This window comes from Taudactylus pleione, unplaced genomic scaffold (genome assembly GCF_031769625.1).
Source record: "Taudactylus pleione unplaced genomic scaffold, aTauple2 ptg000471l, whole genome shotgun sequence".
Classification (NCBI taxonomy): Eukaryota; Metazoa; Chordata; class Amphibia; order Anura; family Myobatrachidae; genus Taudactylus; species Taudactylus pleione.
In genome coordinates this window covers 1,674,121-1,962,478 of record NW_028284873.1, presented here as the reverse complement: position 1 = coordinate 1,962,478, position 288,358 = coordinate 1,674,121, and the positions used below count along the sequence as shown (strand labels likewise).

The 288,358-nt window shown below is 44.8% G+C and overlaps 1 protein-coding gene across 1 annotated transcript; it reads right to left on the bottom strand.

The window, feature by feature from the left end:
- Nucleotides 1-116,419: 116,419 nt before the first annotated feature.
- PARM1 (prostate androgen-regulated mucin-like protein 1) lies at nt 116,420-260,692 on the bottom strand. The gene is made up of 4 exons (XM_088448880.1): nt 260,339-260,692; nt 190,628-191,386; nt 134,219-134,297; nt 116,420-116,776 (listed from the first exon to the last, which is right to left on the bottom strand). Exons 1-4 carry the CDS (start codon nt 260,421-260,423, stop codon nt 116,692-116,694), a joined length of 1,008 nt encoding a protein of 335 aa, XP_088305006.1. The 5' UTR covers nt 260,424-260,692; the 3' UTR covers nt 116,420-116,691.
- Between the last annotated feature and the right edge of the window lie 27,666 nt (nt 260,693-288,358).

Here is a 288,358-nt window from a genome sequence, read left to right as displayed (position 1 = left end):
GCATGGAGCAGTGGGTTAGGATATGTACTGCGGTATGTGTGTGTTTAAGATAACCTGATGTTATGTCAAGATTAAGTCCTTCATACATCTATCTCTATGACAGAAAATAGATTTTGTTTATGTGTTATTCACATGAGAGATGTACAAAATAAAGTTGTAGCACTTTAATTATTGTGTGTTACATTTTAGCATCTACATACATCCTGATAAAAAATGGATATATTATGGGACTGTCCCGCCATCCTAATACAGTAGTGACTACTTTAATCCCAGTTGCTGGATGCTATGCCATGCTCCAGTGAGTGGGTGTGTCTCACATGCTAGGCCTACCCACAAATGGGTGCAGCCATGCCCAACATGCTGTGGTCTCACAGGATGTTGCAGTACCCGGGCTCAGAATTTCTTTTGGTAGCCCTGGAGGCAGAACCAGGTGAGCATAGTGGTGGGATAGCAAGGCCATGGAGGGAGGGAGGTGGTTGAGAATGGAGGAACAGTAATGGCGGGGGAAAAGAAGCAGAGGGTTGGAAAGCAGACTGATGAGAGAAAAAAGGGGGAACAAGAAGCATAGGAGACAAGAGGGGGAGGATAGGGATGGATAAAGTAGAGGATTATGTGGGCACTGATTAAGGGGGGGTGTTTGAAGAAAGAGTGTTCATGCTATGGACGAGATAATAAGTGAGATGAAAACTGGAGTGGAGGCTGTGTGATGTAGAGACAGTGTGGATTAAAGTTGTTAAATATTCAAAAATAGAGATAAAAGAACAGTGCTGCTAATGTAAATGTACTGTAAATGTAAATGTAAAGCACTTTGAGTCCTTTAGGAGAAAAGCACTATATAAATAAAATTATTATTATTATTATTATGATGTATGAGTGCAGCTCCGAAAGTGATATATAAAGAGAGGTGTGTGAGTAATGGGTGCAGGAATTAGTTATTAACTAAATGATTAAAGTGGATAGATGTGACACAATGTGAAAAGGAAATACATACAAGAATTTATGTAGTATGAGGGCAAAATTACAATGTAGCAAGCCGATCCAGTCCGAAGTGTTATGTCCAAGCAGTGAGTGTAGTATGGAGTTTCCTGGATAATCCTGAAGCAGAAGATGTTGATTTTGGCAATTCACATAAATTAGTGGCTTGTTGTCGTTCAGAAATTGTTCTGGTTTTCAGTTTGTTTTCCTCCAGTTTAACTCCGGCGTAACTCCGACTTAGTTATCATATTGTAATTACACTTATAATCTCACACTTTTCATCTAACACAGCCTACGTCTATGCAGCCTTAGTGAGCACTAATAACTAAAGTTACAAACATGTCTCTGTGTGCTCACTGATTGGGACCCCACCCCCAGAGCTCAACACACACTAAATTGGGATGCAATAAAGTCTAAGATAAACAATTTGTGAGAGAGGAGTGGACCACCACAGATTCACAATACATTCCTAACTTTCTATATAGAAATTGCTCTTAGTATAGCAGTAGTGATAATTACCGAATATAAATTTTTCAAAACTGTGCTGTGGCAATCAATAAAACAGCATCTGATGGGAGCAGTAGTGATAATTACCGAATATAAATTTTTCAAAACTGTGCTGAGGATGAGGAAGACATCTTGCCTCCGTAGAGCCAGTTTGTGCAGGGACAGATTAATTGCCAGCTTGTTTTGTGGGGGCCCAAACGAACCAATCATTTTAGCCACAGTCGTGTGGCAGACCCTGGCGCTGAAATGATTGGTTTGTTAAAGTGTGCATGTCCTGGGTTGGAGGACCCAAGGACAATTCCATCTTGCACCTCTTTTTTTTCTTTGCATTATGTACTGGTTGGGGCCTAGTTTTTCAAACTGCCATCCTGTCTGTCACTGCAGTGTCACTCCTAGATGGGCCACGTGTTTGTGCCGCCCACTCGTGTCGCTTAGCATAGTCATCCAGCTACCTAGGTGCAACCTTTTGGACATAAAAACACTATTGTGAGGTGGGAGGTGTTCAGAATAGACTGGAAATGAGTGGAAATTAAGGTTATTGAGGTTAATAATAGCATAGGAGCAGAAAAACCCACAAATTCTGTGATTTTAGCTGTTTGTTGTTTTTTTTAAAAAAAAATACAGATCCAAAACCCAAAACCCAGAACCCAAAACATGGAAGGGTGGTTTTGGCAAAACCAATCCAGATCCAAATCATGAAGAAAGATCCAGATCCAAAACCAAAACACAAAACACAAAAAGTGGCCGGTGCACACCCCTAGTATCTTTCTGCATATCAGAGTCTCTGCAGTGCTGCCACCCAGCCTAAAGCACTTCTCTGCATGTGGTTGGCATCATCCTGGTGGTTTCAGTCCGTGGGTGCTGCCATCTTGGAATTACATCACCCAGACATTCAGTCGGTCAGTGAACAGCATGCCCCATTCATGTGATTGGATGGACCAATGCCAAGATGCAATATTTAAGTCTGGAAGTGCTGGCAAAGGATTGCCATTAAAACATCTCCTCCAGAGGCTAGTGCCTTGGCTCCATGTTCCTATTCTGTATACCAGTTCCTGTATTCCTACGTTGGACATCCTGAAAACCTGCTCCACTGTTCCAACATGGACATCCGGAAAACTTGCAGTGGTGTTCCTACATTGGACATCCTGTAAACCCAAACATGCCCTCATGTTCCAGAATATGGACAATTCCATAAACCTGCACCTGCCCCTGTGTTCCCTAATTCGGGCAAATGCTACACACTCACTCTCAGAACATCCTGAAAACCTGCATCCTACTCCAGTGCCAACACCTCAGGTAACCTCTCCTGCACAGCTAACTCTGCTCCTTCTATCTGTAACCCAGCCATGGTATCCTCACTACTGCAGTAGCTCACCTCCTCACCGACTATTGGTTTGCATGAAGAACAGCATCATGATGCCATCCAGCTTCTCGTATGCACCATTACACTCAGGTAGTCAAAGTGATCCTAACCAGAATGCCAACCCTCCTAGTGCTATGATGCCATGACCTCCTTCACACTGGAGAACTTGTAGAGAGAGTTCATCCAGGAATCTGGGCCCTTGGTCAGTGCTAAGAATTTCCATGATCCTGCTTTATCTTAATGAAAACACAATCACAGATCTTTGAGGAACTATGTCAGGTCACATTCTTCACCAGACTGGAGTTTTGAGAAATCTACTCCCAAAGAACCTTTTTTGGATTAAGTTAACTGCACATATTTTGCTTTCCAATTTTCTCAGGTTTCATCCCTCCAAACCTAGAAGGCCACATCCAGAATCTGCTCCACATGGGTTGGGGCGCAATGAAGATCCATTGCAACACTATGAGTGTCAACGTATTGAGGGCCTGATTCAGACCTGAACGCATGGCTGCATTCGCACGCAGTCTGTCAATGTTTGCCTTCTGTGCATGCATATGCATCGCAGTGCACATGCATGAACCGGCCGCTGCGATCGGGAATCGACCACAGCGAGCTCATAGAGCCTGCGTACAGTGATTGACAGGACCTAACCGTTTGAGGGTGGTGGTCAGAGAAACACATGGACATTTAAATGCCTTTTCAGGGGTATGCATAATTAAGCCCCAGTTACAGCATATGCATCCTAATGTCTAGTTACACACACAAACATTAGCAATGTCTGCAGTAGAGTCAGGTCAACCACAACTTGTGCGTGTGGATCTGATGGTTCTCGATGTTACTGATGTTTTCACTGTCTTGCGAGAACGTAAGTAAAGGGAAGTAGGCGGCATTATGTAGTGTTGGGTGTGTACTTATTGTGCTGCCGGTACATTCCGTATGGGTTCATTAGCATATTTTTGCATCGACAGGCTGTGTGCGAATGCAGCCGTGCGATCAGGTCTGAATCAAGTCCTGAGTGAACTAACAATGGCTATACTGTTATATAACACTACAGAATCAGCATTTCTGCTAAATATCAAGATACTCAGACTTATGAGACCTTTAATATGCAGCCTTTATAAAACTCTCCTACCAAGCTTTGCCTGAGTAAAGTTTAGATTTGGATATCTCTATTGCTGCTTCCAACAAATCAATTTGTGATTTGTCTCTCACAACTCATCCAAAATCTATAACTTTCCCCGTGCCTCTGAGCCTAGGCTGGTATTGTAAATTAGGGGGATAATGGTGTGGGCTCCCCCTGCTTTCCAATAACCTCCTGCTGTAACATTAACAAGACCCATTAGCTGTCTTTTAATAGAAAAAATTAGGGGTGTGCACCGGCCACTTTTCATGTTTTGGTTTTGGATCTGGATCTTTCTTCGTGTTTTGGATCTGGATTGGTTTTGCCAAAACCACCCTTCCATGCTTTGGGTTCTGGGTTTTGTGTTTTGGATCTGTATTTTTTTGAAAAGAAGCATAAAAACAGCTACAATCACAGAATTTGTGGGTTTTTCTGCTCCTATGCTATTATTAACCTCAATAACCTTAATTTCCACTCATTTCCAGTCTATTCTGAACACCTCCCACCTCACAATAGTGTTTTTATGTCCAAAAGGTTGCACCTAGGTAGCTGGATGACTATGCTAAGCGACACGAGTGGGCGGCACAAACACGTGGCCCATCTAGGAGTGACACTGCAGTGGCAGACAGGATGGCAGTTTGAAAAACTAGGCCCCAAATAGTACATAATGCAAAGAAAAAAAAGAGGTGCAAGATGGAATTGTCCTTGGGCCCTCCCATCCACCCTTATGTTGTATAAACAGGACATGCACACTTTAACAAGCCAATCATTTCAGCGCCAGGGTCTGCCACACGACTGTGGCTGAAATGATTGGTTCGTTTGGGCCCCCACAAAACAAGCTGGCAATTAATCTGTCCCTGCACAAATTGGCTCTATGGAGGCAAGATGTCGTCCTCATCCTCCTCATCCACCGTTTCCTCACCCTCTTCAGTGTTGTGTACATCCTCATCCTCACAGAGTATTAATTCGTCCCCGCTGGAATCCACCACCACAGGTCCCTCTGTACATTCTGGAGGCTGGTCTCCCTGGAAGAGTTGATAATTCATTTTTATGAACATCATCTTCTCCACATTTTGTGGAAGCAACCTATTACGCCTTTCGCTGAAAAGGTTCCCGGCTGCACTAAACACTCTTTCGGAGTACACACTGGAGGGAGGGCAACTCAGGTAAAACATAGCCAGTTTATACAGGGGCTTTAAAAATTGCCTCTTTTTCCTGCCAGTACAGTACAGGTCTGACATGCCTACTTGGATGCTGTCACCGATGTAATCCTTTAACAGACAAACGCATCCTTGTCGCTGCTGCTTTGAGGATGCAGGTGCGGCTACAGCCCACACAATTCACAAAGACAGAAAAAACAGAAGAATTTTTTATTTTTTGTGGAGCGCACTTTGAGGGTTACACCACCCTTTAACAGACAGATGCACGCTTGTCGCTGCTGCTTTGAGGATGCAGGTGCGGCTACAGCGCATACATTTCACACACAAACACAGAAAAAAAGATTGTTTTATTTTGGTTGGAGCGCACTTTGGGGGTTACACCACCCTTTAACAGACAGACGCACGCTTGGCGCTGCTGCTTTGAGGATGCAGGTGCGGCTACTGCGCATACATTTCACACACAAACACAGAAAAAAAGATTATTTTATTTTGTTGGAGCGCACTTTGGGGATAACACCACCCTTTAACAGACAGACGCACGCTTGTCGCTGCTGCTTTGAGGACAGTATCATATGCAGTGCCAGTAGACTTGTCAGAAATTGTTGGCACGTCCTTCAGTCCAGACCAGATGTCCAAACCGGCCCTTGACTTATGACACAGGCGCATGCTTGGCGCTGCTACTGTGTTGATGCACATGCGGCTACATTGCACACAAGTCACAAACACAGAAAAAAAAATATTTTTTTTATTTTTTGGAGCACTTTGGGGGTTACACCACCCTTTAACAGACTTATAGGACACAGGCGCACGCTTGGCGCTGCTCCTTTGTTGATGCACGTGCAACTACAGTGCACACAATTCACAAAGACAGAAAAAAAAAATATTTTTTATTTTTTGTGGAGCGCACTTTGAGGGTTACACCACACTTTAACAGACATATGCACGCTTGTCGCTGCAGCTTTGAGGATGCAGGTGTGGCTACAGCCCACACAATTCACAAATACAGAAAAAAAAAAAATTTTTTTATTGTTTGTGGAGCGCACTTTGAGGGTTACACCACACTTTAACAGACAGACACACGCTTGGCGCTGCTGCTTTGAGGATGCAGGTGCGGCTACAGCCCACACAATTCACAAAGCCAGAAAAAAAAAGAATTATTTTTTTATTGTTTGTGGAGCGCACTTTGAGGGTTACACCACCCTTTAACAGACAGACGCACGCTTGTCGCTGCTGCTTTGAGGATGCAGGTGGAATCTAGATGGGATTTGGAACCGGGGACACACTACCTCCATCAATTGTCTAAATCCCACTGCACTAATGGCGGATACCGGACGCACGTCTAACACCAACATAGCAGTCAAGGCCTCAGTTATACGTTTTGCTTCAGGATGAGTGATGTCGTACTTCATCCTCCTCGCTAAGGACTGTTGGAGGGTCAATTGTTTAATAAAAGTAGTAGTGTTCCTACTTCCTCTCTGGGATGATGAACAACTCCCAGCAGCAGCAACAGCACTAGGAGGAAGTGGTTCTTGATCTTTCCCTATTTTATTTTTATCGGAGAAAGTTTGGTCCTCCATTTATGTTATATTGATATATATGTGCTGCTAAGGCGCACACAAACACAGAAAATAATTTTTTATTTTTGTTGGAGACTAGTGCACTTTGTGGGTTACACCACCCTTTAAGAAATGAGCCAGCCAGCTCTTTACTTATGGGACACAGGTGCACGCTTGGCGCTGCCCCTTTGTTGATGCACGTGCAGCCACAGTGCACACAATTCACAAACACAGAAAATATTTTTTGATTTTGTTTGGAGTGCACTTTGGGGGTTACAGCACCCTTTATCGGTCAAGCCAGCCGGCCCTTTACCTATGACACAGGCGCACGCTTGTCACTACTTTATTGATGCACGTGCGGCTACTGCGCACACAATTCACAAACACAAAAAATATATATTTTTTTATTGTTTTGGAGTGCACTTTGGGGGTTACAGCACCCTTTAACGGTCAAGCCAGCCGGCCCTTTACCTATGGGACACAGGCGCACGTTTGGCGCTGCTCCTTTGTTGATGCACATGCAGCCACAGTGCACACAATTCACAAACACAGAAAATATTTTTTTATTTGGTTTGGAGTGCACTTTGGGGGTTACAGCACCCTTTAACGTTCAAGCCAGCCAGCTCTTTACTTATGAAACAGGCGCATGCTTGGCACTACTTTGTTGATGCACGTGTGGCTACTGCGCACACTGGGCCTGATTCAGAGCCGGACGCTATTTGCGCTCGCTCGTTCAGAAAAAGGGGCCGGCTATTTAAATTGAGCGCTCGCTCTTTGTGGTCTGTTGACGCCTCTATGTCTGAGCGAGCGAGCGAACGAAACATGCGTTCGCTATTTTGTAAAGACGCCCCATGGCCGCTCGCATCCTACGTCTTCTCCGCTATTTATTTGATTAATCGAGTACATCGAAAGGCGTCTGAACTGCTCGCAGTGCTTGTGGTTGGATTTTCCTACCGCAATCATGCGAACAGTTCAGGCTAAGAGACAACCAAGTGACATGGTCGATGACGCTGCTTTGTTAATTATGCACACCCTTAAAATGCCCGTTTTGACCGTTTGGCACGCCTGCGTTCAGATCACCACTCCCCGGTTTCAAGCACCTTCCCCTGCTACCACCCACAAACGCCTCATGCTGTCACTCAAATTAGCAGGCACTCGCTATTTTGCGAGCGCTCGATTTCCGACCGCAATGACTGGTTGGCACATGTGCATTATGACCCATGCGCATGCACAGATGTGCGAACATCGCTCGGAGCGAACGAGCGGCCGCTTACGAGCGGCTCTGAATCAGGCCCACAATTCACAAACACAGAAAAAATATTTTTTTTTTTGCACTTGGGGGGAGCACCCCTGATGGACAGAGCACCCCCTGGACAACACTACAGCACCCCTTTAGGACTGGGACACTGCACAGGACTTTGGAGTGGACACAGCCCCTATGGACAACTGACTACACAACACAGTCCAGCCAGCCCCTATGGACTTTGGAGGAGTGGACACAGCCCCTATGGACAACAGCAGCACAGCACAACACAGTCAGCCCCTATGGACTTTGGAGGAGTGGACACAGCCCCTATGGACAACAGCAGCACAGCACAGCACAACACTGTACTGCACTACACTACACTACAATACACTACACTACACTACACTACACAGCCCAGCCAGCCCTAACTCCCACCCTCCCTCTTCACTGTCCACAGCCGAGTGAGAAAATGGCACCGACGCGGGTACCTTATATAGAATCCAAAACCCGGAAGGCGGGATGATGACGTTTTGCCTCGATTTCAAATCCGAGTCAGGCGGGAAAAGTCGAGCCTGACTCGGATCAGCCTCGGATCGGGGGGGCTCGGTGGGGGTTCGGATTTCAGAAATCTGAACCCGCTCGCCCCTAGAAAAAAATCAATCTGGTTTTGCCTACTAAAAATACTAGAGAATGTTCAAGGTGCTAGTCAGTCAAAATATATCTCTGGCTAGATAGCAAATATAAGATACACCTGTGTGCCTCTATTTGTGAACCTCACACAGATGGAAACATATAATATCTACACAGAAAAATACTAATAATAAATGAAAGTGCATTAATCAGCAAAAAAAACAAAACATGCCTTCCATTACTACTATCAAACCAAATAGATATAATAGTAGTGAAAACTACACAGAAAGGAGAGTAGTTGATAAAAAGTGACAAATGACAATTGCAATATAACACTTTCAATATCTATACCGACAAGTTTTGTATCCGTGGTTAGTAAGATCAGGCTTGAATTAATAGGCTGCACATCAATATCTGAAACAGAAAAAAAAGTCCAATGTTAATTGCTTAGTATTCAGGCTAATAATAGCAAAGCTGTGGATTAATAGGTATGGGTGGCAGGGAGAGTTACAATCAAGCGGCATGCATGCATATCTGTCCTGAAACTCAATCCTTAATCTTATTAGCCCTTATGAGCTAATAAGACTCAGAATATATTACTTCCAAGACCACATATTTTACCAGATGGCCATTTTACCTTGAGAAAGCCGCCAACAAGCCAGAGAGGCAGAGAAACGCATAGAACAAGTGATCATCTGTGGAGAGGTTCTAGAGAACAAGGGTTGGCTTACCCCTATTTACCCCCCAAGGACACCTCTTCCCCATACCCCATGCACTTTGGATGTGGGGGTGGTCATTAATAGTTAACTAATATTTTGTTACAGGTGGACTACAAGTCCCTGCAAGCCCATCCCGGCATGATGGCACTAGTCAAACCACAAGTGCCAGCATGCCTGAGCACTAATGGCCCACTGGCACCTGTAACACATAGTCCATCTGTAAAACAATATTACAATAATGACAGAACACACACACCAACTGTTGTATAAATGTTTTAAAAAAACACTTCCCCACACATCCCTCTTTTTCCAATTTTTGTAACATTCTGGGATGAGGTCCTCTTTGTTTCATGTAGGCATCCACGGGTCTTAGCAAAATAAAAAAAACTACTAACTATCCCTTTACAGGCATGCTTGCCAACTCTCCCGCATCTTGCAGGAGGCTCCCGTTTTTTTGACAAGCCTCCCGCTGACCCGCAAAACTATTGAATACCCCGCATTCTCCACAGCTCCGTCTGAAATCCTGGACATTGCATGCGCAGGTCCGGATGTGACAGGGGAAGGACATGACAGCAGTATGCCTGGCCACGCACCGCGGGGTTGTGGGTAACATTGGCTGCCTCCCCCAGCAAGAAGAGCCTTCTGGGTGACTTGTCAGTACAGGCAGAGATGTCCGTTCTCTCCTGCTTTAGCGGGGACAGACAGCAGCGGCTACAACTCCTTCTTCCTCTGCAAGTAAGTAATAATTACTGATAGTCATAGTGTAGTGCAGGCGGGAGGGTGTGACCTGTGATGGGAGCTGCGTTGCGGACAGAGAGATAACCGGGCGGCGGAGGGATGTAAAGGAATGCAGGAGAGCAGTATTGCAGCAATAACAGAGCCAGATTTGGGGAGGGGAGAGGACAGACCAGAGGAGGTAAGTGCTCTATGTATCCCCTCTATTGGGTTCCCCCCAGCCTTGGATTATACAGAATTATTATCAGAAACTAAAACTGAAAGGAAGAGGGAGAAGTCCATGCAGGGGTTGGGGGGCGGAGCTCCATGGCACTGTGCAGCAGGCTGACTCAAGCAGCATGAGGGAGAGGACTCAGAGGAGCACTGCAGACACGGTACACAGTGTAAGGTAGTAACAGGGAGGGGGAACACTGTGTATAAGTGTGTGACTGTATGTATGTGTGTGAGTGTATGTGTGTGGAAGTGTGTGACTGCCCCCCCTCCCCCAATGCTAGGGGTCCTCTCACCCTGCAAGGCAGCAGGCATTGCTAGCAGCTGTAATAATTATTCTTTGGGTGCCCATGTCTCACTGTTAAACCCCCAATAACACTGAGGGCCAGCATCCTACATACACCCCCCTCCATGCCATGGTGACCTCACCCAGCAGAAAGCAGTGATTATTTTTCTGCTTCTGCTCATGTTACACCTATTACATCCTACTATATGGGGGTCAGCTGCCAGCTCCCTCCTACACCCCCTATATTAGAGTCACCTCACCCTGCAAGAGTCATTGCTGGCACTATAATTGCTGGTGCCCATTTTAAACTATTACACTACAATACTTCTAAGATCAGCTATCAGCATTCTACTGTCCCTTCATACCCCTCTACCCTGCCCATACTGATATTAGTACTACAGTTTTTGCCTGCCACTACAGCACACACCCCTGAGTGGAAATATATATGCCCATAGGCAGATCTACGCCCTTGGGGCAGAGCATGACAGGTCCCCTCAATGGTGCACCGCGTAGTGCATTTTACTAAAAAATATAATCTCCCTGAAACCAGTTTTCAAAAGTTGGCAAGAATGTTTACAGGGCTGCAATGAAATGACAGGTACACTCAAAGTCACTGTCCATAGTGAAGCACTGACTGGCTGAGAACATGAAGTATCCATTGGCAGTTGAGGTTGGTTGTCACAATGGGTTGGGTACGGGATTCCTGCACTTGGGATCACGGTGATCAAAATCCATACGCTGGCATCTCGACGGGGTTAGGATACCAACACTTGTCGGTCAGTATATTAACCCTCCCCCTCTCCCTACCCTAACCCTCCCTCCCCAGTGCTTAAACCTAACCCCCTCCCTAGTGCCAAAATCTAACCTCCCCCTCCACGCGCCCTAAACCTAACCCTCCCCCCTTAATGCCTAACCCTAACCATCTCCCTAGTGCCTAACCCTTACGCCTCCCCTCCCCCTAACCCTGCTACTTACCTTACCAGGATGCCGGCACTGGGATTCTGACAGGCGTTGGGATTTCGGCGCCAGAATCCCTGCAGTTGGGATTATGACCGTATCCCATCACAACATCCAAAGCCTCAAAAGTATTCTGCAAAGTATGAAATTGTTTCTACAGTAAAAAGGATACATCTCAATTTGGTAAACATGTTATGTGAATTTTCCTGCCTGACCTCCAATCCAACTAGAACTAGCTTTGTATTACAGGAGTTAAATGTTACTGTTTCCTGCTTGTCATCCAAACCAAGATAAAATCAGCTTTGTACTGTAGAGGTCAGATGTTAATGCCTCCTGACCATCCACCAAATGGATTAGAGCTACATTGCAGGAGCCAGCTATTAATGTTTTCTGCCTTTCCACTAAATTAAATTAGAATTTGTTTTGTACGGCTGGCTAACTGTTATTGTTATATGCCTGTCCCCCAAAATTAAGCTAAATTAGCCTTGTTCTGCTGGAACTACATGTTAATGTTTTCTGCCTGTCCAACAACATCAGTTAGAATTAGCTTTGTACTGCAATAGCTTCCTCTCTGTCTACCAAAATCAAGTTAAAAGGATCATGAACTTCAGTAGCTAGCTATCAATACTTCCAGCCTATTACCCAAAATCAGGCTAGAATTAGTTCTTGTGCTGCAGGAGCTACATTAATTGATATTTGTTATGGTTTTGCACCTACCCCACTTACGTCTGTGCGTGCTGCTTCAAACTTTGGAATTTTCTTGTCTAGATTAAACCTCTCCCAATTTTTTATATTACTGTTCTGAGAAGCATGGATGGACCATCATTTGGAGGGAGTGCTGGTTCCTGTAGTGCCATTTACAGGATTTTGGGGTACCTCCAGGTAAGTTGGCTCTCAACTTAGATATATTAATGTATGTGATATTATCATGTGGCATAACAGTATGCAATTATATCACCCAAAGTGGGTGCTATTGTCATGTAGTGTTAGGGACCACTGGTACGGAGGCACCTTGATGTGGCCCGGATGGCTTACACATATCTTTGCTGTATGCAACAAAGATCTCTGGATTTCTATTATTATATATAGTATTCATACGTTATTGCTGCTCTATTGCAGTGTACTGGGGGAACAATTTTCCTTTTTTATTTGATTAACCCCTCCCTTTTCATGCGCCTGTGAAAGACATTAAATTGATCTGAGCAGTCACCATTTTATATAACTGGAACTAGGGTAGGTAAGTCTGAGTTCTGATTTTATATGCAACTATGACCCCCAACATGACTCTGCTCACTCCTCTCTACTACCCTACTTTTCCTTATTCTCTTACTAAATTTGCACAGCCCAGATAACTAACCACCAATGTGTCACATTGCTCATAGATCTGGAGGAAGACATGAGCCAGGCTACCTGCTTATGTCATACAGTAACTCTGTGGCTGTTTTACAGTAATAATACACACACAAGAGCAGTAGTGGCTGACCCCAAATGCTCAGTGCCATTGCTGGCAGTGGGGAGGAGATGATGGCATAAGTGATGGAAGAAACAGCACATAAGGGAAGAGGGCCCTGTTCGGGAGAGCTTACAATGTAAGGGGAGGTGACTCTAAGTGAAGAGACAGTGAAGTAAATACATGAATAAAAGGCAGAGGTTCCCAAACTCGGTCCTCAAGGCACCCTAACAGTCCAGGTTTAAGGATATCCATGCTTGACCACAGGTGACTTAATTAGTACCTCAGTCAAATTGATTTAACCACCTCTGCTCAATCATGGATATCTCTAAAACTTGAACTGTTGGGTTGAATTACGTGGTGAAGCATACAAACTTTCTCTCTTAAATCACATCCCATCACTGTGTTCCGCAGAAAGTTCAAGAAGCATTCTTCTGAAAAAAATATTTCTCGTTTTAACATACAATATAAACTGTAAATCAGAGACATTGCCCCTCTTCTCCGGTGAAAGCGCGTGGTGGCTCTCAGGGCCATGCTTGAACTCAGGGCCTGATTCAGCAAGGAACGCAGTTGCTTATAAGCATGCAATCAGTCATTTAAATCACACTGTGCATGCGTATGCATCGCAGTGCGTGTGCGCAAGCCAGACGCTGCGATCGTGATTGACAGTAAGTGCCATTTGTGGGTTCGGTATGATTTACCGCCGGCCGCATGCGGCAGCCCGACATGCGTGAAAATCCTGACTGCACTAAGGTAAGTATAAACTAACCTAACCCCCCCTAACCCTAACCCTCCCTTAAGGGTGCCTATCCCTAACCTCCCCCCAGTGTCTATCATTAATCCCCTCTCTAAGTGCCTAAACTTAACCCCCTTTCTCCGCTGCCTAAACCTAAGTCTCCCGGGGGGGTGCCTAACCCTAACCTCCCCCCAGGGGCGCCTAACCCTAACCCACTTCGGTGCTCTATCCAGTTCACTCTAGCTGTCACCGAGTACCTAAGCCTTGCTCTCAGAACTGAAATTTGAGCATTCAGCATTCTCTTACACAACTCCACCTTCATTGACTCACAAGGTGGAGATCAACTTGCTGCAACTCGCCTTTATATTTATTGGCAGGCTGCTTCTCCATCTGTTCACCAGTATATCAGCTCTTGGTGGTCTCCTCCCCTCCACTGTATCATCTTAAATATATTTTTGGTTTTGTTGAATCCTTCTAAGCTCACCAGAATTTAGATTTTTGGTGGGCTCAATTCTATGTCTACCACCCACAAAGACTCCCACTAGATCTTGGGGTATTAGGGATTCTATCTTACTGTCAGTAACCACCTGTTACATCCATGGCCCACAGCACCATGGATGGGTAACACGCTGTCACCACCAAACTCCTACTATGGTCATTTGGCACACCTTTTCCCAGGCTTCTACCATCGGAGTGTCACGTTTGCCATTGTGGAATCCCCTACTGAGGGGTTGCGATCTTGGGTTTGGAAGAATTCGGGGTGAGAGGCCTGGATATCAGAACTCCTCATCCACAGATCTTGGACGTTGGCGAGACCTGGTCAATGGTGCGGAGTCTAACCTGCAGGGAGGTGTTCACCAGTGACCCCTACAAGCGGCATATGGCTTTAGCTGCACCCTGCAGGCAGATCGCAGTCCTTTGACCAGGTTTCCAAGATCCATGGGAATAGAATCTCAAGATGTCAATGGCCCAGGGGAAGTGCCTAACAAAGGCACTGCTACAAAAGGAGTTTCACCAGAAGATAGTACTTGAGTGTACTGACGCACTTTTGCACAACTGGATTGCACTTGAGAGGTACTTTGGAATTGACACTTTTGCACCATGGATGGCACTCAAGGGATACACAGGGAGTGGCATGCGGATGCACTTTTGCACCACAAGGTGGCACTCTAGGAATTCACAGATAATGGCGTGCGGATGCACTTTTGCACCATGGGGTGACACTCGAAGGAATTCACAGGTAGTGGGTGTGGACGCACTTTTGCACCACAGAGTGGCACTCAAGGGATACCCAGGTAGTGGTGTGCTGATGCACTTTTGCACCAAGGAATAGCACATATAACGCACACAGGCAGAAATGTAATAACACTGTCGCTGGAAGTGAAGCACTCAGGCAAAGATGTTAGCCGCACTGCTGCTCCGGAAGACACTAGTAATTTGCACACAGGCAGGGATGTTGGTCACACTGTTGCTCGAGGAAACACTGGAAAACGAGAAAACCAAGGGAACCTGGAAAAAAGACTCTACTAGCACACTAGGAGTGACAATTGGTTGATCAGACAACTTCCTGGAGTTCTGGAGCTGGATAAATACCCAGGGGTAGCAGATGATTGGAGCACAGCGTCAGCTGACCTAGACCATGCTACCATTGGTTGGGATACTGTCACATGAGAGGAACTGTCATGGCAGCGCCCATGACAGGAACTTCGATCTCCGACCATGGAAGTCTGCAAGCACCTAAGGCAGAATGCTCAGCACCTGACCCATCACTGCACCAGCCATCTGATCGCATGAAAAGTCAGGGGAAGCTGGCGTGGAGGTAAGAGATGGCTGATCCTAGGCTGAACCCTGACACGGAGGTAGTGAAGAGAGATAATGTTTGGTAAGGAGGAGTCAGGGGTAGTGCAGGTAAGTAGTGGTGAGTATGGAGAGGTCTTGAAGGTAGTGCAAAGAGATAGTGTTTGGTAAGAAGGGGTCAGGGGGGTAGTGCAGTTTATGGTGAGTATGGAGGAGTCAGGGAGGTAGCGCAGAGAAATAGTGTTTGGTAAGGAGAGGTCAGGAGGTAGTGCAAATAGCTAGTGGTGAGTATGGAGGGGTCAGGGAGGTAGCGCAGAGAAATAGTGTTTGATAAGGAGGGGTCATGGGGTAGCACAAATAGGTTGTGTTAAGTATAGTGGGGTCAGGAAGGTAGTGGTAAGCATGGAGGAGTGAGAGAGGTAGTGGTGAGCCACCCAGTAACTCTTGCAATGCTGGTCAGTTGTGGGTCAATTAGACCACTACACATGTACTAACACTATGCCACACTGTAGTGCCCCCTACATTATGCCACACTGTAGTGTCCCCCCACATTATGCCACACTGTAGTGCCCACACATTATACCACACTGTAGTGTCCACACATTATACCACACTGTAGTGCCCCCCACAATATGCCACACTGTAGTGCCCCCCACAATATGCCATACTGTAGTGCCCACTCATTATGCCACAATTAATGCCCACACATTATACCATACTGTAGTGCCCAGAGAATTCAGGCAGCCATATCTGCGCAATAGTGAAATTAGCAGCAGTTTTGAGAGCCCTGCATGAAGCAGGACTGTATCTACTTGACTAAAGTCAGACTTAAAATAAAGGCACAGAGTAAAAACTGTAGGTGCAATAATTTGCAGAGACTTTCTCACAGCGTGACACTTGCTGGAAGCAATACCATATGGACATCAGTCCAAGTTGTGCTCCGTCTGCAAATTTGTGGAAACTTGTTCCGTTAGATGTCCTTGGTAAGAGAGGCTACAAAATTACTGGAAAAACAAAATAACATGGAAGAAGTAATTAAGGCCTTGCTACAAGCGACAGCAGCACAGCAAGAGGCCACCCAGGTCCAAAAAGAAGCTACCAGGCAACATCAGTTGGAGGTTGAGGAGGTACAGAGGCAACAGACAGAGAGACCCTTAAAGAGGTGGTGCAGAGCCTTGCAGCATGGTCTAGAAATGTTTCTCCGAATGTGCCAACCAGCTCTAATCCGGGGCTATTCACTTCCTTCAAAAGATGAGAGGCTGAAGATGTGGAGGCATATCTAACTATGTTTGAGAGGACTGCCGAGTGTGAGAACTGCCCCAAAGTAGAGTGGGCTGGTCTACTGGCACCCTTCTTCTCAGACGAGCCTCACAAAGCTTATTGTAACTTAAGCACCATAGATGCTTTTAACTATTAGAAACTAAAGGGTGGAAATTCTGACTCACCTGGGGGTTACACTACCGTCCCGAGCACAACGAGTGCATCCCTGGGTGTATGTCATGGACAAGCCTCCCTGGTCACAGATGCATGAACTTGTACACCTAACAAAAAAAAATTGTTACAACCAGAGACATTAACCAAACTCCAAATGGTGGAAAGAGTTGTCATGGGCCAATAACTGAGGTCCCTACCCATGGCCTTGCACATATGGGTAAGCCAAGGGGGTCCTAAAACAGCTGACCAGTTAGTTGAAATGGTGGAAAAGTACCTGATGGCAGAGGAACTACTGGCTATACCACAATGGCCAGTGGATTCACGACAGCGCATTTTGGTAAAACCGGTTAAGGCTGTTACATGGGAAAAGGCTACTGGGTGATTAAGAGAACTTAAAAGTGAAGAGGCTGGGTACATTTGGTCCAAAAACTGGCCAGTGGGAACAGAAAGGTCCCAGCCACCTGAAATACTTGAGAGTCAGGTGGTAATGAGTTTACGATGTGGAATACCGGGACATATTTTTGCTAATTGCCCAGTTGTCCAGGAACCCATCTTTGTCTTGCAGAATGTCTTGCTTTGCCAGGTTAGCCTGTACGGTTGCGAAAAACAAATGTGTGAAATTTATGTGGAAGGTAATCGTGTAGAGGCATTGTTAGACTCAGGGAGCCTTGTTACCCTTTTAAGAGCTGGGTTGATAAATGCTTTAAAGTCCCAGCAACCAACAATTGGTTTAACTTGCATACATGGTGACACTCGCCATTATAATACTGCTGAAGTGAATGTTAAAACTCCTTGTGGTACAGCTGTTGTTAATGTCGGATTAGTCCCTTCCTTGGTACATGAGGTGATAATAGGGAGAGACTTTCCACACTTCTGGAACCTGTGGGAGTCTTGTGTGGTCACATGTATGAATGTTTTAGAGTCAGAAGACGGTCCTGGTGATATGGTGGCTGCAGGGGTGACCTCGAAACCCTTAGACCCAGGTCCTTTTGCTGGTATGGCTGGGGAAATAGAACAAAATGAGGTATCTCCTCCCGGTGAGGAAGTAGCTATAGACAGAGCTAGTAGTATGCCTAACCTTGAAGTGGGAAGAGATCTGATTGAATCTGAACAATTGAGGGACCCCACCTTAATAAGAGCCAGGGAAAATTTTAAAAAAGGTTATTAATGGGAAGCCGGTAGATCCTGATAACCAGCCTGGGTACCCACACATGGCCCTCTGCAATGACCTGTTTTATCAAGTGACAAAAAGGGGTGAGGATGTGATAGAATAACTCATGGAACCCCAGCCATATCAGAGAACCGTGTTGGGCCTAGCTCATGGTCACTTCACAATAGGGGCTGTAAAAACCACTGAGAGGGTGTTGCAGCATTTGTTTTTTGTTCTGGGGTTTATAAAGAAGTCTCTGAGGTCCTTTCCTCCTGTTCCTAGTGTCAATATAATGCTCCAAACCCCCATTTTAATAGTGTCTTAGTGCCCATGCCTGTTATAAAGGTTACGTTTGACAGAATAGCCATAGATCTTGTTGGGCCCTTGTTAAAGTCGGCAAGGGAAAATTAATATATTCTCGTAATAATGAACTATGCTACCCAGTATCCATAGGCAATCCCTTTGGAAAATATGTCAACTAAGACAATAACTAGAGGGCTTGTACATGTTTTTAGTAGGTTAGTAACTGGGATTACTTATTGCCGTATTTGATGTTGACTATCAGAGAAGAAACCCAGTCCTCTACAGGGTTCTCTCCTTTTGATTTATTGTATGGGAGACATCCCAGAAGGTTATTAGATATTGCCAAAGAGATGTGGGAAGGGCAACCCATGCCCTATAAAAGTGTAATTGAACATGTGTCACAGATGCAGGACAGAATTGCGGCTGTGGTGCCCATTGTCAAGGAACATATCTAGCAGGCCCAAAAAGCCCAGCAAAGAGTATAGAATCAGAATACCCAGGTCCATACATTTACCCCTAGGGATAGGTTGCTTATTCTATTAACCACAGTGGAAAGCAAGTTTTTGGCAAAATGGCAAGGCCCATGTGAGATCAGGGAGAAAGTTAATGAGGTTAACTATAAAGTGTATCAACCAGGCAAAAGGAAGCCTGAATAAATTCATGTTAACCTAATCAAACCTTGGAAGCATCATTCAGGTGGTGTGGCCTATGGTAACCAGGCCACGCCCCATTTTCAAAGCCACTGCTTGTGAAAGGCACACAGTGCTTGTAAAAACCCGGTCTACTACCACCCGTTCTTGCCTGGCCGGCCAAAACTGGCAAATGTGAAATTGGCCTTAGGCCTGTTGCTGAGAGATGGAGATACCATGCTGTCAACTCATGAAGTCCTCCCATTCGACTGTACATCATCTCTGCTGGGTCTGGACTGGTTCTTTCTCCTTTTTCTTTCCTGCTGATGCGTTGCTCGGATGCCAGTGATAGCGTCATACATGTGTTTCCGGTTACATTGAGTTGGTATCTCTCACTGTGATCTTTCAGCGTCTCCGGTCCTGAGTCTGTTGTGTCTTGTGCCAAGTAACATCCAGGTGGCCCAGTCCGCAACGCAGTGTCAGAGGTTCCAGCATAACATCGTGGCTATCTCCGCTGTAGAGTGCCTCCAGCTTCCCAGTGCCATGTCATACTCCTGAGGCACAGTCCGCATTAAAGCGTCTGAGGGTCTCCAGCCTTACACTGTGACTACCTCCGCTGTATAGTGGATCCATCATCTCACAGTTGCCGCACCACTCCGCAGTGCAGCATCTGAGTAGACTCAGCCTTAACATCACTGCTATCTCCACTGCTCTGCGTCTCCAGTCACCACAGTTGCTGCACCACTTCCCGGCGGCATTAACCACAGTGCAGCATCTGAGTGGACTCAGCCTTAACTACATAGTTATCGCGGCTTCTCTGTGTCTCCAGTTGCCAAAGTTGCCACACCACTTCCCCGCGGCATTATCCACTTGGCTGCGTCAAAGTGGACTAAATCAGACATCAAAGTTACCATCGCTGCTTTGCATCTCGGAACATCTTCAGTCATCCAGACTGCAACTTGGCGACTAGGCCACATCCTTGCCAAGTGTCTCCAGCCTTCAAGGCTGCTACGTGACTGCCAGGTCATCATCCTTGCCAAGTATTTCCATCCCTCAAGGCTGCTATGTGACCACCCAGTCATCATCCTTGCCAAGTATCTCCAGCCCTCAAGGCTGCTACTTGACCACCAGATCTTCACCTTGTCAAACTTCTCCAGCCTTGGGCTGCAACTGCACTATCCTTCGGTTGATCCCATCGCTCCAATAATCCTCAGCACTATTGCCTTCCTCAGTGGTGAATCTCATCCGGGATTCATAACAAACATCTACTTTTTCCATAGTAAAAATAAGGAAGAAGTGGCATGTGGTGTTATGGATGGTTTTGTTTTTTCTTTCACCCATGCAGCCTAGGTTAGTATTGCACGGCATAAAATAAATGTTATATTAAAACCAGCCAACCTGTCATACCAGTTCCTGTTGTAACAAAATATGTAGCAATAAACCAATGTTTTGTACATAAAGTAATGTTTTGTAGCAATTACCAATGTTTAGTAAATAAACTTGAAGGAGCTTCGGATCCTGTCTCAATTAATCTGTTGACGAATGACTATTAACAGTTCCTAGAATCTCCCGGAATTCATTGGTGGTCGAGCTTTCAGCTTTTTTGTCTCCGACTCTATGGATCTTGGTTCCCCGCACAGTTCGAGAAGCCTCCACTCTAAAGTCCTTCAAAAATAGACTCAAGACTTTCCTGTTCACCAAAGCATTTCACTAATATCCCTTGTTAAGCTTGTCTTGTATTTTGTGCTGTAAAGGCAAATGTAAAGCACTTACTCTTATTAGGACAAAAGTGCTATATAAATAACATTATTATTATAAATATGTTTGTTAATGCACTAATTTTAATAAAAGTGATATACAGTATAGTATGGTTGTACACAATGGGGAGCACTCACAAATATTGGGCGACCCTGGCTAATAAGACGCCAGCAGAGGTAGCGTCTTGTGGGAGTGTTGCAGGCATGTTGTGGATGCATTGATGAAAGCGGTTGCATACAGAGATGGAGAAACTGCGCCTACCATAGGACTGGAGCAAGTTTTGATGGTGTGATGTAGCATTTAAAGACCGCATACTGTATATAGACACTGCAAGTGGGCGTCTCAGTCCCTGCACATTCGGACATACAGAAGTAAACTAGGAAAGGGCTTTGTAGCGGCATTGACATAGTTGCAGATGCCACTGTAACAAAAGACACAAGGATGGCTGTGACTGCATCCGACTCAGAATCAGGCTCTTGGTTTCATAGCCATCATTATTATCATCATTATGTGCAATTTTACCAGTCTTATTACTTGTGCAAAAGATACATATTTGCACTGAGACACTCACTCTGAACATAACTTATGTGAGAACACTCACTTCCAGCCCAGTTATGTTTACTCGGTCACATGTGGAGATGCATGCAATGCTGCATTGCCTGTAATTACATACAGTATGTTGCTTCTGACACTAGTGCAGCGTGAAAAACGGCAAAATCTGCTCATCAAATTCACTTGCATTCAACTCTGCATCGGAGCCATACTGTGAAAATACAGGTGTAGTAATGATGTTTCCAGCCATTTATAGACAGGGCCACAGAAGAGGACATGGCTACACTCCCTTGTTTACTCATCTAAGGTACGCAGGCACCAGGGGGTGTGGCCAAGACATCGCAGGGGACCTGGTAATACTCTATTGCACTTTAGCCTCTGCTCACCCCCTCTCGCACTTTAGCCTCTGTCCTTTAACCTCTGCTCACCCCCTCTGGCACTTTAGCCTCTGTCCTTTAACCTCTGCTCACCCCCTCTGGCACTTTAGCCTCTGCTCACCCCCTCTCGGCGCCCCTGATTCTAAAAGGTTATGATTTTAAAATATTGGATGTTAAATATACAACAGTCCTTAGCAACAACTTGGCAAACAACATACTGTAAGTTATCTAACATAATAGTGACTAATTTTTCCTTAATTTACATACTAAAACGGTATATAGAGTTTAAAATTAAAAGATTGATATTAGAAGAGTGACATATACATATTAGGAATTTTGTTATAATAAGGGCAGTCATTTTCTTTTCTTTTTTTAACAATATTTTTTATTGAGACAAAGAAAAAATTATAATCATGAGGTCATATATGAAAGACATCATATATAAAGTGAGAAAATAAATCAAGAATAAGAATATAATTACAAAGATAATAACCACAGAGATTATGAAGTAACAATAGACAGAATTGTGTGAATGAATCCAACTGTCCTTTTAGAGACTTTTCCATCAGGACAACAAATGAGAAGAAAGTCCATGGTATAGAGTGATTTCCTCTTTAGCGTATATGGGCCCTGATTCAGAGCCGGACGCTCTGACCAGAGCGTTCGCTCTGAATCAGGGCCCACCTCCATTAAAATGGAGCGTCCTCCTGGACACTCGTATAGCTGTGGGTCACCACCCACAGCATATACGAGCGTCCAACAAGATGGTCGCGATGGTCTTGACCATCGCGACCATCGGACTTGCGAGTGAAACCCTGTGGTCGGGTTTCTCAACCGCAAGGCCAGGAGTGATTTTGGCTCTATCAGAGCCAAAATCACTCCCACTGACATCACTAGTGATGTCAGTGGGGCCGGCTTCAGACGGTAGGCGTTCCCATAGGAACGCCTCCGTCTGGCAGGCACGCCCCCGGAATGCCCACCAAAGGGGGCGTGCTGTCAATCAACATCGACAGCACGCCCCCTTTGGTGCGAGACCCGGAGCGAGAGCCGGAGATGGAAAGTCCTTCGCTCGCCGGGTCTCCTGCTTGCGCACGACGGAGCTCCCTCCGTCGTGCGCATGCGTAGTGGGGAACATCGACCCACTTGCGAGCGGACTGCCGCTCGCGAGTGGGTCTGAATGACCCCCATGGTGATAGATTTCGCCAACCTAAGCCTTCAATTTTATAAATGAGATTGCAGCCATTGTGTGCGTCAATTGGCTGAGAATTGATATATTGGTCCCAAGTGTTAAAGAACTTCTAAAACTCCTGTAAAAGTGTTAAGTGAGTAAAGCCGTGTATCCACTAGCAGATATAAATAAATGGCATCGTAATCGTGCAATCGCTCATTAATCGTGCATGAATCAGGCATGAAAATATAGAAAACGACCAGCGATGCGCGCTCCCTCTGGTCGTTTTTGACATCAATCATCGCCTGAACATGCTGGTGAATCTGACGATAACAACAGATTGACCATGTTCAGGGATGAGGGAGGATGCCTATACTGAACGATTGCACAATTACAATGTTGTAATCGTACTGTCGTTCCACTATCTGCTAGTGGATACACACCTTTAGAGAGGGTGTCCAGTATGTCTGGTATTTGGATATGTGAGAATTGCTCCTACCATGCCATAATTCCTGTACGATGTTCTCTGGAGAAGAAGGGTGAGCATACAAAAGAATAAAAGTAAAAGATCGATCTGGAGGGTTGGTTAGGGTGGAGAAAAGCTGTGTCTAATTTTTTTGTTTATTTCTTTTGGAGGCAATTAGTGATTCTTTATAATGGGGGCAATGATTCTTTATAATGGGGCAATGATTCTTTATTTTGAATGTGGGCAATAACTATTTATTATTACAAGGGCAGCATTTATAGTGGAGCCCCTGTGATAATATACACTTGTGCTCATGTACTTGCTGGCCCTTGCAGTGTGTGAAAACACTAATGGGTTGTTATTGAACCTTGGCTTAGTCCCAGAGGAGGGTTGCTCTCTTGTATACTGACAGTTTGACCCTAGTACCTAACGGTTAGGGGCAGTCTCTAGGGGGTTCATTTTCATTTAGAGTTGTATGTAAGTCGGCTGCAGCTGAAATCACATTGTGTGCTTGGAATAAATGCTATTGTCACCTGTATTCAGAGTGAAAGTAGCCGTCTTAATTATCAGCTCACGTTTGGAGTAGCCCACTCCTTGGTGCAAGACATATATCCATCTATACATGAAAGAGATGCATTTACTCAGCTTATATTAACCTACGTGCAAATGCCCAGTTGCATTTTTGGGGACAATCTTGACTGTAGCACATTTAGAATTTGGAAAGTATACAGGACAGTGGCCCCCATCACCCAAGGGGTGTGGCCTCGTGGAGCAGCAGTAAAGAAAGTGTTCCCCCCAAATCACTGCAGCCTGCAAGTGGGACGCATGAGCAGTCCGCAAAAAGCAGAACTGTCCCACCTAAAGCGAGACAGTTGGGAGGTATGATGTTATACCTGTCCTCCATATGTACTCTACATACTATGCTGCCATATACCCCCTGACTGTATACTAGTGATTAAGCAAAACAGACTCTACTCTTTAGTAAACAGTCTGGACTCTCACAAGAACTGCAGCATGTGGCTCAGTGGCTGGCTCAGCAGTGGTGGAAGGCAGGGGAAGGCAGCTCCTCTTCTCCCCGGGTTTTTGTGATTGGGACAGTCATGAGATCTTGAGGTCAGATTCTTGGCTGCAAGAGCAGCAATATTGGCAGACACTACGGTGGCCGTGGCATGCAATTTAGTCCACATGGCAGATGACTTAGATAGGTGATGTTTTATTATCCAGGTAGGAACAGGAACAGGGTTAATAGCAGGTACAGGTTATCTGGATCGTCCAGTGAAGCAAGAAATGTTTGTAGGGTTGCTGGGTGCTGGATGTTGCACTCATTGCATGCAGTATATTATGGCAGTACGATAACATATATATATATATATATATATATATATATATATACTATAATATATATATTATAGAAATCAGTATGTAATGCCGACTAACCATAACCCTCCCCGTTAGTGCGTACACACGTAATGATTTTTTGAACGATTTGTCGTTAACGATATCGGTATCGTTGAGTCGTTCAAAAAATCTTTTAGTTTTAAGCACCAAACGATGAACCATAACTACCAATGCGTGCTCCTGTTTGTAGTTGGTAGTTATCGTTCATCGTCCATTCTGACTGTCCTACATAATGATTTTGTTAGTGCAATCATTCATACTTGACAGAACCAATGATGAACGATGAATGATGGCCATTCACTGTATGCATGCTAACGATATCATTCATCGTTCATCATTGATGAAATCGATGACAAAATCATTCATTTCAGTATACAAAATCATTTGCTTTTTCAAGGGAAAATCTGAATGGAAATCGTTAACGAAAATAGTTAACTACACAAATCGTTACGTGTGTACGCACCTTAAGTCTCCCCCCATTGTGCAGAAACCTAACCCTCCCCCCTTAGTGCCTAACCCTCCCTCCCAGTGGTGCCTAACCCTAACCCTCCCCCCTAGGGGTGCCTAACCCTAACCTCCCCCCAAAACCTAACGCTAACCCCGCTATGCCACATAAACCTAATCGTCCATCCCCCGCAGCTAACACTAAGGGTGCCCTGGATTTACCTCATTCGGGCTGCTTTCCTTCTGTGTTCTGATGTCGGGATTAAGATAGGCGTCGGTATTTAGACGCCTATCTTAAGTGCCTTGTCGGGATTGAGACCGGCGGCATCGCGGCCGCTGGTCTCATAACTACATTCCATATAGACTGTGGTGGTGGCACAATGTTAATTAGGCTCTCTAGGCATAGACAAACTAGGGCATTTGGAATACCTATGGGCATGCATTACCAGCTTAGGGCCAGCTCAGCTTGACAGCGGGCAATGGCGGGACCAGGACTGGCAGATGGCACCTCTGCTGTTGCTGTCCTACCGCGATCGGAGCTCTCAGCTTAGCTCTGATCGCGTGGCAACTCATACAACCAGCGGCAGCGGGAGTAGAGACAGTGGGGGCAGCATGCATTAACAAAAAATCCCCACTGGAGGCGGGCGCTGGGCATGCCAGTAACCTGGGCTTGTCTGCAGGGAGACAAACAGGGGTGTGGGGGTTCCAATGCTCTTGCTGGCACAGGGCACCAAAGTGGCTAGTTACAGCTCTGTGGATGAGGATTGCAATGGGTGAGGGGTGATGGATGTTGCTGGCTGCTGCTGTGATCTGTACTGCTGGTTGATTGGTGCTATGCTGGGAGAGGGATGCTGGGTCAGAGGCAGAACTAGCGACAGTGCTAGGGGGCACCACCCAAAATCTTGCCTAGGGCATCAACCTGGTTAGGACTGGCTCTGGTTACACGGAGTAACTCAAGGGCACATCCTATGTGCCAGATGGAGCTGGATGATAGATGCAGCGGGGTACTGTGCATGCGCAGTTGCATATGGCGGAGGTCGCATCTCTAGCATTTTGCTCCAGGTCCTAGTGTCTGGCAGCAGTATACTACGGCAGTAAACAGAGGCAGCGCAGAGCACACCTCTAACAATCAACTTGGACGAGGGGAGTGGAGGGCCCCCTGCCCTCCCCTGGATGATCTTTTTTCCTCTTTGCCACAACCTGCTGTGCTGTGGCGGTGTACGAGAATAAGTCAGTCTGACTCATTACAATTCCGCTTGCTCTGGGCTCCTTCATTGCAGCGGCCCCTGTGCAATGCACCAGTTGCATAGCTGCTAGCTTTGCCCAATGAGGACTAATACCAACTACTGCAATGTACCTACAGTAACTGTGTGAGCATCAGTATACTTTAACTCATCAGATTATATGTCCCGACACATGGCATATGTTTTTAACATTCTCCACATGGTTCAGTGGGAAAATGGAATGAGCTTGAGCTAGCCAGGAGTGAGTTAAGCTGGGTACACACGGAACGATATGCTCTATGAGCGATATCGATCAGTTTTGCCCCTTCCCCTGCCGGGCTCAATATCGTTCCTGACATTGAGCATACGTTACCGGCCACAGTCCGCGAACATTCAGGACCTGACGATATTGTCAGGTTGTATAGCATGTTCGGGCGACAGCAGACATCAGTAACAATCCGCGGGAGTACATTGTTATCGTTCATATCATTCACAATATCGTACCTTGTGTACGCACTTTAACTCTGGAATAGATAGAGACCCTAGGAGCAGAACACCTGCAGAATTGTCAGCATTAGTCTAAACTAATGTACAGGCTACATTTCTTGTTTGATAGATATGTTAGAAAGAGGGAGGCAGTCAATACACAGTGAATTATAATTAGGGATGTGCGCCGGACCATTTTTGCCGGATTTGGATTTGGTTCTAATTCGTCATCCGGATTTGGATTTGCCAAACTGCGGTGACTGGCTTTGGATTTGGATTTGGATTTTTTTACAAAAATTGACAAAAAAAGCTAAAATCACATAAATTGGTCTTTTTTTTCTTCCTAGAGTATTATTAACCTCAATAACATTAATTTCCAGTCAATTTAGACCATATCACAGCTTATAATATTGTTTTCAACATTATTGGCCAAAGGTTGCAGTGAGCTAACTGGTTACTAAGCGACAAAGCAGCGGCACAACGACACAGACACCACAGTATAAAGCACATCTATGACACATTGCCACACAGCAGTGGCAGAAATGAAAAGTAGTGCACCCACCCAGTGGGGTACGTCCAGCAGAATCACAGTACTTGTTTACATAGTGGGCTACGGCCCAAGGAGTCACAGTGCACAATCTTATTCACATTACACCGCACATAGGGCCTGATTCCCATTACACCATAAAGTAGTGTCTCTTATTTATGTTACGACACACAGTAGTGCCCCTTTTACACAATGCCCACAGTAGTGACCCTTTTACACAATGCCCACAGTAGCGGTGTCCCTTACACAATGCCCCCAGCAGTGGTGCCCCCTATGCAGTCCCCTTAGTAGTAGGGTCCCCTATGCAGTGCCCCCAGTAGAATGCCCCCCATTAGCAGGCCCCCCCAGTAGTATGCCCCCCATTAGCATGCCACCCAGTAGAATGCCCCCCATTAGCAGGCACCCCCAGTAGTATGCCCCCCATTAGCAGCCCCCCCAGTAGTATGGCCCCCCCAGTAGTATGCCCCCCCCAGTAGTAGACTTCCCCAGCCGTACCCCCCCTGTAGTAGGCTGCCCTAGTAGCAGCCCCCCCAGTAGTAGGCCCCCCAGTAGTAGTAAGCCCCCCCCAGTAGTATGCCCCCCCCAGTAGTATGGCCCCCCCAGTAGCAGGCCCCTTAGTAGTATGCCCCCCCAGTAGCAGACCCCCCCAGTAGCAGACACCCCCCCAGTAGTATAGCCCCCCCCAGTAGCAGACCCCCCCAGTAGTATAGCCCCCCCAGTAGCAGGCCCCCCCAGTAGTATGGGCCCCCCGCACCCCCAGTAGCAGACCCCCCCCCAGTAGCGCCCCTGGCCCTTGCACAAATAAAAAATAAATAAATAAAAACTTACCTGAATCCCCGCTCCCGCGCCGACCGCTCTGCTGTCACACGCTGAGGAGGGAGCCGGAAGACGGAGCTCATGTGTGAGCTCCAGCCGGCTCCCTCCGTGCAGCAGCCAATGAGAGTCTGTGTGACTCTCATTGGCTGCTGTAACAAACACACAGCTGCCGCTGGCGGCTGTATGTTTGTGTCTGTGTAGAGCAGAGCGCTATCACAGCGCTCTGCCCTACACAATAGGAGCCCTGATGTCGGATTCTCTAGTGAGAATCCGACATCAGGCGGCCGCCGTTCGGCCCGAATGGGGATCCGAGTCAGGCGGTGAACACCCGAACCTGGACTCGGATCCCCAATGTTCGGAGCGGTTCGGATTCCACAGAATCCGAACCGCTCATCTCTAATTATAATACTAATATATTCTAATAAATAATAAAATTTTGCCTTACATGGGTACTATTATTCTATTTGTGAAGCAGCTGTATATTGGTATCTGTGGCATTATAACTTCCCTGTACAGCAGTGCTGTTATAATAATAGTTGTAATATAAACACCATCTATGACACATATATGGTTTTTATCTCGAGTACAAGGGCATACAACACATATTATTGTCGGTCATGAACTTTTCACCACCTTCGTCATTCCAGCGTGTTGTGTAGAATCTTGTTATTGCTGTCAGGAGTAGATGCACAACCTGACCAGTGACAAACAAATGTTCCAGACTGTGAAGAAATCCACTTGAATTATATTGTAGCTAAAAATGTATTTATGTTCTATGGCAGGGTGTTCCAAATCCAGAACTGGATGACTGGGAGCCGCTGTTCATTCTAATCTTTGTACAACAGCCAAAAAATAGCTTCAACTATAGAAGCCCATTTAACTGTAGTGTAGCAGCATAGGTCACCATGAACCCTCAGGGTAAACTTGTGGCTCTTCAAGCCCAGCATTCGAACATTGGGGGTCATTCAGACCCGCTCGTGAGCGCAGGACGCTCGCAAGCGGGTCGATGTTCCCCCACTGCGCATGCGCACTACAGAGGGAGCTCCGTCGTGCGCATGCGCGTTACCCGGCGAGCGACGGCTCTCCATCGCTCCAGGTCTCGCACCAAAGGGGGCGTGCTGTCGATGTTGATTGAACGCCTACCGCCTGAAGCCGGCCCCACTGACATCACTAGTGTCACTAGTGATAGCAGTGGGAGTGATTTTGGCTCTGATAGAGCCAAAATCACTCCAGGGCTTGCGGCAGCGAGACCCTACCGCAGGGTCTCCGTCGCAAGCCTGATGGTCGCGATGCTCAAGACCATCATGACCATCATCATGGACGCTCGCATATGCTATGGGTGGTCACCCACAGCTATGCGAGCGACCAGGAGGCCGCTCCATTTTCAAGGAGGAGGGCACTGATTCAGAGCGAGCGCTCTGGTCAGAGCGTTCGGCTCTGAATCAGGCCCATAGTGCACTAGGACCCAGATGCAGAAAAGCAGCCATGTGATATTTTTTATTAATAATATATTTTATTTTCTCTTTTTCCCTCTGGTCCCTCCTCCCAGAATGATTTCTTACTGGAGTCTGGACATACTATTTTTGGTTATCATACTGCAATTACTGCTACTGGTTGATACAGATCCTTCTATGAATACCAAGGGGTAAATTTACTAAAGTGAGAGTTTTTAGAAGTGAGTTTTAAAAGTGATGTTGCCCATAGCAACCAATCAGATTCTAGCTATTATCTTCTAGGAGGTGCTAGTTAAATGATAAGTAGAATCTGATTGGTTGCTATGGGCAATATCACTTCTAAAACCCACTTCTAAAAACTCTCACTTTAGTAAATTTACCCCTAATAGTTAGTTACTGGACACGATCAGGTGCAAATTATATCTATTTGTATTTATAGATTTGCAGTATATTATTGTTAGCGCCGATAGCAAAAGTTTTTCTGTTTTTGAATATATAATATACATTAATATTGCCACGCTGCTGGTACCATGTATGATATGGGTAAAACCGAGTGTGGGCATATTTCTTTTCTGTTTTTGTTTAAAAATTTGCCTTGTGCTATCTTGGCAGCTTTCAATTAAGGCTATAAAAGGCCAAGTTGGGTGTCAGTGGCAAACGCAGGATTTTGAAAGGGGGGTTTCCAAATAATTGGTTACAGAACCAATGACAAAAAAGTCTAACCATAATAAGCCTGCAACATACACTTTATTGTGTACTTAAAGTGTTTTAATATAAATTTATGCCACACAGTAGTCCCTTATTCATGTTATGACACACAGTAGTGCACCTTATACACAATGCCAACAGTAGTAGTGCCCCTTATACAATGCCCAGAGTAGTAGTGCCACTTATACAGTGCCCACAGTAGCAGTGCGCCTTATGCAGTGCCCCTATGCAATGCCCCCTGCCCATTATGCAGTGCCCCCAGGAGTGGCGCCCCTTATGCAGTGCCCACAGTAGCAGTGTGCCTTATGCAAGGCCCCCATTAGTAGTGCCCCCAGTAGTAATGCATCCTGTAGTAATGCCCCCAGTAGTATTGCCCAAATACTAATGCCTTCAGTATTAATGCCCCCCTTAGTAATGCCCCCATTAGTAGTGCCCCCAGTAGTAATGCACTCATTAGTAGTGCCCCCATTAGTTATGAACCAGTAGTACTGACCCCTGTAGTAATGCCTCCGTGTACCCTGTAGTTGTGCCCCCAGTAGTAATGCCCCAATTAGTAGTGCCCTGAGTGGTAATGCCCCCATTAGTAGTGACCCAGTAGTAATGCCCCCATTGGTAATGCCCACTATAGTAACGTCCTCAGTAGTAATGCCCCCAGTGGTAGTGCCTCTAAAAAAATATACATAATTAAAAATACAATCACAATACTTACCTTAAGTCCCACTCCTGTGTCCGCTGCCGTCTGGTCCGACCGCTCCTTGGATCTATTTTAGAGATGTCATGACGTCTCTCCCATAGTGCTCACTGCGGGAGCCGGAAGCCAGAGCTCAGGAGTGAGCACCAGCCTCCAGCTGCTGCTGCGGGGAAGGAGCCGGGTGCTCTCTGGTAAGAAAATCTCAGTGGCGGCTGAGAGGGGGGTGCGGGTAGATGGAGCAACAGGAGTACCTAATCCGGGATCCAAAAGGGGCGACACCTTGGTCAGATGAGATGTCTATAGCCACCAAGAGAGGGACAGACGCACCTCCGGAGAGAGTACCATTGTCTGAGCTTTGATCCAATGGGGTAACCCATTCCACCTGGAGAGGATCAGTCTTTGCAAAGGCCTGGAATGGAACTGAGCATACTCCACCATGTCAAAGGTGGACACCATGGATCCCAGAACCGACATTGCTGAGTGGTTCAACACCCTGTGACTCTGGAGACATCTGCGCACTCTTAGTTGAAGTCTGGAGATCTTGTCTGATGTCAGAAAGATTCTCTGATCCTGAGAATCCAGCAGGGCTCCCAGATGAATCATTCTCTGTGAGGGATTCAGGGAGGACTTTTTCCAGTTGATTAACCATCCATGCTTGTGAAGGAAAGCAATGGTTAGCCATAGATGGCAGTGAATCACTTCTGGGGATCCTGCTAAAAGCAGGAGGTCATCCAGATATTGTAACAGTCGGACACTCTGACCACGAAGGTGGACCACCATGATAGCCATAATTTTGGTAAACACCCATGGAGCTGTGGATAGTCCAAAGGGCAGAGCCTGAAATTGGAAGTGTTGCTGTAGTATAGCAAACCAGAGAGAGATATCGCTGATGTGAGGGCGCTATAGGTATGTGTCCTGAATATTAAGAGATACCATAGAGTCCCCAGGCTCCATAGCTAAGTCCCATCCTGAACCTGGGTACCCTGAGGAATTTGTTCTGGGATTTTAGATTGAGGATAGGCCCATGAGACCCATTCAGCTTCTGAACCAGAAAAAGAGTAGAATAGAAACTGGTCCCCCGCTGAGATAGCGGGACTGGCACAATTACCCCTGCTTGCAGCAAGGACTGAATGGCTTTCTGGATTTTATACACAAAAATCAAAAAAGAACTACACCTGGGCGCTATATAAATATATTTAGAAGTGGATACATCCCTTTCTCAAAGTTGGATCCTTTACACCTTCTCCTCTTCCTCCAGAAAACGGATTGATGTTACAGGGTTTTTTTCTCACGACCAGTTGACATGTGGAAAAATATATCCATATATCAATATTTCAGGAGGTCAATTCCAATCTTAGTTCATAGACAAGGAGATCAAAATCCCCAAATACCCTGTGACACGCTAGCGTACCCCACTCACAGCAGAAATATGATGTGTGTTCCTCAAGAGGTTTCTTTTAAAGATCCCATCACCCGGAAATTACAGAGAGATAGAACAGCAGTATCCTGCGTACCGTAACTCACATCAACACATGCAGAAACACCATATAAAGGTTTCTTTGGTGGGAAAACATAGCAAGCGTACCGAAACTCACAGTAAGAACAGTGATTAACCACTCATAATGGTTTCTTTTCTCTGTATCCGTCAATGTAGAATAGACTCCCAAAAATTGCAATCAGGGGATACCAGATTAAAAAATGTATTGCCAACAAACTTAGTTCCACAGCACCAAAAAGTTAATCCATAAATAGTACAATAAATCACATGCGAAAAAATAGCAACAAATAGAAAAATAAAAATAAAATAGATAAAAATGGCAAATGATCTCCCTTGTGGATAACGTGGGTAATGTCATAAACAAGGATTTGGGCGATAGTCCAAAAAAGGCTCTCATATGAGCCGAAACGCGCGTCGACTAAGGAGTGTTTTCTTCAGATCCCCTGTGGTGAGGTATGTCTCTATAAGCTTTGGGTTCTTTTCTTTATATGGTGTTTCTGCATGTGTTGATGTGAGTTACGGTACGCAGGATACTGCTGTTCTATCTCTCTGTAATTTCCGGGTGATGGGATCTTTAAAAGAAACCTCTTGAGGAACACACATCATATTTCTGCTGTGAGTGGGGTACGCTAGCGTGTCACAGGGTATTTGGGGATTTTGATCTCCTTGTCTATGAACTAAGATTGGAATTGACCTCCTGAAATATTGATATATGGATATATTTTTCCACATGTCAACTGGTCGTGAGAAAAAAACCCTGTAACATCAATCCGTTTTCTGGAGGAAGAGGAGAAGGTGTAAAGGATCCAACTTTGAGAAAGGGATGTATCCACTTCTAAATATATTTATATAGCGCCCAGGTGTAGTTCTTTTTTGATTTTTGTGTATAAGATTGTCTATGTGTGAGTGTGGTGACACTCACTATCATTGAGAACTCCCATTATTGGCGACTGTGCGCAGACTGGGTAGAAACTTTTTTATTATATTATATATGGCTTTCTGGATTTGTAAGGCCTTGCTTGGGTCTGAAGGAGGGCCTGTGTAGAAAAACTGGTGGGGTGGCCGTCAGAGAAATGAGAGGGCGTACCCGTGAGAGACCACTTCTCTTACCCAAATATCCATGGTGGTTTGACACCAGCACTGGGCAAACTGAAGAAGTTGGCCTCCCACTCTGGGATTCCCCCAGAGTGAGGCCTGTCCCGTCAGGCTGAGGGCTTATCCTCGGATTTTGAAGCAGGGCGTCTGGTGGTCCAGGCATGCTTGGTCCTGGGTTGGCGGCCGCCCTAGTGGAAGCTGACTGCCTAGGAAAGGACTGCCCTTTAGATTTTCCTTGAGGACGAAAGGACCCAAAGATGTAGTCCGAGGCTTTGCAGTAGTAGTTGCTGAAGACAGAAATGCAGTTTTTGATGCCGCCAATGTGGTTACAATCTTGTCAAGGTCTGGGTCAAACAAGATCTCCCCATTGTATGGTAACACTTCTAGGCCTTTCTTAGAGTCCGCGTCAGCCTTCCATGAGCGTAGCCACAGGGTGCAGCGAGCAGACACTGTCGTGGCCGAGACTCTGGAGGTTAGGCGACTGGCATCCAATGTCGCTTCTCCAATATAAGAAGCTGCATCTTGTATGTGAGCAATGAAAGACATCTGATTCGTAGAAGCATCTGAATGAAAAGAGTCTTCAAGTGCGTCAGCCCAGCTCTCTATAGCTTTAGCCACCCATGCAATAGCCATGGTCGGACGGGCAACAGCTCCTGAAAGAGAGTATATTGATTTCTGTCCGTAGGGTCCTTCAAAGAGGATTCTGTAGTGATAGACAACATAGGCCCTCATTCAGAGCCGTACGCTCTGAGCAGAGCGCACGCTCTGAATGAGGGCCGGGCTCCATTTTCATGGAGCGTCCTCCTGGACGCTCGTATAGCTGTGGGTCACCACCCACAGGCTATACGAGCGTGCATTGTGATGGTCGCGATGGTCGAGACCATCGCGACCATCGAATTTGCGAGCCGGAGCCTGCGGTTGAGGTTTTCAACCGCAAGCTCCGGAGTGATTTTGGCTCTATCAGAGCCAAAATCACTCCCACTGACATCACTAGTGATGTCAGTGGGCCGGCTTTTGACGGGAGGCGTTCCCGTGGGAACGCCCCCGTCAGGGAGGCACGCCCCCGGCACGCCCACCAAAGGGGGCGTGCTGTCAATCAACATTGATAGCACGCCCCCTTTGATCGGACACAACGAGCGAAGGACTTTCCTTCGCTCGTCGTGTCTGGCGCATGCGCACGACGGAGTCTGGAGAAATTGGCTGCCGGAGACCTCTGTGGGGGCGTGATCGGAGGAAGAGAGCAGTTCAGGGACCTCAGAGGAATGGCGCCCTGCGATAACGGGAGGGGCTGCTTTAATGGGGAAAACTGACCTCCCCATGCTGATTTTTAACCACCGGGACGCTGGATTCCCGCTCCATCTGTACCCTGGTGGTCTAGTGGATCACTTTCGACAAAGCCTGTGTTCACTCTCAGCACCTCCGGTCTTTCCCCTGAGACCAGAGGTATGAATGCCATCCGTGGGTCACCGCAATTGATGACCCGCCTTACCTGTCCCCTTGTGTCCAGGCTACAGTCTGGGTCCATCCATGGGACCAGCTAGCGAAGACCCCGGGATGCCCATCGAAAACCCCAGCCGAAGCTGCCATTGCAGAGCCCGGAGGGGTGACGGAGCTGCAGCACAGACGACCTGTGGCCAGTCTGTTACTGCACGCTGAGCAGGAAACATAAAAAAATAAATAAAATCATAAAATAAAAGCTTTTTGGGCTGCCTAAGCAGCCCAATGCATAATGGTGACCTAACTCCGGCCAGGCACCGGCGAAGCTGAGATGCCTCTGGCTCTGGGGCAGTGCATCCTGGGAGCTGAAAGCTTTAACTGTGCGGTGCCCAATCCAAAACCACCACCTACACCCCTAGGTCTCCCTGTGGAGTCCTATGGACCCTGAAGAAGAAATAATATTTTACTAGATATAATCAGTGGCATTTTGTATCTTAGTGCCCATTTTCACTTGTATATTACATCTTGACGAGAACTTTATATGGATCGTGCTGGAGATTTAATAAAGGGGCCGAATTAACAATGGGGAGGGTGGAGCTGCAGCTCCAGGCCCCCATTGAAAATAGGCGCACAGGAGACTGGGCTGTCAGCTGCCTTCCTCCCAGGCCCCTGGCTCCTCCGGCCCCAGCACTGCACTTACACTCTCACCCAGTGGCGGTTCCAGACGTGAGCCTGCAGTGTAATCCAAAATGCAAATAGGGGAGCCGCACCAACTGTCCTTTCAAACGTTGACAAACATTGCCAGCCAGGATTTACCAGCATTTGGTGTGGTTCACCTATTTGAATGTTGGACTGTGTTGCAGCCCCACCTCTGGAACCGCCACTGCAGTCTCACCTCAGTGTCCTGCGGTGGGGGGGGAAGTTAGGGAGCAGTGGCGTAACTAGGGCAGGGCGAGCGGGGTGCGTGCCCTGAACGCCGTTGGACCGGCGGCGCGCGGGGGGGCGCCGCCGGCCACGGTACCGGCCCGCCCGCCCTAGTTAGCCAGTGTAGTGCCGAGCGCAATGAGTGCGGTCAGCGCTACACATTTACACAGGACCGGCGCTAGGCTTCCAGCGCCGGTCCTGTGCTTCACACCTGAGCCCGTTCCCTCCCCCTGAGCGCTTGCCCAATAGCGCTAGGAGGCGGGCTCAGGCTGTGCATAACACACGCATCGCCGCCAGCGCTGGCGGCGATGCGTGTGTTAAACAGCAGCCAATGAGAGTCAGATAGACTCTCATTGACTGCTGCAGCACCCACTGCAAGAGCCGGACTTCCGTCCGCCTCCTGCAGTAGGTAATGGGACTGACGTCATGATGTCTGTCCCATAATGCTGAGCGTGCCAGCCCGGGCGGGAGCGGCATCGCGAGCAGGACCAGGAGCAGGAGCAGAGATTCAGGTAAGTATATTTTTATGTATATATATATATATATATATATATATATATTTTTTTTTTTTTTATTATTTTTTTTTTAACCTATCTGCACAACGGGGGAGGGGGGTGGCTACTACTGGGGGGACCTCTACTGGGGGAGGGGTGGCTACTACTGGGGGTGCCATTGGGAGGACCTCTACTGGGGGGGGCTACTCTACTGGGGACTACTAGTTGGGGGGAACTTCCACTGGGGGCATTATAAAAGGGGCCTACTACTAGAGGCACTGCACTCGGGGGACCACTACTGGGGGCAATAATAGGAAGGGCCACTACAGGGGGCACTGGATAGGGGGGATCACTACAGGGTGCCTGCATAAGGGGACCACTACTGGGAAAACTGCATGGGGGGGGACTACTGCTGGGGGCACTATATAAAGGGCACTGCATAAGGGGATACCGCTACTGGGCTCACTGCATTGTGGGGACTGCTACTGGGGGCACTGCATAAGGGGGAACACTACGTGGGGCACTGCATTTGGGGGGGTCACTACTGGGGGTACTGAGTAAGGGGAACTAATTGGGGGCTGTATAAGGGGGACCACTACTGGGGATACTGTATAAGGGGCACTACTATGGGCCTGCATAAGAGGGACCACAACTGCATACTGGGGGTACTGTATAAGGGGTACGACTGGGGTTAAGGTGCATATGAATAGGAATGTTCAGCGTGAAAATAATGGGGTGTGTTATGTTGACACGCCCCATTTTTAAGTGACCACGCCCATTTTTTTTCCGCGTGCGCACATCTCGGGATTTTTTTATGTTTTTTTGGGGGGGGGTCAAATTTGCCCTGGGCTCCAAATACCCTAGTTATGCCACTGTTGGGGAGAGCACATACCGCTGCTCTGTTATGCAGAGCAGCGGGTGTGCAGGAGGAGAACAGATGCTGTGCGCATGCGCATGGCATCTGTACTCTTGTGTATGGACTGCCTGGGGGCTACCCAGCATCTGGGAGAGTGCTGGGCACGCCCACAAAATGACGAAAACGGGGGAAGCCGCAAGTCTCTGCCCCATTTTCATAGACTCTGCCCCTTTTTGAAACAGCCATGCCCCCTTTTCGTGGGCCTACGGCGCCCGACCTGTCCCTCCTAGGTAAGGTAGAATGTCCATAGTACAGACTCAAATATTTTTTGCAAAACTTAGTCAACAGAATGTGGGTAATCTTTCATGTACTTTATATGACTGGGAAGAGTGCATTTGGGGAAGGAGGTGGGAGCAGGGCTTTTAGGGTCTATAAGGTTAACTTTTGCCTACGGCACCTAGAAACCCTACACCTGCTTTGGGTCTGGACCCTCCTCCTCCTTGCACCCAGCTCACCTCCTCCTGCTGGCACCAAACACTTATGTAATTCGGTCAATTCAGTATATGATGTCCCGATGCCTACCAAAACCAAATGGTAAATATGTATGCAGAGGGAGGTGGGACTCCAAGGACTGGCACAATGTAGAAAAAATACTTGTCACCACATATTTTTTCTGCATTGTGCCAGTCCCTGGAGTGCCACCTCTCTCTGCTTTTACATAGATAATGTATGTGTGTGCACATATATATGTATGTATAAGATTCACTTAGTGAATTATTTTTTACATTTATTTTTTGTTCTCATTATGGGGTATAAATCTAATATCTTCTTGGTATAGCTATTAAGATTAGGTCCTTTTTAAATAGAAAGATGTCACCTTCATGACCCATATGCTCTTTAGTAGGGAAGTTTCAAATTCATGTGAACACTAATACCCCTTTTACACCAACATAAAAATCCCAGGTTGATGTACATGAACGCGCATCAACCCGGGATTTTTGGCGTTATAAATGGATCCACCCGGAGATCCAACTCAGGTACTTTGCAGGGTTGGCCATGTGTCGTTCCCATGCCACCCTGCAGTTTAAATGGCACAATCCGGGTCATGATGACCCGGATCGTGCCGCATGCCACCCGATTGGCTGGCTTCAGTTGTGCTTGTAGATGGCATCATCTCCAAACATCCACTGCAGCCAGTGTCGGCCCGAGCAACACGAAGCAGCTCCCCCCACCCACCTTCTCTGCCTCTGGACCACTGTGGAGTAAGGTAAGAGGGAGAGAGACCATAGGAGGAAGTGCTGCTTATCTGCGCCAGAAGAGCCAGGTCACTGCAGACCCTGCTCCGGTGTGAACGGTGCCGCGGTGTTAAAGGGGTCTGTCCCAGGTCTGATCCGTGTTGGAAACGTGTTCCAAATCCCGGGTCAGACCTGGGACTTGTAAAAATGGTACAATGGGGTGACAGAGGGAATTAGGGTGAGAGGTACAGGGAGTGAGATGGAAGCAGGGGTAAGTAAAGGAGAGCATGGGGGGAATAAGAGGGGTACCTGAAATAAAGATATGGGCACATGTGCAGAGTGACAGACAAAGGAAACAGGCAAGAGACAGCAGAAAGGACACATGGAAGACATAAGAGAGAGATACTGTAGGGACATGTGAGACATTAAGGAATGGTAAACACAAGTTGAATAGCCTTACATCATATAATATGTTTTAAATGCTACTATATAGCACTAAAAGCATCTAAAATGAATCTCATAATATCAAAACCTTTTGCAACAGAATCTATAAATATATGTCTGGAGCAAAAATGCATCAAAGTATAAATGAGGCCCTAATTGTAATCTACTGTATGTGCATCTTTTGTTTAAAAATTAACTAGAATATTCACTTAAATTCTAAACAATACAGGTTTTTGATAGTTTTGCTTTAATGGAGCAGTGTAAAAGTTAATATACATATATCAAATTAATAAAATGTTTCCATTAATTATGGACCTCTAGGAAAACATATTGTGGGCCTGGTTCAGAGGTAGATGCTGTTGCAGCCGAGACAGTGTCTTTATTGTAATGCAACAGTCGATGGTCTTCCTACTGAGACTATTAAGATGCACCATCAGTCACACCATCAAACTTTGCAGTAAGCCCTATGGAGGCGCAGAATCTTCATCTGAACATGGCCGCTGGTGTCAGTGCAACTGCATCTTTAGGCCTGTCCATGGCACGCCTGCATTTGCCTAACCACCCCTCTGTTAACTTTTTGTTGTCACAAGCTGCCGTAACGTCTTGTTTGACATCCGTACTCCAGATGGCTCTCTTGAGCCTGTTGCTAGGAGATGAGGACGTCGGCCTGCTACTCCATGAGGTCCTCCTACCTTACTGCTCTGTCACCTTCTCCCTGCATCGATTGGATCTTCCTCCTTTTTTACCTCTGCTGGTTCTATGCTCATATGCCGGCTACAGCATTCAGTACGTAGCTTCCGGTTCCTGTGAGTGAGTTCACGTTTCTATATGTTCCAGCTCCTCGTGTCCAACGTGTATCTCAAACTGTGTCACGGCTTGACGTGAACCTGGACCTGGAGTGGAGTCGGATGGTGATTGAAGGCTCGCCTTTTGGTACTGGAATGCAGCTGGTCTTAGAGGGGTATGAATCATGAATGGTAAGCATAGGTCAGGGTATACTGCGGATAACCGTGGGCAAGGAATAGCTAAGGAGATCTTGGTGGAACTCAGAGGACCGGGGTCGGCAGGATAACCGACAGGAGGTGGGTTCCGAAGGCTTGCTAGCAGTCAGGAGCTGGGCTGGTACGAGCTAAGAGGAGAGTGCACTGGGACACACTGGAACTGCTAATGTATGGAGCAATGGGAGCACAGAGAACTAGCTCCCAGCATTAGCTGTGATAGACATTGCACTGGCAACCAAAGGACTTCCTGACAGCCCTTTAGTACCACCAGGTGGCGCAGGATAGGTTGCTAGATCTCTGAGGCCAGATTGTGACTGGATTGGCAGTGAACAGTGCGGAAGTGCCGCCAGACTCACCCCTTCTCACCTGCCTCCAAGTGGATGCCTTCAGCCTCCGGAGCCTCACAGTGCTCAGCGCTGCTCTCCAGGACCCACGCCAGAGCACCCAGAGCAGTAAGGACCACGACCTCGGCTGCCTCTCAGCCCTGGTCGTGACAAACTGTCTCTGCTGCACTTCACAGTCTGTGTGGACTATCTGCTAGTAACACCACAGCAGTTCCTGCTGCACTGCAGCGCCAGTGTGGACTTTCAGCCAGTACTCCACAGCCATCTCTGCTGCACTTTAGTGTCTGTGTGGATTATCCACCATTTACATCATGGCAGTCACTACCACACTTCAGCGTCTGTGTGGACTATGGCTAATTACATCAGCAGCCTTTGCCACATTTCAGAGTCTATTTGGACTTTCTGCTAGTACACCACAGCAGTCCCTACCGCACTTCAGCGTCTGTATATACTACCTATTATTTACATCACAGCAGTCTCTGCTGCACTACAGCGTCTGAGTGGACTTTCAATTATTGACATCACAGCAGTCTCTGACGCACTCCAGCGTCTGTGTGGATTTCCTGCTACACATCAGCTCTCAAGACTTCTATCAGCCAAGTATACCTCAGCCCTCAAGGCTGCATCCAGCCAAGTACACATCAGCCCTCAAGGCTGCATCCAGCCAAGTACACATCAACCCTTAAGGCTGCTACCAGCCAAGTATACCTAAGCCCTCAAGGCTGCAACCAGCCATTTACACATAAGCCTTCAAGGCTGCTACCAGTGAAGTATACCTCAGCCCTAAAGGCTGCAACCAGCCAAGTACACATCAGCCCTCAAGGCTGGTACCAGCCAAGTATACCTTATCCCTCAAGGCTGCAACCAGTCAAGTACACATCAGCCATCAAGGATGCCACCAGCCAAGTTTATATCAGTCCTCAAGGCTGCAACTTGGTCATCAGGCCACACTCCAATCAAGTACACTCCAGTCCTCAAAGCTTCTTTATTAATTTACTCTTCATCAATCAAATTCTCAAAACTTCTTCATCAATTGACTCCTCCAAACTTCTTTATCAATAGACTTCTCAAAGCCTCCTTATTAATCGATTCACACCTCTAATGATAATCCTTCTTCCTGTGAATTCTCCCAGTGATTCATAAAATTTTTAATGCCAATTTGAAATTCAGGGCTCTTGCATCCAAATTCATCCTGGGATGTAGCCGAGGTCAGGTCAGGTGCAGACAGTGCATCTCCAGGGAGGTAGCAGAGGTTGCAGCACATGGCAGACAGTGCATCTCCAGGGATGTAGCCAAGGTAAGAGCAGGGGGCAGACAGTGCATCTCTAGGGACATAGCAGAGGTCCCTGGTCGATGCAGATGGCAGAGAGTGCATCTCCTGGGATGTAGCCATGGCCGGGTCAGGTGGCAGACAGTGCATTTCCAGGGATGTAGCCAAGGTAGCGGCAGGCGGCAGACAGTGCATCTCCAGGAACATAGCAGAGGTTGCGGCAGGTGGCAGACAGTGCATCTCCAGGGATGTAGCCAAGGTCGGAGCAGGGGGCAGACAGTGAATCTCCAGGGACATTAACCATGGTCAGTGCAGGTGGCAGAGAGTACATCTCCTGGGATGTAGCCGATGTCAGGTCAGGTGGCAGACAGTGCATCTCCAGGGAGGTAGCAGAGGTTGCAGCAGGTGGCAGACAGTGCATCTCCAGGGAGGTAGCAGAGGTCGCGGCAGGCGGCAGACAGTGCATCTCCAGGGAAGTAGCCGAGGTCAAAGCAGTTGGCAGACTGTGCATCTCCAGAGACATTCGAAGAGGTCGGGGCAGGCAGCAGACAGTACATCTCCAGGGATGTAGCCGATATCAGGGCAGGTGGCAGACAGTGCATCTCCAGGGATGTAACAGAGATAGAGGCAGGCAGCACACGCCTGGGGCACAAATTGAATGTTGTTAAAAAGAATCTGGTTCGTGACAGTAATTGGTTCTTTGAAAACTTCACTTTTGGGCTCTTGAATTTGCTGATCTGTATCTACAATACATCCATGGAGTCCTTGTGCAGTGTGACTGGGGATGTAGTTTTTCCAATCTCTGTCTCTTCCCAGTTAATTAAAGAGAAGAGGTGTTCTCGCACATTATCATTTACCCCGAGCCGGAAGGACTATTCTTTGCACAGAAGCTTTTTTTTAAATGAACGAGTCGGCGCTGATTTCTAATAGGAGGGTTTGACTTAATATATTAGGATCGATTTAGCAGCTGTTCCAAAGAAACTCTGTAGTTTGTCTACAAAAGAATAATAAACCAAATAATATATAAAGGAACTGCGCTATACCAATCACAATATGTGTACACACAAATACAATGTAAAAATGTATAATTTATTAAAACATGTCATTTATAATAACATTAATGCAAGTGTCCCAGCATCATATTAAACCTATTAAAAATAAGCAATATGCCCATACGATTGTATCAGACAACATCATGAAAACAGGACCCTTCCTATATAGGGAAAAAAAATTGTTACCAAATGTCTCAGTGACACAGATAAATGATCCAGAAATCCTCTAGAATGGAATATAGTGTCACACAATTCCAAAACTTGTTGCAAAGAAGGTAATTAATGCAACATCCACTTGTTGAGGTATGTAGAAATAACTTGCATTCAATTAGTAACAGTGGGTCTGATTCAGAGCCGTTCGCTATTTGCGGTCGTTCGTTCAAAAACAAGGGGTGGCTATTCAAATGATCCGTTCGCAAATTGCAGTCTGTTCACACCTCTAAGTCTGAACGAGCGAGCAAAACATACGCTCGTTTATTTGTTAAAAACGCCCCCTGGCCGCTCGCACCATACGTCATGTCCGCTATTTATTAGATTAATCGAGTACATCGACCAGCGTATGAACTGCTCGCTATTCTTGTGGTTGGTTTTTGCTACCACAATCTTGCGAGCAGTTCTGGCTATAAAATAACCCAGTGACGTGGTCAATGACGCTGCTGTATTAATTATGTACACCCATAAAACGCCCGTTTTGACCTTTAAGCATGCCTGCGTTCGGATCTCCACTCCCCATTTTCAAGCACCTTCCCCTGTTACCACCCACATACGCCTCATTCTGTCACTCAAAATAGCAGGCATTCGCTATTTTGCGAGCACATGAATTTCGGCCGCACTGACTGGTTCGCGCATGCGTATAACGATCCGTACGCATTCGCAGATGTGCGAACATGGCTCGAAACGAGCGTACTGCCGCTAGCGAGTGGCTCTGAATGAGGGCCTGTGTCTCCATTCAATAGGGCCAAACCAAAGTCAGTGATCTTGACATGACCCTCAGTGGTCAGCAAACTGTTATCCAATTTTATGCCCCTATGACTTACTCCTCTTGAATGCATAAACTGCAAACAGCAAACCAGTTCGGCAGCTATAAAGGTTATGGTCCAGCTCTGTGGTCTCAATCATGAAATTGAACAGATCCCCTCCACCAGCCAGTTACTTTACACAGTATAGATAGCGCTCTGTGTGGAAGGCTGCATAACCATGGATCAGAAAAATGTGCCAATTCAAGGACCTGACACTGTCCTCATATTCTATTAGTGCTCTCTTCCTTAAGATTTTAACTGCCACTCTTTCCCTACGAATAGCATCAGTTGCCAGCATCACTTTGCCATAACCTCCCTCTCCAATTATTGAGTGGAAAGTAAATTTTTCCACTGTTAGGGGGACAGTCTTTGTGCTTTGGTGGCTGGTGGGCATAGAGCAGCTCTCTATTGCAGTTTGCTGAACTGGAGGGATGCCTGGATGGCCGCTGCTAATTGCTGTTATGAATTGAATTTTCATCTTTTTTAGAAATCTAGCAAACCTGTCCCAGCGTCTCTGTATAGCCTCTTTGCTTGATTTCTTTCTGGTCATCTCTTTTTTTGAAAGGTTTGTTTGGCCTGTCCTATGACTGTATCCCTCACCTGGATCTTCAGCAATGTCAGAGTCTCTCCTGTGTTTCACTCTTTTCTTTTTTAGAAATCCAGCAAATCTGTCTCAGCCTCTCTGTACACCTGCAATCAATGTGTTGTTTATTCTCACCTCTTTCTTGGCTGGTTTTGTCTGGTCTGCCTGCTTTCCTCTGTGCCTCTCTGCTTTTTTGGCCTGTTTTACGTGGTTTCTCCATCTCTCTGCTTTATCTGGAGATTTTTTCTCTTAATAGTTCCCATGTTATGTCAGAAGACAACAATAGGGCTCTTAGAAAATAAAACAAACTTGAAGTATCACAAAAAGTGACTGCGCAGTTTGGAGTTTCTGAAAACAAAGCTTCAGGGGTTTCAACAGCTGTTCATGTACAGTAGATGTGTGATGTCAGCAGTAACTGTGATGTCACAAGCAGCTATAGTGTGCAGTTGAGCTTATTCCTAAAGGTCACATACATTATGGCAGTTGATGTATATGAAAGTTTCATCCTGTCCAAACTCTAAAAAGTATAACATATGGAGAAAGAGTCCCTATTTCCCTTATCTAGAATGTACTTGTGCCCATATTAAGAATCTCTCAATTGATGGGCGTGGCCTGGCAAGCTTGGCAGCGGACATGTAGCAGAGGTGCTCCAGCCTGGTCATCTGAAAAACAAACATTACCGCAGCCCCGGAGATCCCCGTGGCTGCCTTCCCTCAGTCTTCCCAACACTGCATAGAGGCAGTTGGAGTAGTGGAATCGGGGATCAGACCTTCTTGCTCCCGCTGGTTGTGAGCTTGCTCTCCCATTTGAAGCCAGGACCTCAAGCATGACGAGACGTCATTACGGACCTCTGGAGATGCGAGGATTGGGGATGTGGGGTGGATCTGTGATGCCCTGGATGTCGGCCCCATTCTTCAAGCCCTGTATTCCGCTCAATCGCTCCCTTCCACCCACAGGTGTATGTGCAACTAGTGTCACCTGGGGTACAGCTGAGCTGTGCAGCAACATCCATTGCCTTCACAGGCGGCAGCCATTTTACCCTCACTGCTGCTCTCACTATACTTCCTACAGCCTGCAGACATTGGAGGCATTGAGACCAAGTACCATGTTGTGTTATTTCGCACATACTTCCTTCTATTAGTTTGTGACTATGTGTTTATGTATTTCAGCTTATGTATTGGATTATAGTCGCCCTAGTCGTTTGTACTTTTTTATATATATATATATATATATATATATATATGTAATTGTTTATGGAGTGATGGAGATTCTGTTTTATTTTCATCGCCACAAACCCTAATGTGCTGTCTTTGGAGGTACTATTTTCACCCTCATTATGTTTGTTTCCCCTTTTTGTTTTTATTTTTTAATTGTATTTTTTTCCTAAGGTACACTAATCACTATGTTTTTCAGAAATATCTATTTACGATGATTTCCAGAATATATTTGTATTCTCTAAATGGTTCATGTACTCTCTTTGAATGTTAAGGGTCTCAATTCCCCTAATAAGAGACGATTGGCCCTGTGATATTTGCTAAATCTAAGGCCCATATTATTGCTTTGCAGGAAACTAAGATTCTCCTCCCCAGTTTTCAAATTGAAAGTACCCTCATTGCTATATGACTAATGGACCGTTTAAAAAAGCGGGGGTTGCGATACTTTTCTCCATTTCTTGTAACTTTGTACTGGAAGATCAGGTGAAAGACAGGGAAGGCAGGTACTTGATACTGAAGAGTTGTTTGGGTAATAAGCCTGCAACAATTGCGTCAGTATATGCCCGTAACACCAAACAACCCGCTTTTATTAGGAAATGTTGTAATGTTCTCCAATCTTGTAGTAAGGGATCGATTTTGATCTTGGGAGATTTCAATATAATTCTTGACCCCTCTCTTGAAAAATCCTCCACCAAAGCCAAAATTCGTTCCCATCCCATTCATGACCATTCCCACTGTTTTAGACGTATTTTATGTGAATATGATTTATATGATGTCTGGAGGGCTAAGGTGAGAGAGACTACACCTTCTTTTCTCAGGTTCATAGGTCATATTCATGTATTGATTTGGCCCTTTCGGAAAAGTGGTCACTGCCAAATATTTCACAGTCTTCTATTTTGCCAGTGGTTTGGTCTGATCATGCGGCATTAACCCTCAGATGGGATATTGCATGCCTTCGAGCCCCCCCAAATCCCTGGCGTTTAGGCGAACATCTCCTTTTAAATCAAGAAGCTAAACAAACCATTTCCAACTCCCTCTCATTATATTTAGAGACTAATAAACCGGAAGATACTTCCCTTTTCACCTTTTGATGTTCTTTAAAGGCAGTAGTTAGAGGGTCGGCTATTTAAGCTGCGGCATATATACGTAAAGCAACCAAATCTAGCCATTGAGTGCTGTCTAGCAGACTTAGAATCCAAACATAAGCTTGCCCCAAATAACGACAACATATACCGTAAAATTACTTGAAGTCCGAGAAGAATGGAATATTTTAGTCTTAAGAGAGGTCCACCAGACATTGTTTAAATTACGACAAAAGTTCTATGTACAGGAAGACAGGGCAGGATGCCTACTAGCGAGGAAATTAAGAGGGAAACAGGCTAAGGAACACATTAGAATGATTACTAATTCTGGAGGCACAAAGATATCGGATCCTTTTGCCGTTGCCGATGCCTTTGCAGACTATTACTCCGCCCTATATAATTTACATGCGAATCCTGAAATCCCTCAACCAACCATGGCTGAAATAAATATGTTTTTGAAAAATATTGATTTGCCTTCTCTGGATGCTGACTCACTTCGCTCTCTTGAATGCCCATGGTCCGGGGAGGAAGTTAAAAACTGTCATTAAATCCCTTCCCTTAGAAAAGGCCCCTGGTCCTGACGGATACATCCACAAATTTAACAAATATTTCCAGGATATTTTATCCCCAATTCTGGTTCAGGTCTTTAACGAGGCCTCCTCCGTAGGGTCTTTCCCTAAAGAAACACTAGAAGCAAGAATAGTGGCATTCCCTAAGCCGGGAAAGAACCAGGCCTCCTTATCAAATTATTGTCCGATCACACTCCTCAATACATGTCAAAATCTACGCAAAACTAATAGCTAATAGGCTTAATCCATTGCTGCCTACACTTATCTATCAGGATCAGGTAGGACAACTCCAGAAAAGTAATTGATATTGTCAATGCCTTCTCGGAGTTTGATCGACCTTTTCTATAGGTGTCGTTGATTGCTGAGAAGGCATTTGACAGGTTACATTGGAATCACCTTCACGAAGTCACGCAGTCATGCACAAATTTGGTTTCAGTGGTTTAGCACTATCATCTATCCTTGCTCTTTATTCCAAACAATCGGCTACAGTCTTTATTGATGGTATACTGTCACCCCCGTTTCCAATTACTAATGGCACATGCCAGGGGTGTCCACTTTCTTCGTTGATGTTCGCGCTGGCAATTGAACCCCTGGCAGAGACTATTAGATCTAATCAATATATACAAGGACCTACTTTATTTGGTCAGACGTTTAAAATCAGCTTATTCGCGGATGATGTTCTTTTAACTTTTACTGACCCAGGCTCATCCCTACCTCCATTACATTCAGTGTTAGAGACCTATTCTAGAGTCTCATATTATAAACGGAATAGTTCTAAAACCGAGGCCCTCCCTAATAATCTCCCTCAAGACTTGTTGAAATCTCTAGTAATCAGCTTACCCTTATTCTTGGCAGGATAACAATATTAAATATTTAGGGATCAATTTAACTTCTACAACTGAGAATTTAGTTTCGGCAAATTATTTACCCATGCTGCGTAACATTTCGTTATTAATGACAGATTGGATGATGCAAAGTGTCTCCTGGTTTGGTTGTATATCGGCCCTAAAGATGGTAATTCTACCAAAGATATATCTATTCTGGACTATCCCCATTCTAATTCCCAAAACTATCATTAATAAATTTCACACACTATTTATTAAATATATTGGAAGGGTAAGAAATCAAGACTAGCGAAGAAAACTATGTCACTTCCAAAATCAGAAGGAGGTTTTTCTTACCCCGATTTGCGATGTTATCACCTTGCCACACTGATCTCTCACATGAATGCGTGGTTTCTTCAGGAGAACCCTAAATCATGGGTCCAGTTAGAACACAGTATGGTTTCCCCTTTCACACTTACGGATTAATTATCTCTGGTTACCCTTTTCCATTAAGGTACAGATATTAGAGAGATCAGTCTCTGTTTTTAACTCTCGCAAAGCATGGCTAGAACTGGTCGATATGACTTTGTATATTCTCCTCCCTTCTGATCTTTTTTCTCTTGAAGGTTTAGCTACCCTGTTCCCAAATATATCTTATGAATCCTGGAGAACCCGAGGCGTCTTCACCCTTGCTAAGATAACAGCCTCTGGTATTCTAATTTCCTACACTCAGATTCAATCACTTCTCCCAGGGACTTCTATACAGGGGCTGGCGGCAACTTTTAGCCTGGGGGGCAAATGCATGCAGGCGGCCATGGCAGAGGCGTAGCGTATAGCCAGGGTGCCCGAAGAATGTGTGTGCTATGGCCCCCCCCCACGTCAAGTGTTCCAGGGAGGAGGCGGGTCCATATGGGATTAATGTACAGTAAAAATAAAGATTAGGGACAGCCCCGTCGTGGTGGCCATATGCAGTGCCCCCTGTGCCCCAGGAAAGAACCCCCTTATGCAGGCCTCCAGTAGTGCCCCAGTAGTGATCCCCCCTATGCAGTGCCCCTTATACAGTGCCCCCAGTAGTGGTCCCCCCTGTGCAGTGCCCCTTGTGCCCCCAGTAGTAAGCCCCTTATATAGTCCCCCCAGTAGTGGTACCCCCTATGCAGTGCTCCTTATATAGTGCCCCAAGTAGCAGTCCACACCCCATGCAGTGCCCCCAATAGTGGTAACCCTTATGCAGTGCCCCTTAAATAGTGGTCCCAGTTGTAATCTCCCCCCTATGCAGTACCCCCAGTATTGCCCTTTTTATAGAGCCCCCAGCAGTGGTCCCTCGATGCAGTGCCCCCAGTGGTAGTCCCCTCCCCCCTATGTAGTGCCCCAGTAGTAGTCCCCTCCCCCCTATGCAGTGCCCCTAGTAGTTGTCCCCTCCCCTTGTAGTGCCCCTAGTAGTAGTAGTCCCCTCCCTTGTAGTGCTAAAGTAGTAGTCCCCCTTGTAGTAGTAGTCCCCGCCCTTGTAGTGCCCCCAGTAGTAGTCCCCCCAGTTGTAGTCCCCCCCTTGAAGTGGCCCCAGTTATAATCCCCAGTAGTGCCCCCCCTTGTAGTCCCCCCCTGTAGTGCCCCCAGTAGTGATCTCCCCCTTGTAGTACCTCCAGTAGTGGTCTCCCTCTTGTAGTGCCCCCAGTAGCAGTCCCTCCCTCTTGTAGGGCCCCCAGTAGTGGTTCCCCCTTTGTAGTGCCCCCAGTAGTAGGCCCTCCCTCTTGTAGAGCCCCCAGTAGTCCACCCCTTGTAGTGCCCCCAGTAGTTGTAGTCCCCCCCTTGAATTGCCCCCATTAGTAGTAGTCCCCCCCCCCCCTTGCAGTGCCTCCAGTAGTGGTTCCCCCCTTGTGGTGCCCCCAGTAGTGGTCTCCCCCTTGTAGTGCCAGCCTCCCCCCCCAGTAGACACACGTAGTAAAATAAATATATAAACACTTAGCTCAATCCCCGCTCCCACCGACGCCATCCGCTCCTCCGTCTGTTCTTCCCGGGCCGGGCTGCTCTGCATTATGGGAGAGACGTCATATGACGTTATGACGCCTCTCCCATTGCCCACTGCGGGAGCCAGAAGATGGAACGGCTCCCGCAGTGGGCGCAGCAGCAACTAATGAGAGTCTGACAGACTCTCATTGGCTGCTGATTACAACGAACACACAGCTGCCGGTGCCGGCGGCTGTGTGTTTGTCACTTGTGTAGCGCTGACCAAACTCCGTCACAGTGACACAGGCTGCCCGCGGCCCGCATGACGCTGCGGCCCGGGGGGCACAATGCACCCTGCCCCCCGGCCCAGCCCGCCACTGCTTCTATAAGTACTTGCAAATGAGGCATTGGTTATGTACCATCACTCCAGCACCACATATCATACAGAGATTTCCCAAATGTCTTCACGATCAACTACTCAGGATGGATGGTAGGGGGGTATTACATTTTGGTATTCATTTATGATTACTCCTGAGGATTTTACTAAATCTGCTGTTATATTGAAATGGGAGGCAGATCTTTCCTGTGTAATTTCTGAAGAAGATTGGCATGTAAGCTTGCGAGCAGGGCCTTCCTACCTATATATCTGTCTGTTATTATCCAGTTTTGTTCTATTAATTCTTACAATTGTAAAGCGCAACGGAATATGCTGCGCTACATAAGAAACTGTTAATAAATAAATAAATAAATTTCATTTTTGAACCTGTTGTAGTCTTTCTAAGTGTATTTCTTACTCAGAGCATTACTATAAACAACTTCATTATTTATACTTCACTCCAGTCTCGATGCATACCCTTTGGCCATCCCACTCTAATTTGTGCTGACATAACTGCGATCATGTTGGTTCTCTTGTGCACATCTTTTGGTCATAGAGTATAGACAGTAAGGACCTCATTCAGAGTCGGTCGTAGCGGCCGCACGGTCGTATGGGCCACGACCGCAAAATCCGATCGTACGACTGGTTGATCGTAAACAAAGTGATGCCCATTCGTTAGCACTGCACCTACTGACTGATCTGATCGAACGAACGAGACAGTCGTAGTCAGGCGCTGTCAGTCGCTGTAAGCTAATTATGTTCTGATGTTTGCGGCCGTATGTGTTGTATTGATGGACATAAAAAAAAAAAAAAAAAAAAAACAACAACACACAAACAACACACACAAGCACCACTCAAACAACACACACAAGCACCACTCCAAAAACACACACAAGCAACACTCAAACAACACATACAAGCACCACTCAAACAACACACACAAGCAAACACTCCAAAAACACACACAAGCAACACTCAAACAACACACAAAAGCACCACTCTAACAACACACACAAGCACCACTCCAAAAACACACACAAGCACCACTCAAAAAAACTCCAAACACTATAAACACTAGCAATCCCTTCCTGCACCACAAATCACTCCAACTGCAGCCCACAAGTAAGGAAACATTTGGCTTTGCCTTAAATAAGGCCCAAAAAAACACAATGATTGAATAATGCAGGCAAGGTGTGCATTGTACGTATGCTAATAGGGATGCACGGGTAACCAATCCAGGGATGCGCTCACATCTAGCCCAACCCACGCAGTGATTACAGAATGCAGGCAAGGTGTGCATTGTACGTAGGCAAATAGGGATGCACGGGTAACCAATCCAGGGATGCGCTCATATCTAGCCCAACCCACGCAGTGATTACAGAATGCAGGAAAGGTGTGCATTGTACGTAGGCAAATAGGGATGCACGGGTAACCAATCCAGGGATGCGCTCACATCTAGCCCAACCCACGCAGTGATTACAGAATGCAGGAAAGATGTGCATTGTACGTAGGCAAATAGGGATGCACGGGTAACCAATCCTGAGATGCGCTCACATCTAGCCCAACCCACGCAGTGATTACAGAATGCAGGAAAGGTGTGCATTGTACGTAGGCAAATAGGGATGCACGGGTAACCAATCCAGGGATGCGCTCACATCTAGCCCAACCCACGCAGTGATTACAGAATGCAGGCAAGGTGTGCATTGTACGTAGGCAAATAGGGATGCATGGGTAACCAATCCAGGGATGCGCTCACATCTAGCCCAACCCACGCAGTGATTACAGAATGCAGGAAAGGTGTGCATTGTACGTAGGCAAATAGGGATGCACAGGTAACCAATCCAGGGATGCGCTCACATCTAGCCCAACCCACGCAGTGATTGCAGAATGCAGGAAAGGTGTGCATTGTACGTAGGCAAATAGGGATGCACGCAGGGCCGTAGCTAGGGTAGTGCGTCCGGTGCCATCGCACCGGGATGCGCTCACATCTATAAAATAGTCTTCACAAGCACTATTCTTCATGCTCTCTCACAAGTTTGGAAAATGGCAAGCGAGGAGCATGGTGTGCAGAGGCCAAAGTGAGGCAGGTAAGTGTTAAACACATTTTGATAAAAACCCAAGAACAGTTCATATTTTCCAAAAATGCATTTTTTTATTTAATCTAAATGTAAAAATATTGTAGGTGCTGGGAATCCAATACCACCACTAGAGGAGGAGGAGGCGGGGCCAAGCAGGCCAAGGGCAAGAAATCCTCCGTTTTCAAGGATAGAGCTTGAGACATTGGTGACCATGACAATGGATAACCTTGTCCATGCCCCAAGAAATATGGGGGCTGGAGCCAAAGACAGGATTTGGGAGGAGATATCCAGGGCTGTTAATGCTGTGGGGACAACCCACAGAACCCTGAAAGTCCTGAAAAAACGGTAAGAAAATGATATTGTGAGTGTACTGAAGTCAAAAGCGAGATCTTAATTAAATAAGCTAACCCTTAAAAAATGCAAAATCACATTGTCAGATGGACCGATTTCAAGTACCAGTTGAAGAGGAAGTACAGAGTAGGGTGGACCATGCTGCGGGGACAGGTGGTGGTCCCATCCCTGAGAAGCTGACCTTGACAAGGATGGAGACGTTGGCTCAGGGATGTGTGACGGAAGAGGAGATAGTTGGTGTGTCCACTATGGACACTGACATGGCCGACTTCAATGCTCCACATGTGCAAGAATGTAAATATTTTTTGGAAGCAAAATAGTCTAAAGCTCAAACGTGTATGTGTTTTTTTATTTTTAAAAAATACTATTTTTTTTTTGTTTATTTCCAGACTCAGAGGAGGTAGTGCCTGCTCCTGAGGTCAGGTCTGGGTCCAGCACAGATGGAGACTCTGCAGGGGAGGATCCAAGTACTCCATCTGGGGACCCTGTGGAGTCTACTCCAGGGCAACCATCGGACCGAGCAGTGCCTCTCCTCACCAGGTTGGTCTTTCAAACTCACGAGAACAGATGTGTTCTTCTGAGGATGGAGACCACTCTGGTGAGGGTGGCGGTGGCCCTGGAGACCACTGGTTTGGCCATAGAAAGTTTGGCCAATACCCAGCAGCAGGCAAACTCACCTGCCATGATGGAGCGAGACTCCCTTCCTCCCAGGACCACCACCTCTGGCAGCCCAACAGCCACCCCAGCAAGTATGGAGAGCCCTATGCCTAGGCCTGAGGAAATTCCATCTACCTCTGGCCAGGCCAGTCGGCGTGTTACACGCCAGTCGGCTGTCCGTAGCTTACCTCTTCCTCCGAGCCGGCCCAAACGACGAAAGTAGCCCTGTATATCTCCTCCCTCACCTCTTGTCCAGTCCCCATATTTCTTGTCACCAATGTCTCAAGCTCTTTTTTATTTTTTAAGGGTTAGCTTATTTAATTAAGATCTCGCTTTTGACTTCAGTACACTCACAATATAATTTTCTTACCGTTTTTTCAGGACTTTCAGGGTTCTGTGGGTTGTCCCCACAGCATTAACAGCCCTGGATATCTCCTCCCAAATCCTGTCTTTGGCTCCAGCCCCCATATTTCTTGGGGCATGGACAAGGTTATCCATTGTCATGGTCACCAATGTCTCAAGCTCTATCCTTGAAAATGGAGGATTTCTTGGCCTGCTTGGCCCCGCCTCCTCCTCCTCTAGTGGTGGTATTGGATTCCCAGCACCTACAATATTTTTACATTTAGATTAAATAAAAAATGCATTTTTGGAAAATATGAACTGTTCTTGGGTTTTTATCAAATTGTGTTTAACACTTACCTGCCTCATTTGGCCTCTGCACACCATGCTCCTCGCTTGCCATTTTCCAAACTTGTGAGAGAGCATGAAGAATAGTGCTTGTGAAGACTATTTTATAGATGTGAGCGCATCCCTAGATTGGTTACCCGTGCATCCCTATTTGCCTACGTACAATGCACACCTTTCCTGCATTCTGTAATCACTGCGTGGGTTGGGCTAGATGTGAGCGCATCCCTGGATTGGTTACTCGTGCATCCCTATTTGCCTACGTACAATGCACACCTTTCCTGCATTCTGTAATCACTGTGTAGGTTGGGCTAGAGTTGAGCGCATCCCTGGATTGGTTACCCAATTTATTTTTTGAATTGTGTTTTTTTATTTTTATTTATAGGCAAATGTTGCCCGAACAATTGTAAGTAAAATTGTGATGAAAGGCTAATTTCCAAAAAATAAAAATTTTTTAATACAAAATTACTATATTTAACTATATCAATGTATACATGGTTTAAAAAGTATGGTATCTGAAAAGGCTGCTACGCAAAACACAATGCTAGATGTTTTTAAAAATGTCCAAACAAAATAAGTTTAAAAAGCACAAAGAAACATTTGTGTTACGAATTCCCTAATGCACACGCAAGTGAAATCAGTTACAAGGTAATTAGCAGTGTTAATAGTTACAATGCACCAATCTTAGCTGCTTGGTTTGTGTGGTTCCAATTAGAAACATCACAAGTAACATCGGATTAACGATTGTACTGTTGTGGCTTACGGACGCTTCTTGCCTACCTTAGCCTGGGCGATCATCCTGTTCGTAGAGTGACGTTGTCATGCATCCGCAGTTCATGGTTGTACGAAGCAGATAATTTATGCACTCCCCTAAAATGCCTGGAAACGCTGAAGAACGCCTCTGTTTGCAGACCGCCACCCACAAACGGACTTTCCTGTCAATCAACTTTAGCAAGCCACTTCCGTTTCGGAAGCCCTACGACTGATAGTATTTTGCATCGGTAGAGCTCGTACGCACATGCGCACAGCTAGCCGTGCGCAGGCGCAGAAAGAAAAACATCGGATGCATACGACTGTGCGACCGCTACGACCGACTCTGAATGAGGTCCCTTAGCGCACTTCACTTACTGAAGCAGCTGATGGTCACTATCTTGAGTATCCCTTCAACCAAACAGTAATGAAATAATAAAAAGTTATGTAGTGCTATCAGCGCTGGTGATGTGGTAATGAAAAAAGATATATGAAAGATTAAAAATCAAATTTAATATCTCATCAATCACATATAAAGTGCATAAAAGGCATACAATTCTTACACATAATATGTGTAAAACAGGTAAAAACAATTAAAAACAATTAGCTCCACATGGAAGCAAATAAAAACATATGGAAGCAATGAAAACATGCACAAGTGTACAGAGGTGTACAGGAAAGGTGTAATCTATCAGGCTTCATTTTCAATTTGACAATTTGGGGCCTATTTATCATAAACAGCCCTTTTGTGGCGATATGTGAGACTTTTACGTCAGTAAGTGTAAGATGTCTGACAGAGATGTGACCCCCACAGACCAATAGGAAGCTGCGGAGAGATGATTGGTCTGTGCAGTCACAGCTCCACCGGATGCATATACAGCAAAGTAGCACACATGTTAGCATGCAGTTTCTGTGGATAGACTACAGGAAAGGAAAAGGAAAACTCTAACATTGAACTGGTAGTTTATTTATAAGATGTGACAGGTACTATTACTTATATAAACGCTTTTGTGCTTTCTTTGAGCGCAATTCTTAATCCATTGGAGTGATCCCATCATTCAGTGATGTGATGTCTATTTTACATACATGGTCTACATGTTCTTGCTATCAAATTTAGTAATAAGTTAAACTCCCAAAAATATGCCATAGTGCTGAGTGTAAAGCTGATCCATGAGAAAGAGGACATGAGATGTTAAACACAGTGTAATAGTAATAAGCTTTTTTAAATACTTTGTGCGAATATTTCTGGTCACGTTGATGTGCATGCTGATGTCACCTAAGTTGTCCTTAGGTGACTTCTCTTTGAGCTCACACCATTTCTGCATTGTAAGCGTGGGGTCCTTACTTACTGCCTCTTCTCTCATTATCTTCTGTCACTAGGAAAACTCGCAACCTATTACATCTCGCCCCTGGAGTAAGATGGCAACTGACTCCAAAGGATATACAGTACATTCAACTGCTATTTACTTTTACATATTATTGCTGCGACATTGTTATTACAATTTGAATTTGGATGGTTTGCCACAATAATACATCATTCTAAAGGCCTATTACTGAGGTATTTTGGCAGAGCTGATGGAGTCTTTATCATTCACTGAGGGCACAGAGGGGAACACTGGGGAGGAGGGTATGAAGTATGCAGGGGCGCCGAGAGGGGGGGGAGCGGGTACAGATTACCCGGCGGGGGCCTGGGTCCGGCGCAGCCCCCCCTCCCTCACAGCAGCCCAGCACACAGCGGCAGCAGTCTGCTATGCCTGTGCGGGGGAGCGATCACACTGATAGCGCCCCCCCCGGCTTTGCGCCGGGCTGAGGGGGCTCAGAGCGCCCCCCCTCCCCAGCGCGAAGCAGCGCTGCAAATCTTTTTTATTTTTCGGCAAGGGGGCGTGGCCACGCCTCCCACAATTAGGCCACGCCCCCTATTACCGGGGCCCGCCTTGACTCTTGGCGGGCCTGGAAGTATGTGTGTGTTGTGATGTGTATGAGGAGGTGATTGTGTTAATGGGCACTGGGTTGTGGAAATTGATCAATGAATGGGTTATTGAGTGGTGGGTGGAGTGGAGTTAATAGGTGTAAAGTGAATGTAACCAAAAACTCCCAGTGAACTGCGCAAAAAAACATTTATTGCATGTATAAATATGTTGGATTGACACAAGGCTTCCTTTATATAAAAGATTTATAAAATAAATAAATAGACATGACACATACACATACAATATCTAAATGGCTAATTCACCATATATAGCATACTCCAGTAAATATCCAGCCAGTGTCTCCTGGGGAATAAGAATGATTGCATCCATGGTAACAGAAATGATACTATTGTTCACCAGCTGATTAAGTACAATTGTAAGTGAGACAATGTCTCTTTATTTGTCTTCCACAGGCAGATTTAATAGCTTAAGTTCACCGGCTTGATGTAAATAGAGCACAGAGTTCCCAATAGCAATTTAGTATCTTTGAATACTCGCAACAATCAAAGTACTAAGCGTGCTGTTATGTAAGAGGCCTGCATTACCTCTTACCTGTGTGTCCAAGTGGGCAAATACGGGAATGTGTAGTACACTGTATAGCATAAATTGGCATCCAGTACTCACGCTACCCGTGTTCCTCTCAGTGCTGTCCGTCACAGAGTTGGTGTACACGTTGGATCTGCACCCACTCGTACCTCCGATATTTGCTCGGCCGCTAGCGTGTCCCGCTTGGCTCCTCCCTTCAGAGTGGGGAGAGGTGTACACGCTGTGGCGGCTGGATTTACACGTGCAGCTCAAGTTGTTTAAGCTCGTATAGCTGGAAGGAGCTCCTCCGTGTGTAGTATGGGAGCTCAGGTGCTTGCACGCTGGAAAAGAGTCCCCGTAATTTGGGACAAAAGCACAGTGCTGCGGAAGCAATTGGGAAGTGCCGCCTCTGTAGATAACGGGAATAGACAGGTAGTCCTTAATCTAGATAACCATTATTATGTCTATTTCACATTTTGTATCCAATTAGCACCAGGATCTCAGTTTCTAGTTTTTACTTTGAAGCTGTTCTTTCTTCGTGAAGTGAATGTAGTAATGGGTGTTGTGTGAGGGGAGCTATATGGGAGCTAATAGGGTGAATTAATGTGCTAATGGCTGCTAGGAGGGTGGATTGGTAACGAATCTGGGAGAGATGGCCTAATGGGTGCTCGTGGGGAGGGGTTGATTAATGGTTTCTTGGACAGGAATAGGTTAGCGGAAATTGTGTGTGGGGAAATGGTTAATGGTTGCTGGCAGGATGGATGAAAGTATTGCTGGGGTAAATGGGGGTGAAGGTGGATGGACATAGTGGGGGTGATTCAATTGTTTGTTGGAGTTTAGCTCTCCTCTAAAGCTATGCAATTGGTTTGCATGACCAGCCCTTAGGTTGCGCTTATCACAGATTTCTGCTCGCTTCCTCCTAAGGTGCGAGCAGAAGTCCACATTAAGTAGGGCTTTGGGGCTGGTCACAAGTGCCCAGCACTTAGCATGGGAGAAGCTGCTTAATGCATCTAATCCCATGCATTCTCGTGTGAAAATGCAGATCTCATGACCAGCGCGGGACTGGTCGCTCAAAACAATTGAAAAGATAATTTGTGGTTTAGACGGTAGCTGTGGGAGCTACAAACAATTGAATTGCTGCCATTGGATGATCTATATAACAATTTTTAATAGATTTACAGACAATATATGTAGTATTCACACTAGGTTGTTTTAACAGATGGATGAATGTGCCTTGCTCCCTTTCGGAGTGCCATGCTGAGCTCCAGATGAGAGCCCTTTGAACTGGAGGAGGTTTGTGCCACTCTGCTTCCTGTACTGAGAGACTGGGTGCTTGGGCCTGGATGCCACACTTCCTGCTGAATCCACAGCTTCTGACTGCCTCTTCATCAACCTGGTCTGAGGTAAATATGAGCACATGTATTTACATGTGTTATTGTATACTCAATTAATTGGAGACACTGCTGCGTTGCATTTTTATGTATCAGGGACACTGGTGTCCAGCATATTATGTATAGGGGCACTGATGTGGGGCATATCATGTATTGGGGCACTAATATGTGACGTATTATGTGTAGAGGACATTGCTGTGATACAAATTATGTATTGGGGCACTGCTGAGTGGCATTATGAATTGGGGGCACTGGTGCATGGCAAATTAGTAATTGGGGGAATGCTGCTTGTCATATTATAAAGTGGGGGCACAACTACGTGGCATGTTATGAATCGAGGGCACGCCAAATCCCTCACAGCTCAATATTACTGGCCTCCCTTCAAGGTAACTTTCTTCCCTGTCTGCTAAGTCTCCTTCTGCAAAGTAGTGTAGCTGCCCTCAAATTAGGGCCAGTGAAACAAAGTCCAACTGATTAGTGTTGGACTGACCAACCAGGGCACAAGGAAATCTCTGTTGGGCAATATTGTCCATAGTACACACTCAAATATTTTTCAAAAAATTTGGTCAATAGCATAATGGTAATGCTTTATGTATTTTATATGGCTGGGAAGAGTGTATTTGGGGGAAGGGGGGGAGCAGGCTCTGTAGGGTAAAGTTTTGCATAGGGTGCCTAGAAACCCTGCACCCGCCTTGGGTCTGGACCCTCCTCCTCCTTGCACCCAGCTCACCTACTACTGGTGCCAAACACTTACAGTATGTAATTCGGTCAATTCAGTATATGATGTCCCTGTGCCTTCCAAAACCAAACAGTAAATATGTATGCAGAGGGAGGTGGGACTCCCAGGACTGGCATAATGTACTTTAGTAGGGAGGTTTCAAATTCAAGATCACTAAGTGATGTGATTGAAGGAAGGGGCTAGCCACAGCCCATGATGCAGGCCACACCCCCTGTGCAGACCACACCCCCATAGCACTGGTCATGCCCACCGCATCACTAGTCACACCCTCTGTGGCGGCACATAATAAGCCCTTTGTAAATTTCAGCTCCAAGCCCATGTGGACCTTAATCTGGCACTGCATTATAGATCTTGCTGGCTATTAACTATGGCATTTTAGATTTTAGAACATTGTCACTGGAATAATCATAATGTCTGGTATCTCTGGATCATTAGAACATGCTGGGCATTAACTTTACTGGTTTATTACAATTTGCTTATGATATTCTGTATTTCTTGACCTCAGATTTCCAATTATAATCACCTTTGGGTAATGCCATCAGGCCTACTTACAGTAGCTGTCATACTATGCTGGTCCACTAGCCAGCATAATATATGTAGCACTACTGTTAATAGTATAAGTGTCACTGCTGGAATTATATACTGATACTACATTAATCATGGCTTGTCTCTGTTATGTACTTGGATGTCTTTAGCCTGTGCATTTGCTCCTAGCTTTCCCTTCTTGATTACCTGCTACTGACCCAAACTCCCCGGCCTATTTAGCTTGTCCCTTGACTTCTGATACCTTGCTGGCTTGTTTGACCCTTCTGGATTGCTAGCTGCCCTGATAACTGGTGTGCTCTTGGTTCTTCTCTGCCTGCTGACTTGACTTCTGACATGGCTTATCGTGTCGCTTCATGTTTCCAAATTTTGCACTGTTGCTAATACATTATAACTCCAAATCTTAGTTAACAAGAAACGTGGATGTGGGTCTTCTCTGCATTTGTAACTGCTCAGTAAAAACGACTCTAGTTTTAGAATCAATAATTATAATTTCTTATTGATACTTATCGTGGCAATAAGAAATGATTTATCGCTTGAATGTATCGTGAAACACATGAAGAGAAAGGGGCTCCGATAGATGCACATCCTTGCTATATGTAAAAGCAAAGTGATCACTTTATTTTCAGTTTGCCGGGCCGGCAGCATTACAGTGCATAAGCAGTCTGCTGCCCATGAATGCGCGAGTGGAGAGTGCCAGGAAAGAACCCGCTCCTGGTACCTATTGCGGAATGTAGCCTATAGGCTATTATGGCGTTAGTGTTAGCTATTGGCACCAGAATCCAGAATTTTTAGCATTTCAGAGCCTGGTAAATTCAGCAAATAAAGCAGCCCACATAGAAACATTGTGACCGAAAATGCGGTCTCCTGCAGGGGCGTAAGGAGGGCGGCTTCGGTGTAATGCAAGCTCCAGGCATCGAAAAAGTTAGAGGGTGCGCCGCAGCCCGACCCTGGCGCAGCATCTACCACCCGGCCGCCCGCGCCCATTGGCTCACAGCTGTCAGTGACAGCCTGAGTCACGTAGGCTTCCTCCCTGTGTGCTCCCGACCCGAGTTGTGCGTGTGACATCAGACAGACGGAGACTGGACAGGAGTCTGGAGAGAGGAGCCATCCGGCACGAACCGCACTGACACAGAAAAATGTATGCTCTGGCTGTACTTTCCATATAGACTGTATACAGGGGCTGGCTGGCAACTTTTAGCCTGGGGGGCAAATGCATGCCGGCGGCCCTGGCAGAGGAGTAGCGTGTAGCCAGGGTGCCCAAAGAACGTGCGTGCTACGGCGCCGCCCCCCCTCAAGTGTTTCAGGGAGGAGGCGGGTCTATATTGGATTAATGTAAGGTAAAAATAAAGATTAGGGGCAGCCCCCTGTCGTAGTGCCCATATGCAGTGCCCCCGTGTGTCACAGGAGATAACACCCTTATGCAGGCCTCCAGTAGTGCCCCCAGTAGTGATCCCCCCCTATGTAGTGCCCCTTGTGCCCCCAGTAGTGGTCCCCCCTGTTCAGTGCCCCTTGTGCCCCAGTAGTAAGCCCCTTATATAGTGCCCCCAATAGTGGTACCCCCTATGCAGTGCCCCCAGTAGCAGTCCACCCCCCTATGCAGTGCCTCCAATAGTGGTAACCCTTATGCAATGTCCCTTAAATAGTGGCCCCAGTTGTAGTCTCCCCCTTATGCAGTACCCCCAGTATTGCCCTTTATATAGAGCCCCCAGCAGTGGTCCCTCGCAGTGCCCCTAGTAGTAGTCCCCTCCCCCCTATGCAGTGCCGCTAGTAGTAGTCCCCTCCCCTTGTAGTGCCCCCAGTAGTAGCCCCCCCTTGTAGTGCCCCCAGTAGTAGTCCCCCCTTGTAGTTCCCCCAGTAGCAGTAGTTCCCCCCTTGTAGTGCCCCCAGTAGTAGTAGTCCCCCCCTTGTAGTGTCCCCAGTAGTAGTAGTCCCCCCCCTGGTAGTGCCCCCAGTAGTAATCCACCCCCCTGGTAGTGCCCCCAGTAGTAATCCCCCCCTGGTAGTGCCACCATAGAAATCCCCCCCCCCCCTGATAGTGCCCCCATAGTAATCCCCCCCCCAGTAGAGAGAGAGAGAGAGAGAGACTTAATAAAAAAAAAAAAAAAAAAACACTTACCTGAAACTCCCGCTCCTGGTCCCGACGCTTCCACCGGCTCCTCTGGCCGCTTTGCATTATGGAAGACACGTCGTCATGACGGCGGCTCTCCCATTACCCACTGCGGGAGCCGGATGATGGCTCCCGCAGTGGGAGCAGCGGCAGCCGATGAGAGTCTAACAGACTCTCAGCGGCTGCTGATTACAGCAAACACACAGCTGCCGGCTCCGGCGACTGTGTGTTTGTGCTGTGTAGCGCTGGCAGAACTCCGTCCGGTCAGCGCTACACACGCGGTGCAGTCTGTGTCACAGTGACACAGACTGCACCGGCCCGCATGACGCTGCGGCCCGGGGGGCACATGGCACCCTGCCCCCGGCCCAGCCCGCCGCTGACTGTATACGGCTTTATAATTTATAGGGACGGTCTGTTGGGTGCAATAATAAATATAAAGGATGGGGAGCTGCTACAATCAGTTAGGGGGGAGAAAAGTCACTGTCAGTGGCAGTGCCTCCCACCTCATCACTGATTGTAGCAGGTCCCCATGCCTTATATTTATTATTACACCCATCAGCCAGTGTCCTGTTGATTATATATCAGTGTGCCACTGATATATAATTAACAGGTCACTGACTGATGGGTTTAATAATAAATATAAGGGATGGGGACCTGCTACAATCAGTGGGTGTGGGGAGCCACTATTATCAGTCATAAAAAATACATGTACTATAAACGTTGTGAACTAAAGTGAACGTCGCCTCTTTATGTGTGTGGGGACAGGTTCCCCTTCCTCAAGTCTTGAGTAAACATTGTCTTAATAAAGCACAGCTTCACCATAAGTGCGGCCTTTACTCCTACTTTATTATGGGTATGCTCTTTATTATGGGGATGCTGGACCTCCTGCGGGGTGCCAGATTAATTGTTTGCTGCTATATATATATGTTTTTATTTATATATACAGTATATATATATATATATATATATATATACTGTACATGGTGCAGCACTCCATGCACTAAATAAGATTCTAGACAACGGCATGTAGTCAGCAACGTTTCAGTGCATTTATTATCGCACTGTCATCAGGCTAAATTACATATGAAAAACACTCACCTTAAATACCAAATACTAATCACCACATGTATGCTGTAGCCAGGAAGCGGGACCCCGCGTCCCCCACGGCTGCACCTAAATTATGATGTCATCGTGCACGATGAGTCATTAGTGATAGCCCATCACCATAACATAACATCAACATGAAACTTTATCAGTAAAACACACATATAATCTCACAAGCGTATGAATCATAGTAGGCAACTAATATGCGATCTTTTACAATAAATAGAGATCATAAACACTACACTATAAGTATCAAATTAGTCTCTACAGGGCATATAATTGATAAGAAAAAACATTATAGGAAGTCTAATATAAGATAATATTGTAATCTTACTGCCTCAAAGATTCATCGATATCTTACAGTATGTCAAAACGATAATGATATATCTATATCATGGTCTCAAGAATAAATATATAGGTAACAATAATAGCTATACAACACTCTTATCCACAATAATGAAAAAACAATTCTCATCAAAAAGAACATATCAAGAAAATGATGTCACAACAATACACATTATATATACTCATATGAAGAAAAAAAAATTGACAATATTCAGACAATATATTAACCAAACCTATGTACACAGATAAAACAAAAGGACTGCACAACAGCAAAAAATCAATTATTATGTAAAGTAATGGAGTCCTGCATGTTCATTCTGTCCATTGGGAACAAGGGTCCCTAAACGATATATCCATTTACTTTCCGCCTGTAATAATTTCAAACCTCGATTACCACCTCGGATAGATAAAGGGATATGATCAATCATTCTATAGCGAAGTGATGATAATGAGTGTCGGGCATTCCAAAAATGACAGGTTGGTCACTATTACGGGTATTCAGAGCACTTCTAATCACGGACCTGTGGGTTGCCATATGCTCTTTGAACAAGCGTTCGGTCTTACCTATATATAACAACCCACAGGGGCAAAGAATTTGATATACCACAAATTTAGAATTACATGTTAATCTATAGCCAATGTGGTATACCTTACCTGAGTGGGGGTGATGAAAAATATCACCTGAGATCAAAAAACCGCAGGTAGTACAAGAACATCTATAGCACCCATTCTTACCTTTCAAAAAATTGCCTTTAGATGTCTCTTTAGGACTAGTTATAACTGTCTTAAATAAACAATTTCTTAAATTGGTACCACGCTTGTAACTGGCCATTGATTTAACCTGTTGTAAACCCAAATCACCATCGGTTTGTATCATAGGCCATCATATTTTTGCTGTTTGATTGATAACTTTGCTCACAGGGTAATATTGCATAATCCATGGAAACAGGAGTGTCTGAGATCTATTGCTACCGCTAGTCAACAGGTCATCCCTATCCGAATCCAACTCTTTGCATTTAGCTTCCATAAGTAATTCCCAACTATACTCTCTCTCTGGTTATCATGGAGTTCATTTGCAACTCCGCTAATTGGAGATCTGATGTAATCCCCTTTTACGGAGAAGTTGTGTGTAAGGGAGTCCTCTCTTTAAGGGGTCTGGATGAAAACTATGACTGTGTAAAAGATTATTACAGTCAGTGGGCTTCGAATGAAGTGATGTTTCAATAAGACAGTTTTTAATTGAGATCTGAACATCTAGACAATTAATCGTAGTATCGCTAATGGTATATGTTAATTTTGCAGGATGGTTTCTGATGTTATGATCATTAACAACTTTTTCAAAAGCTTCCTTACTGCCTCTCCAAAAGATCAGGAGGTCGTCGATAAAGTGTGTATAATACACAATATTTTTGGAAATACCTATATCCATAAAAAATATTTCATGCTTAACCTTGAACATAAATATGTTGGCATACGATGGGGCCACACTGGACCCCATCACACAGCCAACACACTGGAGGTAGAATCTTCCGTCAAAAAGAAAAAAGTTTTTTGTAAGAATCTAAGTTAATAAAGACATAACAAAATCTATACATGGACCTGTGTATACCAGAATTGACCCGGCACTCCACGGACAAAGTCAAGTGTATCTTGCTGTGGTGCCTTCCTAAGGGAACGAGCCCCATATGCAGAAAGTGAAGAAAGGTGGCACTCAACAGGCTTAATAATAAAAGGTGGTATCCTTTATTCCAACAACATTTCAGGGTAACCCCCCGTCTTCAGGGACAGGCAATACAGAATAACTAACACAGTGAACATTTATACAACACACATTACATAGAAACAACATAATCATACTCACCTGTGCAACGCTGCTGTCTGAAGCCCTGCCGCTCATTCCGGCGCACATGTCCGTCGCGGGCACAGTGACGTATATCCATAAAGAATATTTCGCGCTCAACCTTGAACATAAATATGTTGGCATACGATGGGGCCACACTGGACCCCATCACACAGCCAACACACTGGAGGTAGAGTCTTCCGTCAAAAAGAAAAAAGTTTTTTGTAAGAATCTAAGTTAATAAAGACATAACAAAATCTATACATGGACCTGTGTATAAAGGATGGTCTTTCAATTTTTTTTTTAATAATAACCAAACCCACACTGTGTGGGATCACTGTGTATAAATTGGCCACATCAACACTACAAAGCCAAATGTTATCTTCCAATGTGGGTAAGTTCTTCAACTGTTGTAACTAAGAGGTAGTGTCCAAGTAATATGGCAGATGAGATTGAATACAAGGTTGACACAAACTGTCCAGATAAATGGCCACAGGTTGATATAATGAATTTGTTGCTGCAATTATAGGATGTCCTGGGGGATATTGTAAAGATTTGTGCACTTTCGGAATGGTGTACATTATTGGAACTATGGGATATGCGGGTATTAGTACTTCCATAAGATTGGAAGGAATTAATTAATCATCCACTGCTTTTTGTAATATAGTGGTGATGGATTTTTTTGAAGACATTAGTTGGATCCCCATCCAAAGCATGGTATGTGATGTTATCTTTCAACTGCCGTTGTATTTCTATTAAATAATCAGAAGTATTTAATATGACCAATGCACCCCCTTTATCTGCTGGCCAGAAAACCAGATCTCTATTTTCCGCCAGCTTTTTGAGTGCCTGATTTTCAAGACTGCTGACATTGCTTGTAACAGGTGTAGTCATTTTAAGATGGGAATCGACTTCCTGATCAAGTAATCGCATAAATGTTTTAATAGAAACATTGGCTGAGGGGGGCGTCAAAAGAAGATTTAGGTATTAATTTTTTTAGAGCCGATGTAATTGGAGAAACAGCAGCAGGTGGCATCAGAGACTTATTAAAAAATTCTTTAAGTTTTAGTTGTCGATGTAAACAATGTTTTTCAATGGACCATTGATAGGAATCAAAGGAATTCGGTGGGACAAAGGAAAAACCCTTAGATAGAATTTGCTTTTCCAGAGTCGATAGTTCATGACTTGATAGGTTGATAATTAGGTTTTGCGACCCTGTGATGGTCTGCCGCTACGTCCTCTGACTTTGCCTCTTCCATTGATGTCCACGACGGGTATATCGTCTGGTCCTTCTTCTGTCAATTTGGCCCTTGTACTGACTCCAGGGATTCGTTCGCAGTTTTGTTTACCCTTTTGGGATATCGACATCTCTAGTAGATGAAGTGAGATCAACAGAAGACTAAGGATCACGATTGCATTGATATTTTCCATGAAAAAAAGGTTTCCTGCTTTCAGCAGGACAGGTTTTATCAGTCCAGCGATAAACTGTATGATTATCATAATCCTGATCAACTTTTAAACGTTTGTCCTTTTTGAATTTGATATGGTCTCTCTTATACACTTGTATTTGATTACTTCATTTCTTGTACCAATTTATGCTGCTGTCATTTTCCAAAATCGGTTTGTGAGTAACTTCAAATGTGCTAATTTTGTCCTTAATTATGTTCATTTCTTATTGTAAAAGATTGCATATTAGTTGGCTACTATGATTCATACGTGAGATTATGGACCTCATTCAGAGTCGATCGTTGTGGCCGCACGGTCGTAAGGGAAAAGTGGCCGGATATGCAAATGATGCACTCGTAAGTTGCGTCCTTAAGATCAGATTGCTAGCTGGCCGACCAAGGGGAGGATGCGGCCGTAAGTAAAAAAATACACCCCCTTCCCGTACGCATTACACGTCATCTCCGGCCATATAAGGATTAATCGAGACCATCGGTAACCATCGGAACTGGTCGTAGAGCTTAAGGTTGACCATACCCTCTCTTAAGCACTACGATCAGGTCAGTGTACAAACCACCCGTGTCACGTGTACCATGACACTACTTTGTTAATTATGCACTCCCATAAAACGCCGTTCGCATAATTAGGCACGCCTGCGTTCGGATCTCCACTCCCCCGTTTTCAAGCACCTTCCCCTGTTACCACCCACAAACGCCTCATTCTGTCACTCAAACTACCGACCTGGCTGTGTTCAAGGAGAGAGAAATTTCTGATCATAGCAGCTAGTATGCGCACGCGCATTGCGAACTTTACGCATGCGCAGTTTAGCGAACATCGGTGGCGTACGACCGTGCGGCCGCAACGACCGACTCTGAATGAGGTCCTATGTGTGTCTTACTGATAAAGTTTCATGTTGATGTATAGTTGTTATGGTGTTGGGCTGTCACTAATGACTCATCGTGCGAGATGACGTCATAATTTAGTAATTTAGGCGCGGAGGTGAGATAGCAGGGTCCCGCTTCCAGGCTACAGCATACATGCGGTGATTAGTATTTGGTATTTAAGGCGAGTGTTTTTTAATGTAATTTAGCCTGATGACAGTGCGATCATAAATGCACTGAAATGTTGCTGACTACATGCCGTTGTCTAGAATCTTATTTAGTGCATGGAGTCAGGGGTGTATCTACCCATTGGCCAGGATGGCACTCGCCAGGGGCACCGGCCAAAGGAGGGCACCGTCCGGCAGTGCCACCAGCAGCCAATGGGTGGACTACCCCGCTAGTCCCCCGGGCCCCAAGTCTAGGGCAGACTGCAGTGAGAGCTGTCTGCTCTACACAGTTTACAAATACACAGCAGCCGCCGCCGGCAGTCTGTTTGTTATAGCAGCCAGCCAATGAGAGTCAGACAGACTCTCATTGGCTGCTACGTCCACAAAGGGAGCGAACTGGAGCTCATTCATGAATTCCGCCTTCCGGCTCCCCCCCCGAAGCGGGTGATGGGAGAGACGTCATGACGTCTCTCCCATCCCATAGTGTAGAGCGAGAGCGGGCCCGGAGGAGTGGACAGCGGCGGTCGTTGGCAGGAGCTGGGATCAGGTAAGTTGTTTTCTTTTTCTGGAACAGCACAGTGGGGGAGTTTGGCTACTACCACTATATAGGAGGTGGCCGCTACTGGAGGCACGTTATGGGGGGGATGGCCGCTACTAGGGACACTGTATAGGGGGGACTACTGCTGGGGGCACTGTATAGGGGGACTACTACTGGGGGCAATGCATGAGGGGTACTGCAGGCAATAAATAGGGTGGACTACTACTGGGGGCACTGTATAGGAGGACTACTACTGGGGGCACTGTATAGGAGGACTACTACTGGGGGGCACTGTATAGGGGGACTACTACTGGGAGCACTGTATAGGAGGACTACTACTGGGGGCACTGTATAGGGGGACTACTGCTGGGGCACTGTATAGGAGGACTACTATTGGGGGTACTGTATAGGGAGACTACTACTGGGGGCACTGCATAGGGTGGACTACTACTGGGGGCACATGGGGGACTACTACTGGGGGCACTGAAAAGGAGGAGTACTACTGGGGGCACTATATAGGAGGACTACTACTGGGGGTACTGTATAGGGGGACTACTACTGGGGGCACTGCATAGGGTGGACTACTACTGGGGGCACTGCATAGGGGGACTACTACTGGGTGCACTGCATAGGGTGGACTACTACTGGGGGCACATGGGGGACTACTACTGGGGGCACTGTAAAGGAGGAGTACTACTGGGGGCACTATATAGGAGGACTACTACTGGGGGCACTGTATAGGAGGACTACTACTGGGGGCACTGCATATGGTGGACTACTACTGGGGGCACTGTGTAAGGGGGGCTACTACTGGGGGTACTGTATAGGGGGACTACTACTGAGGGCACTGTATAGGAGAACTACTACTGGGGGCACTGTATAGGGGGACTACTACTGAGGGCACTGTATAGGAGAACTACTGGGGGTATTGTATAGGAGGACTACTACTGGGGCACTGCATAGGGTGGACTACTACTGGGGGCACTGCATATGGTGGACTACTACTGGGGGCACTGCATAGGGAGGACTACTACTAGGGGGGCACCTCCTGAAATTATTGGGGGAGGGGGCACCAGTCCATTACCTTGCCAGGGGCGCTCAGATCCCTAGATACACCCCTGCATGGAGTGCTGCACTGTCTGTCTGTATATGTGAGTAATATGTGCAGGCAACCTGCCACATTGCTGTTCATTCAGGAGAGCCGGACCATACTGCTTATTTATATATATATATAAATAAATAAAATCAGTTATTTATATAGCACAGGCATATTCCACAGCGCCTTACAGAGAATATTTGACCATGTTCATCGGTTCCTGTTCCTGTGGAGCTTACAATCTATATTCCTCACCATATTTATACACACACGGGTTATTTTTTTGTCAAGATCCACTTAACCTACCAGTATATTTTATAGTTGTGGGAGGAAACCGGAGTATCTGGAGAACAAGCACTGGGAGAATATACAAACTCCACACAGTTAGTGTTTTGGTGGTAATCGAATACAAGACCTCAGTGTTGTGAGGCAGTAATGCTAACCATTACACCATCCATGCTGCATGGATTGTACAATATGTATCTAATTTGGGGGTGAGGGGCTGTGCTGCGTTTATTATCCATCCATATCATGTTGGATATTTTCATTTAAATAACCCCTCCAGGGGTGTATCTAGGGATCTGAGCGCCCCTGGCAAGGTAATGGACTGGTGCCCACTCCCCCAATAATTTCAGGTGGTGCCCCCCTAGTAGTAGTCCTCCCTATGCAGTGCCCCCAGTAGTAGTCCACCATATGCAGTGCCCCCAGTAGTAGTCACCCTATGCAGTGCCCCCAGTAGTAGTCACCCTATGCAGTGCCCCCAGTAGTAGTCCTCCTATACAGTACCCCCAGTAGTAGTTCTCCTATACAGTGCCCTCAGTAGTAGTCCCCCTATACAGTGCCCCCAGTAGTAGTTCTCCTATACAGTGCCCTCAGTAGTAGTCCCCCTATACAGTACCCCCAGTAGTAGCCCCCCATACACAGTGCCCCCAGTAGTAGTCCACCCTATGCAGTGCCCCCAGTAGTAGTCCTCCTATACAGTGCCCCCAGTAGTAGTCCTCCTATACAATGCCCCCAGTAGTAGTCCCCCTATACAGTGCTCTCACTGCGGTCTGCCCTACACTTGGGGCCTGGGGGACTAGCTGGGTAGTCCACCCATTGGCTGCTGGTGGCACTGCCGGACATTGCCCCCCTTTGGCCGGTGCCCCTGGCGAGTGCCATCCTGGCCAATGGGTAGATACACCCCTGAACCCCTCTATGTACTAAAGAAAACTCAAAGGGACAGCAGTAGTGATAACTGCTATTACTGTTAGATCCTGGCTACATTGGAAGAATCTTTCAAATTTGTGGAAGACTCTTCTGGGGGAATCTGAAACTGCGCATGTGCTTTTCAAATGTAACATGCCCCTACATGTTGGCCACACCCCGAATTCAGGGGGGCGCCAAAACATACCCTTGCTCTGGGCACCATGGCACCTAGCTACACCTTTGGTCCCTTTATATACTTTTGGGGAATATTTAATATTTGTAGGTACCACCCCGAAAATGGGTATTTTTGTTAGCTATCCTGCAAATATTATTTGGTAGACAGGCCCCTAAGAATACCAATACAGAATAGATTTAATTGTATTTAATATCAGAAGGCAGTCACAGAACTTAATAAAATAATTTTACTTACAGAAATAAAACACAGAGACAGCAGAGCTAGACTTACATATCTATGGTATAATATGTGGCCTGGGAAAGACTAGAGGACATGGGTAATTTCTCAGTTGCATTATAATTTAATTATTTTAAACCTTGTTCTTTCTTCCCTAAACACTTCTCTGTGACCTCAGTAAAAGTGGTGTGCTGGCATGCAAAAGCATTTCACCACCAATGTATCTTGTCCAACAGTTCTATTATTGGCTATCAGAAGTCCCTTCTTCAAAATATACATTTGACATTTCATCAATCATATGATTTGCTATACTGTATATATACATATGAAACATTATTTAGTTATATTAATACTAGAAGATATCATTAGCTCTATGGTTTCTGAATACATGCATACATCATTGACTCACATTAATTTGTTACTTTCAAAATGTATATGTCTGGTCAGTTAAATTTCTCTATAACTTGTATGCTGAACTTGGATTGACTGAAAGCCTTTAAACCAGTAGTTCCCAAACTTTATTAAATCACGGTGCCCTAGAGCAGTGTTGGCTAACCTTGACACTCCAGCTGTTATGGAACTACATAACCCAGCATGCACTGCTACAGTTTTGCTATTAGGGCATGCTAAAACTGTGGCAGGGCATGCTGGGATATATAGTTCCACAACAGCTGGAGTGTCAAGGTTAGCCAACACTGCCCTAGAGTATTGGCATTGTTATCACAGCACCCCTAAGCCAAAAGTTTGTCATTGAGAAATTCCGAAAAAAATGTAGTCAAGTAGTAAAGTGAAGTAAATTGTGCTGACCTGTTATCAGTTATGTAGCTGGTGACAGGTTTACGCTTCTGCTTGTCCACATATGTACATTAAATTGACCATAAATAATTTGACTTGGTGCTGGACCAATAACCTGAGGCACCCCTGCAAGTGTCCCAGGGTGCCTAGGCGCACAGTTTGGGAACCACTGCTTTAAACTAAACATTTTTTATACAAAAGTGTCACCTGTCTGAGAGGTCATAAACCAAGCTTGAAATTTTTCACCATCTGGTAACAGGGGATCAAACTGATGAACAAAATGGCAAGAGGCAATAAACAGACATGACTCAAATACAGGAAGCCCCGGTAGGTTTTTCAGCAACATGAGAGCGACAAGAAAATAAAATGGGGGAAACATTGCCATTTTATTTGTATGATTATGCTGATTAGACTATAGTCATGCTATATTTTATGTGAGTAACAGTTCTCTTCCATTTTAATAGTGCTTTTTGAAGGAGAGAAGAGATAGAGATGGAAGCTCATTTGGATTGTTGATCTCTATGATGAGAAGTGGAAATATGCACATGAGATATTTAATACAAGGAGTATGAAACTTGGACAGAGAAAATACGGAGCAACTTCTGCTTTCAAGTTTAAACCATCCATGTTGATCACCTATTTTGTTAGAAATGTGTGCGCTTATTTGTCTTTATATCCCAGTGATAAATGACTCCTGTGAGCTTCCCAGCTTCTGTTTCTCCCATATCTTACCTTTATAAAGTATTGTAAAAACAGAACTTAAGATCACCCTGTACACCTGAGCACAAGTTGACAGTAGAAAACCATACATTATTTTGCTGTACTTAATAGTTTTTTTTTCTATTAAGTGTGCCATTGAGATCTGATTTTATTATTATTTTAGAGTAAGGTTTTACATTCAAAAGTGATGTTTTATTTGTTTTGTTTGTTTGTTTTTTATTTTCTTGCTAAGTAAATAAGATTTCTACAGAAACTGACCCTGTTCATACTTGATCCAAGTCTAGCTAATGCTTGGGTGGCTGATGAAATCAGGCTGCATTTTGGAGATGGGCAACTCTAAACTCAAAGATCTATGGGTTGCAAAATAACATAAAAATAACACAGACCATCCATTTACTCCACACTTGCCTACTTTTGAGCCCCAAAGCATTTAGTAAGATCTACAGGACATGTTGATGAAAACACACTGATATTTTTCAGAAAATGTATGTAACCATAAGGATCATTGTGCCTTATAACCAATGCAGGGAAATGATACTAATAATCCCATTTGAATGTACAGAATCGGTATGTTTAGCCATCGGAACAAATACCTCCTTGAAGAAGGCACCTGTGCTGAAACGCGTTGGAGACCCCCAAACGACAGCGCTGCACATGCTCATCACACCACCGCATGCAGCACAGGTTTCACCTGCACTGCATCCACGGACGTGAGCCACTGAAACAGTGTACGTCTCCCACCGCGGCATCATACTGGACTTTGAGAAGAACTGATCCCACACCAACGGACCGGGCAGCTACCGGTAGGTCAGCAGCCATTCTCCTCACCAGTACGGGATGCTGCAAAGTGGGAGCACCCCATATCACCTCAAACAGGGCAGTTCAGAAGTCTGTCGACCATAGGTCCAGCAGGGAAGCATGCAGTAGTCAGGACCGCATGTCAAGAAGCCCCCTGAAAGGGTTGACCCTACTCCCCACACTGTGGATACGCCCTGTCACCCCAAATCACCAACTGGGCAGTGTGTGGTGCCACGAACCATCTAAGAGACATTTATCTTCCAGGAACACTTTGCCTCCTACTGAGCAACCACAACCCTCTATGAGCACACACAGATACAAATAAACGTATTTGTTTCTTCCACCATCCATCCAGCCTCCAGTATTTCTGTTCTACCACAACACATCCACCACAACACACAGCCATCTGCTCCCCCCAACCTCCCCCCATTTTTTTCCCTCCTCCCTCTCCCCACCAATACACACACACACAACCAAGGAGCGCACGTACCCTCCAAACTTACCAAATACCGACAGCGACAGCCTGGCGGCTCGAAATCCCGACAGCTGATGGTAAGTACCCTAACCCTCCCCTCTCCCCCCCTAAACCTAACCCTCCCTTAGGGGTGCCTAACCCTAACCTCCCCCCTAGTGCCTAACCTCCCCCCATTAGTGCCTAAACCTAACCCCCCTCCCCGTGCCCTAAACCTAACCCTCCAGGGGGGTGCCTAACCCTAAACCCCCCTAGTGGTGCCTAACCCTAACTCCACCTTCCCCTAACCTAACCCTTACAGGGAGTGCCTAATCCTAAATCCCCCTGGGGGTCCATAAACCTTCCCCCACCCCCCACGGCTAGACGCTAAAACACCTGGCATACCTTTGTTCGGTATGCCAGGTGTCGGGATTCCGAAGTGGGGCTAATGGTAGGCATCGGGATTTCGACGCCTATCTTTAGTCCCATGTTGGTATGTAAGTGTCGGTATCTGACTGCATCATCCCGAATGTACATATCTCTATTTTTTCTTTTATATAGTAGCTATATAATGGGGGTAAGGTGCAATCAGAGAGATTGCTAGTCTCTTCAGGGAATCAGGGAGATTGCTACTATTTCAGGGAGTCTCCCTGACCATCAGGGAGATTTGGCAAGTATGGTTTAGTCTAATTGCTTTGGGGGCGGCCGCCGGGAGATTTGCCTGCCTTTCTGGGGGGCCGGGAGCGGCACACGATTTTTGGGAGGCTCCCTGCTGACTCGCGAGGGTAGGCAAGTATGGAGTATGATAGGGGAGGGAGTATGTCAGGAGAGGCTCTGCCTCCCCTGACTACACGTTCCTGGTGGCAACCATGTTCAGCGCCTCTTAATTGGACCTGAGAATGGCTGGATAAGCACAATCTTTTGATTTCAATCAATATTGCCAAGCTACTGAATAGGAAATATTTGGTACATTATGTTTCATATAGCTGAAAATCTAAATAGCCCACACACTGAATTGGTTTTGATACTGTTAGTCAGGGATTCATCATAGAGAAAGCGTACACTAAAATGCCGATTTATTAAAGTGTTAACTACTCTTTTACTGGGGGCCGGAACCAGTATCTTGCCCCACGTGCTCTTTATCTGCACTGATAGGAAGCCAGCATTATGGGTGTAGGTTGCAGGTATATTGCTCCTATGGGTTGCTTCTGGCAATTAATAGGAGTGCAGGCAAAAGTTCTTATTTGTGCATTATTAGAGTATTACCTCTATCTTTAGTGAAGCACTGAGAATGCAAATTGTCTTTCATTTTCCACATTTCTTTTGAGAATAACATTATAATTAAGTTTGCGTAATTGGAGCATATACATTCATATTGGCATATTCATTTTCAAACTAACATAAGACTTTTATTAAAACATTATAGCTTATTTTATATTACTGTTACAGTAATTTAAATACACCAAAGACAACATAACAAGGAAATTATAATGTATATCTATTGCCTTGATTAATTTCTTTAAATATTTTTTTTGTTACAGTCTAACCTGTACTACTACTAACATGTAAAAAGTTACCTATTATTTTATCGCTGATTTATGGTTATGTAGCTATACTCTTCTTAAATACTTATATTTTATACAGGTTTTTTGAATTAGCTGTTTTTGTTCGCTGGCATGAAATATCCACTTGCTGAATTATGTCCTGGAACAATCTGTTTCACCTCTGTTGTTCTCACTCATAGGGAATTGCTGTCCACAGTGTGAGCAGTGTGAAGTGTGTGGAACTAATAATAACACTGATGCTTGGAAAATCTGACAAGGTTAAACATTAATCTACTGGTAATGCAAAGGGCCTACTGAAATGTTTAAGAGATAGCTAAATGTGTGGGGAGCATAGTAAAGGTATATATCTAGGGGTATATTTACTAAAGGTTGATTTTGTTTTTTGTTTTTATATGTAGTCGATTTTCATTCGTTTTCCCAAAACGGAGATTATAAAACCGACTATAAAATCGACTATAAAACCGAATCTCAACCAAAGCCAAAAATCGACCAAACATCGATACTATTACATAGGCGACTACAGGATCCCCTGATTTACTAACTGTCGGTTTGTAAATCGAACAATAAACAAACACAAAACCCACAGACAAATCACCAACATAATTCTAAAAACAGACAGGCGATTTTAGGTTCTAAAATCCAATCTGTTGGTTGGAATTTAATTATGATGGCTATAAAAAGGGACACAACCATGTGGTGGACTGTGGCTGTAGAAATCAAGACTGTGCAATGCTGTCCACTTTCCTTCAGTATGCAAATCACCACGTGACTAATGAGGCCCAGGAAGCAGTATTAGAGGAACCAACGCAGCTGCTTGAGGTACCCCAGGGCCTACGCAGGCCTAGGTTCTTTGTGGTTGGTTAAACTTAAAAGTCAACTGTCATACAGTCAGGTCATAGAGATGTTCTGCCCCAGCTGTTCCAAAATAATGATTCTGTATAACCTCGTCAAGATTCAGCATGAGCCAGACGCTGTACGGTCATGTGTTGTATCAGGACTTCACAAGCTGCTGTGTGCTCTGCATTTTCTGTCACTGGCTTCTTCCAGTCAGTGTCTGGATAAGTGATGGGCATAGCGCTGCCTACATTTAAGATTGCCGCTGTCTGGGGGGTATGTTACTGGTGTCAGCTCCTCAGAGCCTGCCTCCGGACGCCCCCTCCACAGCAGAGACTTGTTCTCCCTGCCCCTGCCTGCCCCGACCTCTCACCAGCTTCCTTCTTTGTCATTCGTCACTGCATCTCTCTGGTTCATCCACTGAACTTCTGGGGTTGGCACGTCACGTGACCGATAATGCTGAGGATAGGAGGTAAATCAAACAGTGTGTGACCAAAGTTCTGCCTGGTTGTGATTAATTGTTTGTAGTGCTTGCGTAGAGGCCCAATGCGTTTCAGCCACTGGGACCTTCTTCTGGGAGATTGGTGTAGTGTAGTTCTGGTATAGAGGGGGTTAAAATACCGCAGTATTCCCAGTCCTCAGTGCGTAGGTGCATGCATATCTGTATTTGCAGGTTGCATTCTGCAGGCACCACACCCAGGTCATGGCAGCAATCATCCCCCTCAGCAACACCTACATCTGCTTTCCCAGCCAGGAGTCACAGTGGCATGAAGATAGGGAAACTGTCTCGCAGGCATGCCTAATGTCCTGGGAACTATAGATTGCATGCACATGGGACTGAGACCACCCAGGAATAGTGCACAATTGTATATGAATCTACATCACGCCTATTCCATGAATGTGCAGGTGGTCTGTGATGCAAAACCAAAAATTCTGAGTATTGTAACAGTTTATCCCGATTTGTATCACTATGGGGGCATATTCAATTGGGGGCGAGAATAGCAAAATTCCCGGACCTGCAATGTTTTTCGTGTAGGTGCAGGATTTTTGCTATTCATTTAGGTGAGTGATTTTTCGGGTTTTGAGTGTCGGGACGTTTTTTTTTAAGCACCTCCAGAGCAAGTCTGATATTTCCTAAAATCGTTAGGAAAAATTTGTGGGACTTGCTCTGAGACCCCACCGGCACCCCCCTTGAGCACTAATTAATCAATTGGAAGTTTCCAATTAGCTTAATTAGTTCTTAATTACTTTCTGCAGCGCTGTCTTCTGCATCCAGCATCGGGTCTGCAGCAGCGGTGAGCATGTAGTGTGCGTGAGTGTTTGTAGGTGTGTGTGAGTGTGTATGAGTGTTGTGTATGTGACCCCCGGTGTGTGTGCCCCCCTGAACTACCTCCCAGCAGCCCTTGCTCCTCCCACCAGGCCCTGCAGCCTCACAGCAGCCCCCGGGACTCCCAGCAGCCTCCTCCCCAGTGACAAGATGAAGGGGAGGCCACCAAGAGCCGCAGGGACAACCGGAGACCCCTGGGCAGGTAAGTGGCATTTTCATTTATTTGTTTTTTTATGCGGCGTGGGGTTTTCAGAGCTGAAAACACCACCACCACTTTGTATTTATTGGATACCGCCGGTATCGGGAGCGCACATATCCGTGGTAATCCAAAATTGGGCGCAAGGTTTTTTACTTTCCTAAACCTCGCGCCCAATTTATTCCTATATCTTCAGCAATTGATCCTTCTCAGCAAAATTTTCTCTCACCTGCAAAGCACTATCTTCTTATTTCAAACAACTCCCTGACAATGTGCTTGGGTGTGTTCCAGAGATTTTATAATGAGCTTATGATGCTTACATTGCATGTGGTATGTTTTGGCCAATACAAATCCATAAGTGTTTGTCAATTTTATTTCAATTTGATTAGGTTCTAAAGTCGATTTATAGGTGATTTTATGTTCGATTCTGAAGTGGACATCCAAAACCAACAAAATTTACACTAATAAAAATCGACCCACATCGAAGTTGGTTTTGAAATCAACAAAAAAACAACTGATAGTAAATGTGTGATTTGGCCAGTCAAACCATCGATTTGATGTAGATTTCAGTCGATTTAAGTTGACTTGGAAATGATCTGCAAAATGGACCATTAGTAAATATAACCTCTACTGCATTTGTGAGGTCAATAAAGGAAAAATATTCTAACACCGGCTTACCTGTTGTCTGTACTCGCAATTGAGTAAATGGGTCACGCTGGATAACTTGGATGATATACTGGTGGTGGCTCTAACCCTTTTACTATAATATGTATGTGCAGCGGACTTAGGGCCTGATTCAAACCCGGCCGCAATCGTAGTGCCTGTGGGGAGAGCCGGAAGCTGGAGTTCAGGAGAAAACTCCAGCCTCCGGCTAGCGCGGCGCTGCAGAGAAGAGACGGGCACCCGCTGGTAATAAAATCTCAGCGGGCGTCCGCCTTAGAGTCTCCCTGCGGTGCCGGGCTGGAGGTCACTGACACCGGGTGCAGCGGCGCACCTGGTGCACGTGCACCTCCAGCCCCCCCCTAGTTGCGGCCCTGGGCTGTAGCTTCCTCTTTTTGTGGAGACTAAACTACCGTCCTTTATATTTGTTAGAAACTAGCAAACTCCAACACTGTCTCCTCCCTGTGCATACATGCTGGGCACTAGGACCCAGAGTTTGCAGAGAGGTCCGACCTTCAACCTGATATGCTAATGCACATGTGATTGCAGCCATCTTTACTGTGTAGAATGTCGTGGTGGGAGACAGAAGTCTTCTGCCTATCTTGTGAGAGGCCCCATTGTATACCTGTATAAAGTTGTTCAAGCATCTGATTCCCAGCATCACTGTCCGCAAGCAGCATATACTCACTGGCTAGTGAGCTGTATAGTACCCCACTCCTTCATGCCTAAACAGACTTTCAGTTACAGTATATACTATTCTATTAATGTACAATTATTTTAAAACGGCTAATTAAAATGGGTCTGAGTCAGAGTTGTATGCTAATGCTGTGAATGTGTACACAGATGCTATGCAAAAATATGCAGATTGATGGGTTATGTATTGAGCCTCCCACCGGTGGCTGTGCAAAGCCAAGTATCTGCATACAAAGATGCAGCATCAGTTGCAGATTATTCGATTATTGCAGTCAAGACCAAGCCTGTGGTCCTGCAGAATGGCCGTTGGATCTGAGATGATGGAGCCAGATTTCGTGCATACGAGATTGCAGATGCAGGGTATAACATGCACCCAAAACAGTTGCAACATGTCTGTGTTCTTTCCAGTGTTCTCTTCCCCATTACCTCCCTCAAATGCTCCCTGACTGTCAATTTCACACTGTGAGTAAAAAGTCACTATGTATGGTTACGGTAATGTACCTTGATACATGAGCAGTGCAACTTAGATGCTTGTGTGGTTTACTGGTGGTCGCTGAAATCTGTAAACATCACCATTGCGTACAACTCTGAATCAGGCCCATTGTCTCTAGGCTTCAGGGCCTGATTAAGAGATGCACACAATGCCCATCACTGATGTAATCCTGTACGCAGTGAACTTGCAAAATTATGGTAATGACTCAGCCACTGTATTGTGCACAGAGTTGACCACTGCCAGCATCTAACATCCACTGTTTATTTACAAATTTGGAACCAAATGGTCGCACATGAATCTTCTGAGCAAGTCAATGTTGTCTCAAAATGAGCGTCTCTCTTAAGCCGCTGGGGCCTCTCCAGCTGCATAGAAATTCGTAGTCACTAGGACCCCAGAAAACAGATAATCACCTGCTTGGTGGTGTATGACGTATACTAACAGCTCTTGAAGTTTTGTCAGGGTCCGATAGTCCGCTAGTCCAGCCTTGCGATGTCCTGACACAGCGTGTCAGAGATGCTGCCATGCTGGATGCCGCTGTCGGTCTTCTCTTTTCTTCACAAGGCTGGGGAAGAAAGGAAAGGACCGACAGCTGCATCCAACGTGGAAACAGCTCTGATACTCTGTGTCAGGACATTGCAGACTGTATAGAACCCTGCTACTCTATTACCAGTGTGCATGTAACAGTGATTACCGAACGGAACTGAGTAGAACCGAGCCTGCACATCCCTACTTACTATAGTTCAATAAACCAACACCACTGGTTATGTAACTCGGCTTGTCATACTTTGTCATCCATTGGTGTGTGCCTTTAAAACTCTGCAATATCAACACCTGCACACAGGGGTGTATCTAGGGATCTGAGTGCCCCTGGCAGTGTAATGGACTGGCGCCACCCTCCCCTCATAATTTCAGACAGTGCCTCTAGTAGTAGTCCTCCCTATGCAGTGCCCCCAGTAGTAGTCCCCCCTATGTAGTACCCCCAGTACTAGTTCCCCCTATACAGTGCCCCCAGCAGCGGGCACCCCCCCATACAGTGCCCCAAGTAGTAGTCCCCCCTATGCAGTTCCCCCAGTAGTAATCCCCCTATGCATTTCCCCCAGTAGTAGTCCCCCCTATGCATTGCCCCAGTAGTAATCCCCCCTATGCATTACCCCCAGCAGTAGTCCCCCCTATGCATTGCCCCCAGTAGTAATCTCCCCTTGCTGCATTGCCCCCAGTAGTAGTCCCCCCTATACAGTGCACCCAGTAGTAATATCCCCTATGCTTCAGTGCCCCCAGTAGTAATCCCTCCTATACTGCACTGCCCCCAATAGTAGTCCCCCCTATATACAGTGCCATCAGTAGTAGTCCCCCCTATACAGTGCCCCCAGTAGTAGTCTCCTGTATACAGTGCCCCCAGTAGTGGACACCCCCCCATAAAGTGGCCCCAGTAGTGCCCCTCCTATACAGTGCCCCCAGTCGTAGTCCCCCGTATATAGTGCTCCATTAGCAGCCACCCCCCCTCCATAAAGTGGCCCCAGTAGCGGCCCCCCTATACAGTGCCCCCAGTAGTGGCCACCCCCTATGAGAGAGCTCCAGCCGGCTCCCTCGGTGGATGCAGCAGCCAATGAGAGTCTGTCTATCTGACTCTCATTGGCTGGCTGCTATAACAAACCCAATTGCAAGTACTCAAGTCTGCAGGGAAGTTTTCCCCCAGCACTCCAAGGGATCTGCTAGAGCGAGATTGCTTATTGTGAGTTGGTACAAGACTGTACATTACATTTGGACCTACCATCAAGCCTTCATTATTTATTGTCCATTATTCAGGAGTCATATAGATACAGGATATTCCCATCATTTATTCAGCCAATCAATAACCCTACTTAGAGTTAAGGTGCTCATTTCAAATGTCTGTTTGAATTTATTTGGATGTCTAGACCACGGACAGTTTAATTTGTTAATTTTTATAAATGTTAGATAATAAATCTTATTAACTTATATATTACACTCCATCTGGCTGTGTTTTTAATACACTGATATCCTCATATTAGCGCTGTATACTTTTTAGTTAAATTACCAATTAAATCCTTACAGCAACAAAAGTTGTGACAATTAAAGCTTGTTTAAAAATTTGAGCAAGAACAAAAGTCACAGAGATCTGAGATGTGCTTTTATGTGTAACCCTATTTTACACTTAAAAGGGAATAGTGCCTCCACCCAAACTATTATAGGTTATTTGGGAAACCTGGGTAACCAAGTGTGTGATGCCCAATGATCAGTGTGCAATTATTAGTGTAGGTGCACAGACATAAATATGCAGATGTTACATATATATAACAATGTGTATGACTGGGATTTACTACCGGAGTCCTTTCTTCTCTACAGGAGGTCACTTTCTGGATACTTCCTTAAATGTCGGTGAGGTAAATATTACTCGTTAATAACTGTTACTTTTCTATTGCTTTATGAGATGAAAAGAATGAATAACATACTCAGATATTTAACCTTTGCAACACAGTATCATACATAGGTTTCAAAATACATTTCCATTAAAACATCTTTCAAGTCCTTCACTCTTTTTCCTTCCTTCTTTCTTATTTGTATTGCCTTGTGGGTAATGTCTCTATTAAATGTCCCTTAGTAGTTAGTAATACTTAATGCAATACTATAAAGAGTCTCAGATAGGCTCCACTGTAAGAAAGTCTCTGTTGAACTAATATTCCTTTCTTCCTTATTTAACGATGCTTGCTTAGGAGCATTAGGAATAATAATTCCTCCTTTCTGCCATAAACAATACTCCCTTGAGGTATTACGGGTAAAGCCAGAGTAGAAGGCTGAGTGTTAAATGTGTATAACCACTTATCTAAGGTATCATACCGAAATCTTGAAATATACTCCCCAAGTTAAATGCCAGCGTCTGTAGTGCCAGCTGATGCTAAGAGTTTAACCAATAAAAATCCGGCTAAGTTATAAAAGCTTCCTCCTAATAGTTGTTACGCTTGCTCTTTCTTCCTAAGCAAGAGTCAGCAATCCTTTATTCCTTAATTCTCCTTCAAGTATTGTACTGGAAATGTTTATATATATATATATATATATATATATATATATATAGGTTTATATCCTTGGCTTAAAGGGGTATAGTTCTTTCTTTAAGTAGATGCTTCTCAATAATGTGAAGCTACTGAATAGCTATATTCTGCGGATACTTATGCTCCTTGCAATGTTATTCTTCTATACTGAGGCAACATAGTATAAAAGGGAGTGAGTAACAATGTAAACACTATCCCTGCATCGCTGAGGTTATATAATTAAATTCACCAACATTCCCCAGATGCTGCAGTGCTCAAAACAGCTGCTGCTGTTGATACATATTAAAAGTCACCTGCAATCCCCTAAGCGGTGGTGCTCAAGCTGCTGCTGCTGCTGCTGTGACTCAAATGTCCCTCCTCTGGCTCTGATTGGCTGCTAGCCGATCTCCGGGGACCAGCCTGTAGTGAGCCTCTACTGCCGCTTCCGCCGCCCTGCTTATGCGGCTTCTCATAGTGGGTGATCCTCCGGATCCTCCCCCGTCCTCCGGAGCCTAAAGATTACCAGCCGGCTTTCCTTTGATGCTGCCAGCGGCACCCGGCCCGCACACAGATGCCCCACACTGGCCCCGCTGCTCACTGACCAGAGCACTGCTCTCTCAGGTCAGTGCGAGGCGGTCACGGGAGGGGGGAACAGCAGACTGCCCTCCCGCGCTAGCGCTGTTCTATATATCCCCTCTCACTGCCGCGCGACCCTCTCTTCCCGCTTCCCTCACGAGCTCTCCTCACTCACCGCTCGCGCTGCTTCTGGCAGCTTCTTTCCCTTGTGCTGCCTGTCCCTTACCTCAATCCCTGAATATGTAAAAACAAAACACCCTACTCTGCCCTTGCAGTGGCTTTACCCATCCCCTTACAATCTTCACATAAGGTTCACAACATTATATACATCTCCTACCTATATACATGTATAACACAATATGTATTAAGGACCCTAAAAACACCAAGGTGCCAGACAGCACTCTCAATGTATTTAAAGTACCCCAAATCCCACTGTGTACCTATACTAATGTTCTAGCCTATCGTCAATAGGGCTACAATCTCCCCCTGGTAATCTATGTATATCCAGTAAACAGATTACCATCTCCATATATATATATATACACATGGGAGTATGTAGCTATCACTCTGTGTAACCGAAATAAGGCCAATTAAGAACTACACTGGGATGTATTATTCTATCCACCCTTCTCGGCTCCCCCAGGTGATCATAAGTCAAAATTACGGGTGGCTTTCTTTGCCTACTGGGCCTTATCCTATCCTCTAATTCTTTCAGGCCACCATCTTCATGGGCAGAGCAGCTTTCCCTCAAACTCTCTCCATCTCTTTCCATAGAAAGATGGTTATTAGTTTCACCTACATTTATACTATCCCCTAAATTCTCAACCCTTTCCAGTAGACTTTCAGGTAAGTATTCAAGTTGAGGAGGGTCCTCCTTATAAAAGTATCCCTGTCTCTCATTTTCAATCTCTTGCTCATCCGAATCACATAGATCCAAGTGACTGATTTTTGTTTTCACCTTCTTTTTCTGTATATTTTTTTTAGAAGTCAATACCCCCGAAGGCTGAAAGTTATCCAACTGAATTTCATTTCCGATTGGAAGCAAATGCTGCATATGGTAAGTATACATTTTAGTAGACCCATCTTCTGGAATTATTTTATATACTGGCAAGTCTGGAAATTTTTCCACCACTACATAAGGCTCTTCCTTCCAATGGTTGGCTATCTTAAATTTCCTAGGTACCCCTAATTGTCTAAGAAGTACTCTATCTCCAGGAGCTAGCTCCTGGTTGCGAACCCTTCGATCATATATGGTCTTGTTTTTCTCTGCAAGTTTATTAGCTGTTTTGTTGGCTAATTCAAAGGCTGTTTGCAATTCACTCCTAAGATTCTCGACATACTTAGTATGGGAGAGAGGTGATTTGGGTGTTGGATTAATCCCCATACACACATCTATAGGGAGTTTAGCTTCCCTCCCAAACATTAGGTAAAATGGTCGGTGACCACCAATACATTACACCTCTTCCCAGCTTCAACTTCAAGGGTTAAATAATCAACACATACAAGATCCATAGGACCAGTACTGTGGACATGTCCCAATGGTGCTGATCTGTTTGGTAAGGTCTTCCGTAGAACACAATTTCCACACGATTTGCAGTACTTTTCGACGTCAGTTCGCATATTGGGCCAATAGAACCTATCGGCCACCAACCTAAAGGTTTTCTCCACTCCTAGATGGCCATGGTCATCGTGTAGAGCATGCATCACTGTCTTCCTGTATTTACTAGGTAATACTATTTGATGTTTCTGGTTGTTTTCGGCCCTTAAACCAATTCTGTATAAGAGTCCATTTTTTATAAACAATTTGTTTCTCTGTTTACATAATAATTGGGCTCCTTGGGAAGAATGGGAAGATTGAGTGATACAGGCTGTAGGTTGTTTCAGTTCTTCACACAAAGGTCCTATCTCTGGATCTTTCAATTGCTCCCATTGTAATTTTTTATGGTTAATTTTTGGCATCCCTTCCAACTCATCCACACTTAACCAACAATATAAGAGGGTCAATACTTTATCAGACGCAGCAAGACTATTAACCATCTCCTGACAATTTCCTATGTCAATGCTCATCTGGTGACACATTCCTTTGACATCCCCGGCTGGAACTTCTATCCATTCTTCCTTGGGCTCTTCAGCAGTTTGATTTGGGATTCTGGATAAAGAGTCAGCATCAGTGTTATTGACTCCAGGCCGGTATTTCAATTTAAAGTCGTAGAGGGCCAATGCTGATAACCACCTATGTCCTGTGGCATCTAATCGGGCAGTGGTTTGAATGTAAGTTAACAGATTATTATCCGTGTGAACCACAAAGGAAGCACCATAGAGATAATCATGGAATTTCTCCACAACACACCATTTTAGTGCTAAAAACTCAAGTTTATGAGTGGGGTACTTTTTTTCACTGGGTGACAATCCTCGACTTACAAAAGACTCTGGCCGTAACTGATCTTGTTGAGTCTGGTATAATACCTCTCCTATCCCTTCTTGGGAAGCATCAGTATGCAAAGTATAGAGTAGCAGGGGGTCAGCGTATGCCAAGATGGGTGCCTTTGTTAAACATGTTTTAAGTTTTGCAAACGAGTCATCACATTCTTGAGTCCATCGGCTCCCAAAGGGCTCGTTTGTTTGGTGATATAATTTGAGCTCTTGCGGAGATTTCTTCGAAGAATTACCTGTAGGTGGGTATCCTTTAGTCAGATCGGTCAGAGGTTTGGCTATTTTGGAATAGTTGGGCACAAATCGGCGGTAGTATCCGCAAAATCCCAAAAAAGAATGTAGTTCTTTCAGTTTGGTGGGTATGGGCCAATTATTAACAGCTTCAACTTTTGAAGGGTCTGTGGCTATTCCATGCCGGCTGACGATGTGGCCCAAATATTTTACAGACTCTTGGCACAGTTTACATTTATCTAAGGACAGTTTTAACCCTCCTTCGTCAAGCCGATCAAGGACCTTCAATAACCGTTGATTATGTTCTTCAAGTGTGTTTCCAAATATTATTATGTCGTCTAAATAAACAATGGCTTCCCTATAGTTCATGTCTCCCATGATCCGATCCATTGTTCTTTGAAAAGTGGCCGGAGCTCCCTTGATACCCTGGGGCATCATTAAGAATTCAAAGAAACCCAAGGGGCATATAAACGCGGTTTTCTCCCGATCTTTTGGGCGCATGGGTATTTGGTAAAACCCACTTCGAAGGTCCAATACGGAGAACCAGGTACTCCCTTGTAAGCAATCTAAGGCTTCGTCAATTCGTGGCACCACATATTGGTCTGGCACAGTCCTCTGATTCAACGTCCTGTAGTCGACGCACATGCGTACATCAGCATTTTTCTTCCATGCAATCACAATTGGAGAGGCATAGGGGCTGCGGGACTCTATTATTATTTGATTCTCTAGCAACCCCTTTAAATGTTTTCTGACGTCATCAAAATCTGCAGGTGGAATTCGCCGGGAACGTTCTCTGAATGGTGTTTCATCCGTCAACTTGATTTGATGTTCTGCCCCTTTTGCTACTCCTAAGTCCCATTCCCCTAGAGAGAAAACTGACTTCCTTCTCTCTAACTCAAGTATTAAATTTTCCATATGTTGGAGAGAAATATCGCTATTGCGGAAACACTCAGCAAACCCACTCTGTCCATCACCTTCCACTCCTGTCTGCACGTTCCATGTACTAACTGAAGGTGTGGTTTCAATTTTTTGACACCATTCGGCCAGCATATGATATATGTTGGTGTTAGTCCCTATTATAATGGGAAGTTCACTTCTCCCTCCAGGAATCTCTGGGCATATCAGAGCTATAAATGGTATCTGAACTTCTTTGCCATCAGCACTTGTCACTTCCAATATTACTTGCACATACCCTAAATAAGGGTAATTTTCTGTACTTATCCCCCAAATGACTAGTCCGGTCAAAGGCTGTATGGAGAGATCAGACAAATGTTCACTATACCAGGATTCAAATATTATAGACACCTGCGATCCACTATCCAACAATACATTACACGGGTTCCCATTCACCTTCGCAGACACAATTGGGGTGGGTCCCAATAAGCCTTCTGGTAGAACGCCGTTCCACCAAATGTTCCCCATAGCGCATGTACTAATTTCTAGGGGGCCTGTGAGGGGGTCACAGACCTCCCCCGTCCGTTTCCCGGCTCCCTGAGATCTCTGCCCTGTTCAGGATTTGTATGAAAATTGTCATTGTGCACAATATTCTGGGGGCATTCATATGACAAATGTCCCCTTCTTCCACATCTGTAGCACCCACTATTTATAGGCCGGATTCCTCGACCCATTCCTCTACTTGAAGTGATAGGAGTATTTACCCCTCGTCGTGTTGAATTGGCACTTTGTGAGGCTATGAACTTATCTATTTTTTCGTTCTGCTCTTCCATCATTTTAAGTATTTTTTCCTCAAATGACGTGGGTTCTACAGCGGGCACTACCACTTTTACTTTTTTTACAGTGTTTTCCCGCAATTCTATCATAGTTTCCTCCAGCTTAACGTCTTTCATCAATTCATTAAATGTCTGGGGGGGTTTCCTTATTTCCGAACACCTAATTTTTTGGGCTACAGGGTCTGATGTTAATGCACCCCTCAGTAACTGCCTCATTCTACTCTCATCGATATCTTCTTTTTTTATCCCGTCCTTCTCCACTATTTTATATAGAAGTTTATCCAATCTAAATAAGTATGTGCTCAATTTCTCCCTTGGCTCCTGGAAGGTATGATGGAGCCTCGAGAGTAGATCGCCTACATTTTCCAGTGCCCCTTAAGCATAATCTAATGCTTCAAAATAAATTTCTAATGTGGCATCAGGATTGCTTCTCCTAGCAGCCTGAATGACCCCCATGGCAGGTCCCCTCAAACTTTCGACTACCCTCTGTTTTTTTATGTGATCAGGGCATTTCCATTCTTCGGTCTGCTGCACGGCCGCCTCTTTCCATGCATCATATTGTTCTTCCCCAGCAGGTACTGGTTGTATACCAGAAAAAATTCTTAACCTTCTATAGCTTCCCTCGTAATGCCATCTCTCTAATTGAGTGACTACACGTTCCATTATGTTTTCAAACTGACTCCCACATTTTTCCTCGCTATTATCTGTGTCTCTTCCACTCTCTCCCTCATTACTTCCTTTAGTAGAGCTGACTTTTTGTGTCGGCAGGCTGGTATCTTCCGATTCTCCTGTTCGTGGCCATATTATGCTCCACCTCCTCCCCGAAGTGTAATCAGCGATCATCATTACAGGGATCAGGTTAGGGTCTAACTCCCTTTCATTTTCTATAAGCATTGCACATACCAACCCTAATTCTCCTCTCCATTTATCCACTATCCGAGGCTGTATGATCCCACATAAGGTTCTAACTTGCTTAACTACGTACTCATCTGTGAATTCTGAGAAATTTCCTCACACTGCAAAGCACCTTTTTGGGTCTACCCCTTTACTCTGACACCATATGTACAGTTCATCCCCATTAAAACATTCCATTTTCCTTTTCTTTTACTGCTTACTCTTACTGGGTATCCCTCGTATCTCAGCAGTATGCCTCCAAATGTAACCCTATTTTACACTTAAAAGGGAATAGTGCCTCCACTCAAACTATTATAGGTTATTTGGGAAACCTGGGTAACCAAGTGTGTGATGCCCAATGATCAGTGTGCAATTATTAGTGTAGGTGCACACTGCACAGACATAAATATGCAGATGTTACATATATATAACAATGTGTATGACTGGGATTTACTACCGGAGTCCTTTCTTCTCTACAGGAGGTCACTTTCTGGATACTTCCTTAAATGTCGGTGAGGTAAATATTACTCGTTAATAACTGTTACTTTTCTATTGCTTTATGAGATGAAAAGAATGAATAACATACTCAGATATTTAACCTTTGCAACACAGTATCATACATAGGTTTCAAAATACATTTCCATTAAAACATCTTTCAAGTCCTTCACTCTTTTTCCTTCCTTCTTTCTTATTTGTATTGCCTTGTGGGTAATGTCTCTATTAAATGTCCCTTAGTAGTTAGTAATACTTAATGCAATACTATAAAGAGTCTCAGATAGGCTCCACTGTAAGAAAGTCTCTGTTGAACTAATATTCCTTTCTTCCTTATTTAACGATGCTTGCTTAGGAGCATTAGGAATAATAATTCCTCCTTTCTGCCATAAACAATACTCCCTTGAGGTATTACGGGTAAAGCCAGAGTAGAAGGCTGAGTGTTAAATGTGTATAACCACTTATCTAAGGTATCATACCGAAATCTTGAAATATACTCCCCAAGTTAAATGCCAGCGTCTGTAGTGCCAGCTGATGCTAAGAGTTTAACCAATAAAAATCCGGCTAAGTTATAAAAGCTTCCTCCTAATAGTTGTTACGCTTGCTCTTTCTTCCTAAGCAAGAGTCAGCAATCCTTTATTCCTTAATTCTCCTTCAAGTATTGTACTGGAAATGTTTATATATATATATATATATATATATATATATATATATATATATATATATAGGTTTATATCCTTGGCTTAAAGGGGTATAGTTCTTTCTTTAAGTAGATGCTTCTCAATAATGTGAAGCTACTGAATAGCTATATTCTGCGGATACTTATGCTCCTTGCAATGTTATTCTTCTATACTGAGGCAACATAGTATAAAAGGGAGTGAGTAACAATGTAAACACTATCCCTGCATCGCTGAGGTTATATAATTAAATTCACCAACATTCCCCAGATGCTGCAGTGCTCAAAACAGCTGCTGCTGTTGATACATATTAAAAGTCACCTGCAATCCCCTAAGCGGTGGTGCTCAAGCTGCTGCTGCTGCTGCTGTGACTCAAATGTCCCTCCTCTGGCTCTGATTGGCTGCTAGCCGATCTCCGGGGACCAGCCTGTAGTGAGCCTCTACTGCCGCTTCCGCCGCCCTGCTTATGCGGCTTCTCATAGTGGGTGATCCTCCGGATCCTCCCCCGTCCTCCGGAGCCTAAAGATTACCAGCCGGCTTTCCTTTGATGCTGCCAGCGGCACCCGGCCCGCACACAGATGCCCCACACTGGCCCCGCTGCTCACTGACCAGAGCACTGCTCTCTCAGGTCAGTGCGAGGCGGTCACGGGAGGGGGGAACAGCAGACTGCCCTCCCGCGCTAGCGCTGTTCTATATATCCCCTCTCACTGCCGCGCGACCCTCTCTTCCCGCTTCCCTCACGAGCTCTCCTCACTCACCGCTCGCGCTGCTTCTGGCAGCTTCTTTCCCTTGTGCTGCCTGTCCCTTACCTCAATCCCTGAATATGTAAAAACAAAACACCCTACTCTGCCCTTGCAGTGGCTTTACCCATCCCCTTACAATCTTCACATAAGGTTCACAACATTATATACATCTCCTACCTATATACATGTATAACACAATATGTATTAAGGACCCTAAAAACACCAAGGTGCCAGACAGCACTCTCAATGTATTTAAAGTACCCCAAATCCCACTGTGTACCTATACTAATGTTCTAGCCTATCGTCAATAGGGCTACAATCTCCCCCTGGTAATCTATGTATATCCAGTAAACAGATTACCATCTCCATATATATATATATACACATGGGAGTATGTAGCTATCACTCTGTGTAACCGAAATAAGGCCAATTAAGAACTACACTGGGATGTATTATTCTATCCACCCTTCTCGGCTCCCCCAGGTGATCATAAGTCAAAATTACGGGTGGCTTTCTTTGCCTACTGGGCCTTATCCTATCCTCTAATTCTTTCAGGCCACCATCTTCATGGGCAGAGCAGCTTTCCCTCAAACTCTCTCCATCTCTTTCCATAGAAAGATGGTTATTAGTTTCACCTACATTTATACTATCCCCTAAATTCTCAACCCTTTCCAGTAGACTTTCAGGTAAGTATTCAAGTTGAGGAGGGTCCTCCTTATAAAAGTATCCCTGTCTCTCATTTTCAATCTCTTGCTCATCCGAATCACATAGATCCAAGTGACTGATTTTTGTTTTCACCTTCTTTTTCTGTATATTTTTTTTAGAAGTCAATACCTCCGAAGGCTGAAAGTTATCCAACCGAATTTCATTTCCGATTGGAAGCAAATGCTGCATATGGTAAGTATACATTTTAGTAGACCCATCTTCTGGAATTATTTTATATACTGGCAAGTCTGGAAATTTTTCCACCACTACATAAGGCTCTTCCTTCCAATGGTTGGCTATCTTAAATTTCCTAGGTACCCCTAATTGTCTAAGAAGTACTCTATCTCCAGGAGCTAGCTCCTGGTTGCGAACCCTTCGATCATATATGGTCTTGTTTTTCTCTGCAAGTTTATTAGCTGTTTTGTTGGCTAATTCAAAGGCTGTTTGCAATTCACTCCTAAGATTCTCGACATACTTAGTATGGGAGAGAGGTGATTTGGGTGTTGGATTAATCCCCATACACACATCTATAGGGAGTTTAGCTTCCCTCCCAAACATTAGGTAAAATGGTCGGTGACCACCAATACATTACACCTCTTCCCAGCTTCAACTTCAAGGGTTAAATAATCAACACATACAAGATCCATAGGACCAGTACTGTGGACATGTCCCAATGGTGCTGATCTGTTTGGTAAGGTCTTCCGTAGAACACAATTTCCACACGATTTGCAGTACTTTTCGACCTCAGTTCGCATATTGGGCCAATAGAACCTATCGGCCACCAACCTAAAGGTTTTCTCCACTCCTAGATGGCCATGGTCATCGTGTAGAGCATGCATCACTGTCTTCCTGTATTTACTAGGTAATACTATTTGATGTTTCTGGTTGTTTTCGGCCCTTAAACCGATTCTGTATAAGAGTCCATTTTTTATAAACAATTTGTTTCTCTGTTTACGTAATAATTGGGCTCCTTGGGAAGAATGGGAAGATTGAGTGATACAGGCTGTAGGTTGTTTCAGTTCTTCACACAAAGGTCCTATCTCTGGATCTTTCAATTGCTCCCATTGTAATTTTTTATGGTTAATTTTTGGCATCCCTTCCAACTCATCCACACTTAACCAACAATATAAGAGGGGCAATACTTTATCAGACACAGCAAGACTATTAACCATCTCCTGACAATTTCCTATGTCAATGCTCATCTGGTGACACATTCCTTTGACATCCCCGGCTGGAACTTCTATCCATTCTTCCTTGGGCTCTTCAGCAGTTTGATTTGGGATTCTGGATAAAGAGTCAGCATCAGTGTTATTGACTCCAGGCCGGTATTTCAATTTAAAGTCGTAGAGGGCCAATGCTGATAACCACCTATGTCCTGTGGCATCTAATCGGGCAGTGGTTTGAATGTAAGTTAACGGATTATTATCCGTGTGAACCACAAAGGAAGCACCATAGAGATAATCATGGAATTTCTCCACAACACACCATTTTAGTGCTAAAAACTCAAGTTTATGAGTGGGGTACTTTTTTTCACTGGGTGACAATCCTCGACTTACAAAAGACTCTGGACGTAACTGATCTTGTTGAGTCTGGTATAATAACCCTCCTATCCCTTCTTGGGAAGCATCAGTATGCAAAGTATAGGGTAGCAGGGGGTCAGCGTATGCCAAGATGGGTGCCTTTGTTAAACATGTTTTAAGTTTTGCAAACGAGTCATCACATTCTTGAGTCCATCGGCTCCCAAAGGGCTCGTTTGTTTGGTGATATAATTTGAGCTCTTGCGGAGATTTCTTCGAAGAATTACCTGTAGGTGGGTATCCTTTAGTCAGATCGGTCAGAGGTTTGGCTATTTTGGAATAGTTGGGCACAAATCGGCGGTAGTATCCGCAAAATCCCAAAAAAGAATGTAGTTCTTTCAGTTTGGTGGGTATGGGCCAATTATTAACAGCTTCAACTTTTGAAGGGTCTGTGGCTATTCCATGCCGGCTGACGATGTGGCCCAAATATTTTACAGACTCTTGGCTAAGGACAGTTTTAACCCTCCTTCGTCAAGCCGATCAAGGACCTTCAATAACCGTTGATTATGTTCTTCAAGTGTGTTTCCAAATATTATTATGTCGTCTAAATAAACAATGGCTTCCCTATAGTTCATGTCTCCCATGATCCGATCCATTGTTCTTTGAAAAGTGGCCGGAGCTCCCTTGATACCCTGGGGCATCATTAAGAATTCAAAGAAACCCAAGGGGCATATAAACGCGGTTTTCTCCCGATCTTTTGGGCGCATGGGTATTTGGTAAAACCCACTTCGAAGGTCCAATACGGAGAACCAGGTACTCCCTTGTAAGCAATCTAAGGCTTCGTCAATTCGTGGCACCACATATTGGTCTGGCACAGTCCTCTGATTCAACGTCCTGTAGTCGACGCACATGCGTACATCAGCATTTTTCTTCCATGCAATCACAATTGGAGAGGCATAGGGGCTGCGGGACTCTATTATTATTTGATTCTCTAGCAACCCCTTTAAATGTTTTCTGACGTCATCAAAATCTGCAGGTGGAATTCGCCGGGAACGTTCTCTGAATGGTGTTTCATCCGTCAACTTGATTTGATGTTCTGCCCCTTTTGCTACTCCTAAGTCCCATTCCCCTAGAGAGAAAACTGACTTCCTTCTCTCTAACTCAAGTATTAAATTTTCCATATGTTGGAGAGAAATATCGCTATTGCGGAAACACTCAGCAAACCCACTCTGTCCATCACCTTCCACTCCTGTCTGCACGTTCCATGTACTAACTGAAGGTGTGGTTTCAATTTTTTTACACCATTCGGCCAGCATATGATATATGTTGGTGTTAGTCCCTATTATAATGGGAAGTTCACTTCTCCCTCCAGGAATCTCTGGGCATATCAGAGCTATAAATGGTATCTGAACTTCTTTGCCATCAGCACTTGTCACTTCCAATATTACTTGCACATACCCTAAATAAGGGTAATTTTCTGTACTTATCCCCCAAATGACTAGTCCGGTCAAAGGCTGTATGGAGAGATCAGACAAATGTTCACTATACCAGGATTCAAATATTATAGACACCTGCGATCCACTATCCAACAATACATTACACGGGTTCCCATTCACCTTCGCAGACACAATTGGGGTGGGTCCCAATAAGCCTTCTGGTAGAACGCCGTTCCACCAAATGTTCCCCATAGCGCATGTACTAATTTCTAGGGGGCCTGTGAGGGGGTCACAGACCTCCCCCGTCCGTTTCCCGGCTCCCTGAGATCTCTGCCCTGTTCAGGATTTGTATGAAAATTGTCATTGTGCACAATATTCTGGGGGCATTCATATGACAAATGTCCCCTTCTTCCACATCTGTAGCACCCACTATTTATAGGCCGGATTCCTCGACCCATTCCTCTACTTGAAGTGATAGGAGTATTTACCCCTCGTCGTGTTGAATTGGCACTTTGTGAGGCTATGAACTTATCTATTTTTTCGTTCTGCTCTTCCATCATTTTAAGTACTTTTTCCTCAAATGACGTGGGTTCTACAGCGGGCACTACCACTTTTACTTTTTTTACAGTGTTTTCCCGCAATTCTATCATAGTTTCCTCCAGCTTAACGTCTTTCATCAATTCATTAAATGTCTGGGGGGGTTTCCTTATTTCCGAACACCTAATTTTTTGGGCTACAGGGTCTGATGTTAATGCACCCCTCAGTAACTGCCTCATTCTACTCTCATCGATATCTTCTTTTTTTATCCCGTCCTTCTCCACTATTTTATATAGAAGTTTATCCAATCTAAATAAGTATGTGCTCAATTTCTCCCTTGGCTCCTGGAAGGTATGATGGAGCCTCGAGAGTAGATCGCCTACATTTTCCAGTGCCCCTTAAGCATAATCTAATGCTTCAAAATAAATTTCTAATGTGGCATCAGGATTGCTTCTCCTAGCAGCCTGAATGACCCCCATGGCAGGTCCCCTCAAACTTTCGACTACCCTCTGTTTTTTTATGTGATCAGGGCATTTCCATTCTTCGGTCTGCTGCACGGCTGCCTCTTTCCATGCATCATATTGTTCTTCCCCAGCAGGTACTGGTTGTATACCAGAAAAAATTCTTAACCTTCTATAGCTTCCCTCGTAATGCCATCTCTCTAATTGAGTGACTACACGTTCCATTATGTTTTCAAACTGACTCCCACATTTTTCCTCGCTATTATCTGTGTCTCTTCCACTCTCTCCCTCATTACTTCCTTTAGTAGAGCTGACTTTTTGTGTCGGCAGGCTGGTATCTTCCGATTCTCCTGTTCGTGGCCATATTATGCTCCACCTCCTCCCCGAAGTGTAATCAGCGATCATCATTACAGGGATCAGGTTAGGGTCTAACTCCCTTTCATTTTCTATAAGCATTGCACATACCAACCCTAATTCTCCTCTCCATTTATCCACTATCCGAGGCTGTATGATCCCACATAAGGTTCTAACTTGCTTAACTACGTACTCATCTGTGAATTCTGAGAAATTTCCTCACACTGCAAAGCACCTTTTTGGGTCTACCCCTTTACTCTGACACCATATGTACAGTTCATCCCCATTAAAACATTCCATTTTCCTTTTCTTTTACTGCTTACTCTTACTGGGTATCCCTCGTATCTCAGCAGTATGCCTCCAAATGTAACCCTATTTTACACTTAAAAGGGAATAGTGCCTCCACTCAAACTATTATAGGTTATTTGGGAAACCTGGGTAACCAAGTGTGTGATGCCCAATGATCAGTGTGCAATTATTAGTGTAGGTGCACAGACATAAATATGCAGATGTTACATATATATAACAATGTGTATGACTGGGATTTACTACCGGAGTCCTTTCTTCTCTACAGGAGGTCACTTTCTGGATACTTCCTTAAATGTCGGTGAGGTAAATATTATTGCTTTATGAGATGAAAAGAATGCATAACATACTCAGATATTTAACCTTTGCAACACAGTATCATACATAGGTTTCAAAATACATTTCCATTAAAACATCTTTCAAGTCCTTCACTCTTTTTCCTTCCTTCTTTCTTATTTGTATTGCCTTGTGGGTAATGTCTCTATTAAATGTCCCTTAGTAGTTAGTAATACTTAATGCAATACTATAAAGAGTCTCAGATAGGCTCCACTGTAAGAAAGTCTCTGTTGAACTAATATTCCTTTCTTCCTTATTTAACGATGCTTGCTTAGGAGCATTAGGAATAATAATTCCTCCTTTCTGCCATAAACAATACTCCCTTGAGGTATTACGGGTAAAGCCAGAGTAGAAGGCTGAGTGTTAAATGTGTATAACCACTTATCTAAGGTATCATACCGAAATCTTGAAATATACTCCCCAAGTTAAATGCCAGCGTCTGTAGTGCCAGCTGATGCTAAGAGTTTAACCAATAAAAATCCGGCTAAGTTATAAAAGCTTCCTCCTAATAGTTGTTACGCTTGCTCTTTCTTCCTAAGCAAGAGTCAGCAATCCTTTATTCCTTAATTCTCCTTCAAGTATTGTACTGGAAATGTTTATATATATATATATATATATATATATATATAGGTTTATATCCTTGGCTTAAAGGGGTATAGTTCTTTCTTTAAGTAGATGCTTCTCAATAATGTGAAGCTACTGAATAGCTATATTCTGCGGATACTTATGCTCCTTGCAATGTTATTCTTCTATACTGAGGCAACATAGTATAAAAGGGAGTGAGTAACAATGTAAACACTATCCCTGCATCGCTGAGGTTATATAATTAAATTCACCAACATTCCCCAGATGCTGCAGTGCTCAAAACAGCTGCTGCTGTTGATACATATTAAAAGTCACCTGCAATCCCCTAAGCGGTGGTGCTCAAGCTGCTGCTGCTGCTGCTGTGACTCAAATGTCCCTCCTCTGGCTCTGATTGGCTGCTAGCCGATCTCCGGGGACCAGCCTGTAGTGAGCCTCTACTGCCGCTTCCGCCGCCCTGCTTATGCGGCTTCTCATAGTGGGTGATCCTCCGGATCCTCCCCCGTCCTCCGGAGCCTAAAGATTACCAGCCGGCTTTCCTTTGATGCTGCCAGAGGCACCCGGCCCGCACACAGATGCCCCACACTGGCCCCGCTGCTCACTGACCAGAGCACTGCTCTCTCAGGTCAGTGCGAGGCGGTCACGGGAGGGGGGAACAGCAGACTGCCCTCCCGCGCTAGCGCTGTTCTATATATCCCCTCTCACTGCCGTGCGACCCTCTCTTCCCGCTTCCCTCACGAGTTCTCCTCACTCACCGCTCGCGCTGCTTCTGGCAGCTGCTTTCCCTTGTGCTGCCTGTCCCTTACCTCAATCCCTGAATATGTAAAAACAAAACACCCTACTCTGCCCTTGCAGTGGCTTTACCCATCCCCTTACAATCTTCACATAAGGTTCACAACATTATATACATCTCCTACCTATATACATGTATAACACAATATGTATTAAGGACCCTAAAAACACCAAGGTGCCAGACAGCACTCTCAATGTATTTAAAGTACCCCAAATCCCACTGTGTACCTATACTAATGTTCTAGCCTATCGTCAATAGGGCTACATATGTATCAGTATTGGGAATGAATCTTATTTCAGTGTCCTAGAATAGAGAGGTCACAGAGTTCACTTCGCTAAAGGAAAGTGAACTATGTGAGAAACATTGTGACAAACAGAAGACAGACCATCATAGATACAGGCACTAGTTGTCAGCAATTGTACGTCCTTGATACACAGCACTGTTATGCAATGATGACAACTAAATCACAGTCACTGGAACTCTAGCATAGAAGATTTGGTCACCTTGTATATGACAGTATTTAGAAGCTACAGAGCAGTGATGGTCACAGGAATGTCGGTGACTAACATAGAGAGACCCATATGTGAGACCTGTGTTGCAAGGAAACAAAGTTATCAGCCATTTACAGGATCAACAAAGAGAGCTACAAAAACACTTGAAATAGTACATTCAGATGTGTGTGGTCCAATGAAAGTAAAGTCTGTGAGTAGATACAGATACTTTATGTTTATAGATGACTTCACAAGGATCATACGTGTACTTAATCAGAGTAAGATGTGAAGTGGTGGAAAAGATTGTAGATTACAAGAGACTTGTACAAAATCAAACAGGTTGCAGATTCAAGCCAAAGCCAAAATCTGATTGGAATGATAGAAATACAAGATAAGAAAAGAGACTTTGCAAGATTTAAGAACCACAAGTGTGAAAAGCATCAAGAATCGTGATAGTAACAGCAGTCCCAAATTTGTGAGTCGAGAGACTGTTGTTAAGGCCTATGCTATCAATGAATGCACTTTTGCTAAAGTATCCTCTGAAAAGGCCAAGTTGAAGTCATGTGATGTGTTGATGCCTTTTCATGTGTCTAACCAAATTTATTTTGGAGGGAGCTACAAAAAAGCTGAAATTAAATGTTTGTGTAACATGGAGAAGTTTGTAGCATGGGGATGTTAGAAGGCAGTGCACAATGTCAACACCTGCACACACATCATTTCCAACAATTATCACTATGATATACAGTAACATCGTAATCGTACTGTCGTTCCTCATCCCCTGTATTGTCTACACTGAACGATATGTTGTTCAGTGCAGGCACCCTCCCTCATCCCTGAACATGGCCAATCTGTCATCATAGGCAGATTGACCGGCATGTTCAGGCGATGATTGATGGGAACAAGCAGCGGGAATGCGCATTGCTAATTGTTTCCGACATTAAACTGCCTGATTTATGCATGATTAATGAGCGATTGAATGATTACGATATTGTAATCGTTCAATCGCTCATTTATATCTGCAAGTGGATACGCGGTTTAACACTGCAGATGGAGATAGTAAAAATAAATGTTTCATTTGGCTAAGTAGAATGTTCAGTGCATCTTAAAATGAATCTAAAGTATTTATTTATGGCTTTTAATACAGAACAAGTCTGCGGTAACAAAGCAGGAAATTCATAACATCCACTGGCAAACCTTGGAATAACTGATGATTCTACAAATTTCACTGAAAAGTTTGAAAATTGATTTGGCTTGGAGAACCAATGTTGTGGCTTGACCACTGAACAAGATATAATGTCCTGATGAATAGTACATAGATTTCAGTATGAGTTAATGTACTCATTAGTGTACCAATTAGCGTCCAAAGTCCTGACAGACAGTACGTAAGTTAGTGCACAAGTTTGTGTACAAATTAGTGTCCAAAGTCTTGACGGACAATACATAGGTTTGAGTACAAGTTTGTGTACAAGTTAGTGTACAAGTTTGTGTACAAATTAGCGTCCATTGACCTGCCGAGAACGATGATTCGGCTTGGAGGGCTGTCACTGCCAGTGCAGCAAGGAAGCCGTAGATGGGATAAGGAAGCCAGAGCACAGCATGGGAGTGGATGGTGTGGCTAGGGAGCCATAGGAGAGGCCACAGGAGCCGAAGGCAGCTGGGAGACAAAAACGAGGAGACGGAGATCCTTCCAGCAGATGTGACAGGATACTGCTCGTGCCGCTGAGCCAAGAGAACCCACAAGAATGCTATAGTCGGCGAGGCGGCAAAGGTCCGGCATGTACAAATAGGAGGATCATCCAATCGGATTGTGCTATGGACATTATGTGGCCTCCTGAGGTGTGCCGAGTGTCTAGCACCTGAAGAGACCGGAACAACCGCGTCATGCACAGGTAAATTTCCGGAGGGAGACAAGTCGTGACTGCGACTTGTAACATGTGCAAAAAGATATATTACTAATAGCAGCAGCCACCAGGTGAGTTGTGTGAACTCACTAAAACCAATCTATGAAAGGCCACTAAACTAAACAAAACCATAAGGTGATTGCGCTTATCAGACCTTATAATGGCAGGAATTGACTCAAAACACCATAGATATAATGAAAATATTTTATATAGTCAGACAAATGTTAATACATTTACACATATAGATATAAAAAACAATAAAAAGCAGTATAATAATTACTCACGTCAATTATGTATAGTGAGACTTGCTAAATTGTGTCGACACAAGTATTTAAAAAATCAATGTGCACTATAACATTATAAATCCCGGAGTAAGGTTAGTTCCGTTTGCAATGTGATGATCCTTAATGTATTCACTTAATTGGTGATACCAGCTCAATATATTAAAGGACTTGCAACAAATTGTATCAAAGTCACTATATATACACGTGAGTAAGATGGTATAAAACTTTTGGGGCACCTGCTGTGAGAAAGGTCTCTTTGCTCCGAATGTTATCAGGGATTTGGAACGCACTCCACTGGCAGTGCCTCCTGTACAAGATCCCAAAAGGAGTCTTTCCGACCAGGTTATACTCACAGTCCTTGCCAATGTGAGAGCCCCACCTTTCACTGCTATGTGCTTAAGAGGTCATTCGTCCCGGTTCAGCAGCACCGTGGGAGCTTTGACTGGATGTCACCCTCTTAGACTGCCTCTGCATGTCAGCAGGTGAGGATTCACAACAAGTTGCCAAATATCAGCTGGAAATACCATGTCCGGAATGAGAGTGTCAGAAAGCCGACATTAGCGTAATAGTCACAATGAACTAGGTAATTCCTGATGCGTTTCGCTCCACCCAGAAGCTTTATCCTGCCATTATAAGGTTTGATAAACATAATCACCTTTTGGTTTTGAATATTTTATTAGGCACCTGGGGAACACATTGATAGAACAAGGGTGAGAGCCGTGGAAGGTAGAGGAGACAGATGGAAACCTTGACTGCCCACCTCTACAGAAATCTAGTTGTACTGTATATGTACATCATTTTAATTCTTTGTTAATAAGTAGTCTAGTTTTTATAATGCAGTAGTGCTGAGTATGCCGCCAGTAAATTAATGTTATTAATGAATAATATTGTTGAGATGTTTAGTGCTGTGCAATTGTGTAACCACGCATTTGTATGTAATGTTGCACATTGATTCTACAACAGATACATGTGACCTGGTGTAGGATGCATGCATACAGGAGCAGGAAACATTGAGTGATATGAGAAGTAGCATTTATAAGGTAGAACGTTGACATTGACTAAAAGTACAGTTGTAGGATACTGGGCTGGCAGCCAAAATCACAGGCAGCTTAATGCTTCCAGCTGTCTGCAAATGCAACTTTTATTAAACACCCAATATTAGAACTCATGCCTCTGACCTGCTCATGCCACTTTGCCCTTACCCCTCCTCCCCCCTTCCCCTTAACTTTTGTCCTGAAGAATAGGAAGTGAGAAGTGACAGAAAATATCATATAATAAATGAATATGTAGCTATCTTAAGCACATTTCTTCCTAGTTGTACATGCTTGGCTGACCTTAGACATCTCAATAATGGCTGTTTGAGTCAATGTTCTTTCTTTATTTCACAAAAACAAGCGTCCATGTCCATCTCATATTGATTTCAGCTTCAAACACCAGAAATGTTTCTAACTATTGTGCAATAGGAGGTAAAATGATCCCCGTCATTACTTTTTGTTTCCAATACACAAACTAATCTAAGCTATTTCATACTCTGTCCTACTTACCTATTTTATACCCATATTAAACTGTAATTAGTTGTCTGCAATGACTTAAATGTCATATTGAACTATAGAATGGAAGCAGCGAGCAGGGTGTTCTTGTCTCTCTAATTTACTGTTAATACCTATTGTTGTTTTCCTACAGTGTTTGTACCCAATTATAAAATGCTGTTGAATATGCTGGCGCTATATAAATGAATGTTAATAATGTTAATAATAAATTATACATATCTTTTTCAACCTGTCATTCATTGTTGCTGATTTTTAAATTGTGTTTATAGGTTACTTGGTAATTTATGTGGTTGCTCAGTTATTTGATTTTGTATCAGATATGTCTAATTTCATAGATTCCTGGTTTTTTGATTTTAATATAATTTTTAGATAAAACTAAAATGAATTCAGCAATAACCAAATAAAGAATAAAGAAATGATATAATGCAATCACATTGTCCTGGCTTCCTCTACTATCAAAACAGAAAATCAGAATTCTGATGAAGGCTTCAACATTGCTGGGAAATGACTTCTTTATTTAATCTAATATATTTTTGGTTATCAATAGTACTACATTTTGCTAAATGTTAAACAGGTATTTAAGAATATTGTTTTCCAATTACTATATGTTGCATAAATTAAACTAAAACATAAATACAAATATATTTCTATTATTCCTTATAGTGATACAAATTAATCTTTAAAGAAAGTGTTCACATTGTACTAAAACAGCCATGTCCTGTGGATAACTATAATTATATGTACGCACAGCACCCATAATCATGCATGTGCTGTACACATAATTATTACACATAATTACTAGGACTACAACCTCTCATGTTATCATATTCTTCAAAGTAAGAGTAAAGGTGCATACACATGGGACGATGCTCCCTCAACGAACATCGTCCTGTGTGTCCCCGGCAGTTTGTGCTCAGTGTCGTTATCGACACTGAGCACAAAACACTGAAGGAAATCAAGAACGATTTAGTTCAGTACCAGGCTCCCTCCCTCATCCTCGAACATGTCCAACCTGACAATATCGTCAGGGTGGACAGGAAGTTTGGATGATGAACGAAAACTACAAATGGGAGCGCGCATTTGTAGTTTTCGTTCATCGTTATGCCTCACAAATTGACAAATCGTTAAAAAAATCGTCCCGTGTGTACACACCATAATATTCTTTACTGTCTTCATTAGAGAAGTGGTTCAATTTATTATTCATTATTCTCTGCGAGATGTAGCCAGCATGCCGACAGTCTGAATACAGGGATGCCGACAGTCTAAATACCTGGAATTCCAAGAGCAGTCGGGATCCTGGCTCCAGAATACTGACCGCTGGCATCCCAAAAGTAAGTATCGGGGTTAGGGGAGGGTTAGAGGTTAGGCACTAGGGGGAGGGGGGTTAGGCACTAAGGGGGGAGGGTTAGGTTTAGGGTGCAGGGAGGTGGAGTTAGGGGGGAGGTTAGGTTCAGGCATCGGGGAGGAAGGGTTAGGGTAAGGGTTAGTGTTAGAAAACTTACCTTTTACTGTTGGGATTGTGACTGTCGAGATTCTACTGTCTGCATTTTGACAGCCGGCATCCCAGCAGATCCCATACCCAACCTTTGTTTTCACCAAAGCTGTTGCAAAGAATTCCAACACTCTCTGTTACTACATTATCTTGTGACTTGGAGAGGGAGTACCATTCCTGGGATTTTCTATTTCCATTTGATCCATGCCTTTAAGCGACACCTAGCCAGATCAGGGTGTGTGTATCTGGTGTGAATTGAAATGTCTGTAGGTAAAGCCCTCACTCCTGCAGCTTCAATATCCATTATTAGGAAATACACAATGGAAGGTGGATATATATGAGTCCGCTCTCCAGCAAACAGGCTTATGCTTTGACAAAGTATAGAAACTACTTGTGCAGTGCTGATCTCAATCACCAAAAGATGATGATTTATAAGCAGCTTGTGAAGTGACAATCTTTATCATCAAAGAACGTATTATCAAAGGAGTCTTATTATGTTCCAAACTTTCTAGAGAAACTGCAATTAATAGGATTTAAAACAGATGATCTTAATAAATTGCTGACTATTGTTATGGAAAACCCTATACAGTACTGTGCAAAAGTTTTAGGAAGGTGTGAAAAAAATGATACAATGTAAGAATGCTTTAAAAAATTAAAGTGTTAATAGTTTATTTTTACAGAAAATAAATCTAAATCAAGTCATATTTGGTGTGACCACCCTTTGCCTTCAAAACAGCATCAATTCTAGGTACACTTGCATGCAGTTTTTTGAAGGAACTCAGCAGGTAGGTTGTTCCAAACATCTTGGAGAACTAACCACAGATCTTCTGTGCATGTAGGCTTGCTCTAGTCCTTCTATCTCTTCATGTAATCCCAGACAGACTCCATGATGTTGAGATCAGGACTCTGTGGGGACCATACCATTACTTCTAGGACTCCTTGTTCTTCTTTACGCTGAAGATAGTTCTTAATGACATTGGCTGTATGTGTGGAGTCGTTGTCCTTAGATGGCTGGTAACTTCGTAAGTTATATCCTCTAGCAAGTATGTATATATCATTATTGCAGCACAAAACAATGAAACATGTGGTACAATTATTTTTCATATTTCTTTTTCTAGCATGTGACCAAGACAGTTTATGGTGTTTGGTGTATATACTAAATTCATAAATGTAGGGCAAGGTTAAAAGATGGGCTGAGCACTTGAATCTGCCAAATCACACATGCAGTAGTTTCCAATAAACTTATCCCGGTAGTCCGTTTCTAAAACATTTTGAACATTGATCACTTCCTCATTGGCAGTGATTTTATATAACTGTCATTAAATCACATGAATTTATAATTTGATTATCCAAATGTGATTTCTTGTTTTGCTACAAAGTTAAATAACTTAAATGCTAGCTTGGTGTGGGTCACATGAATAATTTTTTTGTTAACAGTCATTCATGTATGTATGAAATTTTAATGGTCTACATTCACACACTGCTAAAATATGCTGTACAATATTCCGGGAATAGAAACTATGAGTAAATTTGCCATGTACACCACTCCATGTCAGCTGTTTAAAATCTGAACTGTCTTGTGAAATTCAGGACAGATTGGTGCTATGCTAAATGGTTTTGAAATGTAAACCGATAAATCCAAAAACATCTTTTATAACATGAAAGTACAAAGTTGTTTTCAACTCCAATGGAAATCGGAATGTATCTACAAGAATAGAAATATGAGGTATTACTTAATATTTTGATCGAAACATTTAAACTAGCAACTAAGTATCAAGAGTTCTCCTTTTTTCAAGACCCTGAATTCACATCTAAGCTTTAGATAAAACTGGAACACAGATCAAATCATGTACAGTATACTCCCCTCACAAATAAGGAATATTCTCTGAAATATGGCTTTCAAAGTACACATAAATAGCTCTTTTATAGGCTGACAATGTTAAGCAATATTTGCAAGCAAAACATAAAATAAATAGGTCAGTGGTTAGTCACAATGTGTTTCATAGCAGACAGGATTAACAGTAATATTTTCTTGTATCTATTATGCAAAAGGCAGAAAATAAATATAAATAATGGGAAGCATGGTGCACCGTGGTTAGCATTGCTACATCACAGCACTGTGGTCATAAGTTTGATTCCCATCCAGGGTCCTATGTGTGTGGAGTTTGTATGCTCTTCCAGTGTACAATAGATGAATCATAAACCAGAAAAATGGCACACTCCTTCAAATGATCCACAATCCAATGTTTTCATTTGCTTCTACGCATATCTCTGGAGAAATGGCACCTAGTCTTATTTCCCATGATTTCCCTTCTGCGCCTGATGACGACATAATTTATCTTGTCATTTATTCTCATATATTCAGCAGCGTCCACAAGGTAAGTATATTCAAAGAATGCAGGGTATGCAGTGCGAGCCCCCTTTGACTCAAGGGTCTGCACCCATTATAGATACTCCACTGAACTGGGGGATGCTTCCCTTCCATTACTTTCTTTTTTCCCTTCCATTACTTTCTTCTATGCTTTCTAAAAATAAACATTTAACTTTTAGACTGTCAACATGTGGGCGGCATGATTACATACTGCTGCATATTGATAGTGGTGCTGTATTTTGTAGAGGCACCAGCAGCTAGTTACACTGAAAGTGAGGCAGGGAAGATCTCCTCCGAGGACTGTAGATCTCACAGTCTGCTTCTGTGAGACACGGCATGAGGTCAGTGTAACGTGTGTGCTGAACTCTGATTGGAGGAGCTCAGCACATGCTTTTCTGACCCCTGGAGGCCTTTATGGTGCATACACACGGTCAGATCTGTCAGATGAACGATTAAACGATATTACCAACGATTTGAACCATTTTACCAACGATTTGAACAATTTCAGAAAGTATTAAAATTAATGAAATTGTCAAAATCTGACTGCAAACACAGACGATGTCAGATATTGTTATCTGACATGTGGGAACGTGCATCGTTCATCGTTGCATGCCCACATGTCAGATTTACTTTCAGATATGCCACGACATTAATGGGAAAACACTTGCCATTGGCCATAGACCATCAATGGTTGCAAAACCAACGATGGTCGATGGTCATACCAGCCCTTGTGTGAGTCTGCTGCCTCAGCTTATAATCGATGGCCCAAGCTTCAGATGTACAAATACTCAATGGCATATTTAAAAAGTTGAAATAATCCAACATCACATATAGATGTGATGTAATCTTTTAACAATTGTAGATTTATTTAAATATAATTGTATTATGTTTTTTTATTTTTACACTTTTTTTTTTTTAACACTTGGCCGCCAAGGTATGGGAGGCCACTGGCTGGCTAAGTGCATACAGTAGCATGGAGGGTCACAATGGCTTCACACTGTGGATGGCTTATAGGGTGTATCTATCATGTTTGTTGGGAACCTGGATTAGTGTATGGAATTTCAGGGTAGAACTAGCGACGAGACCCTTGTGGTAGGGTCACGTGGCCGCAAGCCCCAGAGAGCTTCTGGCTCTAATAGAGACAGAAGCTCTCCCACTGACATCACTTGTTCGCTTGGGAACACCTCCGTTTGTGAAGCCACCCCCCAGACATGCCTACCAAACGGGGCGAGCTGTCAATCACCATCGACAGCTTGCCCCCTTTGGTGAAAGACCCGGAGCGACAGATCACCCGTCGTGCGCATGTCCAGTGGGCAAACATCGACCCGGTTGCGTGCGCTCAGCGCTTGCGACCGGGTCTGAATCAGGCCCTGTGTTCTTAATTACAAATCTTCAGAGCTTTGTTATGGGCTCAGCCTCTTTTAAATGCTAACACCGGAGCTGGCAGCAACTATTAGTTACTAGGTAGTTCCAGCTGCTGTACTTTACCATGCAGCACAAATTGTGCTTTTGGAGCAGTTATGTGCTGCACCGCCCATCCTCCTCTGATCAGGACTCTGCACATAACTAAGGAGGTTATCGGGCAGTGGCTTAGAGTGTACTACATCGTATTTGACTGCAGTCTGTGCTAGTGGGTCCTCCACAGAGTGTCCAGTAAAGCTGTAGCAACACTGCGACATCAAGTTCCAGAGAGAATACAGCAGTATTTCAAAAGAACTTGATGGGGAAACAACTTTGTGTAGACAGAAGATGACTGACATTTTGCAACCTTTTGCCCTTCAGTTGCTGTGAAACTACAAGCCTCAGCATGCCTGATATGCCAGAGCTTGTAGTTCTACAAAAGTTGGAGCCTGGTGAGGGGAATGGGAGGCAGAGAGACACTGTCCGACAGAGGGCAGCAGAAAAAATACTTTATATCTGTGAGTCACTGTAACATGACAGCTTTATGCAATGAAATTAAGTCAAGCAAACATCCTGGTCAGTATTGCTTGATAGCTAGTCTGACTCCTGACAATGGGTGACATTACTGTGGTGGACCAAGGTAGGGGGAAATTAAAACGATCATTCCTTTGAGTGTGTGGATAGCCTGTTCTCTGGAAATAGGATACTGCAAAGCTCATGAAAGGGGGAAAGGGGTCTCATTGGGTCTTGATCCGGCTCTGCTCCCAATAATTGAAACCAGTGGTGACCCACATTATAGCAATGTGCAGGACCCACCCCTGTGACCAATGAATTGTACAAGTGAATTGCTAGCAAACATAAGCTTGGGACTGATTTAAGTGTGAGCAAGTGCTCAGTACAATATCGAGATTACTTGAAACTTGGCGTTCCTTGCCCCTTACGTTATTTGGAAGAGCATCTGTTCTTATATCTATCATCTTCTCTAAATTGTCTTATTTAATTCAGATGCTCCCCATTTGAATTCCTAAGATAGATCTCCATAGGTTGAATGGGAAATTCTTTGCCTTTCTTTGGCAGGGTAAAAAACCACATATTGCTCGGAATAAGCTCTTTTTGAGTAAAGGAGATGTGGGTTTCGGTATACCCAATATATTGGCTTGTTTACAATCTGTCTTTTTCAGATATGTGTTGGACTGGTGTATGGGAATGGAATTTTACACACAAACATCTTGAGGAAAATCTCTTGTTTCCCTACTCCCTGGCTGCATTACTACATGTCCCCCATAATAATAATAATAACGCAAAGTGCTCAGTGTAATATCTTGTTTTTTGATACTTATATTATTTGGACAACTATTAACCTGAAATTACGTCGCAGGCATATGGTTTCTAAGTATACCACTTTATGGGGTAATCCTGCATTTCAGCCAGGTTTGGATAATGTGGGATTTTCTCGACGGCGAGAGAAGGGGATATCGGTGATCAAAGATAATTATGACCCAGGAGGCACTATTCTCACTTTCCAGATGCTTAGCACACAATACTCTTTGCCAGCTAAATATTTTTATGTTTTTTTGCAAGCTAGACATTATGCACAGTCCTTACCACCTGCTATGATATCTATAAATTCTGTAGATCCCCAACAGTCACTATTTATGAGCAGCGCTACTCTACCTTGTAGTATAGACCTATTACTTGTTACCCCGGAAAAAGCGTGGGAAAGTGCTAAGTGGGAAAAAGACATCCTGCAAATCACATCCCCTCCAGTATTATTGACTCATATGGAAAAAACTGTTAAGATTTGCATTCAACCTTGTTACAAGAGGTTCATTTAAAAGCAGTACACCGTATTTACATGTCACCAGCCCAGAGACGTCATATCATCCCTGGTGAATCCGGTGCATGTTTGAAATTCGACACTCTCATTCGACTTTCTTCCATAATATGTGGGAGTGTGGAAAGATAAAAAAGTTCTGGGGGAAGGTTATGTGTTTTATCAATGGGGTTTGCAAGTTACACTTGAACACAGATCCATTAGCGATGTTGTGTGCAAATTTTACTAACTGGGATCTAAATGGCAGAAGGAATGAGCTTATTCCTTTTCTGATGTTAACAGTGACAGTAGCAAAAAAAAATATTATATGGAATTGAATAACTCCGACACCTCCCTTTCTATCGGCAAATAAAACTATATCTGGATAGAAGTACTCTACCAGATATTGAAAAAGGTGTAATTTGATTCCGTAGGAAGTGTGGAATATACATAGATTCGCTTGACCCTGACACCCAAGCTCATATCTTTAAACTGTTTGAAACTACGACATGGTTTATACTTCGAACTTTAGAATAAGGTTCAGTGTTTTTTTTGTTGTTGTTGCTTAGCTTGTTACTGTCATTTATTTTTATATTATTTAGTTTTTGATATTTTCTGTTATATTGAGTTTCATATTGATATGATTCATATTGCTAAATAATTTTAGTTGAGGAAATTTTGTCTTCAATTGTTCAATCCATAGATATGTTTTTAAGTACCTTTATTCATTATTAATTGTGCTTCTTTGTCTTTCTTACATGTGGTACTGTACAGATTTTGCAGACTTCTTTGTAAGACTACTGTATTGCAATTTTTTTGATGTTGTTACACCAATAAAATCAAAATTGTTGGGAAAAAAAAAGTGTGAGCAATTGCCCAACCAGAAATCCTTTAATATCTCAAGAAAGAAGTTGAAGGATCTCTTCAGATAAGTAGTATGTGCAGATAATTATGCACAATGGGTGTGCGTTACAGTTAGACCAGAAAATACAAAATCAATAAACATATATTAAACATATGTATCATTTATTGCACATAAACTGAGAGACTACCTATCTCTCCAAAAGGAGTAATATTATATACCATATTAATAAGTAATCCAGACAACTGAAACACAATAAGACATACTGTATATATAAAAAAGTTCATAAAAAGTCTCGATCTTATGGACCCGTATTGTGCTAGTCTCCTTATAATTTAACTGCACAGGAGTCATACGATGATTGGCAGAAAGTCTATAATATTATGCTACCACATGTAGGCAGAATGGAAGCCGGAAAAATACCTCAGCATCTAAAGATGAAAATAAAAGACCATTTTGCAAGCCTCAATACACCTTGATCCTCACTGGTAGGAGTTTTGATACAACCGTGGTATTATGGTCTTGGTAAGTACCGCCACCGCTGTTCCTCTGTATACAATCAGGGCAGTCTCCCCCAGATATTAATTGGCCACACTCCGCTGTATAGCAAATCAGAATAAAAAATGTTCACTGCCAAATAGGTGCAACTGACGCGTTTCTCCGTCTGGTTATAGCTGACGGTTCCCTCTGAGGAACCTGTACACACATTTCCAACAGCCCTAAATTCCAACCCTTCCGCTCTCCTCAGGACACTCCCCAGTCTAGGCCTCACAATAGCAGCTCCAAGTTAACCAAAGCTGACATGGTGTAAGTTGAGGAGATAAGGAGATCATCACTATGAAGGATACGAATGGATGTCTTTCATGTGATGTTTCAAAATATTTGGGGTATAGTTCCATTTTATGAATGTATATCATTAGTACAATTTAAGGAAAGGAGTTGTAGATTCTGAATCTGTTGTGCATCGACCATTTCTTGTATATTGCTTGCTGGATGGAATGATTTATATTACTTTAATGAAAACTCAGTCCTCAAGGCACCCTAACAGTCCAGGTTTTCATACTTACGCACAGGTGACTTAATTAGTACCTCAGTCAGTTTGATTATACCATGTATGCACTATGCACAAGCATGGATAGCTTTAAAACCTGACTGTTAGGGTGCCTCGAGTGAAGGACCGAATTTGAGAACCTCTCATTTTAATGTTTCATATGACATTGTAAGTAACGTTCTGTCTGCAGCACTTATCTTGACATAAAAAGTTTTATTAGCAGTTTTGAAAGTACAGCCAACAATGGCTTCTGCAATACTTATCTTGTTTATTGTATAGTTTATGAATTCAGATCGAAATATTGATTCAAGAATTTACCATTTCAGATGATTAATAAAGATTTTCTAAATTAATTGGTGTCTCTTTTGATACCAGATACTTTACTTTGGGTTACCAACCTATACCAGACTGAAGTTTAAGGTATAATATTGATATGCAACTTTGGGCTGATGACTTTTAGGTGAGCCCAGTGAAGATTTTAGTTTGTGTATAATATGTTTCCATATTTAGGAATCCTAATGGAATGGTTCTATGGGTTAACATAGTTATTTAATTAAAAAGAAACTTACTGTATCAACACTTTTTCATGTAATTACTAGGCCTAAAATCCTTATATATATAACACGGAGGTATCCACTTGCTATTTTAAGAGAACAATAAAAGTTATATTTTAATTACACTTGGCCAACTATTTCAAATCAATATCCAGATTATTACTAGATATGTAATTCATAACTGAATATTTCAGTCCTGCCCCATTATAGAAACACTGTTTCTTTTCTTTGTTGTACATTAAAACTGTTCACATAAAAAGTTTTCAATTGCTATAGCTGCATACACACACAACGATTTTTTGAACGATTATCGTTAAACAATATCATTTAACGATAATTGTTTGAAAAGGATGAATGATTATCGTTCATGCTCGTTCACGTTTGTAGTTCAGTCAGACTTGTCAACTCAACGATTTTCATTAAGGGAATATGTAAAAATCATTTGTAGTTCAAAAAAATCGTTCATAAAATCATTGGTAACAAAATCGTTGTGTGTATATGCAGCTTAAGTATTCATCCAACGATAGTATGAATGTCAAATAATGGGCAATTTACACAGCTGAAGGCACTGGATAGTTACCTGTGATGTAAAATGAGACACAAGAAAGCGATAGGGTTGAAGAACAGTGACAGCATAACAGGTGGGCAGCATTCCAGGGAAGGACAGAGTAATATGCGGAGGACAGGGCCTAGAAATGTTTTTTTTTTTATTCATCTCCAGAATATTTAACACCATTTCCATCTAATTTACCAATATTCTAGTAAAAGACAATGAAAAGGGATTGTACATTTTAACAATTTATTTGTTGAAATTGCCAAACAAATGATAAACAGTCTGTGCAATATATACATGTTCTGGTTAAAGCTTGCTGTGCTCCGTGAGCAAGGTCAGTCTCATCAATCCAGTGTAAGAGAGTTATTTGTCAAGATAGTTGAAGTGTTGTTTCAATATACTGTACATACAGTGCATCCGGAAAGTATTTACAATGCTTCACTTTTTCCACATTTTGTTATGTTACAGCCTTATTCCAAAATGGAATAAATTAATTTTTGTCCTCAAAATTCTACACACAATACCCCATAATGACAACGTGTAAAAGGTTTTTTTGAGATTTTTGAAAATTTAATTAAAAAAAAAGACACTAAGACATCACATGTACATAAGTATTCACGGCCTTTGCCATGAAGCTCAAAATTGAGCTCAGGTGCACCCTGTTTCCACTGATCATCCTTGAGATGTTCCTACAGGTTAATTGGAGTCCACCTGTGGTATATTCAGTTGATTAAACATGATTTTGAAAGGTATACAAATGTCTATATAAGGTCCCACACTTGACAGTGCATGCCAGAGCACAAACCAAGCATGAAGTCCAAGAATTGTCTGTAGACCTCCGAGACAGGATTGTCTCGAAGCACAAATCTGGGGAAGGGTACAAAAAATATCTGCTGCTTTGAAGGTCCCAATGAGCACAGTGGCCTCCGTCATCTGTAAATGGAAGAAGTTCGGAACCACCAGGACTCTTCCTAGAGTTGGCTGGCCGTCTAAACTGAGCGATCGGGAGAGAAGGGCCCTAGTCAGGGAGGTGACCAAGAACCCAATGGTCACTTTGTCAGAGCTACAGCATTCCTCTGTGGAGAGAGGAGAACATTCCAGAAGGACAACCATCTCTCCAGCAATCCACCAATCAGGCCAGTATATTAGAGTGGCCAGACGGAAGCTACTCCTTAGTAAAAAGCACATGGCAGCCCACCTGGAGTTTCCCAAAATGCATCTGAAGGACTCTCTGGTCTGGTGAGACAAAGCTTGAACTCTTTGGCGTGAATGCCAGGCATTATGTTTGGAGCAAACCAGGCACTGCTCAGCACCAGGCCAATACCATCCCTACAGTGAAGCATGGTGGTTGCAGCATCATGCTGTGGGGATTTTTTTCAGCGGCAGGAACTGGGAGACTAGTCAGGATAGAGGGAAAGCAATGTACAGAGAATGCAGCAATGTACAGAGACATCCTGGACGAAAACCTGCTCCAGAGCGCTCTTGACCTCAGACTGGGGCGACGGTTCATCTTTCAGCAGGTTTTTAGAATATCCATACTTACGCACAGGTGACTTAATTAGTACCTCAGTCAGTTTGATTATACCATGTATGCACTATGCGCAAGCATGGATAGCTTTAAAATCTGAAGTTTAAATATTGATATGCAACTTTGGGTTGATGACAGCCCAACTTTGCACAGCCAAGATATCAAAGGAGTGGCTTCAGGATAACTTTGTGAATGTCCTTGAGTGGCCCAGCCAGAGTCCAGACTTGAATCCAATTGAACAACTCTGGAGAGATCTGAAAATAGCTGTGCACTGACGCTTCCCATCCAACCTGATGGAGCTTGAGAAGTGCTGCAAAGAGGAATGGGCGAAACTGCCCAAAGATAGGTGTGCCAAGCTTGTGGAATCATATTCAGAAAGACTTGAGGCTGTAATTGCTGCCAAAGGTGCATCAACAAAGTATTGAGCAAAGGTTGTGAATACTTATGTACATGTGATTTCTTCGGTTTTTTTTTATATTCAATTTTCAAAAATCACAAAATAACTTTTTACACGTTGTCATTATGGGGTATTGTGTGTAGAATTTTGAGGACAAAAATGAATTTATTCCATTTTGGTATAAGGCTGTAACATAACAAAATGTGGAAAAAGTGAAGCGTTGTGAATACTTTCCGGATGCACTGTATTCCAAAGAAGTAGAATAGATAAAAAATAAATAGCAATGCCTGCACATATACAATGACTGCCAAATTAGCTAAAGGCAATATTTAAAAATGGAGTGCATCTAACAAATTCAAGCAAATCCTTATATTACTATTTCACACATAAAACATAAGCACCAAAACAAATGTCAATGCTAGGTAAGAAAACAAAAACAAGTATATAAAACAATATGTCAGGGTGGATTATTTGGCAAGTAAGTTAAAAACAAACAGCATTGAAAACAAATGAATAAAAGTGATGTAACAATTTACAATGTGTACTTATGTGTTCCAATTTGACAAACAATTTGTGTGCAGGTAACAGATGGAGGATCTAAAGTAGAAAGTGTTGTAGTTTGAAACAAAGCATCCATATCATAGCTCCAGTCTCCTTAGGACATCAGTTAAAACAACGCCATAGTGCCATGGTTACAGAATCCATATTATCCTCATGGTTCCCAATATGCATTGGGACATTGCTGCATTTGGCCACGCCTGTTATCTCAGACAATGACCCTAATAAAGTAAGCCACACAGCTTTTGTCTGCTAAAGCAGATACCTCCTGCATGTCTTCAATTCTGTCCCTAAATGAAAAAAAACTTACCAAATAATACTTTTTGCTGCATTACTTCCAGTGTTAAATGCTGTTACAAAGTAATGTAATGTAAAAACAGTGTGCAAAGGGCTTGCATTCAAGTACCAATTGTGGACCATCAAGGGAGAAGAAAGATAAGGCTAACATTAGGTACAGAGGAAGGCCACAAAAACTCCCCAAACTCAGGATTTACGTAGTTTTAGACATTCATACTGAGATATTTTCTGGATTCAACAGATTACTGTGCATACTAGACTAAACTTTTCTCCTATCACACATCTTTGTTGTCAGAGGCACCTTTTCATACCATTGCTAACATAGGGGCAGATTCAGAGGTGGACGCTATTTCGATTTGCTTACAATTGACCAATGCTTTTATGTGCGCATGTGCCGGAGACTCGGTGCACATGTGCTGCAATGAAGTCACGCTGTGATCTTTCCCGCAGTGTGATTGACACACTGGAGGCCTTTGGTGGCAGAGTGTGAGTGTTTTAGTAAACTGTGGCCATTTTGAGGCATGCCGAAGCCAATCATTGTGCCTACACTGGCCTCGGCAGCTTAGTTGCGGAGGACATTCTGAGTAACCTTGGGGTTAGTTAGATGTCCGATGGTCTGCTTGATGTTGCCGATGTTGATTTGATGTTGCATCTTCGAACGAATGCTACCTATCTGAGAAGATAGCGGTGGGTGTCTCATTTCAGAAGATGACACCTGCATCCTTTAACTTCTCATATCCGCTGCTACCAAAGATGCAGCACTGATACCTCTTGCGTCTACCTCTGGATCAGGCCCATAATACTGTAATCAATTAGTAGCAATATATTGTACTCTGGGGTCTATGTACTAAGCCTTCCAGAGAGATAAAGTGGATGGAGATAGGCTTAGTACATAGATCCCTCTATATATTGTGAGTGTCACCACCAAGATCACATTAACTAATCTATTTACAACTGTCCAATTACTACACTGTGTGTACATCATTTGACTATTTGTAATATGACCTAATTTGAGTATGTTTCTATTCTACTGGTCTTATTCAAGATTTTCATGTGATATGCCACCTATGCACTAAAAAAACATGCTCACAGGCAACATTCACTTCAGAACTAGCTGTTGTTATCTGTCCTATTATGAAACATTTTCAAAATGAGTCATGTCATACAAGCGGATAGGGCCTGTATACTGAATACATGCAACAGGCTGATAACTGGGAAACGTGCTTCTGCAGGAAAGTGTTGGCAGACCGCATGTGACCTACATGTTACTGGCTGTTCTGCCCTGTACTGTATGACTGAGAAACCAGAATAAACTAGTATGCAGAAAAAATCCCCAATAAGATTGAAGATGTAAAATTGATGATAAGAGCAGTGAGGTAGAGCATTTCACCTGGGTGTGTAAGAAGGGTGATGTCTGTAATCTGAAATGTCCGAATGCAACACATGTGCATAAGCTGGGTATGTGCATTAGCTGGATACTGTATTCTCCAGTCACTAGCTACATGAAAATACATTTTAAACATATATGATGTCTGACTATTTATTTTCAGCAAACAATCTCTAAAAGGTCATAATATAAACTCATCTGTATTAACACTAATTATAGTTGCAAACAGATGCAAAAAGCTTCTTTGGGTTGTCAAGAAAGTGCTTTTGCAATGTTAATGTTTTCTAGAACAATTTGTATGTAAGAATCCTTTGTGTGTGCAAAACTGCATTTAATGAAAAATATATAATAGCTATTTTTTTTCTTGATAATAAAGCCATTAGTTATTACTCTTTCTAATAGAATGCATGATCACAATCTAACTGATTGGATTTACTGAAGGGGATAATGTTTAATGAAGTACTTTATGAGGATTGATTTCATTAGTTAGATGCATATTTTACAGAATAGTACATAAATCTCACTTTGGTTTTCAGTTCGTATTCATTATTTTGTTCAATGCACAGCAGACACAGCGTGATAGGTCATTTCAGCAGGCCTGAGAATTTAAAGGTAAAGCATATTTGCTGGTCTGACCCAGCACAACAGTAAATCAGACAACACATTTTGTTCTTCTTCAGCTTGAAATCTTTCCTTTATGAGTCGTCATACAGAGGATTGTTGTAGTTGCCTAGGGAACCGTAATCTTGGTCTTCTAGTAGTCTTCCATAGGATGAGTGCCTGTAGAGCATAACATGTAAAAGGTTAATAAAATGCCTACAACCTAAAAGTAAACATGTTGGGTATGAAAACCCGGCTGTCGGATGCCGCTAGTCAGAATACAGACAGTGGCATCCCGACACCCATAGAGAACAGCGGTGAGTATTTTCCTCCCTCCCCGATGCCTAACCCTAACCTCCCCCCTAGCGCCTAAACCTAACCTCCCCATCCCTGCACCCTAAACCTAACACTACCTCCCCCTAGCACCCCGATACTAACCTTCGGGATGCTGGCGGTCAGGATACTGGTGCCGGGATCCCGACCTGTCGGGATTTCGGCGGCGGTATTCAGACCATCGGCATTCCGCACGCCGGGATGCTGACTACATCCCAAGTAAACTGGGCTGAACTACAGTATATCACAAAACTTCAAAAGTCATTAAGAGGAAAATGATTAGTTATTCTAAAGTTAGTTACACTAAGTGCATAACTGTAGCCATAGAAGCTGATGCAACTGCCAAGCAGCACAACACTGTAGGAGACGTAGATGGTACATGTTTCTAACCAGCCTCAACATTTACAACTTTTCAAATCTAGAAGTGACTGAGGAACAAAGGAAACTAGAGTATATATACTGTATACCAGTGGTCGCCAACCCATAGCTTGCGAGCTACCGGCAGCTGTCTTCATTTTGGTAGCTCACCTAGATGCCAGTCAACTAGAAGGAAGAGACCACTGACTTGCGCTCCGCTGTGGACACATGCGCAATTCGATTCAAATGCATGCACAGTAAGAAAATAATCATTCAACTCCGCAAAGATCGTCATTACGTCCACCACTGAAACAGGCCAAGAGCAACTTTTTGGAGGCACAATTAATGAAGTTATATACTGCTTATATTTAAAAGGCTTAAAACTATTATTATTTTATTAATAATCCTCCAAAACCTACAAGTAAGCTCTAGATATGACCAGGAAACAGTGTGTCAGTGATACCTTTAGGCAGGGGGGTGGGGGGAGGTCTGTGTGCAGCCTCTGTGCGGGCTCCCCTCTCTCAACAGCAAATATTTAGAATCAGGCTTCTAAAGCTTAAATTGTTACATGATTATTGGACAGTGTTTGGGAAGGAGAATTACATTGTCGGAGTGAGGAATAACTGACAAGGCACATGCGCATCTGTGCTTGCGCTATGTTCCAGGTGATATCTGCGGCATCGAAGGAGAGGTAAGTATTGTGAATGGGTTTGTGGTGTGATCCTCCTCCCCCCTGCACCCATTATAGATACCTCCTTGCTTTAGAGATAGTTTAGGTTTGGAAATATATTTCTATTTACCCGCATGGTAACATGTTTCTGAACTCAACATCATATGGGTCTGGCACAGAGTTGCATGCAAGTAGGGCCACATTGCATACTTGGAAATAAATGCAGAATTAACTGTGGCCACAGCGCCCCATCCATCAGCTTCCATCATCATCTCTATCATTGTGCATTTACAGCAACAATATATGTGGCACAAGAGATTTCCTGCATACGCACAACTCTATAGCCCATAATTTGTAACGTTACTTCAGAACACTTAACATATGTGCAAATACTCTATTGCCACCCAGCTACACCCATTCAGTTACATGTGGAGATGAGGCTGAGATTACTCTAAGTCTCTGCAGTTACTTCTAGTTGCATATGCTCGGCTCGGACATATGCTCAATGTGAAAAATCTCTAGATACATCCGCGAAATGGACTTGCGTGAAACTCTGAATTAGGCCTATAATGCACAACTCTGAATTAGGCCTATAATGCACAACTCTAAATTAGGCCTATAATGCACAACTCTGAATTAGGCCTATAGTGCACAACTCTGAATTAGGCCTATAGTGCACAACTCTGAATTAGGCCTATAGTGCACAACTCTGAATTAGGCCTATAGTGCACAACTCTGAATTAGGCCTATAATGCACAACTCTGAATTAGGCCTATAATGCACAACTCTGAATTAGGCCTATAATGCACAACTCTGAATTAGGCCTATAATGCACAACTCTGAATTAGGCCTATAATGCAAAACTCTAAATTAGGCTTATAATGCACAACTCTGAATTAGGCCTATAGTGCACAACTCTGAATTAGGCCTATAATGCACAACTCTGAATTAGGCCTATAATGCACAACTCTGAATTAGGTCTATAATACACAACTCGGAATTAGGCCTATAATGCACAACTCGGAATTAGGCCTATAATGCACAACTCGGAATTAGGCCTATAATGCACAACTCTGAATTAGGCCTATAATGCACAACTCTGAATTAGGCCTATAATGCACAACTCTGAATTAGGCCTATAATGCACAACTCGGAATTAGGCCTATAGTGCACAACTCGGAATTAGTCCTATAGTGCACAACTCTGAATTAGGCCTATAGTGCACAACTCTTAATTAGGCCCAGGGCCGGACTGGCCATCGGGCACTTCTGGTAAATGCCAGAAAGGCCGATGGCCAGATGGGCCGGTCTGCGTGTCTGCAGGAGCGTCCGGCAGAACTGCCTCCTGGGCGGCACTGCAGCATGGTCATCTACATAGTTTGCTGTGCAGGCGGCCGCGTCATTGCGTAGTGACGTCAAGACGCTCCTGCCGGGTATGAAGACAGTGGCGGCACGGGGAATCTAGGGCCGGCTCAGAGTGACAGCGGGCGGCAGCAGCAGGACCGGGACAAGCGGCTGCTGTCCTTTGCGGATCCAAGGGGGAGAGATCAGGGTGATCGCTCCCCATAACACACAGCCGCCCACAGAACTGACTGGCCACAATAGTATTAGTGAAACGGACTCACTGTCGGAGGGAAGGGAGGACTGTGTGTTGGGGCTTGGCTGGGCTGTCCGTCGGTTGGGCTTATCAGATCTCCTTCCTCACGCCAGCTGCCCCACCCCCGACTCAGTGGTGCTACTTAATCACAGCTGGCTGGGTGGAGGGAATTGCCGGCCCTGACAATAGCATAACCCCAGAGTCTCCTCCCTCTCCCCTTACGGGGAGCATTGGGCAGGGTTACAGGCCAGGTGTACAAAGGGTACCCCCGTCCCAGCACCCATGGTTCACAGGGACCCAAGGGTCAGGGGCACAAAACTGGGCACTACGTCTAATAGTTTATAAACTAACCGCTGTTGCCCTTATGGCGCGGCAAAAGTAGGGGAAAAAAATAATCATCAAGCCGTCCCACAGGTTATCCGTCACTTGGTCCTGTCCAGTCCGTGCTGCGCAAGATATGAATGATGTCATGACGTCATTATGCATGAGGCTGCACCAGCCCTTCACTTTTCTGTTCCTGACCTGCCGCCACGGCCCGGGAAACCTAAAAGTAGGAGGACAGCCAGGCAGGATCCACCGCCAGCGGGCACATTCCACTTCATGCTGCAGACCTGCAGCACCGGAGCTGTTTGACTCTGCTCCCTGTAACGACACCCTCCCTGCCCATTGCAGTCCCAGCCATGAAGAAGAGTGACATGGACAGGCAGCACAGCAGCCAAAACCTTCACCAACAAAGACTAAGTCAATTAAAGTTAGTGTATTTTTACTTCATTTTTTGTATTGGATATTTATATATGGGTTATATGGGGATGTAGTTTGGAAGCCGACAGTTTAAATGCCGACCGCCGGCTTCCAGGCTCTCTAATCCCGGCGTGGTACTAATGACAGGCGTCGAAAACTCGATGCCTGTCATTAACCATATGCAGGAAGACCGACACCCGGCATCCCGAACGAAGGTAAGCCGGGAGCAGACAGACGTGGGGGCGGGTTAGTTTTAGGGCTCCCTGGGGGACTTCGCGTTAGGCACCCCCCGAGGAGGGCTAGGTTTAGGCTAGGGGAAGGGGGAGTTAGGGTTAGGCACTTGGGGGGGAGGTTAGGGTTAGGCACCCCTAAGGGAGGGTTAGGGGGAGGAATTAGGTTAGCGATACTTGTCGGGCTGCTGCTGTCGGGATTTGAACCGTCACCCGTTATATGGGATAAGTAGCAGCAGCAACACAGCATATTTAGAATAATATTCATACCCACACACACTGTATGCCAATGTCACTAGTAGATCCTTAATATATGGTATCTTAAATTTTAGGTTTGGTGGTCCTCTGAGTGAGCTAGATACAGTTCAATATTATTCATTTTTACATTGCTTTTTTTTTGGTATTTGTCAGTGTAGTAGTTCTATAGTTCTGTTATATTTGTTATGCTCTTTATTTACTGTTATAACTGATCTGTAAATACACCTTTCCTCAATTCACTTGTATATTAAAAAAATATATATATATTTTAAGCCACTTTTTAATTATACCATTTTTTTTAAACAATATATATGGTGCATTCTACATTTATACTAGCAGTACTTCTGAAAGTAAAACTAAATAGAGGAAAATGTATTTTGATGTGTGGTTGCGGGGATCAAGGGTGGTGGGGGGGGGCCCTGGGCAGGTCTATTGGACATTTTACATGGCACAGGTAAAAGTGTATATAGACTGTTTAAACACTCTGAGGTCATATTATTCCCTTGCTATTCTGCAATATCATACAAAGCATCTTTCACTATTTGTCAGACTGGCTTTATATTAATGTTTAGGGACCCCTTGGTTCTTCCAGCTGTGCTATTTTATTGGTGTTGGGTTGTCACTATGGGAACAGGTTGCTGCCTGTGGTATGAAGGGTGTCTGCAGCGGAGTCAGCTTTGGTTTGTTTGGCATATGGGTGACTGGTCCCTGAGGAAGTCTCTTACAATGCATTCCTTATGTTTATTATGTGAACTACTGTGTGGCGTAATGTGTATAAAGGGGACTACTGTGTGGTGTAATGTGAATAAGGAGCAATACTGGGTGACTTAACGTGAATAACGGACACTGTCCTGTGATGTAATGTAAATAAGGTTACACTATTGTGTGGTGTAATCTCAGTCAAAAGTACCCATTATGCAGTGCCCCCTGTATTTGTGCCCTTTATACAGTGCCCCCTGTAGTTTTCCCCTTTATGCATTGCCCCCTGTAGTTTAGCTTTGCCCTTATGCAGTGCCCACAGGCTGAAGTAGTGTCCCCAGACTGGTCCCTTATGTAGTGCTCCCAGGCTTAAATAGTGCCCCCAGACTGGCACCTTATGCACTACCCCCAGGCTGGCCCCTTATGCAGTGCCCCCGGTAGCAGCCCCCTTTATACAGTGCCCCCAGTAGCAGCCCCCTTTATACAGTGCCCCCAGTAGCAGCCCCTTTATACAGTGCCCCCAGTAGCAGCCCCATTATACAGTGCCCCCAGTAGCAGCCCCATTATTCAGTGCCCCCAGTAGCAGCCCCATTATACAGTGCCCCCATTAGCAGCCCCATTATACAGTGCCCCTATTACCAGCCCCCTATACAGTGCCCCCATTAGCAGCCCCCTTTATACAGTAACGCATAGTCATAAAAGAAAAAAAAAATAGACAACTTACCTGATTCCTCTCCAGCCGATGACCGCCGCTGTCCGCTGCTACCGGCCCGCTCAGCACTATGGGAGAGACGTCATGACGTCTCTCCCATCAACCGCTGCGGGGGGAGCCGGACGGGAGCTCATGAGTGAGCTCTAGCTGGCTCCCTCCGTGGCTGCAGCAGCCAATCAGAGTCTGTATGACTCTCATTGGCTGGCTGCGCTGCTATAACAAACACACAGCTGCCACTGGTGGCTGTGTGTTTTGTTTCTGTGTATGGCAGACCGCTACTCTGCCCTACAATTGTGGGACACTAGCGGTGTGTGCGGGCCTCGATGCAATGCACCGGCTGCACCGCCGATGTTACAGTGCCGGGCGGTGGGGGTTTTTTACCGGGCGAACCGCCCAACAAATAAAGCGTGGAGAGAAAACTGATGTCATCCTCTGCATTCAGCACCCCTGCCCTACAAAAATTCCTACAGTAAACACTATCTAGTCCTCTACAACCGCTAAGTTAGGGCTTGGTAAATTGGGAAAATACCATTCCTTTTCTTTGTGTGTGAGATCTACAGTAGTGTTCCCGCTAGCTTGTTTTAGCAGGGGGCTGCGCCCTGCCCATTTAGTGGTGCCCCGCTAAAGCAGCATGCCCTCAGCCTTCCCCATCCATGGGCCGCAGTGTCTCGCGGGTGGGAAAAGTTGTGATCGATCACTGCCGGATGAATAGACGCCATACGCACGTGCACGGCATCTATTCACCGTGAGTGGAGAGCTCTGTTATTAGCTCTCCTAGGCTGTTTTAGCAGGGCCCTGTCCCGCTTAGAGGTGCCCTGCTAAAACAGCCTGCGTGTGCTGTCCCCACCCATGGGCCGCAGTGTCCTGCGGGTTGGGAAAATAGCGTTGCAGCAATCACCTCCGGTGAATGGGCGCCTGGCATCTATTCACTGAGATAGGAGCGCTTGGTGGAAGCCCGACATGTCCGTAAGTGCCAGGCATGCCCCCAAGAATGATGAAAAGGGGATGCATCTTAAAGACACGTCCCTTTTGTTGTGGTCTTTTTTTGGGAGTGCGCACCTTCGGCGCGCACAGGCGAGCCCCTTGCTAGGTCCAAACCCCTGCACAGCACGGGACTTAGAATGAATAGTAAGTGCTTGACACACCCCCAAGCAAGCATGACAGTTTGGATGCGTGTCCCAAGGACACCCCTTTTCCGTCCGGCCACGGCACCTTTGCCGCATGCAGAGATTCCCGGCCATCACCCTCCAGCGCCCTGCCATTCCCACAGCCTAGTGGAAACCCTATGACCTCCTCCAATGAAGTGCCAACTTCACCTAAAAGAACCAACCAAATGTCTGACTATGGCACATGTTTGAATCCCCTGCAGGGTGAGCTCTGTTGTGTGTATTTTAACACAGAGAATGTTGTACTAATATTAATTATATTTGTAAAAGCATAGAGTGGGAGGGTCAGGAATAGTAAGGGGAGGAGTCTATGCCAGGTGCTGATGCGAGGTGGGCCTGTGTGCTGTAAATGCCAGGGCCTATTTTTAGTCCCAGTCCGGCCCAACTCTGAATTAGGCCTCTAGTGGAGAACTCTGAAGTAGGCCTATAGTGCAGAACTCTGAAGTAGGCCTATAGTGCACAACTCTGAAGTAGGCCTATAGTGCACAACTCTGAATTAGGCCTATAATGCACAACTCTCAATTAAGCCTATAGTGCACAACTCTGAATTAGGCCTATAGTGCACAACTCTGAATTAGGCCTATAGTGCACAACTCTGAATTAGGCCTATAATGCACAACTTTGAATTAGGCCTATAGTGCACAACTCTGAATTAGGCCTATTAGCACAACTCTGAATTAGGCCTATAATGCACAACTCTCAATTAAGCCTATAGTGCACAACTCTGAATTAGGCCTATAGTGCACAACTCTGAATTAGGCCTATAGTGCACAACTCTGAATTAGGCCTATAGTGCACAACTCTGAATTAGGCCTATAATGCACAACTTTGAATTAGGCCTATAGTGCACAACTCTGAATTAGGCCTATAGTGCACAACTCTGAATTAGGCCTATAGTGCACAACTCTGAATTAGGCCTATAGTGCACAACTCTGAATTAGGCCTATAGTGCACAACTCTGAATTAGGCCTATAATGCACAACTCTGAATTAGGCCTATAATGCACAACTCTGAATTAGGCCAATAGTGCACAACTCTGAAGTAGGCCTATAGTGCACAACTCTGAATTAGGCCTATAGTGCACAACTCTGAATTAGGCCTATAATGCACAACTTTGAATTAGGCCTATAATGCACAACTCTGAATTAGGCCTATAGTGCACAACTCTGAATTAGGCCAATAGTGCACAACTCTGAATTAGGCCTATAATGCACAACTCTGAATTAGGCCTATAGTGCACAACTCTGAATTAGGCCTATAGTGGAGAACTCTGAAGTAGGCCTATAGTGCACAACTCTGAAGTAGGAATATAGTGCACAACTCTGAATTAGGCCTATAATGCACAACTCTGAATTAGGCCTATAATGCACAACTCTGAATTAGGCCTATAGTGCACAACTCTGAATTAGGCCTATAGTGCACAACTCTGAATTAGGCCTATAATGCACAACTCTGAATTAGTCCTATAGTGCACAACTCTGAATTAGGCCTATAATGCACAACTCTGAATTAGGCCTATAATGCACAACTCTGAATTAGGCCTATAATGCACAACTCTGAATTAGGCCTATAGTGCACAACTCTGAATTATTCTTATAATGCACAACTCTGAATTAGGCCTATAATGCACAACTCTGAATTAGGCCAATAGTGCACAACTCTGAAGTAGGCCTATAGTGCACAACTCTGAATTAGGCCTATAGTGCACAACTCTGAATTAGGCCTATAATGCACAACTTTGAATTAGGCCTATAATGCACAACTCTGAATTAGGCCTATAGTGCACAACTCTGAATTAGGCCAATAGTGCACAACTCTGAATTAGGCCTATAATGCACAACTCTGAATTAGGCCTATAGTGCACAACTCTGAATTAGGCCTATAGTGGAGAACTCTGAAGTAGGCCTATAGTGCACAACTCTGAAGTAGGCCTATAGTGCACAACTCTGAATTAGGCCTATAATGCACAACTCTGAATTAGGCCTATAATGCACAACTCTGAATTAGGCCTATAGTGCACAACTCTGAATTAGGCCTATAGTGCACAACTCTGAATTAGGCCTATAATGCACAACTCTGAATTAGTCCTATAGTGCACAACTCTGAATTAGGCCTATAATGCACAACTCTGAATTAGGCCTATAATGCACAACTCTGAATTAGGCCTATAATGCACAACTCTGAATTAGGCCTATAGTGCACAACTCTGAATTATTCTTATAATGCACAACTCTGAATTAGGCCTATAGTGCACAACTCGGAATTAGGCCTATAGTGCACAATTTTTGACATATTTTTGTGGTTATATTTTAAATTAATATTAATCCATAACAATTGTATTTATAACATATCTTAATTGCTTTAATATTTTCAAAACATACTAACAAATAAATAACGCCCTGGTGTTACAAATGCACAATACAAAAAACAAGCACAAATATGATACCAAAAATTTAATTGTAGTAACCTTGACAACAAGCAACTAATTTCACACATGTTCACAACATTGGCGTAACTTTTCATGCCCTGGGCGCTGTTGGACCGGCGGCGCGGGGGGGCGCCGCCGGCCACGGTACCGGCCCGCCCGCCCTAGTTAGCCAGTGTAGCGCCGACCGCAATGAGTGCGGTCAGCGCTACACATTTACACAGGACCGGCGCTAGGCTTCCAGCGCCGGTCCTGTGCTGCACGCCTGAGCCCGTTCCCTCCGCCAGGAGGCGGGCTCAGGCTGTGCATAACACACGCATCGCCGCCAGCGCTGGCGGCGATGCGTGTGTTAAACAGCAGCCAATGAGAGTCAGATAGACTCTCATTGACTGCTGCAGCACCCACTGCAAGAGCCGGACTTCCGTCCGGCTCCTGCAGTGGGTAATGGGACTGACGTCATGACGTCTGTCCCATAATGCTGAGCGCGCCCGTCCGGGCGGGAGCGGCGTCACGATCAGGACCAGGAGCAGAGATTCAGGTAAGTATATTTTTATAGGTATATATATATATATATATATATTTTTGTAACCTATCTGCACAACGGGGGAGGGGGGCGGCTACTACCGGGGGGACCTCTACTGGGGGAGGGGTGACTACTACTGCTGGGACCTCTACTGGGGGAGGGGTGGCTACTACTGGGGGGACCTCTACTGGGGGAGGGGTGGCCACTACTGGGGGGACCTCTACTGGGGGAGGGGTGGCTACTACTGGGGGCACCATTGGGAGCACCTACTCTACTGGGGACTACTACTTGGGGGGGAACTACCACTGGGGGCATTATGAAAGGGGCCTACTAGAGGCACTGCACTCTGGGGACCACTACTGGGGGCAATAATAGGAAGGGCCACTACAGGGGGCACTGGATAGGGGGGATCACTACAGGGTGCCTGCATAAGGGGACCACTACTGGGAAAACTGCATGGGGGGGGACTACTGCTGGGGGCACTATATAAAGGGCACTGCATAGGGGGGGGACTACTACTACGGGCACCATATAAAGGGCACTGCATAAGGGGATACTGCTACTGGGCGCACTGCATTGTGGGGACTGCTACTGGGGGCACTGCATAAGGGGAACACTACGTGGGGCACTGCATTTGGGGGGGCCACTACTGGGGGTACTGTATAAGGGGCACTACTATGGGCCTGCATAAGAGGGACCACAACTGCATACTGGGGGTACTGTATAAGGGGTACTACTGGGGTTAAGGTGCATATGGATAGGAATGTTCAGTGTGAAAATGTTGACACGCCCCATTTTAAAGTGACCACGCCCATTTTTCCCGCGCGCATGTCGGTGTGTTAGGGGGGGGGCTCCGTTTTCAAATTTGCCCTGGGCTCCAAATACCCTAGTTACGCCACTGGTTCACAATAAGCCATTCCAGAGCGGGATCTGGGTAAACCCATCTGTACTGCAGGCCTTACTGAATTTTACAGCATGACATTGGCTAGTGCTGTAATCAGGGGTGCCGAGAGGGGGGGAGCGGGTAATATTGATACTATTTACCCGGGTCCGGGCATCCTTAGGGGCCCAGGGTCCGGCGCCGCTGAGCTGCAGTGGGAGACTGCTTGTGGCTGCTGAGCAGCAGCCACAGCAGTCTCCTATGCCTGTGGGAGGGAGCGATCACACTGATCGCACCCCCCCTGGCCGCTGCGCTGAGGGGCTCACAGTGACCCCCTCCCCAGTGCGGAGCTGCAAAAGTATGTTATTTTTTTTTTGCTCAAGGAGGCGTGGCCACGCCTACCGCAATTAGGGCACACCCCCTACTTTACCTGGGCCCGGCAGGGCTCTCTACGGCCCTAGTTGTAATAGACCATATGCCTATTATACAGATAGTTAGTTTGAGAATTATTTGGCTTCCTAATTCTACCCAGGGATTACAGTTGCCAGGGCTGTCACTATCTGAAGGTGGGTGCATGTAAATTCATATTTTAGGTTAATTGGTTATAGTTGAGGGCTAGGAGGCACCTAGTTCCCTACCATTGAACCTTCAAGCTTTGGCCCTGGTAGTTGTGCTCTACTTCCCCAACAATGGCAAACCAGATGAGGTGACTAGAATTGTCTGGGAAAGAGTAATTCCTAAAATATGGATCCAGAGTTAAGAATGACAGACAGATCCAAAAAGGCTTTCCTCCTCAATCAGATTGCAAATCAAAGTCATAGGGACAATCCCTTTTCTTAGAATGAATACAGTTTTAGGAAACATTGATGGTTTGCATTGCAATAAAATGGAAATAATTAGAGCACAGAAAATAAATTCTATTAGTTAGCAAATATGAGTCGGAGGTTTCTGCTATATCACTGACAAAAAGCATACAATACTGTGCAAAAGTTTTAGGCAGGTGTGGAAAAACTGCTGCAAAATAAGAATGCTTTAAAAAAATTGAAGTGTTAATAGTTTATTTTTATCAATTAATAAAATGCAAAGTGAATGAACAGAATAGAAATCTAAATCAAATCAAAATTAATTTCCCAGTCCATTATTATTATTAGTGTCAGCATTCTAAGCAGTGCTTTATAATTGGGAACACAGTAATAATACATGATTGGACATTTGAAACATGTAAAGTGAGAAAAGGGGCCCTGCTCACAATATTATATGCCACATAGTAATTATAAGTGATTTTTCTGGGAACAGAGGGGCATATCTATAATGGGTGCAGGGTGGCCCACACCACACACCCTGCATCCATATTTGTAATACATACCACTCCGCCTCTGGAGTCCCATGTCGGTGCCGGTATCAGAGCTGTCAAAATATAGCCGCCACAGCCTTTTTCCTGGAGTTTTGCGCAAGTGAAGTAGGGAAAACATGGGAAAATGACAGACTAGTTATAGAGTGCCCAGACTAGTGACAGAGACTGCACACGGGCCCTCTCCTCTCTTGAAATACCCCTGTGGGAACACCTCAAAGTTTACAGTCTATAGAAAAGATTTATGAAGAGGTTAAACTGGTGGTAGAGCAACTGCAGGTGATCAAAGCGAGGGAAAGGTGAGTTATATCGGAAAATGGAAAAAGATGAGAGAAAACAATATCAAGGAAGTTCATGATGATTAGGAGAATTGCTCTATTGATTGGAAGAAGTTAAGAGAGAAGACTGAAAGAGTGGTTTGCATTTACAGGCACCAGGAGAATGTCAGTCATTAATAGGGATGTTGAAATCACCCAAGATGATAGCAGAGATGTCAGAGAAAAAGGAATTAGATCATTATGGAATAGCTGGGGTTATTCAACAGGGTGACCCCAGCTTTTCCTTAATGATCTAAGAGGATGACCGTTCATAGCAACATGCATACGGAAGAGACTTAAAATCTGATCTTATTATGCATTGCAAAATATAGGTAATAGAAAGAAGGAAGTGTGGGTGAAGTAGAGAACACTGTGAAAAAGGGCTGCAGGCTAGGAATGTCTGATTGTGTGAGCCATGTTTCTGTTATATACAGGAGTACCTGATGCTTAAGGGAAAGGAGGTCATGGATGGATGTAAGTTTGCTACATATAAAGGATGTATTTCATAGGGCACAAGGATCTTGAAAGTGACAGAAGACAGGTGATATATTCGATATTTGCTGAATTTCTCTACTGTGAAGGATGATGGGTAATGTAGATGGTTGGAAGAGTAGATGTGCAATTTGTAATAAATTACTGGCTTAGAATTAGAAGAATTAAGATGTAGAGAAGACGACTGCATAATTCAAAAGCTCTATTTTGAGACAGTTATCTTGGGGGTATGAAGACATGATGATAAGTTCATGTGTGTTAATTAGAGGGAAGAGGAGTAGTAATGGGGTGTAATATGGGGAATAAACAATTTTTGTAATTTTGATTTTAATACTTTGAGATAGTAAGGTATCCGGTCTACTGGTCGACAGTAAAAAGGTCGACGTTCAGAAGGTCGGCCGCCAGAAAGTTGACACTGTGACAAGAATCACATAGACCGGGTAAAATCCATCAGTAGCTTTTATTGCTCACCACAGGCAGGCACACAGGATAAGGCAGTTTCACAGGCAAGATGTTACACAAAGTCTTCCAATACAGCAATATTTCTTCAGTGGACTCACAGGTCCAGGACCCCTAACACTAGTCACCCCCGAGCCTATAAGCTGGGCGACTATCTCACCATCAGGCTCAGTTTCCCCAGTGTCTCTGCAGTTTTTAAACCAGCCTCAAACAGGTGTCTGTAATCAGCTGCCTTCCCAGGCATTGATTGAGGCAACACCTGAACTGGACATTACACAATCCTAATGCCTTTGCTCTACCAAACCTGGGAGATCTGGACATTCCACATTTACTTCATGTGGAATTATGCTGACCCTGTCACAACACATTCTGAATGTTGACAGTCAAAAGGTCGACTTGAACCATTCAGTGCATGGCGTCTGAGATGCCAGACTGTGATTTAAGGTGCGTACACACGGTACAATAAAAATGCACGATATGAACGATAACGATATCGTTCAGATCATTAATTTTTTGGTGCCTACCAACCCTCAAACGACCAGCGATGAGCGGGCACGTATGGACGATAACGATATCAACCATCACCCGTGAATGCAGGCCAACCTGGTCGATATCGACAAGGTTACAAAGGGACCCGTGATTGTTGATAGCGGGTCGCTGGCCCGTCGTTGGTGGGATGGTGGTGTGCTGGAAGGTGCAGGGAGATCAGTCAGCGATATCGTTATGGCTGACTGATCGTACCGTGGACTGTTTCAGACCCGCTCGCTAAGGCGCGATCGCTTGCTGTAAACTATTTTCGCCCAACTGCGCATTCATATAATTCGCAGTGCACGTGCGCAAGCCATTCGTTGTGATCTGATTTTAGTAGCTCATAAGCCACTATCAGGTCGCGGCTTTAAGTGACAGATAGTGCCATTTGTGGGTGGAAACAGGGGAAGGTGCTTGTGAACGGGGGAGTGTGGTTGCGAAAGCAGGCGTCAGTCCCCCAAAACGCCGTTTAAAGGGCGTGCATAATTAGCAAAGTAGCGTCATTGCACATGTCACCTGCATGCTTTTCAGCCCGTACTGATCGCAGTGCTTGCTGCGGGTAAAAGCAACCCCAAGGGCTGCGAGCTGCTCCGATGGCTCACGATGGTCTTGATTAATCAAACATTTCCCGGAGATGACGTGTGTTGCGAGAGGCAAGGGGGCATCTTCAGACACTTGCGAATGCACTTTGCCGTAGCTCGCTAACACACAATGGGCGTCCTTACGTGATGCAGTGCGAGCGCTTAATTTACATATCCGGACCCTTTTTGCCAGCGAGCTATCGCATCTTGCGAGCGGGTCTGAATGAGCTTTAGTGTGTACGCACCATTACTTACCTCTGCTTAATAAGACTGATAATAAATATGTAATAAAAAAAGATTGCACTGTTTATTAACAAAGTAATGTGCAGAAAAATGCCTCAGACAGCCTCAAGGTTTTTCTGTTTACAAGGTCATATACAAACCTGAGACAACTATGCTAATTATCTGTTCTGTAAGCGCCAAGACACACAAAGAACATATACTAAAATGTGAATAAAATATTTTTCATTGTTAACCGTTTCAGACCATTGAGTTCCTGCTTTGCTTTTATCCACAATTTACAGCACATTCATTAAAAGCAAGGCACGTACTGTACAGGATTGCCAACCATCTATACACAATGTGCAGTAGTATGGATAGTATATTTCAATCATTTTTAAATTGTAATATTCTGTTGACTTAGTCATTGCTGTATGTTGTACAGTTGTGACATGAACAGTGAAAACAATCTGGAGATAAACTTTACTTCTCTGCCAAAGTTTCAATAACAGCTAATAATAGTATGGAATAACTAAAATAGACTAAAGTGCAGGAGGATTAGTCTTGTGAACTGATATGAACCAACTTCCCTCTTTAGCTCAGTGTTTACTAATAGTTAAGCAGAAACAAAGTGGTTCTATTTCTTTCTCCATATAGACAGCAGCAAATGTGTCACTCTGACTGCTGCTATATATAAGTAACATAAATATTCATAGACAAAACCATTTCACTAAATGGTTTTCACATAGTTTCTATACCATAACCCAAAGTACATCTATCCATTTCTCTTTTTGTTCATGACTACACTCATCCATTTGTAATTTCCACATGTATCTATCATTATATTAACATTATTCAATACATTATAGTACTTTTTTGAGCTTTAGCTGTACTAAGTTTTAGTACCTTGTTGTGTTATAACTGTAGTAAGATTTTGCACTTTGGTGCAGGGCCATAACTAGGGTGGTGCGACACCACGAGTCTGATCAGCCCCCATCTCCTCACTGGCCGACTCCCCCTCCGTCCCCTTTGCATAATGTTGCTGTCTCGGTCATCTGAGTGCTTTTGCCATCTTTTTTTTCCCAAAATGTGTCTTAGTCACAACCTGATATAAAAAACATCTTCACAAGACTGCACTGATTAATTTAATATGCAACACTTGTATATCGATAAGCAAATAAATCTGTATACGGAACTCATGGTAAAAAGCTGCGGCCTCTGCATCACAGCACTTCATATACTGATTCAGATGCAGTCACACACAGATATACAAGAGTCACATATCATCTGATTGCAGCTAAGATGCATTTTTGGCTGAAAAAGACAAAAAACGCTCGGCGCAAGCATATATTTTTTTATACAGACATAGAAAATGTGTGACCATAGCACAGTACGGGATGCAGTTGGGATGCTGATGGTCTAAATATCGACTGTCGGCATCCCGACTGTTTAATCCCGGCAAGTGTCTAATGACCAGCGTCGAATTCCCGACAACTGTCATTAGACCTACGCTGGGAGCCCGACACCCGGCTTACTGATCGAAGGGGGGTAGGAGGGTTAGGTTAGGGGCTACCGGGGGGAGATTATAGTTAGGTTGGGGGAAGTGGAGGTTAGGGTTAGGCACCCCCCCCCCGGGAGACTTAGCCTTAGGCGGCGGGGAAAGGGGGGTTAGGTTTAGGCACTTAGAGGGGGGTTAGGGTTAGGCACTTGGGGGGGAGGTCAGGGTTAGGCATCCCTAAGGGAGGTTTAGGGTTAGGGGGGGAGGTTAGGTTAGTAAATAGCAAAAAATACTTACCTACCGGGATCTCACTGCTGGGCTTCTGCTGTCGGAATTTGAACCGCCGGTAAATCATACTGATCCCCACAGTACAGGGATCCATTACCAAAATTTGCCCCACAGCCCTGCTTCCAGCAATGTATTGCAATAGGCTCGTGAGAAGGGCAGTCGATTCCCTGACTGCTCTCCGTATCCCGGCTTTGTTAGACCAACAAGCTGGGAGTTTAGCTAATCCTCCTATATCAGCATGGAGGTATCCTTGCTTCCTGGGACAAAGTAGCCTCCCTGTTCACACTGTCACATTTTCCCAGGACATTGTGGATAGAAAGTGAAAAAGACACTGTGGGTAGGAGAGCTATCGATCCCAATAGTGGTTGCTGCTACAAACATTGGACTCCAGCCACAGTCCTGCCCACTTATTTTCACCCAAGCCTGCACTTGCTGTCATGAAACAGAAGATAGGTGAAGAGTGGTGGATCTCTGCAGGTTTGCGAAGCAGAGCACCTTGGTCAATGGCATGACACTGAAATAAATTTACTGGCATGTATAGGGTAAGTAGTATGGATGGATCAGAGGAGCAGGGGGCAAAACTTGTACCTTACATACGGCCCATGGGATCCTAACCCAGCTCTGGTAGTAAGCATTAGAGCCATGTCTTTAGTCTTTGCTGAGGACAGGTTTATTACTTTACTATGTTTAGCTGTAGTAAGTTTTAGCAGTGTAAAGTGTTGTTTTAGCTGCATAGTAGTACCCACCCTCAGAAAAAAGACACATTTAATTTACTGTTAATCTTAGATACAGTATACTAGACTATATCTAGAAAGCTAAAATAACATTACAAAATGCATTACCTTGGTCTCAGCCGTAGGAGGGTTTCTGGACATTTTGTGGGAACTGTTTTTGTCCCGATTACAATTAATATTGTCCATGAGGCCATATTTAGAATTTTTCCAGGGCTACTTTAAATTCCCACTCCACCCCTGTCTGTATGTATCTTTTAATTGACAGATGCATTTGAAAAGAAAGAGGAAGGATTGACATAATCTGTCAAATCAGTCTGTAGCGCTTTGGCAGAGATTGTCAAAGCTATGACTACCTAAGCAAAAGACATCTCTTCAATGTCTATGTTATAGAGTGCATTCACTAATATGCTAATACATTCTTAAAAAACATTGCAAAAACACCTTTTCGTGAATTTATTTTCTATGCAGATTCCAAGGAGACCTAAGGGTTAGGGCCTATTGTACACAATATTTACCAATAAATCCTCCCTCCACAGTATGTCTGAAACTATATCAAGACACTTACCTAATCTTCCAGAAGGCTGCACCTCCAAATATTAATAAGACCAGGACAATTACAATTATTGTAATGGCAGCAACACTTCCTGTACAAAAAACAAAACAAAACAAAACATCAGAATACTGATCAAATTACCAGTCACACACAACTGTACTTTACAACAGATATCTAAACAATGATATATTTATTTACTGTATTCCAGGGTCTCTGGGGGTCATTCAGACCCGGTCGTTAGGCTGGCGCCATCGTGTGCATGCGTGAGACCCGCTACGACCGACAGCGCCGGTCGTAGCGGGTCTCGATCCAAAGGGGGCGAGCTGTCGATGTTGATTGACAGCTCGCCCCGTTTGGAAGGCGGGCCGGGGGGGTGGCAGCCCAAACGGAGGCGTTCCCATGGGAACGCCTACCGTTTGGGGGCGGCCCCACTGACATCACTAGTGATGTCAGTGGAGAGCTTCCGGCTCTGACAGAGCCAGAAGCTCTCCGGGGCTTACTACAAGGGAGACCCTACCCTAGGGTCTTGTCGTAAGCCCCGATGGTCGCGATGGTCTCTGACCATCGCGACCATCACCGGAGCGGTCGTTAGAGCTATGGGTGTTAACCCACAGCCTAACGACCGCAACAGAGGCGGGCGGTCAGGATGCAAGTGGCCGCCCAGTTTCTGAGCGACCGCTTGCATCCTCCGACCGCCTCTGAATGAGGCCCATGGTCTTGTAAGATAACACTGTACACAATGTATCACAAATTATGGTTATCGAATGCGGCTTGATCTAAAACACTACAAACAAAGCCTACAGTAAGGCTATTCTGTACTAAAACTGCATGATATTATATACTGAGTTTACATAGATTAGGTAATATAATTTTGTTTGAAAGGTAAAGTTGTGTTATCAAAAGTTAACCTTTTCACTTATCAACATAGATAATTAAACAAAACAAAAGTTAATTTAAATACAAAATTTTTGTAATTGCCATATATCTAGAAAAGGTAGCAATATGATAGTTAATTCATACAGCACCTATATATTTGGAAAATTTCTGAATTTAAAACAAAAAATTAAAAAATGCATAAGACCATATGTCAAATGAACAGGATGTAGTTATATTGCTAGCGGACGGGATGCTGGCTGTCGATATACCGGCGCTGGAATCCTGGCGCCCGGCAAAAAGCAGACGCCGCTATCCCCTTAGGGATCAGGATACCGGTAAGACAGCGGACCCAGGTCAGTGTTAGCTGTGGGGGGGGAGATATAGGTTTAGGGTGCAGGAAGGGAAAGTTAGGCACCACCGGGTTGGTGTTAGGATTAGGCACCCCACAAGGAGGTTAGGGTTAGGCACCACAAAGGGAGGGTTGTGAGGGGGGGGGGGACAGGGGGAGGGTTAGTATACTTACAGCCGCCGTTGAGATTCTGAATGTTCAGGCTGCCACTGTTGGGTATATATCCCAAATGAAATCATTACAGTAAGCCTGTTGCCTTAAAATTAGACTTTATTTTGCAATTTTAGTCCTTTATTCTTTAGTCCTTTATAATTCAGGATGATAAAATTTTCCACATAAATTTGGGCAGCAGTGAAAGTAATACACTTTTCAATAAAATAAGCCTCAGTAATAGCAACTGCTATGCTTGTTCCATGCCAAGCTTCCTCTCAAGATTACAATGAACCGGCAGTCACACCCCCATCATTTGTAACCTCTGATTCATCCTTACTGACAAAGTGTCATGTAGTGCAGGAAGTGAATGCATTCACCTTGTCATTTTCAGCACTATATAAGTAAATAATAATTTTCTCTATCTATCTATCTATCTATCTATCTATCTATCTATCTATCTATCTATCGATCGATCTGTCTGCTTAGCTTCAATAGAAAATTAACTGTACTAAACCATGTAAAGCATATATGGCTTAAATAAAATACAGGAAACCATATAAGTAGGTTTACTGTTTGCAGCTGATTGGGTGTAAGAACAGACCATTATAAACCATGAAGGGGCAGGAGGATTGAGATGAGTATCACATGAACAGATACCAGACCCCAGCTCTATTGCTCTTTCAGTTGTGGAGGGTTTTAAAGGCTCAAATTATCTGTGGCTGCAGTTGTTCTTTAAGACCAGTTACACTGCATAAGCAAGTCACTTGGGAGGTGCAACATAGTTCTATGTATTACACATATCATACATTTTTATATTCACAAATGCAATTAATTATATAACACACATATCTTGCTTACATGTATGACAAGGGTAGCTAGCACTTGTTGCATTAAAACTATCAGCATTTCTTGGTAGAATAGTTTTAAAATGAAATATTGCCTCAGACTGGTGACCAACTGGTAGCCCTATGGCCGCATGTTGGCCTTGTGTTCTCCTCCTGGAAGCAGCTGTAGTCTATTGTTTTTCTTGCTGTTATCCTCTACCCTCTGCTGAATAAATGACTGCTCGGTGAGTGGAAGGGTGAAGTCCAGACAGAGCATTGCTGAGCGATGCTAAATGTCTAACTTTGTATGATATTAATTATGCTCCACCAGTTTCTAATTAATAATTACCACTCTCTTAAGGAACACAGGCCCTGATTCAGAGCCGGACGCTCTTTTCAGAGCGTTCGCTCTGAATCAGGGCGTTTTGTTTTTAAATGGAGCTGGTGATGGTCGCGACCATTGGGGCTTGCGACGAAACCCTTGTAGTAGAGTCTCGTTCCCGCAAGCCCCAGTGAGCTTCCTGCTCTAAATAGAGCAGGAAGCTCCCCACTGACATCACTGGTGATGTCAGTGGTGCCTCCCACAAACGGCAGGCGTACCTTCGGGAATGCCTCCATTTGTGTAGCCACCCCCCTGCCCGCCTCCAAAATAATCACAATCGACAGCCGCTCCGTTTCGGTGCGAGACCCGTAGCAACGGAGCGCCCGTCACTGGCCAGGGTCTCGTGCATGCGCATGCCGGAGGCGGCGCATGCGCAGGGGGCAAACATTGACCTGCTTGCGAGCGCATAGCGCTTGTGAGCAGGTCTGAATCAGCCCCACAGTTTGCAAGTTACTGGAATTACTACTACTGATAATATGTGTAATGCAATGCAAGGTATTATGCCTAACACTCAGGGCTGTTTTTAGGGGCTGGGGCTCCCAGTGCGAATAGTCAAAATGCGCCCACCCAACCAAACAAGTCTAAGATAATAAGTGTGCGCACGCCCTGGAAAGGGGGCATGGCCTCACAATAAGGGTTGTGGCCTCAAATTAAAAGACTACCTTATGAATAAAGTTAACAATACCATAGGATTAGGGACAACAAAACCAACTGCTGTTTTCCTGTTTTAAGACACACCATCAGTCCCCCCCCCCCCCAAGGTAAAAAAACACATTGCTCCCCCACAGAGAAAATAACATTTCTGCAGCTGCTCAGCAGGTCAGGACCAGTATCACATGACCAGTATCAGGGAAGAGTCAGTTAAGAGTGGGCAGCATCAGGATTATTATGATGCACAACTGCAATTAAAAACTCTTTCCAACATTACTGAAACTGGTTTCAGCCCTTGCTGCAGTCTTAGGTCAATCAATAATTCCCTGCAAACACTGATGAGGAAAGGAAGGGAACTTAGTACATCACTGAGTTTATGGTCTAGACCAGGTCACTTTATACTGCAGTATAATGCTGGCCATACACCTGTATGACCAGCATCAGATCCGATTCACCATCCGACTCCCCGGAGCTCCCTGGCAGTCCCGGCAGCATATTTGTTGTTTTTCTTAGCACACGAGCTGCCGTACGATCGATCCTGTGCCTCAAGCGCTCATCAGGGAAAGTCATTGAAATTACTTGAATGGACGCATGATGTATCGCATGAACAAAATAAATGGTATGATCTGCACACGATACGATGGAACATATGGGCTGCACATCTGATCATACGATCCGATTATAGGAGCTTCGGGAGCACGCATCGGATCTTATCTTACTAAAAAAGTACACGATTTTCACAAGATCCATCATATGACTCATAGAAAATAGGGCAATCGGCCCAAATCGTGGAGGTGCATAGCCAGCATTAGCAAACAAAAAATACAACACTGCGCACTGGGCTCTTAACTAGTTGTTTGTGGTGAGCTGCTGATAGTAAGAAAGGGGGAGTGTCTTCCCTCTTAAAGTATATCACAAAAGGGGAGGATACAATCGGCGCTCAACCAATGAGGGTATGGGACAATATTGTATAGCGTAGGAATCAATGAAAATAGATAAAAAATGATGTGCCCATATAAGTGTGAATCAAAGTAGATCGTATTATGGATATAAAAAACTTTACTATAAATTATGCAATATAATCACATGAAACAATAAGAAAAAGTCGCCTGCTGAATCCGTAGGACGGACTCAAATGATGGTATATGATGTTGCTAGTAGCAACCACAAATGTTCTGTGCTCAGATCGTCCGTCAGCACAATGTAGATGATAATGAGACCCTATTGACCGAGGATGAAAGTAAATTATGTCCAATAGCGGCGTCCCGCTGGTGAATTAATCTGCTGCTGTGAACTGTTGTAAATAGTTGATCTATGTAATAAGTCAATAATAAAGTAGAAATAACTTATTGCAGGTGTACTTGGTCTTCTGCCCGGGTAGGAGAAAATACCACACAGTAGGTCAGTGCAGGGACTCCGGACTGGGTCCCATCGGCTAGTTCCCAAGCGGGTGATGTGTCTAACCAAAGACCTATCCCACACTCAGGATGCTAACCCTGGTGGTCCCCTGTCACTGGAGGGGAAAAAGCTGGAGTCAACCGTGCCCGATCACTGCCCGCGTCCCCCTCCGTACGGAGACTCACCTGTCCTGATGCTGCGTGTGGCTGGATCCCTTCTCCTCCCGTGCTCAGTCTCCTCTTCCTGCTTTGCGTGCGGCGTCCTCAGTTCCCTGATACTTCCGGGTGGTGTGTTTGCTGTGTCACGTGTAGCTCGCCGGTCACGTGATCGGCTCAAGTTCGGTCTCAGGTCTCAGTGTAAAATCTATTACTGGATAAGTCTAACCATGGAATATGCGGGTATAATGTCCTCCAACGCGTTTCGACCACTATGTGGTCTTCCTCTGGGAGTATAAGTGATAAGTGTAGGGTAGGCAGGGTATATCATGTGTAGTGAACCCCCGCCTCTCATCATGATTGGTTCTCGTTAGTCTCTCGGATTGGTATCATATATGTCAATCATTGTACTTAATAGTAAATCTGCAAATCTCGTTTGCTAGACATCTCACTGTTAAAATGCAAATATTTTCCCTAATGGTGGCCTCATACATTAGCTGTCAGTGGCTCTTAAATGCGCTTCACCTCTGCTTCTAGTCACATGCTGGGTCTAGTATTCCCCTTCTGTTGGTGTCAATCCTGGCAAATAGATGTTTTGGAAGAATGTTGTTTGTCTTCGTAAAAGGTGAATGGAATTGATGTATGGACAACAGGTACCTATAAGTAACTAGGTGTGCAGAGGATTGTTCAAGATTATTACAAGATGTATTGTGACATGTAATCAGTCACATATGATAGACCTCACCTCGTTATCTATATTTAGACCTTTGGGGGTCAAAGTATCCATGGTGATCATAGCCCTCAATTCTTCTCTGTTAATCTGTTTGATGCGGTCACCCCCCCTCCAATTCGGTGTTACTAGTTTTAATGCTGCAAAATCTATTCCCGTGGGGTCTGAGTTATGGTATTGTTTGAAATGTAGGGAGATTGGGTGCTCTTCGCATCCAGCCTTAATGTTCCGTATATGTTCACTCAATCTTATTTTTAGAGGGCGAATGGTGCGTCCTATATATTGTTTTTTGCAGGGGCATTCTAATAGATAAATAATTCCCTTACTAAAGCAGGTCATGTTGTTCCTAATGGTCCATTTAAAACCTTTAGATGTCGAAATGATAGTGCGTATAGGTTTCGTGGCCCTTCTTCCTGTAGTGGTACACGCTGAGCATTGTCCACAAAAATAGAAGCCTCCTTTCGTAGCTTCCTTCTGGTTGCCCCATAAGCTTGTAAGAGTGGCTTGTGTGGGTTTGACTGTGGCTATGTGATTACTGACCAATCTTGTTTTGAGGTCTGCTGCTTTTCGGAATACCACTTTGGGGGCCTTTGGTAGTACTTCAGCTAGAGTATGGTCCTGAAATAATATTGGCCAGTGTTTATTAATGATCTTTCTAACACAATTGGCTTGGCTGCTATAATCCGTAACAAAATATATATCTTTCTTTTCTTCTACTGTATTTTGTTTGTCCTTGTATTGTAATAGTTGGTTTCTCTCCACATTTTTGAATTTATTGAATGCTAGGTCTATTGTGGTTATGTTGTACCTTTTTTCCTCTAATTGTGCTTTTAATTTCTGTCCTTGTTCTATGTAATCACCTACTCTCGAACAATTCCTTTTTATTCTTTGGAACTGGCTGACCGGAATACTGTTTAGCCAGTCTGGGTGGTGTCCACTAGTAGCCAATATAAAACTATTTACATCTACGGGTTTATGGTGGGTATTGGTGTGGATCTGATTATCTGCATCATTATTGCAGATAATCAGATCCACACCAATACCCACCATAAACCCGTAGATGTAAATAGTTTTATATTGGCTACTAGTGGACACCACCCAGACTGGCTAAACAGTATTCCGGTCAGCCAGTTCCAAAGAATAAAAAGGAATTGTTCGAGAGTAGGTGATTACATAGAACAAGGACAGAAATTAAAAGCACAATTAGAGGAAAAAAGGTACAACATAACCACAATAGACCTAGCATTCAATAAATTCAAAAATGTGGAGAGAAACCAACTATTACAATACAAGGACAAACAAAATACAGTAGAAGAAAAGAAAGATATATATTTTGTTACGGATTATAGCAGCCAAGCCAATTGTGTTAGAAAGATCATTAATAAACACTGGCCAATATTATTTCAGGACCATACTCTAGCTGAAGTACTACCAAAGGCCCCCAAAGTGGTATTCCGAAAAGCAGCAGACCTCAAAACAAGATTGGTCAGTAATCACATAGCCACAGTCAAACCCACACAAGCCACTCTTACAAGCTTATGGGGCAACCAGAAGGAAGCTACGAAAGGAGGCTTCTATTTTTGTGGACAATGCTCAGCGTGTACCACTACAGGAAAAAGGGCCACGAAACCTATACGCACTATCATTTCGACATCTAATGGTTTTAAATGGACCATTAGGAACAACATGACCTGCTTTAGTAAGGGAATTATTTATCTATTAGAATGCCCCTGCAAAAAACAATATATAGGACGCACCATTCGCCCTCTAAAAATAAGATTGAGTGAACATATACGGAACATTAAGGCTGGATGCGAAGAGCACCCAATCTCCCTACATTTCAAACAATACCATAACTCAGACCCCACGGGAATAGATTTTGCAGCATTAAAACTAGTAACACCGAATTGGAGGGGGGGTGACCGCATCAAACAGATTAACAGAGAAGAATTGAGGGCTATGATCACCATGGATACTTTGACCCCCAAAGGTCTAAATATAGATAACGAGGTGAGGTCTATCATATGTGACTGATTACATGTCACAATACATCTTGTAATAATCTTGAACAATCCTCTGCACACCTAGTTACTTATAGGTACCTGTTGTCCATACATCAATTCCATTCACCTTTTACGAAGACAAACAACATTCTTCCAAAACATCTATTTGCCAGGATTGACACCAACAGAAGGGGAATACTAGACCCAGCATGTGACTAGAAGCAGAGGTGAAGCGCATTTAAGAGCCACTGACAGCTAATGTATGAGGCCACCATTAGGGAAAATATTTGCATTTTAACAGTGAGATGTCTAGCAAACGAGATTTGCAGATTTACTATTAACTACAATGATTGACATTTATGATACCAATCCGAGAGACTAACGAGAACCAATCATGATGAGAGGCGGGGGTTCACTACACATGATATACCCTGCCTACCCTACACTTATCACTTATACTCCCAGAGGAAGACCACATAGTGGTCGAAACGCGTTGGAGGACATTGTACCCGCATATTCCATGGTTAGACTTATCCAGCAATAGATTTTACACTGAGACCTGAGACCGAACTTGAGCCGATCACGTGACCGGCGAGCTACACGTGACACAGCAAACACACCACCCGGAAGTATCAGGGAACTGAGGACGCCGCACGCAAAGCAGGAAGAGGAGACTGAGCACGGGAGGAGAAGGGATCCAGCCACACGCAGCATCAGGACAGGTGAGTCTCCGTACGGAGGGGGACGCGGGCAGTGATCGGGCACGGTTGACTCCAGCTTTTTCCCCTCCAGTGACAGGGGACCACCAGGGTTAGCATCCTGAGTGTGGGATAGGTCTTTGGTTAGACACATCACCCGCTTGGGAACTAGCCGATGGGACCCAGTCCGGAGTCCCTGCACTGACCTACTGTGTGGTATTTTCTCCTACCCGGGCAGAAGACCAAGTACACCTGCAATAAGTTATTTCTACTTTATTATTGACTTATTACATAGATCAACTATTTACAACAGTTCACAGCAGCAGATTAATTCACCAGCGGGACGCCGCTATTGGACATAATTTACTTTCATCCTCGGTCAATAGGGTCTCATTATCATCTACATTGTGCTGACGGACGATCTGAGCACAGAACATTTGTGGTTGCTACTAGCAACATCATATACCATCATTTGAGTCTGTCCTACGGATTCAGCAGGCGACTTTTTCTTATTGTTTCATGTGATTATATTGCATAATTTATAGTAAAGTTTTTTATATCCATAATACGATCTACTTTGATTCACACTTATATGGGCACATCATTTTTGATCTATTTTCATTGATTCCTACGCTATACAATATTGTCCCATACCCTCATTGGTTGAGCGCCGATTGTATCCTCCCCTTTTGTCATAGCCAGCATTAAACTGTTTAGTAAGGATTAAAGTCTATGAACTTGAAAAGTTGCAGTGTGTTTAGCAAAAGTATTTAAAGAGGATTGTCAACATTAGTGTTATAATGTGGCAAAACTAGTTTATTGTGTTAATTTTAACTATATATATATACTGCTGATTTGCAATGTAACTAATTTGAAATATGAGCATTGTATGAAAATGTCTTCTTATTTGCGGAGAGTGTGGCCCAGTAGAGTCCATTGTGAAAACGTTCATGCTAAATAAAGCTTATGGTGTTTGATAAAATTGTATTCAAAATTCCTGACTAAATTGTGTAAAGTTTAAGGTTTAATTGGGGACCACCTGCCTCTCTGCAGTGTGTGTAGAAAGTCCATAAGACAACAGATGATCCTTCCAACAAGACACTAAAATACTTAATCTTTACCACAGATAGGGTGTTACATACTGTATGTTACTGGGCATTATTACTAAATACATGTGGCATATTATGAGGATTTACAATATTATTATATTATAAAGGTACAATATTGTTGGGTGTTATCACTGGTGCTGTACATATTTCTGGGCATCACTGATAATGCGGCTATATTGGACACTGGGCCTGATTCAGAGCCGCTCGTAAGTGGCCGCTCGTTCGTTCCTACCGATGTTCGCACAACTGCGCATGCGCGAACCAGTCAGTGCGGCCGAAAATCGTGTGCTCACTAAATAGCGAATGCCTGCTATTTTGATTGACAGAATGAGGCGTTTGTGGGTGGTAACAGGGGAAGGTGCTTGAAAATGGGGAGTGGAGATCCGAACGCAGGCGTGCTTAAATGTCAAAACGGGCGTTTTAAGGGTGTGCATAATTAACAAAGCAGCGTCATTGACCACGTCACTTGGTTGTTTTATAGTCAGAACTGCTCGCATGATTGTGGTAGGAAAAACCAACCACAAGAATAGCGAGCAGTTCAGACGCCTTTCGATGTACTCGATTAATCTAATAAATAGCAGACATGACGTAGGATGCGAGTGGCCAGGGGGCGTTTTTTTCAAAATTACGTTCGCATGTTTTGTTCGCTCGTTCAGACATAGAGGCGTGAACAGACCGCAAAGAGCGAACGGTTCATTTAAATAGCCAGCCCCTTTTTCTGAACGAGCGAGCGCAAATAGCATCCGGCTCTGAATCAGGCCCACTGTTTATGCTGTCTGCCACTTACAACTGCCGTAATGAAGATTCTGGTGCCCTGGGTGATGGTCTTTGGCTACAGTGGCTCATAGTGAAGTTCACAAATTTTGCTAGATTCAAAATGTAAGATAGAAATTTATCATTTTGAAAACTGCACTTTGGCCCTCATTCAGAGCCACTCGCAAACAGCAGTACGCTCGTTGCGTTCCGATGTTGAATAACCGCGCATGCGTCGGTGTAACACTGCGCATGTGCGTACGGCAGATTGCGAGTTTTTTGGGTCTCGTTCGTCAAATACCGTACAGGAAGTGACATGTCAAATGTGATTGACAGAACAGGGCGTTTTTGGGTGTTGACGGGGGTGGAGATGGAAAAACGCAGGCGTGGCGAGGCGTTTTTGGGGCGTACATACATTAGCAAATGCGAGCGTAAAATGTGTTCGGACCGACTCATACGTCACTGGATGATCCTCTTTCCCTTCAAAATGCTCGCACAGCTTAGGGTCTGGATTACTCAACCACATTGGCGATGGCCTTCTCCTCCGTCCCGGGACTCCACGATGTTGTTGCGATTAATCGCGGGAGGGCTGAAAAGCAATTAGTGTTGGATTGAAAACCGGCTTGGTATGTGTTTTGAAATCAGTTTTTTGGGATAGCACAAAACCGTACGCAGGTGGAACTCAGAGCTGCTAATGTCAGGATGACACAATCAATTTGCGTACATTTGTGGGGGTTTATTTTGCCCTCAATTTGGTGGTTAGGGCCTATTGTAACAATAATGTCATCATGTTTTAATTTTCGCACCATTTTATTTTTACCTCTTGAATTTGCCTCGTTATATGATTTTTTAAACGTTCCTTAAAGAGCCCATTTCTTTTTTTTTAATTTTTCTTGATTTTTGCCAGTTTTTGCCTTTTGGTCCAGGATTAAATGTAACCCATTTGTACAATAATTTCACAATCCAATGTTAGATTTTTTGTTTCAATTTATTGCTCAAACAAAAAAATAAAAAATTAAGCTAATTGATATATTGATTGGCATGATACGATTGAGGGAGGTAGGCCGAAAAAACGAGCAGGTAATCGGAATCTGACAGTCCCACTTCCGGTTTGTACTTGTGCGTGCGTTCCCTTCAAGCCATTTCGGGGATGTACGCTCGCTATTTGGCACGCTCGTTAGTCAGAGGAGGGGTCGCCTGAGTTTGGGGCGGATTTTTAGCTGCGTAGGAAAAAACGAGCGAGTGCTTGAATTTAAATATTTTTTTACGTACGGCGAACGTGCGTACGCCCACTTGCGAGTGGGTCTGAATCAGGGCCTTTGTTTCTTGGATTCTGCAGCCAACTCATCAGTCAGTGCATTTAGGGCCTGATTCAGAGATGCACGCAATGGCGAATATGTGGTGACGGGGGTGTGGCAGAAAAACACAGGTGTGTCTGTCCTTTTAAACGCAGTTACATGGGCGGACATAAACTGGCCACTGCGAGTGCATACGCAGTATGAGAGCCTTCTGCATGTCATGAGAGCTCCCGAGTCTGTGGCTGGTCAGACCTTCCGCAAGGGCAAGATGACCACCGATGTGCATCGATGGTGCCAATATTTACACGGGTTTTTAGCAGGGGCTGTGAGATGAACCGCACAGCCCTGCAATAAACAGCAGCATGGAACAAATCCTGGAGTAGAAACAGCAGATGAGCAGTGGCATAACATGGGGGGTGTGGGCCGCACCCGGGTGTCACCCGCCGAGGGTTGACAACAAAGTGCCAACTACTTCTCAGTGACAGGAGCCAGGTGCTGCATTACGTGCAGCACTCGGCTTCTGACAAAGTGAGAGAGCCAGCACTGCAAATATACTGGTCCCCGGGGGCAGTCCGCATCTTTGGCACCCCCGGAGTGTATAAAATGGAGGTTCGGGACTCGTGGCCACGCCCCCTACCCATGAAGTCACGCCCCTACCCGCGAGGCCTAGCCACCTTCTACTATCGTGCCCGCACAGGGAGCCACCCAGGGGAGGGACGCCACTGCAGATGAGTATCATGAAACAATTAAGTGTCTTTAGCAATGCTGTAATGCCGCGTATCCATTAGGTGATTTTAATGAGTGATCGGATGATTACGACGTCGTAATCGTTCAATCGCTCATTAATCGTACACAAAATCATGCATCAAAATGTCGGAAATGACCAGCGATGCACGCTCCCGCTGGTCGTTTCCGACATCAATCATCGTCTGAACACACCAGTTACGACTGATTGGCCATGTTCAGGGATGAGGGAGGGTGCCTTCACTGAACGACATATTGTTCAGTGTAGGCACTACAGGGGATCAGGAACGATTGTGCGATTATAATGTCGCAATCGTACTGTCTTTCCATAGTCGGCAAGTGGATACGCAGCATAAGTTGCAAAACTGCATATACTATTAACTACAATCAGCAATTTACTTTTATCTGTCTGAAGAATGAAAACAAACGCCCTTGCATGCAAACACAAAGGGCTGTCTAATATATATGTCTAATATATATGGTCACTTTAAAAAAGACTAAAGATCGAGTGATCTGCAGATGTATCTGCAGATGATGGTTGTTCGTACACACTGAACGGCCATCATCTGTGTCTGCCCGTAGGTCCCGGCGACCAGGGGGCATGTAGTGGGCGTGTCCTGTCGGGCGGGGGCGTGTCTCGCCCCCCTCCTCGCGGCTGCAGCTGTGTATGTCTGCATACATATCTGTCCATCGGCTGTGCAGCACAGCCATTGCGATATGTCGGTGAATGCCAACGTTCACCAACATATCGCGGGTACACACTTCCCGACGGGCAGCAGATACATTGGCCGATCAATTGATTGGCCAATGTAACTATCACTGTGTACCCAGCTTAACTCTGGATTTAATATGAACTTGCATAAGTCATAAGTTTGACACTTGCTCAGACTGTGAAGTTAAAAGGATACTTTTGTAGCTTTCACACAGGTTTTTGGCAGACTGCCAATTCCCACTTGAGCCTGCCCCAGAACCTGTGTAATTTAAGAGTGTCCCCATTTTTAGGGATTGTGTGATAGTGTGTGGCCCTGATGAACTTCAAACCTAGGCAAAAACCTAATCCTGGTCAAACTACACCTCCATGACAAATTTGGTGAAGCCAGGTCCAAAACTCTGGTCGTGCATAAAGGGCAGGCAGACAGGCCTGCATATATATATCTGCAAATTGTAAATCTGCCCACCTACAGGGCAGCATGGTTTTGCCAAAGTACAAGTTACTTGTTTTTTTTTTGTTAGCTCTGCTCCCAACTCCGTCTCTACCTATGAATTAGAAAAGACAAAGATTTGCAGTATATTTCAAAGTTCAGGTGTAACTATTTGTACTTTATGTTTCACATTTTCACGGCTTTGTGATACATTTTTAGGTCTTATGATCTGTGACACAATTGTGCAGATCAGCAAATGTAAAAGTTTTGCTGCTACATGTGGATGACCACTTAAACAAAATATGTTTGATATTTTTTTATCTAAACTTATAATTTTGTTAAAGGTCCAAAAACAGAATAAGGTATATTCAATATCACAATAATAATCTAAAAGCTACATTTCAATTTTTTTGTTTCAAAACTCACTTTTGAAGCAGGAGATATTTAGATACTGTCTTACCTGTATTTGAAATCCCAGAATGTCTTTGTACTACATATTAACAGCTATTACCTGCATTGTCAGTACTTATATGTTATTAACGCTATTTGTGTTAATTGTAATGTACCATCTATCATTATCATCTTTCTATCCATTCTAATCATTAGCTGAAGCTAATGAGCCGACAGCTCATTAGCTTCAGTTGCTAGTAAATAAATTCCCTCGATCTTCTAGAGATGAACACGGAAGGCATCTTGCCTGGGTAGAAGATATAGGATCACTTTTCATGATGTATCAAATTTCACAGCCTGCAGAATGATACAGCACGTGGATCATTAAGATGGTTCCAAACTGTATTATGTAACTGGCTAGTTTTGACAAGGTTTTGTAACAGTTCCCTTAGTACGCAGGCAATAATAGAACATCCAATAATTGCTCCCAGGGCTTATCACCATGTTTTATTTGAGCCATCAGTGGTGTGAATTCATCCCAGACGCCCGGAGGCAAGTTATAATTTGGTGCCCCCTCCGTCACAGCCTCTGACACTGTAATGTAGCAATTTGCATGTAGACAGGCTGTAGACAGACGAAGGCAGCAGCTGATGGTCTGATATGGAGCTCTCCACTAGTGTATGGTGGCTCTCTGGTGTCGGGAAGGGGTGCCATGTATTGGACAGCTGTGACAGTACACCGGGTACATAGTTACAGCCCTAAGTGGGGTGAATATGTTGAGGACAATGGAGGAGGTGCCCCTTCAGAGCTGGAGCCCGGCGGCAGGCGCCTCCATTGTCTCCCAATGTTCTGCCCCTGGCCCCCACACACGGTGCACTATAGCAGCCGATCCGACAGAATGATATCGCTGCTATATCGATCATGTGTGTGGGTATGATATCGGCCAGTGCGCGCTCCCGTGGGATCGTTCTGCATGTTCACTTGATCTGGATGAGGGATGTACGATCCCATGCAGCGCTATGCGGGTGGGGGAGGGAGGTGTCGGCATATCGGGTGGTCATCCACCCGATCGCTCCATGTGTGGGGACCGCCCGAGATGTCGGCCATTGGATCGGCCGTCGTGTCACCAGGTGCATATCGCACCATATATGGGGGCCTTCAATTTAAAAATGTTGCTTCCCAAAGCCGACTATTTTTGCAGCGTAGCACCGTCACCACTTACTCAATAATGCATGGGCCGCAACTCACAGTGCTCCCATGCACAATAAATAAAAAGAATTCAGCATACCATGCGATCGTGCCATCTCGCTGCGTCCCCTGTCTGTTATGGAAGAAATCCATTCTGCACATGTGCAGAACGGATCTCCCCCTCCTACAACGGTTTCCAGGGAGTGATGTTGTGTTCAGTAACCGCTGACATCACTCCCGAAATAACTCCCTAGAATGCTGTGTGAACAGCACTCAGAGGCGCATGCTCCGCAAACCAAAAGTGCGATGAGGGGAACATAATTTCCCTCCAAGCACTAGTATGCTTACCTCTGCATGTGCAGCGATCAGCTGCAGCAGGAAAGACTGATGATCAGTCCCCCCTGCCCAACTGCACTCTGCAATAAGGAGAGGGGTGTCCTCTGGGCGCCTGTTTCCAAGACTTCTGCGTATAACTTTGCTATGGTGTCCACTAACAATATTATAAAGAGAGGGTGGGAAAATAACCCCTTGAGATGTGAATAATTTCCTGTAATATGAGTTGTACTGCAATAATACCAGTATACAATGTATTCAAAAAGTGTGAATATTTATTATTAAAAAATTGTAAAATACAGGAATAATGTACAAACTATATTCCCACCATACAAATTATACAAACAATATAGGAAAAATAAAGAAATCTAGTGGCCTATTCATCAACACTTAATTTTACAAAAGCAGGTGAAAATGAACATTTTCACCTGCAATTGTAAAAATTAAGTGTTCGGGCCATTCATCACGAAGGCAAAGCAGGAAATATCACAGATATCTCCTGCTTACCTTCCTCTTGCGGAATGGCCCGCTGTCCCTATACACTAGTGTGGGGACAGTATTCATCAAGCTCCGAAAATACAATATTTTCGGAGCTTGAGAGAGGTAGCATTCTTCAGATGGCGAATGCTCCCGATACCCGCTCCTACTCTATGGGAAGGAGTCCTGGGTCGCGAAGAGGCATCCGCCCCTGTCTGGCTCCGTCAGCTGGGCGTCTGGGCTCTTGTGTGCATGTGTGACCTGCAGGTCATGCATGCGCACTCCTGTCACTGCTCCCAAAAGGAGCAGTGAAGCCACCCGCAGGGACAGCTGATCACCGCGCCAAAGCAAAGATGAATACAGCGCCGGTCCCCCGCGCCGATGTGGGACTCTGGAGAGGTAAGTAATTCTATGGGTGCAGGGTGTGCGGGGCCCCCATGTTCCCCGCACACCCTGCTCCCATTATAGACATGCCCCTGTGCGGCAAGTTGGAATGAATAGGCCCCTAAAAAACAAAAGAAAACTAAAAATTAGAGGAAAAAGGGGGAATTAAAATTGAATCACCTGTCATCTATCAGATGCTACGCATATCTCAGAACATTGTCTGCTTCCTCGGACGCCTTTGTTTGCCTGGTACACATGATGAAATGCTGTAATTAATACTGTCACATTATTAAACTGTACTTTATGTAATCCTTCTCTGAGCGCCTGAGATTTCTTAGAGCCAAAGAACAGAAGGACTCTGAAGCCTTCGTTGCTTGAGCATCTACCATGCAAGATTGCCCAAAGCACCATTTAATTTGAACATTGGTGAGTGCAGCAGTGCATTTTTACTGTCTTTTTTTCATTCACAGTGCACACTATGGGCCTGATTCAGCAAGGATCGCTATTGCGATTACACATGCAGACGGCCGATTGTTGCGTTCTGTGCATGCGTATGCATCACAGAAGGCAGCACTGCGATCGTACTGCGATCGCAGTGACCATGCAGACCCATCACAGAGTGATCGACAGGAAGTGAGCATTTAGGGGGTGGTCAGGGAAACGCAGGCGTGTCAGTGCGTTTAAACATCGTTACAGGGGCGTGCATAAATTAACCACTGCGATGGCATACGCAGTTTGAGCTCTCACTGTGTGTGATGAGGTTAGCAAATTCTGAGTAAAGTCATGTAATTGTGCCTGAGGCTCCGATGGTACTCGTTGTTACCGATGGTTTTGCAGAGTTGCAATGTATTACAGATGTAATGGAAATTGGGCATTTTTATGTTGGGCTGCAACGGCATTGCGACTGCAAACATTAGCATATTTTCGCAGTCATGACACAATTTAACAACCCCAAACCCTTTGATTATGTCCCATAACATACTTCTATACTGTTACCCAGTATTAGTTGGACTATTCTTTGGGCACAGGCAGTTTTCTATATTTTCAACTGTACTTTTCACTGTTAGCTGCATGGAGAATTTTTGCACGAAAGCCGCATTGCGTCTTTTGCAATAGGATATCGCGAACAGCAGGAGTGCGCATACGTGTGAAAAGTGACAGATGCAGTCGAACGGTGTGCTAAGTTTACACATGCGAAAACATAGTGTATTCACGTCTGATTGGGTATGGCCCCTATCATTGGAATTCAGTTAAAAACTACTGCAAGGAGAATACAATGTGCAGCGCTGGGAACAGGGTCGGTTTACAGGGGCGCCGGGGTCCAGCTGTAGAAGATCCCTGCCCTCCACCCACTCTCTGTCGTTATTATTTTAAGTTCAGCAGGAGAGCGCAGTGAAGGATTGGGTGGAGGGGGAGCATGGGAATACACTGGGTGCCGAGTAACCTAGCACCGGCCCTGGCTGGGAAGTATTATAGGGGGAGATGTAAGAAGCCCTGAAGCGGTATCAGCGCACCTTATGTGCGCTGATACCACTTCTCCCCAATGTATGATCGGGAGGTTGGGCGGTAAATAACAGAGGCACTAGGCGCTCCTGTCATTATCGGTGCTGCTATCTAGAAGATAGCAGCGCCAATAGCCTGGGCCATGTATGATCGGTCAGATCGTCTGACCGTTCGGCCCGCTGTAGCTGTCGTCATCGACAGCTACAGCCTGGCACTGCCCTATCCCCACAGCAGGGACAGTGCTGTCCCTGCTGGGGCGGCTGCTGGCTCCAGGCTGCACGCGGGGTTCTCACGATACTTGCGAGATCCCGCGCATGCTCAGTGGAGCCAGCTGGGACTGAGACAGAGCGCATCAGGCTGCCGTCTCTAGCGGGTAGCGCCGGAGGGGGGAGTTAACGCTTCCCCTCTCCGGTCGTTGAGATGTTCATACATCTCATTGTTAGTGCTTCCTGCTTCACCTCGGTAAAGAGGCGAAGCAGGAAGCGTTATAGCGGCACATTAAGTGTCGCTATAATACATATACCCCACAGTGCGCTACAAAGGGGGACATTTGTCCTCCTCAGCAGCTGGCCCGGGCCACACCAACAGGCCTAAGCCAGGGTAATTTGTACTCCCTTCCTCTCAGCACACCTGCAAATCCTGCCTAGCCATTTGTGGGTTGAGGTATTGTCCAACATCAGGAATTTTCAAGATATGGCCAGTAAGCATTGATTAAATAAATCAGAGATAAGATACGACATACAGTATGAGTAGGGAGACAAATGTTTCCTTAAAATACTAATAGTCAAAATAAAATATTGTAGGCAGTTTTTCCAGCACATTCAGCTTAGAGAGTCTAACTCACTCTTGAGAAAGCAGATCCAGGGTCCAGCAAGCAGGCTGTCTATCTATCCTTCAGCCGGCACTGAGACACCTCCTATGGCACCACGAAATGCAGAGGAGCCACTCCCCCTTGTACTGTGCACAGCAGCTAGCATAATGACCAATGATAGATCCATAATACTAGTAGACTATACAAAGCATACATAGTAGACAACAAAACAAAAGGACATGGTTTGTGGAGTGAAGATGTTTGAGGGAAAAAGAGATTTGGAGTTGTGGGGAATTCTGTAATTTGATAAATTATGAGAAGTATGGGATTTTCTTCATTGCAGATCCTCTAGTAGTGCACCATTTCATTGGAGCCACAAATGTGCAGCCTTTTCATAGTGTAATGAACTTTAAGAATACTTGCCTACTTTTGAAAAAGCTTTTCAGTGAGATTGTGAAAACACCACCTATGAGCACGGCAGTAAAGTGCTACATCTGAGAAGTGTGTCATTAAATTGACTTAAATCCATATGTAAATGAGCCCCAAAGCAGTTAATAATATCTACTTGTTGATGAAAACACATTGATACTTTCAGAAAATGCAGGTAGCCATAGGGATCATTGTGTCTTATAACCAATGCAGGGAAATTATACTAATGATCCCATTTGAATGTGGTGCCGAACCTTAACCCCCGCCCCCTAGGGGTGACTAAACCTAACCGCCCCCCAAAACCTAACACTCACCTCCACTATGCTGCCTAAACCTAACACACACATCCCCCCGCGGCTAACATCTAAGAAGCCCACGATTTACCTCGTTCGGGCTGGCGTCTGTCTGTATTTCGGCGTCGGGATTAAGATAGGCATTGGTATTTCGAGGCCTATTTTAAGTCCCGTGTTGGGCTAAACCGTCGGAATTCAGACCGGCGGCATGATGTCCACTGGTCCGCTAACTACATCCCCAATAGTTCCACTGAGATTATTACACAGTAGATCCCCTGCTAACTTAAATGACCACACTAGCACACTGAGCTTTGTTTTCCTTAGTTGAGATAGCAATTTAAACAGATTACTTATGTTTAAAATACAAAGTAATCAATCACCAAAAATGAATCAGTCTATTAGGGTTATCCATACCATGTTGATATCCATTTGTCGTGTTGGTATTGTGTTGAGTGATGTGATGCCACAACTATTGCCTAGCTGAGTTTATGAGCTGCTACTCTTCTGGTCTCATGGCCAGTTACTTGGCTTACACAGACATTAGAGCATCTCTACTTCGCTGGATTGCCAGTCAAGTACTGCTGCTCCTTTGTAAGGACCCCACTTCAATGGCTCCTTAAGCTTTAAATAGTGTCCAGTATGTCTGACCTGTGCTGGCTATAGTTCCTACTGAGTGCGTTTGTTGTTTTTCACCTAGATTGACCTTGGACTTTGTCGCTTGCTTCTGTGCTCACCATGGCTCATCTTCTGGATTTTGTATTGCAAGTGCATCTGTAACCTCAGATTGTGAAATAACCTTTCCCTATCTGTCTCCATTCCAGACCTCGAATTGTGTATGTTTTGACTGACAGTTAAATAATTTCTGTACTGTGCTATTATCTGCTACATGCCCTGACCTTAGCCTGTTCTCTGGTCTTCATAATCCATTTGCCTCTGCTCAGTCCACCTGTATCCAGCACCTGATGCATCTACGCTTACACTATGTGGACTTCAGTCAATGTTTGGTCCATCTAAGTACCACTGCAATACACCTAGTTAATAATCCTCTATTTGGAGCTTGGAGACCTTGGGACATCCAAGTACTGGTGAGCATACTGAGCTTTTTTTTTTTTTTTCATCAATACATTTTTATTGAATATATTGCAAAATATTTATAGGGGTACAGAAAAAAAAAGAAGGGAAAACATACATAAAATAAATTATGGGGGAGTGACAGTACATCCATAAACATTAGACAAAAACGTAAAACCGTAAATACAGAATTTAGTAATAAGCTAAGTATTTTGGTCCGCCTGTGGGAGCTCATTCAAACCAAATGGAGAAGGACTTTGAGGATTTAGATAAGGCAGGGGTAAGGGTGTACCCCTTCCATCTGTAGCATATAGGTGCCAGGGGTGCCATTTCACAGTGGGGGATGAAGTGGCCATAGAATAATCAATCTCTCTCGTCTCCATTTCAAAATAGAATTGTGTTTTCGTTATAACTTTGGTAAATGGGGGAAGAGAGGGGGATTTCCTCAGGATATGACTGAGAACATAACGGTCAGATTTAGGGACAGAGGCTGGATACCAATGGAGAAGAGCGAGGGAGGGGTCCAGAGTTAGAGTGAGACCTAGAACATCATTAATGAGAGTAAAGACTTCTTCCCAGAAGGGGCGCAAGAAGGGACAATCCCAGAAAACATGAAAGATAGAGCCCTCAGATTGGCAGAGACGCCAACAGAATTTTGAGACTGTGGGCCAAATTTTATGCAACCTACAGGGAGTCAAATATAATCTATTTAAAAGTTTCACATACATTTCAATATGGTTAGTATATTTAGATAATAAGAAGGAAGAAAGATGAATAGTCTCTCATTGTGAGAAGGTGAAGGTACATTGGAGATCTGCTTCCCACCGGAGTTGGGCAGGGGATTTAACCGTCAAAGCTGTAGGTGACAATAAGGAATACCAATAGGATATAGCCCCACTAGAGGAGGGTTTAGTGAGTTTATTCAAAATTTGGGTTAGCGGAGTTCACCTGTATTCATCAGGGCATATCAATGTGTAAGTTAGTGGTAGCAAAACCAGGCTGAGGGTCCTAATGGATATATATATATATGACAGAATAGAAGACGAGGAAAAAAAGTCTGCTAGGGACTCAATACCCAGACTTATCCAGCAAGGCATATTAAGACTGGTGGACAACACTTTATCTAATGCCTGAATGGAAATGGTTCTAGTGGTGAGGGGGGGTAAAATCAAAATGAGCTGGGAGGTTAAGGTCCCAAACTTTAAGGTATCAAGGATTGCTTTTGGGAATAGGGGAAGTCGTAAAGTTGTTGGGGCATCCATAGGAGGTCAGGAAGGGGGAATCGCCGATGGAGAGCATGTTCTAGGTCTACCCAAGGTTTGACAGAAGGAGGAAGAAACCACTCGCATATTTGCGAGAGAAGGGCTGCCTCATGATATCTGGTCAGATCAAGGAGATTGAGGCCTCCCTGGGGTTTAGAACGAACCATACGACTATAAGCCATTCTATGGGCTTTACCCCTCCACACATAAGAAAGCATCAAACGGCGCATCTGATGCAGTAATATACAAGGGATGGCATATGGAATAGCACAAAATAAATACATCAATTTAGGTAACAACATCATTTTGAACTCCGCTATACGGCCCAACCAGGAGATCTCGTGGCTCATCCATGCAGTGGCTAAAGAAGGCAATTGAGTCAGAAGGTGAACATAATTTTCATTAAAAGCAGCATTAATAGAGGACGGTATATAAATTCCCAAATAGGATAGGGAAGAATCCTTCCAAATAAAAGGAAAGCGTCCCTTTAAGGAACGTAGAGACAAAGGTGGAATATTAATGGGAAAAGCTTCTGTCTTCGTAACATTTCATTTATAATAGGAAGCTGGGCTGTAGCTGTCTAAAATAGTGTGGAGAGGTAGCAACGAGGTCTCTGGATCGGTTACAAGCAACAAAACATAATCTGCAAACAGACATAATTTATGAGAGGTGTCATAAATGGAGAGCCCTGGGAATTCAGATGATTGACGGATTTTTTTGGGCAAGGGATACTATGGCCAACACATATATTAATTGGGAAAGGGGACACCTCTGTCTGCTGCTTGGGAAGGGTAAGGAAAGAAACCCGTTACTAAAAACGTGAGCCGAAGGAGGAATTGTAATTTATTGTATGACACCCATTCGACCAAGTCTAAAACCCTACGGGTTTTATCGGGAGCCTGACGTCCATGAACAAAGCCCACCTGGTCAGGATGTATCAATTATGGGAGTAATGGATTCAAACGATTAGCTATCAACTTAGCAAAGATTTTCACATCCGTGTGAAGAAGCGCACTAGGTCTATAGTGTTTACACTCAGAGGGGTAGCATACTGAGCTTTATGGGAAAGGTGGCATACTAAAGGTGAAGACCATAATATAAATGGCTGGTGACTCTACCTTACTTTATATGTTAGTCGATATCCTAAACACAATACACAGAAGAGGTAATTTTCCGTTTAAACCTCAAGATTCAAAAGAAAAAGAAAAGGGAATTGGTAGAGCTTCACTGTTTCACTGACCAATACAGCTGAAATAAATACTAATTCAGTAAATATCTGTTGTAATTGTGTAGATTGCATGAGCAATAGCTATGCCAACAGGGAGAACTTAATAACACGCTATATAATTTATTCACTGTCTACTTATATAAGCCAAAGCTGAAACTAAGTCCACCACATACAAAACAAGAGATATGGTAAGAACTTACCTTTGTTATCTCTGTTTCTACGAAGTCCATAGGGTCCACAGGGTGACCTTGGGGTATAGCTGGATCCTGGATCCTCGGGCACCACGGAGTTAAAGCTTTTAGCTGCTCCCAGGATGCACTTGGGTCCAACCTCCCCTATACCCCGCCCCCGAGCCACAGGCACCTCTGTTGGTAAGCAGCCCAGGCCGGAGGAGGAGACGAAACAGAGAGAAGGAAGACTGGAACACACAAGAACCATACTCACAGAAAAGGGAGACGTCAAACCGGTGACCAGTCACAGAGCCCATATGAAGCCAGGTGCGTCAGGGCGGGTGCCCTGTGGACCCTATGGACTTCGTAGAAACAGAGATAACAAAGGTAAGTTCTTACCATATCTCTTGTTTTCTACTTCAGGGTTCATAGGGGTCCACAGGGTGACCTTGGGGATGTCCCAAAGCAGTCCAACTAAGGGCGGGGACGCTCCTGTGCTGATAGGAGAACCCGGCGCCCAAAGGATGCATCCTGAGAGGCAAAGGTGTCAAACGCATAGAACCTCAAAAAGGTCTGAATGGAAGACCAGGTGGCCGCCTTACAGAGCTGAACAGCAGAGGCGCCACGGCTAGCAGCCCAAGAAGGGCCCACAGACCGAGTGGAATGAGCCTTAACAGAGGCTGGAACAGGTAAACCCTCCTGCATATAAGCCTCAACAATAACAGAACGAAGCCAACGGGCTAGAGTCTGTTTGTTGGCAGGCCAACCCCTCTTGTGAAAACCAAAGAGGATAAACAAAGAATCCGACTTCCTCACAGAACTAGTCCGGTCCACATAAACCTGGAGTGCACGGACAACATCTAAGGAAGCCTCCCCAGCCGAAAGATCAGGCGACTGAAAGGCTGGTACAACAATTTCCTGATTAATGTGGAACCTGGAAACCACCTTAGGCAGGAAATCAGGACGAGTGCGAAGCACCGCTCTGTCCTGATGAAAAATCAGAAAAGGGGGACGACAAGAAAGCGCCCCCAAATCTGAAACCCTCCTGGCAGAAGCAATTGCCAAGAGGAAAACAGTTTTAAAAGTTAGCCACTTGAGCTCCACTGACTCCAAGGGCTCAAAAGGCGGACCCTGTAAGGCCCGAAGAACCACCGCCAAATCCCACGGGGCCACAGGTGGCACAAAGGGAGGCTGGATTCTCAAAACTCCCTGGAGTTGGAACCACACCGACAGAGCAGACACGTGCACCTTCAGCGAAGAAAGACGTAATCCTAAATCCAAACCCGACTGAAGGAAAGCCAGAATACGCGAAACCCGGAACACCAGGGGATCATAGTTTCTGGCCTCGCACCACTGAAAGTAAGTGTGCCACACTCTGTGATAGATCCTCGCGGAAGCAGGCTTGCGCGCCCTCAGCATGGTGGTATTAACGGAGCTAGAAAAGCCCCGAGACCTCAGGACGCTGTCTCAAGAGCCACGCCGTCAAAGATAGTCGACTCAGATCCGGGTGAAGACAGGGCCCCTGAGACAACAGGTCCCGCCGTTGAGGTAGGAGGTACGGAGCGTCGATGGACAGGCTCCGCAGATCGGAGTACCACGGCCTTCTGGGCCACGCTGGGGCCACCAGGATCAGTGTGCCTCCGTCCTGTTTGAACTTGCGCAGGACCCGAGGCAGCAGAGATATCGGAGGGAACAAGTAAGCCAATTGAAACAGCCATTTCACCGACAGCGCGTCTATCAGACTTGCGCCTGCGTCCCTTGTCCTTGACCCGTACACAGGCAGCTTGTGATTGTGACGGGACGCCATCAGGTCCAGCTCTGGCAGCCCCCACTTGTCCACGAGTAGTTGGAATACCTCTGGATGAAGCGACCATTCCCCGGGATGCACGTCGTAACGGCTGAGGAAGTCTGCCTCCCAATTGAGGACTCCTGGGATGAAAACTGCCGAGAGAGCTGGAAGATAGCGCTCCGCACAAGCCAGGACGCGGGACACCTCCGACATCGCAGCTCGACTGTGAGTCCCTCCCTGGTGATTGATGTACGCCACCGTGGTGGCGTTGTCTGACTGCACCTGAACGGCCCTTCCGTGAAGAGCGGTGCCGGACAACTGCAGGGCTCTGTATACTGCCCGCAGTTCCAGGATGTTGATGGGAAGAATCGCTTCCTCCGCCGACTAACGACCCTGAAGTGACAAGGAGCCTGTCACCGCCCCCCAACCCCGGAGACTGGCATCTGTCGTGAGCAGAACCCATTCCGGGATCCAAAAGGGGCGCCCCTCTAGGAGATGAGCTGTCTGCAGCCACCAGGCTAGGGACAGACGCACCTCCGAGGACAACACCAGCATCTGAGAGCGGATCCTGTGTGGCAATCCGTTCCATTCCGAAAGAATCAGCCCCTGCAGGGGCCTGGAATGGAACTGGGCAAACTCCACCATGTCGAATGCCGACACCATGGACCCCAAAACTCTCATCGCTGAGTGCACCGACACTCTGCCACTGCTCAGACAACTGTGAATCCGCAGCTGTAAGGAGGAGACCTTCTCTGGAGTCAGAAAAATCCGTTGCTGACGAGAGTCCAGCAGGGCCCCCAAATGAACCATCCGCTGTGATGGGATAAGGGAGGACTTCTTCCAGTTGATCAACCAGCCGTGCGCCTGTAGACAAGCGACCGTCAGGTGGAGATGCTGGATCAGTACCTCCGGGGAGCTTGCCAGCAAGAGGAGGTCATCTAGATACGGTAGCAACCGTATTCCCTGGCTCCGAAGATGAGCCGCCATGACCGCCATCACCTTGGTAAATACCCTTGGTGCCGTGGAGAGACCAAAGGGTAGAGCCCTGAATTGGTAGTGGTTGTGGAGAATAGCAAACCGCAGAAACCGTTGGTGCGATGTTGCTATAGGCACATGGAGGTAGGCGTCCTGGATATCCAGGGAGACCATATAGTCCCCTGGTTCCATCGCCAGAATGATGGAACGCAAAGTTTCCATCCTGAATTTGGGAACCCTGAGAAACCTGTTCAGGGACTTCAAATTGAGGATGGGGCGATGAGAGCCATTGGGTTTCTGCACGAGAAACAGCGTAGAGTAATACCCCATCCCACGTTGAGACTGTGGTACGGGTATAATGACCCCCGCCGTCAGCAAGGCCTCTATGGCTTCCTGAACCTGCAAGGCCTTGGTTTTGTCCTGAGAAGGACTTGTGCAAAAAAACTGGCCAGGCGGCTTGTGCCGAAAAGACAGGGCGTACCCCTGGGAGACCACCTCTCGCACCCAGGCATCCGTGGTGGTATTGTGCCAGCACTGGGCGAATTGAAGAAGTCGGCCTCCCACTCTGGGGTCCCCCAGAGGGAGGCCCGTCCCATCACGCAGAAGGCTTATCTTCTTGCTTGGAAGAAGGGCGCCTAGCACTCCAGGCTTGCTTCTTTTGCTTTGAGGCGGTCTTGGGTGTGGACTGCCTCGGGAAGGACTGACCCTTTGCCTTGCCCTGAACCCGAAAGGAACGAAAGGCCGAGCTCCCGCATAGGGACCAACAGGCTGAGACCCCGGGGGAGTCTGCAATAATTGTGGGACACCCGGGGAATGGGGGATGGCAGGCTGGGGCAACGCCCTAGTAGAGGCGGCAGTCGGGACTGACAGACGGTCCGCGATGGACACCAGCACCTGGGAAAACATCGCCCATGGTGGCTCCTGCGACATGGGAGGTTTAGACATACCAGGGAGCGCCTGGCACCGTCCGCACAGGCCGTCCTGTGACAAATCCTCCCTATCCACTCCTGCAGAACAGCGCCTGCAGGAGAACAATACCGGAGCCCCGGAGTGCTCAATCTCCTCCTCAGACATGACTTAGGAAGAAAACGTGCGCACTCACCAGTGTGCTGAACAACAGCCCACAATATGGTACTGTGTAGCACACAACTGTATGTGACGGACCTCACAAATACGTGATTGATATAGGTGAGGTCTGTAGAAACACCCTTCCCCCGCACACCTGTAAGGCTTGTAGGAGAAGGAAAGGGATGGGTATAGGCTGACAGTAAGTAGACAAAAGACACAGACAGGCAGCACTAGCAAAAGTCACATACCATGCAGAAAGATATACTCACTGCACCTTTCCACTACAATCAACCTCCCAGATTCAGTGTCTGGGAGGGCTATAGTGCTGTGTACACTGTCCTTGTCGGGGGAGAGGTACACAGGGGGACCGGTCCGCGTGCTCCCTGAGAGTATCCACGCTGCCACTTGAAGAAAATGGCCGCTGGAGACCTCAGAGGAGGAGTGGCCGAGTAGCTGCAGCTCAGCGACGCCAGACTACGAGCTGAAAGGCGCGCTGAGCTGAGGGGAGGAGCCGCTAGACAGGGAAGGCTTCCTCCCCTGGCTAGCATATTTAACCCCCGGGTTGCCGGCATCCCGCTTGCCGCATAATTTACCCTGGTGGTCTAGTGGTCTGGCGGGGTATGCCTCCGCTGGAGGGGGGGCCCGCCGCCACCGCTAGCGCCCCCGGTCTGTCCCCTAGACCGGGGGCATGGGACTGCATTTACAAGGAACCCGCGCACCGCCGCTAATCAGCGGTGCGCGGTTTACCTTAATCTCCCCGGCGTCTTCCGACAGCAGTCCCGGGGGAAACCAGAGTCCGGCTAGTACAGACTCTGGCTTCCCCCGCCGCGATCCCCAGTTCCGTGCTGGCATCGCGGCGCCAGCAGGGAGAAGGAGCGGCTGCGTGGGCGTCTGTACAGACAGCCCATCGCTGCCGCTCTGGAGAAAAAAACTATAGTAAAAAAAATTAAACTAAGTTAAAATAAAAAGCTTTAGGGGGCTGCTCCTGCAGACCCCCCCCGCAGGGTGACCCGACTCCGGCCGGGCACCATCTTAAACTGAGGTGCCTGTGGCTCGGGGGCGGGGTATAGGGGAGGTTGGACCCAAGTGCATCCTGGGAGCAGCTAAAAGCTTTAACTCCGTGGTGCCCGAGGATCCAGGATCCAGCTATACCCCAAGGTCACCCTGTGGACCCCTATGGACCCTGAAGTAGAAATATGATTTCCATGCTCGCTTGCAATGTGCAGAGATGATATGCCTATTACTAATGGATCTTTTGCACCCAGCATGGGATGGGTGCAGGTCCCGCTAGTAATGATGATGGCTGCGCCTTCCTCATGCAGACGCACAGATATTCGGCATAGACGGGTGGATACTCACATTAGCAAAAAGTAGTAAGCAGGCTGAAAGGTCCCAGTTTATCTATTCCCAGCAGCTTTCTAGTTAGCTGTAACTGTTTTGCATTTCACAATGAAAAAAAACAAGAATTAATTAAGTCATATTAATACAGGTTAGAATTGTAAGTGATCATCAGTTTAAAATAACTGCATGTGTCTTTGTATCTGCCTCTACATTTGTAATCCAAACTGTGCATCTTCTTGCAATCTATACCATGGAAACAAGAAGATATAGATCTTTGGTTTATAAGATAGTGATGCTGAGTGGTATTAACATTTCATTAGGGTAAAGTCAGAGCCGTAACTAGACTTTTTGTTGCCCTGGGCCAGAAAGAGCATTGACATGCCCCCCTTCCATTTTTCAAATCAGGACAAAAGGTCTGTGTTGGAAAAAGGTCCGTGGCCTCATGGGAAAAAGGCATGACAAATCTGATTTGTCCTATACAATGATGAAGGGGTACCAATGCCCTTGTACCACTATTATCCATGCGTCACTGACAAATACTGTACAGTGTGAATCCAATGGCTGCAGGGATGATACACAATAATTATACAATGTAACTCACCAGCTCTAGATGTAGGAGAGCGCTGGTGAAGCTGCACCTGCAGCAGGAGTTGTCCATCAGAACAGTTGTGCACAAGCCTGTAGCTGGCAGTGTAGATTACTGACTGAAGGTATAGAAAGAGTGCTACTTGTAGTGTGTATATGCAGCAAGTATAAGCAGTGTGGAGATCCATGTATGTACCCTGTGCTGGCAGTTGAACTCACTGGCAAAGGTACTCAAGGTATGCTGGCAACACCTGGGTCTGGAATCGGTGACTGTGTTCAGGGCTGCCATCAAAGATTGTGGGGCCTCCTTATCCTCAACCCCTCTCTTCCCTGGCCTGTTGGATGCAAAGTTCCAACGAGCCCAAAGGGCCCAGAGATAGCACATGCTGTGATGTCCCTTTCCACATGACACACACACACATATAAGAGTCTGGTGGCACTCAATGCAGACTCAGTAAACGAAGCAGTTTATGCTAACGTTTCATTGTTTATATCAACATTTTCCTCAGGGTTAGAATTTGCAGGCCTACTTTGCAGGAGCAGGTAGCTCCATGTGTAATGTGTCTTACTGACATGTAAGAGGTGATGGGTTTGAGTCACAGGTATGACAGTATTTTAATTCAATCATTTTTATTTGTTTTCAAGAAAAAACATTAACATAAACAGTAAGAAAAAGAAAAATTGTTTTACAGCACAGTAAACAGTCTATGTGTGGTCATATTACACATATTCCATACAATAGTATACATCAAACAGGACACACTACAATACGGGTTCACATTCAGGACATACACTCTAGGCATAAATTATATAGTGAGATTGAAGCAATTACACAACTTCTTTATGCAAATATATATTCCTGTTGACATACATATCACCTCGACTACATTACTTTAAATACGAGGAATCTCAGTACTACGCACAACTCTATCCCCAGTGGTTATCTGCATCGTATCAAGTCTAGTCTCACCCAATCTCCGCACATATGATGAAATCAGCCATCTACCCCAAATAAGATGAAATTTCTTTTCAGCCTTTCTAGCTAAGTACACAAATTTCTCAGGCGCCAAGGTCTCGTTTACCAGTGCTATCCATTGTCCTATCGTTGGACCTTCAGGGGCCATCCATGTTCTAGCTATGCAAACCTTGGCAAGCATGCATAAATTAACAACATATTGTGCAAAATATTTATCTAATGTATCTTCTCCAATAACAGCTAAAGTGCACACTATTGGAGTTAGCACATCTCGGGGAACACCAGTGGACACCAATATACAAGTAACCTCTTCCCTAAAGGAACTGACAGTAGAGCATGTTCATAATAAGCGCCAAAAACTACCATTAGGGGAATTACATTTTGGACATTTTGAATCAGATCTACCACCGAATTTAGACAAGCGATCTGGCGTTAAATATATTCTATGTAACAGGAACAACTGAATTTGTTGAAACCGAATTGTTGTAGTAGCCATTTTTGGACTACCCAGTGCTCCTTTCCACACATCATCTGGCAATGGTCCAAGGTCAGCTTCCCATTTTTGCCTAATGGATGGTAAATCTGTACCATGATATTCTCTCATCAAGGTTGCATACATAACAGACACCAAATGTCTTGGTCCAGCAGCCTGTAATAAGATTTTAACAGGGGAATCTCGGAACACTGGAGGGGCATCCACAAATTGTGCATCTATAGCATGACGAAGCTGAAGATATCTATAAAAATATTGTCTTGAGATATTAAACTCACTTTGCAGCTGTTCAAACGTCTTAAACACCCCAGACGCATATAATTGTCCTAACGCGTTCACCCCCCATTTCCTCCAGGCCTTATTAATCTGCAGCAGAGCAAGTTCCTCAAGCCCCCTGGTATTAAATAAGGGGGTATCAGGATCCCATCCCTGTCCCTGAAAAATCTGCGTGACCTGTCTCCAAATCAAAACCGCTTGTCTAACCAATGGAGCTCTAACACCCTTAAGGTTGCTACTAAGTAATATTTGAAGTGGAGTATGCCCCCTAGATTCCTGTCCCACCAGAAGCACAGATAATTCATCTACCTCCGAAACCTGTGTCCATGTCCACAATTGCGCCAATTGTGACGCATAGTAATAAAACTTAAAATGGGGTAGTGCCAGTCCCCAGCATCTCATGATCTAGTAAGTGTATTCAATTGAATACGGGGCTCTACATTTAACCCAAATCAGGGAGGATAACAATCCATCTATTTGTCTAAACGCACTCTGAGGGAGATAAATTGGGGAATGTTGCACCACATAAAGGAGTTTGGGTTGTAGAACCATTTTTATAAGATTTACTCTGCCAGTGAGCGTTAATGGCAATTTCCCCCATGTATCTACCCGGGATCTTAAATATTCTATTTGCGGCTTAATATTTAAAGATCATTAGTTATCCATACACCTAAATATTTGAACGAGTCTACCCATTTTAATGGGAGTGGTATAAGCGGATCAACAGGACGCGCTCCCCTAATGGGAAGTACACGTGATTTGTACCAATTTATCGACAGACCCGAATACTTTCCAAAAGAATTAATAATTGCAAGAGCATTAGGCATGGAAGTGTCATACTCTGAGACAAAGAGCAGGATGTCGTCAGCATATAATGCTATTTTATGCGATCTAGTTCCCATGGAAAATCCCTGAACAGCAGAACTAGCCCTAATCAAACAAGCCAATGGCTCAATGGCCATAGCAAATAAAATGGGTGAGAAGGGGCAGCCCTGCCGTGTACCCCTCGAAAGAGGGAAGGGAGATGAAGTATATCCATTGACCGATACCCTGGCCACAAGCGCCGAGTACAGCAATTTAACCCATTTAGCGAAACCAGAGCCTATCCCAAAGCCACTCATTGTCTCCCATAGAAATGGCCATTCTACAGAGTCAAACGCCTTAGCGGTATCTAGTGACACTATTATTTTAGAAGTGGGGTCCTCATGTGAGATCTGCAATTGGGTAAAAAGGCGTCGAAGATTAAGCGAGGTTGACTTTCCTGGCATAAATCCAGTTTGACCCGGATATATCAACTGGGCAATCACCTGATTCAACCTAATGGACAGAACTTTAGCAAGGATTTTAATGTCTGTAGGGAGGAGAGAAATAGGCCTATATGACTCTGTTTAGGGTCTTTTCCCGGATTTGGTAACACTACTATAAGGGCTCCTGACATGGACTGAGGGAGAGTATTACATTCATACAATTGATTGAATAGCTCTAGTAGGCGGGGCACATAAAGCTGCCAGAAAATGTCAGGGATCAAAGAAGAGAAAGCTAGAAGAGAGAATGATTATAAACAGAAAACTGACAGGTGCAGCTGAACAGCACCCACCTCCCAGTGGTGCCCTGTGATGTGGCACTTGTTGAACCACCCTAGTTACAACCCTGGGTACAGGACATTTTGCATGCTGTATATCTTCAAACAATCGGTGGAAACCAGTGCTAACCATATATTATTATTCACTATTATTATCATCAATTTGTGGCACTGAACAAGGTAATAGAATTGACAGTATGTAGTTATAGACTAATAAAGACAGTATATTAATACACTTACACATAATTTTGGTGAGCATTAAGCTTAATTATGTAGAGAAGACAAAGGCTACAGTATCCTGCCCATACAATCTTACAATCTATAGGGGATATGGGTGGTCATACTAGAGAGAAAAGGGAAGACAGAGACTGTGTACAGCCATGACCAAAAGTTTTGAGAATGACACAAGTATTGGTTTTCACAAAGTTTGCTGCTTCAGTGTTTTAAGACCTTTTTGTCAGATGTTACTATGGTATACTGAAGTAAAATTACAAGCATTTCATAAGTGTCAAAGGCTTTTATTGACAATTACATTAAGTTTATGCAAAGAGTCAATATTTGCAGTGTTGACCCTTCTTTTTCAAGACCTCTGCAATTCGCCCTGGCATGCTGTCAATCAACTTCTGGGCCACATACTGACTGATGGCCGCCCATTCTTTCCTAATAAATGCTTGGAGTTTGTCAGAATTTGTGGGTTTTTGTTTGTCCACCTGCCTCTAGAGGATTGATCACAAGTTCTCAATGGGATTAAGGTCTGGGAAGTTTCCTGGCCATGGACTTAAAATTTCGATGTTTTGTTCCCCGAGCCACTTAGTTATCACTTTTGCCTTATGGCAAGGTGCTCCATTGTGCTGGAAAAGGCATTGTTTGTCACCAAACTGTTCTTGGATGGTTGGGAGAAGTTGCTCTTGGAGGATGTTTTGGTACCATTCTTTATTCATGGCTGTGTTCTTAGGCAGAATTCTGAGTGAGCCCACTCCCTTGGCTGAGAAGCAACCCCACAAATGAATGGTCTCAGGATGTTTTACTGTTGGCATGACACAGGACTGATGGTAGCGCTCACCTTTCCTTCTCCAGACAAGCGTTTTTCCAGATGCCCCAAACAATCTGAAAGGGGATTCGTCAGAGAAAACCTTACCTCAGTCCTCAGCAGTCGAATCCGTTCCTTTTGCAGAATATCAGTCTGTCCCTCATGTTTTTCCTGGAGAGAAGTGGCTTCTTTGCTGCTCTTCTTGACACCAGGCCATCCTCCAAAAGTCTTTGTATCACTGTGCGTGAAGATGCACTCACACCTGCCTGCTGCCATTCCTGAGCATGTTTTGCACTGGTGGTGTCCCGATCCCGCAGCTGAATCAACTTTAAGAGACTGTCCTGGTGCTTGCTGGATGTTCTTGGGCACCCTGAAGCGTACTTCACAACTATTGAACCTCTCTCCTTGAAGTTCTTGATGATCCGATAAATGGGTGATTTACAGTAGGTGCAATCTTACTAGCAGCAATATCCTTGCCTTTGAAGCCCTTTTTGTGCAAAGCAATGATGACTGCACATGTTTTCTTGCAGGTAACCATGATTTACAGATGAAGAACAATGATTTCAAGCCCCACCCTCCTTTTAAAGCTTCCAGTCTGTTATTCTAACTCAATCAGCATGACAGAGTGATCTCCAGCCTTGTCCTCATCAACACTCTCACCTGTGTTAATGAGAGAATCACTGACATGATGTCAGCTGGTCCTTTTGTGGCAGAGCTGAAATGCCGTGGAAATGTTGTTCAAGGGATTAAGGGCCTGATTCAGAACCGCTCGTAAGCGGCTGCTCGTTCGCTCTGAGCGATGTTTCATACATCTGCGCATGCGTATGGGTCGTAATGCGCATGCCCCAGCTAGTCAGTGCGGTCGGAAATCGTGTGTTCGCAAAATTGCGAGTGCCTGCTAATTTGAGTGACAGGATAAGGCGTTTGTGGGTGGTAACAGGGGAAGGTGCTTGAAAACGGGGAGTGGAGATCCGAACGCAGGCGTGCCAAACGGTCAAAACGGGCGTTTTAAGGGTGTCATAATTAACAAAGTAGCGTCATTGGCCACGTCACTTGGTTGTCTCTTAGCCTGAACTGTTCCCATGATTGCGGTAGGAAAATCCAACCACAAGCACTGCGAGCAGTTCAGACACCTTTAATTACTACTCGATTAATCTAATAAATAGCGGAGATGACGTATGATGCGAGCGGCCAGGGAGCGTCTTTACAAAATAGCGAGCGCATGTTTCGTTCGCTCAGACATAGAGGCGTCAACAGACCACAAAGAGCGAGCGCTCAATTTAAATAGCCAGCCCCTTTTCTGAACGAGCGAGCGCAAATAGCGTCCGGCTCTGAATCAGGCCCTAAGTTCATTGTCATGGCAAAGAGGGACTATGCAATCCATCTGATCACTCTTCATGACATTCTGTAGTATATGCAAATTGCCATCATATAAACTGAAGCAGCAGACTTTGTGAAAACCAATACTTGTGTCATTCTCAAAATTTTTGCCCATGGCTGTAGAGTTAAAAGGAGGGGTGATAATCTAGAATTTTAAAAAAAATAGCTTCTAGGGCACACTTGAAGGCTGGATGAAAGTATAATGGAATGAAGCAGGGCATCCCAGAGTTTAGGAGCAGCTCAAGGGAAATCCTGAGTGGGAAGTGGGGATCAGGAAGAAGTTGGGAACGGCAAACATTAGCAGAGCAAAGAGGGCAGAATGAGTGTGTGAGGGAGGAAATGAGGCTGAAGATGTAGGGAGGAGCACTGTGCGAGCTGAGAAGTTTTAATTTAATTCTGAGTGTATTAGAAAGCAAGTGGAGTGACTGGCAGACAAGGACTGTAAATGTAGAGAAAGAAGTAAGGAAAATGAGATGACTGGAGAGGGGCAAGGCTGCAGTTAGGAAGGCCAAAGAAGAGCAGATTACTGTACTTAAGTTATTAGTAGCATCAAGGGTGAGGAAAAGCCTGATTCTGGTAATATTGCAGTGGTGGAAGTGGCAGTTTGGGTAGGGACTGTATGTTGGGGGCAGAGTCTAGAATGACTATGAAGGAGAATAGGACATTGCCAACAGAGAGGGTGGGAGCCAATGGCGTATCTATAATGGGTGCAGGGTATGCATTGCACACAGTCCCTGGGTCCAGAGGGGCCACACTGCACACCCTGCACCCATATATAGTTATACTTACCTATCCACAGTCTCCAGAGTGCTGCTCTTCAGCGCCGGAGCAGCAACAATCACAGGGAAAATGGCAGCGCCCATTTTCCTGGTGACTTGCGCATGCGCAGTAGAGATGTGCCCCCGGAAATAAGGTGCAGGTGCCATATTCCCAGAGACCCGCACATGCGCAGTAGATTCAGGCACCAAGCTAGAATTTACTGTGCTGCCAGAGAGAACACAGGCCCTCTCATCTCTTAAAATGCCCCAGATGTGAGCAGAGGCGGCCATGGCAGGGGGAAAAACTATGAGTTCAGTTTTTGAAATATAGAGTGTTTTGCCATCCAGGATGAGGACAGAGGGAGAGAGGCCTTGTAATGTTAGGTTTCAGACAGTGCACTTGAATTATACATTGTTACCAGCGGCGGCTCCTACCCTCTTACAGGAGGGGGGCCGCCGCCACCAAGAAGAAGAGAGGACTGAAGAAAAAACTCACCACCCGCGCCTACTGGCCGAGTCCCAGCGCCTGCAAAATCGATGTGACAGGTGCCGAGACCAGCGCATGAGCACTAGCGGTGGTGAGCCACATGCACATTTTCACTGGCTTCCAAAGGCTGCATCGTCTGCAGCCCCTAGGAGCCGGGTAGGACTGGCTGTAAGACAGAGTCTCTACTAATAGCAACCCGGACTGACAGTCCCAGGGGGAGGTGTCTCCTCCCCGAGACTGCCTGTTGTGTATCTGACTGGCATATAGCGCTTCCAATAGGAAGCCACTGCCAGTCACAGTGTAGCAGTGCAGTCAAGGACTGCACTGACTACACTGAGGTGGCAGATTTACTGGGGGGGTTGCAGCCCTGCAGCCTCTAAGTAAAATCCGCCACTGATTGTTACTCTATTACAGAGTCAGTCACCTGGTAGAGCAGGAACATGGATGAACATACCAAACTATACACTGTAGTATCCATGTTGTCTGCAGGATATAATGGTTAGCAATGCCTCTGTGGTAGCTGGCGTCACCCCTCTGAAGGCTGGCTGCACCCTTTAAGCATGGGCCCATGCAAATGCCTACCCCCTGTGGGCCCTTCATGCCCTAGTCCGACGCTGATTGTCGGCATAGAGGAGGTAGCGAAGTCCAAAGGAACTATTAGTGCAAACATTTATATTCATGCATATTAGGAACAACAAAATTGTTGCACATCATGTGATTTTTTTTCTAGACAGACTGCACAGATAGTGGTGGAACTGAGATGTACACAAAAGATATATAACTTAAGTAGACACTTACCCGACCCAGCGGCCTACCTGCCTTTGCGCCGACCGAGAGCTGATTTGGTAAGCTATACACACTTGCCAATCAGCTGTTCAATATGTCTGGACAGACATCACAACAGGGCAGCGGGCATTTAAAGTTTAAATGCCCGTTAAGTTGTGATGTCAGTGTTAGCGGTCCCTGCAGCCAGTGTACCAGCAGTCGGTGGGTCGTCCGTACACACATGCAGGTGTACTGATATATCAGCGTCAGCTGTGCTGCATGGCCGGCCTGATATGTCTGTGAATTACGTATTTTACGATCATTTGTCTTGGAACGTCCTGGGCTATACATGCTGTTTATGCATTGATAGGTTTCTAAATCTTGTGAATTTGGTGAGTGATGCCAATCTTTATGTGAAATATTCTTCTGTTATTACCTAATTGCAAAAGATTTTTTTAATTAGACCCTTTCTTGACTGTTTGCACCACTGGCTGCACTGTGAAAGCCATAGCTCTGAGGGCTGTTGGAATTACAATACCATTTAACGCCTTTAATTGTTTTAAAGGTTTTATATTTTATAAATCCAGGTAAACTGGATCTTTTGCTCATTTTCGTGACTTTTAATTTAACTAGAATCAGGAAATAGAACAGCATAATTAAGACTAGGGGTGTGCACCGGCCACGTTCCGTGTTTTGTGTTTTGGTTTTGGATCTGGATCTTTCTTCGTGTTTTGGATCTGGATTGGTTTTGCCAAAACCACCCTTGGGTGTTTTGTGTTCTGGGTTTTGTGTTTTGGATCTGAATTTTTTTTTAAAAAGCATTAAAACAGCTAAAATCACAGAATGTGTTGATTTTTCTGCTCCTATGCTATTATTAACCTCAAAAACCTTAATTTCCACTCATTTCCAGTCTATTCTGAACACCTCACACCTCACAATAGTGTTTTTATGTCCAAAAGGTTGCACCGAGGTAGATGGATGGCTATGCTAAGCGACACGAGTGGGCGGCACAAACACGTGGCCCATCTAGGAGTGACAATGCAGTGGCAGACAGGATGGCAGTTTGAAAAACTAGGCCCCAAACTGTACATAATGCAAAGAAAAAAAAGAGGTGCAAGATGGAATTGTCCTTGGAACCTCCCACCCACCCTTATGTTGTATAAACAGGACATGCACACTTTAACAAACCAATCATTTCAGCGCCAGGGTCTGCCACACGACTGTGGCTGAAATGATTGGTTCGTTTGGGCCCCCACAAAACAAGCTGGCAATTAATCTGTCCCTGCACAAACTGGCACTACGGAGGCAAGATGTCATCCTCATCCTCCTCATTCACCGATTCCTCACCCTCTTCAGTGTTGTGTACATCCTCATCCTCACAGAGTATTAATTCATCCCCACTGGAATCCACCACCACAGGTCCCTCTGTACGTTCTGGAGGCTAGTCTCCCTGGAAGAGTTGATAATTCATTTTTATGAACATTATCTTCTCCACATTTTGTGGAAGCAACCCCCTACGCCTTTTGCTGACAAGGTTCCCGGCTGCACTAAACACTCTTTCGGAGTGCACACTGGAGGGGGGGCAACTCAGGTAAAATAGAGCCAGTTTGTACAGGGGCTTTCCAAATTGCCTCTTTTTCCTGCCAGTACATGTACGGACTGTCTGACATGCCTACTTGGATGCTGTCACCGATGTAATCCTTTAACAGACAGACACACGCTTGTCGCTGCTGCTTTGAGGATGCAGGTGCGGCTACAGCCCACACATTTCACAAAGACAGAAAAAAAAAATATATTTTTTTGTATTGTTTGTGGAGCGCACTTTGAGGGTTACACCACCCTTTAACAGACAGACGCATGCTTGTCGCTGCTGCTTTGAGGATGCAGGTGCGGCTACTGCGCATACATTTCACACACAAACACAGAAAAAAAGAAGATTATTTTATTTTGGTTGGAGCGCACTTTGGGGGTTACACCACCCTTTAACAGACAGACGCACGCTTGTCGCTGCTGCTTTAAGGATGCAGGTGCGGCTACAGCCCACACATTTCACAAAGATAGAAAAAAAAAAATTTTTTTATTGTTTGTGGAGCGCACTTTGAGGGTTACACCACCCTTTAACAGACAGACGCACGCTTGTCGCTGCTGCTTTGAGGATGCAAGTGGAATCTAGACGGGATTTGGAACCGGGGACACACTACCTCCATCAATTGTCTAAATCCCACTGCACTAATGGCGGATACCGGACGCACGTCTAACACCAACATAGCAGTCAAGGCCTCAGTTATACGTTTTGCTTCAGGATGACTGCTGTCGTACTTCATCCTCCTCGCTAGGGACTGTTGGAGGGTCAATTGTTTAGTAAAAGTAGTGGTGTTCCTACTTCCTCTCTGGGATGATGAACAACACCCAGCAGCAGCAACAGCACTATGAGGAAGTGGTTCTTGATCTTTCCCTATTTTATTTTTACAGAGAAAGTTTGGTCCTCCATTTATGTTATATTTTTATATGTACGTGCGGCTAAGGCGCACACAAACACAGAAAATATTTTTTTACTTTTGCTGGAGAGTAGTGCACTTTGTGGGTAACACCACCCTTTAAGAAATGAGCCAGCCGGCTCTTTACTTATGGGACACAGGCGCACGCTTGGCGCTGCTCCTTTGTTGATGCACGTGCAGCTACAGCCCACACAATTCACAAAGACAGAAAAAAAAAGAATTTTTTATTCTTTGTGGAGCGCACTTTGAGGGTTACACCACCCTTTAACAGACAGACGCACGCTTGGCGCTGCTCCTTTGTTGATGCACGTGCAGCCACAGTGCACACAATTCACAAACACAGAAAATATTTTTTTATTTTGTTTGGAGTGTACTTTGGGGGTTACAGCACCCTTTAACGGTCAAGCCAGCCCGACCTTTACTTATGACACAGGCGCACGCTTGGCACTACTTTGTTGATGCACCTGCAGCTACTGCGCACACAATTCACAAACACAGAAAATATTTTTTTATTTTGTTTGGAGTGTACTTTGGGGGTTACAGCACCCTTTAACGGTCAAGCCAGCCCGCCCTTTACTTATGACACAGGCGCACGCTTGGCACTACTTTGTTGATGCACGTGCGGCTACTGCGCACACAATTCACAAACACAGGAATTTTTTTTTTTTTTGCACTGGGGGGGAGCACCCCTGATGGACAGAGCACCACCTGGACAACACTACAGCACCCCTTTAGGACTGGGACACTGCACAGGACTTTGGAGTGGACACAGCTCCTATGGACAACTGACTGCACAACACAGTCCAGCCAGCCCCTATGGACTTTGGAGGAGTGGACACAGCCCCTATGGACAACAGCAGCACAGCACAACACAGCCAGCCCATATGGACTTTGGAGGAGTGGACACAGCCCCTATGGACAACAGCAGCACAGCACAACACAGCCAGCCCATATGGACTTTGGAGGAGTGGACACAGCCCCTATGGACAACAGCAGCACAGCACAACACAGCCAGCCCCTATGGACTTTGGAGGAGTGGACACAGCCCCTATGGACAACAGCAGCACAGCGCAGCACAGCACAACACTACACTGCACTACACTACACTACACAGCCCAGCCAGCCCTAACCCCCACCCTCCCTCTTCACTGTCCACAGCCGAGTGAGAAAATGGCGCCGACACGGGTAGCTTATATAGGAACCAAAACCCGCGAGACCCGGAAGGTGGGATGATGACGTTTTGCCTCGATTTCAGATCCGAGTCAGGCGGGAAAAGTCATGCCTGACTCGGATCGGCCTCGGATCGGGGGGGTTTGGATTTCAGAAATCCAAACCCGCTCACCCCTAATTAAGACAAGCGCAAATTATACACCTCAAACACTGAATCTAGACAAATAAATTGGTAAAAAGTCATGAATTTCTATGTGTATTCCGGTTTAAACAAGACCAATAGATTGCTGCACATTTCACTGTACTCTAATATAAGTTTTGCTTAATAACTCATCAGATGCAAAGTCGGTATTCCCGCAAATAGTCAATGTTTTACAATTGTGCATGCATCTAAGTCACACAGCGCGTGTGCCCACAGTGTGTAAGTGTATGCACAGAGGCGCAGTAGCCGATGATATGCACAGTCTCAGAAATGTATTGGAGTCATATTTGCCAACTCTCCCTCATTGTCAGGGAGACTCCCTGAAATAGTAGCAATCTCCCTGTCTCCCTGAAGAGATTAGTAATCTCCCTGATTGCATCATAACCCCATTATGTAGCTGTTATATAAAAAAAAAAAACCCAGATATATGTACATTCAAATGGGATCATTAGTATAATTTCCCTGCATTGGTTATAGGGCACAATGATCCCTATGGCTACATGTATTTTCTGAAAAGTATCAGTTTTCATCAACAATTAGTTGCTTGTAGCTTCCTCTTATTTCATCCCCAGCATCTCCTGGCATCTCCTATCGCTTCCCTGGCCCTTCCCCATGAGGCCATGGCCCTTTTTGGGTGCATTATGTCCCTTTGAAAAATTAGGGGGGCGCCAATGCTCTTTCTGGCACAGGGCACCAAAAAGTCTAGTTACGGCTCTGGTTCTTACTAACTGCTTTGGGTTTCATATACATTTGGATGTAAATCAATTTTATGGCAAGCCTCTCAGATGTAGCAGTACCCGTCCACTTTACCGCCGCACTCATATGCGCTTTGTAACAGCGTGCCGGACTCCGGCACTCACTTACCAGGTCCGGAGGCGCTGGTCTGCGGAGGGGCAGCAGGTGGTGCATCACCAGCGTTCCCCGCTGCCTTCTGCCTCTCCTGCCCCTGACGGATGCGGTTGAGCGCGGCTCCCTACGGGCGCACGCGCCGGCCTGCTGGAAATTTAAAGGGCCATACACACGTCCTTAAGCAACGTCATAGGAAGCGACTTGGGGAGCCCTGCTTATTTAAGGAAGACTCTGGGAGCACGCCAGTGCCAGAGTATAGGCTAATTTACTGTACTCCAGCGTTCCTGTGATATTCTGTTACCTGTTGGCTTCATTTGTGACCCTGTTTGCGCCTGACCCCTGGTACTGCATCTGATATCTGGTTTTGACTTCGGCTATTCCCTGTGACCTGTTTACGCCTGCTCCCTGATACCGTCTAAAGTCCGTTAGTTCTGACCCGGCCTGGCGACTAAGATATACGTCTTCTACGCTTCATCCAGAGTTTACCAGCACCTGTATAAGGGAACCTATCTTGAGGGCCGCGACCTGTGTGTCGGACGCAGCCAAGCCCATACCTTCATGCGAGGGTCCCTGGTGAATACCGCTGGCACATTAGACTCCGCGCCTCAGGCTTAGGTCTAGACAACTCCCTAATTGCGGGCCACATCTATAATCCGCCCGAGACTTGCGACATGCTGCTTTCACAATCTCCCTGAAATTATTTTTCAGAAGTATTCAAGTGTGCTTGGATATCTATTGGATCAGCTGGACGGTGGCTGGGAGGTGGCTATTCAGACGCATGGCGATGCAATGTCTTATGGGTGTGAGTCACATAACTGGTTGTGAACTTATGGAGCATACATACGGTCAGATTTGTCAGATCTGTCAGATGAGCGATTGAACGATTTGAACGATTTTACCAAAGATTTGAACGATTTTTGACTGCATTAAAATGAATGGAATTGTCCAAGTCTGACTGCAAACACATCAGATGTCAGATATCGTCATCTGACCATCAGGAACGCGCATTGTTTATCTGACTGATCTGATAGATATGTCAGATATGTCAGATTTTCCTTCAGATATGAACGATTTAATGATTTTTTAAATAGTTATTGTTCAAATCTGAAGAAAAATCTGACCGTGTGTATGCACCATTAGACGCTTAATCACTTACATTGGAGGCCATACTCTGATAGATTCTGCGCCTACTGTAGCATGGGACTGGTGTAAGTTTTGACTTACCAATGACCAAAGACCAATGGTAGCTTCTAAAGACATAGCACCTGATTCTGAGACGCACGCAAGCCGCACTCATTGACGATATTCATGTAGTTTAGGGATAATTGTCAAGTGCTCATGCATGAGAAATGCAGAAAATCCCTGCAGCTCATGCATTACACAGAGTGTATGTACAAAGGTGCTGTTGCAGTGTTTATAGCCAGTATCAGAAAGGGGGCAGCAAAGTAGTTGGTGTTCCTGGGTGGTGACTGGGAGTAATGTCATAGCAGGGCTTTATGCCGCCCTGTGCCAACCCCTAGGAGGTGTGGTCTTCAGCTCCTCTGTTTGCTCTTGTAAGTAGAGTATTTCCCAAAGCATGCTAAGGTTACTCCGGGCAGATCCACTTTCTGTGGGGTGACTGCCTAGAGCGTCCCCTGCCAGGCATCTCTGCAGTAGCGCTAGTGGCTGCCGGTTGCTGTCCAGGCATTCTTCAAGCCACATGCAGGCGCCATGCATTCTGTGCGGCAGCACCACTCGCACGCCTCTAGTTACGGCCCTGACTAGAAGGTGGCAAGTAGTGAACGCTAAAAAAACCTGTCTCATGGGAGTGTTGTGGGCATGTCATGGAATGCAGCTCTGTTCCCAAACACACAGCAACAGAGGTCGTGTTCAGACGGAGAAACAGTACCTGCCATAGAGCTGGTGCAAGTGTTGATGGTGGACTAATGGCAGTGTGTGTAAATAATTACAAGCGGTGTTACAGTGTGCTGAGATGCTGAAGTGTGTCTCCGTGCTTGCAGGCTACATCATCAGAGGACAGTTGCAGATCCAGGAGGGGCCGATTGGAGCGATCGCCCCCCTAGCACAGTCCGCATAATGCACTGAGCCAGTGGCGTAAGTTCATCACAGATGCAAGTTATAATTTGGTGCCCCCCCCGTCACACCCGCTGACACTGTAATGTAGTAATTTGCATGCAGACAGGCTATAGATAAATGAAGGCAGCAGCTGATCGTGTGACATGGAGCTCTTCACTAGTGTATGGTGGCTTCTCAGGTGTCCCGGGAAGGGGTGCAATGTATTGGGCGGCTGTGACGGTACACTCCGGGTACATAGTTACAGCCCTAAGTGGGGTGTATATATTGTGGACAATGGAGGAGTTGCCCCCCTTCAGAGCCTGTGTAATGCGCTCCCCGTCTTAGGGGGTTTGTCAGTGACATGCTGTCATCGAGGAACCGAGGGAGCGAGCACAGCCGGCTCTCGCACCCTGCTACACATGCAGGACTGACGGCTGGGTGACAGGCAGAAAGAGCTCTCAGTAGCTCCGACTATAGCAGCATCAGAGCGGCTGGGCAGCATTCTCTGCCTGTTACCCGGCTGCCTGTCACATCTATGCAGCTTGTGGCTGCACACTAAGCAGCGCTCCTTCCGTGACTGCTCTGCTGCAGGGGCTGTACTGGTACACTTACACTACCTTCCTCTCTGTGTCTCCCCCTTCCCTCAGGTTCCTTCCTGTCCCTGGCTCACATATTGCCCCCTCACCGGGAGACCCCGCCCCCTCTCCTGTGATGTCTGACTATATTAATCTATATTCTCCTGTCCCTGCCAAAGACCCCGCCCCCACACCCCGAGTCTCCGACCCTTCACTAGTCTATCCTGTCTGTGTCATCTCTTCCTATACACCATACATGCCTACCCTCCCGGTTTTCGCGGGAGGCTCCCGATTTTTCGGGTGACCCCCCGCACCCCCGGAAGGGTAGGCATTTCTCCCGCATTCTGCCCACTTCCTAGTGAAGTGGGCAGAATTAGGAGAATACCCGCGGCAATCGCGGGTCTCCGTGAAGGGGGCGGGGCTTAAGCTGTGATTCTGCATGAATCACAGCATTTGGCCTCACCCCCTATGTAAATTGTGCCCAATCGCGGCAATTTTACCACGAGGGGGCGGGGCTTAATGACGCAAATCATCAAGCCCCGCCCCCGTCGGCCCCCTGCTGCATCTCTTACCCGGGCTTCTCCCGGGAAGAGAATGTTAAAGGTAGGCAACCCTGCTGTACACTGGAGCTCCGCAGGGACCAGAGACAGAACAGCCTTCCAGACAGGTAAGTGCCAGGGGAGGTGTGAAAATGTTTAAATTATATCTGAGGCATACTTGCCGACAATCAGCTCCAGCCTTCCGGGAGGGAGCTGATTGTCGGCTAATAGCGGGGGGCGGGCCGGCCATTGGGGGCGGAGCGGCCATTTTGGGTCACACTGGGGGCGGAGCCGCGCGATCGCGTCATCGTGACTCCGCCCCCTCTTTACAATGCAGTGATTTTCGGCATTGTGAAGCAGGAGGCGGGGCCACGATGACGCGATTCTGTGCAAATCACGTCACCGGGCCCCCCGCTGCGGGGATTTCTGTTTTTTTCAGGGGGGAGGTGGGGAGGGTGTGAGACTTCCGGGAGGCTTGCCTGCCTTTCCGGGGGGCCGGGAGCGGCACCCGAAAATCGGGAGGTTCCCGGCCAAATCGGATGGGTAGGCAAGCCTGATCTGAGGTGGAGTAGGGGGTTGGAATACTTATGCAATGGGGGGGTGGTGTAGTTGTTTTTGTCTTGGGGAGGGGGTTGTTTTAATACTGTAGGTGCTGAGGGTGGTGTAATAATGTGTGTGTAGGTAGGGGGGTGGTATTATTATTATGTGTGAGGGGTATATTCATAATATCTGTGTTATATGTGGGTCACTGATGGTCTCTGCATTATTTATCGATTACTGAGTTATCTGGCATTATCTGGCACCCATTGCGACGCTCCCTGATCTGGCAGTCACTGCAAACCTCTCTGCATTATATGGAACATCTCTGTGACGCTCTCTGATCTGACGGTCACTTAAAACCTCTCTTCATTATATAGCACAACACTGCAACGATCCCTGATCTGGCTGTCACTGCGAACCTCTCTGTATTATATGGCACATCTCTGCGACGCTCTCTGATCTGACGGTCACTTCAAACCTCCCTACATTATATAGCAGTCACTGTGATGCTCCCTGATCTGGCTGTCACTGCGCACCTCTCTGTATTATTTTGGCACATCTCTGTGACACTCTCTGATCTGATGGTCACTTCAAACCTCTCTGCATTATATGGCACATCTGTGCGACGCTTCCTGATCTGACGGTCACTGCGAGCCTCTCTGTATTATATGGAAGTCCTGCGATGCTTACTGATCTGGCTGTAACTGAGGTGCCAGTACAGGAAAGAAGAGGAGTCATAATTAATCATTAAATCGCCCCCCCCCTAAAAGAACAGTCTAGATCCGCCCCTACCTGAGGAAGGGATGATACAAGCATTTGCATATTATTGCAGCAGATGGAAGAGCGGATGCAGCAGGCCCAAAGTGAGCATCACAATCCTTAGACATACATTCAGACGCATCCTTGTTCACCTGGGGAAGCACATGTACTAGCATTAGAATAAAGTCGCAGAAGTGACTATGACAAAAGAAGCTAAGGCTGTTGCAGCAACGTGCCACTCAGAATCAGCCTCCACTCTTCCGTTGGTATTGGCCTCTTTATCAGTAACCACTCCGTCCAATCTGATAAATCTGAGGATCCGAAACAGATGATCTGAGTCTGCCAAGAAATTGTCTAAAGAAACTTATTATAAGTTCATGTATATATGAATTTTCAACATCTGAAATGTTTCTCATGCTGCATAGCCTGTTTTTTTTCTAAAAAGAAAAATAAATAAACATTTCTTTTCCCATGTCAGTTTTATTACTGAATAATACGGCATAGTTCAAAGATCTCTGCTTCTTTCCGTCTTAGGGGATTTCTCTTTTACAAATGCTCAGTCGCCTTCCGTATAACAGAACATACATTCACATCTAAATTGTATCATCAAAGGATGCTGCATTCAAACAGAACAATGGAAAACCTCAGTGTTTGTTTATTACAACACAGAGAAAGGTTTAGAGAAAGTTGCCCAGTCAAGTATATAGCAGTAAAACTATTGACACTGGCAAGTGCCCTAATCTGAGCTATCAGATCTGAAAGTTGATGGCTATTAAACATTAATGGGTCTTCTACCATTGTAGAAGAATGGGTATATATGTGTCTGGGCTTTGCAGATCCGTTAATATACAATGTAAACAATGTTTATTTAAAGCTATAGACCAATATCTGTGGTTATGAATGCAACTCATTGTTTATTTATTTATTTTAAATCAATGCCTGTCACATAGCTCTATTGAGCAACAATGTAAAAGTGAATACATAAGAATGCTGTTCAATAGACCAAGTTTGATCCTAAAAGAAAATATTCAGTTAATTCTGAACAAACATTTCACTCACACACCTAATGCAACAGCTAAACTTCACTCATATCAAAAACATTTAATAATAGTTACAAAATGTAATTATCCATTTTTATCCATTGTACCTACTGTATAAGCTTGTTCAAATTATGCAGAAGTGTAAAGACATGAGGCTAGGGTTAGGTCTAGAATTGGGTGCTGCAAAGGACCTCTGACATCACACCCATGTGACCTGTGACCAAAGGGGAGGGGCAAGGATCAGAATGGGGAGCCAAAGGTGGTCCTTCGAAGGCTTGCTTCGCTCGCCATGCTTTGGGCACGGTGGTCCGCTGCATTCACCACAAAAATGTATTCCCCCTCTATGCCCACGTGGATGGTAACAGTGGAGCAGAACGGCCCTTCTGCAGCGGTCACGTGGTTGCGACGTCTGAGAGATCCCTTCTGCAACTAGGATCTAGCAGCAACCATGAGGGTAGATTTACTAGGTTGCGGCGTGTCAAAGCTTGTTTAGCATTAATTCATGCTGACATTTTAAATCCATTGGTCAAAGGCGCTGATGATCGTCAGCTTTGACATACAGTACTGTGATTTCGTAAATCTACCCCACAATCACACGTATGGGCGTAACTACCATAGGTGCAAGGGATGCAGCTGCTATGGGCAGGCTATATTTCTGGAAAAATAGGTTCAGGAAATGTGGGTGGAGCTATAGAAAAACATTAATATATGTATATTATATATATTATATATATATATATATATATATATATAGTATTTAGAACAGAAGGCACTCAAAAGGGACTTTAAAATAAAACTTATCTTATGGAAAATACATTTTGGCCTATGACATTAAGTTAATGAGAGGTTCAGGAACTAAAGAGCTCATTCAGACCCGCTCGCTTGATGCGTTCGCACGCTGGATGCGTATGCAAATTTGGGAAGGCAGGCGATCGCACATCAAGGCATTAGCACGCCCACCGTGACTTGGCGTGCGATCGCATTGTGTATGCAGACGCCCACCAGCCTGTCTTAAGATGCCCACTTGTGCACGTCATCTCCAAAGAAGTGTATGCATCGGTACATCGGGTACCAATGGATGCGATCGCAGCGCTTGTGGCTGACCATACCCTACCACAAGAACTTCGAGTGCTGCAGTGTAAAATCCAGCCATACACTTGCATCGGGTACCAATGGATGCGATCGCAGCGCTTGTGGCTGACCATACCCTACCGCAAGCACTTCGAGCGCTGCAGTGTAAAATCCAGCCAGGTGACGTGCACTATGACTCTGCGTCTTAATTATGCACGCCTCTGATCCGGCGTTGAGACACTCAGGCATGCCTGCGTTCGCACCTCCACTCCCCCGTTTTTCATGGCCAGCCCCTGTCACCACCCACAAACAGCGTCTCCTGTCACTCACTCTGCTGGGAAGCCTATGCACTGTGAGCGAACGCTTCCCGATATCTCGCACTGGTTCGTGCACGTGCACTGCGATGCGTACACATGCGCACAATGCGAAAATCGGCTGGCTACGAGGGAACGCATCCTAGCGAGCGGATCTGAATCAGGTCCTGAGTTCCTACTTGTTCCTGCTAAAAAATAGCACTGGCTATGGGGCCCAGAGCTGAGGGAGGCCCATCTCCCTTGTCAAAGTTACATTTGTTATATACATTTTTCCCCATTGTGCCCTTACAAACTTTTTCTATGAAGCCTTCAACTACCTAGTTATGCCCCTGGTCACACGTATTACATAGCACACGATACATATTATTGCAGGGCTGGCTCTAGGGGTGTTCGATCTGTGTGGTCGCACAGGGGCTGCCACCCATAAAGGGCACACCCCTCCCCAACATCCCGATGTTCCACCCGTGGGCCGAAGTGGCCTGCGGGTGGTCAAATCGGGAGGTTGGGGACCCCCACAACCGCAGCTGTGCAGCGGTTCCGGACCCTGGAGACTCTGAATGGATGCTGCGCGCATGCGCGCAACATCCATTCAGTGATGGGAGAGGGGCTGGGGGAAGCCCAGCTAGTGAGGCTCCCCCCAGCCTGACGTCACGTAGATAGGGTGCAGTGAAGATGGCCGGCACAGGGTGCTCCGACCTATGGAGCCGGCCCTGTATCATTGACTCGATAGGAACAACTCTAAATATGGAAACACAGAGGAACTTTTGTCCTGGGGGCAAATCACATAAACGGGCTAAGTTCTTCTTGCAGCACAACAGAATGGAAAAACGTTTTGTGTAATGTGGCCATGCTTTTACACAGGCCATAAAATATAGGAAGATTGTTATTTCAAAAAGCGTCAATGAGACATGATACAGCCCAGTTTGACCAGTTTTCAATCCAGGACCAATACTTAGGAGAGGAGGGGGTAGGCATGCAGTTTCCAAGCTGGCCCCCCTTGCGTCTCTACATGTGCATTGTAGACTCTGGAACTGTGTTAGAGCCTACTGTACATGCGTAATTCTACAGGAAAATGGCACCAGTGCCAATCTCCCAGTGATTTCTCTATTGCACATGCACATACTGCATCTTCAGTGGCAGCCGCAAGATAAGTACAGTAATTTCAATGGGTAGAGTGTGAGTACCTTAGTGATAGACATACAATACAGAAAGCATTATAATGACCAAAACCATACAGGAACAATGTAATGATTTGTCTATAAAATAAGCGAGAAAGCCAGTCTGTCTGTCTTTTTGTCCTTTATGCATGGCCAGAGTTTTGGACCTAGCTCCACTAAGTTTGGCATGGAGGTGTAGTTTGACCAGGACTAGGTTGTTGCCTAGGTTTGAACTTCGTCAGTCGCACACTGTCACACAATCCTTAAAAATGGGGACACTTTTAAATTACACTGGTTCCGGGTAAAGATATGTGCCGGCCCTCATGTTTTGGTTTTGGATCTGGATTAACTTCGTGTTTTGGTTTTTGTTCTGGTTTTGCAAACCACCCTCACGTGTGTTGGTTTTGGATCTTTTTTTTTTTATTATTATAAAAAACTGCTAAAATCACATAATTTGGATCTGTTTTTGTTCCTACAGTATTATTAACCTTAATAACAATAATTTTCAGGCATTTTCAGTCAATTTTAACCACTTCACAGCTCACAATATTGTTTTCACTACTTTTCATCAAGCTGGCTGACTAAAGTAAGCCTGTTCCTATATAATAGGCAGTGAATCTCCTGCTTTATAAATCTTTGGGGGTTATCGATTCGAACCAGTGCGGTAGCTTCTTTTGTTCTATTCAAACTGGCTAAAGTAAGCGACAGAGGAGCGGTACCTCTGCACAGCAATTTCAAAAAATTTAGGACATCTTTCAAAAATTACTACACAGCAGTGGCAGACAGGATCAGGGCCGGATTAACAATGGGGCGGGTGGAGCTGCAGCTCCAGGCCCTCCCATTAAAAAAGGCCCCCATGGAGACAGGAAACATTTTTTTTTTTTGCACAGCCCCTCAGCAGCCATCCGAAGTCCCGCTCATTTAAATCCCACGATAGCCCCCCGCCACTCTGCAAAGGGTCCGGGAATCCCTGGCATAATACAAATGACGTAGTAGTGGAAGGCTTCACAAGCCCTCCCTGAGCCGCATAGGATCTCAGCGTAGCATGACGTCACCTAGGTGACGTCCGCCGTTGCGCTCAATGAGATAGACAGCAATCAGGCGGTTCAGCCTCAGATGTGTTCACTGAAAGCAGTCCGGGTTTCTTCCTCTCCAATATCTCGTCCAACTGACTCTGAGCTAGGAGCTCCTACTAAAGTTTCCTGTGGGGTGCTGCGCTGCCTCTGCAAAAAGTATGCTATGTGACAAGATTTTGACATATATCTATATATATATATATATATATAGATATATCTATCTATCTATCTATATATATATTATATGTATATATGTGTGACTATACAGTATATATTATATAAATATATGTATATTGTGTATATATTATATATGTATTGTGGCGAGAGGGGTTGTCTATCATCTGACTTGCCCACATTCTGGTGGAATCAGCTCCCTCCAAGGGAGGCTGGAGTGAAACCTGTGCGTTCTGCATTAGCAATGGAGGTATGGAATTCCAGGTTTTCACATTTACACAGACCCAGCTGGAATAATCACTCTAGCACAGGAAGAGTTTAAAACTCCCACACACCTGATGCTCATTGCTTATGATGCCGGACAAGCTGGCCAGGCGATAGGCCAGGGGTGGTGGTTTGCATTAGGGTGCCAGGACCTGTTAGGTCCACAGATATTGTAACTGTTGACTGTTAAGCACAAGGAATGCTGGGACATTTACTTTTATGTTTATTTGCTTATTTGCTGTTATGTGCCTGTGTGTATCCAGGCCTATGCTCACACATGCTAAGGTGCAGTGTTTGCTGCCATTAAAAGCCACTGCTTTACAAAATACCTGCCTGTCTGGAGTCTTCATTTCTATACCCCATGTTATAGTATACTATGTGTGTATATATATATATATAGACATATCTATTTAACACATACTAGTAAAGAAACCTGGACAACATATGCCTCAGTCTACCTCCCACTCGGCTCCATCCCACCTCCACTTTGATTGCGGCTCTATCCTGCTCTGTTCCCCTCTCTGCTGTTGTCTGCCCCCCCCCCACTTCTCCGTCCTGCACCCCAGCTCCGTCACGTCTCCTGCTCCCATACTTACCCCATTCCGGATGCCCGGCGGGTCTTCTCTAAGGCTAGGTCTATCCAATCTCCCTAGCAGTGGGAGCCATTGGAGTGGCAGTGTGCTTCCCAGCTCCCATTGTGCATGTATGTTTGAGACAGGACAAACTTTTCAGGATTTTATATTTATATGTGTATGTTCTCAGTATAGCTATTAGTAATGTAAGGTTTCTTCTTTTATATAGAGAGATTTCATGTTTATGACATCACTATGTGATGCTCTTTAATAGAGGGGTTTTATATTTACATCTTCATTAAAGTGGCATTTTTCTTGTTTCGCCATATTAGGCTTACGGTAACATGGGGTGTTTCCCTTTGTTCATTTGTAGATTACACTAAAGATAAAAACAAATAGGGGAGGGAGATTGAGGTTTTTCAAGGTAGTTGCACAGCCCACCACACTGGCCACACCCCCTGTGCAGACCATACCCCCAAAATACTGGTCACACCCTCACATCATTAGTGACACCCCCACGGTCCAGGTGACACCCACTGCGTCTGCATACAATAGGCCTTTACATAAATTTCAGCAACAGGCCCATGTGTACTTTAATCTGGTACTGGACAGAATGGCAGTTTGATAAACTATAAAAATGGCAGTTAGCAATGCCCCAAATAGTGCAAAATGCAAAGAAAAGAGGTGCAAGATGGAATTGTCCTAGGGCCCTCCCACCCATTCTTATGTTGGATATTAAAAAGGACATGCACAGTTTAACAAACCAAGCACTTTAGCGACAAGGACTGACACTCTTGTGGCTGAAGTTTTTGGTTTGTTTGGGCCCCCACAAAACAATTTTATGGAAGGACTACCTCCAATTATTAAGTAGGAGGTTGATGATGAGGGTGTTGGCAGTGGAGATTGCATGTGCTGGCCCGAACTGCTGGTAGCTGATACTGGACTGCTTGTTATTAATTTACAAATGATTATAATTTTGTTAAATAAATTGCATAAACTCACTGCAAATGATGTAACAGGAGGAGGTGCCTAGATGGTTAATGTCCCTACCTCTACTAATTTTGGCTTCACAAATGGTATGCCTTCACATATGTTGTCAGGATTTGGGTTAAAATAATTCCACACTCATGAGGTGGCTTTTCTTTTGACAAAGGTTTTCTTTTTATCATGAGCAATAACTGCTACCACTGGTGGCTGATTTACACAAACAACATCTTCATTAGCGTCAGATAGGACACAAATATACCCCTCATTCTCATTTTGCACTTCCTCCACACTATCATCCTCAATTTCTATTATTTCATCATCAAATACTAGCACAGCCGTCATAGCGTCAGTGATGTGCTGTGTAACTGGGTGACAGCTGTCATACTTGCTTCCTCTGTCAAAGGATTGTTTAACAGTCAATTGTTTTTGTAAACTCCTACTAGTAGTAGTAGTCCTCTTGCGCTCAAGGACTCTTCTGAGGAATCCTGGATAGGGGAGGAGTAATTTAGCCTTATCCTAGATGCAGAACTACTTCCGATCATTAGTGAGGATATTGATGATGAAGGTGTTGGCGGTGGAGTTGCAGGCGCTGGGATCTAGCTGGGGGAAAGGAGCTAACTAATGTTGGACTGTCGGTTGTTAGTTTTTTAGCACCAGTTTCTGATTTTCCCAAAAACTTTCCATGAACTCACTGCAAATGATGTAACAGGGAGGAGGTTCCTAGATATTTAAGGTTCCAACCCCTACTTACTGTGTCTTTACAAACAGTACAGATGGCTTGACAATTGTCAGGATTTGGGTAAAATTAATTCCACACATAAGAGGTGGGTTTTTTGTCTTATACCCGGGCACGACAATGGCCTTTTCATTATCACGGGCAAGAACTGCTTCCATTGGTGTCCGACCGACACAAACAACATCCACATCAACAACATCCTCTTCATCAATATCCTTATTAGCACTGGCATCAGCTACACAAATATCTCCCTCATCCTGTTGCAGTTCCACAGAGTAGAATCCTCTATTTGTATGTCAGGCTTGTCTGCATGTTGGCTTGTGCTGCTCATCTCCACATTTACAGAGGGTGCAGACATGGTGGAAGGAGGCTCACACATTGCACTTGCGGACACACTTAGACTCTCCTCAGGGATTTGTAACAATTCTGAATCTGAACGCACAGTTATTTCCTTTGCCTTAGTGGTTTTCATTTTTTTCACACCTCTTCTAGATTCTGAGTGGGAAGGGCATACATCGTCATGAGAGGCAGAAGATGCCACAGTTGCAGAACCACCTTTCCTTGCCATTTCTTGTGGTGAATGGCATGTTGGCAATTTTATGTTTTTCTGCAGCAAACTTTCCCTTTATTAGAGGTGTTTTTTTCTTTACCACTGTAAAAATATTGGTTCTTTGATTTTAGATGCCCTGACTCAAACCTTCTATGCCCTTGGGCATCGGCTTTATTAGAGGACGTTGAAGGACTAGTATCATCATAACTGGTGGCAGCAGCTGCAAAGCTAGTACTTGGTTGCCGCTGCAGTTGTTCTATCGATTATTCAACGCACTGCAAAAATATTGCAGTGGTGGCCCTTAACTGGACCCACTGACCGTTAGACAAGGTAGCACAGCCTTTCTGTGTTGGCTGAATACGTACACACAGTAGTTTCTAATAAAAAAATATTTTAATTTTTTTGGGGGTTGCAACAGACAACACCGTTGCACTGCACAAATATTACGGCAGTGGCCATTGACTGGACCCACTGACTGTTAGACAAGGTTGAACGCAAGCAAGTTGGAAAAAAACAGTACACATTTTTTTTTACATAGTGTCAGTGATAGTCAAACTGGCACAAACACCACTTTTTTTTTTTTTTTTTACAGATAGTGTGCCCACTGCCCTGAACACACCAAGCTGCCTTAATCCTCTCCACACAGACACAGTGCCCTTGCCTACCCTATACATACTTGAAGGGACCCGTTACATACAGTACACTGCTTAGTCGGATTTCTGTCATGATTGGCTGCAGGTCCGCGAGCTCTGATTGCCTCACAACCTGTCTCTCCATGACTGCCTATCAGCTGGCGGGCTGGCACCAAATCAACATCACTGACACCCGGGCCCCCCTCGATGGCCCTGACTGGACCAGCGTACCTTGTGTGCGTGACTGGGTGCAGGGGGAGTGGCAGGCCACAGAGGCAGCTCGGGCACCATAGCAGCCGCACCCCTTGCACATGCATGTTAGCAAAAAGCAGGATCCTTTTCAGGATCAATGGAATAGAGTTATAGGCAAGGACAATATAAAACAAATATAGGCTGCAGGTGTACTTCAGGGTCAATCATCAACATTGGCCACCGCCAGGTATCCCAGCTAGTATACAATACAGAGAAAATTTGAATCACCATTATTTTGGATGAGGAGCACTGCACTGTCTCCAAGAGAGTTGGCATTCTCTAGGACCCGCTGCAGCTCTGTCCGGATGTCTGTCCTCTGACATGCGCTATTGTGCAAGAGCGCTTTCTCCAAGCGTCTTTCTCCTCGGCATCTATTTTAAGAGGATGTGCCCTCAGACTCTCCCCAGCGTTACAGACATACAAGGCCGCATAGGTGTCCCAAACCCTTTGTACCACCACTGCTTCTATAGGGGAGCACAGTTCTGCACGCCACTAGGGTGTATGCTCCGATTCCAGCTGGCGCACTACAACACCCAACATGCCCAATCGCTCCAGGCTGCATCTAATACGCAGTCATATTGTACATGCTTTATCCCTGTGTCTACAGCCACCTGTATTTCTGCTTGGTTAATAAAGAACTAGTTAAGCTGTTTCATGTGTGGACTAACTGCCACAAGCACCTTTGCTGCGCACTTCACCGATCCAGCTAGCACCGTCAGTACTCCTAGGGCTCAGCATACTGTAAAGAGTCCCAACTCTGCTACTACTCTAATAGGTTATGTACCCAGTGTCCTAACCCTGGTCACTCTGCTAATACAATATACAAGATACAGAGTGTCTATGTAACAGATTAATGATACAAAGATCATCCTTGTGACCAAAATAAAATGCAGCGAACATTTTAGTGGCTACTACACAAAAACCATGTATTCTAGGGACTACTAGACAAAATGCAATGCATTCTAAGAACCGCTATACAGGAGGCCACGATACAAAGAATACCTCCAAATCTCTAATGACTTTAAATTGCATACCCACCCAATCTCTGGTGGATTTACAATGCAGAACAATCAAACATTTAGTTATTTTATAACGTAGTTCCCAGTTTTCTGGTGGCTATACAATGCAGATCACCCATATTTCTAGTGCCTTTACATTGCAGAACACACCATGGACCTCATTCAGAGCCGCTCGCAAAATGGGTGACCACCCACAGCTTTAGCGAGCGGCCATATTGATGGTCGCGATGGTCAAGACCATCGCAACCATCAGGGCTTGCGACAAGACCCTTGTGGTAGGGTCTCGTCTGCCGCAAGCCTCAGTGAGCTTTTGGCTCTAATAGAGCCGGAAGCTCATCACTGACATCACGAGTGATGTCAGTGGGGTCGCCCCCAAATGGCAGGCATTCTGTCGGGAACGCCTCCATTTGGCAAGCCATCCCCCCACCCCGCCTACAAAACTGTGCGAGCTGTTGATCACCATCGACAGCCGTCCCTTTTGTAGTGAGCCCCGGAGCAAGAGAATTTCTCTCTCGCTCCGGGGCTTGCGCACGCACAGTGCGGCCGCTATGCGTGTGCAGGGCCTCAACATTGACCCGCTTGCGAGCGCATAGGCACTTGCGAGCGGGTCTGAATGACACACTGCATATCCCAGATCTTTTGTAATAACATAACACAATCCGAAATGATTACTTACTATAGAAAAGTTTTTGCCGGGAAGCCATCATACCAAGAAGACAATTTTAAGCCTCTTTGATTGATAACATTAACCATTTAACAGTTAGGGGTCTATTTACTAAGCAGTGTTATGAGACAGAGTGAAAAGTGATGTCTGTGATAAGGTGCCAACTAATCAGCACCCAACTGTCATCTCACAGGCTGTGTTAGAAAAATTACAGTTGGGAGCTGATTGGCTGGCACCTTATCACTTTCTTATCACTTTTCACTCTGTATCCTAACACTGCTTAGTAAATAGTCCCCTTAATCTGCAATTCCAGACACTATCCACCAATCAGAGTGCTGGGCTGGCCGAGTGGCTATGTAATGTAAAACATGGATTTATAGTTGCACCATTCACCTCTTTTAAAGCCTCAACACTCACCTGTACTTAGTGCCTTTTGAAGCTCTTTATTACTTTCTGTAAATGCAGCAGCTGTGGATATATACTTGGGTGTCAAACTCTGAAATTCGCTTACAGGTGTGATTTTGCTTACAGGTATTGTTGGTTCTGTATTACCAGCAGTTGTAGTACTTCCTACTAGAGAAGACTGTGTTCCAGCTGATTGTGCAGTTCCCTGTGTGCTTGTCTTAGAAGATGAGATATCCCCACTGCTAGTCTTTGTGCTTGTATTTCCAGTAGCATTGGTTACCGTATCTGTCTGATTTGTGATTGTTTCTGTGCTGGATTCTACAGGTCCACTTGAAAACTCAACAAAATTAGTGCTGAGAGTACCACCACTTACCACTGCAGGTGTACTAGGTTCAATTCCTGTGCCTGTGTCATTTAATTCAGTTGGTAAACTGGTGGGAATAGTGGTGTTTATGTGTGTGCCGTTCTCAATTGTGGAATTCGTGACTGTTAAATCCGTGTTCATAGTGGTAGGAGAGATACTGGTAGTTGATTGTGTAGTGGTGCTATTATCATCTGATACGGTGGTTTGATCTGTACCATCTGTTTTAGCTGCCAAGGATTCTTTTGACGTAAATGTTTCCGTCACTGCAACAGAAGGAGTAACAGTGTTTGAATGTTCTGTTGTTGTTGAAGTTTGTGATGATTCCAAATAAGGACTCTCTGAGATGGGAAATGTGGTCGGTGTTGATTGTAAGCTTGTTGTATGCATAGTACTTTGACTATTTAATCCTGAAATAAAAGTAAAGACTATTAGAATAGTGAAAGTCACATGTAAATAAATAGTGCACAGTGTTGTAATAACTCACCCCACTCATAAGGTAAAGGAACACATAAGAATATAAGACACATGATGCATGTATATTTCCAAATAATTATATGTTGTTGCTAGTCATTATATCAAGAGAATTGCAACATCATCAAGTGACACACAAGTTAATTACGTAAACATCTGCTTTGATGGTAAAAGCATGTAAGTCAAGTCTGGCCAGCTGCAAACACTGCAGCAATCCTGACACACAGAGAGGTCTCATGCTGCGAAGGAGAATGCAATGGCTAATTTATGCACGTCCATGAAACGGTGGTTAAACAGTCAGACACGCCTGAGTTTTTCTAACCACCCCCTCGTTACTACCCCCAAACGCTGGCTACCTGTCACTCACCGTGCGAATGGTTCCTCTGTACTTATGTAATAGCAATGCAATCGATGCATGTGTGCAGTGTGGCATTTGCAAATGTGTAATAGCAAACAATCAATCGATCTGCGATAACATCGCCATTGTGTCCGCTGCTAAATCAGGCCCTATGTTTGTTACAGTTTAGTGAATACCAAACATGACAATGCATTTGAAAAAGTATATTCATCCCTATTGAGTGTATGGGAGCAATACATTACAAATCAATTGGCCATACACAACAAAAGAGCTGCACAGCACTGGGTGGGTTCCTGATTCAGTGAGCCAAGCCTATAGGGTAGAGCTTTCATTTTATACACTTTGGAGCTCAGGTAGCATTAGCGCATTTATGTGCATATGATCAGATGCGCGCAGTAATATGAAGCATTGTAAGAATCAGAAAGGAACTCTTTGATGTAGTAGTATAGTAAAGCATGGCATGTGGCAATGCGCCTTACATTATGTAATTAGTTCACATTCTCTATAACTGTTATTCAATAGCAGATAATATTGATGCCCTATGAATTACATACCTTGCTAGGTCCCTGAGTTCTAAAATGTATGACCACAGGGGGAGGATACGTACATGCAGAGACATTAAGGACTTGGAAAGGAGGAAGTAATATAAAATGTTCCTTGGATAGTTTTTTCATTTACATTTTTCTAGACCAATTAGAATGGTTAGCCAGAGCAGATGTACTTATTGTGGGAATTCTAGAGGATTCACCAGGGATTAATATGTATCTGACACTCAACAAGAGACAGACTATTTGGACTAATGCTGGGTACACACTAGACGATATGTCGTCTGATCCGGCGGATTGGACCGACATATCTGGCACATCGTCTAGAGTGTATCCATTATGTCGCTGATGATGCTTGCTCCCGCAGGTCATCAGCGACGTCCTTGGTCGGCCCTACATGCAGGATTAGCGAAGGCCATGCTGCCAAATGCAGCATGGCCCCCGCTGACGCTCCCCGCATCGGTAAGTGTGTATGCACTTGCCGATGCCGGCTCCATGCCGGGTATTGCTGCCGATGTCGGGCTGGGTACACATCGTCTAGTGTGTACCTAGCCTTAGAGTTTGTCTGTCCTGCACTACTAACTTTGTTATCCTGCATTGGAAGGACTTTAATGAGCACACTTCTGTTTCCTGAAATAAAAAAAAAAATCTACTAATATGTAATAAAATATTATTACACAGATTAATATTGGGTGTGTCCAGGTTTCGCAGAGGAGGAATGATACATATACTGAACCAGTGATGTCATTGTAATATGGGGCAACCAAAATTGGGGTTCTAAAAAAGAACAGCATAATTTTCCCTATTTCAGGTTTATGTTGCACAGTAGAAAATACAGCAGTTTGCATATATGTGTATGCTTAGGATATGCACATATTTTGTATCTGTGCTTCTTTTGCTTTCATAAACTTTGAAGTGAGCAGAAATAGAGAGAGATGCCAAAAGGGACCGCACTACTCTGTCTACATGGACACATAAGTAAAAAGAACTACAACCAGTTTTACTGAACACATTTCTATCTAATCTATCTATCTATCACTGGATTACATATGCACAGTCTAATTTTAAAGTGGTTGTCTGTTCGAGGATCCGAGTGTTGACATACACTATCATTTTGAACTGTGCAGGGGATTCAAACTACTGTGCAGTACCAGTATGTATATTGCAATAAGCATCAGAAGTCACATAACTACAGATGTCGTCTTAGCTACTTGGCCAGTTGCAATAGGTCAGAGCTACTGACAGGCCAGCATAACGGTGGGGGAGAGGGGCATGGCACGGAATGGGGGCGTGACCGGCATTATGCAGGGAAGCGGATCGCGTCATCGTGGCCCTACAAAATGCCAAGATTATCTCTTCATGGCCCCCCCACTGCTGGTGAGGATCAGGGGGTAGGTGGCCGGAAGAATTTGCCTGTTTTTACAGGCGGCCGGGAGCGCCACCAAATTTTCGTGAGCCTCCCGGCCGTTCTGGGAGAGTGGCCAAGTATGCAATAGGTTGAGTTTGCCCTAACTGTCTGCTTTCTCCTCTCTCCATGTGGCAGGACATGGCATCTGCATTAAAGTGAGGATGGGGCACTGTAGTCGGTGTGCCTCAGTTTGTTGGCAGAGAGGGAGCAGTGATGGACTCCTGCAGCTAGACGAGGAGAAAATGCTGGAAGTCCTGGGATGTGGCAGCCATCATTAAAGAGCTTAACCAGGAAGATAGAAGAATGGACAGCTAATGGAAGAGGGGTTGTGAAGATGCCAGAAGCACTGGTGCAGCAGTGGTTACTGCAAAAGAGCTTAAGCACGCCCCTGTTCTCCGGGCAAAGACCATTATGCAGAAGTCAGAAGCCCTGAGGTGATGAGAGTTCTTGGTGCTTGGAAGGCTCTGGCCGAATCAGGGCTGATTCAGCCAAAGTCACAGGAACGGTTTAGTTACGGTTTATTTACCTACATTGTATTCCGTGGCCATTGTAGGCACTAAGTGCTAGTCACCGGGTATGGGCACATTGTTAGACGGGCATTAGGCCTGAGACATTGAGAGCACTAGGCCCTGCAGTAATTGTTATTAATCCATCTTTTGGTGGGTACTAGGACTGAGCCACAGAGGGCACAAGGCCCTGTAGCTATTGTTGTTGACCATTGTTAGGCGGGCACTAGGCCAGAGTCACTGAAGGCACTAGGCCCTGTACTAACCATTATTGGTCCATGGTTAGTCGGGCATTAGGCCCGAGCCCCTGAGGGCACTAGGCCCTGTAGAAATTGTTATCAGCCCCCTTGTTAGGCAGGCACTAGGCCTCAGTCACCCTTGTTAAGCAGGCACTAGGCCTCAGCCATTGTGGGCATTAGGCCTTCCCTATTGTGTAGGTACATTGGTAAATTTGTTGACAGTAGGTTGTTGATAGGTATCTGCTTGTGTTTATTGCATTGGTTTGTCACTGTATTGTTGAGGAATATAGTAGTAGCATGTTGGGGATAGGTTAGTTCACTACACCTAGTCTGTAGTTGTCATTGCTGTTTCATTGGGTCAGTTAGAGTTATATGGCCCTGATACCTGTTCTGTAGTCAGACTGTTGAGGGTGAAACACACTTAGGTAAAAAGTCAGTGTAGTAAAGCTGTGTGAGTGGGCTGTTTTGTTGTGTTTGTTTGACTTTAGCACATCTACCTTCCTCATAAAGGTACAGAAGACTGTACTGTGTCTTATTGCTGCCCATTACTGAGCAGGACATTCATCTTCTCTCAGGGATTATGCATCTACATAAGGGTACAGAAGACTGTACTGTGTGTTATTGCTGCCCATTACTGTGTCAGACACTCATCTTTCTCTCAGGGATTATGCATCTACATAAGGGTACAGAAGACTGTACTGTGTTTTATTGCTGCCCATTACTGTGCCCGACACTCACCTAGCTCTCGGGGATAATGCATCTACATAAGGGTACAGAAGACTGCACTGCGTCTTATTGCTGCCCATTACTTTGCCGGACACTCATCTTTCTCTCAGGGATTATGCATCTACATAAAGGTACAGAAGACTGCCGGGGGGCAGGGTGCCATATGCCCCCCGGGCCTCTCTGTCACCGAGCATCGTGGGCTGCCTCCTGGTAGTCCAGTGTGTTATGATGGTCTGCTGCTGCAGCCGCAGCAGCATTCCGACTTTAACTGTCGGCGGCAGCCGCGGTCACAGGCTATTACGTTCAGCAGCCTTCATCAGGATGATACCCACAAACCATGGTTTGTGGGTATCATCCTGATGAAGGCTGCTGAACGTAGCCGAAACGTTGATATGTGATACTTTTTTTCGTGAGTAAATAAAGATACTTAAACAGCTTTATGAAACCCTGGTGAGTGCACTCTTTTGAACACTTTTTGACTAAACTAATGTGACCGACATTGGAAGTATTGGGTTAGCACCCCGGGCTGATAGATTAACTGGATTGCGTGTGCCAACCTACACTGTGGATTTTATATATATATATATATATATATATATATATATATATCGTTCCCGCTAGGCTGTTTTAGCGGGGTGCGGCGCCCTGCCCTCCAGGAGGAGGGCAAAAAGCGCCCTGCCCTCACAGCCTGCGGGAGCCGTTCTCACCCGCGGGACGCAGTGTCCCGCAGGTGGAGAAACATGCGGTGACCCGGTCACCGCCGGAGAATAGACGCCGGGCGCATGCGCCCGGCGTCTATTCTCCCTGTCTGCAGTGCTTGGGGGCTGCCCGGCGTGTCCGTAAGTGACGGGCACGCCCCCAAGAGTGACGAAAAGGGGACGCGTCTTATAGACACGCCACCTTTTCTGATGACCACGCCCCCTTCTCGGTCGCACGCCTTCTCTAGCTCCGGCGCCCTGCCTCCCGCCGGAGCTAGAGGGAACACTATATATATATATATATATATATATATATACTGTATATATACACACACACACATGTATATAACATTTATACTTCATCTATCTATAGTTTTCTGTCACAGTTTTTATTCATTGACAAGCCGGGGCCACTTGCTTGTGTTTGCACCCCAGCCTGAAAGGTGCCAGACAGCCTCCTATTAGATTCCTTTGGGGAAGTCTCCTGAAAAGAAGCCCACAGGCTTCTATTAGGCAACTTATTGGGTCCAACTTATCGGGTCCAAGCTCATGCAGTCAAAAACAAAATTTTCTGAGCTTTAGACTAGTAGAGTATGGGTAAGGCGTGCTCTCTGGAGGATGTGGGAGTGTGTGATGCGAGTGGGTATCAGCGAATTGTGTAACAGAGAGACTAAGACGGTGATGTTGGGTCAAAGGCTTTATTGAAGTAGACACAGTGCTGCTTGAAATCAATTGACCCAGGGGTATTGGGGGGTACAGCAGGATGGGTGCACGGGTGGGAAGGTGGGTGGGCCCTTTTAGGGGGCTCCTTGCCGTGCAGTTCTGGACCAGCACCTTTGGTCAACAGTCTTATCTCCCCGCAGGGTGGTGATGGAAGTCTGTAAGGGGAGGGAAGTGTGGCGGCGTCCCGCACAAGGTGCAACTTACCTACCGGTAGGTGCCTGGGTAGGCGTTGCGATAAGGGGATGGTGATCGGCAGTCTCTGGTGGTGTGCAGCGCTGGATATGCTAGCTGCTCTCTATGTGCTGTGGCTCCTGGTGCGGCTGTGCCATGTGCTGCTGGTGTCGGCGATACCGCTTTTGATAGCAGACTGGAGGTGTCTGCGTCAGCGCGGTGGCTGTGCCCGGGGTGGGTTGGCGGACTGCGACGGGATGGCGGCTCCGGGGTGTGGGATGCGCGCCTAAGCCTTGTGCACGTGCCGCGTGGATCGGCGGGACGGTCGGGGGTGGGTAACCCAATGTTGGATGCCACTTGTGTGCGGTGTCTGGCGGTTCTTCGTGGCTCCTGCTGATGAGGTCACCGGGTGTCCAACGGGGCTGGCACCGGAAGTGGTGTGTTCACAAGGCGGGGGTGCCGCTCGCTCACCCGGTGACCTCATCAGGTGCTGGTCCAGAACTGCACGGCAAGGAGCCACCTAAAAGGGCCCACCCACCTTCCCACCCGTGCACCCATCGTGCTCTACCCCCAATACCCCTGGGTCAATTGATTTCAAGCAGCACTGTGTCTACTTCAATAAAGCCTTTGACCCAACATCACCGTCTTAGTCTCTCTGTTACACAATTCGCTGATACCCACTCGCATCACATACTCCCACATCCTCCAGAGAGCACGCCTTACCCATACTCTACTAGTCTTTAGTTCAGGTAGGAACAGGTACTCCTACCATAGGCGCAGCACTCTCACACCCACCACCCCCCCTCAAGATACACACACATCCCCTCTCCCTACCTCTCTCTCTCCCTCAAATCCCCCCCCCCTGCCCCACTCCACCCCTACAGCTATACCAGTGAGCGCGGTTCACCTTCCTTCATCTATTTTCTGAGCTTTGACCACATTTTTAGCATTGATGCATCCCGCCCAAAGCGTACTACAGATGCTGGACTGCGACATTAACCGCACAGGAATTAATTGTAAACACGTACAAAGTTGCAGATGATGCACAATGGAAGTTGGCATGAGAAAAAGTCATGGCCGCTGCATCGTAGCACTTGGTATACAGATTCACACTCATTCACACACAGATGTACAAATGTCACACATCATATTGATCACAGCAAGCTAGCAAAGTAGTTTTGTTGCTCCCAGTCGTGTTATTTATGTAAAATAGACATACATTTTAAGCGAGAAAGACAGGCTTTAATCAGATCAGGGTGTGTGTCTGTAAATGTGTGCATAAACCACTCAATTTAGGGTGTGGGCATAATATGACAGAGTGAGATATTTAACACACTATCAATACCAGCCTCATGGCAACTGTCTAAATACGTTATCACTGTCTGTATTGATTATATGTAATTGCACTTATTGTCCATGCTGCTTATTCCATTGCATGTTATTACTAAATGTTATTATTGAGGGCCATTACTGATGCAATATCATTATGGGCTCTATTTATTAACATTATTTTTACTAAGATAAAGTGAAAAAGGGTGTTTTCACACCCTTTTCACATTATTTTAGTATCACCTGTAGTTATTACAGGGCAATTGGAGTAGAATTATTAAAATTCTACTCCAACCCCCAGTATCACTTATTTTTAGTAAAGCAGATCGCATTTCCCATAACTGTAATGGGAAATGTGATCCGACCACAGTTACTAAAAATTGTAAAAAAATACCGGGGGAAGCCCTGTGATAATAACGCCACCTGGAGGTGGCGTTATCCAGGGTCTCCCCCGGTTACCGGGCTCCCACTCTGCTCTAACGGGGAGAGCAGAGGCGGGAGCCGGTACCAGTAATCAGCTATGTGGTCTAAGCAGACCGCAAGCTGATTACTGTAAAAAAAAGAAAAAAAAAATTAAACATTTTTTTTTTACTTACCTGAATCCAGGGACCGGTGATCGGGCCTCCGTTGATGGCTCCTCTCTGGTCAGCTGGTCTCCCATAGTACACTGGGGCCCGGTCAGCAGGTGATCGGGCCCCAGTGCAGTATGGGAGATCACCTGATCGGTAAGCCCGGAGAAGATCACCGGAGGCCAGGAGGATGCAGGTAAGTGTAATGAAGGGAGGGGGTGGGGTGCGGGGGGGAGGGGGGGGTCGCGGGGGGGGTCCGCGATCGCGGGGGGCGGAGCTTAGCGCAGGGGGCGGGGCTTAGCGTCGGTGGGGGGTAGTAGCGGTGGTCGGTCGGCGCATGCGCGGGCTCTTAGTCGCGGTATTTTTTCCGAAAATACCGTGACTAGAGTGCGGATGGGATCCGCAGGGACAGAGCTTTATCACAAGCTCTGTCCCTGCAAGGGATTTATAGTAAATCCCTGTAATATTGCCTGAATTCGCAATGCGAATTCACTCGGTAATATCACACTACAATCCGCATTCAATATGCGGATTGTAGTAAATAGAGCCCTGTATCACTGTTCAACTAATCCTTGCCACTGAAATTGCAATATTATCTTATTCCATTATTCACACTGCACAGTTACAGTCATCTCATCTTTATCTTTGTATAGGACAGAGGGGATGATACACTACCGATCGCAACAGTGATTACACACGCAATCGGCCGATTGTTGCTTTCTGTGCATGCGTATGCACCGCAGTGCGTGTGAGCGAACCGACCACTGCGATCAGTCCCGGTCGCAGTGACTATGCAGACCCATCACAGAGTGACTGGGGTAGATTTACTAAGATGGGAGTTCTATTTAAGTTATGTTGCCCATAGCAACCAATCAGATTCTACTTCTCATTTATCTAGCACCTTCTAGAAGATAATACCTGGAATCTGATTTGTTCCTATGGGCAACATCACTTTTTAATAGACCTCCCATCTTAGTAAATTTACCCTATTGACAGGAAGTGCCATTTGTGGGTGGTGACTGGAGAGTGGTCGGCGAAATGCAGGCCAGTGCCAGTGAATTTAAATGCCGTTACAGGGGTGTGCATAATTTATCCACTGCGATGCCTTACTGAGTACTCATAGCGTGCGAGGAAGTTAGCAATATCTGAGTAAGGTCAGAGCTTGACAAATAAATCGGCATTTTACTAAATTACATTTTTCACTAACTTGATTTAAATGCTTTCTACATGTAGGAAGAATCTGGTAATCCAACAAGGCCTACCATTCTATGAAAAAACTATTTTCTGCTTTCTGTAGCCCAGGGTAATATTGATCACAAGACAATAGCTACTAGTGGGCCTCATAATTGTGGGGACTCCCTGCTTTCAAATATCTCAGTTGCAGCTGTAATTATGTAGGGTGATAGGGTACGTGGTGTCCTCCACCCCATATACAGAAAATATATTCCTTAGTTTGAGGTATTATTGCCTAGTAATCACAAGTGATCACCGGGAAATATATACTAAAAGATGCCAACATTTGGATGAGGGGAACCCCTCTTTCTAAAATGGGTGTCTCTTAATTAGGTGTAGCCAGGTTGCAGGAGATCTTCCCCCATCCCTGGACTACATTATTTTTCAGTAATGAAGGGGATTAATGTCTAGCGATCAGCTTTTATGTGGGTATACCTTTTGAAGAACAAGGGTACCCCCATCTCCCATCTTTCTAGATGGTGAGGTTGGGGAGTTCGTGGGACTTAAAGTTGCTCTCCCTATCATTTAAATATTATTTTTCCAAAAGTGACATCAGAACGCATGTGCACACCAGCGTCACTTCCCAAATGGACCCAGCAGCTGGGCAATTCCATGGTCGCAGACTAACATTCAGAGCACACATTTTGAACTATGATCTTAATAATCTAGCCTTAAATTTTCAGAAACAAAACTGAAAGTGGTATGACTTGGTACTCCAAAAGATGTAGTGTAGGATAAAACATAATGCATTGGTTCCAAATTAATATAGTTTATGTTCAGGATCAATAAAGTTTTGGTGGCGGACTAACACACAAAAGACATCAACATTTATAGTGACGCACTATCTCAGAAAGATAAAAAGCATGTACACTTGAGTAGATCTAGCATTACAAGCAAACTTCTGCATGAGAATATGAAAATAATGTTGAAGTATGGAGTGCTCTACTGTGCTGCCTCCATGAATGCTCCATAACTGTAGCATTCTCCTTTACCTATACACAATATACAAAATGGCATGAAACCACGTTCTTGCTAGGAGACCTGGAGCTGCATGCAAGTTCATGACTGGAATCTCTGGGCGAATTAGCAGGCACTGGCAGCAAACTATAGCAGCCAATACTGGTGGGCAAGCCACCTGAACCAAGGCAACCTCACAGAGTAAGGATGGCCAGAAGTGGGGAGACCAGATAAGATAAGTAACATGGTACATGGGAACCTTGGCATCGCTTTAACCCCTGCCACTGAATCTGTGTAAGTGCTGCTTGTGCCAGTCACCAGGACCCCATACAAAAAAAAATACTGCCTGAACTATCTACTGTATACCAAAGACAGGAAAAGACACTGCTTTATATACTGTCTAAGGCATTTTATCTAGCCTGTCACTACGTAAAAAAAGTTGAAGGAGTGTGATACTGCGCAGACTTCCTGTTCTCCAGGGAGTCTTCATGATGGATGCCGTGATCACTACTGGGCATGTGCAGGGGCCATCTTTTCTGTACATGGTGGGTGATAGAAGTCTACTACTTAGCTCCTATGAGAGACCAGGTTAATACCTAATATAAAGCTGTCAAAGCATCCCTGCACCGCTACCCATTTACAGGATATGCTCACCGGCTGGTGAGCTGTATAGAACCTTGCTCCGCTCCATTACCCGTGTGCATGTAATAGTGAGTACGGCTGTACCTACTATACTTTAATAAACCAACACCACCGTTTAAGTAACTGAGTTGTTCATAGTTTGAGTCAACCGCTGGTGTGTACCTACATAACTCTGCAATAACACCTGCACATACATCATTTCCAATCCTTAAATCTTCATAAACATGTGAATTCTTATTATAGGTTATGCTGAATTCATAAAACCTACCACAAAATTAATAAAGTTGTGTAATACTTATGTTGGTCGGCCACCATGTGATAGTCCGCAACCATGGGTTAGACCGCAACCATCAACTTTACTGAATGTGCTAACTTTTGAGTTGTTTCAAATAAACCCGATTGGCCCATCTATGTAGTAAGAAAATTCTGAGTTCCAAGCAGTGGAGTAACTAAGGGGGGTCGAGCGGGGCTCGTGCCCTAGGTGCCGTGGCAAGCCCTGCAGAGGGAGGCGTCGTCGACAGGGTATCGTACCCGCACGCCCGGTCTCCCACCCCCTTCCCCGCCACCATTGTATCCTGTCTCTCCTTTAACAAGCAGGCAAGTGTGCCTGCTAGTGCTAGCTTGGTGCTGCCTGTAGGGGGAGCTGCAGCGAAAGTGCGCAGCCCCTCCTAGGCAGTCTTCTTCCTGGACTAGAGCTGCCTGCCTGCCCTCTACACTGGGTGAGGACTTGGAGTGAATGTGCCTTCCCCGGCACTCTCCCTCTTCCACAGGTAAGTTATTTGGGCGAGCGGTTCAGGTAGAAGGCTAAGCTGCCACAAGGGGGGGTGTTGGCGGCTATATAGCTAAGCTGCCACGGGGGGGAAGTGTCGGTGGGTGGATGGTTAAGCTACTTGGCCTGGGTGGATGGCTGAATTGCCATCGGGGGGGTTAATTGTGGTGCCGGGGGAGGGGGTATGGGGGGCTGCTGGATGCATTTGGGTGAAAAAAGTAAGTGTGTCTGTATAGTGTGTATGTGTCAGTGTGTGTATGTGTCAGCATGTGCCAGTGTGTGTACATGTGTGTCAGTGTATGTGTCAGTGTGTATGTGTCAGTGTGTGTGTGTCAGTGTGTGTATATATGTGTCAATGTGTGTGTATATATGTGTCAGAGTGTGTGTGTATGTGTCAGTGTGTGTGTGTGTCTGTGTGCTGAGAGACAACGCGGGGGAGAGCTAATTGCGTGACTGAGAGACGACGCAGGAGGTGGAGGTGATGGTGTGCTGAGAGATGATGCGGGGGGAGTTGATGGTGTATTGAGAGACGACACAGGGAGGTGATGGTGTGTTGAGAGATGATGCGGGGGGTGATGGTGTGGCTGAGAGACAACGCAGTAGGAAAATTATGGTGTACTAAGAGTTGACGCGGGGGGTGGTGATGGTGTGGCTGAGAGTTGACACAAGGGGGAGGTGATGGTGTCCCGAGAGACGACATAAGACAGAGATGATGGTGTGCTGAGAGTTGACGCAGGGGGAGCGGTGATGGCGTTGCTGAAAGTTGACGCAGGGGGAGCGGTGACTGTGTGCTGAGAGATGATGCAGGGGGGAGATGGTGTGCTGAGAGATGACGCAGGGGGAGATAATGGTGTGGCTGAGAGACGATGCAGGGAGGCAGATGATGGTGTGCTGAGAGACGGCGCATGGGGGAGATGATGGTGTGCTGAGAGATGACGCAGGGGAAGGTGATGGTGTGGCTGAGAGACAATGAGGGGGGAGTTGATGGTGTGGCTGAGAGACAACGTAGGTAGGGAGATGATGGTGTAGCTTAGAATCGATGCAGTGAGATGATGGTGTGGCTGAATGATGCAAGGGGAAGGAAGTTACACAGGGGGCACGAGTCTGGTAGAACCACTGTTGTATGATGATGACCTTATTAATATTCCTACACAAACAGGCATCTTCCGGACGATGTGACCTACATGAATACTGAATACCGACTGAAGACGTGAAGACGTTGTCGTCCCAGGGAGGATGTATTTCTTCAGAGGTTCCACATTGTAAGAAACCAGCATATAGGTAAGGTGTATATGGAATGGAAAGGAATGCACCCAGAGTGACAAGGAATGGGTGGCGTGTCATGTTGGCACTTCCCATTTTCAGTAGCCACGCCCCTTCCGGCATTTGACACGCCCATTTGTTTGAGCACGCCGGAAGAGCGCAAACTATACTTTTTCTATATGTGGGGTGGGGGGGGGTGCTAATCTTAAACTTGCCCTGGGCTCCGAAGACCCTAGTTACGCCACTGGTTTCAAGTTACTAATCATAATAACTTTTATAAAAATATAAACTAAATATTAACATGGTCGTGGACTAACAGTTGGCACCAAGGGTAGTTATAAAAGAAAGTATACATAACTATTTCTACTCCATATGTCTTAAAACAACATCCTAGCCTTCTTAACATTGGCAGCCATCTTTGAAATTGCAAAGCATCATGGGTATGCAATGTCTAGTGTTCCCGCTAGGCTATTTTAGCGGGGTGCGGAGCCCTGCCCTCCTTTTCTCTAGCTCCGGCGCCCTGCCTGCCGCCGGAGCTAGAGTGAATACTAAATGTCTGAATATTCATGGCGTTTATTACATTGAAATCGTCCAAGTACATGACATTATTAAAATGCGTATAGCATTCATGAAATTAATATGTGAGGAAAAAGGAGACCAGTTGAGGAAACTAGAATAATTGCCTTTCCAAAAATATATAACACTTCTATATTCAATAAAAAATTTTATGTTACAATTTTGTCCACCTTAATGCGGAATTGCCCATCTCCTGGGGGTCTCCACCGGTCAATAAGACCAATGGGACACAAGTTAGTCAGTTTTTATTTTTGATTTGCCCCCTCACTGGGGAGGATGAGTGGGGCTCATCCTCTGCAGTCTTACTGTGTCTCTGGAGGACAAGCCGCACTCATCCCCTACAACAAAGTGGTTACAAAAACTAAGCATTCCCAATTAGGCTTTAATAATGCTTACAAAACCTCTCTAATACATCATATATGTCAGATCTTGGTGGGTTTTTGTCACTGATGAGGTGAGGGTAGTAGTGGGGGAGGGTAGTAGTGGGGGAGTCTCTAGCAGATGGAAGTAAACGAGGAGGTAGTATATATTTTCTCCTCATGTGTGTATGGATTATGGATTAGAAACTGGACATCACGGGTAGCAGGTGGTGAGTGTGGAGCCAGGATACTGAATGCTGTTGGAATCAGGTGAGTATAAGAGCTGTAGAGTATCCTACTGTAGATGGAGAAGTTCACGAGATACACAGCGTGTTGACATAAGTGTTGTACTAGACATGATGCTGGAATGTAGAGCTGTACCAGCTATACAGGATGTGCTGGGTTTGCGGAGCAGACCTAGCTATACAGGATAAGCTGGGATGCAGAGCAGAACCAGCTATACAGGATATGCTGTGATGCAGAGCAAAAACAACTATGCATGATATGCTGGGATGTGGAGAAGAACCAGCTATACAGGATATGCTGGGATACTGAGCAGAACCAGCTATATAGGTTATGCTGGGATGCGAAGCAGAACCAGCTATTCGGGATGTGCTGGGATGCGGAGCAAAACCACCTATACAGGATGTCACCAGACTGGCTTTATAGGCATAGCAGAGCACTGATTGGCCCAAGTACTCCCTCCGGCTGACCATTGGATTACTGGTAGTCAGCTGATGGTCTCCAACATGGCGTCGCCCACCATGCAGACACAGATCCCCGGCCACCGAAACACCAGCCAGTGCTGCCGGCCATCATGGCCGAGAACTCTGCTGTCTCACCCGCCGTCAATGAGTACTCCGCATGCCACGCAACCGCATCACCAACGCCCGGATAGGTAACCCCAGCAAACCAGCGCTAAATGGCCGCAAAGTCCTGACAATATACAATTCTACATCTCATGTATGTAAAAAAAAAATCAGCAAAATCATGCGTTCAGAGAAAAAAACACCTATCGGCATCAGCGGTGCATCCACAATCAGCCAATCACAAGAGGTTCTCTAGTACAGGTTACCATCATCATCCTCATTCGGTATTTGCACTTGCCCTCAAGCACCCACAAATAATATGGCTTTGACATCCATGCGTCTTTCTACCAGTCTGTACAGGGCTGTCTTAACAGCAATGAGGGCCCTGGGCAAAGCAATGCTCTGGGGCCCCTACCCACCCGTTCACGGGAACAAAATGTAAATGGTCAACAAAATTACACCTTTAGAGTTAGAAGTACTTTCAACAAAATCAGTTTCAAATTGAAATATATATATAAAAAAAATTAAAATAATTGGCAAACCGTACAGTTTGAAATAACCAGAGGAGTGGAGTTGCAGTCAAAATAATGCACAGTAATGTGTGAGGGTCTCTCCTCAATGCACTGTAAGAGCAGCTCTCATACACTCAGTATATAGTAATAGGAGATATATAATATTCAGTATGACACAATAATTATGCGCAGTACTACTACCTACAGTACTGTGTATATGCTGCCCAGAACAATAATATGACACAGCCACCATATAGTACAGAAGAGAGATTCTTGTAGGAGATCATGTAACATCCATTCCCAAGCCGTATTGAAGGATGCAAAGTATAATAAATGCCCAGTCAGACCCGGTCGTGGAAAACAGGCTCTTACCTGCCGGGGTCAGGAGGCAGTGGCTCGCCTGGCAGAGGAGTCTCCTGACTCCTCAGCAGGGCTGCCCCCAGAAATTGTGGGGCCCGGCACTGACAAAATAGACAGGGCCCCCCTCAGGGGGATGGCTGGTGGAACCGTGGGTGCTGGGGAGCGGTGTGGGTTGGCTGGAGATTGGGCTAGGACTGCTGCTGCATACTGCAAAATTCTCCCTGACAGGTGTAATAGGTGCGCTGTGATGAGAACCCTCTCTCACTCACTGCAGTATCCTGGGAAGTGACCGCCGGTCCCTGCCATCCCCTCGGATATTCTGCACCTGTCATAGGCAGGTGCAATATCTGTTGGTGATGCCGTTGGTCCGCTGAGTGCATTATTGTTTGCATATCGGCGGATTAACGTTGCTGCTGGTGGGTGTCTCAATAGATTTCCCAATGGCCACGGCATTAAAATAAAGACGCAGTAGCAGCTGTGACAAAAGTCGCAGACGCTACTGTAACTGCGTCCATCTCTGAATCATCCCCCATATGCTATACAGTACCATACCCCCCAACCCCATCTCTTTTTTTAAATCTTGACTGTCCGTTTACTGATATTAGTTTTGAGCAGTGCCCCCTCTGCTCTCCTTCAGGGACAGTCTGAAAACACACACACACACAGTACACACATAACACACACACAGTATACACATAACATACACACACACACACACACAGAATACACATAACATATACACAAAGTATACACATAACATACACATAACATACACACAGTATTCACATAACATATACACACAGTATAGAGATAACATACACGCAGTATACACATAACATACACGCAGTATACACATAACATACACGCAGTATACACATAACATATACACACAGTATAGAGATAACATACACATAGTATACACATAACATACACGCAGTATACACATAACATACACGCAGTATACACATAACATATACACACACAGTATACACATAACATACACACACACAGTATACACATAACACACACACAGTATACACATAACATACACACACACACACAGAATACACATAACATATACACAAAGTATACACATAACATACACATAACATATACACATAACATACACACAGTATACACATAACATATACACACAGTATACACATAACATACACGCAGTATACACATAACATATACACACAGTATAGAGATAACATACACGCAGTATACACATAACATACACGCAGTATACACATAACATATACACACATTATACACATGACATATACACACAGTCTACACATAACACACACACAGTATACACATAACATACACACACACAGTATACACATAACATACACACACATTATACACATAACATACACACACAGTATATACATAACATATACACACAGTATAGAGATAACATACACGCAGTATACACATAACATACACGCAGTATACACATAACATATACACACAGTATACACATAACATACACACACAGTATACACATAACATATACACACAGTATACACAACATACACACACAGTATAGAGATAACATATACACAGTATACACATAACATACACGCAGTATACACATAACATACACGCAGTATACACATAACATACACACACAGTATACACTTAACATACATGCAGTATACACATAACATATACACACATTATACACATAACATACACACATAACATATACACACAGTATACACATAACATATACACACATTATACACATAACATATACATACAGTATACACATAACATACACACACATTATACACATAACATATACACACAGTATACACATAACATACATACACATTATGCACATAACATATACACACAGTATACACAACATACACACACAGTATAGAGATAACATATACACAGTATACACATAACATACACGCAGTATACACATAACATACACGCAGAGTATACACTTAACATACATGCAGTATACACATAACATATACACACATTATACACATAACATACACACATAACATATACACACAGTATACACATAACATACATACACATTATGCACATAACATACACATAATATATACACATAACATACACACAGTATACACATTATACACATAACATACACACATTATACACATAACATATACACACAGTATACATATAACATACACACACAGTATACACATAACATACACACACATTATACACATAACATATACACATAACATATACACACAGTATACATATAACATACACACACAGTATACACATAACATATACACACAGTATAGAGATAACACATACACAGTATACACATAACATACACATAACATACACACAGTATACATATAACACACACACAGTATACACATAACATACACACATAACATACACACACAGTATACACATAACATATACACACAGTATACACATAACATACACACACATTATACACATAACATACACACACACACAGTATACACATAACATATACACACAGTATACACATAACATATACACACACAGTATACACATAACACCCCCCCCCTGAACCCCGGAACAAGAACTCAGTCGATCAAACTAAATAATTTCCCCACATAACAAGGTTCCTTCTGCATAAATCACTCACTGAGGAGATTCGGCGTCCTGTTGATTGCGCGCAGCTCCGGCTCCTCCACTCTTCTTCTTGGGCACTCAGTCATACACAGCGTAACATCGTCATGTCACCTGCGCCGCGCAGGCTGCGCGTCATCTGCAGATAGCCATTTGATTTGAGGAAAGGGCAGGGGAGGTTGCAGCTGTCACAGCCAAGTAAGTGCTCCCGGAAGGTCGGGGGGGAGGGAGCTTTGTGGGTCAGGCGGATCGAACCACAATGATTTAAAAAAAAAAACATTTAACAACTGGCCGCGGCTGCATAGGGGCTGGCGGGTCCCTTGAAGCTTCAGGCCCTTGGGCAGCTGCCCAAAAAGCCCAATGGAAGAGACGGCCCTGAGTCTGTATCTATTCACAATTTTGCAGCCTTGCTGTACTCATCTTACATTAGTCCACCTCTTCCCGCACCCTTTCTGCCTCTCTGGGCACAAGCAGGCATGAGTGTTAGATTCATGCGAATCTGCATGGGTACATATGAGCGTGGCCATTTTCCATATTTTATGCCAAGCAAACCAGTGTACTGTAGGTCTTGCTCTGCATTTTCCCCTGTGCAATTTCTAATTCAAAGTCTTATATAGCCACTGAAACAGAAAGCCAAGCAATGCTGAAAGTGATAGGCAAAAATTCCAGCTTTAGGACCTGCTAAATAGCACGTATAGAGGAGGTTCCAGGGGAAAGGTGCCCATCATGTACTATTAGTGAGAAGGGAGAGGATTTAGTCACATTAATTTACATAGTTAAAAAACTCCTTTAAGTAACACATGGAGGGGAATTCAATTAGAGGTGAAAAGCCATATTCGCTTGCTTTTTTGTGAAAAATTCGCCTAAAAAAAAATTTGCCAAATTCAATTCCAGGACAATTTCGCCTAAGTGGAAACAATTCTCCAAAAATGATTCTCCAATCAATAGCTGGTGAAAAGAAATGCAAAATCTTTATTTTGGGGTGCAAACGTGGGGAAACAACTCAGACCCCTTGGGACAGCCCCCCCAAAGGACAAATACGCAAAAAATACAGAACTAAAACCTAAGAACACCCCGAAAAAGACATGTCATTTATGGGGTGTAAATTTAAAAAGTGGGGGGATAAACATTAAAAGTAGCGAAAAAGACTTCTTGGGGGTCCACAAGTATGGGTCAGGTGTTTTGGGGATTGCAGGTGCATGCAGCAGGTGGATTTTTCACATTTTTTAAAAGTTCACTTTAGAGACATAAAAACATGCTAGCACCCATTTTCAAGCACCCCAAATTTGACAGGACTACTTATTTTCACCAAAAAATACAGCTTTATGCCATTCTTCACCACTTTTACAGAAACGCTAATAGCAAGCAATTTACACAACTTAAGTACGCAAAATAGTTTTATTAGGGCTATTAGTACACATTTATATTGATTCCCTATGTTAGAGCATCTTTTTCTGGGGTACAGACTGATTTCCCCAATTCTTTCAGTACTTTTCACCTGTTCCGCATTCGCCTATTTCCGTGTTCGCCTGTTTTGCAATTGAATTAGGCGAAAAGCGGGGACGAGCACGGAATAAATTTGCCTCTGAAACAGGCGAATGAAGCGAACAGTCGGACAGGCGAAAACTTCGCCTCTAATTGAATATGGCTCATATTCTCTCTGCCCCCTATACTATGCTGCATAATGACATACAGTATATAGGGGTCCATTTAATAAGCAGTGTTAGGAGAAGTGAAAAGTGAAGAGTGAAAAGTGATAAGGTTCCAGGCAATCAGCTCCTAACTGCCATCTCACAGGCTGTGTTTGAAAACTGACAGTTAGGAGATGATTGGCTGGCACCTTATCACTTTTCACTTCGCCTAACACTGCTTAGTAAATAGACCCCATAATGATATACGCATCGCTGTTTCAATGCCTATAAACACGTTCTTTCCCATTTGGCAATTCACAGTACAATATATTCTGTGAACATTTTCTGCTTAGTGAGCTATAGTAAGTTGAGCCAGCAGACATTGTTATGATAGGGATGTATTGTTACCCTAGTTTGGAAGATTGCTAAAGGCAATTAGGGAAACACAAAAGCATAAAGCAGCCTGGGTCATATTAAAGAAAACCATTACAAAGAAGAAACAGGAAACAGTACAAACCGTTCTAATATGAGAATTGAGCAAATGATATGAAATGCGGCAAGATCTAAAGGAGGCAAAAATGCAAAAGACAAAGCGCCAGCCTTGCAAAGTTCTTTTCAAACAAGATGGAGTATGGCACAAGACTGACCCTCTGCTTGATACTATGCTTTTATTATAGGATCCTTTAAACCCCTTTCTTACAGGAAAAAATGCTTTTTGCGAGAAGTGATACAGTAACTCATTCTGTCTGGGGAATTGCTCTACAGTCTACACATTACAAAAAATCTAAATCTAATAGTGAAGTTATGAATCCATGAGCTCTGTACACGGAGAAGAGCCCTCAAAGGAATCTATCATAAAAATGTATTTATTACGCTCCTCTAACTGCAATGTCATATAGTCAAATGTTATACAATGTGAAAGTAGCAGGTTTGTTTTCACTAAATGTTTTGTGTCTAATCTCTGTCTTCACAAATCCATCTAGGATATCTTAGAAATGTGTATATGCTGTATAGTTTAGGTACAGCAGTTAGCTAATGCTCAGTGACATCCATTGTTTTTCTGGTGGAGTAAGTATATACACAGAACAATTATTTATTTATTGTTATTTATTTATTTAATAACAATTACTACCTACATTACCAGCTTATTGTTTTCCTATCTGGTAATAAAGAACAACTTGCCATTATTAAGCAATTAAAATACTTTATTATAAGAATTATAACAACTCCTTACAGATATATCATATGTCACAAAGCCATCTGCTCCACACCAACCAAGTCTACTTAACATATAGAGATGTTTATTCAGGATTTTGTGATAAATTGAACATAATGAAATACTGGTGTCAAGTGTCCAGTTCTCTTCCTTTTCCACTGAATTGTCATTATCCCATGTATGCATGGGCATAACTACCATAGGTGCAAGGGGTGCAGCTGCTATGGGGCCCAGAGCTGAGGGGGGCCATCTTCCTTGTCAAAATTACATGTGTTATATCCATTTTTCACCATTGGGTGGTACATAGAGGCCCTTACAAACTTTTACTATTGGGTCTTTAAATACCTAGTTCCTTCCCTGTATGTGTGGTCTGTTTTATCATGAGGGTGTGTACAGTATTCAATGAGTGATTAGAGTAATAGATGGAGTATAACCATGGTCACTAATTTCATAAGGTCAGAGTTCACCATGGCCTAGAGCCCAAGATCTGAGGCCCTAGGTATGCCATTCTACACAGATTTCAGTCACAAATGCCAAGTTCACCATGGCCTAAGCCCAAGATCTGGGGCCCTAAGTATGCCATTCTACACAGATTTCAGTCACAAATGCCAAGTTCACCAAGGCCTAGAGCCCAAGATCTGAGGCCCTAAGTATGCCATTCTACACAGATTTCAGTCACAAATGCCACCATCAACCGTCCACCTCTACACTCTGGCTTTCAGCAACAGCTTAGGAGTGTCATAGCTACAAATTGGCAACTGAATCATGATCCTCTAGTCAGGGATCATAGCATTCAACCTTAAGTACTAAGGTGTTTCCACATATACATTTTCATAGGGGCATATCCAATTAGACGCTGTGTTTACATCACGGGTTATAATAGGATATGTCCCATAGTGTTCTTCTATAATGTGAACTGCTCTATCTAATGAAATGGATCCTTCTTCACAATTCGGACCCTCTTCCTATAGGTAGGAGCGAGCTAACACCATATGAATGTGGCATTATTTCCCACAGTCAATCCCTGAAAACGTTTAGTTTTCAGAGCTTGTTAAATAGCACAACTGCAACATGCATCATATGGTGACTGTGATTTTCTAAAAAAAAAAAATGCTCAGACCCCGTATCCGCCTTCCAGGTTCTTAGCCAAAGGGTCGTCCGGGCTGCAACCGCAGTTGCCGATACCCTAGAAGCCAAGATACCCGCATCAATAACCGCTTCCCCAACATACACAGCTGCCTCTCGCATCTGGCAGAGACAAGACAGCTGTTCTCTGGTAGCATCAGGCATGCTATCCTCCAGAGACGTCGTCCATTCTTCCATAGCTTTGGCTACCCAGGCCACAGCCATAGCTGGTCTGGTAATAGCTCCAGATAATGAAAACACTGATTTCAAATAATTTAGTTTTCTATCTGTAACCTCCTTTAGTGAGGATGCAGAAGAGGAATGGGTAATGTAGAGCTCCTGGTCAATCCGGTAACGTGAGCATCAACAGTTGGAGGAACTTCCCATTTGTTACATTCACCAAGTGAAAATGGGTACCGAGAGGTTACATTCCTTGTAGCATGGAAATGCTTATTTGGAGTACACCATGCTTCAGACATGAGAGTCATCAGTTGCTCAGACTGAAGGAAATAATCTTTAGCCACCTTCTGATGCCTAAAGACCGGAGTCTTAGATTTCGGGGGAACCTCCTCTTCCTCTATACTTAGGACAGATCTAACCACTCTCACCAGAGAGTGGACATCCACAGAGGATTGATGGTCTTCCTCCACTGAGTAAAAACCAGAGCCAGAAGTGGCGATTATCTCAAATAGAGTAATTCTCTCATTAGGGGTCCGAAATTAAAATTTGAGGAATTTTGCAGTCACACTGTTGTTTCTTAGGGCAACCTGCTCTCCAATAATCTCTCACTCCTCACAGATGGTCAGTGGCAAAGTGAGGAGCATCAGAATTAGGAACAGCAGTTTCTCTATCCTGACCTTCCTAATTTCCTTATATAGAGGTGATCACACAGAAGGGACAAACTGATGAATTTAAATTAAGCTATTGATGCTAAACATATTTTTGGAATATTTTGCCACAGTGTTTGTGTGTATTGGACAAAGAGGTAGCTAAACTTCTTACAGGGTGCATTGTGACCCTTTATCTTCTGATCAAATTTTATACATATTTGTTTAGAGTCATGGGTGGGACTGTAGTCTTGGAAACAGTGTTTGAGATGTTTTCGAAGTATGTCTAAACGCTTACTTGGTACCAAGATGTAACTATTTTAATGACAGTATATAAAAAATTATGTTTTAATTACTTAATTTATCTAATCCCAAGAGTGGCCACAAAATAAAATTCTTTCATTCTTCCTATTTCTACTAAATTTTTATTACTTGACATTATTACTTGTCATTAATTCTTTCTGTATAAGATATTGTGAGGTCTGTTCAGATAGACAGCCCTTACACTATTGCAATCATTGTTTACGTGTATATATATATATATATATATATATATATATATATATATATATAAATAATTATTAGGTTTTTTTTATTTATCAATATTTCAGAAGGTGGTACTCAGGACAATCAATGTATTAAAGTTCCAATGGAAATCATGTGTTAATGTCTGTTTGTGTTTTTTTCTGGCATCCAGCTATCTGTCCTCTGAAACCACTCTCCAATTGGGTAATTATTAGGATATACAACCCTTAGTTTTTATTTTAGACTGTGATTGAGTATTAGCCAGCTGTTTTGCTGCTTCTATTAAATATTGTCCTGTATCAAAATTATGTCCACATTGTGTATTCATGACTACGATACCTACTGCAGAGCAGTTGGGGAGTCTAGGAGAGCAGCACATTAATAACCACTTATACAGCAGCGGTGGCCGACGGCGCCCCCCACTGTCGGTCCTGTCATGGCGCCCAGGGTGCGTGCCCCACTCGACCGCCACTGGGTTTCTGGCGAAATAGTCAGCTGCTCTGAAGCTGAATCTGTTCTTTTTAAGGAAAATTTCAGATCTATGTGGCACAGTAGGTGTAGAAGTTATATACAAAGAGTTATTAAAATTAAAGAGAAATTGACTACTTTAATTACAGATTTGCATTGTCAGCTTACTTTAAAAGCAAGAAAATTCCTTGTGAATTCCTACAATCGGACAATACAATAGATATTTTATTAAAAATGGGTAGCCATACTAAACAAATGCTCATTTGATCTTATCGTATTAGACACAGAAGTCTCCAGCGAATTAATTGAGACAAAGGATAAGTTTATGTCTATGCAAGAATTGCACACAAGTACTTACAGGCTGGTCCAACTACTGATTGAATGCTGAAACTTTCCCAGAAGCCAGCACAGGGTGTGTCGCTTCGGCATATCCCTCTCCACTGGGTCATGGTCTACCTTGTCCACCAGTCCCTCCGAATCATACAATACTCACCTGGACTCACCTGGCTGCCCAGGTGAGTAGTTTATGTCCCAGTGGTAGAGTGGGACAGGGTAGCCCATGACGTGGCGAAGGGGGATGTGCCGAAGCGGAGCCCCCTGTGCTGGCTTCTGTGCATGCCTATGTTGATACCTACAACAAGGACCTAATACGTTCCAAAAATAAAAGCTCCTGAAAGTAAACCAGGAGTATGAACAACATCAAGTCTATTCCTGGCTAAACTCGCCACAAGATTATATTCCCTCTCTATGCCCATGTGGATGGTAGAGAATGATGCTGGACAGTAACTGATGACGTCATGGTACAGAAACCATTAGGCAAAGGCTTATCATTTTTCCCTTCCCCTTCATTCAATCCATTCCAAGACCCCTTTAGGCAAAACAGAAGGATCAAATTAAAATACTCTTTTTGGTAATATACCAAAATCTATGCAGAAGGAAGATTTCAAATTGCCTTCCAAACAGCAGGCATTGCATTTCATACTTGCCTACCCTCCCGATTTGGTCGGGAGCCTCCCGAAAATCGGGTGCCACTCCCGACCTCCCGGGAAGGCAGGCAATCCTCCTGGCTACCGCCCACCCCTCCTGTTCCCCCGCAATTCCATGTAAAACTCCCGCAGTGGGGGGAGCGGTGACGCGATTAACGTGGAACTGCGTCATTTTGGCCCCGCCCCCTGCTTTGCACTGCCTGTAATATCGGCAGTGTGCAGCGGAGGCGGGGCCAAAATGATGTGATCGCGTGGCTCCGCCAAGCCCGCAAACCCTTGTCATCTGGCCGGCCCCACCCCCGTTTGCTGGCCACGTCCCCCCAGTTATGCCGATCTGGCTGCTCCCTCCCGGAAGGGGCAGCCAGATAGTCGGCACGTATGTTGCATTTACAACCCACATCGCACTTTGAGCCTACAACTTCTAATGCATCTAGCAGGACATATACTGTACCAGTATACTTGATTCATCTGTGGTGACACAAACTAAAACTCAACCCTATTCTATTAATAAATTACCCAAAGAAGAGAGCCAAGCATTGCGAAACATGAGTAAATGTGATTCTAGTATTCTATTCCTGCTAATAAAAGAGGTTTATTGCTCTGCAGGACCTCCATGACTACAAGGCAGAGATTGACTGCCAGTTGGCTGATCCAATGGTGTAGTACAAGTTGATTGTTTCTGATTCTACCAAAATTTTTAAATGAAAAGTGGACTTTGTATTACATAAAGCAGTAGATTATAACATTTTCATCAAATAACACCACTCCTCTATGTAGTTCCACAGATCCTTAAGAGCCTCTCCAGGCCACCAGGCAGGCATGCATGGAGGGACGGAGGGGGGGTTTCTGAGTACCCAGCAACCCCCCCGCCCGCTGATCACTAAGTGTAGTGCGGATCGCAGTGAGTGCGGTCGTCACTACACACATACAAACACACCGCCACCGGTAGTACGCTCGTACTACCCGGCGGCAGTGTGTTAATTTTAGCAGTCAATGAGAGTGAGACATAATCTTATTGGTTGCTGTGTCCACGAAGGGAGCCAGCTGGAGCTCACTCATGAGCTCCGCCTTCTGGCTTCCTCCGCTGGGGGATGACGGGAGAGACGTCATGACGTCTCTCCCATAGTGCAGAGCGGGCCGGGAGGAGCGGACAGCAGCGGTTGCGGCAGGAGTGGGGATTCAGGTAAGTTGTGGTTTTTTTGTGTGTGTATGTAAGGGCCACGGACACTTGCACTGCATAGGGGGGGTGACCGCCACTGGGGGCACTGTATAGAGGGGGTGTCCACTACTGGAGTCACTGTATGGGGGGGTCGCTGCTGGGGGCACTGAATAGGGGGGTGGCCCATTCTGGGGGCACTGAATGGGGGACTACTACTTGGGACACTATATAAGGGGCACTACTGGGGGGACTACTACTGGGGGCACTACATAAGGGGCACTGCATAGGGGGGGCTACTACTGGGGGCACTATATAAGGGGCACTGCATGGGGGGACTACTACTTGGGGAACTACTAGGGGCACTACATAAGGGGCACTGCATAGGGTGGACTACTACAGGGGGCACTATATAAGGGGCACTGCATGGGGGACTACTACTGGGGGCACTGCATAGGGGGGACTACTACTGAGGGCACTATATAAGGGCCACTACTGGGGCACTGCAAAGGTGGGACTACTACTGGGGGCACTATATAAGGGGCACTGCAAAGGGGGGACTACTACTAGGGGCACTATATAAGGGGCACTACTGGGGCACTGCAAAGGGGGGACTAGTACTGGGGGCACTATATAAGGGGCACTACTAGGGCACTGCAAAGGGGGCACTTCTACTGGGGGCACTATATAAGGGGCACTACTGGAGCACTGCAAAGGGGGAACTACTACTGGGGGCTCTATATAAGGGGCACTACTGGGGGCACTGCAAAGGGGGGACTACTTCTGGGTGAACTATATAAGGGGCACTGCAAAGGGGGAACTACTACTGGGGGCACTATACAAGGGGCCCTACTGGGGCACTGCAAAGGGGGGACTACTACTGGGGGCACTATACAGTATAAGGGGTACTACTGGGGGTACTGCATAGGGGGTCCACTACTGGGGGCACTATATAAGTGGCACTACTGGGTGTACTGCAAAGGGGGGACTACTACTGGGGGTACTGCATAGGGGGACCACTACTGGGGCCACTGCATAGGTGGGACCAATACTTGGGGGAGGGGGGTTTTAATAAATCATGCTGGCTGTATTTATTTGCCTGCTGCATTCATGTTTTTTAGTGATAGAGGTGTGTGTGTCTGTCTGTGTGTGTCTGTGTCAGTCAGTGTGTGTATCCCATCATAAGCTGAGTGGTATATTTTACTGTAGTGGTCCTAAATCCTGTATAAGCGTTATCTATCTATCTATCTATTTGTGGCTAGATGATTTTTCATTGGTTCGGTAACCAAGGTTTTGGAAACCCCCCTTTCAAAATCCTGCGTTTGCCACTGCCACCAGAAAGGCCCATCATTGCAGCCCCCACGGGGTCTTTGCTCCAGACACTTGCAGCTTACCTACAGGGGATTCTTATTTACAGCTATGTGTTCAAGCCAGACCAGCTGTCTAAAATACCACTGACCTCCATATACAGCTACAAAACATTAAATATCCCTTTGGATTTATTGATTTGTACAGTGCATGTCTGTAACTTTTTGCATTCCACATGATGCTCATTAAATATAATCCTCTGTATAAGGGCCTGGAGACAGGGTTCTTTATAGACCTGTTATATATTATTCTAACTAAAAACTATTTCTATTTGGAAAAGCTACTTACAAAATTCTGGCTGTGCGATGGGTGTCCTGTGTGGTGGCCTAATCAAAAATTTTCTGTTTGGAATTAAAGAAGATGATTTATTTTGTAGTGAGGGGCTTGCCAAACACATCCCATTATTCACTCAGAACACAGACGGTCTATTAATTCTGTGGACTGTCCCAAGGAGCTTATTATCAGTACCATTGAAGAATATAAGAGGCAACCTGGTCCTGTGAAGTTTTTGGGTGGCGTTAACACTTGTTGCACTTACACAGCCGCTGACACTGTAACGTAGTATTTTGCATGCAGATACACCTGAAGTCGCACACAGAATATCATGTTAATCGTCAGAAGCTGCTTGTGCTTCCTATTCCTTTGTGCATTTGAAGGTAAAAAGTCGCATGAGAAGATGCTTGAGACTGCTGAGTCACACAGTGCTCACAGGTTACATTTAATGTGACTTGTAGTGCTATGGTCATTCAATGAGGAAGGGAGAAACTTTTAATTTCAATCCCTAGGGCTCTGGGGAGAATCATGATGTCACTAAGGGCCTGATTCGGAGATGGTTAATAATGCAGGAATATGTAAATGTTAATCATTGCCTTCCTTTTGTACTCCATGGTGCGATGGAGTTTACGAGCGGTGAGATGCCCACTGAGGCTCCGTGATCTGAGCATTTCCTATGGAGATTGTAAACACTACAACATTGACACAACATCAGTCACAGCATCGACATTTACCGTAGCCTAGGGTCTACTGTAGCTACTCTTCTCTAATCCAGCTAAACGTGGCCTCTGAAACTGTGGATATGAGATTGGGAACGCTGCATTGTTCACAGACAAGACCATGACACTCCCAAAACACGCCCATGAAACGGCCCAGGGATTGCAAACCCCTTCTCAAGTGTCAGCGATACCATACCAAATGCCAACGGAGGAGGACACTTGAGTTTGCGTAAACACAGTAAGGGAGTCCCGGAACTTTGTGCATGAGCAGTAGCAGATCATCGCTCAACTGCGTAAACACTGCTTCCCTAAGTTCAGGCCCTAAGTCAGTGTTCCCCCCCAATAAATGTTGGACTCTAGGCGACTCCCTTATGCTGACTAAAGCTGATGCTGACTGTAAAAATAGTCTGACAGAATAGGAAGATCTGCATTGCATATTGGTAACCCATAAGTAATAAATAAATATAAAGATCTAATTACTCATAAGACACTGCAAACATACTTTGCAAGACACGCTTGAAAATCAGTGAAGTTTGAAACCTCTCTAATTCATAAGTTTAAAAAACAAATCTATTTTCCAATAATGCACATCAGCTAAACAGCAAATGATTGGTAAAAGCTGCTTCAGCAAACATTCTTATGAATTTATTGCACATGTATGCCAAACAAACTAACAAATATTTTTCCTGACCTTTACAATTTTTGTAAATGTTATAAGAATGCAGAAATTCTAGAATATCTAGAATATCAGCTACCAGAAAACATTATAATAGTAGCTGCTGCATACATACTGCATATCTGTGTCATATTTAATGATCCCAAAATAAAGATATATTTTTGAAACAGATATTTTTCTGTTGTTAGTTTTGAAGAAAAAAATTAGAATATTGAGATAATAATGCATACTATTTTTACTACCAACTATTAGATTCAGTCTCCCCTTTCTTTTGCACAAAGTAGTGCTGATATTAAGGAGGAGTGTAACTATATAGCAATATGGAAAAAAAGTAAAATTGAATATCAAATTAATGACATTGAGGTGTAGAGGTCATAACGTTAATATTTTGCAATGTCAACGTGTGAAATGCCGACATGCTGCATGGACTGGCAACGGGGGGTTAGGGTTAGGCACTAGGGGGAGGGTTAGGGAGAGTCATACTTACTACCAAGAGCAATCTGCCAGAAGTCATCAGGGCGTCACTGCCGGACCCAGAAGACACCACTGGAGCCGCCATACCAGGTAAGGCACTTCTAAACCACCAGGGATGTTTTCTTGACATTCTAATCATGTTGGCATTTCATCAATGTCAACATGCTGATGGTTGACAACATATACCACAACCCCTAACCAAAATTGAACATCTCTACCATGCTCTGACTAATCAGAGGGAAGCTCTTCTTTACTGATTAGGAGCTGACAAGCCACCCAGCTAGTAATTTGCATTGGGGGTCCTGATGGAGAAGATTATTGCCACTCCACAAGGTTTTAAACTTTTACCAATGGATAACAAGCAGGACGAAAGAAGAGGATCCCCTCATTTGTCACCCTGATTTTGCTGCTACCAGTATAGGCTGTAAGCTCTGGTGATGGCAACACTTTTTGGGAGAGGGAGGCATGTTACTCTTTCTTTAAATCATATACTTTTAAACTATTTTAAGCACTGGGAAAATCAGTGTCAATGATCATCAGCAGCAGCACAGAACTTGCACCTACCCTTTAGCAACCGCAAAACATACAGCTTCTGACAGATGTAAATACTGTTCAGCTGTGTCAAGGTTAGACCCATTACCCATGCTAATTACCTGCGCCACATGGGGAAATGTTATTCAATTAAATAACGTAAACTGCAAAATCAATGGGTTTCCCTTTGTGTCAGCACCCACAGGGTGCTTTTTGTCTCTGACAAGCTGCAAGGAAAAGTCCACCTCTGTGTTATGATTCCCTAAGCTTCTCCATGTAAACCTCCTAGAACCCAGGCTAGCGAGGTCTTCTTCCACTCAGCCACCCGCTGTTCCCTTGGAACTAGAAACGTTCACCGGTACTTAAGTGGCCGCCTGGACTTAAACTCAGAGTAGTAGTGGTTTATACAAATTACCTATGGGAACCAGAGAATGACACAAAATGCTGGATACAGTAAGATAGTCAGTGGTACGGCTAAGGCCGGTAGTACAACTCGGAGAACTGGCGATACGGCTTGAGAACCAGTGATGCGGCTTTACAGCCGGCAGTACAAGTTGGAGAACTGATGATACGGCTTGAGAGCCGGGGATGCGGCTTAGAAAGCCGATGGTGCAGCTTAAAAATCCGATGGTGCGGCTTAAAGCAGGTAGTACTAGTTGGAGAACCGATGGTGCGGCTTGAGTGCCGATGATGCGGCTATGAACTGGGAGTATAAGTTGGAGAACTGATGGTGTGGCTTGAGAGCCGGTGATGCAGCTTTGAGAGACGATGGTGCGACTTTGAGCCGGTTGTACAAGTTAAAGAACTGATGGTGCGGCTTGAGAGCCGGTGATGCAGCTTTGAGAGACGATGGTGTGGCCGGAGGGCCGATAGCAGGCTTGGACTGGGCCTGCCGGGGAATCGGGTAATTCCCTGGTCGGCCCCTCCGTGTTTTGGCCACGCCCCTTTTGGGGAGGGGGTGGGGAGTAGTGGGCCGCAAAACAGTGGGGTGGGAGAGGGTTTATGCTGCCATCAAGCCTGGCTGGATTAACAATTGGGCCGGTGGAGCTTTACTGCTCCAGACCCAAGCCCATTCAGCCCCCGGCCAGCAACAACATAGACAACGAAGCTCCGCCCACCCGCGGGCTGCCAAAGCTCCACCCACCCGCGGGCTGCCGAAGCTCCGATCATTTACCCCCCTGGAAGATGTGTCTCTGCATGTCAGTCAGAGGCCAAGAAGATGTGCGTCTGTGTGTCAGGTCAGGAAGATGATCCCACTCTTGAAGCAAATCATGTCTCCACCCCACCCACATCACTCCATCCGTGAGGGTGCCCTTTCTGCCAGAGTATCCTGTTCGCCTGGGAATCTGATATTCTGGAGTCTCCTGGACACCCCAGGAGAGTATACAATTCTAACATACAGTGACAGTTACCTTACAGTATATTACACAAGCTCTGTTATAATGTTAATAAATGTATAATCTCTTATAAATAATATCTAAATAAATAATTATATCTGACCGAGAGTTCTGAAGTTATCCCTTATAAATAGGAAATTGTGATGTCATCATTTACAGACACCGAGTTTTGATGTCAACTAATAAACAGTGAGTTCTGATGTTATCACTTGTGCATAGGGACTTCTGATATCATCACTCATTTACACTGAGCTTTGATGTTAACTTATAAACAGGGAGCTCTGATGTAATCATTTGTACATAGGGAGTTCTGATGTCATCACATATAGACAGGGAGTTCTGATGTCATCACATCAGAGATCATTAGGATAAGTTTTGTATTACACAAGGTCTGCTGCAGCCCTTCTAGAAATTATTCTGGATATTTGAAGTCCAAACTAAACAGCTGGTGTTATATGTTCCTCTTAAACTTGTAATACCTATATCATTGAAGGGAGTGTATTTTCCCATACATTAGGAGGACAGCTCAGTGAGTTTATAGTCAGTTTTCATTGGCACTTACAGTACTGAGCAACTGCTATTACAGTAATCACATACAAGGGTATCCGGATAGAAAAGACAATAGAAAGGTCGACAGTCAATCAGTCAACACCAAATGGTCGACATGCAATAGGTTGACAGGTTTAACATGTCAACAGGTTCAAATGGTCGACACAAAAATGGTTGACACATGGTTTTTTTCAACATTTTTAATGTTACGGTTATGCACTTTTCGGAGGGTCAGGCTGCCAGAGGGAACAGTTAAGAGTTAGGAACACGGGGGAGGATTAAGGTTAGACTAGGGATAGGTTTAGGCACTAGAGGGTGGGAAAGGGTTAGGCAGTAGGGGGAGGGATAGCATTAAATTAAAAAAAAAGTGTGTTAACCATTTGTGTGTTGCTCATTTGTGTGTCGACCATATAAACTATTTGACCTTGTTATTGTCGATGTTTGATACCACACCTAAATACAAGTAGATTGTCATAACTGGCCCACAACCAAATTGGCCTAATTGTTTCAAGCTATTCCATTCTACCGCTAAAAATAACTAAGAGGGAGACGTTTCTCAAACTGGTACACAGGAAAAAAGGTACTGTACTGTCACTAATCAGAAACCTAGAATTTCACAGCAGATAAGAACCACTTGGCCCATCTAGTCTGCCCCTTTTAATTTATGCTTTTGGCAACTTCAACCCTATTTGTTCCTTAAGTCTCTCTAATCAGCAAGTCAGATCCCAGCTTTCATTTTTCTATAAAATATAGTACATATCTGATAAAACCAATTTTCATAAATGTCCAGTGGAGTCACGTGGGTCATGACTTCACTATGGAAATTTCATCAAGAGTATAAATAATCATGTTTTATATATTTTATTAATATTATAGATACTTGTTCTGAATTATAGTAGGAAAGATTTTGAGTGACATATCATTGACGAGTGCAGTTCCTCCTGACAACCTGCAACCTAAACTATGCTAGCACTCAAGAAAAGGCAGAGTATACAGTACATACGGGATTGTTATGATATCTCGACACTTGGGATTCCTGCTGTCAATAAACTGACAGCGGCATCCTGATGCGTACAATCCCAACAGGGGAACAGTAAGTACTGTTCCCCTGCCCTATTCACACTCCTTTACTGTACCCTAACCCTCCCTACCCCGCAGCCTAACCCTCCCGGTTAGTGCCTAAACCTAACTTTCCCCCTCTAGTGGCTAGCCCTAACCCTCCACCCTTAGTGCCTAACCCTAACCTCCCCTCGGTGGTGCCTAACCCTCCTGTCCAGAGCCTAACCCTAAACTCCATCCTCCCGCAGCCTAGTCCTAACTCCCCCGGGGTGCCTAAACTTGACCCACCTGCTGCTAACAGCAAAGGGCACTACCTGTACTTAGGATCGGGATGTCGGCTGTCGGGATTCCGGTGTCAGCATCTCCAGCCATGTCGGGATTCTGACACCGGTCTTCTAATGCTGATAGGGATTCTGGCAGCCGGCATCCTGGCTGTAGGTGTATTAACTGCATCCCATACATACCCGTTCACAAAAAAAAAAAAACATTTTTTGTTATAGCTTCAGTAAGGGGCAGATTTAATAATCTATTGGTTAACAACATAAGCTAGCCACAAGTTTACCCCCCATAAAACTAGCTACATCCAATGGCACAAACACACCCTGTGTTGACCATACCCACACAGTACTGGTCACGCTGCCGCATCACTAGTCACACCCCCTGTAGTGGCACACAATAGGCCCGTAATAGATTTCAGCTCCAGGCCCATGTGGTCTTAATCTGGAACTGATCAGGAAAATCCTTTTCTGGCATAATGGAGGTCTATCACTAGTTAACTCTTCCTTCGTCTATTTGCCCATATTATTGCCATGCCTTTCTATTTACTGGGTACACCCACTTTGGCATATGGTTACGCCGCTTCAGCGGGCCCAGGGCCGGATTAACAATGGGGCGGATGGAGCTACAGCTCCAGGCCCTCCGTCAAAATAGGCCCACAGTGTTGGTGTGCTCAGTGCCGCGAGAGACAGGAAAATGTATTTCCCTGTCTCCTATAGAGCGGCACAGCAATTGGCCGCTCAAAGCCCTGGCCTCTAGAACCCTGCAGTGCCGGGCTGTCACCATAAACACCCCCTAGGCGCCGTGCAGACAGGGTGTCAGATACAAATGGTGGTGCAGTGGAAGGCTTAAGCCCTTCCTGCACCACATAGTGTTTCAGAGCCTCCTCCGTGCCACGTGTCCTGGTGAGAAAAAGGACGGGGGTGCCGGCTGGTGGATGGTCTACATTACACCCTTCACCAGCGCCGCAGGCAGCAAACCGCGGGTCCGTGGCTATATGTCAGCTGCCCTCTCTGCTGCTCTGCTTCACACAGCATAGCCGGAGGCTCAGTCAGTGACGCAGCAATCGCTCAGTAATGAAGGGAGCTAGGAGGAGGTAGGGGGAGACGTAGTCTGGAAATGTGCCTGATCATGTTTTGGTTCTTCCGGTGAGGAGCCTGACCGGTCACCGGAGCCAGCGCACAGCATTCTTCCGGCGAGGAGCCTGACAGGTCACCGGAGCCAGCGCCCAGCATTCTTCCAGTGAGGAGCCTGACCTGTGGCCGGAGCCAACACCCAGGCAGATAAATGAACATAGCTGACAACCAGCTATGTATGGTACAGTATACACATCCAAGTTTTAATTTGATTAAATGTTAACCTTAAACGACCTGTTAAATCTAAAAAATGTTAAATGAGTTCCATTAATTGACCACTGATTTTAAATAAATATATATATATATATTATATATATATATATATATATATATATATACATATATATATATACTGTCTGACATCCTATTCCAGGGGCCAGGCTGTGTGGCTGTCGTGTCCTCTGTATTTTATGGTGGCCATTTATGTTGTCTGTGTTACATGGAATCTGTTGTAATGCTATTTGTATTATATAGTGGTTACTTGGTGTATGGAATGGTGGGCACTGATGTTTTTCTACTACACAGTATGGTGAACACTGTAATGATCTCTGCAATATATATAAAGATACTCTCTATATTATATTTCTGACACTGCTCACCCCTGCCCCTCTCCGCTACTCTGACCCCACCCCTTGTGCCCCCCCACCCCTCTGACTCTCCCCCCATTCTGTCCAGCTCCCATACTTACCATGTTCCTGTCGGCCTGGTCTTCGTCCTACTCCTCTCCTGCTACACTATGGTCTGTCGTATCTCCTTAGTGCACGTGCTTGTTAGAGACAGGACTGACTGTAAATAATTATTATATATAAATGTAAGTGTGTGTATATTATTACCTCTCTTGGCAGTTTGGTACATCAGTGTTTTCCTCTTCTTCACTCATGAAAGGCAGTTGCAGTCATCTGGGGTTGCTAAAACAAGGACAGCGTGGTGCTGCTACATTCATCATTACAGAGGGCCGCTTGGGACAGCACACTGATTTTCTGGTGCTTCACATGTGTATTTAATTTATATATACATACATGTGTATATACGTAATTCACTGGGTTTTAGAGCCGATAATTATAATTTCTTATTGCCGTTTCCAACGGCAATGAGAATTATGTACCGCCAGTATGTATCAAGAGTCACATGTAGGGACAGGGATTCTGAGAGGAGCCCATCCCTGAGGTGTATAAAAGAAAAGTGATCGCTTAAGCGATCTCTTTACTTTCAATTTCTTTGGCTGAACACGCTACTCCACATGTGAGTTTTGCTGACCACACATACGTGAGTGAAGAGTCCCGGAGAGGAATCCTACAGGTCCCTCTCCCGGTACTTTTTGCGGACTGTGGGCCTGATTCAGAGCCGGACGCTCTGAACGAGCGCCCGCTCTGAATCAGGGCGGGTTTTTTTTTTTACGTCCGGCCTTTTGGACGCTCGCATAGCTGTGGGTCACCACCCACAGCTTATGCGAGCGTCCATGATGATGGTCAAGACCATCGCGACCATCGGGCTTGCGACGAGACCCGCGACCATCGGGCTTGCGACGAGACCCTGCGGTAGGGTCTCGGTGACCGCAAGCCCTGGAGTGATTTTGGCTCTATCAGAGCCAAAATCACTCCCACTGACATCACTAGTGATGTCAGTCGGGCCGGACCCAGACGGTAGGCATTCCCATGGGAACGCCTCCGTCTGGGCAGCCACGCCCCCGGCACGCCCACCAAAGGGGGCGTGCTGTCACTCACCATCGACAGCACGCCCCTTTGGTGAGAGACCCATAACGACGGCTACCCCGTCGTTATTCGGGACTCACGCATGCGCACGACGGAGCTCCCTCCGTCGTGCGCATGCACACTAGAGCACCATCGACCTGCTTGCGAGCGCTCAGCGCTCGCGAGCGGGTCTGAATCAGGGCCTATAGGCTGTAATAGCTAACGCCATCTTCAGATGTCATTAGGTTACGTAGCTTGGTAACTTTGGCAATAAAGCAGTCCCCATAGTTACTTTTGTGATTGACGGGAGACAGCAACAGATATATCTGATACCTGCAGTAGGCCCCTGTAGATACAATCAAGGGATACTTAATATTTGCGGGTAATCTCTCCTGCTCTTTTTTGTTTTATATAAAATAACAGATGGTGCATGCATCCTATGAATGAAAATGGTAAGGATATTGCAATGATTGTAGGTAGGCGTTAGATGTGTCCTCAATGGTGCTAGACAGACGCCATGACACAGGCCAAACTCCCACATCACTAGTCAGAACCCCGCAGTAATGGACACACACCCTGCGGCGGCACACAATAGGCCCTTAATACATTTCAGCTCCAGGCCCACGTGAACCTTAATCTGGCACTGAGCGGGCCCATACTATTTCAATTCCCTGGTGGGCCCTTCATGCCCCAGTCCAACACTGGCCGATAGTACAAATTGGAGAACTGATGGTGTGGCTTGAGAGCCGGTGATGAGATTTTGAGAGCCGATCGTGCGGCTTTGAGCCGGTAATACAAGTTGAAGAACTGTTGGTGTGGCTTGAGAGCCTGTAGCTGCCTGTAAACTGATGGAGTGGCTGGTGAGCCGATGGAGCAGCTAGGGAGCCTGTAGCATTCTGTAAGCAGATGGAGTGGCTGGTGAGCCGATAGAGCAGGGTTCACTACAATCTGGAACAACAGGAACGCTGAACATGCAGCAGAGCCGGGAGATCCACTAGGAATGCTATAGTCGGCGAGGCGTCAAAAGGCCAGTGTGCACAAATAAGAGAAGGAACCAATCATGCGTGTTGTGGAAAACACGTGACACCCTGCGGCATCTGAATTGCCTGCCAACCAACGGAATTGAAATAATACTCCCGGGAGGAGGTAAATTACTGGAGAGCAACAAGTCGTGACCGTGACTTGTAAGACTCTGTTGTTTAACGCGCGGGGTAATCTCAGTTGTTTGAATCTCCCAGCACTGGAAATAATTCTCCCCTTGGAATACAATATACCCCTGTTAAACATGGGGGATGCTTAAGTATCCCTCGCAGCAAGATCAATACTAAATAATCGAAGGCCATACGTCCTTCAATGATGAACAGGCCTCTTACCGTGGAGAAAGTTATTCTCTCTCCTGCGGCACCTCTACTTTCTTTAAGCATTACATCACCATACTTTAGTATGGTGATGTAATTCACTAAGTAACAGAAAGCTTTGCTTTCTGTTTCATTGGCTGTAACAGATTCACTGTCTGTGGACAGGGTAATCTGTTCATTCCAACAGTATTTTAGGGCAGGTAAATGGAATACTTCCCTTTCCATTCCGGTACGTCTATGTGATGGTTCTGCCCCGCTTCTGTGACAGCAACAAATCAGGGGAGCCCACGGCATATATACAGTATATGCATATGCCGGCATATGCATATGTCGGGTCACTTCCGTCCTAATTGTCCGCTGCCCCACGCCACAGGCTCCCCTGTCAAATTCTGCGGAACAACTCCCATGGAGACATTATTCAATAAAGGGAAGGGGATTGAGGGAAGGAGTTATGCACAGGATCTATTTAAATGTAGTCTGAAAAAATGTTGATGTACCAACAATAATGTAATTTCACTGGAAATATCCTTTGTCAATATAACATCGTTGGTGGTGCTCCAGGGAATTGATATATTGCTATATTATATTTAGTTTTGCACAGGCAAAATGAAGAAAAAATCCCTTTGTGGGGCACTCTTTTATATGTGAACTTATGATATGATTATAATATATTAAAACATAACTTTTATTCTATACATACCAAATAAAATAAATCACGGTTAATATCGTGATAGAATAAAAATAAACAATAGGCGAAAATATTAGAAAAAGGAAGGTTAATCCTAGTATAAAAAATATACACTTCTTAAAATATATTGATTCTGGTTATCAGGTTATGGCAGTGTTAATTCATCTACTATCATCTGAATTACTTACAAGAGTTATTGTGATAAAAGTAAAAAACTAACTACCGTATATACTCGAGTATAAGCCGAGTTTTTCAGCACATTTTTTGTGCTGAAAAAGCACCCCCTCGGCTTATACTCGAGTCATGCCCGCATGGTACGCTGCTGAGTAGCGTACCATGCGGGCCGCGGTGCAGACTGTGTCACTGTGACACAGCCTGCACCGCGTGTGTAGCGCTGACCGGACGGAGTTCGGTCAGCACTACACACTGCCAAACACACAGCCGCCGGAGCCGGCAGCTATGTGTTTGGTATAATCAGCAGCCGCTGAGAGTCTGTCAGACTCTCAGCGCCTACTGCTGCTCCCACTGCGGGAGCCATCTTCCGGCTCCCGCAGTGGGTAATGGGAGAGACGTCGTCATGACGACGTCTCTCCCATTATGCAAAGCGGCGGAGGAGCCTGTAGCAGCGTCAGGACCAGGAGCGGGGTTACAGGTAAGTTTTTTTTTTTTTTACATTTCTTTCTACTGGGGGGGCTACTACCGGGGGGTACTACCAGGGGGGGGGATATCGCTACTGGGGGCACTACCAGAGGGGGGGGGATTAATAATGGGGGAACTACCAGGGGGGGGATGTTGCTACTGGGGGCACTACCAGGGAGGGGGGGAATACTGGGGGCACTACCAGGGGGGATGTTGCTACTGGGGGCACTACCAGGGGGGGTTAATACTGGGGGCACTACCAGGGGGGGATATTGCTACTGGGGGCACTACCGGGGGGGGGGGGGATTAATACTGGGAGCACTACCAGGGGGGGATGTTGCTACTGGGGGCACTACCAGGGGGGGTTAATACTGGGGGCACTACCAGGGGGGGATATTGCTACTGGGGGCACTACCAGGGGGGGATTAATACTGGGGGCACTACCAGGGGGGGATATTGCTACTGGGGCACTACCAGGGGGGGTATTACTACTGGGGGCACTACCAGGGGGGGATATTACTACTGGGGGCACTACCAGGGGGGGATTACTACTGGGGACAATACCAGGGGGGGATTACTACCAGTAGCTGCTGCATTTCCCACCCTAGGCTTATACTCGAGTCAATAAGTTTTCCCAGTTTTTCGTGGTAAAATTAGGTACCTCGGCTTATATTCGGGTCGACTTATACTCGAGTATATACGGTAAATAAATTGCACACGCCCTTATACAACATTAGAGGAAAGATTGGAATTTATATATGGTGCCTATATTACTGCTTGTCAACCATTATATAGGTATCTTGTTAGATGGAAATAAAATCATCCTACAAAACAATTGATTTGCAAAAAAATGGTACAGGTCACAATGTATCCATTGCCTATACCCATATACCCTTATTCTAGCAACAAAAGAGAGATGCAGCTTAATTAGTACAGGTAGATAGTGATAATGGGCTCAATCATGAGACCAATTACCCATTAAGTATTATTGCACATGTCCCTTTATAGCAGCGAAACTTAACATATAAAGAATTCAATACATATGTGAAAAAGGCATAAAATAAATGTTATTAGTCGCATCTGCTCTTCAACATGCCCTTATTCTAGCAGCAAAAGAGAGATCATTTCAATATATGTACATGCAGCTTAATTGATGCAGTCAGATAGTGATAATGGGCTTAATCATAAGACCAATTGCCCATTTAGTAATATTACACATAACCATTTGTAGCAGCGAAAATTGGCATATAAAAACTTCAGTACACAGAAAAAAGGCATGAAATAAATGTCATTAATCGCATCAGCCCTTCATCCATATCAGCAATATTGATTGGTTTTTAGGTGAAGGTAATTAATATTGCACAAATCCCTTATAGTGTAAATAGATTGTATTAATTTTGACGTATTAAATATCACATAAATCACTTGTATCGTAGCAATTTTTACATTAATAACCTCAGACTAGGCAGTTATCAGGAAAAGTCTGCATAGAAATGTTAAACCTAACAAAAGCTAGCTAAGATGTGCTGGTTCATATCCTTATTTGCTATATGAGGCAATAAAAGATGTTATCTTGTCGTTTCTGCAGGTAGGTAAAGACAGGGCCGCAACTAGGGGGGGGCTAGAGGTGCACGTGCACCGGGAGAGGATTGCGGGGGGGTGAAAAAGCAGACTCTGCCATCTGAAAATAGCCGCCGCCGAAGAGGAGACTAATGCTAGAGGTCCTTACTGGACCTCTAGTGTCTGTCTCTTTCTTGGCGGCGGCCATTTTTGGATGGCCGTTTTCAGCAGATTCCATGCGGACTAGCCGTCCGCATGGACTCTGCTGAAAACGGCCATCAAAAAATGGCCGCCGCCAAGGAAGAGACTGATGCTAGAGGTCCTACTGGACCTCTAGTGTCTGTTAGCAGAGCGCAATGCACACAGCGTTCCCGGAAGTGCCGGGAATGGTGGCGCTGCAGGGAGAGGATGCCGAGAGCTGCATCTTCTCCCTTCAAACCCCCCTGGCAATGAGCATAAACCCCCCTGGCTGAGCATAAACCCCCATGGCAACGAGCATGGAACCCCATGGCAACGAGCATGGAACCCCATGGCAACGAGCATGGAACCCCATGGCAACGAGCATAAATCCCCTGACAACAAGCATGAAACCCCCTGGCAATGAGCATGTAACTCCTGGCAACGAGCATGAAACCCCATGGCAACGAGCAGGTAATTTTAAAGTAATTAGAAGCATTACTGTGGGGCATAAAATGGTGTCGGGCAAATATGTAAGTGGCACTTTGGTAATAGGCATTACAGTGTGTGGCATAATGTGTAATGGGCATTATGGTGTATGGAATAATGTAAGTCACTATACCAGGGACGTCTGAGTAATGCACTGCCTTATGGAGGAGCAAGGACAAAATCCAGGTACGGGAAGGGAGGGGGGCGCAAAATTGCTGCCTTGCACCGTGTGACAGATATCCTAGTTTCGGCCCTGGTAAAGATCATATTATACTCTTTCATAAGAATAAGTTAACGTAAGACACATGAGTGTTCCCCACTTCTGCTTTCTCTTGTACACAATGCCTGGTATTGGACCCGCTCAGCTGACCACCTGAGACGCTCCCTGCACTACCGCTGACTCTGGGCTGACAGGATTTTCCCCGCTCAGCACATACCGCACAGCTGTCTGATTATAGGTATTATTGGCAGTTTCATTCTCCCTTCTGAGATAGTTGTATAAATATTTTTATATAGGTAAGAGTGTTGCTGGGAGATATGCAGATTTATAACTCTCAGAATAACATCAACACTATCTTTCACTGGTTGATGTTGTCAAACATATTCAGAACCCTCTCGGGATTAATACATGCTGTTATCACTTGAATAAGTAATCAGTATCATTTTAAGACATGTGGGGTAATGATAACATGTACCACTAAACTGATGTGGCGTTTCGCTTCTGGCTTTGTCAAGGCAAGCCGTATATCACATCAAGAGAGCTTTATATACCCATGAGTGTCGACGCTAACCAATCAAAATGTTCATGTCCAAAACAGACCTATCGCGTCATGGAAACTAGGTTAGTACCGCCCAGTTTCCTCTTTTTACACGAGTATCAGCCACAAATATAGGATTAAGGCAGTACAATATTTTTTAAGTATGGATCAAGACAATGATTTCAACAACTTCCTTATCTCACTACTACGATTTGCACTCACCAAAAATTATTTTGTGTGTAACAACAACTTCTACCTCCAGGTGAGAGGTACTGTGATGGGGACCATGTGTGCCCCCACGTATGCTATCCTTTACCTGGGGTGGTGGGAGAGGGAGTACATCTTTAATGAGGCAAATTAGATCTGCGCGAAACATATCAGTCTTTGGTTAAGATATATCGACGACCTCCTGATCATTTGGGAAGGAGAAGAGTATTTTGTGGAATTCCTGACCAAATTAAACTCAAACAGCCTCAACTTGAAGTTAACCTATGAGGTGAGTAAAGAGAGAATCAACTTCTTGGATGTTTCACTTACCACTGAGAGAGATGGACATATATCATCAGATTTATTTAGCAAAAAAACATCCACTAACAGTATCTTACACAATAAGAGATCACATTTTCCTCTGGTCCTGAGAGGGCTGCCTAAGGGCGAATTCCTACGCATGAAGCAGAATTATTCAGAAGATCATATATTTCGGATGAGATCAGAACAATTAAGCGAAAGGCTGGAATTCCCTGGATACAGTAACAGGATTATCAAAGAGCTTAAAAGGATACCAACATGTATACCAGAGACCAATTGCTAATACCCAAAGTAAAGAAGAAGGAGCAAGAATATGTTAGATTTGTGGGAACATTCTGTCACAAATGGAAACTTATACAAGGAATTTTACACAAACACCTTGATATATTACACACAGATCAAGACCTAGCTAAAATCCTTGAAGATAGAATCCAAATAAGTTGGAGATGATCCAAAAATTTCAAGGATATTTTAGTTCGAAGTCATTTTGAAACACCAAAGATGCCTTTATATTTCAAAAAAGGCTCAAGGAAGTGTGAAACTTGTAAAGCTTGTTCGTTTGTGGTAACCACAGAAACTTACTGTGATAGATTTAACAGAGTCTGGCACATAAAGGGTCACATTACCTTCAACACCACAGCAGTGATATACAATTTATGATGTCCCTATGCCAAACACTATACTGTCAAAACCATAAGACCCCTCAAAAAGAGAATTCTTGAGCATTTGGGAAGTATAAGAAATGCCAAACGTGATCAACAGCTGTATACATCTTTGACACCAATAGCCAGACACTTTTTGAGATTCCATGAAGGTAATCCTGAAGGCTTGTTAGCCTTTGGAATGAAGAAAATCATTACTAATATTAGGGGGGAGATGTGGACCGCGAACTCCTAAAACAGGAAACCAAACTTATTTTCTTCATGAATACTCTAACACCTAAAGGCTTGAATGAAGAAAACACCTATACAGCCTTTCTTGAGTAGAATTAAATCCAGCAGGGTATTATGATGTGTACCTTGAAACCTACCAATAGACTCTTATACCATCTGATCCTTTTTATGATTAGGAACCAAATTGAGGAGCACAATATACAATCTTCCTTTCTTTTCTTTTATTGAAGGGGAGTTGAAATAATTTTATCCAATAATCTATGTCATATAATTGTTAATGAATATCCCTAGTTCTGGGAGTATCACTGTTGAGGGCTATTACACCGTGTTAAATAAAAATGCCAGTATATATGTATGCCAGTTTCTTTTATTTATGTGTGCAAGCCCCCTCTTGGAAGGTAACTTGGAGCAGCATGCCCTCCCCGGACTATGTGCATTGATGGGCATACGGCAGGGATGTCTGAATGCAGCCGCTATATAGGGGAAAACTGCCCCATATAGCAAGCCCAGTATGTTAATGGGCTAAAGCGGCGCGTGCGGGCAGCGGGAAGAGGACCCGCACGCGACCGCTGATATATAAGGAGCACCCGCGGGGACCACTGGGATTTGGCCTGAGCCAGTGCTGTGGAGCGGAGCTCCTGTGTAAACCGTCCCGTACCTCAGGGACGTCGGTAACGGTGATGTGGGGCCAGAGAGCTGTCTGAGTGAGGAGGAAAGCGGGACTGACCTGACAGCACTGTGCGGAGCAGCCGGAGGGCTATGAGAACACTGCCAGGAGAAAGCAGTGTAGTCGGAGGGACCACTCAGCTACTTCCCTTCCCTGGATGAGCTGACTGACAGCTGGGAGGCTGAGGGGCAGTCCTGAGGCAACGGCGCGGGCCGGAGGAGAGGCGAGGCAGCCATTCATCATGTTCCCTGCAATGCCAGTCAGTAGCCAGGAGGCAGGCAGCAGTTGGGACAAGGCGGAGCCCTCTTCTATGAAACAGTGGGGAGGTGAGCCCGGCAGCTACAGGAGGTGTGACTCAACTACAGTTAGGAGCCGGTGTGAGAGGGTTACTACGTGAGAAGGAAACACTGATACACTTTCCCCATAACTGCTCACCTATTGGTATCAGCCTAGAAGCAGACAAAGATAGCAATTGAACAAGTACTCTTGCCTCACCACGAAAATTCTCCTGAGCCCTCACTAGAGAGACAGTAAAGTGGCATTTAGTAAAGGATAGTCGCATGTTAGCTGCAGAGACTAAGCATTTACTACCACCATTAGTTTAGCTGCCAATACCTGTGCCCGCAGGTATTGACATTAAGGAGTGAGAGCAGTCAGCTGAACGTAAAGTAAGACTACATCCAGCTCTTACGTTGTCTTCAGTTAAATAGCTGCTTAACTCTGCAGCCATATTCAGTTAGGGAGAGACAGCAAGACCCTGTTGTGACAGTCTGCTACTTACACACAGGACAATCCCAGTCGGATTTAAAAGGTCAGTGTGAGAGTCCCATTATTTAGTCTACAGTAATGACTGATTCAGTTAATATTCAGAGTGAATCCCTACAGTGAGGTCGTCTCTACAATTTATGCAGCATTAGGTTCATACAACGTGCAGAACGATAGGAGCTGTAATTGTACATCCATTGGCAACTAGTTTACTCCCTTGGGACACTTCTCTACTAATGCTACAAATGTTGCTAAAGTTCTCCAACTTTATTGCCAGCAGAGAACAGTATTAACCGGCGCTTACTATATAATGCCGATATATTATAAAAGGGACAGGAAATTGCACTTGAGAAGATAACAAGTTAGAAACAGTCAAGTTAGTAAACAATATCCACACTGTTCTAAGGAGTATAAGATCACCAACTTAACTTTTGTGCACCATCGCTTCAGAATTAGCTGGCCAGCCAGTAGTAAAGTGTACTGACTCTCATATTTGCTGTTTTATCTATAGACTCTCTAAGATATACAGTATGTTGTTGTTTAAATGTAATATAACTACCGTGTAATGTTCTATGGTACTGTCGTGATACAACCCTCATAAATCACAGGTGAACTGAAGTCCGTGCAGTTCCAGTAAAATAAAACTCACCTGGGTCACGTGTACTTACTTTATCTTAAATTATTTATCTTATGTATTTCACAAATGTAATGTACTGAGCGGGATATTGTCAGTATTCTGTTTTACTGCTTGGGTGATCATTACTGCAAATAAAATACCACGGTTCCTGGTACCAATTGGCCTGATACATATGGTTGGTGAACAGAGTGCTTTCTATTCTGTTACAAGAGAATAATCCGGAGGAGTGTTCCTGAAAGAGATCTCACCTACTACACATTACCACACTAGTTATTGCTTTAGAAGGGTGTCACATATATCACGGTTAGATGTCATTTATTACATGTTTTTTTTTTAAACTTTGCTCCTTCACATTTGTGTATCACTACTGAGATCAGTTATAGGTTTCCTTAACTCACACTTAGTTTATTTTTTATTATTTTTTATTTACACCTCCAAAATTCAATATACACAATATTACATATTTTCATTACATATTCTTCATCACATTTTCTCGACTGGGACATTGGGATTATGATTTATATAGGATTTCACTTTGTAGTCTTTAGTTTCTGGGATATTAAAACTTGTATTTCCAACTATTCACAATTTATTTTGGATAACTTAGTTCCATTATGTTTTTCTCACCTCATGACACATATCTATTATATAATAATATTTCTGACACTCAATTAATATATATGAGCACACACAACAGTATAAATTTATAGTGATTGTCATTATGAATTAGTATTATTTTCACTTTCTAGCATGACAATATATATTTTATTGTTACATTATCATATGGTTTTGTCATATTAAACCATATATAGATAGAAAAATCACTATACTACCATATCATAAAGAGATAATGTGAGATTTATATTCACATTGGTTAGCTACTGATAATAAACTTTAGTATAAGATTGATTATGGGTATTTGATTTTACTGGTCTAGTGAACATGTAGAGTAATCCAAGATTATAGAATGGATTACCCAAACCTGAATAGGCTCATATACCTAACCTTACACAGCAGTCATGTGACCAGAATGGCTGAACCTATTTATCTATATTTTTAATGAATACTGGATTGCCCATATAAATGGGAACTAATTTTCCTGACATCTTGTCATGAAAAACAACATATACAGTATATACATTTATTTTGATTAGAATCCCCATTTTCCGAATAACATCGTACATAGGTCAGTGATCGACTATTATAGCCTGAGTATAATCTAGGCACTCTGGTTCCCATTAGGTTACCTTAGATAGACATACAGTAATCGCTCCTTCGATGCAGTAATTCCAGTTAATCGGAAGAAACTGGGCGGTACTACCCTAGTTGGCACAGCGTGATAGGTCTGTTTTGGACTTGAACACTTTTGATTGGTTAGTAACAACACTGGTGGGTATATAATGCTCTCTTGATGTGATATCCGGCTTGCCTTGACAAAGCCAGAAGCGAAACGCCACATCGGTTTAGCGGCACATGTTATCATTACCCCACGTCTTAAAATTATACTAATTACTTATTCAAGTGATATCAGCATGTATTAATCCCGAGAGGGTTCTGAATATGTTTGACAACATCAACCAGTGAAGGATAGTGTTGATGTTATACTGAGAGTTATAAATCTGCATATCTCCGAGCAATACTCTTACCTATATAAAGAGATTTATACAGCTTCTCCAAAGGGGGAATGAAACTGCCAATAATATCTATAATTCTTGTGTTGTTTCTGTGATATATCAGAAGTATATGGGATATAGGAATTACCTTATAAGTGATAGATTGTTAATCACTATAATCACATTAGTGTTCAATGAGAACTACTTTACTTTAGTTTCACTTACCATACTCAGGGCTGCCATCAGAAATTGTGGGGCCCGGTACTGATAAAATAGGTAGGGCCCCCCCCCCCCGGAGGTATGCTGCAGATAATGTGCCGTGGATTAAGTGGGTGGTGCTACTTTGGGGTGGGGCATCAATTGGTGCGCAAACCAGTTTAAAAATGATCAAAGTTTGACATGTGGGGGCACTTGTTAGGGAAGGGTGGTTGGACTAGGGGTGGCAAAGGGCAGGGAAGGTTGGCTGGACTGGGCGAGGGGCAGGGCAGGCAGGCTGGACATGGGGGGGTACAGGACTGTGGCAGGACAGGGAAGACAGGCTGGCAGGGCAGGACAGGGAAGACAGGCTGGCTGGACTGGGGGGCTGCAGGGAAGGCTGGCTGGCTGGGCTGGGGCAGTGCAGGGAATACAGGCTGGCTGAACGCCACTGATCGGCCAAGCCGGCCTGGGGGGAGAAGCAGTCGGCAGGGGAGCAGAGCCAGCTAGGGCTGCGGACAAAAAGCAGGAAGGTAACGCCTTTTTTCCTGCTTTTATCAGTTTCTGCAGGTAGGACACAAAATGCTTCTCTGTTCTATATAAATATCATTCCTGCACAGCCCTTGGGGGCTGCAAGGATGGGTAAGGAGAACTTAAAAAGTGGAGAAATCAGTGATTTTGTCACACTTTTAATGTAACTAAATACAGAGAAAATAAAAGTATGGCTTTCTCCAGCTAAAATGCTGGAGAAAAGCCATATTTTTATTTATAAATTAGACCCATATAACATGTGATTCGACATCACAGCTGCATAGGTGATTCTTATGCAATGCAACAATATCCACATAAATGTGCATAGAAAATCTAATACAATGTATGAAATACACATTCCTATTCTAATATACCTATTGTGACTGTATTTGCATTTTAATTAACATATTCTGCTTAGGAGAGAAAGAAAAAACGAACTTTCCTGTGTGCTCCCAGTAACCAGCTGGTGGTAATAAGTGGAAACCAGAATATCAAAGTGGGAAAGCTAGGGCCTTCATATGAGGGTCCTTTAGCACCAGGACCATCATACAGTCAGGTCAGTAGTATATTGTATTCAGGAGCAGGGAGTCCTACCTCACCTTTACGTAGCTCAGTCTGCCAGCAGTGAACGGAGACTTTGGAGCACCCGAGTTCTCTTTGAGGGAGACTGACCCCAGCGGTGTTTCTGGGGCGGCCGGTGCCCATCACCAGTGCAGAGTGGGCTGCAGGCACTGGCAGGTAGAAAGCGCATCAGCAGGGCAGAGGCATTTGAAATATGTAGCCGGCCGTGAGCCAATCACAGCTCGCGGAACAGCAGCCAATCAGGAGCGGCCGCTCCTAATTGGCTGCCGTTCCGCGAGCTGTGTTTAGCTTGCGGTCGGCTCCATAATTGAAATGTCTCTGCCGTGCTGCGCTGATGTTCAGCCTTTTTCTTCCTCCCGTCCGTGCATTTCTCGCAGATGCCGCTCGGGCCCCCTCTCTCTCCGGGCCCGGGACTGGAGGCCCGGCAGTCCCCCCCTGATGGCGGCCCTGACCATACTAATAGCTTTGCAGCTTGGATATCACCTGCGAATTGGCAATACACTAATACGAATTTATGAGAGATATAACACAATCTCATGAATACTATGTATGCTAACTGCAAGCTTCTACACTCTCTCCCCCAACGGTCTGTCCTGTCTATCCCCGTCCCGGCACATACTTACCAAGATTATCATATCTCGGTGTTCCACACTTCTGGCCAGGATCGCGGAGGGGCCTGCTTTTCAGACTGCTTCACCGGACAGTTAAGTATTTCTGAATTACTACTTGAAAAATGTAAAAACTGCATGGCACACATAATAATGTTGCACCAGGAAATCATTGCCAGAGCATGGAGCTTGCTCGCAACAACTGAATGGTGCATAATTCTTTTGAGCAATGTTATTCTTAAACTAAGTAGGTACTTATTGTTTACACATATGCTAGACCAGCAAATACCTGTGTAACTGTGAGGAGTATCAATAGCTGCAAATAGGAAATGGGTTTAAGCATTCTAAATGTGGCTAGTTTTTACACTTATGTTAAAGAATTCCAGTTTACTTCTTTTGTTGTTGAAATGTGGCGGAATTATGATGAAATCCATTACTGTTGGTAAACAGTCATGCAGTGTTAACCACAATTGCCCAATTATTCTATGTACTATTGAAGAGATTATGTAAATTACTGTACTAAATTCAAGTTTAAAACAGTGAAATAACGCACAGACATGCCTTTTTCATTTGGCTAGGACCAAAGTACTATATTATTATCCTGCATGTAGGACTTTTCCCTGGGAAGTGCTAGGCCTCTCCCAGCACCCTTCCTCTCTCCCTGAAGCATCTCTGCACTTTAGATAAGGGTTTCATAATGGAAAGCTTATTTCTCATGCACACCATACTTCCAGTCCACAATATTATTACACTGCCAGTATTCTGTTAGTGCCTATAATAACTGATGAGGAAAATAACTTGCATTGAGTTACAGAGGAAGCTTGCATACAATGAAAAAAAATCTTATTTCCTGTCATAATATTGGTTATATAAGGTTGATTGTATTATAGTAATTGTTAAAAGTGTTACAGTAAATATTCCACCATACTTTTCATGATTAATATCAAGATTTATAGGAGCCGGGCAGTGGTGGAGGGATCCGAATGGAAGGAGAAGGTTGCGGGAACAAACACTATCTGAAGATGGTGAATGTTCCTGCAGTCAAGCTCCGAAAATATTGTATTTTCAGAACTTGATGAATTTAGGTCCCCATACTACTGTAGGGGGACAGTGGGCAAGATTGGGGCTGAAAGGTAAGCAGGAGATATCAGTTATACTGTATCTCCTGCGTTACCTTCATGATGAACAGCCCCGATATTTAATTTATACAAAAGTAGGTAAAAATTTAAATTTTCACTTGATTTTGTATAAATTAAGTGATGATGAATAGACCCAGTAGCATAACAGTAGCCCCCGCAGTAGCTGGTGGGCGCAGTGGCTTGGGGGAGCACGCCTGCGGCCAGTGTTTATGCAGAACGAGCATGAAACCCCTGGCAACAAGCATGGAACCAGAGCATGAAACCCTGGCAACGAGCATGAGACCCCTGACAATGAGCAGGTAATTTAAAAGTAATTAGAAGCCTTACTGTGGGGTATAAAATGGGGTGGGGTATAAAATGGTGTAAGTGGCATAACTGTATGGCATAATATGTAATGGGCATTACAGTGTGTGGCATAATGTGTAATGGGCATTACGGTGTGTGGCCTATTGTGTAATGGGCATTATGGTGTGTGGAATAATGTGTAATGGGCATTACGCTGTGTGGCATAATGTGTAAGGAGGAAAATTGACAAACAATGTAAGGGGCATGAATCAGGAATATTTTTTTATCCTGTGGTGGACAATGTCTGAGCACGCAGGTTGCAAAACTGGGGTATAAGGTAGCCTTTCCTGCAAGGCCATGTCCTTGCAGCAAAGCCACACTACCTCTTTGGAGCAAGCGCCAACGGGGAGCGTAAATTCTTTATTTTTAAAATGTGTACGGGGAGGTGGGGTAGCATTTTTAACTGTTCGGACTGGGAGCCAAATTGCCTAGAAACGGCCCTGTTTTTACCAAAATGACATGGGGGGAGGAGGGGGGGGGGGCATAAACTTTTTTGGCAGGGGGGGAGCAATATGTAGAGTTAAGCCATACAGCCAACAAACTGTGGCTATAGCTGACAAAATTTATAAAGGAGAAATATGTAGTATGTTGTATTTAGACCACAAAGTGATTCAAGTTGATTTGAAATAACGAGCCGTGCGCTTGTCTGAAACTTTCCTTCACAGCATGATCTGTTTGCCCATTATCGCTGTTTTTACCATTAAGCTGTGGGATTTACAGTGTTTTTGTCTCATTAGGAATGTTATTAAGAAATATGTACTTAGAAATACTTTTAAGGAATAATAGTTTTCCAGTGGAAACAGAGCAGAGATCAGGGCAGGGGAAACAGTATGGTGCAGTCTATAATGCTTCAAACTGGCAGGCCTCCATATTACACGCAGCCATTAAATGTGAAAACACCCTTTTTCACTTCATTTTAGTAAAAATAATGATAATAAATAGAGCCCTATATGTATTATGAGATTTCCAGATAAATCTTTTGCATGTCTTATGTACTTCATACTGTACATATTTCTTTCTGATGCTGAGGGAGAAATTAGACAAAGCCATTTATAAATGTTATCACCAACTAACAGGGCTGCCATCAGGGGGAGACTGCTGGGTCTGGAGTCCCAGGCTCGGACAGAGAAAGGGGCCCGCGCAGGAATGAACTTACCAGCCATTGGGGGCAAGCTAGGTGCCATTAATGATTTGGGTCCTCCTGCTCCCTCCCCGGCCGCTCTGTGTGACTATGCCTGTAACATAAGTGAGAGATCTGACAGGCTGAGGCTGCACCAGAGGCTAACAGAAAATGGCTGCTCCAATGGCAGGCTACTGATAGATGACTGCCATCGACCAATGGGGAGCCATGTTTAATTTCCCAGGTTTAATTTCCCAGGAACTCAAGGGGCTGGAGATAGCAAAGGGGGCAGGGCTTATCAGGGGAAAGAAGATAAGTAGGTGAGTAAGGGCATAAATCTGACAGGTGTGTGTGTGTTTGTCAGAGGGGAATGTGCGCGGGGTCACTTACACACAGAGTGGATGGTGGGGGGGATCGCTTACAGAGAACAGGGAATGTGGGGGGATTGCTGAGAGAGGGGATTATGGAGGGGATCGCTGATAGAGATAGGGGAATATGGAGGGGATTGCTGAGAGAGAAAGAGAGGGGAATGTATGGGGGTGTCACTGAGATGGGGGAATGTGGGGGATCACTGAGAGGAGAATGTGGGGGGATCATAGAGAGAAATGTCTGGGGGGGATTGCGGCTGCTTGGTACAAATAAGTTTTTTTTTCTCATTGCAACAAGGCGCACATGACGTCAAGACATCACATGCGCCGCACCACCGACAGAGAAACCAGCCGCAGTGTGAAGAGAAGCATCAAGAAGACACAAGAAAGGTGTCTGTGAGCTGTAAGGACTGAATGCAGGGGTGCTGGCTGGATAAACAGAAGGTGTGCTGTCTAGGGAGACAGAAGGGGTGCTGCCTAGGCAGACAGAAGGAGTGCTGTCAAGGGAGACAGAAGGGGTGCTGTCTAGGGAGACAGAAGGGGTGCTGTCTAGGGAGACAGAAGGGGTGCTGGCTGGATAAACAGAAGGGGTTCTGTCTAGGGAGACAGAAGGGGTGCTGTCTAGGGAGACAGAAGGGGTGCTGTCTAAGGAGACAGAAGGGGTGCTGTCTAGGGAGACAGAAGGGCTGCTGTCTAGGGAGACAGAGGGAGTGCTCTCTAGGGAGACAGAAGGGGTGCTGTCTAGGGAGACAGAAGGGGTGCTGTCTAAGGAGACAGAAGGGGTGCTGTCTAGGGAGACAGAAGGGCTGCTGTCTAGGGAGACAGAGGGAGTGCTCTCTAGGGAGACTGAAGGCGTGCTGTCTAGGGAGACAGAAGGGGTGCTGTCTAGAGAGACAGAAGGGGTGCTGTCTGAGACAGAAGGGGTGCTGTCTAGGGAGACAGAAGGGCTGCTGTCTAGGGAGACAGAGGGAGTGCTCTCTAGGGAGACAGAAGGGGTGCTGTCTAGGGAGACAGAAGGGCTGTTGTCTAGGGAGACAGAAGGGCTGCTGTCTAGGGAGACAGAAGGGCTGCTGTCTAGGGAGACAGAAGGGCTGCTGTCTAGGGAGACAGAAGGGCTGCTGTCTAGGGAGACAGAAGGGGTGCTGTCTAGGGAGACAGAAGGGGTGCTGTCTAGAGAGACAGAAGGGGTGCTGTCTAGGGAGACAGAAGGGGTGCTGTCTAGGGAGACAGAAGGGGTGCTGTCTAGAGAGACAGAAGGGGTGCTGTCTAGGGAGACAGAAGGGGTGCTGTCTAGAGAGACAGAAGGGGTGCTGTGTAGGGAGACAGAAGGTGCTGGCTGGGGAGACACTGTTGAGTTTGAGTTGCAGAAACACGGGCGGGGGGGCTGCCTATATTGTCAGTCTCCGACCCCACAATTTCTGATGGCTGCCCTGCCAACTTACATATACATTATGTGTCACATTTGTTTTAATCAACAAAATAAAAAACTAAATCCAACTCTATGGCCCCTATTTACTATAATCCACATTTCAAATGTAGTGTGATATTTTCACCTAAATTTGCACACACTTTTTCGCAAAAAATACAGCGAGAAGGTGTCCGCACATGCTCTGCCGCTGTCTAGTAGTTTTTCACGAAAAAAGCCCTGTATTACATTCAGTGAAACTAAAAGGGTAAAAAAACACGTTTTCACATTATTTTAGTAAAATAAATGCTAATTTTGGATTCAATTCATACAAATAAATATTCTGTTGTGTGATAATTGACCATAAAAAAGTCTAGTACTGTATGATATTTTGGGACACAATGACATGAAATTTGCAAGGTTTTACAATCTGCATGAATTAACAGCTGTTGCTAAGATAAATGGGGAATTTCAAAGACGTAAAACATAAGATAGCTGAGACTAATTACTCACATTTCTTAAATGTATACATTTACAAGAACAGACTATAGAGGACAATATAAATAGAGATGAAAGGTCCTGTGAGCTTATGGGAATTTAAACTGCTTTGCTTAAGTTGGCACAATAAGAGACATCAATATTATACTGAAATACTGGGCATTCTATAAATTGCTGAGATGAAAATAGACTAAAAATGTAAAGTGTATCTATTTTTTAAATCCGATTTCCGAACTTACAACAGGCCCGAGCCGGGATTTGGTTCTACTCGGAACCCCAAAAGTGATCCAAGCCAGGACTCGATTCGACTTGGAACCCCTAAGTTCGGGTTTGTTCATTTTTCAGGAAAACTGGACCGCACATCCATAAAATATAATAATATCTACAGCAGTGATTCCCAACCTCGGTCCTCAAGGCACACTAACAGTCCTGGTTTTGGTGATATCCAGGCTTGAGCACAGATGGTTAAATCAAAATAACTGAGGTACTAATTAAGTCACCTGTGCTCCAGTATGGCTATCCTCAAAGCCTGGACTGTTAGTGTGCCTTGAGGACCGTGGTTGGGAACCCCTGATCTACAGTATATATATAAAAAGCTAACTCTGCTCCTTACCTCTATGGGGGGAATTTAAGTTTGCTGCGCATCGGCAGCCGCTAGATGGCGCCAGATGGAGCAATTCAATTGTTGCTTCGTTCAGGTGCGAACATCTGCCGCCGCTGACATTTCTACTCATAGCCCCCCGAGCTGGTGAACAGCAATGACCGAAATAGTGACCCATTTGAGCGCTCAAACAGGACTTTCACAGAAACGACAATCTCCCGTAATTTTGACTGGCTGCTAAGTGCTAACTAGTAATAATGTTCTATAGCAGGTGTGCATACGTGTTAACGTGTTGCCAACTATTTTACACAGCATCTTGAACATATGCAATGTCTGAGGCATGCAGTAAATTAATTTCGTAAAGAACTTTTTCTAGTTTTTAGTTATCCCATATGGTTGAGAGAAGCTAGTCAGACTAAGTCAGACTCCCAACTATGTATCTTTAGTGGAGATTGGGAGGGGGCATTTTGGTTCTCACCTCACTAAATTTTTCTCAGGATCTTGCTCTTGGAGGGGAGCAAAAGCTTTTTTTCTCTGACAGGAGTCTAGGGTGTCCTCAGTCCTGTTAGACCAGAGTGCAATAAGGAGTAATATTACCAGTCCATGTGAGACAATCAATACAATCTTCTTAAAGCAGATTTTAATCCTGAAATGAGCCTTTTAGAATCCCCTCAATACTGCACCCCATCGGCAAGGTCCAGTTAAAGGAACAATCGGTTGTGGCCAGCCGAGGATTTCCTACAGCTACCCCTTATTGCACACTGATCTAACAGGACTGAGGGCCTGATTCAGAGTTGGGAATAGAGTGAGATATCCCTCTCAACTGATCATCTTGGTGAAGCCATGCTGCACTGCAGGTGGGGCAGATTTAAAATGTGCAGAGAGATTTAGATTTGGGAGGAGTGTTTCCAAACTGACATCTAAATTGTAGAGTAATAATAAAGCTGTGCAGTATTTGTGGGCTACATTCAAAAGCAGCCAGTATTTACCCAAATGTAAACAAATTTATGTATTTACACCCCTTGCATTGCAATATGGTTTGCCAAGGTACACAGTTAAGTGCTATCTCTCTCTCTATTCCCAAATCTGAATCAGGCCCTGAGTTCCAATATCCCGGCCATGCTCCATATTTGGACTAATGACTATTGGATTACACCATTTTTATATAAGGGAATTTCCTATTGAGTTCATAATTTTTATTCTGATTACACAGTACAATTATCAACCTGACACCTGACCTTTTTATTTATTTTCATTTATAAATAGACATTTTTTATATATCAAGCCTTATCATTATCATAATATACCACTAGCGCTCTACCTTTCTTGGTTTGCTATTGATAATCAAGTATTCAAACCCTCAATATACAGCTACTCTGGTGCATTTGGCAGTGCCATAATTGGGTCCTATTGTTTGTCTACATACATTTCTCATAGCCTTTTTATCAAGAGGAAGAGAAAACACAAAAACCATAGCCCTGTTTTCAAAAGAGTGGGAGGAGAGTGCGGCAGATATCTGGACTTTTCTCTGACAGAAAGCGCTCTGTGATAGCGTGCAGGACTCATCTGAGTGGTGGAGGAAGCACACATAATAGGAAACCTGCTGGCTCTTCTGAGGATCCTTTGAGGCATATTTATTAACATTATTTAAACTAAAATAATAATAGTATCACATAAATGTATTAAAGGGCAATTGGAGTAGTTTTCATGAAAAACTTCTCCAATCTCTTCAATTCATATATTTTTAGTAAGCAGATCACATTTCCCATACTTGTAATGGGAAATGTGATCTGCTCAGATCTACTAAGTTTCAATTGTAAAAGAAATACCGGGGAAAGCCCTGTGATAACAATGCTATCTTCAGTTGGCAGGTAGAGCAGAGCCGGGCCCCAGTGATCAGCTGTGTGGTCTAAATAGACCCCAAACTGATTACTGTATAAAAAAAATAGTTTAAAAACAAACACCTGCAGTGGGACAGGCAATCAATGACCTCCTCTGACCGGTGGATCAGCGGAACTGCCGTCACTTTCCTGCATCTCAGCTGATTGCAGCGTCAACAGATTCGCCAGTTAGAATAGGAGGTCACCGCTCAGCCCCCCAGTGTAGGTAAGTCCTCATATTCTTTTTTACTGGGGGGAGGGGAAGTGTCAACGGCGGGGGACAGCGGATGCCGGTGGAAAGGGAAGCAGCGGTGTGGGAGCAGCGAGTGCAGGTGGGGGGGGCGCGTCGGGTGCCGATGGTCTGGTAGTGGGAACAGTAGAGGCGGCAGGAGCCGGGCAGCAGCAAGAGGAGCCAGGGCAGGCACAGCGGCAACAGGAGAGAAGGTAGACGGTCACCAGTTCCAAAGAGCTGGGGGAACAGGCAGCAGCAGAGGCGGCACATGCACAAAGTCAGTCTCACTGTATTTTTTCCAAACAAATACATTTAGAACTGTGCAGAGGGATTTGCAGGGACAGAGCTTTCTTACAAGCTCTGTCCCTGCTTGACAATTTTGATACATTCTTGTAAAATTTCCTAAATTAGTAATGCGAATTTAGGCGAAAATATCACACCACAATCATATTTTAAATGCGGATTGTGGTAAATAGGCCCCTTTAAGATGGGAACAAAATATCTTACTGACTCCATACTGACAATCAAACTACTCCCTGGATCAACACAGCCTCATAAGTGTTTATTTTCGACAGTGGCCATTAAGTTCCTGCTTTGATAAGTAGATGTCTAATTCTTTCTAGAGTCTGAGAAGAGTATATGCCAATAAAAATCTGATCTTCGTGTAACCCTTGGATCTACAATATCGCAGATTTTTATTGTATCACAGCAGGATATACTGAATACTGTATATGACTTTATTGAGTTTGTTACATGTGACAGTGTACATATTAGGAAGATGGCTAATGCAGATTGATTTTTTCCCAGCTTATACTTTTTCCCTGTTCTTGTTATATGAATTGCTGAATATTATTTATTAATAATGAGTTATTATGTAGCCTACAGCCAGAGTGCATGTTTTACTGAACAAAAGACATATCAAGAATTATGATATATTATACTGCAGTTGCCAAATTTTCAGAGCTCCATTCTGGGAGATGCACTGGAAACTCTGTGAAGTCAGGGGCGGATAGAAAGACATAATGGCTGTATTATTATAAGGCTAAAGCACGGGGGCCCTGCAGGCCTAGGGGCCCTGTAGGGAGAAGTTGCAAGGCACAATCTAAGTCAGCTGAGGTTTGTTGTGAGACAATAGTGGGAGACAGCGGGACCAATAGCCAACTTGCACCAGAGTTGTTATACCTCCATTTGAGGACACTTGACCATCGCCATCTCAGCTGCTGTCACCGCTACTACCTGGAGAAAGTACTCCCTCCTCCTGACCTCAGCACACACAGGGATAGGAGATTCCACAGAACTCACGGGATTTCTGACTGCCCACTAGAAAGCCACCACCGAGTGCAGAGCAAGGATACCCCAGCATAGGGGCGGATTCCATCAGAATTGCATCATTTGGCTCTTCCCCCTCCTGATTGACCCGCAAATTGTGGCAGTTTCACACTGGGGAGGGGCCCAATGATATGCTGCCAGCCTGCCAGCTCTGCAAGGTAAGGCTGTGTGTATAAAGTATATATGTGTGTTTAATGTATGTGTGACATACTGTATATATGTGTGTATATATGTGTGTACATATCTGTGTGTATGAACATAAATATATATATATATATATATAAATATTTATATATACACAGTATATGTATTTGTGTGCGTGTGTAATCCCCCCATGAAAAATCCTGTGTTTGCCCCTGCAAGGAACACCCTACAAGAGCTGACTTATCTGAATCCAGTCACTTCATTATTGCCTTAGATACCATACACTCTGCTTGATTTCCTCTGATTAATTAGAGGCAGAAACATACATGTATCACACTGATCTGTGAATGTTTCTGCAAGATGCTCTGATCAGGAGGTAGTCTAGTCAAAATTTCTATTTTTAAAGTTTATTTAGATAATACCTGTGATTATAATCATGATTCTTGGTAAATTCCCGTTTTGTATTCCTTTCTATGTAAAGTGCCTGCGAGTTTGGCCTATGGTGTATTTATTTGTATTTAGATTTTCACTCGTGTTTTGCAGAAAGTTTCAAGATTTCTCATCCGAATTTGCCTTTAGTAAATTTGCGAATTGTAAAAAATGGCCAAACAGACCCGTGAATGACATCTCGACCACACATGATTCTTAGTGAATTTACCCCTAGTAGTTGTTAGTAGTATCCAAGATGCTGTTCAGGCACAACTAGAAAGGAGCATATTCTTGTGCTGAGTTTGGCATTTAGAAGAATATTTTTTTATATATTAGTGCTCGTATAACAATCTATTCTCTGCCAGCTCTGAGGGAGACAGATCAGGAAGGAGGAGCTGCAGAAAGAAAGGGGAGGGATCTGAAAAAAGAAATGAACCCTTTTCAGAACTTGATTGATTAGGGTAAATCAAAATCCCATTACAGACATGGGAACTATAGTTATAGGACAGTCCCTTTGCGATTTTTATGTAACACAGGAGATTTATGCAAAATATTCTGCGTTAACCGTTTGATATATTTATGCTTAATTTGAAATAAAATTGAATATGTACGAAAAGTATTATTTCTGCAGTTTTTAATAGAAAAATTGGTTGATAAATATGCCACAAAATGTGGTAATTGTCATTATTTACTATTGAAGATCATTCAGAGCCAGGAGTGTAGGGATAGTGTAATGGGTATACCATACAAAATATTCTTATAGGTACAGTAAAGAAAATTGTGAAAATATGGAATTCATTATATTAGCACTGTGAGACTTTGACATTTTCTAAGCTCAGGTGCCCGATACATAACTATCTATGAATCGTAGGCATGGCCACCTCAACAGGCACAGTAAGGCATAATATGTAGAAGAATTAACACATACTTGCCAACTCTCCCTGTCAGGGAGACTCCCTGAAATAGCATCAATCTCCCTGTCTCCCTGAAGAGGCCAGTAATCTCCCTGATTACACCTTACCCCCATTATGAAGCTGTCATATATAAAAATAAACAGATATATTTACATAATTAGTATCATTTCCCTGCATTGGTTATAAGGCACAGTGATCCCTATGGCTACATGCATTTTCTGTAATGTGTCAGTATGTTTTCATTAACAAATAGATCTTACTAACTGCTTTGGAGCTTGTTTACATGTGGACGTAAGTCAGGTTTATGACACCTCTCACATGTAGCAGTACACGCCCACTTTACTGCCGCGCTCATAGGTGGTGTTTTCACAATCTCCCTGAAATGCTTTTTCAAAAGTAAGCAAGTATGGCTAACAATAATCACCTAATATCACAACCAAGTGTCTTAAATGTATAAGCTGAAAAACTATAAAATTAACACAGTTCACGGTACGGGAAACTTTCAGTATCCCGGCACAGGGGATGCCAGCACTTAGAATACCGATGCCAGAATCCCGACACCTGTCAGAATACCGGCGCCGGCATCCCGACTGCCAGCATCCTGAAGGTAAGTAGCAGGGTTGGGGGAGGATTAGGGTTAGGCATTAGGGGGAGAGTTAGACACTAGAAGGAGGGTTAGGCACTAGGGGGAAGGGTTAGATGCGGGGAGGGGGAGGTTAGGTTTAGGCACTAGGGGGGGAGGTTAGGTTCAGGCCTAGGGTAGGAAGAGTGTTAAAATACCTCCTGACAGATGTCGGTATCCTAACCCTGTCGGGATGCTGGCTTCAGGTTTTGGCCATCGGGATCCCGAGTGCCGGCATCCAGTACCCATCCCCATGGTACTACTGCTACGTCTATCAGATGATGAATTAACCATAAAATCACCAGAATTTTTTTTTAATTATCATTTTCCCACCAAAAGAACATCTGCACAACAATCTTGTGAAATTGTCGGGAGACTCATGTTTGTGCAAGTTACACGCTATAAATTAAGCTTATTTGAAAAACTAAAGGACTTTTAGGATAATAAAGCATGTTACAAATCGAACAATGGATCTAGAATGGCAAATGAAAGAGATATGTAAATATGTCAATCATCCCTATTTGACTAACTGCCAAATGATTCACATAATAAATATTTAATATCAACATGTCAACTGCTATCAGCCATGAAGTTAGAGGTGTCCATTTCTTCCTATGAAAGCAAACTATTTACAAAAAGTCACACTGTGGATTAAATTTAATCCTGCTTTTCAGTAAACACAAGTGTGAACTAGTGAATACCTAAAACCAGATGGTATACTGTAATTTCATGGTAAACTTACTTTCGGGTTTAGTGGTATTTTTATGTAAGACATACTTGCTTACTCCTGAATTTTGTAAGCCCTCCTCCTGGAGCCACTTTACACTCTTCTAAAATGGGTGCCAGGATGATGCCAATTCCGTCATTAAGGCCTGATCCCCGTTGAGTGATGATGAAATTAATGTAATTGCGTGATGACGCATACTGCAATGTCACTCTCCTGATGGGAAGGTCATAAAGTAGCAAATATGTTATAAGATAATTGCGTAAAATAAACGTATAGATGTGACTAAACCAAGCAGTATTGAAATATTTAATTGAATGATTGGGAACTTTCTAAAGTAGAAGAATGTTACATTTAGTAGCCTATGTATTAATAATTGCGGGATATTTTCATTAAAAATGAAAATATCACCACTATGAACAAAGGGGAACTCGCAGGGACAGCAGTTGCGTCTTTTACGGATACCTGCCGACTCTCCCGCTATGGCTGGGAGGTTCCCGAAAATTGGGTGGTGCTCCTGGCCTCCGCAAGAGAGAGCAAGATCCCGGTTTGGCCGCCACCCCAACTTCTACCCCCCCCCCCTCACCACTTCCCCACTTACCTTGTGGTCTGGAGGAGTCCAGTGACGCAATTCGCCCCCTGCTTTACAATGCCGGAAATCTTTGCATTGTATAGTCGGGGGCGGGGGCGCAATCGTGCTGTCTCATCCCCATACAGCCCACCATTGCCATTGCCACACCCCGTACAGTGCCAACCTTGCTGCCCCCTCCCGAATTGGGTAGCCAGAAAGTCGGCAAGCCTGTTTTAAGTTTGTGAAAGACTTCTCCTGTGGAAGTTGACACTGCGCATGTACAGTGCCAGGCTCCACCGCCGGCTGGAGGCTGCCGAAGAAAGATCGAAAGATATTTCTCCTGCTCCTAAGTCTCCAGAGGCTTACAGTAGTCTGAAAAGCATCGCCTTTTGAAGTCTGGTACATAGTGCAGATATCGTAGAACCCATTGATTATAATGGGAACTGTGATCTGCATTATGTGAAATCTCCTGCATTGTGCAACAAGTCACAAAATTATGCAGAAACTGCAGTTTTTACATATTTTTTATGAAAACAAACCTTGATACATAGTAGTCTACTCATTATGTTAATTATAGGGGGCCCGGGAGGCCCCAATAATAAAGTATCCAACTCGCTTCGAGCAGTGGTCGATACACAATTTCTTGAACTATTCACCATTGTTCCGGTGTGAAGATAGCTCATCTGAAGATCAGCAGTCTCCACGATCCCTATGGTAATGCTGCTGCACATGCGTGAACGTTGGTTCACGTATGCACGTCCTCCAGTGGAAGGAGTCAAATGGGGGCGGAGTAGCCCCTCTTCACATGCCGGGACTCCTACCTATAGCAAGGAGCTGCGGTTCGAGAACAAACACCATCTAAAGAAAAGTATTACTTTGTTGTTTTTATTCCAATGAAGAATCCGCTACTGTACCTCAAACTATGCATTGGCTACAACCTTTCAAACAGTTTTTGCTATATAAAATAAATAAATGCAATACTTCATATTGCTTATTATGGCAGTATATTCTTTAGTTACATTACTGTAAACATTAAAACCTATTTTGCTTGATGTATGATCAACTAATCCTGTTTGACTCGTGTGACTTTTCCTTAACATTTAGCAGTGAACAATATTAAAAACATTATGCATGATCATCTTTTTTCCAGGACCTCTCAACATTGTGCAAATAATGTTGTTTCATACCCACTGCCTCTGAGAGCAGAATGCTAGTGCTCTATATTGTTTCCCATAATGGATTAGTAACAGAAATGTGAGGGAACCCTGGGCCACTTTCCACCCAGGTGAACGTGATCAGTCTTCTAATTGTCCATCTAACAGATTGATGCGCTACCCGTGGTGTGTACAGTTTTGATGCCCACAGTAAACCGGATAAAGAGAAGGGGATCTGGTTTTCTGAGACATTTAGGGGTTTATTCATCAATACATAATTATCACTAGTGATAATTATGTTTTAAACTCACTGCGAGTTTAAACAAGCTTTCATGCCTCATTGCCTAAAGTATCGCTTCTGAAAAGCTGCTCTTTTTGTAAAGTCAGCTTAAGGACTTCCTCAAACTGCGTATACATCGGAGGTGCCATTCCCCCACCCGCGCTGATCGCGACATCCCTGCTGCTGTCTGTAACCACAGACCACCCCCAGCCAGTCTCTGCCACCAATGTCTGTCCGCCGATGTGGTGTCTTCCCCGGATCCTCTCACCTATCTCCTTGCAGCGGCAATGTGGAGCCTGGACGGAAAGAGCAACTGAGGTGAGACGAAGCAGCATGGGAAACAATGGGCTGTGGTGCCGCGTAGCTCCCGGAGTTATGCAGATACAGCAGGTAGGGATCTGAATAGATCCCTCTGCTGGCTGCAGAGGCGGTAAATCTTCACAGATTAATGTGAGTGTTCTTTTTATTTGTTTATAAGATAATTATTTGTCTAGGACTATCTGCATGTCATTCTTATTATTTTTGTATATACTTTAAGCATTGTATCATTCTCATATTAAACTTCATTTAATAAGCTTGGTCTATGTGATTCTTATTGGATCGATTTTGCCTGTGGATTCGGCTAACTATGATAATGATAAGTGGGACTTATGTAATTGCCTAGGGAGATCAGAGTGGGGGATGAAATGAAGCCACAGGGAGAGGGGGATGGGTTGATGGGGAAACCGTGTTCAAAAAGTGTATTAAAGACATAAAAGTTTAAATAAAATTAACCCCCTGAAGAAGTACATGTGGATAAAACTCATTGACTGTGCACAAGCATGGACTGCCCAACACAAAAATTAGGCTTGGGGTTGTGGATGTACTTACTGTGACCTGATTGGAAACGTCCTGGAATCTCTTCTAGCAAATACCTATCAGTTTGTTTGGAGTTGTGCAATTCGCCCCCAGTTATGTGAATTTTATTTAAACTTTCACGTATGTTTTTAATTCAAGTTTTTAATCAAATATGGAGGATATGAACCGTACATGAGAGACTGTCTGTGGAAGATGATCTTTATTCTGCTAGTAGCCGTATTTAATGTATCCCATTGTTCAAAGCTATTCTAATTACATCCTGTGCTAAAAGTATAATAATAAAAACTGCTAAAAGTTCAAGAGTATATGTTAAAAAAATTATGCTGGTATCCAATTAGCTGCGATCAGCAAAAATTGGGGATTTTACACCAATAATCCCCATTTTTCGCCTTTTTTTCCCAATATCCTATTTTTTCAGAAAAAAAAATATATATATTGTCCGAAAACCCATAGGATCCGTGATAGGTTCACATACCTATCACGGATCTACGTATGTATTATTGCCATTGCGGCTGTCGAAAAACTGCAGTTTTCGTGGGGTGGCAGTAGATATATGCTGCAGTACCCGTTTACATTCCCAAATGCAACCCTATAGGTTTCTATGGTGGCTGCTAAAATATGAAATTTGGCAAACTTGTCCCCAATAGCTAATACCATCTTTAGGGTTACATTGTGCAATTTTTTGGGAGAGGGACCCTAGGGATCCCACCCCAGTAATGTTTTATTGCATATGTGCAGTAAAGAACCAGGACTCTTATGTGATTATTTTATTCCCACCCCAGTAATGTTTGATTGCATTATGTGCAGTAGCGAATCAGGAAGCTTATGAGATTATTTTTTTTCTTACTGATTGCAGTAACACAAGCTCTTAAAAGAGCCTGTTTCATGATGATTGTAGCATAGTAAATTCCAGTGAAAAAACATTTATTATTGTAGTTGTTATTTACAGCGATAAGGAATCGTAATTTTCTGGTGTGGATCACATTTAATATTAAATATGCCCCTATGTAATACCCATTTTACACTGACCAAATAACCCAGGTTATTACAATGTGAACCCGGCTCATGGCTCAGTGGATACAGGCAATCCAACCCTGGTAGCGAGCAGGGTTGGACCTGGGAAGGACTCGGGCTACGGGGCAGTGTAAACATGTGACTGCATCATCTGAACATGGTTCTGTTTACAGCATAGGAAAAGCCTCCTGACCAGCGCTTGTAGATAATGTCATCTCCAAGCACCAGCAGAAAAGTTAACACTGTACCTGTGGAATAACCCTGGTCAGAGCTGCAATGTGAATGGGGTCTGTCCCGTGTCTGTCCGGAGTTGGAACCGTGTTCCAAAACCAGAGTCAGACCTGGGATTATGGTGTAAAAGGGGTATAAGTGAGGCAAAAGTTTTGCATAAGTCAGATAATGGCTAATGAAAGCACCATTCACTTGATTGTCATTACATTTACATTGTTTGAAAAACAAGCTAAATGTTTGAGGCCTCTCAAAATGACACATAAATCTGTGTCAATTTAAATCACCAATCTCACTTAACATTCGTATATTCTATACCATTAATTTAGCTGATGGACCAAAATGTGGTCTGTAATGCTGTAATAGAAAATCTACAATACAATATGATAATAAATCGCTAAGTATAGTACAAATCATTGAGTACATAATCCTATAAATACAATATGTAGTAAGTAATATGAATGTGTCTGATTATGTATACAAATAGTATGACACTATTATTCTATTTACAGCAGTAGACATGACGCTGTTGAGATTATAGTCTAGGATCTCTACTACACAAACTCAGTATTAACCTACAAGTTTGTATATATATATATATATATATATATATATATATATATAAAATGTCTGCATATGTAGTGTCAAAAAGGAGTATAAAATGAGACATACATCTGATAGCATTGCACATTGCATATCGAAGAATTGGATAAAATAACCTAATACAACTAACTGCCTGTGCCTCCCCATTAAAGTTTTGGTGGTTAGTTAGCCAAGCTTACAGTGAGACTCACAAACACTTTGCATGTTGTATACAGCACTCTAAGTTATGGATGCAAATATGATGCACACAGATGTGTCCTGCTACATCTTTGGTGCGTATGCAGCAAATAGCGCCACTCATGTCGTGAGGCGTGAGCCTGCGAGCGGATACGCGCACTGCGTTCGCACCCTCGCCACCATAGGACTACATAGTGTGATCGCACTGTGCGCCATAGCGTACCGCAGCGTGGCGCAATGTGCACACACATTTGTAGCGCGATCGGCAAACATGTAGCTGGACACATCTGTAATCAGTAATTAATATTGTCATTATTTATTTAAATATTTTACATATAGCGACATATACAAATAATATATATTTAACTCAGTTTCTTTTAATTAATTAATGTATGATTTTCATCTTTCACACCCCAATTCCTGAGACACATCCAGTCTTGCAATGTAAAAACATCTATGCACCCAAGGTCCTTGTTGGGATACAATGAATGCATACTTTATATCAAGAAGGTTTCCCCAAAAGTGGACAACCCCTTTAAACAGATTATGGGCCTGATTCAAAGCCGCTCGTAAGCGGCCGCTCGTTCGCTCCGAGCGATGTTTGCCCAACTGTGCATGCGTACGGATCGTTATACGCATGCGCGAACCAGTCAGTGCGGCCGAAATTCATGTGCTCGCAAAATAGCGAATGCCTGATAATTTGAGTGACAGGAGGAGGCGTATGTGGGTGGTAACGGGGGAAGGTGCTTGAAAACGGGGAGTGGAGATCCGAACGCAGGCGTGCTTAAAGGTCAAAACGGGCGTTTTATGAGTGTGCATAATTAATACAGCAGCGTCATTGACCACGTCACTGGGTTATTTTATAGCCAGAACTGCTTGCAAAATTGTGGTAGCAAAAACCAACCACAAGAATAGCGAGCAGTTCATACCCTGGTCGATGTACTCGATTAATCTAATAAATAGCGGACATGACGTAGGATGCGAGCAGCCAGGGGGCGTATTTTTTAAAAAAACGACCGCAAGTTTTGTTCGCTCGTTCAGACATAGAGGCGTGAACAGACCGCAAAGAGCGAACGGTTCATTTGAATAGCCACCCCTTTTTTCTGAACGAATGACCGCAAATAGCGTCCGGCTCTGAATCAGGCCCTATATCTTTTATTAAAATCAGAAACCTAAAATAAACCAACATAAAACACCCAATCTTTATTAAACAAAGCAAGTTGATCAGGTATATGAAACATGAAGATCTTACTTAGGGCCTGATTCAGAGCCGCTCGTAAGCGGCCGCTCGCTCGTTCGTTCCGAGCAATGTTCGCACATCTGCGCATGCGTATGGGTCGTAATGCACATGCGCCAACCAGTCAGTGCGGTCAGAAAACGTGTGCTCGCAAAATAGCGAATGCCTGCCAATTTGAGTGACAGGATGAGGCGTTAGTGGGTGGTAACAGGGGAAGGTGCTTGAAAACGGGGAGTGGAGATCCGAACGCAGGCGTGCCAAACGGTCAAAACTGGCTTTTTAAGGGTGTGCATAATTAACAAAGCAGCGTCATCGACCACGTCACTTGGTTGTCTTTTAGCCTGAACTGCTCGCATGATTGCGGTAGGAAAATGCCACCACAAGAATAGCGAGCAGTTCATACGCCTTTCGATGTACTCGATTAATCTAATAAATAGCGGAGATGACGTATGATGCGAGCGGCCAGGGGACGTCTTTCCAAAATAGCGAGCGCATGTTTCGTTCGCTCGTTCAGACATAGAGGCGTCAAAAGACCGCAAAGAGCGAACGCTTAATTTAAATAGCCGGCCCCTTTTTCAGAACGACCATCCGCAAATAGCATCCGGCTCTGAATCAGGCCCTTAGGGGGTCAATCCAATTAGCCGTGAAGGGTGTGAGTTGCCGTTGCAATGGCGTTAAAAAATCGGCAATGGACCGTCACCTTGCACCCTTCACAGCCTGCTCTGAGCCCGAATTTGCAGAATTTTGCCTCCAGCCTGCGTAAAGTGCGGTCATTGCCACGATGACTCGCGCCGGCGAGATCATCGCGGCTAATAGGTTCGATGTTTACTGTATGCCAACTAAGCAGCCTACCAAAAGGCAAGTAGCATTTACAGTATATATCTGTTATTTTAGTATATATTTGCTCATTAGTGCCACATATTAATAAGAATATGAGGCCTACATTTATCCTATCCTTTGAAAACAACATGTCACACTGGTTTGGGAAGATTGTTGCGTCACACAAAATTTTATGTATTCAACTCCTGAAAGCTAGGACTCTCCAGCTGTTGTTAAGTATCCAACTAGCCCACTCTTCAACCAGCCAAGGGTCTTTTCCAGGACCCATGGCTGCTTCTATTTTTTTTATTTACAAATTTGCTAAATAAGATCATCCAGCATTAAATGTAGTGCTACAGGCTCTATTCTTTCCATAATCACAATGGAACAGTTATAAAAGTTCCCACTCTTGATGCGGAGATGAGCTGAACTACAATCAAATTGCATTTCCTCCCTGAATGGAGTCGTTCATGACAGCAGGAAAACTGTTACCAGAGAAGATTGCAATGAGGAAATATATGCTGTAACTAATGATGGCTGGGCCAGACAAGCAATTCTATTTGCGAAATGACTGTTGGATTAAATCGGAAAGTAACATTATTAAGCATTATCTCAGTGAACATATTCTTGAAATAGTCTTATGTTACGGATTAGTCCTGATTTTCCACTTGGGGTAAAACCAGGGTCTTGGATTTTTGTGCCAGATTGGCTTGTAGCTGGTTGATGTTGTTTCTGTTTGAGGATTAATGTAGATAAGAGGCCCTATCCTAAAGAGATTTCTTTTTAAATACACCTCTAATCTGTAAAAAAGCAAAAGCAGTTTTAATTGAAAGTGCAGCTGTCCGTCTGTGTCTACTGACAATAAGTACAGATAGAGTGGATGTTCCTTGTGGGTATGTTGAGCAGATTACAATAGCTTTCTATCTTTGGAAGACAGTTTTCACAAATATCTTATTTTATGTCACTATCAGTGTGTTAACGGGATTGAAATACCGGCGGCTGTTTAGCTGACCGAAAGTCCGACAGGAGGAGATCCCGACGAAGGAAGGTAAGTATCTTAGCCCTATCCCCCCCCCCCCTAAACCTCCCTTGGTGGTGTCTAGCCCTAAAACTCCCAATGTGGTGCCTAACCCAAAGTCCCCCCAGGGGTGACTATACCTAAACCCCCTTCCCACACCCTAAACCTAACCCTCCCAGGGGGGTGCATATCCCTAACATCCATCCGGTGGTGCCTTATGCTAACCCCCCCTTTCCCCCACCTAACCCTCCCTGGGGGGTGCCTAACCCTAAGTCCCCCCAGGATGTGCCCAAAACCTAACCCTCTCTTCCCCAGCTGCGGCTCATACTTTCCTGCCTCCGGTCTCTTAAGATCGGGATGCCGGCTGACGGGATTCCAACGCCGGTATCCTGATTCGTGCAGAGATAGCGGCGTCGGCATTTTGCCCGGCAGCGGATGCTGACGTTGGTATATCGACCACCAGCTTCTCGTCCGCTGGGTTATTAACTACATCCCGTATAACCGGCTCATGTGCATGGCCAATTACACTGCTATCCTAAAAGTGTTTTACGTTACTATCAGTGTGTTGTTGTATACCCAACTCATGTGCATTGCCAAGTACAGTGCTATTCACAAAGTCAGTGACAATGCAGTTTGGTTTTTAACAAAAGCACTGCTTGCACTTTCTGACCCCCTCATCAACGTGACTGTAATACACGTGTAAGTTTTACATATAAACTGTATACATCATGTGTGTGCATGTTTGTGTGTGTATATATAAACAGAAACACACACACACCTACCTACCTTTTTTCAGGTGTTCTTTTACATGTGCACCAGCTACAGACCTGGCTTTATGCTGCCACTGATACCAATGCTATTGTGGGAGTACTGTGTACAGCATGACACATTATTGCAGACTGTCACCATTACACATCACGGCAGTGATCACTATAACCACCTGCTCTGCTCACTCACATCATCCCACACACAGCAGCAACAAGTTACCACATACACACACGGGGAAGTTAGAAAACATAGCACATTACCAGATAATAGGAGCAGGCATGCAATCGCTGTCCTGCAGATCATCGCGGCCTCTGGACTCTGGACCCTATGGTGTTTTAAATCCATGTTGCGTTAACGCAAAGGAGCACAAAGTAGGCGAGGGGCAGTGCTGTCCTTGTTGCTGCGATCCTGCGAGGGCTAGAACTGCTGAAGAATAAAACCTGAGATGGAAGCTGGCAGGCAAAGCATGAAAATCAGGTGTATCACAGCCTGTGATAGGTAGGGCACCTGTTACTCTGTATCCTCTCATCTACTGTCCATGCTTCCTTATCTGACACACACACTCCGGTATGAGACCCGCCTGCCCATTCCCACGCCTCCCTCTCTGTGTGATCAGTGACACACATTGGTATATACTGTGACAGTGATCAGCCACACGGCGACCTCTTCTGGGCACTCGGCTGCCATCTCATACAGCAGCCAATAGGATGCATTCATACTAGTGGAGGAATAGGTGACAACTCACAACCCCAACTTACATTATGTGGATATAATGATATTAACTTATTTAACGAAGTGATGTTTAACATTCTAACGATATTTATAAGATCTAATTAAAATAACTAAATATATAATAACATAAACAGACCGTGGATGTAACTCATACGGTTTATGAAATATTAATCTGTAAAATGAGGCAGTCTAGTGCTCTGTATTATAGTGATCATTTATAATTGAGGAGGATTGCCCACTCTGCTCTAATTTATAATTATGCTCCTAATTACAAGTTATTTTGATCAGTGAAAAGAAACATCTATGACAGTCACTATTGTTTAGCTAACAAGTATAAAAATTCAGTGGAGCAAGACTTTGTTCTCTTGGAAAATTCCCAAATGTTGCTCAGCTGCAAATCTTGGTGTCAAGTTAATGCTTTAATGTATTGTATTATAAATGAAAAATAAATCATTTAATTTTACTTTGTAATACATTATTGTTTTTTTGTCCTTCATTTTTTATGTATATTTTCAACCTTTATTTAGCGTCTTGCTTGTACTCGGGTACTCCTATGTGGTGAGGTCACTGCATTGTCATAGGTCTTCTTTTAAATGTCTTCATACACAATGTAAGCATTATGTTTAATTGGATGTTGGCTTATCATGTATTTTTCCCACACACACTCTTTGCTTCTGCCTCCCCTCCCCATCCGTACAATGTAAACTCTTGAATAAAACAGATTAAAAAAAAAAAAAAAAAGTTAATATATAAAATAAAATGTATTCAAAACTCACTCTACTGCTCCAGTGGGGATCGGGGTATGTCTCATGTTACTATGCCACTGATACTACTACAGTTCCACTTTTTCAGGAACCAGAGCTCTGTGGTTCAGGAAAGCCCCCCTTCCTTGTGAATGGGTTTGCTGTGTCCCAGCATGTGTGGGGTTGCCTTCCTCACACTTCCAAGCCATAGAAATGGGAGAAGGCAACTCTGGGAGTAGTCTTTGGTAGCTCTGTGCCTGTTTTATGGAGCTGCTGAGGAGGACTTCTAGCACTGGACTCTACCGGAGAGAGAGAGAGAGAGAGAGAGAGAGAGAGAGAGAGAGAGGACTGGCAATATTTGGGCTATTGCAACCCAGTTTGGAATGAGGAACATGGAGACAGGGCTGTAGAGAGCCTGGCCGGGCCCGGGTAAAGGAGGGGGCGAGGCCTAATTGCGGGAGGCGTGGCCACACCCCCTTGAAAAAAACAGAAATGTTTCACTTTTGCAGCGCTGAGTAGCGTAGTGCTGTAAGCCCCCCAGCCCGGCGCTAAGCAGGGGGGGCGCGATCAGTGTGATCGCTCCCTCCCACAGCCATAGGAGACTGCTGCGTCTGCTGCCGAAGCCGCGAGCAGTCTCACACTGCAGCCCAGCACTAGCTGTATGCTGAGCTGCTGTGAGGGAGGGGGGGCGACGCCGGACCTGGGCCCCGCCGGGCCCCTCTAGCAAGCCCTGGTCCGGGTGAACTGTACCCGCTCCCCCCCCTCTCGGCGCCCATGCATAGAGACGTCGAGGAGCAAAGCTGTATAGCTGAGCTCAAAGAGCTGTACCTGAGGATACAGTCACACTGCTGCTCTTAAATCTGGGTCCTGTCCTCCTAAAGGTAAATTCAGCATAGAAAGAGAACCAGTCGTGGATTTTGTTTAGACAGAAGTTTAAATATTTAATTTTACCAGTCCAGATTTAGTAATGCCATTGTGAAGTAGAGGCTTATAATGGCCACAGGGGAAGAACACCCGCACCACCACTGAGTGGTGTGTACCAGGTTTTTTTTAACTATTAGGGGCAGATGTACTAAGCCTTGGCGAGTGATAAAGTGGAGAGAGATAAAGAACCAATCAGTTCCTAACTTTAATTTTTCAAACACAGCCTGTGAAGAGGCAGGAGCTGATTTGCTGGTACTTTATCTCTCTCCACAGCTTAGTACATCTCCTTCAGAGTGAGCAGCATATACTACGATTGAAAATCTTGCTCTATTCCTGCAAAACACCTACAGCAGCTGAATTCCTGTAACTTACACACTTAAACACATAAGAGTATTTAAACATCCTCAGGCAGCCCTGTGTTGAACCCAGTGTCATGAGTCAATGTTCTGCCCTCTACCCAGCAGTCCTGATTCAGAGGGCTAGTCCCAGATACCAGCAAAGAAGTACTGCAGTAGATAGACACACCATACAGAAACAATTGGTGTTCTAAGTGCAGATGAAGTACCTGGTGACGACAGTGATTATACATATACAAATGGAGGCATCCGGTGGTTCACAGTTGAATCGGTGAAGGTCTGGTTATCATGCAGCACCAGTAGAATGAGTCAGTAATGATGGGTTATTGTTGGTAGGAGGACCCCAATGCAAAGTCTCACCGTCCCAGAGGCAGTTTTGATGGAGCAGTCCAGCAATCTTTTCAAATAAAGTGGGCTGATCAGATTGCTGTGGGTGGAATAGGAACCTGTGTAATTATTTTTGTCCTAAGAGTGTTACATTCCAGAAAATGTATAGACATATTTGCCTACGCTCTCAGAATGTCCAGGAGACTCCCAAATCTAGAGTGGCTCTGTCGTACCCCAGGAAGAGTAAGCAAGTCTTGCTCCATAAGTGCACACTTCCCAAGTGAAATCAGCATGTCCATGTGCCTTGATGATGTGATTCCTGCTGAATCATGGTATCGTGGAGCCCCACTTTGCAATGCTCTCTTGGATCCTCCATTCCCCCCACACCTCCCATGGGGTAAACCCTTCCCAGAGGAGGCAGACAAAAATCAGCATGATGGGTATAGAAATGAGACCCAAGCAGTGATTTCTTTTTTCAGGGTGCAAGTCTGGGAGCGCTCTCACAAAGTAAGGAATGTCCTGTAAATGTGCCCCTAAATTTAAATAATCTCATTCCACAAAACAAAGTCTAACTTGTTTGCATCTAACATTGGCCAGTACAGAATTTTTTACCCGTGCAGACAACACCATCTTGGCCTGCAAATTTGTGTGTTTAACATTAAAATACTGTGGATTTATATAATGTGTAACATCACAAAATACATTTATACTTTGAGATAGCAACTACAACTGTATCTGGGGTATGTAACAGCCAGAAACTACTTCTGATGGTAAAGCTGGGTACACACTTTTACGATTGCAGGCTGATCGTGTAAAACTGTCCCGATCAGCCGTGCAGTCTGTCCCCAGTCTGACCCCGTCAGCCGCATACACACTGTGCAGACATAGCACATTGTGTACAGGCTTCTATGGGATCGGGAGGTCGAACTGACAATATTAAACTGTACATAAGATTCGACCTCCCGATCCCGTCCGTTGCAGGAGCGTTAAAAGTCGTTTATCGCCCCTGCATCGGGACAGGGTACACACCTATACATTCCAATGGCCGTTCTCTAGAAATTGGATGAACGGCCCGATGATTGTATAGGTGTATAGGTGTGTACCCAGCTTTACAAGCGGATGTTCAAGACCTAAAGGCTGCCACTAACAACCTGCTTCCTGTGCTGAATGACAAGAATGCTATTGGTGTTGCCTTTATGTAAACACACTGTTGGTATTCTATTGAATACATTTTTTCAGCACTCAGGATTCAGCTTAGATTTCAAGAAAGAGCAAACCATGTAGCTTCCTGTATGAATGCTGCTATATAGGTATTATAAAGGTATATAGCTTTCAGTTTCTATTCCCCGATTAAGTTAGTGCTAAACTGAATAAGGAAACCAGGGTGAATTTCCTGATTAGCTTTTCTCCTTCTGCAATAAGTATCTGTTGTAAGATAGCATATATTATTATTTCTGTTTGGGGATACTTTGGACAGGGTAAGGTAGGGCTTGGTATAAATGTGTGTCACACATAATTTAAAAAAATCCTTTATACAGGAAGCAAAAAAATAAATTAAAGGGGCTGTGCTAGTGTTTCTGGGAGGAATTGAAACAGTGCACAATGGCCCTCATTCAGAGCCGTACGCTCTGAGCAGAGTGTACGCTCTGAATGAGGGCCGGCCTCCATGAAAATGGAGCGTCCTCCTGGACGCTCGTATAGCTGTGGGTCACCACCCACAGGCTATACGAGCGTGCATTTTGATGGCCGCGATGGTCGTGACCATCGCAACCATCGAAACAGCGAGCCGGAGCCTGCGGTTGAGGTTTTCAACCGCAAGCTCCGGAGTGATTTAGGCTCTATCAGAGCCAAAATCACTCCCACTGACATCACTAGTGATGTCAGTGGGCCGGCTTCTGACGGGAGGCGTTCCCGTGGGAACGCCCCCGTCAGGGAGGCACGCCCCCGGCACGCCTACCAAAGGGGGCGTGCTGTCAATCAACATCGACAGCACGCCCCCTTTGATCAGACACAACGAGCGAAGGACTTTCCTTCGCTCGTCGCGTCTGGCGCATGCGCACGACGGAGCTCCCTCCGTCGTGCGCATGCTCAGTCCAGAACATCGACCCACTTGCGAGCGGACAGCCGCTCGCGAGTGGGTCTGAATCAGGCCCAATATCTCTTTTTCGCAAGCACTACCATGGCACATATAACAGTCTCTTGAGATTATAAAGTATTTGAATGCATTACATTCACATACCGGTATATAACAGTCTCTTGAGATTATCAAGTATTGCATTACATTTAGTTGCAATACTTTATCTCCTCTCTCCATCAGCAATTTCTTAAAGCAAAAGTTTCATAGACTTACAGGGGTATTCAATATGAAACGTTAACTTCACTGTCGAAGTTAACGTTTAATATCGGAGTTTTTTCCTGCGTTAAGTCTAGTGCGCGCTCCCGCTTATCCCCGTATTCAATATAAAATTAACGAAAACGGGAAACTCTGAAGTTGGATTTGCGTAAAGTTACGAATTTTTCCTTAAAATAATTGTAAGACCCCCATAAAGTTGTAAAAACATGGGGGAACATGGGAAACATGGGTACCCCATTTTTAACCTTTAATTGAAAGTCGGGAATTTAAATAGCCGCAGCAGGTGTTTTTTTCCCGACATTGAAGAAGTGATGCAGAAGAGCACTTAGGTTATTTTTTTTCATTTTTTTAAGTGGTCCCATCAAATTTGGGGTACATGAAAATGGGTACTTACATATTTTGATGTCCCTAAAGTTAGTTTTTAAAAATTCTGCATTTGTGCACCTGCCACTATAATTCTATTCTTCAAAACACCTGCCGCATACATGCAGAATAGCCCTGAACCTATTTCCCTATTGTTAAACAATTTTTTCCCCATTTTTTTTTTTTTGCACCCCAATTTTTAAGTTAATTTTTTCGGGTGTCCCTATTTTTTTTTTTTTACTTTTTTCGACACAGTTCTTTTTTAAATGTCATTCTCAGGGGTGCAGGCTATTTTTTTTTAAGCCTGCACCCCTAAACCCCAATTCTGCACTTTTTTTCGACACCTATTCAATGGTGAAAACTTATCACCGTTTTTTATCAAAGACTTGTCAAAACTGCGATAAGTCTTTGAAATTGAATAGGGTGTAAAAGTAAAACCTGCGTTAATGACGTCATAATTGCGATATTAACGCAAAAACGATGTTATCGCACCCATATTGAATACCCCTGATAAGGTTCAATAGATTTTTCTCAAGCAGCCACACACCTTTCCAGGCTGGTACCTGTTACTTTTTCACCCTGCTTCCCACAGCATGTAGTCTCTTAAAACATCACATTGATCATCTTCTACTCTACACAACTCAATTTGGCACACGTACCATTTAGAACATATCACTAGCTGGTTGCATAAATGCCCACAGAAATTCTCTGGAATCTGGTCTCCCTGGATTTCTTATCATGAGGCTCGTATTGCCAATCTATAGTTCCTCGTTAAGTGCAACACTTGCCAACAGTCTACCACCCCTCTCCCCTCCATTTCCATACTAACACTTCCCTACTTCATTGCTTCCCCTTCCTTTTTGATATCCTCTCCCCTCCCTACTCTCCCCTCCCCTCTGTCAAATTAAAATATTATATCTACCACATAGTGCCATATTAAGTTCCACACGGGCCTGGAGCTGAAATTTTCATAGGGCCTATTGTGTGCCGGCACAGGGGGTGTAGCTAGTGATATGGCGAGGCATGACTAGTGCTGTGGGTGTGTGGTCTGCACTGGGGTTGTGGGCTGCATCATGGGCTGTGACTAGCACCTTCCTTCAATAACCTCAAATGCACTCCCCACTCCGCTTATATCAACAATGTAATGTGAAAGTCTACATTAAAAAGTATATACCCCTTGTTAACGTGACAAAAAAAGAGAAATGGCACTTAGTGATCACATGAATTTGAAACCTCCCTACTAAAGAGCATGTGGGTCATGATTGTGACATCTCTGTATATAAAAAGGACCTAATCCTATTAATAGCTATACCAAGAAGATATTAGATCTATACCAGTGACCCCAATTCATAATGGCACCCAGCAGTGCCCCAATACATAATTTGTAACACATCAGTGCCCTCTATACGTGATATATCACACATCAGTGCCCCAATACTTGACTATGCCACACATCAGTGCCCCTATACATGATATGTAACACTACAGTGCCCCAATAAATGAAATGCCATACTACAGTGTCCCAATACCTAATTAAGCCACACATTAGTGCCCCAAAACATGATATGCCGCACAACAGTGTCCCCAATACATAAATTTGCCACACAGCAGTGTCTCCAATTCATTAAGTATACAATAACACCTGTATATACTGTATATGTACTCGCATTTATCTGAGACCAGGTTAATGAAGAGGCAGTCAGAGGCTGTGGATTCAGCGGGATCTCAGCAGGAAGTGTGGCATCCAAGCCCAAGTGCCCAGTCTCTCAGTACAGGAGGCAGAGTGGCACAAACCTCCTCCAATACAAAGGGCTCTCATCCAGAGCTCAGCATGGCATGCCATAAGGGTGCATGGCACATTTTTCCATCTGCTAAAACAACCTAGTGTGAACACTGCACATATTGTCTGTAAATCTGTTAAATATTGTTGTATAGATCATCCAATGGCTGCAATTCAATTGTTTGTAGCTCCCACAGCTTATGTCTAAACTACAAGTGAGCTATTCAATTGTTTTGAGCGACCAGCCCGGTGCTGGTCATCAGGGCCGCCATCAGGGGGGGACTGGCAGGACTAGAGTCCCGGGCCCGGAAAGAGAGGGGCTCGGCAGCAGATTACAGAACAGCTGCCAGGCACTGAAACAGCATGAGCACAACTGCATTTCAATTCTCAAAGTTGGAGCCTGCCACAGGCCAATCACAGCTCGCGGACTGTCAGCCACTACTGATTGGCTGCCGCTCCGCAAGCTATGATTGGCACGTAGCCGTGCTGAATTCTAAACTTCTGTCTCTCGAAGCCTGGGCCCTGGATGCCGGTCCGTGATCTGCTACGTGCCGCCCTCTCTGTCTGGACTTAAGGTTCCTGTGCAGAAGAGTATATGGAGAAGGGTACTTACTGCAGGGAGCCGCGGTGTGTCTGAGCAGAGGGGTCCCACTGAGAGGCAGCATCTAGGGTGGCTTAAACACCGGCATCAGACCCTGCACCCACCTCACCATATGGGGGACAGGATGCACAGTGCACTTCATGTCCGTCACTGAAATCCTTCCCCAGGAGCAGCTGCAGCAGGTTCTGGCTCTCTCTCATATATTAAAACCACTGGGAACCAGTATTATAAAAAAAACATGGGACTTATTTAAATCTATTGCTTTAAATCTGACAGGGGTACAGTATAAGTGACTGTAATGTCCAGTGCCCCCTTCACTTGGTCCAGGCTTCCTGGTCTTGTAACTCCCCATGTTCAGCCATTTGCCCCCCCATTAAGGTCCAGACTTCCCTGCTTGTGCCACCCCCCCACCATGTCTAGCCATCCCTGTGCCCCCAATAGGTCCAGCGTCATGCACTACCCCTTGGGTCTAGCCCGCCCTGCCCTGTGCCCTCTAGATCCAGCCATCCCTGCCCTGCATCCCCCAGTTCCAGTCTTTCCTGTCCTGTGACCCTCTAGTTACAGCTCTCCCTGCCCTCCCATATCCAGAAATAAACTGTCTCCCAGATATATTGCCCCCACCACCCACATTTCCCCTGTGCCCTTCACAAAACACTTTTCCTCTTACCCTGCCCCTCATCCTTCCACTTCTTCTTTCTGCATCCATTACCATCCTGCCGGCTGCCAACCAGAAGATACGTGGAGACACCTGAAAATGGCAGGTAAGCACAAACTTCTGATTTAAATAATTTTTTCCCTCTAATGTTGCTATCACTGGCAAAAACCCTGGTGACAGTAACATTTTCCAGTTGCTAGTAAAGATTTCGGGACGTAGTTAGGCCGCCAGTCTCTATGCTGACGCTGGGATCCCGACAAGGGAGTTAAAATAGGCGTTGAAATACAGACGCCTATCTTAATCCCGATGCCGGAATCCAGGAGGATGCCAGCCTGAATGAAGGTAAGCCTGTAGTGTTAGCCGTGTAGGTTTACGTTAGTTAGTGGGGTTAGCATTAGGTTTTGTGGGGGAGGTTAGGGTTAGGCACCCCTAGAGGGGAGGGTTAGGGTAAGGCACCACTGGGGGGGGGTTAGGTTTGGGCACTAAGGGGGAAGTCATAGGTTCAGGAACTAATGGGGAGGGTTAGGATGCACAGTGGGTAGGGTTAGGCTTCAAGAAAGTAGGGTTAGGAGGAGAAGGGGGGAGGGTAAGTATATTACCTCTGTCGGGATACCAACCATAGGGATGCCTGTCGGTATTGTGACAGGAGGCATCCCGACAGCCAGCATTACATACCCATTCCGAAGATTTCCCCATGTGAACTGCACAAGTGTAATGGTGGTACTTCATGTGGAAATGGCTATTTCAGTAATTTTTTTATGCGGAACATACTATTTCAATGTATTTTATGTAAATTAGGCATTTTAAATGTATTTAATTTGCATCCGGCTTTTCCAATGTATTTTATGTGGATCCAGCTATATATGAATTTACAGCAGTGTTTTTTCTACTACTGTATATTTCTGTATTTGTATAGCTTCATATATACCGTATGATAGATCGACTAGGTATAATAACAATCACCCCACAGCCCAAACTTTATAAAAAATTTTAAACTAGTCACCATTTGATGCCCCAACCCGCTGTAGCTCCACCCACATTATCCACACCTCGGCCCACCTCTGCTGAGTCTGCCCCTCCCAAGGGGGTGCCCTGCCGGTTTTGTCGGTCCCAGGCCCTACAATTTCTGATGGCAGCCCTGCTGGTCATGACGTCTGCATTCTCACAGGAGAATGCATGGGATTAGCAGCATTAAGCAGCTTCTCCCATGCTAATTGCTGGGCACTTGTCACCAGACAAAAGCTCTACTTAATGCAGATTTCTGACTGCACCTCAGGAGGGAGCGAGCAGAAATCTGTGATAAGTGCAGCCTCTGGGCTGGTCATGCAAAACAATTGAATAGCTTTAGAGGAGAGCTAAACTCCAACAAACATTTGTATCACCCCCAATATGTCCATTCACCTTCACCCCTATTTACCCCTAGCAACACATTTACCCATCCTGCCAGCACCCATTAACTAATTTCCCCCACACAGTACTCGCTATTCCTGTCCAAGAACCCATTAATCAATCCCCTCCATGAGCACCCATTAGCCCATCTCTCCCCGATGCATTATCAATCCACCCTCCCAGCACCCATTAGCACATTACTTCACCCTATCAGCTCCCATATAGCTCCCCTCACACAGAACCCATTAATACACTCACTTAGCACCTATTAACTCTGCCCCACCCACCACTCAATAAACCATTCTTTGATCAATTTCCACCCCCAGTGCCCATTAACACAATCACCCCCCCCAATTACACACACATGCACACACATCACACCACACAGTGTAAACCCCTCCTCCCCAGTTTTTCCCTCTGTGCCGTCAGACAAGGCCCCACTGAGGCCTTAGGCAAGACACAGATTAGCTCTGCCAAAATACTTCAGAAAGTGATCTGTAGAATTATATATTATTGTGGCAAACCATCCAAATTCAAATTGTAAAAACAATGTAGCAGCAACAATATATAAATGTAAATAGCAGTTGAATGTACCTCCTTTGGAGTAAGTTGCCATATTACACCAGGTGTCCGCTTACACATTTAGGACCTCATTCAGACCCGATCACACGCGCAGCGGCCGCACTGCGCGTGAGCAAGCCCTGGAGCGAGAGAGAAATTCTCTCGCTCCAGAGCTCACTACAAAAGGGGCAGCTGTCGATATTGATCGACAGCTCGACCCGTTTTGTAGGCGTGGTGGGGAGGTGGTTTCACAAATGGAGATATTCCTTAAGGAACGCCTGCCGTTTTGTGGGTGGCCGCACTGACATCAGCAGTGGGGAGCTTCCTGCTCGATCAGAGCAGGAAGCTCCCTGGGGCTTGCGCTTGCTGAGACCCAACCTTAGGGTCTCGTCGCAAGCCGCGATGGTCTTGACCATCACGACCATCACGACCATCAACCTTGTCAGTCGCTAAAGCTGTGGGTGGTAACCCACAGCTAAGCTAACGACCAGGAGGCCGCACTTCAAAAGCCAAGTGGCCACCCTCATTCAGAACGAGCGCTCGCATTTTGCGAGCGCCTCTGAATGAGGGCCTTAGACTCATTGACTTCTCCAGCTATATCATGCCCCCTTGTACATACTGCTGACAGCAGTGGCATGGACATCTGTCAGGGTATAAGGTTCCTCCACAGTAAAGCTGGGTACACACTGTCAGATAAACTGGCCGATCAATTGATTGGCCAATATATCATGTGCCCGCCAGCCAGTGTGTACCAGTGATATGTCTGTGAATTATGTCGTTCACAGATATATCGCGTTGACTATGCTGCATAGCCGATGTTTATCATGGAACAGCAGATCAGCTTTACACTCCGCACGTCCTGTTTATCACACTCCACACTGTGGCATATTTTTGGGAGTTAAACCTATTACTAAATTTGACATCATGTACATGTAGACCGTGTTTGTAAAAAAGTCATTACATCACTGAATAACCAGATCACTCCAACAGATTAAGAATTACGCTCAAAGAAAGTTCAAAAGCATTTATATAAGTAATAGTACCTGCTACCTCTTATAAGTGAACTACCAGTTAAATGTTAAAGTTTATCTGAGTTCCTAGTTTCCTGTAGCATATCCACAGAAACTGCATGCTAAAATGTGTGCTACTTTGCTGTATATGCATCCGGTAGAAATTCAACTGCACAGACCAATCATCTTCTCTCCGCAGCTTCCTATTAGTCTGTGGGGTCACATCTCTGTCTCTCAAACATATTACGCTTATTGACATAAAAGTCTCACATATCACCACAAAAGGGCTGTTTATGATACATTGGCCCCAAATTGCCAAAGTGAAAATGAAACCTGATAGGTTACTGGTCATTTTTTCTGTAATACATAGCAGGAAGTATCACAAAGATCAGCCTGTGATGACTGCAATTCACTGGATATAATTGAGATATTCTTAATTATGGGCACAAGTACATTCTAGATAGGGGGAATAGGGACTCTTTCTCCATATCTTATACTGTTTAGTGTTTGGACAGGGTGAAACTTTCAGATACATCAACTGTCATGTATGTGACCTTTTAGACTTGTTAAGATTCCCAAAGCTAATTCCATGTGAACCGCCTAGAACCCAGGCTAGTGAGTGCTTCTGCCACTAACAGCCACCCGTTGTTCCCTTAGAACTATAAACGATCACCGGTACTTAGGTGGCCACCTGGTCTTAATACTCAGGGTAGTAGCGGTTCACACGAATATACCATGGGATCCGATGGTGACAGGAACAGAAGGAATTGTTACAGTCAGTGTTTCGGCTTATGAGCCGATGAAGCAACTTTGGAACCGGTGGTGTGGCAGAAGCAGATAGCAGAAGTAAGTGAGTTGATTGTGCGGCTTTGAGAGCCAATAGTGTGGCTAAGGTGCCGATTGTGCAGCTTTGAGCCAGTAGCAGGAGTTGGTGTATTTGAGATGTGGCTTTGAGAGTCGATGGTGCGGCTAGGGGGCCGGTACACAAGTGGGTGAACTTTAGATGCAGCTTTGAGAGCCGATGGTGTGGCTTGAGAGCCGGTACACAAGTTTGTATACTTGTGATGCGGCTTAGAGAGCCCTTGGTGGGGCTTGAGAGCCAGTCCACAGTTTGTGTACTTGTAATGCGGCTTTGAAAGTTGATGGTGTGGCTTGAGAGCCAGTACACAAGTTTGTGTACTTGCGATCTGGCATTGAGACCCGATGTTGTGGCTTGAGAGCCGATACACAAGTTTGTGTACTTGCGATGCGGCTTAGAGAGCCTATGGCAGCACAGAAGCTGCTGGTGCAGCTGGGGAGCCAATGGAGTGGCTTGGGAGACGGTCGCAGCATGGAAGCTGCTGGTGCAGCTGGAAAGTCGATGTAGTGGCTGGTGAGTTAGTGGCAGCACGGAAGCTGCTGGTGTGGCTAGGGAGCCAATGGAGAGGCTGGTGAGCCGGTGGCAGCACGGAAGCTGCTGGTGTGGCTAGGGACCCGATGGAGAGGCTGGTGAGCCGGTGGCAAGGCAATTCAGCTGGAGAACCAGAATACACTACCACAATAGAACCCACAGGAAAACTATAGTCGGCAAGGTGGCAAAAGGCCAGCGTGCACAAATAGGGGGAAGAACCAATCACGCGTGCTGTGGATAACACGTTACCTCCTGAGGCATGCAGCTTGCCTAGCAACTGAGGGAACCAGAACAACAGCATCATGAGAAGGTAAACTGCTAGAGGGAGACAAGTCATGACCGCGACTTGTAACAGTACCCCCCTCCCCTGACACAGGGTTGAAGAACCCCCAGAACCTGGCTTGTCCGGAAAATCTCAGAAGAAAAGTTACTTCAGCCTGGGAGCATGTAGAGAACTTCCAGGAACCCAGGAGCACTCCTCCAGGCCATAGCCCTTCCAGTGGACCAAGAAATGTAGACGACCCCTGGAAATCTTAGAGTCAATATCTTCTCCACCTCAAATTTGCGTTGACCGTGGATCACAACTGAAGCAGACCTGGATGGAAACTTGGGCTTAAACTTGACTGAGCTGAGATCGGTTTGAACAAGGAACAGTGGAAGGTGTTGTTGATATGGAGAGACTTGGGTAATTGAAGCTTGAAAGCCAATGGGCCAACGGGCCAATGAACCTCGGACCAAACTTCTGAGTAGGCAGGCGAAGCTTAATGTTCTTTGTGGAGAGCCAAACCAATTGCCCTTCCTAAACATATACGACCTCCGATGTCTGTCAGATGAAGCTGATAGACAGAAGGCAAAACTGATGAACTAGAGTTGAAATAATTTGCTCTGGGATGTTGGCCTGTGACACAGAAGAATGGAGATACTGAATATGCTGAATGGTTGAGATACTGAAGATGCTGAATGGCCCGAGTTGTTAAAAGCAAACTCAGCAAGCAGTAGATGGGACACCCAGTCGTTATGACACTTGGAGACGTAACAGTGTAAATATTGCTCCAGACACTGGTTATCATGCTCAGTTTTCCCATTAGATTGCGGATGGTACCCTGAAGAAAGGCTGAGATCAATGCCTAAGGAAGCACAGAAGGCTCTCCAGAACTGTGCCACAAATTGTGTTCCTCGATCTGACACAATATCCATCGGTAAGCCGTGCAGGTGAAAGATATGTTGGAGGAACAGGCCGGAGAGTTCTTTGGAAGAAGGTAGCTTAGGCAAAGGTATGAAGTGTGCCATTTTGCTAAAACGGTTCACCAGAGTCCAGATCACAGAACAACGAGCAGATGTTGTAGTGTGTTGATACAGTGTATTCGTGGCCCTATATGGATTACTGCCGAGAACATCGTGGGACATCGTGGGACAAAAGGTGAGTATAGGATCTTTTTTCACAGGTACTTCTAATGGATACTTTACATAGAGAAGGGGATGTGAACATCTGGATGCAGGTGAGTATGTATGTGTATGTATGTATGTCATAAAAAAAAATTTCACGGTGCGTGTTGTGTTTTTTTAAACATTTATTTATAGGTGAACTACATGTACCATTGAGCCCTTAAAGCCCCGCATGCTGGTACTTGTGGTTCTCCAAGTACCAGCATGCGGGGGAGGCTTGCTGGGACTTGCAGTTCCACTGTAAAGACAATTTGAAATATTCTCATTTTTACACACTACACCTACACTATGAACCCGCCACCCACCGCCCAGGGGTGGTGGAAATAGCCCCGGGCTATCAGACTAGGCCAGGGGTGCCCTGAAGAGGGGGACCCCTTTATTGGAGGGGTCCCCAACTCCCAAGGGATCCCTGGCCTGGGCTGACTAGCAGTCAGGGCTGATGCTGCGGCTGGGAGGCCCGGTGAAAGGGCTCCCCTGGCTGTGGCATCAGCCCCCCGCTAGAAAGGGTCGAGTGCTGGTTTTAATTATAGGGGTACCCCTCCGCAAATTTTTTACCCCTATAATTAAAACCAGGACTGACCCTGCAGCCTGGTGCTGGTACCTAATTTACGGTGGAACCCTACTCGTTTTGTTCCCCGGAATTTTAGGTACCAGGACAGGCTGGCAAGTCCGGGGCTGGTTATTTTTTAAAAATTCATTAACCCCTTTTATACAGGTCTTAACACACAAGCAGCTTACACATATCTCACTGATATGTGCTGGCTGCCTGGAAGAGAGAAAACACTGCAATCTCGGGTGAGTAATCTCACCTAAACTCACCTTCAACTCTCCTTAAACTCAACTTAAACTCACATGAAAACTCGATTCTAAACTCGCAATTTTGGGGGAAAAAACTCACTTTGCTTCACCATCGGAAAACTCACTTTCAGCTAAACTCACTTCTTAGTAAATTTGCGAGTTTAAAAGGGAAAACTCTCATGAGTTTTGGTGAAGCAAAGTGAGTTTAAACACAATTAAACTCACCCAAACTCGATTCTTAGTAAATTTACCCCTAGAAGTCTTGTCTGGAGGTGACTCTGACTGACATGCCTGAATGAGTTCAGACAAATTTCGGGTGATGGCTCAGTGGAAAAAGGAGTCCAGAATAATTGGTTCATCTGAACTGGAGATCTGCTGCACAGGTTCAATGCTCCTGGAGAGAGAGCGTCAGCCTTGATGTTCTTTGAACCAGGAAAGAAAGAGATGAGGAAGTTGAACCGGGTGAAAAACAATGCCCAGCATTCTTGCCGAGAGTTCAACCTCTTTGCAGACTGAATGTAAGATAGGTTCTTGTGGTCGGTAAGAACCGTGATGTGGTGTTTGGCCCCTTCTAACCAGTGTCTCCAGTCCTCAAAAGCCAGTTTAATTTCAAGCAACTCCCGATTTCCCACATCATAGTTGCTTTCTGCCGAAGTGAACTTGTGAGAGAAAAAGGCACAGGGGTGCAATTTATTATCAGCAAGATCTTTCTGAGACAGAATGGCTCCGGTTCCTACTTCAGAGGCGTCCACTTCTAGAATAAATGGAAGATCCGGATTGGGGTGCCAAAGCACTGGAGCCTGACTAAATGCGACCTTAAGGGCTGCGAAGGCCTGGACCGCTTTGGATGACCAATTAGAGGTGTCCGCTCCTTTTTTGGTCAATTCAACAATGGGTGCAACAATGGTAGAGAAAGACATAATAAACCTGTGGTAATAGTTAGAAAAACCGAGGAAGCACTTGACTTCTTTGAGGGAAGTCAGCTGGACCCATATCAGTATAGCTTCAACTTTACTCGGATCCATGGAAAATCCCTGGGAAGAGATGACATAGCCTAGGAAAGAATCTGGGTGACATCAAAATCACATTTCTCTAGCTTAGCTAGGTGGTTCTCTCATAGTTTCTGTAGAACTAGGCATACATGCTGATGATGTTGGTCCAGCGACTAGGAGAAGATGAGTATGTCGTCCAGATACAGAACAGCAAATTTCCCAAGGAATTCTCAAAGGAAGTTGTTGATGAGATCCTGGAGGACCGCTGGAGCATTGGATAGGCCGAATGGCATAACCAGGTACTCGTAATGTCCCGAGTGAGTACTAAAGGCCATCTTCCACTCGTCCCCACTTCTAATACGGATGGGGTTGTATGCTCCTCATAGGTCGATCTTTGAAAAGATGTTGGCCTGGCGCAGCTGGTCGAAGAGTACTGAGATGAGAGGCAGTGTGTAGGAGTTCTTAATGGTGATGTTGTTCAGACCTCTATAGTCAATACATGGACAGAGAGATCTGTCTTTCTTCTCCATGAAGAAGAAGCCTGCCCCCACTGGTGACTTAGAGGGACAGATAAATCCCTTTGCCAGTGCGTCCTTGATGTAATCTCTCATGGCCTTGTCCTCCGGAATGGAAAGAGAATACAATTGACCTTTGGATAGTTTGGCTCCAGGCACTAAGTTGATATCACAGTCGTATGACCGATGTGGAGGAAGAACATCCACCAGCTGCTTGTAGAAAACATCAGCAAAATCTCGGTATTGGACTGGGATGGCGGGAGGAGTTTCAGCCACCGCAGGTTGAACTGCCCGAATAGGAACTGCAAGACAGCCATTTTGACAGGCACAGCTCCACCTTATTATATCTCCGGAGGACCAATCAATGACGGGATTATGATCCCTGAGTCAAGGGATACCGAGAACGACTGGTGCTAAAGGACACTGGAGGAGATAGAAGGAAATAGTCTCTGAATGCAGGACTCCGACAGACATATGGAGAGGGGTTCTTTTAAATTTAATGTGACCACTGGAAACCAATCCTCCATCCAGTCCACAGATAGGAATTTCTTGATCCAATGGAATGGCGGGAACACCCAGTGACTTGAAGAAAAAGAAATCCATGAAATTGCCAGCCACCCCGCTATCCAGAAATGCTGAAGTGGTCAGAGAGGAGTTGACAAGTTGGATGGCTGCAGGGAATAGTACCGAGTTCTTGGAGGAAATAGGAGCCAGGCCTAAATGCAATTCCTCCTGGACATTTACGCCTTGCTTATTACTGGCCTGAGAGGACAGTTGCTCACACTATGCCCCTTGTCCCCACAATACATACAGAGGCCTAAGGTACGTCTCCTGTGTCTCTCTTCGTGATATCCAAGACGCACCAATTTGCATTGGCTCCTCCAGATCAGAGGATGGAGCCCAAGCGGGAGAGTGGGGTGACCTTGTGGGAAGATTTTGTTCCCATCTACGTTCTCGGAGATGTCGGTCAATCCTGATGGCCTTCTTCATGAGGTCGTCCAAGGATTCAGCAGGGGGATGTTGAACGAGGATGTCCTTGATGGCCTCAGAGAGTCCATTCCGATATTAGCTGCATAGGGCTGGATCATTCCAACCAGAGTCAGTAGCCCATCTGTGGAATTCAGAGGAGTAGTCTTTCACTGCCTTCTGACCCTGCTTGAGGGAGCACAGTTTGGACTCGGCCAAGGCATATCTATAAGGGTCATCGTACAATAAGCCCATGGCCGTAAAAAAACATTAACAGACTGCAGCACGGCATGGGTCACGGGCAACCCAAAGGGATCCCCCCTGAAGAAGGGAAATTACCAGTCCCACTTATTGTGATTCTGTCCCTGAAAGAGACAGGACGTAGCCTGAAGTATAGCTTGCAACTTTCGCGGAAGTTACGGAACTGTCGACAATCCGCAGAAAATCGTTCGGGTCTTAATACTCGGGGGTAGTAGTGGTTCACATGAACATATTATGGGATCCAATGGTGAGAGGAACAGCAGGAATTGTTACAGTCAGTGTTTCGGCTTGGGAGCCGTGATGCGGCTTATGAGCTGATGAAACGACTTGGGAGTCGGTGGTGCAGCTGATAGCTGGGAGCAGAAGTTTGGGTACAAGTGGTGTGGCTTTGAGAGCCAATGATGCGGCTTAGAAGCCGATGATGTGGCTTTGGAACCGGTGATGTGGCAGAAGCAGATAGCAGAAGTAAGTGAGTTGATGGTGTGGCTTTAAGAGCTTTGAGTGTGGCTAAGGTGCTGATGCTACCGGCTTTGAGCTGGTAGCAGGAGTTGGTGTATTTGAGATGTGGCTTTGAGAGCTGATGGTGCGGCTAGGGAGCCGGTACACAAGTGGGTGAACTTTAGATGTGGCTTTGAGAGCCGTTGGTGCATCTAGAGAGCCAGTACACAAGTTTGTGTACTTGCGATGCGGCTTTCAGATGTCCCAGATTTTGGCGAGTGAGACACAGGAGAAACTCTGACATTGCTGAAGATCCAGGAGAGGGATACACTCATTGAGCAGACCAGGCAAACCTTTAAAAAAAAAAGAAAGAGATGACCAGACAGAAATTACGGAAAGCAGCTATACAGAGATGCTGGGACAGGTTTGCTGGATTTATAAAAAAGAAAAAAAATCAATTCATAATAGCAATTAGCAGATGCCAACCAGGCATCCCACCAGTTCAACAAACTGCAAAAGAGAGCTGCTCTGTGCCAACCAGTCACCAAAGCACAGAGACTATCCCTCTGACAGTGGAATCATATACTTCCCACTCAATACTTGGAGAAGGAGGTTATGGCAAAATGATGCTGGCAACAGATGCTATTCATAGTGAAAGTGTGGCAGTAAAAATCTTAAGGAATCGAGCACTAATAGAATATGAGGACAGTTCGGTAGAGTGCTAGGTCCTTGAATTGGCACATGAGAGTATTTTTCTGATCCATGGTTATGCAGCCTTCGACACAGAGAGCTATCTATACTGTGTAATGGAACTGGCTGGTGGAGGTGATCTGTTCAATTTCATGAATGAGACCACAGAGCTGGACCTAACCATAATAACATTTATAGCTGCCGAACTGGTTTGCGGATCGCAGTTTATGCACTCAAGAGGAATAACAGAGTAACAGAGGACATTTTAACAAAGCTTCTGTGCAAAGAACAGTCCTTCCAGCTGAGGGTAAATGATAATGAACACCTCTTCTTCTAATTAACTGGGAAGAAAACAGAGGGCCTGATTCAGACCCGGTCACGAGCGCTGAGCGCTCGCAACCGGGTCGATGGTGGCCCACAGTGCTTGCGCACGACGGAGCCGGCTCCGTCGTGCGCATGCGCGAGACCCGGCTTGCGTCGGGCACTCCGTCGTTCCGCGTCTCACAACAAAGGGGGCGAGCTGTCGATGTTGAGTGAGAGCTCGCCCCCTTTGGTGGGCGGGCCGGGGGGATGGCTGCCCAAACGGAGGCGTTACCATGAGAACGACTTTCATTTGGGGGCGGCCCCACTGACATCACTCAGCTCTGTTAGACCCGAAATCTTTCTGGGTCATGCGGGTCCCTACCATAAGGGTCTCGTTGCAAGCCCAATGGTCGCGATGGTCTTGACCATCGCGACCATCATCATGGTAGTTGAGGGTGGTCACCCACAGCTATGCGAGCGGCCAGGAGGCCGCACTATAAAAACAGAAGGCCGGCCCTGATTCAGAGCGAGCGCCCTGTCAGAGCGTCCGGCTCTGAATCAGGGCCACTATACCATCAGACGAAGACATGCACTAAGGTAAACAGAAAAATCCACAGGTCTAAAAACATCTTTTCCTGCTACAGTAAGGGCCTTATTCAGACCCGGTCGCAAGCGCTGAGCACTCGCAACCGGGTCGATGTTTGCCCACTGGGCATGCGCACGTCGGAGCCGGCTCCGACGTGCGCATGCACAAGACCCGGCTAGCGACGGGTGCTCCGTCGCTACGGGTCTCGCACCAAAGGGGGCGAGCTGTCGATGGTGATTGACAGCTCGCCCCGTTTGGGAGGCGGGCAGGGGGGGAGGCCAGCCAAATGGAGGCGTTCCCGACGGAACGCTTGCCGTTTGGGGGCGGCCCCACTGACATCAACAATGATGTCAGTGGGCACCTACCTGCTTGATCAGAGCAGGAAGCTCCCTGGGTCTTGCACTTGCCGAGACCCAACCTTAGGGTCTCGTCGCAAGCCCCAATGGTCGCGATGGTAGTAAATGTGAAGTGAGTAAATGTCTTATTAACAGTACCAGATTAAGGTCCTCATAGGCTGGGAGCTTAAATTTACAAAGGACCTATTGTGAGCCGCCACAGAGGGTGTGACTAGTGATGTTGTGGGGTTAGGGGGTATGTTCTGCGCTATTTCCAGAATTACAGCTTCAGGATCGATAAGAGCCCATGGATTACACAGCCCTGGCTGAACCTCATCAGGAGAGGGAATATTGATGTTAAAACCCTCACAAGTCCAGGACTAGACCGAAGGTACACAGGAACAGGTGAAGGTAGGAGGTGCGCACACCTAAACAAATGTGGCCACACATTTAATTACAATACTCTCCACTACCCATATTCCGTCCATATGGAGTTTCTGTCTTATTTATGGAACTGGACTATACTCTGGTTACTATTGAAAGGACACCCAGCTGACCTACTATCTATTAACTCTATTTTATAGACCATTTTCATGAGATTTGAATGCATATTTATATATTTATGTTATATCCTATTCATGTTTCATACCTATATTTTGTTGTTTTTATATTATTAACCAATTCATGACTTGTAAACATTTTTAACATTAAACAAACACATTTTAAACATTCACCTTTCCATACTCAATTTATACATCAAGATCACACCCCATGTGCGCCCAATAACACCAAACCCACAACCTATGTTGTGGGGTATGACTAGTGCTGTGCGGGTGTGGACAGCGCAGGGGGTGTGGATAGCCCCTTGCTTCAATCACATCAATTACATCCCCACTCCGCTTATTTCAACAGTGTAATGTGAAAGTTTACATACAAAAGTATACACCCCTTGTTAATGTGACAAAAAAAGAGAAATGTCACTTAGTGATCACATGAATTTGAAACCTCCCTAAAGTGCATGTGGGTCATGAATGTAACAACTTTCTATATAAAAAGATCTAATCTTATTAATAGCTACACCAAGAAGTTATCAGATCTATATCCCATAGTGAGAAGAAAGATAATTAACAAAAATAGTCACTAAGCGAAGCTTGTACATGTATACATTAGGGATGAACGGGTTCGGATTTCTGAAATCCGAACCCCCCCGAGCTGCCTCGATCCGAGTCGGGAACCGAGTCCGGCTCGGGTTTTCCCGCCTGACTCGGAACTGAAATCGAGGCAAAACGTCATCATCCCTCCTTCCGGATCTTGCGGGTTTTGGATTATATAAAAGGTTCCCGCGTCAGTGCAATTTCTCACTGGACAGTGAAGAGAGAGGGTGGGAGTTAGGGCTGGCTGGGCTGTGTTGTGTTGTGCTGCTGTTGTCCATAGGGGCTGTGTCCACTCCTCCAAAGTCCATAGGGGCTGGCTGGGCTGTGTTGTGCTGCTGTTGTCCATAGGGGCTGGCTGGGCTGTGTTGTGCAGTCAGTTGTCCATAGGGGCTGTGTCCACTTCAAAAGTCTATAGGGGCTGGCTGGGCTGTGTTGTGCAGTGTCCCATAAAGGCTGTAGTCCTAAAGGGGTGCTGTAGTGTTGTCCAGGGGGTGATCTGTCCATCATGGGTTCTCCACCCAAGTGCAAAAAAACATTTATTTCTGTGTTTGTGAATTGAGTGCACTGTAGCTGCACGTGCATCAACAAAGGAGCAGCGCCAAGCCTGCGCCTGTGTCATAAGTAAAGGGCCGGCTGGCTCATCTCTTAAAGGGTGGTGTAACCCTCAAAGTGCACTCCAAAAAAAATAAAAAATTCTTCTTTCTGTGTTGTGAATTGTGTGCGCTGTAGCTGCACGTGCATCAACAAAGGAGTAGCGCCAAGCGTGCGCCTGTGTAATAAGTCTGTTGAAGGGTGGTGTAACCCCCAAAGTGCACTCCCAAAAAAAATAAAAAATTATTATTTTCTGTGTTGTGAATTGTGGGCCTGATTCAGACCCGGTCGCAAGCGCTGAGCGCTCGCAACCGGGTCGATGTTTGCCGACTGGGCATGCACACGACGGAGCTGGCTCCGTCGTGCGCATGCGCGAGACCTGGCTAGCGACGGGTGCTCCGTCGCTCGGGTTTCGCACCAAAGGGGGCGATCTGTCGATGGTTATTGACAGCTAGCCCCGTTTGGTAGGCATGGCCGGGGGGTGGCTTCAGAAACGGAGGCGTTCCCAAGCGAACGCCTGCTGTTTGTGGGTGGCCCCACTGACATCACAAGTGATGTCAGTGGGAGAGCTTCCGGCTCTATTAGAACGAGAAGCTCTCTGGGGCTTGCAGCCACGAGACCCTACCACAAGGGTCTCGTCGCAAGCCCGATGGTCGTGATGGTCTTGACTATTGCAACCATCAACCTGGCCGCTTGCAATAGCTGTGGGTGGTCACCCACAGCTATGCGAGTGGCCAGGAGGCCACTCCAAAAAAAAAAAACGCCCAGATTCAGAGTGAGCACTCTTTCAGAGCGTCCGGCTCTGAATCAGGCCCTGTGTGCGCTGTAGCTGCACGTGCATCAACAAAGGAGCAGCGCCAAGCATGCGCCTGTGTCATAAGTCTGTTAACGGGTGGTGTAACCCCCAAAGTGCGCTCCACAAAAAATAAACAATTCTTCTTTTTTTCTGTGTTTGTGTGTGAAATGTATGCGCAGTAGCTGCACGTGCATCAACAAAGGAGCAGAGCCAAGTGTGCGCCTGTGTGATAAGTAAAGGGCTTGCTGGCTCGTCTGTTCAAGGGTGGTGTAACCCCCAAAGTGCACTCCAAAGAAAATTTAAATTTCTTCTTTTCTGTGTTTGTGTGCGCGTTAGCCGCACGTGTATATATAAATATAACATAAATGGATTACAAAACTTTGTCAGATAAAAATAAAATAGGGAAAGATCAAAAACCACTTCCTTCTAGTGCTGAAGCTGCTGCCACTAGTCATGACATAGACAATAAAATGCCATCAACGTCGTCTGCCAAGGTCGATGCCCAATGTCATAGTAGAGGGCATATAAAATCCCAAATGACAAAGTTCAGGAAAAAAACATTTTAATCATCTGAGGAAAAACGTTAACTTGCCAATATGCCATTTGCGACACGGAGTGGCAAGGAACGGCTAAGGTCTTTCCCTATGTTCATGACTAGTGGTTCAGCTTCACATGACGATGGAAGCCCTCCTCCCACTACAAAAATCAAACGAGTTAAGCTGGCAAAAGCACATCGAAGAACTGTGTGTTCTAAGAAGATATCACAATCCCCAAGGAGAGTCCAAGTGTGGTGGCGGTTGCAATGCCTGACCTTCCCAGCACTGGACGGGAAGCGGTGGCTCTTTCCAGCATTTGCACGCCCTCGGCGAGTGTTGAAAAGAGCACCCACAGTCCACTTGCTGATATGCAAGTTGAAGATGTTACTGTTGAAGTACAACAGGATGAGGTTACTGGTGTAGCTGGCGCTGAGTAGGAAGTTGGCGAGGAGGATTCTGATGGTGATTTGGTTTGTTTAAATCAGGCTCCGGGGGAGACAGTTGTTGTCCGTGGGATGAAAAAGCCCATCATGGTCATGCCTGGGCAGAAGACCAAACATTCCACCTCTTTGGTATGGCAACATTTCTGTCCAAATCCGGACAACAACTGTCTTGCCGTATGTATCATATGTAAAGGTGAAATAAGTAGGGGTAGGGACGTTAACCACCTAGGAACATCCTCCCTCATACATCACCTGCAGTGCGTTCATAAAAAGTTACTGTCAAGTGCAGAAACTTTGGCTAAGACCGTAAGCAGTCCAGAGACACCAAAATCCCTTTTGTCCTGTTGTATCCAAGTGCCTGCAAACCACACCGTCAACTCCCTCCTCATCAATTTCCTCCTTAATCAGGATCGGAAGTAGACCTGCAGGCCATGTCACTGGCATGACTGACTCTCCTATCCGGGATTCCTCTGGAGGATCCTGCATTGCTACGCCAACTGCTGTTGCTGCTGTGAGTCATTCATCATCCCAGAGAGGAAGTAGGAACACCACTACTTTTACTAAACAATTGACCCTCCAACAGTCCTTAGCGAGGAGGATGAAGTACGACAGCAGTCATCCTGAAGCAAAACGGATAACTGAGGCCTTGACTGCTATGTTGGTGTTAGACGTGCATCCGGTATCCGCCATTAGTGCAGTGGGACTTAGACAATTGATGGAGGTAGTGTGTCCCCGCTACCAAATCCCATCTAGATTCCACTTCACTAGGCAGACGATACCGAGACTGTACAGAAATGTCAGAAAAAGTGTCCTCAGTGTCCTAAAAAATGTGGTTGTACCCAATGTCCACTTAACCACAGACATGTGGACAAGTGAAACAGAGCAGACTAAGGACTATATGACTGTGACAGCCCACTGGGTAGATGTATCACCTTACGCAGCAACAACAGCAGTGTCACCAGTCGCAGCATCTCAGAAACGCCAGCTCGTTCCAAGGCAGGCTACACTGTGTATCAACGGTTTCAGTAAGAGGCACACCGCCGACAACCTCTTAGAGAAACTGAGGGAAATCATCGCCCAGTGGCTTACCCCACTTAGACTCTCCTGGGGATTTGTGATATCTGACAACGCCACCAATATTGTGCGGGCCTTACATCTGGGCAAATTCCAGCATGTCCCATGTTTTGCTCACACAATAAATTTGGTGGTGCAGAATTTTCTGAAAAACGACACGGGCATGCAGGAGATGCTTTGGGTGGCAATTTCTGGCCACTTTCGCCATTCAGTGACTGCATGCTGAAGACTGGAGCGCCAGCAAATACTCTTGAACCTGCCCCGCCATCACCTGAAGCAAGAGGTTGTGATGGGGCGGAACTCAACCCTCTATATGCTTCAGAGGATGGTGGAGCAACAAAAGGCCATTCAAGCCTATACATCCACCTATGACATAGGCAAAGGAGGGAGTATGCACCTGACTCAAGTGCAGTGGAGAATGATTTCCGTGTTGTGCAAGGTTCTCCAGCCCTTCGAACTTCCCACACGTGAAGTCAGTTCAGACACTGCCAGCTTGAGTCAGGTCATTCCCCTCATCAGGCTTTTGCAGAAGGAGCTGGAGAAAGTGAAGGAGGAGCTAAGACGGACGGATTCCGCTCAGCATGTGGGACTTGTGGATGGAGCCCTTCATTCGCTTTGCCAGGATTCCAGGGTGGTCAATCTGTTGAAATCAGACCACTACATTTTAGCCACTGTGCTCGATCCTAGGTTTAAAGCCTATGTGGTGTCTCTCTTTCCGGCTGACACAAGCCTGCAGAGGTGCAAAGACCTGCTGGTGAAAACTCTGTCAGCTGAAGCGGAACGTGACACGTCAACAGCTCCTTCTTCATTTTCTACCACAACTGGGGCTGCCAGGAAACAACTTAGGTATCCTAAGCAACCCGCTGGCAGTAATGCAGGGCAGGCAGGACCAAGTTTGGACATCTGGTCCGGACTGAAGGACCTGGCAACAATTTCTGACATATCTACTGTCACTGCATATGATACTGTCACCATTGACAGAATGGTGGAGGATTACAGCGGTGACAGCATCCAAGTAGGCATGTCAGACAGTCCGTACCTGTACTGGCAGAAAAAAGTGGCAATTTGGAGGCCCCTGTACAAACTGGCTCTATTTTTCCTGAGTTGCCCCCCCTCCAGTGTGTACTCCGAAAGAGTGTGTAGTGCAGCCGGGAACCTTGTCAGTGAAAGGCGTAGGAGGTAGCTTCCACAAAATGTGGAGAAGATGATGTTCATAAAAATGAATTATCAACTCTTCCAGGGAGACCAGACTCCAGAACGTACAGAGGGACCTGTGGTGGTGGATTAATTAAATGGATGAATTAATAATCTGTGAGGATGAGGATGTACACAACACTGAAGAGGGTGAGGAATCAGTGGATGAGGAGGATGAGGATGATATATTGCCTTCGTAGAGCCTGTTTGTACAGGGACCGATTAATTGCCAGCTTGTTTTGTGGGGGCCCAAACGAACCAATCATTTCAGTCACAGTCGTGTGGCAGACCCTGGTACTGAAATGATTGGTTTGTTAAAGTGTGCATATCCTGTTTATACAACATAAGGGTGGGTGGGAGGGCCCAAGGACAATTCCATCTTGCACCTCTTTTTTTTCTTTGCATTATGTACTGTTTGGGGCCTAGTTTTTCAAACTGCTATCCTGTCTGCCACTGCAGTGTCACTCCTATATGGGCCACGTGTTTGTGCCGCCCACTCGTGTCTCTTAGCATAGTCATCCAGCTACCTTGGTGCAACCTTTTGGACTAAAAACAACATTGTGAGTTGTGAGGGGTTCAGAATAGACTGGAAATGAGTGGAAATTAATGTTATTGAGGTTAATAATAGCATAGGAGCAGAAAAACCCACAAATTCTGTGATTTTAGCTTTCTTTATGCTTTTTAAAAAAAAAATAAAGATCCAAAGCACAAAACCCAGAACCAAAAACACGGAAGGGTGGTTTTGGCAAAACCAATCCAGATCCAAAACACGAAGAAAGATCCAGATCCAAAACCAAAACAAGAAAAGTGGCCGGTGCACACCCCTAGTATACATATATGTGCACACACACACATTATATATGTAAAAGCAGAGAGAGGTGGCACTCCAGGGACTGGCACAATGTAGAAAAAATATGTGATGACAAGTATTTTTTTAAATACCAGGCACCAATACGGGCAGCCAGCAGGCTGCCTTGTGTACTATATAGTGGCTTTGTCACATTTAACATTTTTATTTTAGATTTAAACTGATTTTGTTGAAAGTACTACTAAATCTAAAGGTTTTATTTTATTGTCTGCTGATTGCCTTAACACTGCCACCCTAAGCCCATCCAGGACTTGGGTAAGGGTGGCAGTGAAGGATGGGGGAGGCACAATTGATGAAGGTTGTGCCATCACCCCATCCATCTGCAGGCTCTCAGCCATGTCACTTCCTAAAAAATGGTAGAAAAAACAATTATTATAAAGTAATACAAAAATAGACAGATACAGGTGTATGCAAATAATTACCAGATTCAGCATGTGGATCATCTTGTAGAGGCTTCTGATGGTCTAGTTTTGCCTCCACCACTATCCTCCAATCTAAGGCCCCCAAAAGTAGATGTTGCCTTTTGATCAAAAAGTTGTCAGGGAGGGGACCCCCTGGCCCATTAAAGTGTTTTCTCTGCACATTCAGCTTCGTCTTGAGTCGACTGCAAAGGTCACTCCACCTTAAATTTAGCTTCAATTGTTTTTATGCAAAAACATTTTGATATGAGTGATATAGATATATTGACCATTTGGCTCACATTTTTTATTTTAACTAATTTTTGGTTTTGTAAACAAGAGTAAAATAAAACATTTCATAGACAGTATCCAAAAATTTGAAATTTTATGATAAAACTTACTTTTCACAAAGAAAAGATGCCTCAAAATGAGTGGAGCGCTTCCGAATGATGATCTTTGCAAATTTCACCCAGATTTTTTTCCTTACAGAAAAAGGAATCTTATGTCCAAAGTGAATCTGGTTAGTACCACCTGGATGAGGGTATCTGTAACCCGACAAGGTTTAACTTGACCTTGCATCATTCTATCTGATGGGCCAGCCACATTTGGAGGTGATGTGTTTGTAGGTGCTGGAGGAGGATCATCTGATGTGGGCTCAGGCACACTTTTCTCTGCCACATCTGGAAGTGTGTCCACAACTTCAATTTCTGAT

Excerpts from the sequence above, each read along its gene's own strand:
- PARM1 (XM_088448880.1), bottom strand. The coding sequence starts at position 260,423 with ATGGATTTAAAACACCATAGGGTCCAGAGTCCAGAGGCCGCGATGATC. Across the intron at positions 134,298-190,627 it reads TCAAAAGGCACTAAGTACAG|GAAGTGTTGCTGCCATTACA; the intron begins GTGAGTGTTGAG and ends TTTTTTGTACAG. Across the intron at positions 116,777-134,218 it reads GCAGCCTTCTGGAAGATTAG|GCACTCATCCTATGGAAGAC; the intron begins GTAAGTGTCTTG and ends TATGCTCTACAG.